The 288,358-nt window shown below is 39.5% G+C and overlaps 3 protein-coding genes across 4 annotated transcripts; 2 read left to right on the plus strand and 1 right to left on the minus strand.

Moving 5' to 3' along the window:
* The first annotated feature begins 4,567 nt into the window (after window positions 1-4,567).
* Window positions 4,568-21,525, plus strand: sparc (secreted protein, acidic, cysteine-rich (osteonectin)). Its single transcript, XM_079352621.1, has 10 exons — window positions 4,568-4,673; window positions 12,266-12,331; window positions 12,858-12,932; window positions 14,924-15,014; window positions 16,320-16,441; window positions 16,756-16,876; window positions 18,563-18,696; window positions 19,534-19,682; window positions 20,336-20,484; window positions 21,103-21,525. The coding sequence occupies exons 2-10, from the start codon at window positions 12,275-12,277 to the stop codon at window positions 21,129-21,131; spliced, it is 927 nt and encodes a 308-aa protein (XP_079208747.1). The 5' UTR covers window positions 4,568-4,673; window positions 12,266-12,274; the 3' UTR covers window positions 21,132-21,525.
* A 4,520-nt stretch (window positions 21,526-26,045) lies between these two features.
* On the plus strand, window positions 26,046-35,497 carry g3bp1 (GTPase activating protein (SH3 domain) binding protein 1). Its single transcript, XM_079351618.1, has 12 exons — window positions 26,046-26,210; window positions 29,453-29,569; window positions 29,702-29,783; window positions 30,751-30,924; window positions 31,003-31,093; window positions 31,516-31,609; window positions 31,853-32,099; window positions 32,611-32,715; window positions 33,088-33,205; window positions 33,615-33,740; window positions 33,983-34,092; window positions 34,274-35,497. The coding sequence occupies exons 2-12, from the start codon at window positions 29,475-29,477 to the stop codon at window positions 34,523-34,525; spliced, it is 1,494 nt and encodes a 497-aa protein (XP_079207744.1). The 5' UTR covers window positions 26,046-26,210; window positions 29,453-29,474; the 3' UTR covers window positions 34,526-35,497.
* Window positions 35,498-41,851: 6,354 nt separating this feature from the next.
* On the minus strand, window positions 41,852-151,164 carry glra1 (glycine receptor, alpha 1). Of its 2 annotated transcripts, XM_079352346.1 has the most exons (10): window positions 149,801-151,164; window positions 123,511-123,635; window positions 111,360-111,398; window positions 90,738-90,805; window positions 81,228-81,451; window positions 76,847-76,929; window positions 75,666-75,803; window positions 66,065-66,279; window positions 60,332-60,478; window positions 41,852-43,653 (listed from the first exon to the last, which is right to left on the minus strand). In XM_079352346.1, exons 1-10 carry the CDS (start codon window positions 149,869-149,871, stop codon window positions 43,357-43,359), a joined length of 1,407 nt encoding a protein of 468 aa, XP_079208472.1. In that variant the 5' UTR covers window positions 149,872-151,164; the 3' UTR covers window positions 41,852-43,356. The 2 variants fall into 2 exon arrangements, with proteins under 2 accessions (XP_079208472.1, XP_079208471.1); XM_079352345.1 differs by lacking the exon at window positions 111,360-111,398.
* Between the last annotated feature and the right edge of the window lie 137,194 nt (window positions 151,165-288,358).

Consider the following 288,358-nt stretch of genomic DNA (forward strand, 5'->3'; position numbering starts at 1 on the left):
CTGAAATCTTTTTACACAAGATTACAAAAAAAGAACGTAAAAAAGATGTACGCTCAAGACAGGTCAAAAAAAATAAAAAATACTTTTTAGGGCTTCAGGTGCCCCATACATTACTTACTGAAAATGCACATACACATTTTCGTCCACAAACTATTTAACTATTGAATTTCCTTCAGAGACTAAAAAGTGTTTATTTATGAGAGGACTTAAAATGCCATCTTTGGGTCACTCTTGTATTTGTGCTTTGATCTAATTGTATCTGAGGACAATAAATCAAAATAACATACGGCAAATACATCTTGTCATACTTACACTTGTACAGGTTTAGTCTGACCATATTTGTTTGTATCTTTACATTTCCCCCCGAGATAATTACACGTGTGTTTATTGTGACTCATCGTGAGCACATATGGTGACTTTACAAATCCTGACAAACCTTTGACTTGAATCACTGCCGTGCAGGCTCTGAACTCATCGTCTGTCCTCAGTGTAATCACAGCCTGTAACCCTCCATCATGGTTTGTCTCTGTGTGGAGGCTTAGCCAGACTGTTTTCAGGAACGGCTAAATGACAGACTTCCCTCAAACGCACAAACACTTTGCTCTTAAGGATCTCAGCGGAAGAGCAAAGAGTTCTAAAAGTATGATTGAAGTCCTGCATTACAAGCAAGCATTTTCAGCAGTGTGCAGACCCATATGAATTAATGAGGTGCATTCTGTATATATGTAATATCTCCTGTGGAAGGAAGGATCATTTGTCAGAAATACCAAGCTGTTATCAGCTGTTCTTACATCGTTGACATGTACCTGTAGTTTATTACCACTGCTACTCTTTATTATGAACATCTCCAAAAGTCTCTTATTTCTCAATGTGTAGTTGGAGTTCACATTTTGTATACCTGAACTGGAACAAGACTTTTAGTAAGGTGGCAACTGTCTTTGATCACTTGTAAGCAGCAACATCATCTTACTTATCATGATGTCGCTATCATTTTGTTTTGACAAAATAAGTTGACAACATGGTCAGAAACCAGTGAGCATATCATTTGCTAGTTTAACCACTTGGATTGTACGAAGACTGTTCAGCACAACTCCGCGAAAATCATTGCAGAGGTAAAGAGAGATAAAAGACTTAAAAGAACAGAAAAAAAGTCTGTAAATGGCCAGTGGCTTCTTTTGATTAGTAAGAGAGTGAAGGCGCCAGATTCGGAAAACACTTGTATAATGAAAATGTATAAGTAAATCATTTCTGTCTGAAATGCACTAAGAAGGAATCATGCAGGAAAAAATAGCTTTTATTTGTCCCTGATGTTGTGTTTTCTGGAGTTTCATTCTTAGGACCCTGTGAAGTTTTCTATTCAAATGTTATTTCTGTTCTGTTTGGTCGACCGATGAGAGGCACTGTACAGCAAACATGTCATTTACACCTACACCAGTGTGTTCATATAAAGAAAACACATACCCTAAAAAAAGAACTCTAATTTGTTTTTGTGTTTGTGCTCCTGCAGTTTGTAGAGCAGGAGGAGGGGGAGGAGGCCCGTTGTGACAAAAGGCTAAACATGGATCAGAGTGAAAAGGCTCGCTGTGCCTTAGCGAACAGTAGTAATCATTTTAAGTGCCAGTGTGACTTTATAGAGGAAATAGTGGTTAATAAAAAGCAGCTTTGATGTTTGTTATTGGGTTTAAATATTCTAAGTCTGCTGCCTTCAGGGACACCCCCTGATTACCTGTACACCTCGTTCCCTCATTTAGTCGGAGACTCGCACTGTGAGAGTTTACTGCATGTTTTATATGCAGGTGAGTCTTGACAGCAGAGAGGGAGATGCAAATCAAAACAATGCAGTGGAGAAAAGACTTTGTGGAAATGTGGGGAGCAAATATAACAAACTGAAAGGATCCTTTAAAATATTTAGTTATTTTTTTGTAAGGCTCAGCATTCTGTTTTTATATACAGTATTTATTTTCCAGCTGTGTCTGTTTGATAGAACAACAATTAGGACAATTTGCTTGCCTCTACTCTGCATTAACGTGTTCATGAAACCTAGTTGATTGCTAGTTGTTCTCTTGTACAGGTCGGTATAGTTTTTATTTTTCATCAGTCGCTCGCATTCTCAGTTGATTCATATGTTAAAGAGAACAATTTCTGTTGACCATTGCTAAAATAAAATATATATTGCGTAAGCTTAGCTTGAATTGTAAGAGGTAATTTAAGTGAAATCACAAAGGTTTTTCCGATCCCAACATGGTCAAACCTGCAGAAGAATAATTAAGCATCCATAATTACAGCTCCTCACCTCATCATCTCTGTCAGACATGTTCCCTCAATTACAGAGAGACAACTGCCACGTATACAGAGAGAGAGAGACACAGAGGTAGAGAGACAGGGGTGACTCAGAGAGGATGTGAGAGAAAGAACATAATGTGACGGAAGAGGGGGAGAGATAAAAGACAAAAAAGGAGACAGCTTAAGTAAGGGTGAGAGAGAATATTGTGGGAGGAGGAAAGGGAGAGTCTCACTGTTTAATGACACCTCTTCTCCTCCTTCTCTTCTCTCCATCACCGGCTGGACTCTGGTTTTCAGGCAGAAAGGAAAATGCCACGTTGCATCGCAGACTTTTTCCTTCCTCCCTCCTTTCCAGCTGTTCTTCACATCAGTTCTGTTCTGCTCTGTGGGAACAGACAGAAGCAATCTATTTAACCGAAAAGCAGAGAAGAACAAGCCCAGAGTGATTGCATGTGTTTGAATGAAAAGGGAGGACTGGAACTTTGATTTTGGAGTTTGATTGCTTCTGTCTGATAGTGGTCAGCAGGTGTTTGTAAAGTGAATCATGAATCCTGGCTGTGATGAGAGAAATGTTCCACCGGCTCAGAGTTTGCAGAGAAATCTCCAGAGGACGAAATGTTTTCACTGCAGGCAGCTTCAGAGATTTAACATGGTAATGAGTAATAGTGTAAAAATGCAAGACACCATTCATCATGCACTGTGAATTTACAGTATACACAGTTATGAAAACCTGCAAATCACAGTTTTATGGGAACCTCAAGGTCCCGTCATGAAAAGCAAACACTAATATACACTGAGGTCCACCAAAAATTTGCTTAATACTTAAAGACCTACTCCTGGAATAACTTGAATACCATATTACCACAGCACAATATTTATGATATAAACCAAGAAAAAGTAAGTCAACTTAAATTGTACATTCCCAACTGTCAATTATAGCTCAATAGTTTTATTGAAGCATGAAATCGATGTCCACATACAAAACAAAATGGACCTGAACTTGTATAACTTTTCTTGTCTTCGGCCTTCTCAAAGCACTTTTACACTGCAGGTCACACCGACACATTCACACCCATCCTACATGAATGGCAGAGGCTGCTATGGAAAGTGTACGTTATTATTAATATAATTATTAATTATTAGTCAGACACCTTTACAAACAACAAGGCTACACGTCAACATGTATGTATGCATTCATGTTAACATGTCTTCAAGATAGTTGGCTAAATGCTAACCCCAGCATGGTCTAAAGGATGATGCCATCATGCTAATACTTACCAGGTATAGGTGTGTTATATTATTGGGAAATTTTGCAGTGTTTTGTTTTGGTTAATAGTAAATGTAGTCAATTGAAGGAACAAAATCCTCTGTTTTCCATACAGACCAAAAAAGCTAAGTTCTACTGCTGATGTAGCCCATAGTCTGTATAAAACATTAACAGGGACAAAGATGGGTTCAGTCGTGCCTAATGCTGGTGGTTAAAATGTCCAACATGTGGCTCCTTTTCCGCATGTCATTGCCCACTCTCTCTCCCTGGTTTCTATCCCCTGTCCTGTTGAATAAAGGTAAAAGCCCACCCAAAAATCTTTAAAACATGGACATACTGACGTCTCCCAATGGTTTCTCAAGCCATGCAATGAAGCCAAACAATGGCAATCACCATATTAAAAATGCTTTATCACCGGATAAATCCAGTAAGGGAAAGAAGTGCAGCTAGGTGGGGCCTTAAGCCTCCTGACACAACGTGCCCACTTCTCAGCCAACTTCGCCATGTCCCTTACAATAACTAACTGTTAACATCCATATAATCAAAACAGATGCATTTTCAAAGTAATTCACCCAATATATTTTTGCCAATAAAAGAGACCAAAACAGTTTTTGAACCAGGTTTTAAACATGTACGTATTTTATGAAAATGATCCTTATCTATTTTTTTATTTTTTTATTTTATTATTATTTTTTATTTATTTTTTTTAGCTTGTTTTAAACAGTGATAGTACAAAAAAGAGAGTATATTTACAAGCTTAAACAAGGCTTATATGCATCTATACATAAAGAAACACTAAAACATGTATCTCTCCCCAATAAAAAACAAAAACAAACATGTTCTAGGTCAGACTCTTTTGTCAGAAGATAAATGTGTCTGACTAATATTCGAGTCTGAAGATGTTTTGCAGTATTAGTGTTAACAAGCTCCACCTACCAGGTCAGAAAGAGTGAGGGAGGGGGGAGTAATGGGAGGTCTGGGTGAAGGGATTGGGGGCTGTTCTGTGTCTGAACTGGGACGTCCCACTGGAAATGTCTTCTGTGAAACCTAGTGAGGCTGTTAGATCGTCACGGCCCTGCACACTACTGACTTCTCCTCTGGTCCCTGCGCTGCAAAGCTAAAGGTAAGAGCGCCCACTCAGCATAAAATCTATGGACTCTTATCTGTCATTGTGTGTGACAGGTTTTCAGTGTGACATAAAAACAGTGTAGCAGCTCTTGGGCAGAACTACAAGACTTGTTTTAGGGTTGAGTCTGCAAGATACAGCAGAAGAAAGGAGTTTGTAAAGTTTGCAAGAAGTTCCTGACAAGTTTGCTGAGCTTACATTTAACACACATTTCTTTACCTTAAAACCCATCTGCATTTCGTTCAAGCAAAACATGCAGTTTAATTTCTTTGAGTCTGTCTAAAGTAAACCAGGCAGCAATAACTTTCTCTTCAGTCTTTGTCACATACAGATTACCTGCTACAATCAACAACAGTCAATGCCGTTTGGACATTTTGCACTTTATTACCCATATAAGATTTTCTAGCAACGGCCTGTATTGTTGCCTGAGGTTATTTCACAATTTTCCAACCACTTTTCAAACAATTTGAACCCACTTAAGTTGACTTTGAAATGAGTAACATCTGGTTTAAATGGGCAGCCAATGTGGCCTCAAAACTCAGTAAGCAATCTCCTCTGTTATTACTGCTCAAACAGCTGCGAGGAAGATCCCTCCCTGCAGGTAAACAAGCTGTGATTACGAGGATTCATTCTCAGAGGAGGTATTGTGTGCCACATCGGCAACAGAAGAAGGGAAGGGGGGAGGACGAGGGGGCTGTGTAGGTTCAATTATGGGGGAGGAGGGAAATGCAGACTTGGGCTGTTTTTGAAAGTTTTATTTTTCGTCTCAACCAGAGACGAGAGTTTTTTGGGGGTTTTTTCTGGTGTCAAGCAACAGATATGTGATTTCTCAGATCTTAGTTCACGTTGTATGCAAAAGTTGCTGCTTCTATGTGCTGTTAAAGAACTTCCAGCCTTAAAAAAAGTGTTAATCTGTGTGGAAAGTTGTAATGATAAGACAGAAAGAACATGAGAGAGAAAGACGGGGAAATGAGAGGAGGAGGGGAGTGGGCAGAGGGGATTCCAACAAAGCCTCGAAAAATGGGAACGTTTTCTCTAACAAATATCTCTCGGTCTCTCCCTCCCGTCATCCCCTCTCTGATTACTCCCACGTAAAGGAATGCAGGTTGCCATGGTGATCAGTTACCAGCTGTTTGAAATGCTCTGTTAGTTAGTCCAGAATATGCCTTCAGATGTCAGGTCCTAACGGATTAGCAGAAAGAGGCTGACACTCTGACATACTTCGTGGGGTTGTTGGTCTGCAGCTGTGTGTCGTGCTTTCAGTGAGGGGAAATCTTCCTCTGACAGCTACAGTGTGTCAACAGAGTGTGTTTGTCCTTTTCCTGTTTCAACATGACAATCCCCTCATGCACAAAGAAAGCTCCTTATAGAAATACTTTCCATAGTTTCCTTTTGGAAAAACTTGACAAGTCTGCACATAGCACAGATTTCATCCGATACAACACCATTGAGTTGAGCCTTGAGGGCGGATATTTAAGGCATTCTGTAGTTCCATGTTTAATGATCACATATGGCTGTAGTGCTTCAGGATACAAAGAAGTGAGAAGTTGGATGTGTCAGTTGTAAATAAATGATTTTCCAACACCTGATGAGGAAAATGATTCCCATGAATACAGCTAAGGAGTCACTACCCAACCCGTCAAAATTGCAACTGCAATTTGGCACGAGTAGAATATAGAAACAATCTATCCGAGTTGAACAAATGGGGGGGAAATGTGTTTCGCTCATGTCTGTGAAGAACAATGCTGATAAAAAATGTATTTCCCTGAGTTTTTTTTAGGAAGACCGAAGAACAATGTTACTGCGTTAGTAAAAAAAAAAAAGCACTGCTGAGACCAAGCTTCTCTGCCTGCTTAATTGTTGAGGTGGCAGGTCTGTGCCGAGTCTGGAAGAGGAGAGGGAGGAGGAGGAGGAGGGTGGGGAGGGGAGGGGGAGTTGGCGTTTAAGCTGAGGATGCTGGGAAATACCAGGCCAGCTTGGCATATTGCAGAAAAACTCTAATCCCCCGACAGGATGGAAGGATTGTGCTGCTGCCTGGGCTCGACATGGCGGAGAAAAAGAGGGAGTTTCGTGTCAGCAAAGAGAGACAAAGAGGCAGAACTAGAGAGACAGGGGGGAAGAGAGGAAGAAACAGCGACAAAGAGATGACAGGACTCATGACTAAGGAAAACAGAAAGTGTTAGAAAAAGGGATTCAGGTAGTGAGACAAGCAGGTGTAAAAATAAAAGGAAAGACATAAAAAGTTTATTAAAAAAAAGAGAATAATGTAATATAGAGGGGAAAGTAAATGTGGGGCAAGAAGAGAGAAAAGGGAACAACTATGGTGCTCACTGCTGAACCAAACTTTCCTAAAAATCACCTCTTAGCCAGGTGGGAGCACGAGGCCCCTTCTTCTGCTCCCTTTATTTATTTATTTTTCATACATTCAGCCACATCATTTGCGAGCAGAGTTCTTCATTTCATTTCATACCAACATTTCAACTTTACTTTTTGGAACTTTTCGGCAGATAGATAGTGTTAAGAACGAAGACAGAGTGACCCTCTTTCAGTTCTTTTAATGACTGTTATTGGTGAGTTAAGGGAAGCAAAGGCTGTATTTATAAGACAGTAGGTAAGATTTCAATATTCTGTGAACCTTTAATCCTTACCTCGAGGAAGCCACGATGACAAAAAAAAAAAATCAAGATGAGAAAACGGTGAGGTTTTTCCACTCTCTGACTCGCTGGAGCTGGCTGACTGCCATATTGACCACAGACAGTTGACGTCTTTCTGGCCTCTCACAGTGTTCATACAACAAAAAGACCGAGACAGGTCATTGCAGATGACAAAAGGAATTTTCACCCCTCAGGATTAGTGTCAAGAAGGCTTTGACTGATAGCATCTAACAGCTAAGATTGTGGTGGTTGAACATTGGAGAGTCAGAGAAGACTCGAAAGAAAGCAGCATCCACACTTTCATGATAATTAAAAAGAGAAGATCGGTGATAGAAAAAGGAAAGTGCAGCTCAGACCAAAGAAAGAAGAGAGCAAAGCGTTTTCCTCAGCAGTCATAAATTAACCTCAATGTTTGTGGACTGAACAATACACGGTTGGTGTTTAAGTGCAGACAAGAACATGTCTTGCCTCAAACCACAGTAAATAAGCAACTTAAAGACAATGGGTAATTGCATCAAGTAAAGAGAAATACTATGGAGGATCAGGAAAATGTGGAAGTCAGTGCTCAGGTGTCAAAATCTCAGGTTGCACATATCCTGGCTTTCTTCTCCTTTCCCCATGAGTGCTCCTCTACTGCCCCATTACTGCCTGTGCTCTTTGTCATCAGAGGCTGATAGGGGTGACTGGTGGTCTATGAAGCTGCTCTTTGTCTTGGCAACTTGAAGGGATTTCCCCCCCGTAGCCTCTGAGAGGAAATGAATTTGTTGCTTGCCTCGTTGCCAGTTTAGTGTAGTTTGGATTAAAATGGTTGCTGTTCAATGTCAGTACAAGCAGCAGCTTTGAGTCACTCAGATCAACCTTTAAATTGACCAAACATGTAGAATGTGTGTCTGCCTTGGGACCCCTTCATCAGTCATCCACTGAAATGAACCCACATTACAACGCTGAATCTCTGATTCTCAGACAGTTCCTCACAAAAGGGCTTTGAACCGCTTCACTGCCACACTCAGATCTCTTGACAGGCTTTATGACACCTGTTTGACCTTTTGCTCTTCAGTTTGATCCAACAAAACTAATCAGGACAAAATGGTGGAAAGCAGCATGAGAAGAATATCCTCTTCTTGCTCATGTGGACGGGCTTTCATTGTTTTTCACACACACACACACACACACACACACACACACACACACACACACACACACCAAAAAAAATACATGCAAACTGGAAGTCAAATACACCAATGTTCACCGCTCTATTCCATATATGCAGTACCTCATAAACCTGAGATTTCAAAGGTATTTCATTAACTACAATTTGATCCGTATCAAAATAGTATACAGAACTCAATATACACAGAGGAAATCACTGTCGCTTCCCTGCGTCTGCACCAAATATTTGCTTCTTCACAGTCCTTTGCACGCCAGAGTTGTTTGTCTGTGCTTTTTTTTTTTTTTGTCGGCTACAGGCTGTTTTTTATGGCCTAAAAACCTGTCTGATGTAACCAAGGAAAAAGAGAAAGAATTCCTCTAAATCTTTTGAAGAGAATCTAAAGAAGAGATGCAGCAGGAAAAAAAAGACATGTTGGAGATAAAGTTAGAGAGGTTATTGCACTGCACTTGAGTGCAGGTTGTTTTCCTCCATTGCGAGTTTACACTTGCTTACCTAAATAACCTCCCAAATTAAATACATTTGAGGAGAAAAAGGTTCCCTTTATGAGCATGAAGTTTCTCTTTTAGCTTTGGCCCTGTTTGATTATGAGAGCAGCTTTCCAAATAAAATAATTTGTTTTGCTGTTACGTCAGTCCATCCGTCCTCCTCCTTCCTGCAGAGCAGAGCCGAGCAGCTCTCTCTGACCAAACAGGAATATGTTAAAGAGGACATACGATGGGAACACCGCGTCCATCCAAATCAAATACTTACCACACATGTTTTGGAGATGAGACGAGTTTTTATTTCCCCCTCTGTGCGCTCACATTAAACTCTCACGGCCGGTCAGGCACACTTTTTATAAGTGTGTGTCATTATGAAATTTTCCGTCAGCAGAACACCTTGGCTTTTTTTTTTTCAGCTTCACTTTTCAGAAGTGTCCTTGTGTGCAGGTTATTTGGAGACGTCACCGTCTGCATCCTCTGCCAGGGTTGCTGTATTTTTCCACGTCCTAGACTGCTAAAGACTCCTCATCACTAGACCTTCAGGAACAGTGGACAGCACTTTGTAAAAAGTCTTGCCATAACTGCACACTGAGCAGAGGAAAATCTGTATTTTACTTGTGCAGGCAAAACAAAACAACACACAAAATTCTGTTATTTATTTTGCTGCATTCTTTTTTTACGCTAAATGTGCCTAAAAGGAAAAGAAGAAAGCATCGTCTGTTTTCTTTTCAGTCACAATTAATAATGTATATTATTAATTAGAATTCAATACAAATGCATTAACATTGTGTATTATAATATCTCAGCCAAGTGGATAGTTCGGGTGAAATGAAGCCCACGTGGAAGTGCAAAAACTTGAGGCTGGCTTCAAAAACCAGGGACTCTTCAGTAAGTCCCATATCAAAATGTTCATTTTTACTGCAATAATGAACATGCTAACAACCTGGTTCAAGGAAAGAAGCTCCTCAAATGCTACCATGTTGGTTTGGTAGACCAAATTGGGAGGGTGTACTGTAGCTCTTATGGTTGTATCTGATGATGGAGCTTGTAAAAACATGCTCATGGGAAAGAATGCAATGTCTTGTACAACAGAATACACCACATTTCAAACACAACAGACAATTCTGGACATGCATCTTGATTATTAGTAAAGTCAAAACAGAAGAAAAATGTACCTTCAGGCAAACCATCAACATACCTTTACTGTCCAAATGTCAGAACTGTCTTGTGTGGCTTAAGGGTTTGTCAGAAAAACACATAAACACCCCCAAACTCTGATTGTATTTGTGCAAACTTCACTGCCTCTGTCCAAACATGTCGCCCTATTCAGTGTCAAGAGGCCATCGTGTATTTTTTTGAAAGACATCCAGTGAAGCGAGGAGATCCTCCACTGCCTAAAATGTCGAGATCATTTACCCTGAAGAAGATGTCTTTGAGAGCTCTAATTCCTCTGTGTCTGAGTTGATAATTGAAGCACATGTTCAAGGAACAAGTGTTTGGTAAATGTGATCATCCACGAGGATATGAAACTTGAATTTTCTGTATTTATTGTTAGGTTTAGCCTGTTTCCAATGCAGGAATCCTAGCTATTCTGAGCTCTGTTTTGTAAATCTTATTATCCCCTGCTGATCACCTGCAGTGTTTGGATTATTGTCCAAACTGTGCCAGCTCAATTTATACTGGAGAAATGCCTCTGACAGTGAAGTTAAAACTCAACAGGAACAAGTCTGTCTGCCGTCTCGTCCTTGTTGATATCAAGCCAAAAAATACAAAAACCGTATCACGGATAAAGGTTGATAAGAGTTGATCTTCACAGTCGGCCTCCCCAGACCCTTACCCTTATGTGCCAAATATGCTTTGATGTGAGGAAGATAAGATTGTTTCTGGATGTCTGGGTGAAGCAGCACTCGTGTAGAGGGAGATAATAAAAAGAGGAAGAGGGAGGAAGACGAAGCAACGTCATGCTCAATTACTCAACAAAGAAGCCTTTATTCACAAGAGGGAAGCAGTAATGGAGAGAGGCTTTGTACTTTCCAACAATAGATGTTCAAATTACATCAATTCAGTCCTTGAAATTCTCACATCTATGTCTTATTGATCATCGCCCAATGGTTTACAAGTTCATAAGTGTTAAGCAGAGCTGTTTGGAAAGTTGTTTTTCCAAACGGAGGCCCTTGGAAATATGGGTGTAAAAATATACTGCCTCAGGTCGTGGAAAATAGTTGCTGTGAAAATATATACAAGAAAGGAGCTGTTTACTCGTTTGTTTTCATTCAAATGGCAGTCAGATAAGTCGACCAACACTGTTCCAGTCGTATTGCTTAAACTCAATTTAGTGCAATTATGAATTAAGCTTGCTGTGATTTACACTCCCGAATGAGAGAAAGTCCTTTTCAGTGGGTGAAGTGATGTTCTGGGAGAGTCTGCTCAACAAAACCACCAACAGCCACAGACAATTTCAGGCCGACTTGCCAGTAAACACAGCAGACACTGAGGGTTTTGTTTGGGAAACTGGAGAGCTTCCATTAGTCTGCAGAGAGAGGGTTGTGTTACATGTTGTGTCCGTTGTCTTTGGAAAGACAGGGCCTCATGAGATAAGGGTTTGTTGTTGTTTAGACTTGATGAACTCTAAATCTGATTTAAATCGTATGTCCTTTTGTTTTATTAAATCGTAACGTGGGTTGATCTGGTTGAACTTCAGCAACAGAACTTCACTTTGTTAGTATGTGAAATGAAGTGAATAGTTGTAAATGTGATTCTTGGGTTGTGTGATGAGAAGGGAAGACATCAAACCGACTATTTCCATATCTTAAAACTCTGCAATCACTACAACAAAACATACACCACATATTTGTAGGAACAGGGTGAGTTAAAAATATGTTAAAAATTAAAAGAAATAATCTTAGTGAAACAAGAAGGTAAAAAGATGTTGATAATTTATTATAAAAAGTTTACCTGTACTTTTTCAAAATGTATAATCTGACAAATCTATGATGGAAATCCTTATTGTGTTTGTTATAAAGGTTTTTTTTTTACAATAATTAGTGATTATTTTTTTAAATTGTTATCTTGTTGTTGCACTTGCACCTTATGACAGAGAGCAACAACTAGTGCAGTACTGCATGTCAGATCTGTGTCCGCTTCATTATCTGAATTGTAAAGGGAATTTTCATTGCATAAAAAAAGGTTTCATGTGGTTTTACTCAGTCTCAGTTTTACTCATTATGTTTGAATGACTTTGAGGTAAACTTGGCTCACCTGTTCTTCTGTTTGTCCTCACAGACTTTGAAGATGAGGGTGTGGATTGTCTTCATTCTGTGCCTGGCTGGCCACGCCATGGCTGCTCCTGTAAGTAATACTGCGTGTGTGTGGTCTGCTTTTGTCTTTATGAGCAGGTTCCTCTCTTTCTGTTTTTCCCCGAGGTGTTTGTGTCTCCTAGCTTCTTTCTCTTTACTTGTGTGAGATTCAATTAATCTGTTTACTTTTGGGTGTTTAAAAATCGTGTTTGTCTGTCAACTGTCAAACTGAGGTTCTTGTGTGTGTCTACTGAGAGGAGTGTGTTTTCATTTTGTTGTAGCATGTGAAAATGAATGGTTTGCTTTCCAAAAAGCTGATTGCTCCCTTGAGTTATTGCTGGAGATTCAAAGTGTGTGTGAGTGTGCCTGTTTGTGTTCTGTCAGTGTACTATCACAAGGGCTGCATGTTCATGGAAAATTTCCAATGTGTGCGTGAGTTTGTGTTGTTTTTGTCCAATGTTATGATGCTGCGAACATGAGTGAGATCATAGTCTGATTCTGACCATCTTAACACTGTGAGCATGGTTAAGAGTGTTTCTCTCTGCAAGTTGTAACAAATGTGTGTGTGTGTGTCCCAGACTGAGGAGGAGCCCATCATGGATGAGGAGCCCATCATGGATGAGGCACTCGTGGCTGAGGAGACAGTTGTTGAGGTCAGTCCAGATGTTTGCACCAAGTTTTTTTTAATTTAGAAAAATCCTTAAAAGCCTGAAACTTTCATGTCCCTCCAATAAAGCAGATCACCTGGATAAACGTGTTCTTGTTCAATTTCTAGTGTTGTTCTTCTGAGCTACTTTAAGTAGTTCTTCTTAGTTCCAAGATCTCATCATTAACTCGTGTGTGAATGAACTCTGATGAAGACGTTTAAAAAAAACAAGATGAAATTTGAGCTATCCTTTAAAATGTGCAAAGCTCTGTTTTGCTTGTAACAGTGTTGGTCTGATTTCTTGAGGAAACGTGACCAGATGTGTATTGCTCTCATGTGAGTTTGTTTTGGCATCTGTGATTTTTTCCTGATCCTTGCAGCTGCTCACAGAAATAATCACATCTTTGAAGGAGCACTGGGGGTTTTCCTGACTTAAGCCAAAGAAGTTCAGTGTCAATGTTTCACACCAACATAATGTGTGACTCATTTAATCCGATTGATACATCAGTGGTTGAAAATTAAATAGAGATGGAAGTGACACTAAATGATTCCATTTGATCAAATCAGCTGATTCTGTCTCCAGAAGTCAGTTATCCAACAATTTAAAGAAGTGGGATACCGTCTTTTAAGATATAGAAACCTGTACCTTCATCACCTCGTTAATAGTTTGGTAAACTTCCATTTTCCCTGAGAAATCAATCTGAAGTCTGAAGAAGTTGCATCATCTTAAAAACTGCAAGACATTATAAATTTGTTGCTGACTGATTTCTTTTTTGCATTATTTTCACTGAATGGTACAGTGTCTTGGACGCATCCTATTTTGGTTTACCAATGGCAGAAGTTTTAGTACTTGGCACTTTTTGCTTTGATTCAAAGCAAGGTAACAGGTTGCCAAAGTGGTAATTTAAAAAAATGCATTGGTCATTAATCTCACAGATGGGCAACCAGTGGTCAATTTGGACTTTGCAAGGAACTAAAGATTCAAACACACATTCACAGCATGACTGTAAAATCTTTATTTAAAACATAGCCTGAGGGGATTGTGTGAAATATGTTAAATATCATTATGTCTGTCTTTGGGCAAAAGTGTTGCCAAAAACAAGACCGAAACAGCGTAATGTGCTTATGATACTCAGCCAAGGCAAGGAAAGTCAAGTCAAGCCAATAGTTTGCTGTGTGAAAAGCAGCTGTTTTTCTGCAGAAACAAAATATGTTACCAAGAAATCCTTTATTTGGATAATAACCAAAATCTCACTTTCTACTCAAATCCATTTGTTCCATCTGAGGCTTTTCTCAACTCTTTCCAACAAACAGGCAGTATTGAAGACAAGAAATCTTTCCAGCTTGCTCCAGGATTTCACCTTATTAGGACAGACAAAGAAGTGGCTCACATTCACTCGTCTAACAGCGCACGATGTCCTCTGTGAACCATTATAAACAACAGTGAAATACCGCTGTGTAAAACCAAGGCAGGGAGCCTTCATGTGAACATTTTATCCTTTCCTGCGCCACAGGTCCAGTGGGACCAATGATCCCACAGCTGTTAATTTTAGCCGCTCGATCAGCCTGCCAGTCAGTCAGGAAGCCATTACGTTTTTCATAGCTTCACCACATGTGGACCCAGCTGCTTGTTATTGTTGGATATGATGGTCTAGTTGCTCCCAGACTCTGTTTGGCCTTTAGGGAGGAACCTTCTTTAGTGGTGACGTTTCAACTTTTTTCAGGAAAACCAGGGATATTTAAGCGGTTTGGTTTAAGTGGACATCGTGCAGAAATAGATCCTTAAGGATGTTGCAGGAAATCATTTGCTAAACCAGGTTCTGAGGGTGCGTCAAGTAAAAACACGTCAAGAAAACTAGAGGAAGAACTCTTATTTTGTTCTTTAGTCAACCTTTCTGATCACTTTTTTTTTTCTCTTGACAATATTACATTCCTTAGCATGTAGGTCATCAAGCTTAAGCTGCTTAAAGTTTGACTTTGACCTCTCATGTTCCCCAGGAGGCCGAGGTTGGGGCCAACCCTGTGCAGATTGAGATCGGAGAGTTTGACGAGGCCATCGAGGTCGTTGAAGAAGAGGTTGTTGCTGAGAGTAAGTTCACAGACACACACACACAGATAAACTTGTTGTTTTTTTTCTTTTAGTACATTGCATTGTGATCTTCACCTTGTATATGAAACAAGTTCACCTTTAGTCATCGGTGGATACAGTACCTGCAAGCCGGAGTTGTAGTCCAAGAGTTTGGAAGGCTTAGTAAAGCTTCAGGCTGGCACATTAAACAGCCATAATAACAGACTGTAAAGAGACGGCTGTAATCAAATGTTCCAACCAGATTTAAGTGGCAGTGGCTGAACCACGGGCAACACCAGCAACACGCAAACAGTCCAACTGTACAAACTGTTCAGGATTAGGTGTTTAGTTCTGCCTGAGTAGTGCTAGAAGATTTACTCAACTCCTTTACGTCTCTTAAACACAGCAAATATCACAATGGAGAATATATACTCCATATTTACTACTCTCATGTCTACCAAGGCAGTCAGTTTTAGTTTTTTGGGTTCCCTCTAAGCCAATACCAGAGAGGTTAATGGTGGAGTTCTTCCAGTCAGGCAACTCACATTTGTATCTTTTAAAATACTTATTTGAGCAGAACATAGTTTCTGTGTGGCATCCAGGCTCCAATCTAATCACTCCTCATTTTAACCAATGTAAGAAACATAACACTTACATAACACTGGTACCAAAATGGATTTTTTACAGAAGTAGAGACACGAGTACTATGATCCCAATTGTCTGTAATTTTAATGTCTAAATATATGGGAAACAAATAGCTAAATTATTTTATATTATTTTTATTATAATTAAAATGGATTATGCTCTCAGAAATGTCTGCAAATGTTTTACAAGTACATGTTTTTGGACATATTGTGGGATAGAGTAGGATATCAGGAGAGAGATTGGGGAATAGCAGGCAGAGGGAAGCCGCGGTTCTACTTGACTTGGGCAGCCCACATGGACTATAGACTCAGTACATGGGGCAGATCCTTACCGCTCGGCCACCTGCACATTCTGTCCCAAGTAGTACAATGTTTTAACTAAAACTTTTTAGGCTTTGCTCCAGTATAATTACATTAGCTTTTTCCATACTTAAGCCATTTTTGATGAAGCAACATTTTCTGGGATGTTTTTTTTAATTTTTGTCCCAGAATCCACTGAATTCAGACACAAGGTCTTTGATGACAGTTTCCTTATTTATGCAGTCTGTTTTCTTTTTAATAATGTCGTGTTTCAAAGATTTCCTTTGAGTCTTCTTTTGGCATAAACACCAGACTCTGGAAATATTTAAGTCTGGATGTCTATTTAGCTTCTGTGACATCAATGTTTCACTCATGTCTACAGATCCCTGCCTGAACCACCACTGCAAGAAGGGAAAAGTGTGTGAGGTCGATGAGGACAACACCCCCATGTGTGTGTGCCAGGACCCCTCCACCTGCCCTGCTGCTGAGGGAGAGTTCGAGCATGTGAGTGCGCACAAAATCCATCTTTACCTTATTTTGTGCTGAAACTTGACGTTCACATTTAATCTGCACCTATAATGATTTGTCTGTTTGTTAACAAGAATACTCAAAAACAGCAGAACAGATTTGAATGATATTTGGTGAAAAGTCAGGCCATGAAGCATCAGAGATATAACGTGGTGTTTTGCCCGTGCTTGTCATTTTGCTCATGACTGGACTTTCTTTGAACATCCCTTACTTACGTATCTAATCATTTAACATCATCATAGGGAATCCAGAAGCTGTGAAAAATCATCAGTCTGTCTTTTCTTTTCCAGGTTTGCGGCACCGACAACAAGACCTACGACACCAATTGCCAATTCTTTGCCACCAAGTGCACTCTGGAGGGAACCAAGAAGGGCCACAAGCTGCACCTGGACTACATTGGACCTTGCAAATGTGAGCTCTCACACTCTACTTCTAAAATGTTTGGTGTTTATGAAAAAAGTTCCTATTAGGGCCCAAGAGCTCACCTTGGCAGAGGTGCCAAAAGAGTGCCAGCAAATGTCCAGAATGTCAACAGAGGGATTCCTGATGGTGCTGTTACCCCAATTCTTACACTGTAAACAATTTGGTTGGCAGAACTTTAAAGAGTTAGTCTAAATCCTTCTGACATTTTCATATTTCATCTGACATTAGTTGAGACACAGAACATTGAGATCAAAACATTTACACAAACGTCTCGTTAAAGTGACAAAGAATTTTCCTATGTACACTTGTCACTACGACAACCTGTTTCTACAGTACCCTGATCTTTAAAATGATCTTTCAGCTAAGATTTCATTAGAAATGAAGAACAGCTCAATAAAGGCTGACCTGGGATTATTTTAACTCTTCTGACTCATTGATTTAATGGCTCTTCGGAGGTTTTGTTGCCTCCACCCTAGACACGCCCCTCTAACAGGGACCAGATGTTAATGTTGGCTAATAAGGCAACAAGAATAAACACCTCTGAAGTATAAAAGCCTTTTCTTGTATTTTATACCTAGTGAGAGTTTCTAACTTTGGATATTAACAAGTTCAGGTATAGAAGTTTGTTATTGGAGATTGTGACTACTCAACACGTGTGCGTTTGATTTTTTTTTTTTATTATATATTTTTTTACCTTTATTTAAGCAGGAAGATAAAAACTCATTGAGATAAAAAATCTCTTTTTCAAAAGTGTCCTGGACAAAACAAACAGCAACCCAAGTAACAGAGTTTCAGACAGACAACGAGCAGCCAACAATACAAACACAAAAAAATACATTCTCGGGCAATTTAAAGACACAAATAACAGATCTGAGCAGCAAATATTTGGCTGGGTCATCCATAAACATATCAGGAAGAACGTCTACGGCCACATGTCTCTGCTGAAATGCTGTTTAATGTGCAGATTCTACAAACAGAGATTTAATTGTTTGGAGACACCAGATGTGAATATTTCTGCAAATAAACAAAAAATATTCAAAATTCTAACTTTGTTTTTGTTGGTGGAAATGCTCTTTAAGATAACCTAAAACCACCTTAGCTGTGTTGCAGGGTTTTGTTATTTTGAAGTTGTATTCCATTTGAAGTGATTTGTTTTTGCAACCTGTGGTTTTGTGTTTCTGTTGGTTCACTATTGAGGGATCAGAGAAGGTTTTCTTCCAGTTAAACTCCTACTTATCTGTGTGATAAGCTCAGCTGTTTAACTTACTGTCCGTCGTGTTAGCGTTCCGTCTCTGTGACTCTGTGTGGGACTGACAGGCGGCTCAGAGAGTCGTGTCTGGCCTGCAGGCTGCAGCTCAGCAAAGGGAGGATCTGTCCAAACATGCAGGCTGCATTTCTTCCACTGTTCAAACTCAACATGACACACTCACTCACACACTGAGGGATTAGTCAGGGCTGAAGGGTGCAAATGGAGATCCAGGTGATGCAGCATAGCATCATAAAACATGCTGTGATTTTGCTGTTTTCACTCATAATCATATGCTTGATTATCATCATTTGGATTACTTTGCTGCTAAACAATGTTGATTTTATTTCGTTACACATTTATTTCAGAATCATGACTTCAAGTTTACCGGCTAGTATTAAAGCTGACATTTAGTTTTCTGTCTGCAGACATTGAACCCTGCATGGATGCTGAGCTGAACGAGTTCCCCCTGCGTATGAGGGACTGGCTGAAGAACGTTCTTGTGACTCTGTACGAGCGCGACGAGGACAACAACCTGCTGACCGAGAAGCAGAAGCTCAGGGTGAGGAGATGTTTTGACAGTTTCATCCGTCTGCCTGGATGTTCCTATATATCTACCTATCTGCAAAATGTTTCATTGTGTAATTTCTGAATTACCTGTAGATGTGATCTGTTTCACTGTAATAAAAATAGAAGTGCTGCTTGCCAAACAGTTGAACTGCTCAGGCCTTCTTACATTTCTGAAGTGGAGAATGCTGCTAATACTCAGTCAGATAGACCATACTGACCTCATGAAGGAGATATAACTATCCATCACAGGTTCAGAATTGGGGGGTCGGGACTTATTGCCCTTAATTTACAACTATCACTGCATTTCCCCATCACTAATGTTGTATGAAAAAAAATACAGATCTCTGCATGAAAATTGAACACTGAAAAGGGATTATTGAAATTTTTATTATTGTACAGCACAACTTGGTCAATAGAGGTTGTTTAAAATGTACTATAGAAGTGCACTGTGACTTGACTGACAGATAGTCCAGACTGCGGCTTTGTACACTTGACATGACAGTATGCAGAAAAACAAGAGTTTATGATCAAATGACCAGTTTTAGGTTTATGTCTAAAATCCTGTCTGCCATTGATTTCATTGAAAACATCTACATCAAACTGTGGCCCTGATGAATTTAAGGCTTTTTATGCATATTGCTCTAGTGCCTCAGACCTCTTCAATAGCTTTTAATTGGATCCCCACGTTGAAGAGGACCAGAAGGACACATTCTTTTCAACCATTTTTAAAACATTTTTCAACACACACACATGCAGCACTCAATCATCTGCTTCTGACTGATCATCTAAAACGTCTTTAAATCTGGATTTTGTCTGTTTGATCTTCCAGGTGAAGAAGATCTACGAGAACGAGAAGAGGCTGCAGGCTGGTGATCACTCTCTGGATCTGCTGGCTCACGACTTCGAGAAGAACTACAACATGTACATCTTCCCCGTCCACTGGCAGTTCGGCATGCTCGACCAGCATCCCTCTGACGGGTATGTATAGGAAACAAAAAGACTATTTTGATACACTCAGACCAATCTGCTTCAACAACTATCTTTCACAGCTGGAGAAAAAGAGGAGCTATTTGGATAATCTTTTGAGATGGTACATGTAGGAGCTTGTAAACCAAAGTGTTGGATGCTGCTCAGGCAGTGGTTGAGTTTCTGGAAGAATGAGAGCTGATTCGTTTCCTGTGTGGATGCCTGATACCACAAACTGATGAATCCAGCAGAGTACCCACTGCTCTTCCCTGTACTTATTCAAAAAAAATGATGAAGTGACTGCAGGACTTTAAACAAATCTAATTAAAGAGCATTTTCCATTTGCTTCGCAGTAATGTCTTTATGAGCTTTAAGTGAAAAAACTCCAATGAGGAAAGTTTTTAACACTAGAGGAAGAGCTTGATGAAAGCAGACTATAAATATGATTCACACAAAGCAGGAAGGGCATTTGTAAAAAATAAAAATTATGCAATTTTTTTCTGTATTTTTCTACATATTCTGCTCCAGTTTTCCTCCAAATTATTGCATTTTTTTTTATTTTTTTGCAATCATAAAAACAAAAGCTTTAACATGGATTGCTACCTTTCAGATACACTTATTGCTATGTGCTACATTAAACTGTTCTCGTGTCTGTGTACCACCAGATACCTGACCCACACAGAGCTGTCCCCTCTGCGTGCTCCTCTCATCCCCATGGAGCACTGCACCACCCGCTTCTTCGAGCAGTGCGACGCCGACAGCGACAAATACATCGCTCTGGAGGAATGGGCCAGCTGCTTCGGCATCAAGGACCGTGAGTGTCCATCATCCCCAAACAGAAAAAACCCAAAACCCATTAGTTTAGCTACAGATAAACCCTACTTTTAAATAACAACAGACATACAGCCAGAACCACTTTAGTACCATTATAAAGATTACAAATATTCATGTTGAGTCTCTGTATAGTGGAACAAAGAGCACAGTGGATATCTGCTCTTTTGGTCAAGTGTCGACAGATCATATTTGGATTTATTTGCTGAGATAAGCTTTTGATGAAGTCCCCACAAGCGTCCTGTGAAGTTAAGATGCGGGGAATGAAAACAAGCTTCAATCCATCGTTAGTTCATTTGAAATCAGATATGTATAAAAGTTATTTGTCCCACCATTTTTCATTTTTCGAGGTTTATATGTACACATGTACATATAAACCTTCCAATATTAAATATCAAGGATTTCAACAAACTGAAAAAGGCATTTATCTGAATGTTCATTGTTTATTGAAACATTTAAAGACCTATCGACTTCTTCACGATCCAAAAAGGGGTCGCTACAAAACATTTTAATAGTACGTTATTATTTTCAGTGTTTTGCTTGCTTATAGAAGTCTTTGTTGCTTTGTCCTGATGGTTGTTGTGTTTCTTCCTGTTTGCAGAGGATGTTGACAAAGACCTCATCATCTGAGCTCCTCTGAGCAGCAGCAGCAGCAGTTTGACAACTCCTAGTCGCTACTAACGGGACGAGGTGCTGATCCCTAAGTTAAATAAATCACAGTAACGGTGCTAATGGCAAATCATTTCTTATTTTGTTTTGTTTAAATAACGACCTTTACTACCTATACCACTAAAAAAAAAAGAAGATTATAAACAAGAAATGTGCACAGTCTGAACTAACCAACCAACACATTTTGTTTTTTCATGAATTCCCAGTAAAGAAAACTAAAGACCTCTGATGTAAATGTATGTTGTTGACATGATTATATGTGCTATGATCTGTTCAGGGCTTTAATTGGAGATCAGTTTGAAACATTATCTCAAGGAGACAAAACTGTAAAGATGAAATAAACTTTCTAAATAAATGCTCCCTCTGCTTGCTTTCTACAAAAACGTTGATTTAGTTTTGGCACTCTTTTGGTGGTGGATTCTTCTTCTCATTTTGTGTATTTTGGTTTTTGATCTTTAAGAGTTGTTCATTTTTATTTTCCATACAGATTCTGTGTCCCGGACGAGGGCACACGTGTACTGATATTTGAAACAATAAAGAGGATATATTGTTTTGGACATTTAATGAGGGGAAAATCTCGCAGGCTGAGAGTTTTTTCTCGTAATTGCCATGTTTCTACATTGACACTGGGAGCACAAGCTAACTCTTCAAAATGAATAAAAGACTATGAAAAGATCTGGACATCTCTGCATGCATTCATATCTGCATTTCTTTCTCCTGTGCTCAGGAATTTCTGTGTTGAGATGATCTGACAAGTGATCAGCGAGGCTCCGAGGAGGCTGGTGTGTTTGTGAGCAGGATTTCATCCGTGAGAAAGAATCTAGTGTCCCATTTTTATCACAGGAGGACACAGAAGTATAGCCTCTTTGTAAGAAGCTAGCCTCTCATTGAATCTGAAGGAGCCGTTGTTTTGTGTCATGTGTTGGAATGCAGCTTTACTGCCTTTAAAAGGATCCTTCGTGAGTTCAGTTTGAGAATGTTCACTTGAAAAAACAAGCCTCTTCTTCGTTTTCTTACCCACGTTTTAAAAAAAATAGATATTTAAGATACTAAGATAATGCACTTACTTTAAGATTTTATTTTTGTCCCTCTACATCTTTCTAAATCTTTACTCTGCTGTTGCATGCTTGCTCAACATTAGGGAGTCAGCCAAATGCCTAAATTGCAGATGTTGCAAGCCTGTAAAATCAGGAATAAGAATGCATGACAGTTTTGAAAAAATATCAACTCAATCTGAGTTTTTTGTTTTAGTTCTCAGTTCAGTTTTGTTCCTGGAGTGCATCAACCTTTCCACCCGACTTTAGCCATGGTGTGTGTGTGTACTAACCAGTAGGCTACCAGTGTCCCATGCATTATAAAGGACTACAATTAAAATTGAGTAAGAAGTTCTCGTCTTCTAAGTGATAAACAGAAAAATACAAGACCACAGCAGCCTTTAGTTGGGCACCTGTTCTTAAAACGTTGTCGTCTCACATGGCATATCCATTGAGTATTCAAGCATTTTCTCCCACGCTTACTGGAAGCTTAACAACACCTGTGACCAGTTCATGTTATGCTTTTTCTGAAAATGGTTGTGCTGTTAGATAGAGGGCCTTTGAAATAGAGCTAAAAGTCATACACAAGTCATATAATGTCTATAAAGCTTCAACAGGACAAAGTCAGAAATAGTTATTTAAGTCTATGGAGAAACAATGTGTTTCAAAGTAGCTTTCCTCTTTATAATGTGTGCGTTCAAAACATGCAAGATGTGCAATTCTGCACAGTGTACAGTGCTTTTAAATACTGCTTTATCACTAACTAAATTCCTAAGTTAAGTGGATCCTTAGTATAGCACATTACCTACTTTATCCTGCTTCAGGTCAGGTAAATAACATTTTTATTTATTTTTTCTGACAGCATTTTGTAAATAATGTATCTGAACAAAACATGAATAACCTTAAAATGTGGGCTGTGGGGCCATAAAACAAAGGAAATCCAAACCATAAGAACATTTAGTTTCAACAAAGCATAAAATAAACCTCCAGAATCGACATGACTGCCTCACATGGCTCCGTGTGTCTGTGTTAAATGAAGCCCTCTGCGGGTTTGAGTGAAGGTGACACGTTTGACCATTTAAATATAAGCCCCTGGCTGTATATGAGGCTGCTCTTGGTCCCCTGGGAGACAGGAGAGGGAGAGACGGAGCACCCTGTTACCATCCCCACCGGTTCATCCAGACTCCAGTGTCAAGAATGTGAAACAACAGCAGGGCCTCATCCATACACAAAAAAGCCACAGCAGGGGGAAAAAAAACACTCCAAGCGTCCTCTCTTCCTCCCTCTGTGCTTTTAGCAGCACTGTGGGGAAGAAATGGAGGGTGTGGTAGTAAAATCTAACAACTTTTTTTTAACACAGGTCTTTGCTTGTGGATGTTTGTGGAGTAGACTTTTAGAAATGTTGAGAAATGAAGATCAACTCTGCTCCAGGACTCTGTCTCTTGGTGCTGCTTGTAACACATGTTCTGTTTGACTGACAACAATGCCTTTATTAGCACAAAAATTAAACATTTATATATAATTAATCATGTCAAAATCACACATTTCTCAGTCTTCACTTTATTTTTTATGTGCTGCTCGATAACGATGAAAAATCAAGAGACACCAACACAGGTGAGGAAAGCAAAAGATCTGCACACCGAGAAGCTCCCGTTTGAAGAATTTCTTAAGTTATGTTACGTTTTGCTTTCTTGCCCCCCCAAAAACTTCTTTAGAAAATGTAAAAAAAGTTTTCAAATCGTGAGGGTCTTTGTGTTCCTTTTGTTTCTCGACAGAGAGTCAAGGAGAGACAAATTCTTCTGTTGTTGTCGGATGCTTCAGGGAGGTTTTGCACGAGAACAGGTACTTAACTTTGTTTGGATGCATTTCTCTTTCTTCCATTTTTTAAAAATATATTTTCATTATTTTGACTTGGTTGACTTCTCTTTCTCACAGACTTAGTAAGAAAAAGCGGGTGAGGATAGACAGATATGTTGACAGATTAGACACATATTTTCCCCCCTCCGTCAGCTCAAGAAATACAACTGCAGACTTTCACTTTCAGTCTATGAGAAGGTTTGTCTTTTATGAAAACGTATTGAAGAGATTTGATGATTGATGATGTCAAGGGGAACTCCTCATGTGAAACTATAGCTGACATGTGGCCTAACAGGTGTCTTGAGATAACACCTGTTATGAATTGACACGATACAAATAAAGATTGATTGATTGATGTGACCTTAATATCTGTATTAAGATCAACACAATACTTTGCAAAGCTATCACAGGTCACACAAAAAAATTAAATGTAAAATACACATACACTTCTCTGGAATAGTCAGTGTTTCGTCAAACATTGCGATCCCACAACCATCCAAGAGGTGCTGTAGGACTGTACACAGTTTGTGTTCTAAAGCACGGATGAATAAAGATGGAAAGCTCTCTAGTTGGTGAGGTCAGAATTGGGAAGAGAGATCCTGGAACATCAGAGCGAAAAGAAAGAGGAAAAGAAATACACAAGAGCAGCCCAACATCACTTCTGGCTCGCCAGAGTGACCACGCCCCCTTTTAGGTGAAAACAAACATATAGCCTATAGTTGAGCCTTCTTAGGTTAATGTAGCCTCTTCATCTCGAGGCTCCTCGACCCAAATACATGTTACACTAAATAATTGATTTATACGCTAGTATAGCCTACCTCACCTGATAATACAACAACCTATCCACTAAACATGTGCTTTATCTTCAGCTTGATATTGTTTTTTCCATTGGATGAGGTTTTTTTAATATTACATCACTGGAACATTTAAAAACAGTGCTGGTCTGTTATGGATGTCATTTCACCTCACACCCAGCAGGGGCTGGGGGGAGGCACAGATTATTATTATTATTTTTATACTTAATATATCATCGTAGATGCAAATTATGTAGCATTGATGTTGCATTCTTTATCAGTAAACCATCGAAAATATGAACAGAAAATGGTGTGATTGTGTTTGATGAGGAATTTACACTGCAACAGCTTATCATGGACTGACTAAAAAAAAAGTTAAGCTACATCACTGTAGTCACTCGACTTTACCGCAGATTTTTGAAAGCTGGATGAGTTTTTGCCGGCTTGCTCACTTAATTTCGCCATGGATTCCCATATAAATCCAGGCCACAAAGTAATGCAGACATGTTGGAGGGAAATAGTAATTGTTTGATTTAAATAAATGAAAAAATGTAAAAATACATATTTTTAAGCGTACACATTTTTTTTTTTTTGCTCAACCTCTCCTGACCCAGTATCCTTCCTCTCTTCCTCTCTTCGGCTACCGGTTTAGAGGAACATTTTGAAGAAAAAAAACAAAACAAAACAAAACCTATACATATATTTAGTCATTTTATTTTTACTCGTTTCAGTTTAACAGTTTAAATATTACGCCCAGTTGGAAAAGTATGTATTCACTTGTGCTTGTGAACATACTATAACCATAATACAACCCCCCCCCCCTCCAGATCAGATCAGATCACAGTCTATGGTTTAAAGCACTATGTCTCTGTATCAGTAAAATGAACTGAATGAAAGTCATTTGATGAGTCATTTCGACTAAAAATAAATCACTTTCAACGTCAGAAATCGTTTTGTCGCTCCCAAGTGGACAAGAGGCCCCGGTACAAGGCGTGCAAAAGTCAAGCGGGAGACGTCGACTGTTAAAACCAACGCACCCCAAAAATAACGACAATGAAACGTCATTGGCCCTGGTTGAGAAATCCAGGTAGAAGCATATGCTTTCAGGATTGGCTGCGATTCAAGAACGCTGACGACAACGGCAGACGATTGGTGGATATGTCATCAGACTTGAAGTTGATTGGCTAATATCTTAAAGAGGGCGGGATGTCGGGTTCGGTTGCGCAGCTGAAACCGGTAACCGAGCACTCCAGCACGTTGTGAAGCCGCTAGTGCTACAAGGCAGCCGCCGAGGTGATTCAAAGAAATCACTCGTTTCTAAATCAACGAATTTTTCTCTGATAATCGTCTCACTGGTAAGCTTTTTTACTACGCGAACTGTTAATAGCTTCCCGTTAACGCGTCGCTTTTCGCTTTCTTTTTTGCTATTCGGTTTTTAACCGGGTCGCTCTTCAGGGCTCCGTCTAAGTCCTGGTGTGGTGATGGTAGCTGGGAGCTAACTTAGGCAACAGCCCAGCGGGTAGACGACATATATTTTTTAATTCATCTCTGTGTTTTGAGTTAAATATTTGAAAAAGGGCAGGAAGTGACACCTTCATTAAATTTGGTTTAGTAACCATAATAATCATAACTCGCTTCTAGTTACAGTTTCCAGGAAATACCCACCCCGACTGTGTAGCCCACTTAACAGCTCATTCAGTCGTGACTTCCTCCCTCCCTTTCTGCTCTCCTAAAGTGTCGCCCTTCATTTTAACTTATTCTGTCTTCTCGACACATTTCTCAACATCTTGAACCTCCTAGATGGAAAGCTCAGCCCGTGAAGGATGCTAGTCATAGTAGAGGGAGGAACCGGGACACGTGTTGTGACTGCTCCCATACCCGAGCTTATATCCCCCCCATCATCTGTCCTACTTTGGGGGCCGTGTGCTCGCCCAGCTGTCGTGGGGTTTAGCTCTGTTGCAGGCCAGGCAGCGTGCCATTTGAAGCCCAGGTTAAATCTGGAAACCATCGGCGGTGTTGTTCCAAAGTTTCCCCGCTTTGCAGAGCCTGTAGGCCGGGTCCGGCGTGGCCTTTGTCTGCACACCATGCTTACGTTTATAACTCAGGCTGCTTTCTCATGTGGCTGATACAGCGAGATATGCACCTTCATGTTCTTATACTGCAAGCCACTAAAGAGAAACGTGTACTTCTATGTCCTTGTTATTCAGACAAGTTTAGATCCAGATAAACTAATGATGACCCCTCTGGTTTTAGCAAGTTTAAGTCCTGTCCCAGACTGTGTCCCTCCTTCGGGTTTCACTGTACCTAGTTTTAATATCAGATACGATCGTAGTGCAAATCTGAGGGAGGGAGAAGACACACAAACCCAATTGGATACCTCCTTCCTTTCTATTCTCAAAATGTGCAAGCTCTAAATTGTGCAAACAAATTGTCAACTTTTTGGTGCTGAAGTTCCCTCAATGTTACTTTGCAACTCAGTGTGCATGAGTTTGATTGCAATTTTACAATGAATTCTTGTTCTTCACATATAATGGTCTCATAAAATACAGCCATCAAAACAACATTGTATTGGCTTTTTTCAGTGGTAACGAACATTTTCATGACCGCAGTACCTTTTAAAGTGGTCTATCTTTGTCTGTTGGTCAGTTCATGTTTGCCGTTTGAGTGTTGGTTTCTAAGTCGCTGCCAGGACAACAGATGGCTGTGTTGTGTGGACAGGTGTGTGGGACAGTGCATTAAGGAAAGCACTTGTTCCATTAGCTGCTGAAAGGCATTCAGTGACAAAATGTCTGCGCTTCATTCAACGTAGAGCATGTGCAGCTTTTCCCCACATTTGTTTGTGCCACAGTGCTTTCAGTTTCATGTGCGACATGAACAAGTTTTTTTTAATACAGATCCAATGAGCTTCACAGCGCTGAAGCTCGGAGGCCAATATTTTGTAGAGGGGAAAATATATAGTTTTCTGCAGTTTTCAAATTTTTATGGGTTTGTTGATGGCAAGAAAAGCCTTAATGTTGGTCAGCTGTATCTTACATCTTCCTGTCTTTTAGGCGTGCATTTGTTTCTAATATATGCTCAGTCAGTGTTGCGTTAACATCAAGAAGCTGCGACTTGCTTCACAAACCTGACGGGCATGTAGGCCCCTCGTGTTAATGTGTAACATAGAGAGCCACTTACATGTGAAAGCAATGTCAGCACTGAGCTGCATTCACAACATTATAATACAGACCGACAGACGGGGAACTTTAGAAAGAATGTGGATCTGTTGGAGCATGCTTCTTAAAGTGTAGATGTGTCAGGAACATGGTTATGTTGAGAAGTATTCACCTCGGGGTAAAATCACCAAAGTGGAAGACGGCCTGTCGCACAAAGAAAGCCAACGCATTTTAAATGACAGCAATGTGACATCTTAAGTGTAACTATACCACACAATGTTCTACAGTCATATTCAATCCTATCTGCAGATGTGGCGTCGGCGACAGTCTCTGCCCCCTCACACGGTTTAATCCACTGATATGGCATTGAAATCACGTAAAATAGTTCCCCTAAATAACTGCTTAAAGCGCGTTTCAGATTGTAGTAAGTGTCTCAGTAAGTGTCATTAAGATTTGATCGAGAAACACAACAGGGAAGTGTTATTGCAGATCTCAGTAGTTCCCAGCTGGTGCAGAAAGCCCATGGACAGTATTTAAGTACACCATGTCCTCTTAAGTATTTTTCTTTTTTCCTCAACGTGCAATCTGTTCACTTTGGAAGAAGAAAAAAAAAAGAGGGGGGGCTGAAAGGGAATCGGTGCAGTGGAAGTGACGTTAGAGTTCAGTGACTGTGCAGAGAGATTTTATCCACTTGCTATGAAAACAAACAGTGGATGTCTGTGGTGCTTTTCTGTGCCCTCGCAGCCTCTTTTCATGCCGCTGCACACAGATGGGGCTTGAAACGCTCGTCAGCTGGGTGGATACGACGCATCACCAAAAAAACAAACAAAACAAGAAGCTCCTTTTATTGGGCGACTCGCATGCTATCAAATCAAAGGTTATATCAGCCTAAAATGATCTGCATGTCAAACGTTTTGTGAGATGGACTCTGAATCCTATCTGATCGGGACAGTTGAAGGATTCATCACAGGAGTGCCATGTGTTGTGCATATTTTTCTTAAAGGGTGGCATTGATTTAATAGTTCGATTCATAGTACGAGGAGGATAATGGTGTTCAGGTGCAATCCTTTTGTTTGTCTATTCTGTTGAATAGGAGAACAAATAAAGCAATAATAATGTCTTTAAAGTTAATCTGTCAGTCTTCAACAATGTGAAACTGTTACTTTATAATATGCATCATCCAGCTTGATCAGTTTGGTCTAACATAGAACACAAACCTAAAGATATCAAAATGTTTTGAGCAAAGGTAAAAATGAGACATGAAGAAGCTGCGCGGTGAATTCTTGATGTTCTGCAGCATTCACAATGATTCTTAGATTCACAAGCTGTAAAAAAAAAAATGTATCTCTGAGCTGAATATAAATCCACCTCAGCCCTCAGGTTTCCTCTCTTTCACTGTGATGACAAGAGCGAAGTCAAAGCTGCTCTCCTCTTCTTTGCAGAGATTTCCAGTTGACCAAAGAAATGGTGATGGAGAAGCCAAGTGCCCAGCTGGTCGGGCGAGAGTTTGTCCGACAGTATTACACACTCCTTAACCAGGCCCCGGACTACCTGCACAGGTACCATAACACACGCTCGTTTCTCTAGAGTGAAGGCACACGTTGTCTTCGATGCAGCACGCTGGAGAATATTTGTGTATATTGCGTAAAATGCCCTCTGTCAAACAAATGAACCTTTTTGTCTCGGCTCAGGTTTTATGGAAAGAACTCCTCCTACGTGCACGGCGGCATGGACAACAACGGCAAGCCAGTGGAGGCCGTTTATGGACAATCAGTAAGTGTGCTCATCCAGCAGATAACAGCTCTTCAAAATGTTATTTCAGTAGAGTGGTGCTGCACTCAACTCCCACACAGCGACATGGAGAGCTGAAAGCAAAATGGCTTTCATAGAGCTGATTTATCCCAGAGGACAGCAGAGAGCACACCATGCACACAATCTGTTACCATTGTTGCTAACCGTTTTATCTGAACTTTCTCATCAATGTTTTTTTTTTTTTTTTTTTTTCTCTCTGAACTATGAGATGCTCAGCTGTTCTCAGCAGAAGTCTGCTTTCACTGTGCTCGAGTGAAGCTCGTTCCCTCAAAACATCCAGGTGTGGGGGGGGAAAAAGGTGCAAAACCCAAAAATGATCCTTTTACTTGATAAATGGTCTGCGTCTCCTCCAGAGTCCAGACCAGACTAGATGCAAACAATGCTTGACCTGATCACTGTGTTTGGACTATAAAATATCAACGGTGATCTGCGTGCTGAAGTGACCAATGAGGGACTGTATATGATGTCTAAAAGCACTCTTCAGCACAGCAGGAAAAAAGTGAAACCTGACCCAACAATGTTTTTCAGTGAACGAAACAAAGAATAAAGCTTTCCTTTTCTTGGCTGGATTACTTTAAACTGCATTACAAAGCGCCGTGTTGGCCTATAAAACACGTGAAGGCACATTCCTCATAGTTGACCGTGTAACTTGAACCGTTCACCCTGGTTCACCTTGGATCACCGGACTGCATTAAAACTGTACCATGCACCTTCTGCAGTTTTAGAATCACTCCTCACTTTTGAAACGGAGAAAGACTTTAAAGTGTGAGAGCCTTTTCTCTTGGTCACACATGATGCATCCGGGCCGGGTTCATGTTGAGTAACAGTTTTTCTTCGATAAAGACTCAGAGATTATGAGGAGTTCTCCATCTGAGGAAGGAAAGAGACGCGCTGGAATCCTTTTTAATTCTTTATTTTTTTTTTGCAGGAGATCCATAAGAGGGTGATGGCTCTGAGTTTCCGTGATTGTCACACTAAGATCCGCCACGTGGACGCCCACGCCACCCTGAACGAGGGCGTGGTGGTGCAGGTGATGGGCGAGCTGTCCAACAACATGCAGCCGATGAGGAAGTTCATGCAGACCTTTGTGCTGGCCCCGGAGGTTTGTAGTTCACTAAAGACGCTCTTTGAATGATTATTCTCGTGTGTGTGTTTGATGCTTTATCTTCTGCTCTTCCAGGGAACTGTCCCAAATAAATTCTACGTCCACAACGACGTGTTTCGGTACCAAGACGAGGTGTTCGCCGACTCCGATTCTGAGCCTCCCGAAGGTGAGATAACATCCCGTCTTTTTCAACTCTGGTGATAAATGTTCACGTTTCAGCAGGACTCTCTTTCTCTGGCTGCTTTTCAATCGTCTCTATTTCTAATCTTTGTAATCGCGAGATAATGAGGCTGAAGAGGAAGATTTAGAGGCTGCTGCACTTGTCTGTATAAAAGCGTCATATTTCATCTACTTCCTGTCTCTGAAGTGATGTCTTTTATTCAGGACACTTGCTGCTGTTCTCTTCTCTTAAAACCACATCGCATCAAAACCCAAAACAAAACACTTAGCCTAAAAATAAAGTATGAAGGTCGAACAGGTGGTTAAAAATGTTTGAGTGAGCATTAAAGTGATTTATAAAAGTGTTTTTTTTGTTTTGTTTTTCTTGTATTTGATGTCACGAAACCTGTATTTTGTTTGTGTCTTCAGAGTCTGAGGATGAGGTGGAGGAGATCGAGGAGAGGGTTCCCTCCCCTGACGTCGCTCCTGACGAGTCTGCTCCCTTCTATGACCCGGCAGTCTGGTGTGTGTCACAGGCTTTTTTTAATTTAATCATCACGTTGTGCAACTTGCAAATAAGGTGCGCTCTAGTCTGTATCAATGTGAACTCCATTTTTTTTTCTCCATTTGGAAAAGAGTAAGCTGCTTTTTAAATCCATAAATAGACATCGCTCTCTCCTAATCCACAAGACTCCATTGACACGTTTTTGTAAAGCAGCACAAGTAACTGATTTGTTTGTAACAGTCTCTCTCTTTTTCTGTCCAGTTCGGAGCAGACTGTTCCCGGTGACGAGGAGGATGCTGCCGCCGCGAGTCCAGAACCCGAGCCAGAGGCAGAGAAGGAGGTGGAGGCGGCTGTGGTGGAGCTTAAGCAGGAGTCTATGATCGAGACACAAACCGACACGCACACAACCGATGAGCAGACGGAGAAGAGCCCCGCCGCCGCGCCGCCCTCTGCAGAACCCGTCACCATGCCTGCCGAACCCACCCCCGCTGCTCCAGAAGAAAACAGGGTAAGGGGACACTGGACATGCAGGTGTCATGTTTTATCAGAAAAGGATACAAAAAAACCCACACAGTGGACACAGGTCAGCCTCCATAAGAGTAAAGCTGACGTTCGTCCCACATTAGATCAGAGTATATAATGAGCAGGGGCTCATGGAATTATGAGACACTGCAACAGAGGAGGAAAATAAAAAGGAGGCGAGCGCTGACTGAACAGAAACATCAGTTAAAAAAATAAAACTGATCTTTCTCTGGTAGGAAATGTTTTGAACACATTGGGCTCATAAGCAAAACTCTGGAGAACCGTATTTGGCACTTGATACCATCAATGCAATATATTTGTAAAATGTAGTCATTGCAGACGACATGCATAGTCTGATCTACTTGAGTAATTCCTCCTATGTGACTCTTTTATTTAGTAAAGAATAAAACTATCAGTTGTAGGATAGTTGACGATGAAGGACTGAATGTTGTGGTTTCACTGTCCATCAGTCTTTAACGTCTCCTTTTCGTTCACAGCCCTTCTCCTGGGCGTCCGTCACCAGTAAGAACCTCCCTCCCAGCGGGGCCGTCCCAGTCTCAGGAATCCCCCCACACGTCGTCAAAGCCCCTCCCACAGCAGCGGTAGGTTTACCAACTCGCGACACTCGTGAAATGATTTCAACGGAACAGTCAGTTGTTAGTTGTCAAGAAGAATGAATATTATTCTATGCACATCACACTTTGTAAGAGATCCTCAATGAAGCTGTGCAGAACGGAACAATTTCACTGACAATTATTTGAAAAACATAAATAGCCATCTGATATGCTTCAAGTTTCTTTTCAAACCAACCACGGCTTTAAGGATATTCTGTTTTTCGGCAGCAGGTGTCAGTGTTTAGACGTGCAGCAGACACTCTCTCTCTTTATATCTCTATGAGGGGGGGGAAAAAACAGATTTTCTTGTGTGCGTGTGTTTTTCTTTTCTGACAAACTTGTGCTGTCGACTTGTTGCAGCCCAGAGCGGAGGTAAAGCCAGAGTCCCAAACAGCCACACAGAGACCACAGAGAGACCAGAGGCCGAGGGAACAGAGGCCTGGAGGTCCTCCACCGGTACACAGAGGGCCCAGACCAGGTACACACTCACACAGTGCAGTACATACACACTATATATAAATATATATATACATATATATATATACACACACACACTGCAGTTTAATAGCCTCCAAACAGATTTAACAAGCAGCCATTGTGACAAGCATGAGGCCGGCAGTGAAACCAAACATAATCAAATGTGATGTGTGCTGTTGAATGTGGCACTGTGAGCTAAAGCTCGTGTGTGGTCTGAGTGTGGCTGCAGGTGTGTTCAAGGACTCATCTCACAACATGTCAACATGAAAAACTGTATTTTTTAAAAATGTATTTAAGTAAAGTGCAAAATGACTTATTCACAGTACACCGAGTACACAAACCAGGGGGCCGTTGTACATCTCCTCACATCGTACCGCCTCTCGTTGACTCGGTCACTTTTATGTTTTCAGTCCGGGAAGGTGAGCAGGGGGAGTCGGAGGGGCGCAGGGTGGTTCGGTACCCCGACGCACACCAGCTGTTTGTGGGAAACGTCCCTCATGACGTGGACAGGGCCGAACTCAAGGAGTTCTTTGAACGTAAGTTTGATTTGATGAAGCTCGTAGAAGAGGACAGAGTGGGCACTGTGTTGAGGATATAATGCATGTTTTAAGGGCACATTTATCAGTTCAGACTTAGACCATGAGGTGGATTAAAGTTTTTATTAACAGAATCCACTTTAGTAGAGTAAGAATTAAAAGTCTGAATTGTTTAACACCTTGAGTATAATTGAACAGAATTGTGTAATACAGAAACATGTCTTCCTCCCTCTCGTCCACAGAGTACGGTACAGTCCTGGAACTGAGGATCAACAGCGGAGGGAAGCTTCCAAACTTTGGCTTCGTCGTGTTTGACGACTCTGAACCTGTACAGAAAATCCTCAGTAACAGGGTGAGCTAACGTTTGATTTGGTATCACGACCAGTTTGAGCCTGAGTTATTCTCTCTCTGATCTCCTGTTGGTCTTCATAGATTTACATTTTGAGTTACTAAAAATAAATCATTAAAGCCTGTAATGCAAACATGAAACTGTCAAAGCCAGTTTTAATTTGACTTTTTTCCCCCTTTTACAGCCCATTAAATTCCGAGGTGACGTCCGCCTGAACGTGGAGGAGAAGAAGACCCGGTCGGCCAGGGAGGGCGATAGGCGGGATGTGAGGCCCCGGGGTCCGGGTGGTCCCGGCGGTCCCAGAGAGAGAATCGGAGGTGGCGGAGGAGGACCTAGAGGACCCCCAACCCGCGGAGGAATGGCACAGAAACCCAGCTTCGGCTCTGGACGGGGCGCAGGTCCCAGTGAGGGGCGCTACTCGGCCCAGCGCCAGTGAGGCCCGGAACACCAAACCTGAGTTAGATTACTGTTCAGATGACCCCCATTTTCAACAAAAGCCCCTTTACTACGTCACACACGAGAGAATAAGTAGGAGTTATTTTTTAGGAGTCAGAGTTCTGGCGTTTATGCCCTTAAATGCACTGATTTCTGATGACTTCCTCCTGAATGTTTTTTTCCTAAAGTCTAGTAGTACTTTGAAGGGGATTCTGTTGGTAATCGACGCAGGTTTGGTCTTTCACCATCAAGTCACGCCAGCACCTGCTGAATTCAACAGCCAGTCTTGACGTGCGTCTCTCATGTAGACTGCTGCCTCCTCCTCCTCCCCTTCAGGCTCCCTCCATCGCGGCCTGCTTCCTCTTCCTCTTCTTTCTCACCTGCTGCTTTTCGTTTCCCTCTGAGGAATCCAGAATGTCACTCCTCCTTCTCTGCTCTCCCTCCCTCCTCTTTTTCACCTCCTTCACCAACACACGTATTATCTGGACTTTTTTTGGTCATTTTTTTTTTTGTTTTGTTTTTTTCACGCTGAACTTGAATTTATTAAGAAGCTAACCGAAACACGCAGACACATGAGAAAAAAAAAGGTAAATACTACTTGAATTGGGGGTTAAAAAAACCCCACAGGTTAGGTTTTTTTTTCGCGTTCTCTCTCCCTGTTTCTTAAAGGAACGTGTACTTTACTGCTTGGGCAATCCTGTGTATTGCTGCCACCGTTGTATCTAGCGATGGATCTGTCTTATCTTTTTATTCTATCAGGTCAAGAGCTGAACTGTAGTGGTTTTATTTGAGTAAAAAAATGTTGGCTTGTAATATGTGGATTCACGGACGCGTCTGAATGGAGCATGTATCAAACCATGTATCAAATCCTGTTAAGGCTTCTGCTACCGATGCACTTCATTTGTCATCATGTTTAAAATGAACTCGCCTGCCGATGAGAGAACTAAATTAAAAGTGATTTACTGTTTTAAAACTCTGCTCTGTTTGAGATTGTTTTTTGGACCATTGCTTGAAATGTGCGTACCATCAGCAATCTGAATCATAAATCCATCACTCCAGTATATATGTGATGGTTCAAGGAACATTTGACTCCATGTCTGCAGCATACATGCTGGAGACCTACACTAAGAAGCTAACTAAGTCTGAATAAAAATAAATATTTATGAATGCATTACCCCGTCATGCCTTCATTACGGAAAGGTGGAGGAATAAACCATTTCTATTGTTACCAACATTTCTTTGAATGACTTAAATAGAAACTTCTAACTTTTTCTGTTAGAGAACATATTTGCCAAAGAGAAGCAGAAGACCCTTGTTCACAGGTATAATACATTTATGTGAAGGTCTAAGGACTTTAAGCTGTGCCTGCATCATTTGGAAACCTACTGGATACATATTGCAGGATGATCCAGGTAACTTCTAAAATAGCTGAAATGTGGTCATGCTTGATTCACATTCAGGATGAAGGAAAGGTGCGACTGAGATAGATGTTTCAAATTAAATGAGCATCACAGTCTTCAATAATGGTCTACAATTGTTCCGTGAAAAACAAGACGACATGAATCTTACAGAGACTTCACAAACCCACTTGTTAAAACCTTAGCTGTGAAGCTATTAATTTAAACAACCTTTATCTACATTCAACATGTCTCAACTTAAAGGCAGGCATGGCCATTTTCTGACTTTTTAAGTTTAACCGGAATACAAATATATCAAAGAGTTTTACATGAAAACGTAATTGAAATCTCAGGTTGGAATCTGCTCAGGCTCCACTTCTCTCCGTCTCCTCGTCGTGTGTAAAACATCCCACATTGCTTTCAGTAGGCGGATCGTATACAGTAAGAGCTGAATAACGATTGGAGCTCAGCCCTGTTGGTAAAGCAGCCACGTCTCGGCTCATGTAAGACCCACTGAAGTCCTGATTTCCTTGAGTTAATAGCCCTCCAGGGCATGTTTAAGAGGTCTTTCTGCATGACGGGTGAGCTGCACATCCAATAATCAGGACATCTTCTGAATACGCAATCAGATGCCAAAGACCACTTAAGAGAGCCAGGGTAGTTACAACTGTTCTACTGCCTTTCAAAGGAAGTTCAAACCTCGACTGATGCTTCTTATATTTTTTCAAGTCTATCTGAATGAGAGCAGCAGTTTCATTTATTTTATTTTAAGATTTCAGATAAAACCACAGGATTATCGGATGTGATTGTTGTACTATTCTGAAGGTCACACAGCTAAGCTCCGCTGAAGCTTGCTTGTTTGTATGAATTATTGATAACAAGAAGTTTCTTTTTTTTCTCAATTATTCTTCTCTAAACTTCTTTTAAAATGTTGTTGAATGTAGGGCTTTGACAGAGATAAGGAAGTTGTGTTTGTGCATAGTGGGTACGATCTGTGACTGCCACTACTGACTCCTCTTGAACTGAAGATGAACTGAATGAGAGGAGGACAGAGCCAGAGGCCTGCTGCAGGTTGGACAGTGTTATTTACAGTTTATATGAGCACATTTTATACAGTTAGTTATAAAACTCATACCAAACACTTTTTCAATCGTTCTTGGTTACCTGCTCTGGTGGATGAGTGTTTGACGTTGTGTTTCCCCCCCCCCCCCTCTCTTGTGTCCTCTCCTTAGCCTCTGTGCAGCTGTGAACTCACCTGCAACAGCTCACCGATCAGGGCGTACAGCAGTCAAAGCAGGAGACAGCAAATGAGCATGTGGAAGCAAGAGCTGAGATTCATTCTTCAGTGCTAAAAGAGGGTGTTGTTCGATGCAGCTTTGAAGTGGTTCTTTTGTTGATTTGGATTTTTGGTTAGCCTTGAATTTAGCAAAACTCTATTTCCTTTTAGTTGTTTTTGTTTTATCATATTTCATTACTGAAATTTAAAAAATGTTTTGTACATCACAGCATTTTTCTTTTTTCTTTTTAGAGTTTTAGAGTGTTCTCAATCAATCTTAATGGACATGACAAATGCTATCACAAGACACTACACATAATGGGCAGGTGTAGACTGTACTCTTCATTATATGATTCATAAAGACCCAATATTAATCCATTATAAGCTCAACACTTTGCAACATTTAGTAAAGTAAGTGGCAGAAGAAAATCTGCCTTTAAGCAGGCAGAAACTTTGAGCAGAACCAGACTCACGTTGAACATCCAGCTGCTGAAATGGTGCAAATCCTCTACAAATAATGACTGATTGATTGTGTTCCAATGAGTGAAAGCAGAACCATGAAAACAAGAAACCATTGATGCAAGTTGTTTTAAACATGCATTTCTAACCAAGATTTTCCTCACACAAAAAAATGTTTTAAAGATGAATTTCCAAAGATTATGCATTAAGGATTAAACATGCACTCTTATAGCTGTTCAGTTAAATTTCTAATCTGTCCAAAATTGTCAGACAATGAATACACCCTACAGCAGGGATTTATTTGCAATTTTTAATACTTTTTCTTGAATGATTACACAGATCCTTGAGTCGAGTAACAGAAAGCAGAAGATCCAACTCCAACAACTCTTGACAATGTTCAAAAACTGGTAAAGAGATTTTTGTTCAGAAAACCTTTAATCGTTAATAGAATTAGTAGTATGACATATTTCAATAAATATTTAGATATATACAGATACAGCAGAAACGGTACATTCTTTTTTTCTCTTCAAATTGCTTCACATTTTTTTTGTACAAGCCAAAATATCTGCCATTGTATTTATATTCATGCAAAATATTGTTTCTCAGATTAATGAAAAATAAAAAGGATTTGCTGAACTTTTCTTTTTTTTCATCCTGCTTTGATGTGCACTCTCGGATTATAAGCGTCGTAATGAGCATCGTAATCTTTGCAAATCAAACGGGTGCACTTTGTGCCAATACACATTAGAAGCAAGTAAAGCAAAATTAAGGCCATTCCAACTTGTGCAAAGAAAATAAATAAATAAATATAATAATCATATTAATGTTTCCTTAAGTTCACAGCAGTTTCAGGAGTCACTGTATTTTTCCTTTCTCCCTTTGGAGCATCAGATTGTACAATACATACAAGAAAATACAAGAGACTCAAACAAAACCCCAAAAATCAAGAGAATCATCAACAAATCAAACCATGCTACTTTAAAATCCAGTTCAGAACCAAAGGATTTATAAACGTCCAAACACATCCTTCATTGTTCAGTCCGTATGCACTGTAATGCAATATAAAGTATCTACCTCTTGTTATGAACCCCTCCCTCCCCTGACCCGATACAGTATTACAATGATTAATACAATGATGTGAGGCCTATGTCAAAGCTCTATAATGACTATGATACACACAACACCCACGCCTGAGGAAAAGGTATGAGTCATGTAAAATGGTAGTTGAATGAATGCATGATATGCTTATAAGTCCTCTTTTTTTTTGTTGCATATTAAACCCCCATATGGCACGAGACGATATGTATGCTATAGAAAAATTGGACGACTGCTGTTGGCAAAGAGACTGATGGACAAAAGTGCTTCTGACTTTTTTTTCCAGATGCAGTGTCTATGGCACAAAAAGATACAAATTTAAGATCCTATTAAGACCAAGATGTCTGATGTTTACAGTCATGTTTAGGCTGTGATCACAGAGGAGGCTAAGCTACTGATGGAGGGACTCAAGATAAGGATATTTTTTATTCTTAATCTTTAAATTTATAGCCTATATAAGTAATTTTATCTGCAAAAGTTACTTTTGTGATTTTTAGGCATTGCAGATAATTAAAAATGAAGCAAGCACTGTACTATTTGATAAAACAGCACATTATCTAAATTTACGAATGTGACTGACTGCCTTCCCTACTTACTTTTGCGACTTTATTAGTTGTAATTAATTGGCAATATAATCTTAGCGTTAGCTCTGTAGCCTACGCTAAGGCTTTTGAGGAACAACTGAGGACATTTTGAGCTTGATTTTTAGTGCTAGCACAAGAGAAGGACCACAAAGAAAATTAATTGGGGATAAAGGAGAAATACCATCCGCAAATTTACTACCAAGCAAGCTGTGTTCGCTAAGTGACCCCCCCCCCCCCCCCCCCCTTACTTTTGTTCCTTTTTACTTTGTAGGTATGTGAATATTAGCAAGGTAGGCTCCCTGCGAATTTCTGGGACAAGAAAGGTAATTGTATTGGAGCTTCACCTGTTTTGCATGATCGCAGAAAAATAGGGAGAGGGTTGAGTTTGGCTAAGCAAAGAAAAAGTTTCAGCATATTTTATATCTAGCAAGCTAAATAGCATGTTGGCTAACCTAAGTTATAATATATTAGTATCATGAACTCTGTAAAGCATCAGAAGTTACACCACCTAGACTTACTTTTTGGTCAATTTGCTATTTAGCTTTAGCAAGCTAACCTGAACTCTCAGAAGAGTCGAAGACTTTAAGACTTGACCATGATCTTTATATAACTCACATCAATTAAAAACTAAAACTTTAATTAATCCATTTAAAAATAAATTATCTTCAGTGATTGTGGCCTAAATAACATTTATCATCACTTCTTGGAATTATTTTATTAAATTAAATCCAGAGTTTATGGGATGAAGAGTTTCTATGGCACTTCCTCTATAAGCCATGCTGGGTTGTGAATATATGTGCATCGCATAGCCCTTCAGATCAGTCTTACACACATTTTCTAAAAACTGGGTGAAAAAAATGTGTAATATAAAATGTATATTGGAATGAATTAAATGTTAAATATCTCTAAAAAAAAAAAAACACAGTGACGACAGAAACAAATGAAAACTGTGCATGTATGAGGGGATTGCTGGGCAATCAAATAAAAATAATCAGCTTTCTTTAAAACAAAAAGAAAAGAGGGAAAATGTAGAATCATGTCTTACCAAAATATGTTTTTTTTTATATTATTGTCATCTTGTTTCAGAAGTTAATCTGGCAAACTCAACACTGCATCTGGCAAACACACTAAAATAACAAATTGAATGGTTGCACATCCTGCAACAATTGATTCACAACAGCAGAAAAGGCAATGAAAACCATATCAAACATGAGAAAAAAAACAAAACATCTTTGGCTTTGCTTCAAAACCAAGTTCATCATGGGCTCAGACATTTGTAAAACAGACATATTTTCATTTAAATCATCAACATTTGATTTGGACTGGGACTGACCCAGTATGCTGCAAGATGACAAGTCTAAATAGAGTCCTCCAAATAACTTATCGTGAGTATCAACACGTTTTATGTTCCTCATTCAGGAAGCGGAACAGCTTTTACAAGAAAACTTAGTTTTTTTGGAAAAACTCTTCTTTCAAACTTTTTAATCAAACCCAGTAAACTGTTTTATTTTCAACTCTTAAAACTATACGACTGAGTTGAATTTCCACAGGCAAGATGGTCCGACAGTTGCACTACAGTGTCTCCTTTAACAGTTAAAGGAATAGTTAAATATTACTGAAAGGCTGAGGAGAAGATCTATAGCATTCTCATTGAAGCTTGACAATTAATCAGATTTTGGAAACTATTAGCCTAGCTTACCATTAAAAACTGGGAACAGGTGGAAAAAGCTAGCATGATACTTTCCAATTTGAACAAATATGCCTACCAAGTCAATCCACAGGCAATGTATTAAACACATATTAAATAATACGGTTTTATGTATTTGTCTCTCTATTCACAATTGTAAAACAACTCATGCTAAGCTAGGCTAATCACCTCCAGACATCATAAATCTTTAAGACCATAAGAAAATAAATATGAGGTGCTCATTTGAGTATGGTGTTGCTCTGCAGGACTGGAAATGATTTTTGTTTTAACCCTCTTCCATCAAAAGCTTTAAAAAAATGTCTTGGTTTTTTTATTTTTTTTTTAAGAATAAAGCACTTTGGGAGTTTTCTTGTTACTGAATCAGACGTGACAAGATGATAAGATGAAACAACCATCTTTACGAAAAATAGCAGAAAATCATTTACATTTTTGCTCTTTTCATGTTCAGAGGACTTCAAGGTTTGGATCAATCTGACTGCTGTGGATTACTTTAAATATTTTCCAGAATAAGAAACTACATGCACTGGACAACTGTCGCTGGACAGTTAGCCATTGCATCACTGAGTTCAAACACTTTAACTTCTACATTACTCCATAGAGACCAAAACATTTTAAAGCAATGGGATGAAACAAATCTCAAAGGAATGTTGCCCTTTTGAGCTGCTCAAAGTAGGTAAAATCATATTTGCATATACTAATCATTGCATAGAGAAGCACAGCGCAAACTAAAAGAGAAAAACATTGTCTGATAAATCCTCAATCAACCCGACTGATCTGCTGAATGTTTAAATCTCGTTCCACATGACTAAGTAAATCCTGCTGTTACGCTCCATCTGCATGATGACGTAGCTTTTCACTAAAGTTTGCAGCTACAGTTGGTGCATGTGAATGAGATGGAACTACAGATAATTAAGGTATAACAGGTGCTATAATCTGTTGAATTTACTACATATGTCCTCTCAGCTGGGTAAGGGTGGGGTCTCACATTAAGGCGGGGTCAAAGCAAGGAAGCACTGATAAGATGTAAACAAATTTGTGGTTCAGTCCTGATGAACACAACGACAAAAGCAAACAAGGATCTACATTTTTTTTACCGAGCCACGATCGATTTCCTCTTTCGAAAACAAACTCATGTCTCAGCGATTAAAAAACCCAGAAGAAGCCTGTGAGGAGACATCAGTTGATACAGCGACTGACGTCTGACTTTTCCCCCTTCCTCTTCCTCTTGATGAAAGAGTTCGGAGCTGCAGAGCGCTGCACAGCCACAAGCTACATGTTTACTTGGCACATAAATTAAGAAACAAACAGATGCATTATGAAATAAATTATGGACAAATAGAGGAACACGTTGACCACATAAATGAGATATTTTGTCTCATAATCTTCACCATCGCTGGTCCGGTTTGTGTGTTTGTTTTTTTTTTTTTTTTTCTTTAGTCCAGTCCTGTAATTGACAGCAGCAGCAGCAAGTGTCTCTGCAAGTTCAAGGTTTTGTGGTGTTGGTGGCAGGGGGGGAGGAAAAGCGTTGAGGAGTGCTTGCAATACACATTTGAAGCAAATCTAGATATATAGAATGCGCGATCCTTGCATTGCTTTATTCAATGGAAGCACCAATCCCCCTTCCTTCTTTTTTGGGGTGAAAAATCCCTCTCTTCCAGGCGCCCACCTGTGGATATAAAGTTCTTTTTTCATCCATTGATGATAGTTATATGAATATACTACACTGTTGTATGCTTCTGTCACATCCCCCACCCCGTCCCGACATCACTTTCCACATAGAATGATATATCTGTCTTCACACAAAAAAACTAAAATCAAATACAAGACCCTTTATAAGACTCTCTGGTCTTTGTCTTCTTTCTCTCCAGTCCGTCCACTCCCACACAGTTTGTTGGGTGTGCCTGCAAAAATCTGTGTTTCATTTTTCATCTTTTCATTTATATATTGCCACATTCATATATCATGCATTTTACTGCATTGCTATTGCACTGGTCCGGATTATTCAGGAGGTGTAAAGAGACGGATGAGGGTGGGATTTTGGGCAGGAAAAGATAGCATTAAAGGTAAAGAAAGCAATAAATTTCTCAAAGAATTTCTAGTTGTAAGGTTGGGCTGAGGTTGGGGGTTGGAGGGACTGCCACAAAAAGCAACTCATCCTCAACCAAAAGAGGAAGAGGATGAAGGAGGAGGACATGAAAAGGTGATGTTGTTGGAGTGAAAAAGGTTGCAATGATATCTCCTCTTGAAGTCATCTCTCTCTGTTTCCTCTGTTTTTGTTTCCTCTTCGCACTGTCCTCCTCCTCTGCCTCTCGACTACTGCTTATGGATGTCCTCGCTGCGGATGATCTTGTAAATGATCCAGTAGAAAATGTTAAAAATGAGGAAGACGAGCGGGAAGGCCACACGGGACACCGTGTCGATGCGCTTGGCCCGGCCGATGAACAGCTTCTTCATCTCCTCGATGCTCTTCTCGGGCGCGGCCGAGCCCGAGCCCGTGGCCGGGGCGTTGTTGTTGTTGCCCTTGATGGCCATGCCGTCTTTGGCCTGCAGGCAGGCGGGGCCCATGCCGTAGCCGGGGAAGCTGAAGCGCCCTTCACCTGTCTCATCCTCCTGCAACACAGGCCAAGACTCAGGCTGTTAGGAACCAGAGAAAGACGTTACTGTTGGAGGTGTGTGAGTTTGAATGTGTGTGTGTGTGTGTGTGTGTGTGAGAATGTAAGTGTGAAGATGTTGGAGGTATTGGCACATGCAGATGGTGCAGGCGTAATTGTGTACAAGAGGTCAAATCAAGAGCAGCTCATTTATTCACAGAAGAGAGACACAGACATAAAAATGAAATGTTGTGAAGTGAATATGAAACATGATGATTTAAATCAGAAACTTGACTTCATCAAAATCCAAACAGTGGCGGAACATGTTTTTTACCCTTTAAAATGAATGTGGGACATCCATCTTATTTTGTTATTTTGCAATTAGTACTGCAAAAATACCCCTTACCAGCTCACAAATTTAATAAACACAAGACCCTGAAAAACTTCCCTGCCGCATCACAAGCACCGCATCACAAGCACTGTATTAAGTGGCAAACCACCGTTTCAATACTTGCAATGGTAAAAACATACTTCTGCTTCTGAGCTCTAAAAGAAGAGACTGCAGTAGAAGTTCTTTTAAGTATTACTCAATAAACATAAATTTTTTTTTTTAAATATTTTTTTTGGGGCCTTTTTGCCTTTAATGATAGAGGGAGGAAAGTGGATAGAGTCGGAAAGGGGGGAGATAGGCCACAGGCCGGACGCGAACCCGGGCCGCCCGCGCGCGAGGACTGAGCCTCAATACGTGGGGTCGCGCGCACTGCCGCTGCGCCACCGGCGACCCCAATAAACATTAATTTTAAAGATGTTCCAACATTTGTCCTCTATCCTCCTCATGTTTCTTCATTCAGTAAAAACTGAATCAAAACTGCGGCTGTACTGTGACATTTCTGGTCTCACAGCAGAAAATAAAGAATGACAGAGGCACAGTTCCCCAATGGTCAGTTAAAGCACACTTAGAGTCATGCTGATCATTAGATTCATCCACGTGTAATAAAAAACTGCTGAGTGGATAAAAGTTTCTGTTCCTGAAGATTTAAAGAACTGTGGAAAAGAATAAGTTGCTATTTTAACCATAGTTTCCTCATGAAATCAGCTTCTATCACTTATCCATTCTTCACATCTTCACTCAGTTTAGAGTCACCAGTTCTCCTGAATTGTACATTTTCACAGTGCAGACATTAAGAGAACATGCAACCAGCACACAGAAAGTCCTGTAACAGTGAATTCATAAATAATTAGCTGCTCATTGATCCTGCTCCGTCCAGCACTGAGCCCGGGCCGATATCCCCTGTTCGTAGAAGACATCAATACAAGCTGATTCTGAACACTGAGCGCGTCTGTTTCACCCGTAAAAGAGAGTGACAGGGTGAGTCAGGGTAGGTTGAATGGGTTGTACTGATTAACATTCATTGTACTCAAGGTTAAGGCGTGTGCATGAGATTTTTTCACCCGAGCACGTAAAGATATTGAAATTCCTATCACCCTGCCTTTTCATTACAGGAGACACAATGACTTCCTTATCTGGTTCGGAGACTCCAAACACAAACAGTGCGATGGGCTGAAATACACTAAGTGTGTGTGTGTCTGGAAACTCAAATCAATTGCTCCAAAGTGCCCCTGAAAGTAAAACAACAGCTATGAAATTACAAGTGTGAAAAAAAGCCCTCTAATGATACAGAGTCATATTCGTTTTGATTCACATTTATGATGATGTGAAAAAAAAAAAATCATGCAAGACTGCGGCTGCTTTTTGTTCCCTGTGGGCCAGGCTATCAGCAGGGAATCTTTCCAGTGCATTGTGGGTAAGAAAAAAAATAGATTTTTTTTTGTGTTCACAAAACAAGCAGGAGGCAGCCAGTAGCGGGAGGAACTGTTAGCAGCAGGAGAACTTTTACGACTGACGCAAAACCTCTGCAGCAGCAACAAATCAAGCAGCCAGTAAAAAAAAAAAAAAAAAGAGGTGGCTTGGCTCTCTTCTGTAAGAACAGCTTTAAGTCTTCAGCAGCGTAAAAAAAGACAAAATATATATCAACAAAAAAGAAAACAAATGCAGAAAAGTTTAAGATGTGCTTAATATCCAGATCAAACAGTCTAAAAGTGGAGAAATATCTTATATTTGCTGGTTTGTAGCCTTCATATGAGTGTTAACGTGCGCGCATGTACAGTATGGCAATGTGTATATACTGTATGTTTGTGTATCTGTGTTGGACCACCAGGTATAGATCCATTTTTAGCACGCCATGTCCCTGTTCTGTCCTTGCATCCACACCAACCCATTTATTACTGTTAATACATGTATACACACACACACACACACACACACACACACACACACGTATGTGTCTCCACATTAGCCGCGATGCTAGCCGACCTCTGCCTGTCCTTCAGTGACGCCGCTAAACTATTACAGATGCTCGGCTTTATTCTCACTGCTATGTGATTAATGTGGAGGGCGGAGAGACGTGAGGAGGAGGCGCAATGAGGAGGCACAAAGGAGGGAGGAGGAGGAGACGTGATGAGGAAAAGAAAGAGAGGAGGAGAACAATGAGGGAGGGAAGAGGAAACCCTGCAGCCTGACAGACAGTGAAAAAAAACTCACAGTTTAAGACGTCTGAAATGAAACCTTCACACTTGGATTGCTCAGGTGATTCATTACTTTTATGCCTAATTAGAAATTCTTCGATTAACACAGCAGGGACTGGGCCTGTGCTATCCTTGGAAATGTGGATGGATGAATGAATGATGAATGGAGCGATGCAGGGAAGGACAGGGGAGATAAACAGTGGAGGGAATGAGGATTTGCCCTCTGGGTTGGACATGTGAGGCGATTTATGGCCTTGCTGGAGGATGAAGCTCACTTCTCTCTCCCTCTTTCCTTTCCCTGTTGCTCTCCTTCCCTCAATCCTCCTCTCAATCCTTTTTCTGGCCGCTTCCTGCATTTGCAAACCTCTTGGCTTTTCTGCACAGAAACCTACAGAATGTTATTTTACATTTAAAAAAGTCCCAGAAAAAAACAACAACACCCATGGTCTCTTTTTTTTATGACAAGATTGTTAAGGTTCAACCAACGATGACAGTGGTGTCACAACATTTGAACTTATCGATGGTTACAAATAGCCTTATTGTTTATGTTCTGCAGCAGCGAGCCACATCAAATCCATCCTTGACAAATTCCTACTTTAGTTAGAGTTACTTACACAGAGATGCAGAGAGGATGCACAAGTCTGCACTTACCACACAGGTGGGCAAATACTGAGGCAGAAGCGTTTGCACTTCATTATTCAAAGTAGGTGAAAAGTATTTTTCTTTGAATCAGTGTCCTAATAATTGATGATTCAAACATGTAAAAAGAGTTCATTTGGCTTCAAGAATATTCCTTTGGCAGAATAAGCAGAACACCGAAGCTGCTAAAATAAAAACGTTCAAGCCATAAAAAGAGGGGAAACATGTGGAGAGACATAAAACAGAGGATAGGGAAGACAACACTCGACCGAGAAATGAAGGGGATAAAAAAATTGAAAATGAAAGCAAGCATCAAATTAAAAACATAATGGAAGATAAATATGGAGAAGAAGAGGATAAAAAAAACGAGGAAGAATTAAAATTGTGGGAAAAGGTCGAGTAAAAATAGTCTGTGAAATTGAGCTGGGGCGGTGGAGGGAAAAAAAGAAATGAAATGAAGAGAGAAAAAGCGGAAAGGAAGGAGAAAAAGGAAGCAGGAAGGGCTCTTAGCTCACTCATCCATCATGCTTTCCTCTCCCGATTGAAGCATTTATATCTGTGCCTGCGCTGATGTGATTAATCGAGCAGATTAGCAGGAAGCAGCGAGCGGACTGCGACGGGCCTGCTCTCCTCCGCCATCTCCTCTGCAAATATTACCCTTGGATACTTGTTTTAGAGACCTGCATTTACATAAAACACGATCAGGAAAGGTGTCAGCCCAAACTAAGGCCGGCATCAGTCTCTCCTGAAGGAGACCAGTGGAGGAATTCCTCCGCTTGTGTTCCGCTTTATGATTTCCCTCCGAGAAGCAATTCCAGCCAAGCGGTGGGGGAGGAACGAAATATATTAGAAATTTGCCTGTGCTGATTTTTTTATTCCCTGGCGGATTCATCATATACCATCCTGCACCCTCTCTCCTTGTTTCTCTGCTTTTAAGGCTGTTAGAGGTTTTGTTTGGGGTGTTTTAGTATCAATATGTCAGAGTGAGGGAATTCTGAGCTGTGAAGAATAAATGAGTCAATATGGCTTTAAAAAAATCCCTCATGCTTTTCTTACTGCATACATACATTTGTAAAAAGTACCACACGCTTTACTTGATTTAGGCTTCATTATTTTGAATATAAAGCTAGGTTAGACTAATATCAGCTGGGACGGACAAAACATTCAACCGTCAAAGATGTCCAGACCATCTACAGTTCCATCGTGTGATTGGATTCTGCATTGAAGCTTGAACTTGAGTTTATCTAGGATAACATATTTGTGTACCGTCATGCACTGAAGAGGAGGTCTGAGGCTTCTAGGTCCCTAACCTTGTGTAGCATAAAAACCTGAAGCAAATCACCTGTAACAGGAGCAGTAATGCAGCAAGCTTATAAAACAGTTTGCACTCAACTCCACTTTTTGGATTTTCGTGTATGTTCAAACCAGGGCATTTTTTTTAGACTACATTTGGTCCTAATGACTTCTAAAAGAGCTATTTGGTATTGCCAGAGTAGACTGCTAAAGTCAGGCTGTAATGGCTGCAAGAAAACAGAAGTAGATACGTACTGTCTCAATGCACACGTGTCACAAAAGAAGCCCCCAAGGGATTGTAAAAAGAACTGAATCTGGATAGTTTTTATATACAGTAAAAAAAACAAACAAACATGATATTACGGCTATGTGCTTTCAAGAGCACTTGTTTACGATCTTTTACAAAAAAAACAAAATCAGCAGAGCGACAGTGAAGTGCCTGATGATGATTGGACCTCTGTACCTTGTTTTTTTTTCTCCAAAATGTTGACACTTCGAATACCATCTGAGCCAGTCAGTTGTACAGAAAGTGTAAGCACATTTAATATGTACCTTGATTAGGGACATTTTCCCCAAAGGATTGTGCATCTTATACAGCGGCCATGCCTTTAAGTCATTAGAACACATTCAGTAGGGCCCAGGCTTTAAGAGACCAGATAAGCTATATGGGCAAACACATCCGCCTCATTCTATAGGTTTTACAGCCTGCTTGTTTCCCTGTTGTGATCACAGACTTACGCGATCACAAGCGTTTTCCTGCTTTGATGCCTTGGGTGGTGAATTACATTGGAGCTCAGAGGACTGAATTTCAGCCCACATGGGAGGGCTAGCATCAGCAGCCTCCATCGCAGAGACAACCAGAGCCTTTCACAGGAAATCTAACAATTTGATAAGATTCTCAATCTTTTCTGCGTCAAATCATCAAGGCTTCAATTCTATTTATATCTGTATTTATCAGGCCACTTTTTAAACGGTGTCGACACAGGTCAATTATATGACACAACTTTGCCTTTTGAAACATTTGAAAGGCTCCTTTTTGTGCGCAATAGTCGGGGAAATTATCATTTCAAACACTGCCTCCTAATCTAATCCTAAAACCTCACATAATTTACTCCTTAAACCTATTCCCTGCTAGACATTACATCAAACATGTCAGAGCATTGTTTTGGTTTCTCTATCCAGCGTTCCACTCGTCCGTCCCTGCTCTTCTCTTGCTTATCCGTTTGTTTCCACTGGAGTCCCCGGTTGCATTAAAGCGTGCTGTGTTAATGTCTCTCGCTCATCAAGCCGCTGACCTGGAATGATTATCCACATGATCTGCTGCACTGCTCCTTTTCTCCCTTTCCTCTTCCTCTTTTAGTTTCACCATTTGATCTAAATAACATTTCAGGGAAGCCGCAACACCTTTAGCTTCATGCATGAAATCTGACGTGTAAATGTCAATTTGGGTTCACTTCAGCTTAATGTAGAGTAAAATTTAGCGACTCATGAACACAATGAAAGAACCTTTTCATGCCGAGAGGGAGCACACACGAGCAGCTGAAGGTCAAAACCACTGCTCTGATTTATAGTTTGTAATTTTATTAAATTTCATCTGAAAGATAATCCAGAGACTGTTACTTGTTTTTTCTTTCAATAAATGGAAAAAAAAACTATGTTTTTCTGCAGTGTGGCCAAACCAAAAGGTGTAGCAGTGATAAAAGCGGGCAAGATAACCGGTTCATATTTATTTGTTTATTTTAATTATTAAATTAGGAAAGTACAAATTACCAACAAATCAGCAAATAGCAAAAAACTAAAACATGTCATCTAGATATAACTGATTCTACCTAACCAAATAAAGCCTCTGCAATTTTTCTAATAAGCTCCTCAAGCAGACACATGGTCAAACCATAATAAATAATGGAGATGGAAAAAAAAGGGACCAAGGCAGAACTTGTTATTGCCTGTGATAGTGTCTGTGTCTGTGACATAGCATCATGCGGTAACATCGGCTTCAAGATTTTGAACTTGGACTGCAGTACCCATTTTAATCACTAGGTGCCAGAGTTACAAACTGCTACTTTAAGAAGACATCCACTTATTTCAAACAATCCTCAGTTACTTTCTAAATAGCTGGTGACTGTGATTTAGAGTAAACAATACACTAAAAAGAAGTGGGGAATTTGTTGGAGAAGAAATATCAAGCTTTGAATCACGCAAAATACTTTTAATTTGATATACTGCATGGTTGTGTTGGTCTTTTCATGGGATTTAAATGTATTAGGCAAGGCAAGGCAAGTTTATTTATATAGCACATTTCAACAACAAGGCAATTCAAAGTGCTTTACACAAGACATCAAAGGCATCATGATATATTAAATAAAAAGCGATCATTATGCAACTGTCAGAATTTGTCTGGGATGTGTAATAACTATTTTACTTCAAATATTGGTTGTATAAGACATGTGACAAACGATTCATGTTTTTATGGCTGGTTTTTCAGAGTAAAGCTACGTGAACCCTTTTACTATCCTACATGTTTGGGAGAATGCATTTGCAACTTACAAATTATTTTAAAGTAGAACATTTTGGAGAAAATTGTCGGTAGAAGGAAACCTACCTTTGGATAAGTGAGTGCTCTGTGAAAAATTAATCAAGTTATAAATAGTGATGAAAAATCAAGTACAAGTTATTCTGATGCGGGCAGAAAAAAAAGGAAATCAGCATATTTGACATTCGTGCAAAAAAAAAAAAAGTGCATACTTGATTCTTTTATTGAAGCACTGAAATAGTGGTTTTTTTTTCCTCAGGCTCAGATTTGGGAGGTTTATCCGTGATGACGCTGTTGCTGTGTGAGCACTGAGCAATGCTCGCCCTTTTGCACATGAACCACACAAAGGTCAAGTGTGCAGTGGTGGCTGCCCGACAAATGCATAGTCTTGTCATGCCATTGCAGCGGTCAGGAGGGTAGTCATTTTGGTCACTTAGTATAGAGACAATGGTTGGATAGAGATCAAATTGGAGTCTTTCCTTTTAGAGTCCAGTTTCAGAAATTAACAAAAGACGTTTAACTTCACTTCACTAAATATCAATTTCCAAAAGCTACCGCAAAATGTACTTCAAAACAATGAAAAAAAAAAGAAGAAAAGTCAGAGACATTCACACATAGTACATTGTATACATACAGTCCTGTAATTTTTCAATGAAAATCAAACAGCTCTGCCTTATTATTTTGTCAGGTTTTATGGGAAAAACCATCAATGCTTCAGGGTAACAATTGGTAAAATGTTGTATCCTTTACTTTGAATAAAAACTGCTTACTCTATCAGCAAATCTTGACTCATAATAGTTTTTTATAGTTACTTTTTTTTGTGTTTGTAAGCATAAAATGATGTTACAGGCTAAATAAAAGAAGTAATAGTATCATGAAATCCATGAGCCCAAGGGTCAACATCGAAGTCTTGTAAGAACATGCAGGCCCTGATGTTCAAACTAATCAAGCAGCTTTCACAAGCATAATAAGGTCAGGAGGTCAAACATTTCCCCTGCTAACAGCTAAGCACATAAATATGGATATTAACATCAAGCTCGGCAAGGTGAGAGCTTTGTCTGCGTCTGATTCATTAAAGTGGTCAAACTAATGCAAGAACACAAGCTGGATTAAACAATGAGGGCTCTCACTCTGTCCGTTAAAGCACTGCTTGTCCTTCTAATCAGGAATCACAGAGTGTGTGTTTCCTCACACTAGTTCATGGCCGACCTGTCAATCTGAAGGTTGAGTTCAGCCCGCGGAGATCACTGATCGCTCTCCCCGCTTCACTTCTTCAGGCCTCTTAATCCCCGCGCTCTCTTATCTGGCTGCGTTCTCAAAGCTGCCAAACACTCGGTGAGATCAAGGCATTTAGAGCAAACCAGCATGTAGAGCTCCCACCCCCACAGAAAAAAAAGCCTAATCACAGCTAACGAGATGATTATAGCCGATCAATCAGGGAGCCTGTCTCCTTAATAAGGCGCTGTCATTGTTACACAGTAGGGTGGTGTCTGCACACGCTGGCCCCTCTGGACACTTCTCCAAATGTGCTACTTTTTTTCCCCCCAGAAGGTCGAGTGAACCAGAAAAAGATCCAGATTCTGGGAAGGAAGCTTTTTGAAGCTCCATGTTGACTCTTTATTCCCTCAGAGGTGGAAGAAAACAGGCATCCAGCTCTACACCCTTACGAGCTCCATGCATCTCTGTGTTTATTTAAATGTAATAAATCCTACATTTATTGCTTTGTCATTTATTTATTGTTGTTGTTATTTTTATCATTAATATTTTATTTTATTGTATCCACTATTCGCTAAATCCTTTGTAACATTGTAGCTATTGTCAATTCCTTGTAAAGCACCTTCAACTACAATTGAATTAATTAAAAGGTGCTACATAAATACAGCTTAACTAATTGATTGATGATGCCTAAAGAAATGTCTTTCTCCGATGGTACTTATTGTGTAGCCCAGTAATTTCTGATGCATATGACAGCATTGATTGGATCCCAGAACAGATGATTCCTCGCAAATAACTTAATCTAATGAAAGCCCTTCTTGATCTTGAAATTTGCATTCTGCGCCTTGAAGTTCACAAACAGCTCTGAAGGCGCACAGAAGACAGCTCTGATTGAAATGGATGCGAGAGGCAGTAATGTTCGCCCTCCTTTGATTTCTAAAGGGGCTCTGACTCTATTTTTTTTTTTTTTCAGCCTGGAGAGCTTGTCTGTGTTAAACAAGCCAGCCGCTGCCAGGCGGGCCTATCCTTCAAGGATGAGTGGCGCTATTGATCTGATCCCCCCTGCAGTGGTTCGACTCGCCCAGCAGGGGGGGCTGTCACTCTGCCTCGATGCTCTGAGGAACCGGCTGTGTCTCTGTCTCACCTCCCTCTCACAGGGATGCGGTATCCGTCTATTTGATGCCCTCCTGCTCTGTCTTTCTAATTAGACGGCCTTCCTCCAGTCCGATTGCCCCCGCTCTCTCTCGCTCTCTCTTTCTCTCTGGACTATCAGTGTCACTAACGAATCAATAAAGCATCAGGGTAGAAACCACAGGAATCAGCACAACTGGGACTACTACAACTGCTCGACTGCAGCTACCTGCACTGCAACCACAGCTTCAACTCCACGCTGAAAGGCAAACCAATGTGCAGAATGTGTTTATGTCCAAGCAGCAAACAAGCAAAAATGTGGAACAGCTTTAATTCCTGGGACAAATTTAAGCCAACATATCCGATCGGTCAAAACATGCTGTCAATCCCAGAAAAACTCAACCAATGCTTCCAGAGCTTCCAGTTTCCTCTTGGACTATTAGATGTGCGCTCACTTCTTCAAAGAACAGTCTTAAAGCAGAGAACATGCATCGCAACAGTCGCTTAAATCTTTAAAGCCCTCTCGGACATCTTTATACAGACTTATTCCAGAGACTTCCAGCTGTGAGCGGCTGCACCTCATGGCTATTCATCACTGGTGCAGCCATAATCACAGGCAACAAATCCCTCCGGGGAAATGTCGCTCTAATCCAATACTTCCTGCCATCCTAACACAATTACCATACAGGATTTAAAATGTGTGCTAACCATGCTGGCAATTCTCCACGACACATGACGAGCTGCTCTGCACACCGTGCCTGTGCAAACGCCAACAGAAATATGTAAGGCTCTTCATGCTTTAGTAACATTTTCTTTCGTTTAGACATCAACACAAGGGGTCCTTATTTTAAAGACAACTCGCTAAAAGACAAGGAAACGTGGACCATCAAGGAAAAAGAGAAGGAAAAGCGTCGTGTGGAAGTGACACAAACACAGATCCTCCCTGCAGCTTTTGCAAAAATATTCAACAATCCTCGGGGGGTGCGAAGAAAGTTTGTACTGTCACTTTTTTCAAGGAAAACTTTTCAGGCAGAGTGCATCAATTAGAAATGAGCCCATTGACATACTGTCCACACCGGTGAGAAGTGTTGCTGTTGTATTGGTATCGACAGCAAGCGAGCTTTCAAGAATTCCCTGATGCATTTTATTATATTTGACTTCGCCATATAGAAATCTGATCCCGACCGAAGAACACAAGAACTTTAGTTATGCTGGGGCACTTAGAAATAAGAAATAGAATAAGAAAAAAATATAAAATACCAACTTGTGAATGCAAAAACAACTCTGGTGGGACTTCTGCAGTGACAGACTTGGCAATCTAATCTTAGGCTAAATTCTCATTATATTGTTTTTTGATTTACAAGATATTACTTCTGCTACGTGTTCAACTACTGTCCACACAACTCCAGCATTTTAAAGCCCCTATAACTCAGAGGTTAGGGAGAACCTTCTGATCCTGTTCTTGTTTGGTTTAAATTAAAGGTTTTTGGAAACCTTCAGGCAGACAGAAATCAATCGCTTCTTGGTGTGGATGTTTTTTGTCACCAGGTCTCCTTCTCTGAATCCTCTTTGAAATGTCACTCTGTTGCTGAAATATATAATGATATCACTCTAAACTCTCTCTAGATGTCCTAAGCTACGGACAAACATCCACACGTCAGATTTTACTCAGTTGTCCCGTGATCGCGAGAGTTGTTTTCTGAAGAAATTTCACCACTTATGGCGTTGAGATGTCAGTGCTGGTTTTACCATGATAATGAGTTCTCCACAAATCAGATGAAATGATTTTGTTTTTGTGGGAAAACCAGCGCTGACATCTCAAGATAATGCCATAACTTGAAATCTCCATACGATATCATAAATGTACTTGTTATAAGGGCAAAATGGAGTCAAATGAAATGTATAAATGCATGTCCTCTTAGGGCTTCCGTAGTTCACTGCTGTTAACTCAACATTAATTACTAACAACAGATGCAGCTGACCTTATTTTATTAACAAGTCCTATATTTTTGACAGAGTAATCTCTGACCTAAACATTTAAGGAACTGATGAGCATTTTGTTTTGCCTGATTTCACCAGAATTGGCATGCCAAGTGTGGGTAAATGGTCCTATGTTGTGTTTTAAAGTGACTCCAGGAGAGTTGTCTTATTGGAGATCGTTTACAATTTAAAATGATGGTGTATAGACGTTCGCTCGCAGCCTGTTCTTCCCTTGGATAGTAAGCTGTTTCTCTTCAGTGCTGTCTTAATTCAATGGGGAATGATTGTTTCTTTGACAGCCAAGAGTTGTGCTTTCTTTGCTGCATTCCTGTCCCACCTCTTCTTTAGTCTTCACTAAAAGAAAGGTGAGCAGCCGGTGTACAGGAGCGGCCTCTGTCAGATGGTTTACCGGTGCTGCAGGCCAGCAGTGACAGTTTCCTCTGCAGCGAGGTGAAACCTGACTGATAGCCTTTCAGAGCCATAATAGAGGGCCGTGGATCACATTAGACTCACATTAGAAGGACTGGTCGGAGAGGTTAATTAAGAACGTGAGGCGCCTGAGGACTGCCTCTCTCTCTCTCTCTCTCTCTCTCTCTCTCTCTCTCTCTCTGTCTCTCTGAGTGTGTGTTTTTTAGGGTTTCACCACACTGGATTTATTCCTCTGCAGAGCAGTGGGATTAATGGTGATGATCTCACTCAGGGGGCTCATATTTTTTTTAATAATGAATTTCGTTCTTCAGTTTTTTTTTTACTTTCCCGGAAATACAGCACAAAAACCCGAAGAGATGAATTTAAGATGGTTTTAACACATTCGAAAGTTTCCTACATTAATGCAGCATCATTCAAACCCTCTCTGCTCAGTCCTGTTTTTAAGAAAAAATACCTCAAAAGAGGTCCATAGAAGTCCTTTATGTTCTCAGCTGACAATAGAAAAGCTCCTTAATGTTTTGTAGCACTAACAGTTCAGCATGAGTTTGAGATCCTTTCTTTGTTGGAGTCCATCCTTGTTATAATCATCTATACCGCTAATCCACCCCTTTTCACATCAAAGGAAACATGCTTTTCATTTAAAGTCAATTATATGCAAAGTTATTTTTCTGCTTTCAACCTATCATACAGAAAATATTAGATTCTAATATATTTTCGCAGAAAAACTTCCCAGTACTTCATAAAGTAAATGTGTCACTCTGATGAGAATCTCCTCTACTATTTATTCATCGGGATAATAATCTACCTGGGACTGATCTATCTACCTCTATGCCAGAAACCAAAAAAATCCTATTTCTCCATTTACTCCTTCAAGGTTGGAAATAATCAACACGTTTGTTTAATAGTTCAGTAGGGCTGCTAAAAATGACAGAGAAGAGGAAGTGCATTGTAAAACCCAATGCAAACACCATGCATGGTAATATTATTTCCCTGTTTAATGAACTGAACCAAAACAAGATGCCAAACACACAGTATGTTTATAAAAGTGATTCACTCAAACCACTCGTGATCTTTTTCTTTATAAGAAGCAACAGCATATTTTCATCTTATTTTTACATTCAATAATAAAACAACATACAAGTACGTTCAAAGGTCGAACAATTTTTGAGACTACCCCCACCATTCCTAGCAGGAGCATTATGCTTGAGGGAATCTTTTTTTTTTTTCGAATTGCCTGCCAGTACTATGAGTCCATTTCATTATTATCGTGTGTGGCTGTGGTGTGAAAAGGCAGAAGTAACCGGTTAAGTGCATTTTCACATACATTAAGCTTCTGTTTAGTTGTGCAGAGAAAACCCCTCATAAATACGCCACGCTGCGTGTGTTTAAAATAGACTGTATTGTTACCTAAATTCCCCTCCAAACAGAAAAAAAACCCCTCTCAAACACATTTGATGAAGGTCATTAAACAGAAAAAACACAGCTCAGGTGAAGCCATAAATTCAGCTTCTACTACAGGACATGACTTCCAAAAAACCCTGTCGGCCAGAAACCACTGATGTTGCATAAGAAGTCAAAGACCTGAAATCTCCTTTTTTGATAGAATATGAAGCAGATACATAAACAAGGATTGCCTCACAACAACAACAAAAATGTGGTCAGCTGTGAGGCGAGTAAGATGTTGACCTGCACTAAACTGTCAAACGCCTCTTTTATTAACAAAACTCCGATTATGTAACAGACCAGCGGCCTACATTCACCTCCTGCTTTCATCAGATGAGCAGAAATAAACTCGGTAACAGAAAGAACTATGCAAAAGGTTTGGTGTGCCAGATGTGGGTCAGTCCTGAGCCCGCGGTCCTCTCGCTCTCTCCTCCTGCTGTAGGGAGTGAGGGAGGGCCGAGAGACATAGACAGAAGTAGAAAAAAGAGCGAGCGAGGCGGTCGGAGTTAACGACTGATTCACCTGAAATGCAGCAACAGCCGGACCGTTAATCCATCTCTTCACCTCCCACCACGGCTCAGGGGATTGAGCTTTACAACAATAGGATTTAGGATTTATACTTTTGTACTTTTATATCTTTTTCCACACAAACCTGCTCAGCTCTAAAACTCATCTATTTCCCTTCTACACTCGTGTTGCTACCTCATAAACAGCGGGGTGTAAGGATTTTTTGTTCACTTTTATGTCCAATTGATACTGAGGCTTTTAAAAACTGTATTAAATAAAAGTACACACATCTCAGTTGTGATGTATGAAAGGTGTTTCCCATCTTTGGCATCAGGATCTCCTCCATGTAAGGGGTACTGAGATACATTTGGTTGATTACATAAACGGGTATTAAAAGGTTAAAATGAAAAATCATGTTCATCATATAACAGGATTAGAATAACCGGAAAGAGTTTACCTCATTGTTTTGAATAATAGATATTTACATCATTGACTTAAAAATGGAGGAAGGAAATTAAAAATGACGGCCACTGGCTTTAAAAAAAAACAAAAACAAAAAAAACCCATTAATGTTAACATTACAAAGTCAAACATCAACAATAAGTTATGTGGTCAGATGCTGATTCCAACTGTTTCTATGTTTTTCTCTGTGTTGAATATTAGGATTATGAGCCTATCCAAGACCACAGAGGTGTAATTAGCAGTTAAGCCACCGTGGGTCCAGCTCATCTTAAATTTGAAAATTGAGTCAACTTTTCAAATGTACTATTTTCTGACCTTAAACAAGATAAATTGGTGAACTTATGATTAAATTGTTAGACAGATTTATGCAGAACAATGTCGAAAGTTGATATTCAGTCCAAACATTTGTTTAGTTTGATCCAGACTGTCTTTCTTTACCCTAAACTACATCAACCGATTACTCGACTTCCTGGCACATCTCAACTCTTCAGCACCTTCGTCACCTTACCACCCTGAAGAGGACAAGAGGTCCTTATAAGTACACGAACACACGAACATGATCACACACACTACAACATGTCAAACTCAATCAAGCAGCTGCAGCCGTGGCAGGCACGAACACATGCCCTACAACACCAAAATGCACGACAGCATTCGAAATGAACTCATGCTTGGTCTCCGGCTCTATAGATACCATCTCTCCCAGCCCTGTCTCTCTCTCACACACACACACACACACACACACCCACACACACACACACACACACACAAATCCAGGACCGTACGGGTAGTTTACTGCAGGCTCATCTCTGTATTTCTTGTGGCTGTTTGTGTGGGAGGAGGGATGGAAAAAAAAAAAAAACACAAACCGGTAGTGTCACAATCAACCAGCACTTCAATATTTCCCACAGGCCTGACAGTTTTACTTTACTACTTTCAGTATAGCGGCCGGGAACTGATAACCACACACAGAATTGATTGATTGAGTGAATGAATCAAGACGAAATCAACGCAAGTTCAATCAATGACACATCTAAATATTCCTGCCGAGGCCGGACCACACACCGACATACTTTGTCAATATACTAAGTATACATCCAGAGCAGATTGAGGAGTTAGACGGATTTACATATTTACACATCTGCACTTTCACTTCTTCTATATCAGAGTAGTCTTCTTCAGTTTGCAGACAGAGAATAAGTAGTGAAGTTGTTTTTTGAGGTGGATGAATTTGTTTTTGATTCACAGCGGTGTCCACACAAAGGAAAATGTGTTTTCATGCCTAGACTGCTCATTAACGCCAGATTATTCAGACTACAAAGAAAAAGAACGCATTCAAAGACAGATCCGCGCAGACATGACCCTCACAAATATAAAACAATGTGTATTGTCTGCCACATAGCTTGATTTCAGTTTTTTTTTTTTGTGACAATCTTTAAAGCAGATGGAGTAGAATAGATAGTGTATTAAAACTTGGCCTGTTTATGTATATTCTTATGAATATAAAGGGAGTCTGGCACATTTTCTATTCTTTTTATTTTCTGATGTTAGGCGTGTGTTATCTGTAGATAAGTCAGTACAGCCTTTGTTTGGGGAATACAGAAGGAGTTTCTACACAGAAGCAATATCAGACAGAAATCTGAAGTCTAAGTTGGACGTAGAAGTAACCTTCTGAAAATTGCCACTTTGCAAGACGCTGACTTTGGAACGATTTTGTGTTAAAAATGAAATAAACAGGGATCATGTCACTAACAAAGACTTAAATAAAGTCATAAATAAACACACATGTAAATGATGTACGTCCACAAACAAAAGTTGTTGTTTTTCTCCCACTCCTAAACTGTGAATCCATAATGAGCTCCGTCTGTATTTGCTCTGCGGCTCAGCTTTTAATCTGCTCATTGCTCCTCCCATGAAACATTGATGCCCTGAGATTCTGCCACGCGATGAGCTAATATCAAACACAGAGTGAATTTTTCAGAAGGCCTGAGGACAGAGGAGAGCAGGGATTTCTATCCAAAGCTACAGTTTTGTTGTTTGCTTAAAGTTTCATACGGTGAAAAGCATCAGAATTTCCAGCGGCAGCGCCTCCCTTCGTTTAAAAAACAAACGTGTGGTTTTAAACTATTTGTTTCTCTCCTGTTTTGGAGGCTGGAGACATAAACACAAACCTGGAAGAAACTATGGCAACAACTGTTGATCTGTTTGTGTTTGACCATTGAGGAACTGTGCTTGTCTGGACCTAAAAAAAAACTTTTTTTTCAAGGTGAGCTTGACTTTTTTTTTGCCACACTTCTATGATGTTTTTTATTTATGATTATCAGTCATTCACTATGACTCACATTCATCTACTAACTCTTTGATTCAACCGATACCATTTTCCACAAGACAAAAAATTAAAAATTGGTGGTAAGATCGAAAGCAAAAGAAAAGTGAATGTGATAGTTAGTGAACGTATCAGACATGAGCGAGTGTCTACCTTCATGTGTCGTCGCCTCCGTCTGAAGCGCAGAAGCTCCTTGTGTTGGCGGGCGATGAAGTTGACGGCGGCATACTCCAGCAGAGCCGAGAACACGAAGAGCAGACACACTGCCATCCAGATGTCAATGGCTTTTACGTAGGACACCTGAGGAGGAGGACGTATATGATGAATACAACAGTATAGGGATTAAAGTCTCTTGCATGTTTCTTCACAGAGCATTGGATACATCAGAATGTCCTCCACTTTTGTCTTCAATAAATTCTGCATATTTTTGTTCGCATGATAACAGTTACTCCTTCAAATTTATATTTCAGCATTTCTTTATCCTTAAAATGTGTGTAAGACACATACAGATAAAACAAGATTATTGACGCTTCTTTGTCCCTCATTAATATGGAAATGTGTCAAATCAAAGTGGTCCAAAATGAGTTTGCAGACGGGGGAAATGATTGAGTAATTTGAAGGGATGATTTAATAATTGGGTTTGCACAAAGTGTCTCTGTTTCTCTTGAAGTTGGAAGCATATAAAATAAGTTTGAAAGCTCGTCTTCTTTTGATGCAGTGCATACTGATATCCATGCTGAATGAACATTTTATAAAAAAACTTCTCTGGGGCTGCTCTGTCTTCTCTGTTAGGGGTAGCAGAAGCTTTTGTTAAGAGTGCTCTGTGTGCGGGAAACAGTGGAGCAGTCAGCACAAAATGTGCACTGCTAACCAGAGAGGTGATATTCACCATGTCTGTAAACATTGCTGCAAGCATATATGTCAGGCCTGTGTGTATAAAACCACTTGTTCATAAGATTACAAACATCATAACTTCTCCTATAGGGATGAATACAGTTTATCTCAGAAATGTATTTCCTTGCAGCCAATAGCAGAAACGTTTTCAGATGTTTTGTGCTACTTGGTATTTGTTATGTTTCTTTTCTCCAATACAACTACAAAAATTGGATTTTATTTGAACAAACACTGCAAGAACACTAAAATTAGCTAAAGTATTTCTCTCATTTCTTGTCAATCTAACTGCACTTCAGCTGATACGTCCAGTTGCTCGAATTAAGTACAAATATTTGCCACTGCAGCAAGCAAAGTGTACTTGTTGAGAGTTTGAAAGTTAGTTGAGTCTATAAATATGTTAGTATTCAACATCCTTCAGTTTTATTTAGATACCAGCTATCACAGGATTTACTACACACAACAATCAACAGCACTAAACATTTATTTTTGTGTGTTACGTTCTTGATGCAAAATATAAAATATACATTTGTGTTTTGTTTTTTTTTACCTATTTTGAAATGAAATAAAATGTATTTATATAACGTTCGCGGACAAACAGTTTCATTGATGATGTGTATTTGTGTCTCAATATGAAGCACAAAGGTGCTAAGATGCTAAGTTTAAAATTGTGCTACCATTGTAGTGGGTCGAATGAAAGAAACAGATGGCCTGATGTAAAGAAAAAGCCAGAAAAATGAAAGAAGCAGCAAGCCAGTTGTACATCAGTAGCTAAAGAGTGTGCTGTGATGTTAGACGGACGGGGTAAGGACTGTACGGATAATAAGGGCTAAATGAAGTCTGGTTGGATCATTGTCTGATTGCTATCTATCCGCCAAGTACCATTATTCAAGTGTATTCACCCCAGCCTGTCATTACAACTCTCCATCTCTGCACGCAATTACAGCTGGAGCCTGAGAGGGAGATCCCTGTTCGTCTGTCACCCAGAGAAAACCCACAATCAGCCGTTTCAAACCCAATTATACTTCGACTTTAGATCACTTTCACAAACACACAATGCTTATCGCAGCCGCCCGGCCTTGTTGTAATTCGTGCTCATTTTGTGCTGAGTGTGATGCTTATGAAAACATTTATCTTTTACGAATGCCCGACTGATTCAGCCCCCCAGAGCTGCTGAGAACCACTGAGGCCTAAACGGTCAACTGGTTCACTTGGTTTGATGGTCATCCAGGCAGAGAGAGATAGAGGGAGAGACAGAGAGACAGACAGAGAGAGAGAGAGAGAGAGAGAGAGAGAGAGAGAGAGAGAGAGAGAGAGAGAGAGAGAGAGAGAACTGACATTACCCCGGGTTTAAATAAAATATGACTGTTCTAGAAAAAAACGATTATTTAAGGATAGGAAGCCAAAGCATTATGCCTTTATGAGAATATTAAAATAGTAATTCATTTTTAAACTGAGGCCCTTAATTTACATAATTTGAGTAACAAGCACATTAGGTTTAGGAAGTTCTCCATGAGATTGCTACAATCTGCAGCCCAAAGATGAGCTGTAATGGCTGCAACGTAATTAGTACTGGAAAATACACCCAAACAAAAGTATTATGTTTACGTGATGTGAAAAAATATGGTTTATTGTGTTAGTCTGACTAAAACTAGACTTAAAAAAAAACACAAAAAAAAACATGTCTATATGTTGGTCTGACTTAATTCGTACAAAGTCAAATATCTCAAAGTTGGGGGCTCAGATGGCTTAGTGGTTCGGTAGCACCCCATGTACAGAGGCAAGCTGATCCAATGCTTGATGCATGTATATGCACATCTTTATCAAATCATTTTATTAAGAGTCTATCTAAACAGTGGGCATCTCCTATGTCCTAAGAACATTTTTAACCGTATCGCACATGTGAACAAATCTAATGAGAGAGCTCTGACTTGACATCAATAAAAGGTGTAATAATCATTTTAAATGGTCTCATCTCTGCCTGGAAAACCTTAATTTTGTACTACTGATGCAAACAACGTCCTTCTCTGAAAGGTGGGTGGAGGGCATTCTGGGAAAGTCAAGCACTAAGTGAAGTAAATGAAACAGATAGAGAGAGAATGGCTTCACTAAATTGTTGGACATCATGTCTCCAGACTGATTATTCACCGGTGTGCTTTTTGTTTTATTGTCAATTTGTAGCTTTGTGACTTTGCCGAGAACACTTTAGAAACAGAACAGATGAGAACTTGTCTTTATTGTATGTGTTAAACTACTTTTTTGGCATTGGCAAGATTGTTAATGTCAAAAGAAAGAAAACTGAAATCACTCTGTTTGGATACAGTTGTGTCGCTCTTTAAATCTGCGAGACACACAGCAGTTTTTGTGCATCTTAACATCGTAGATTCTGTAAGAAAACACTACATTCAACATGAATTTTGAATGATTTTTTTAGGACCAAATCTGGAGGGTTATGAGTTCAAACAATCAGAGCCAAGTAGCCACAATGAGTCCAGTAGTTTCTGAACTCACGCTTCACAGGACAATGTTCAGAGAAGAAGAAGAGCAGCCAGCGAGCCAGAGACTTTGCTCTGACTGGACCAGTGGTCAGCTGAATGACTGGGTAACAGGCTGACTGGTTTGGTGTCCGGTCAGCTATTTGGAAGAATGAATAAAAGAAGGACAGAGCTGACAGAGCGGCTCTCTGAAGGGAAAAAAGGACTGTCGATGAAACGCTGCATCACCGTACAGAGAAACAAAAATCAAGAGGATACATTTAGCACATAAGGGTTATAAAGTGACTCTCCTTAATCTCTTCTTAGATCAAGACCTGCAGGTCGATTCTGAACTTTGACACAAAACAGCAACAAATACCAAACTATTCTAATGAAACATAAGGAGTTCTGAATTATGTTTTTAATTGGGTATCATTTAACATTATGTCCGTTCTGTGTATTATGAGTTCATACACACAATGTAGTCGAGAAAACAAGATCAAATGCAGAGAGTGAAAGTGGGTATCTGGGTAAACCTGCTCTTCTTACAATTCACCCTGGACCATACATTAAAAAGAGCTCAGATTAAACACGCTGATATATCTCTAAACACTGTTTTTCATGAAGATGTTTCGGAGGTTTATTTATCTGGATCTTTATCTAGATAGAAGAGTGGATAAAGGAGGACACTGAGAGTGGGGAATGACGTGCGGGGAAAGGAGTCACAGGTTGGACTTAAACCCAGGCTCGCTTGGTCACGACCCAGCAACCCTGAATTTCTGTTAATTCAGAATCGCAATCAGTTGACTTTCTCGACAATGAAATAAAATGAAAAATTACTCATAAATGGCCTTTTGTGGCGACAGCGCCCGCTTCAATACAAAAGCAAAACGTAGCAGCATTTTCAAAGCTCAGAGTCGTGAAGACAAAAAAAGCCCTCTGCCGCAGCTGTTGTTTTTCACTCACAGAGCTCTTGGTTGAAAATAGTTCAACTTCTAGAAAACTGCCATGCTCATCAATCTCGAATCTCTCTCACCTACGAATCAACACCAAGAAGCGACAGGACTTCTGGTTTTAGCTTTTTCAACAACAATGGTGGATGAGAAACTAATTTGACTCGTCGTTTCGAGGGAACAGTTTACGAGTCTAGAGCTGCTGCTGATGCTTTCTTGGTGATATTTCTTTTTTAAAAAGGGAAACAATGAGCTATTTTAAAAAGACATAACGGTCACTATAGAGGGTAGCAAATGTTTACTTTTGTAACCTAGCAACAGTAAGCACCAGCGCTCTGAAACTGAGGTCATGAGAGTATCCAGTGTGAAACCAGACACAGACCCCAATGCTGCATTTTATATTTTGAACGCTTTCGGGTACATTCACCTAACCTGGCTTCAGTCACTTAACAAAGTTATGTCAAGTTGCCTAACATTTGCAGTATGATGCATAGTTTTGCATAGTCTCGTGACTTGTTTATACATCATGTCTGCCTGGATCTTGAGGTGTTTTTTTTCTTGTGAGTTAACAACGGTTAGCATCCTGTGCACTACCATTAACATCATCTGCTTTGTTTAATGAATCTCATCTCTTCTCCTCTTCCCTTTCATGTCTCCTTTCCTAACCTCCACTCCTTGCTCGCCTGACATTTTACAGCCCACCTTTATGGCATGTGAAAAGAGCCGTGTGTTCGCCGTGTGTCTGCTATCAATCACACACAAACACACTCAGATGATAGTGTGTGTGTGTGTGTGTGTGTGTGTGTGTAGTGCAGTATGCCCACCTAAGCTCAGCTGTGCTGTGTGATCATTATTGTGACAGCTGAACGGCACAGGAGTCACGGTTCACTTGTTCAATTTTTAGAGCGCATGAAGCACCTAATGTCAACAAACTGTTTGTGTGCATGTGTGTGAGTGTGCGTGTGTGTGTGTGTGCGTGTGTGTGTGTGTGGGGAGGATTACAGCATCCCTGGACATAATTATACAATCCTACAGGCTCACGCAAAATCAGAGCGTTTTTTTTTCTTCTCTAATCTGAAAATCCCCCACAGGAAACGATTTCCCTCATTTTTTAGAAGTTTTTTCTTTTTCTTTTTTTTTTTCTCATCTTTGACTGTCTCCTTTCTCCCTCCCTATATCTCTGTCTCATGGCCTCTTTTTCCGAAACTGTACATGTCATTTAAAAACAGGCTCATTATCTCTTCCACTATCTTTCATTGTGGTATTCCCCACATCCATTCTTATTATTTATTCTGTTCTCTATATTTCCCGTCTTTCATTTTTCACAGCTTAATTTCTCCTGCACAAACTGTTGCTCTTTTATTCCTTCACATTTGTTTTTCTTATTTTTGCTTGCATCCTCTCCCTTCATGGTAAACATACAGTATTTTTTCAAAGAAACATGTAAGAATGTTGTTGCTGTTTGTTCTCCAAAACTCAGTTTAGCCATAATTAGGTATATAGGTATATAGGCCTCTGGATGTCAGGGATCGACATCATCTGGTACTGAAATACGCATTTGTCCTCACCTTTGGCAGGGAGGCTCTGGAACCGGAGCTCTGAGTGGTCATGGTCAGCACGGTGGTGATGCCCAGACCAACCCGGGCGGGAGCAGCGTCCATGTTGATCCAGAAGGAGACCCAGGACAGGATGACGATGAGCAGAGAGGGGATGTACATCTGGATCAGGTAGTAACCCATCTGACGCTCCAGGTGGAACCGAGCCTCGATACAGGTGAATTTACCTGGAGGAGGAGCAGAGAGAACGTTTATTCATTAAAAGGGAACAGAAATACTTTGTTTTATAAACCCCAGGTTCAAGGAAGAAAAAGATTTGAGAGAAAAATATTCAAAGACAGCGTGATTCATTTCTGTTTGAAAAAAGCAGATTGTTGTTTCATAAATTTAAAAGCCTCTGGCAACGGGATGGTCACCAAGGTTGTCGTTTTTATTATTCTGATGGTTAACACTAATCTTCAGATTTTCTGCTCATATAACCAGGTACAATAACTTCTTCTTATCAAAAACATTGGTGCAGTGGGCTGAGATCACCTCATGTTGAATGTATTTCACGTTATTTCCCCATTTCCTCTATCTTTAAATGATAGAGATTCATATCCAGATAACTGCCATGCAAACATTAAGGAGTCAGAAGTCATTTATGTCTTTGGGAAAATGGAGCAGGAGTCGGTGAGATAACAACAGAAAGAGAAATGAAAATACTGAATGTTCCTACAAGGCGCGCATAATGAGAGCACAATATGCATTGTGAGATAACATCAATTCAATACTGCAATAACGATATGAAGTGATAAACAGAAAGTAGAGTGCATATTATCTATAAAGCACATTTTCCATGTGTACGTTTTGTTGTTCATGTTCGACACAATACCCATGTATGCAACAGTTCCCTCTTGGATCCAGAATAAATCCAGCTGCTTGCTATCTTTAGCTTTACCTGGCAGCATTGAAATGGTGTGAAAGGCTGACCAACATACCCAGGCCTCCTTCCCAAAGGAAACGTACACACGCTGAATGAGAAAGATTTGCTTGACAACTTTAAATGTGTTTTTTTGTTGTAATAGAATCTGTGTTTTGTTGTGTTTATTGCATACTGCAATAAGGAAAAACTTGTCATTAACTCATGAATCTCTACTGCAACAAGAAAGCTGTGATCCCTATCTGGCTTTCAACCAGCATCAGGTGCCAGTTGTGCTTCGTGTCATTCACAATAATTTGCACATATTGGAAGAAATTACCTAACCAATAAAAAGTATTATTTTTATGCAATCATTTTAATCACGATACATTATGCTTCATCCTAGATAACACGATGAGCAGCTTAAACTAAACTACCCTGTTGTTACATAACAGAGAGTCATCTATCTCAGCATGAGCTGTAAGCTTATAAAAAAGATGAAAATCAACAATTGATGGAATATAATGATATTGGTGCCAGTTTAAAAGGATAATGAATACATGAGAAACAATACATTTAATTTCTCATTTCTCTAAAATGCTGGTAGCCCTTTTAAAAATCAAAATCCTGTCAAATGGATTAAACCATAACAAAGACCAAAACTGTTAGAGGAGATGTTGTTTTACCTATACATTACATTTGGAGTATTGGTTTTAAACGGAGGGGTCGGGTCCTAAAAAGTTGATGGTGGAGTTTTGTTAAAGTGCGTCTGGAAATAAAATGGTGTCAAAAATCAATGAAGCACGTTTAAAACATGCAAGTGTTGTTCCATCTGTTTGTTCAGTCACATTTTGTACCATTGGAGATCCAGACTGCTCCTTCTTTCCAAGAAAAAAATCTCATCGATTGAAAAATATCAATATATTTGGACTTCTCCTTGAGGAGTTGGTTTTGGGTCCTGAGACTATAGAGCAGCTGCCTCAGAGATTTATGTGCAAAAAGAAAAAAATAGAAGTTAGTCAAAGTTTGCAATGAAAAAAAGTCACATTATTCAATTTTGTTTAAATGAATTCTGTTTCAAAAGACAAAAAATGGCCCTTTCCATAGAGGTTATTATTTTGTAATGAGATGGAAGCTTCTAAGACCACTCACTTCTATATTCATGCAGCCAATCATTTTGTCTCAGTGGGTGTCCTGTTTTTCAGTGTGAATGTCTCATTTTGAAAGGAGTGAATTTGCAGAGGGAGAGTTTGATTCCAGGAAACAGAAAACGATAATGCTGTCGGACGTTTAAACTCTACTTAAAAAGCAAAATGTTCTTTCGTCAGTTTGCCGGAGGTAATGTTCCATTAATGCTGAATTCTCTATTATCTCTTTCTGAACAGAAGCTTTATCTAAACACTGACACAGCCATGTCTCCTGGAAAAAACAGGTGGAAATGATGAGACAGAGAGCTGAATTAAAAGAATGATTCACAAAGACAAGGAGCGAGAGAGGAGGAGAGTGTGAAGGAGGGATCAGAGAGGGGACGAGTTGTTGGACTGGCAGTAAAAAAAACGGGGATAAGCCGGAGAGGAAATGAAGACAGAGTTGACAGCTCGGAGACAAAATGTCATCTTTCCTCAGCGCTCACACTAAGCCAAAGTGTAAATCACGAGCGGAAAATCAAAAGGGACAAGAATGTTTGGCTTTGCTGAATATCAAATGAAACCAAACATGTTTAATATTTGAAAACAAATGCAGGAGGTGTTCGGGGATTTACACTGACAGTCACTTGATGAATAAGAGTTTGACAAAGAGTCTGAATGTGTTTCAGAGGAGCAGGAAGCTCTGCAGGAAGACTGAAGACACAACAGAAAATCGTTATTGCTTCTTCCTCCTTCATAAAACAAAGACTACTCCTGTGTGCCTGCGTATGGTAAATTATTAAAGCTTTTTCAACAAGTAGCTGACCCTCTTAAAAAAAAACAACAAGTTGTATTGCTTTCTGATTGCGCAACATGTATGATGTGACAAATAAGTAGTGCAAAGTCACCTGATTTTTACACTGTCCTGTGTAGAGTTGAAACTTTCAACGATGCAACTCAGTGTTCTGAGGCTTTTCTGTTACGGCACGGTGTAACTTTAAATGACTGTGAACACTTTGCAGAACGACAGGGTGTTTAGGAAATGTTGAGATGGTGACTTGTTGCATCACTCTGAGTTTTAAGAGCAGCTTCCAAGATCAAGGAAAATGTTTGCAGCTCAGAATTCTTTGAATTCTGTAGTTGTTTTTAGCTTGTTCCTTTTATTACATGCTTCACTTTTTTTTTCAGGCTCTGTCAGTGTCAGAACACCTGAAAGAAAGCCTTTCTCTGAACAGTGTCCCTCTTTGTTAGTCTCCTGTATAGCCTAAGCAGAAGTTTGTGTCCTGGTACCATTACAAAAGAACATCTGGTATGTACTTTCCTTTTTTGCAAGTTATTCAACTTTTTCTAAGGCAAAATGCATCATCTTCTCGTTCTCCTTATTTTACCACCTCACATTAGATCGGCCAGTACACTGCACAAACTGTTGTTGCATTTGAGTCTGTTGATATGCAGCTGCCTGTTGTGTTCAGCCAGCAGCAGTGTTAGTCCTTGTGTGTCTGTGAAGGGAAAAGAACACCGGATGTTTACGCTCGCAGCACGTTGCTGTGAAAATGCAGTGGAGAGATTAGGAGCGATGTAGTTGTGAATTTAACCTCCTTTCTACTGATCTCTTTGCCTCTGATTTGCTTGAACATAATATTACTTATCTGAAGGATAAGTAAGCCTTCAACTGTAGGCCTTCAGTCATTTCTGTTCCATATACCACCATTTCAATATTTTGGATCAAACTGTGACACACTGCTGTGTTTTTTGACCATGTTGTCTGTCACCCCTTATGGTGAAAAATCCTCTTTTTGGACAAAAGATTCAGTCTATATCTGACATTTGACTATAAAAATCAAATAAGATAAATACTTGATGAAAAAAAAATACTGAAGTGCATTAAACACAGAAACAAAAGGGGTAATTTTCAGTACAAAAAAACAGGGTCTGCAAAGAAAATCTTTCACAAAGATAATTAAATTAGCACTCACTGCAGTGCCTTTGTTTAAACTGCAGCACAGAAGCAAGGCTAACAAATGTCCTCTCTTCTCTTTCTGTAATGTAATGAGAGCGCCAAGTCTCATAATAAACCACGAGAAAGCTAGAGAGCAAGATGGCCGACGATCCATTTAATCAAAGACGATCAATGGAGGGCAGCAATCATCAATTAGAGTTAAACCCTAAATGACTGGAGAGGAGAGAGGAGGAGAGAGGAGGAGAGGAGAGGAGAGAGGAGGAGAGGAAAAGAAGAGAGGAGTGGAGAAGAGAGAGAAAGAGAGGAAAGGAGAGAGGAAAGGAGATGTTTAAGCAAGAGAGAGAGAGGGATGAGGAGCAAAATATATTGGAAGCGAGGGAGAAGGAGGAGAGGAGAAATTGACAGCAGCAGGAGAAGCAGGAGGAGAGGAAGAGGAGGACGAGTCGATGAAGTCGGACTTGATTTATGGCTGTGATACACTTCAGAGCTTTTAAGTGCTGTCCATATTTTCCATCTGATAAGAAGATTGAAATTATTCAGCTGGGCCGCTATCTCACTGTGGAGGCTGGATCCGTGTGTGTGTGTGTGTGTGTGTGTGTGTACAGTATATGCTTTGCTAAACACTAAAGTGTTTGAGTGTGTGTGTCCTGTGGTCAGTACTACACACTTGTGTCTGTGTCTGGCATAAAAGATGTAAGTAGTGTGTGCAGGGTCCTCGGCTGTGTCCTTTAAATCAATACTGTACTTTCATTCATACTGCATGTGTTATACGGCTCAGTATCGTTTATAGAACTACAAAGGCACTTCTTTTAAAGTGGCACAGACAGTCCTTCATGTCCTCAAACACACAAATATTTCATGCAGTGATTGGCAGCAAACAATACTATAATAGTAGTAATAACGCGCCTTTTTGGGACTCTCTTATGCAATGATGACTATTTGCATAGAAATGAGATTTTTTTCCCCCCAAAACCGCTGCGTAAATATGTGCAGGTGTATTCAACCTTTTGCGTGTGTTTTGGGAATAACCATTTTTGACTCCAGTTTTGAGCATCAAAGGTCATTTTATGAATCAGGCCCTGAGTATACATTTAAGTCATTTGCTAAACGATTGAAACTTTTTTTTTTTGTCAAGGGTTTATGGACTTAATTGCTGCTTTCATCATTTGTTACAGCATGATGTTCATATTGGGAACAGATCTACCTATTACCTAAAACACATCTCCATCCAGAAAACAAAAGAGCACCCTGCAATGCAGCAAAAACTCGTAATTAGTATTTCAAACAGGCCTTTTTCTTTGTGTGTCTGTATGTATGTGTGTGTTTTGGATGGAGGGATGGGAGGCAGTAAAAAGACAACAGTGAGTGGGAGAGAGAGAGAGAGTGAGAGAGAAATGCTGCCTCTCTCTTGCAGTCACAATAGACTGCAGCTAATAAATCTGAGCAGAAACGACACCTTAATTCCCTCTTAATGCTTGATTGGGAAGCAGCGAGGCACACACACACACACGCACACGCACACACATATATACAGCACAAATATCCATACACACACTCACAGAGCAGCAGGACAGCGACAGAGCTGAACCGGAGATGAAATGAGAAAGGGGCAAGAAGATGGGGTCTGGGAGTAAATTGTCCTGAAAGAATTCATGCTTTCTACTGAGGAAATTCATGAAAATCTGTGTAAGATCTCTGGAGGGTTTCAGACGCTCTTAGCTCGTAGTTTTGGTTTTACGGCACATTGACTGTGTGGTTCAGCGTGAACACTCCGAGCCAGCAGACATAAACTCACTGTCTGCCTCGCACCAAACTGCAAACCGAGCCCCTCTCAACACCCCACACATACAACTGTCTGTGCCGTGTGAATGTATCCTATCTCTGCCCAGTTTCTATTTAGTCCAAAGACACGAGCTGTCCTGGAATCTTTGTATCTGCATTTATTAACTTAACCAGGAAAAGCCTCATTGTGATTAGAATATATTGTGCATGAATGACATATAAAAGCTCTGTAAAGTGATTACTAGAAGTAGAGTTCCTTGTATTTGAGTGTTTTGTATTTTATGGTGTTTACATTCTTTACACAATCCAATTTGTTTTTAAGTATTTTTTCATTTTTCATTTTTGCACCTTCATTTAGAGATATGACGGTGGATTCAAGCCAGGAGTCGGGGAGAGAGAGAGAGTTGGGGTTTTGACATGCAGGAAAGAAGCCATTCAATTAGAAGAGCATAGCTTCATGGAGCTTCCACACTCACCACTATGGCTTCGCGTGCCCCGACATTCCCTGGTTTTGCTTCTATTTCTTTGAATTCTTTCAAAAAAGTGTTAGCCCGAGGTAAAACTGTAGCTTGTTTTCTTTTGTGCTTTTTTTACAATCAAAAAATAGAAACCAGCTCATAATGCAACATCTTTTTAGGTGAGTCTCTTCTCTATGACTTCAAAGCCCCTTAGTTAATTTTTGTTTAATCAAAACACTGTAACTAATTTAACAAACTAAAATCAAGTAATACAACCTAAACTTACGATAAAGGGTTCCCTTATCAGGAATAGCCAGTTTAATACTTTTTCCCCCCCCTTAAATCAGCCTGTATTGTATGAGTGTGTGGGCACTTACTGCTGTTCACAGTTGTTTTAATTATTTCAGTTATGCACTTGTTGTTTAATTAAGCTTGACATTTGTTTTTAATCTATCAGAGCACTGTGCTGTCCAAGACAGTGCTCTTTGCTCTTGGACAATATTTTTTTTTTTTATCACTGTAATAATGATCAGCGTTATATAGTAGCTGAATGCTGTTGTAGCAGGTTGCTTGCAAAAGTTGAGACAGGAAATACCATATAAGGAGTCATACGTGACGTGACTCTGCAGGATTCAGTGATGGAGAGAAGACAGACTTCCATGTATTTACAAAGCAAAACTGTGGATTATCACTTCATTGTCTTCGCTGTGCGTGCATCTCACTGTGTATGCATGAGTATGTGCAGCAGGTTATGGATTTGTGTGTGTGAGCGCGCATGTACCGTATATAGGTGTGCGTGCGTGTGTGTGAGTGTGCCGGTGCTGAGCCGTGTCAAGGCTTTTCGTCTGGCGGTGGATCGTTCATCTCCTCAGCGGCGACAGCAGACGTCAGCCTCTGTGTGAGTGATGGCTCTGGATCTGAACTAATCAGCCCTCTGCACACCACACACACACACACACACACACTCTCTCTCTCTCTCTCTCTCTCTCACACACACACACACTAAAGCTAGCTTTGACCAGTGCTCTGATGATGGATATTACATTTAACCTCTCTCATTCCTGTGTATTTTTCTTAAAAGTTTGTTTTGCTCTTGCTGTTGAGTTTTATTGATTCACTAAAGAAAGTCAATCCAGGTCAAGAGTCCACATTAAATAAATAAATAAGAAACAGATATCCCTTGAAGTCCTGTTTTATCTTTTATTTTCAGTGAATCTTTCTTCTGTAACTGGATGTGTTTCCTGTTTGGAGATATGGAGGTTTATTCACCTGCTGCTGACAATATTGGGTCAGGAAGCCAAAATCTTGTGAATGCACATCAAGCGTATGCATGGATGTCACTTTCCCACAGGGACACGCCCCCCTCAATCGGACTGGGTGGCCAAAGATACGGCTGCCTTTGTGATGCTAAAAATACTGACCTTTAATCTTAGTTGGACCCCTCAGCTCTTTCCTTCATGAGAATGATTTAATGTGTTTTCACAGCATGACCGAGCGTGTTTGCAGGCGTATCACCAGCGCTGCTCCTCAGTAGCCTACGTGCTTTCTGCCTCTCAGTGGATTTAACCGAAAGTGTCTTCCTCCCACACTGACCACACAAAATATTACTCCTAGCAAAAAAGGGTGGACTATGAAATCGTATACATCTTTTAAAGAAATCTCTCCTTTTGGGGGCAAAATGTGTATCGTTTGATTCAAGTGTTCATATATTTGCAGACTAAAGGAATATTCTTGAATAAAACCAGATTGTATCAACAAATTTGATTTGTTAATTTGACAAAAAAGCAAATCAACATTTATTCCCATTTTTTGGAGGCCTTCATAGCTGACATGTTTTTTTGTGTGTTTTTTTTTGTAATGACAAACAAGTCCCTTCACTTTAAGTCATGAAGGTTCATACATATTTAAATTCCTCTCCTGACGCAACAAGTTAGTTGCGTCAGTGACCTCAGAATGAGCACGGAGCTGATGAAATGTATCATCAAAGTTCACATCGTGGTTACATTTTATTTGTCCTGACCATCTCTTTGCCGCTCAACTTTAGACCCCAAATTAGATCAAATAATGAATTCATTAGAATTCTGTCACAGCGTTCAAAAAGGAAACCTCCAAAAGTTCCATTGGTATTTTTCTGTGTGTTTCAGACTCTCAGATTGTCAGCCATACATGTATGTGTGTTAATCATGTGTGTTTTCTCTGGAGTGTAAGAAAAGGAGAGCGCTGAGGTGGACTGGACAGATGGTTTTTAGCCTGACTTGGACGACCCTGAGGGAGAAACAGAGCGTGGCCCGTCCTCCTCTGTGCTCTCCTAGACTCTCCCTGCTCTTTTCTTTTCATGATTTCTGCTGCTCTCACTTATTTCCCTTTTTCATCTGCCTCCTTTTACTTTTCTTTTCTACATAGCCACTTGATTGCTATACGGTGCATCCTCCAAATCATTTTCAAACCCTCATATATACTTTCTGCTTTTATTATTTCATGTCTATTGTTGTCGTCCTCCTCACTGAGCCAGAACTTTTCATAACATTAAAAAAGAAAAGTAAATATATCTTGAGTATTTTCATTTCCACGTCAGTGTTCTTTCCAGAACACGATCGCTGAAATAAAAATCATGTTTCAGTAAAGTGTTGGATATAACAGTATGAAGACAATGCTGCCTCTACATAAATAAATTGCATTATAAATATGCTCCACTCATTAAGCTTGAGAATCATATTTCCACTTGATGTTACTTGCATTACTAACCTCTTTTGCTCACCAAATTCAATCTAAATGTGATTTCCTCCACACCTTTCATTGTATTCTCTTTATCTTTTCATCTCCAACACAAAAGCTGCACAGAGCAGCAATGAAAGTGGAGTGAAAAGTGCAGACATCTCAATCTTTACACCCTGATTCATTTTTCTTATGCTAAGAGGCTTTTCAAACTTACAGAAACGAATCATCAGTGCTGATAGCATGTTTATCCCAGCATGTTGGCACTACTCACCTCTGCACTTTTGTCTGATTTAGCCTTGTACACATTAGTCTCAGCTTATTTTGTGTGTATACTTGATATTTGTTTTTGCTTAGTTAACTGAAGTCATGCGTTACACACACAGTTCCATGTGTGTGTGTAAGCATACCTGGCCAACAAAGCTGATCTCATTCATATATTTCAGTTTCAATCGATTCTCTAATTACCAAAATAAAGGTGTTCCTCTAATTATCAAATAAACTTCGCCTAGTTTGAGTGTGCCCTTCTTCACCTTGTTGACTCTTGAAACTACATGAAACTAAGTTTACTTGATACAATTTAGATTAATTTTGTGGTGCATCACATAAAAAGTAGAGAGAAAGTGATGAAATAATCTAAAGAAGTGAGAATCCTCTTTGTCTCCCTCACCTGTATTGTAGTGCTTGGTGCAGTAGCGCAGGTCCTTCTCCTCCTTCAGTATGAACTGAGGCAGCGTCAGGCCGTCGGCCACCTGCACGGCTCCTTTCTCGTCCCACTCGAATATGAGGTCGTTCATGGTGTAGCCAACTGCAGAGAGAGAGAGAGAGGGAGCAGGAGGTTAGACTGATTTCCAGCACTGCGTGGGTCATTTATTTCATTTTTCATAACCTGAGCAGGAAAATGATTTCTGTCTGTGCAGGGGGGGCAGAGTTACACAGCAGGAGGTTGAACCCCCCGCAGGGTTTTTAAGGGTCAAAGGAGCATTACAACACATGCTGAAAACTCGTTCTATCTGCCCACACTGAGTAATGTGATGATTTTACTGCAGCGTACACAGCTCTAAAACTAGTCCAGTGAACATGGTCAATTTGCAGAAATAACTTGTATTCAAGAGTGCACTACACTTGAGTTTAGTGTGGAGGCTTTTCATTCTTCAGATCAGATGGAGCAGAGAGAATGAGAATTTAGGCGCAAAAGCTCAGAAGAAAGAAGGAAACATAGAGACAGATAAAATTAGAAGGGGTGAAGTAAAGAACAAGGAGGTGAACAGGTGGTGCTGCAAAGATCGATCAATTAATTATAAGCAGTCAACCCTGAAACCCTGAAATATGAAGCAAATAGAATAGATTTTATGAACATTTAAAGATAAGCCAAAATCAGAATTGAAATTGAAACCTGATTAATTTCCCAGCCCTAAAAGGTAAAAGATAAAAAATAAAGTTAATCCACTTAACACTGCCACACAAAAAATTGTCGATTCGTATTCTGCACTAACAGTTCTTGTTGTCCCTGAGTGAGGCGGTGACATTATGAAGCTCCTCAGTTTCTGTTGCTCTCTCCTAATACTTAAAAAAAAATCAGAGCTGACACCAGATATCAGAGTGGTACCACTGGGGTTTGTATTGTTCCTTCTCCCTTTTATGATCACTGACCCTTTGTTCGAGAACAGAAACTGTGTGAACTTCAGTTCTGTGGGTTTGATTCCTCTCACGTCTGCTAAATGAATGAAAAGGCCACAGAGAAATCTATATGATACGTCTCCCCCTGCCAGCTGCTTTGTGACCGATCCCCTGATGCTCCCCACGTACCCCTCACTCTCTCTCTCTCTGTATATGTGTTTAATTACTCACAGCTCTCCAGCTGCATGATGCAGGTCTGGACGTCCATGGGGAAGTTCTTCAGATCCATGGGACAGGCCAGGATCAGGGTTATTCTGCAAACACACAAACACACATGCTTTATTACTCAGTACTAAGGGGATTATTCAGAGCATTATCAATGTTTCTCATCAAGTCGGCAACACGTCATCACACAGAGCATGAACATCTAAGATCAAGGTGTCGTTAAAATCAATACTTTGATTTTGGTCAACCCCAGGACTTGAACCAACGACCTAGTAACAGGAATAGAGGTTAGGTTTACTCTGCAGGACTCGGCAATTCTTCTTCTTGGCTGGAAGAATAACAGGACTGAAAAACCTGTTGCTAAGCAGGCGTGAAGCAACCTGGGAATGAATCTTGTTCCATGCAAGGATGATCTGTGAAATTAGTCGCGACTCGCTAATATTAAAATGTTAGGGACAGCCGACCCGACAGCATCGCGGAGACACATTAGGGTTTGGGCGTCTCTGTCAGGAGGATTAATTACTGCTGTCACATGGAGGGAATGAGTCAACATTTTCCAGAGATGAACGGAACAACTATCTTATAGAAGATATGATGCATAACTAAAATTAAACACTGAAAATCATTTAAAACAAAATGAATGTTTTAAATGAGTGACAGTGTAATCATCTCTCTGTCTCTCAAATCAATTACCAATTAATTCCTTATAAAGCTCTTTATCCTTTCACATTTACTCAGAGTGCAGGAAGCTACAAAGTTTCAACAGATCTACGGATCACAAAGATCTCTGCCAGTATCAGAACTTTGGGACTTTCAGATAAATGTTAGTCAGACTCTATGATCCAAATTCAATTTCAGGGGAAAAAAGCAACTTGTGAGAAAAAAGGACATTTAAAGATTAGCCTCTGACCGCCGATGAAAACTAAGTCAGATCATTGAAAGATTCTGATCAGCTTCTTCATTTAAGATGATATTCTTTGTTTTTATCAGGGTTAATGATAATCAACACAATTATCTTGAAACATTATTAATCTTCAGTCCTCCAGACACCCTGATCTCATACAGTTGCTGAATTCATGTGAACAATACGACACATTTCCTTTATTTTGTATGTCAGCACAAACGATTGTATTTTAAGGTGAAGGACAGCGTTGAGGCAGTTTTGTGTGGCTGTCCTGTGAAAGCTCATTCTGGGTTTGTCAGCACAACTTCATAACATGGTTGTGACATGAGGTTGTGTTCAGCAGCCTTCAGGGTTTTCTGCTGGAAAACTCAGTCCCCTGTGAGAGCAGAGGTCAACTAAGATGTATAATTGAAGCTTCCACCTTGATTTCTTTCATATAACTGCAGTAGTAGTACAGTACTAGTTTTTCATGCTTAACATGATGGGAGAAAAAAACAGGTTGATAAAGGTTTGAAAAAAACTTTGAGGTAGGTTTAGAAGTAGTAAAATACTGTACATCTCAACACTGTGTGTGTAAATACCTGAGTTGATTAAACTGATTTCTTTCCTCCACAGAAAAAATATGTACATGCATCTGGCTGATCCTATACAGTTTTTACTTGCAAAACCGACATTAATAGAGCTGGATGAACGTGATAAAAGAAAAGTGGATGAGGAAAAATCTGGATCATTCTTCTGTGGATGAAACCTTTTGAAATGACAGGCCTATAGGTGTACATTTCACTGGAAGAACCTCAAAATAACAAAACTTCAGCCCCAGCTTTTTTTGTCTGCAGACTCTTACAGTAGGTGTCAGGAGGTTGTCGAGTTGTGCAAGAAGGTGATGTCTCTGCACACGCTCTGCTCTAACAGGACATCCTCTACTACAACATATATATATATATATATATATATATATATATACACACACACACACACACACACACACACACACACACCTACACACACACACACATTCAGCAGGCCTGAAGTACCAAAGAAAGTGTGCCGCGTCTGCACATTGTTGGAAGTCCCTGACAGGATGCTGAATAAACGTATAACACACATGATGTAGCCTCCACAGATGTCCCACTTTTTCAGGAAGAGGGTTCTGCTCTGTGGTTTTCCGCCCTGCTGCATCGTGACACCTAAATGCCAAATGCTGACAAAGTTAGAGCCTGGCTCTCTACTCCAAAAGCTTTGGATGAAGCACAGCCTAAAGCCCTGATGCTGCTTCTCCTCCAGTGCGTGTAGAAAAATCACTACATACTAATGCAATATAGATGCCCAATTTGATAAGCTCATCATTGATAAAGATATCTGATAACACATTGTCATTTTAACAGATTTAACCCCAAATCAACTCATCTCGAGTTAAAAAGGACAACTAAAGAAGCACAAATAATTTAGATCAACAAGTATTGTACATTATAGATCAAAATGTTCTTCAATATTAAAAAACTAACATCATTGTTTTTTGGTACAATCATTAACTATACAGTAAACACAAATTAGTCCACAAATAAGATCTATTACTTTACTCTATAAAGGTAAGTGAAGACGTGCTAGAAACGAGTGATGGTTGGAAACAGGTGATGTGCTTTCACTTTTGATCTACATCCTCTGTATGACTAATTTACTTCTGTTTCTCTCCTGACATAGTGGGGTCATACATCACATGATGCAATTGACTTTGTCAGAGGACTGTAAACAAAGGTCGAGGATGGAATCAGATTTAATTATCCTGAAATCTGAGTTATCAGAGTTTCCTTAAGTTTCAATGTTTCCATATTTATTCCCCTTTTGTCCATTTATTTAGAGGAAACACTTTTAAAATAAAGGATGCATTTCATATTTTTCTTCATGGAAAAAATCATAAATTTGATAAAGTGCCACTAGAGTACAAATGGGACCATGCATCAATTGGACGCACGGCCCACAATTTCTTTTAAAGCACAGCAGGAAATTGGACAACATTTGAATCTGTTCGTCCATTATCAGAAAGTTTACTCTCATCTTGGAGGAGTTGCACCCATCTGTCATGACTTCTCTTGTGCTCCTACACTATCAAGCAATACAACACAAAGAAACAGCAAACAGCATTTACAAGATCCCCCCTCCCCCCACTTGGCTGGATGGTTTAATATCCTGAGTCGATAAGTCGTGTCTGTGATCGAGCTGATGAATGGAGAGTTCGTTCTGATGGTGTCAAGTTAAATAATGAAAGCGACTGAGTGTGGAACACATGGTTCATCCCATTTTTCCGTAGATATCTATAAAGGGCCCACTCTCACTCCTCCTCCTCCTGCTGGACATGAAGGTGAAAACTGCAGGCTGATAACGGATCAGACGCGCTGCAGGAATACTAACAGGCTGAGTAGATTACAACGGCTGCTGCAGCACGCTCTCATTCGCCCCTGAGCAGAGGCAATAAAAGTGAGGAGGCAGAGGAGGAGCAGGAGGCGGAGGAGGAGAAGGTACCGGCAGGCTAAAAGGTTTGTTGGAGGATGGCGGCTATAACTCTTGACAGCCTTGAATGGAGTGTCTTGGACATACAAAGAAAAAACAGAGCCTTGTTGAAAATTAAACTTCAAACTTTGATGCAATAAGAGTGAGCTAAAGCAGAGGATGGAGGTCTAAAGGAATGCAATAAACATCCAGTGAGAGCAGGACTCAATTTCTATCCTCTATTCTAGTGTTTTAATATCTGATTGTAACCTTTCCCCTCCAACATCTGATCTGTGTGTCTGTGTGTTTGTGCACACGCACCATGATTGTATGATCATATGACTAACCAGCGCACCGTGTGACCGGAATAAATATCAAGATTGAAATGAAAAAAAAAGGATACATTACTGACATTGAAACAGATATCGAAACGTATACAAATAATATTTTTTGTTGATTTTCACTTTTGTTCGATTCCCCCTCTCTTGCCTCCAAGTTTCCTGCACCCTCTTTGAGCCCCCTGACAACCCACGATTGAGAAAAAAACCCAAAACAAAACATTGATTTAGCCCTCTGAGCAACAAACAAATAATTAATCATCACTGGTCTTTTTGGATATATGTATTTAGCCTATAGCTAATCCAGTTTTGGTACAGTGAAACATTGAATTCCTGTTGATAGTATTTGGTTTATGTTGGTACCAAGTCAACCTTTAATTTTATTTGTACAGGGACCATACAACATTTAAGCCTTAACTGTTTTAATAAGATGAATAATTCTGCTTTTTTAGAGTGTGTATTTGAATAAATTGGTTGTCCACAAGGCCAACTGTGAATTACTGCAGAAAACTTAGAACTTCTAGTTCTCCAATTCATACCTATTACTTTGTGTATATGCTTCCACAGCCTCATGGGTATCACAGTATCTAAAGCCATCCACCATACTCATTTGAAAAAAAACAAGAAGAAGACATGTTTGCATGTTGCCAACACTCACCGTATGCTGTAGAGCACGTTGCCGTTTTTAGAGATACGTAGTAGCTTGTTGTCGGTGGTGACCTCGTGGAAGTTTGCCCCCTTCTCGTTGGCAAAGAACAAATCAGGTTTCCAAATGGAGTCCAACATAGAGGGGTCGAGGTCCAGCGAGTCGTCTGGGTATTCGCTGTAGGCCAACCGAGGATCATTCCACTGCTGTCTCAGGAAGATGTTCACTCTGTAGTCCTGAGAAGAGACGGAGAGACCACAAGGGTGTTATAAAGCTAGTGGTATCTGCACGTGAGAATGATATCTGTGATTATCTCACACAATTATCTGGATATCCACTTGCAAGATTGGAAACCCAGGAGAGTTATAGTCCTCAGAGGTTTGTGTCAAGATAACTGCAAACTGGTTCCAACATTGAACCACAGGAAATGTAGCCATGGACACATTCATGCAGGCAGTCCTGTTGCTTATGCATTGTTTACACAGTGACTTTGACCACTCTTTGCACCTCTAAAAGTGGATTAGAAGGATTTTATCGATTCCCAAAACTGAGGCAAAGCAACAGACCTGCTGTTGAAAGCTTAGTGTGAAATACAATTTAAGGCTTTCCAAGTTCTCCAAAGACTCTTCCAAAGTTTCTTTAGCCATTCAGTGGAGGGAAATGAACATAAGGCCTGTACCCCAAAAAAACCTTTTTCAAACATTACAACGTAATGTGGAGTTCAAGTTTTATTTTCATTGATTCCTTACATACGGCATCTTATAGTTCATATTATATTATCACGACAACCAATATTTTTTTTTTCTCTTTGTACAACCACCTTAGCTGCATTCTCTGAGGTCCAAAATCTCTCCAACACAAGCACGGCAAGCTGGAGGGAAATTGATTCAGCGGAAAAATGAAATTACAACAAAACGGCAAAGGTTTTAAAGCATAAAATCCCAGAAACACCACCAACAGAGGGTTGTAAAAAGGTAACTACAGGGAAATGTTCTCTTTAAAATAAAGAAAGGGAAGGTGAGAAAAAAAAAGATGAGGGGTGAAAAAGGCTCATAAAGGGTTGCTTCACTGCTGACTTCGGAAGCTGTTACTCCATACAGAGAAATGGATCGACAGATACTGAAAGATGTAGAGACTAAGTGATGGACATGATTCTGAGGTTGGGTGAGCAGGTGGTGTCATCTATATGTCGTTTCCTGCTTTTTGTGAATGAAAGGCATTTTACAGATCCCGGTAAGTTATGGCAGTAGGCTTTATCATAGATATGTGCGTGCTGCCTCAGATCCTCCTCTGACTCTAACGTTACAGCTGATCTAACTTTTAGCTGCTTGCACTTGTTATTTGCTTTTGTTCTGATTGTTTGTCTGATAAAGAAAAAAAAAAAGAGTAACCCATGCATGAAAAAAAGTTTTCAGAAATGGAGGGGAATGGACAGGCAGATGGACGGCTGGGGAGTTGACTTTGTCACAAAGCTGGAAGGCCGATGAAGGTCATTGAGCTGCTGCTCCCTCTTTAGTCTTACACAGGGAGATGAAGAGATACACGGGGAAGACAGTCAGGGATAGATGAACTGCTCCAGGAAGATAGACGGCTGCAAAGTGTGTTTCAAAGACAAGGCCTGTATAGGCTGGATGTTTACATTCACAAGTCACAGTCAGAGATCATAAGAAGTGCTTCCTTTGGGTTTTTGTGGTGTAAAACAGCCACAAAATCAGTGATTAAATAAGGAAAACAAGTCTTAACATGATGACTTCAGAGCAAAAACAGCTTGTGCAGGCCCAGAGTGCTGGACTCTAACAATAGCAATGGACTCCAGCAATGCTACCATTAGCTGTCAGCTGGTGTTCTCACTGCCGCTATGATACACATGTTCAAGCACACGCAGACATGCAACAAATGATTATTTGTCATAGCTTTGACAAAATGAACAACATTGCAATGCTGGGCAGTGTTTGCAATAGATATTGATATTTCAACAGTCTGTGTTCATCATTGATAGTTTGATCATGTCAGTTTGGTTGGTTTCAGGTATGGTTGTCACTGGAACATATTTCTTGAACAGTGTAGATGATGAAGTAATGCAGATGAAACACATGAATCTATATGAGGGGAACTTAACATAGATAACACTCTGAACAAAGTTTAATTTCCACCAATCTTTATCAGGAAAATCCCTGCTCTTTTCTGGTCCTGGAAACTTATTTTAATTTATGACAAAAATAAATAAATAATCCACAAACACTCTTGATCCAAGTTGGTGGGAAAAATCAAACTATGGGTAAAAGTGGAGAAAAGAAAAGAAATAGCCTGTGCAAAACATTGCTCTGCTTCCTTCAAGACATCTGCAGCTTTGAATCTTTGTATTATACAGTTCAACCTATACAAATGTGTGCAGTCAGATGTTTGACTTCTGACTTCAGAGAATCTGCAGATCTTTGCTCTACTGATCTGAATCAAAGACTCAGCGGCTCAGTCTCATCCAGCTGGGATCTGAGTCGACTGGAGGCTAAATCCAGACTGCAGTAAGGAAATGAACCTCCACAACACTGCTTTGAGACGTCCATCCTCAACCATTCAACTAAAGGATCGATCAATCCTCCAGGTCTCACTGCGTGTGACCTTCTCAAACATTAGGCTTTGTAAGGAACTAGTTTAGAGAGTTGGAACACTTTTGTAGTTTTTGGACAATGTTAATAATTCTGTTCCATTCTGCAACTAATGCCTAATGGGTTTAGAAGACTGGACCATCCCGACAAGGTGTGATCAAATATTTGCTGTTTTCAATATTTTAATGAGGGGAACTTTTTCTTAGCTTTCACACAGAGTTATACAAATACATGTCTTTTGGCTTGAAGCTTCTGGTATAATTGAAGAAGTCACTTGTCCATGTTATGCAGACCGTTTATCAGAGATTTCACAGGTTCCAATTTTTGTGTTGAAAAATCACATTTTCTCCCTTCCTGCTCCATGCCTTCCTGGTTGTTGTTTTGAAGGTTAGAATTAGATTTGTATTAAGGTTAGTTTGGAATTAAAAATCGATCCAGGCAGAAAATAGTAACTGTTGCTCAGAGCTTTATTGGGGAGCCACCATCGTCCGCACTCCATTCCCTGTTCTACAAAGAGAAACTGATCTACCTTGCTCGGTGGGTTGGCATTAAGCTCGGCCCTCCATCCACCTAATTGTCAATTATTCTCAAAATATGAAGCTCGGCCACTTCGGCCAGGCTGGAGTCGTCATTAAGCTGCATGGCGTAGCAGAAATATATTGCATGGACCAGAAATGGCCATGCCAGCAGCTCAAGCGGGTGGCATTTGAAAGACCAATCAGCCACACTAATGCTTCATGTGTGTTTGTGAAATACAGCCACATGGCAATCAGGCTTAGAGAGACCCTTTCGCCATTTATCACTGTTTATAAGACTGAATATCACTCATGAAACGAATGAGCTTGACCTTTCATGAGTGACTTGCCTTGTCGTCTGCTTGAGAATATGATAAATAAGCTAAAATGGCGCAGAGATGAGGAGGGTCTGTCGGTGCAGAGAGGGATGTCAGAATCATCAGTCATAAACACGCCTGCAGCTCAACACCAGCTCGGAAAGGTCAAGAGTTGATAGAAAAAATAGCCTTAATAGAGTCGCTAAAGCCACAGATAATTATGAATCCAATGGACACACGGTTTTACAAAGCTATTTGTTGTTTATTGCTATATTTGCAGAACCTGTTTTTCATTTCTTCTGTAAGAAACATTTCATGATTAGCACTAGTGTAAGAGGTTCCTTATCTATCTCCTTTGGATGAATCTGCAGTGCGTCCACATATCTCCCTGATTTCATTCTGGTGGAAAGTGCTTCAATGCAAACAAGACTGTGGACAGGAAACATTGACGACTCAGATTTATGAGCTCTTTGGATAGAAGATTGTAACATGACCTTGAATTGTGGTGATAATGACATTCGCTGTTGTAAACTCTTTTGGTAAGAATACAGGCTTTGGGTTTTATCGGATACGGGTTATAATTTCTTCTCTTGATCAACAAATTGTTTTTACTACTGCAAATTTGGCATAGGCTATCATCTCCCGTCCCTCTATCTTTACTTCAAGAGTTAGTCATACCATTTTTTTTAATCAGGGCTATATTGTGGCCACTAGCCTAACTCAGTTGGTAAGGCCCATATGCAAAGGCTACAGTCACCGTTTCATCTCACTGGTCGCAGGTTCAACGATCCTGGCGAGGTCTTATTTCTACGACCAAATCACAATTGAGGTAAAATTAGTTTAGTGCCAGAACACTGTACTCTAAGCTTAAATCTGCAAACTATTCCCTCCGAACCCTACATTTTTTGTTGTTGTTGTTTTGTTGTTTGATTTGAGCTTTTTTGTTTTGACTTGTGTCCTGACATCATTGTAAATGAGGGAAACCTCAACAATTTTCAAGGCTTAAATAAAGGTATGAAAGAGGACTTGCTAACTAGTTTTCCCCCGTTTTAGACATTTCTGTTTTTACGTTACGATATCCCTTGAAAGCAATTTATGGAACAATAGATTGTTTCACTGGAAACTCTTCTCAGTTGAGAGGATATCTTCTGGACCATAAAACCTCAGCTTCATAGGTCAGAGGCTGCAGATGGATGCACATTAAGTGAGAGGGGGCAGGGTGCGGGGAGCTGGATGGTGCTCCATTCCAGGATTCAAATGAGGTGAAAGTAATTTGAAGATACAATTTTATGGTTTCAAGGAAGGATTTTTACTCAAAGGAATGGAGTCAAAAGATAACGACTTTAAGGTTTATATAAAAAAAAAAAAAGTGTTGTTGACGTGGAGATGGATTTGGCAGCAGGTTTTAGAGGAAGCCTGCTGTAGGACACCAGTATTTGTGCAGTAAAAAGAAGGACTCCAACCATGTGTAGAAGTTCATACTCACGGTTTAATATCCTGACATAAGGCCATTGGACTGTTAAATGCTACCATGAAATTACCATCCTCCATCGCCACGCTGCCATGGAACCATTAGCAGAGGAAATGCTGTACTTACACAATACCGCACTCATTTCAGCTTGCATTAAACTCAGGCAGTAAACCACGCATGAAAGGCTGCAATCTTCCTCTTCTTCCTCTCTTTTACCTTCCCCCGACATCAACAACAACAACAGAAAACTAAAGAAACAGCAGCGGCCATATTCTAATTCCACGCCTGTCATCACATCCTGCTGTCTCCCTGGATGCTGTGGCTGCTGCTCAGGTAGGAAGCGCAGGTAGGAGGTTACAAGGGCCCAGGCGTTATGGCAGCACATCTGCTCAGCTCAGACAGCTTTTGCATGGATAGACAGAGAGAGTACAATATGCTGTTTTTACTGTGTGGCCTTAAAATAAGCCACACCATAACAATACCAGCACCAGCAGCTGCAGCATAGGAGGTCAAATCAATTTACAACAGCAAAAGTCTCTCTGGTTCTTCAGGTGTTCTTAAATAAAATGACAGCTTTGATCGTTCTACCAGCAGTGATGCAATTAAACCTGGATCGTAAAATGTGTTTGGAGTTTTAGTTGAGAATCTTAAACTTCTCGATCTGCATATCAAAGACTCACAGTTGGATTAACGTTTGTGGTGCCGTGATTACTTTTATCCATGAACATGAAGTGATGAATAGAAAAAACATTTTGATGACATGTTGGAAAGACAACAAAGCTACCATTAAATGAAGAAATTATATTAATGAGGAAAGGTTTCTGTTTGAAGAGAATTTTTACAGCTGACCAAGATCATAGCACTACAGATACAGTGCAAAGGAAACGTAAAGGCACACTATCACTTGTGTTCAAATCAACATTGAATATTGACACCCTCACGGGAATGCTCAAAAAAACAAAAAAAAAGTCTAAAAATTAGGGACAACAGTCAACGATCACTTGATGTCAATAGTGAATTGCGTTTTTTTTTTTGATGTCATAATTTGGATATTACACTTTACTGCCCTGGTGAGCTGTATTTTAAGTAAAATGAGACATTCAAAGATGCCACATAAACGTTCTTTACCATCATTGTGACTACAGAGAGATACTGAGGAGCATGTCCATGGAGCACCTAAAGGCTCGAAATAGCATTTAGTATTGATGAAAAAAAGAATGCATTAGCTTCAGACCTAAATTAATCATGATTATAGTTAATTTTGCCCTCCCAACATAAAATCTATTTTAACTATACAACACTAACTTTTATGTCTGTATGTCAAAACTACCATTCTTTAGCTCCTGTTTCCACAGTTTTTATTTTATCTTCAGAGTTTTAATGTTGTGTTTTAATGATTTCTAAATGATGTGCTTAATGCTTTGTTTCTTTATCTCTTTGTCATGGTGCTTTGAAGTCTTGGGTTAAGAACTTTGTTTGGTGAAATGTGCTGAATTCATTTCCCTTGCTTTGACTTTCTCTATCTCTTTCTATTTGATATTTTGTTTGTCCATGAACGCGGCTATTTAACTAGAATCATAGTTCACAGTAAAGTTGGTGGAGACAAAAACAAAGATGAATGACGTGGATGTGACATGGTTTAAATAATCTTTGGAAGCTAATCTCTTAAAAACTGATCTATCTTAAAGGGCGCTTTTGTGGTTTATTTTGATGGGGTTTTTTTGAATTTACAAACACAACCGTTTTGCATCAATAAAGAAGCCTTGATTTCACTGAGAATAAGAATCACACATTGATAGTTCTATTCTTTTGTCGTCCATATCAGATTGTTTCAGAAAATAACATCCCCAAGCAACTTTACTGCCCTTCTTTTAAGTATAAATACATCAACAGCCACACTTTAGTTGGAGAGGAGAGAACGAACGATAGAGATTCAAAAAGTGAAAAAACCAAAAAACAAAATCAGAGTAAGAACTGAAGCTTGGTTTACATATTTACTTTTTTGGGTGTGAGTTAACGGTTGAACAATCATCAAAGAATAGCTTAAACATATAATAAGGTTGGTACATATGATCACATTCTAAAGTGGAAGAAATTCACCTTTTATGTAATATTTTTACTCTTTTATCATCATTATTTCATTTTAATAAAGCTTCTTTACATCCAGCGCATATAATGCAAATGGGTTGCTCCTTGTTATTCAATGCAATATATGTGTGCATGTGTGTGTGGTTAAAGAACAATGGGCAGATCTAGCGTTAAAAGTGTGATTTACAGACTGAGAAAAAGTGAGTGAAGTTTGTCTGGGCATGTGTGTGTTCAGACAGACGAAAGAGTGATACAGAATGATAGAATGTGTTGTATGCCTTTCTCTGCGTGTCTCTCTGTGTGTGTGTCTTTGTGTGTGTGTGTGTGTGTGTGAGAGAGAGAGAGAGAGAGAGAGAGAGAGAGAGAGTGACAAAGAACAGCGAGCAAGAGAGTAAAGAGAGCGCTGAAACAGGAATAAAGCCGTGTACCACCGGGACTTCAACACGCATTGCGCCATTCTACCGACTCCATCTATCACTGTGCTTCAGCCCCAAGAGCACTCTGTGTGTATGTATGTGAGTGTGTGTGTGTGTGTGTGTGTGTGTGTGTGTGTTGAGGGTGGAGGGGTAATGTAGTCCAAACTGAAAGCGAGAGCAACACACTAACAAACACCATCATTGCATCCACAAAGCTCGAAGCCATCTCGCTGTGTGTTGCCTCTGGAGCCTTAAAATGGATTTTCTGCTTTGATAAAACCTGATAAATCCAATTATTTCAGTGCTTTGTTTTGCCTCTAATCCACCCTCTGAGAGATTACAGCAACAACACTGACTGACTTTTGCCTTCAGAGGGAGAATTCAGCCTCCTAAAGTAAGCCGCGTCTGTTCAGCGCTCGATTGACGTGTTGTGTGACTGACAGGCAGTACGTTGGGGGTCACAGGCCACCATGACACTCAAGCCACTACTGTTAAATTGTTTATTCTGACAAGTCTGTTTTTACTGGGAAATAAACCTTCATTTTACAACATGCTGACAATGTAGAAACTTCCATGAAAATGATCTTACTAAAGCTATTATGAGTCAAAGGACCCACAGAGTACTCAGTGCACAGCATATACATCCACAGGTTGGTTGCAGGGGGAAAAAAAAAAGTTACTTTACTGTAACTTTATTATGAGCAAGAAATGTGTTTTGCCTGTTGCTTCCTCAGGTTCCAGTTAGTTGCAGTGTAGAGAGACAGCTGCAGTATTGAGTTCCACGATAATTTCTTATATTTGGTAAGCCACAGGGGAAAGGGGAAACCTTGGTCACAATATTTATTTGACTTAAAGTGGGACATTTCTTGTTTCTCTTGTACATAATGATAATGTCTGTGTTGTATTTGTTTCATCATGTTCATATACTTGTGACTATGTGGATGAATATTTCATTCGATGCTGTGATCCGGAATGTTTATTGAGATAAATGGTCATGTGACCATTTGTATTAAACACACCTGTGAAGGTGCTGGGCCAACCTGTCAAAGCTACAGGTGTTAAATTCACATTAACGTTACAGTAAAGTAATGTTGTGTGTGTCATGAATTACTGATTTATTTTTCCTTTTGTGAGACAAATTTCCTTCCCAGTCCAGATAAATGCAAAATATAAGGCCTGACTAGACTTAATATTTTTTGGGGGGGTAAATCCCACTTCTTATTTGTTGTACAATACATTTTAATATTCTCTTTGTTATATCCCAGTGAAAAAAAAACAAAAAATACAAATGGCATCAGTGTTCATTATGCTTCATTCTCACCTCACCTGTAAATGTCACGTGATTAAAAAGTGGGCGTGGCTTTGCTGCACTGCATGCTACAGTAGACGAGATTCTAGACTCCCTAAAACACTTCCGAGGATGAGTCCTTGTCTGAGTCTTCAGTGGAAGCTCCGACCATGCAGAGGGTTTGCACAGCTGACAGTGTGGATACATTTGAAGAATTTAAGCATGATTTGTGTGGTTAGAGTGTTGTAGCTTATGTAGGTTAGAGTGGTGAGTGTGTGTCTCCTGGTTTTAAGCATCAGTCACGGATCCCCTGGGCACAGCGGTTGCACCCTCACGACAACACAAACTACGGTTAAATGTTACCATATAACTGCTCTCGGCCTTGTTGCATTGTAAAGGTTGTTGCTTCACTTATATTAACGCTAATGGATTTTCTGTGTAATGAATCAGCCGAAATTTCCCCTCCATCGCTTGTGAACACGACACAGTCACAGCGTTGTTATGCAAATGATGAGGCAATGGTGCGCTCTTCCAAATTAAGTATTTTAAATAGGAGACAATGAGGCAGAGATATTTCTAAATACACAGAGGGTGGAAGGCTTTCCATTTTTGAACAAAAATTAGACTTTAAAATACTTCAATTAATCACATTTTTTCAGGGCAAAATGACCCAACCCAAAATGGAGCTGCGATGAGATGTGACAGTTTCCATTAACTGCTCAACCATCCAAATCCACAAACACACGAGTGAGAAATACATAATGTCTAAATCTGCACGTCCCATTGTATTACAAAGTCATATTAAGAATAATGGAGCTTACCATTGTTGTTTCAGCGATGGACCCAAAACTGTTGATAAAAATGTTGCAGGTTACGTTTACAGGTGGACCTGCAGAGAAGCAGAGAGGAGGGGGAGGGAAAGAAACAGTTAGATCTCATCTTTTTACAGCTTTAGTGCGAAGGGTTTAAAGATGCAAACCTTGAGAAGAAGTTGAAGTGTTTAAAGATGAGTGTAGAAGACAATATCCAGAGAAAAAGAAACATGTCAAAGATATTTTACAGACAGACAGATAATTCGTCACAGCTGCTGCAATCACATTCAAATCTAACAAACTAATTGAACATTTAATCAGTTAGGCATTTAAAAAGTACACATGACAACTCTAAAAATAATTCCCTTAATTCAGGATAAAATTCACGACTCAGACATTTACATGTAGCTAAGCAGTATGTTTAATTGTCTGGTGTGCAAAAGTGGATCCTATGAACTCAAACACTAAAAACATCAACAGAAACAACTTTATTTAGAGCATCACTTCTTCATTTACTACATTGTTAGACTAAAATGGTTAATGAAATTGAGCTTGTTTAGCACCTCAAAGCAGTTTTACACTGCAGGTCACACCTTCTTTTTTTTTTCCAGGTGCCAAATGGCAACCCACTAAGAATGGCTACACGATCCACTTTTGTGTCCAGACTCACCTGATGAACCACTGACATAAAGAAAAGACATTTAAAGGTAGAAGTATTAAGAAAGATGAGGCTTCTAGACAATATAACTGACATGTGTACCAACCTAAGTAGTAGGGAGTAGCAGTCTTGTAACATAGCATGTACAGTATATGATAATGGTAACTTTACCCAACAATGAACACAATGAACATCTGAAGTGAACTGAGAAGGATGTGTGTTTGTGTTTCAGTCCCTGTGACTGGATATTACAGCCAGCAGAGAAGACTAAAGCTAAGGTGAGACAATGACAGAGTACTGGAAGTAAATAAAGTGAGGGAAACAGTCTGGTCAGGCAGTTGTGACACTCTGCTAAATAAATGAACAGGTCTCCTCTCTGGACTTAAATACCCCGACTGTGTCCAAACTGCTTGACAATAGCAGCAAGTTTACTCGAGAGTCGCTGAGAAGGAAAAGGTGTAAACATCTCATTACAAGTCAAGAAAACTCAAAATAAGAAAATCAATAACACATCTAATTTGAGACTTTAAAAGTGCTGTCGGTCAACCAGAGGCGGTATCAAAGGCGTTTCAGAGGTGTTTATGAAGCCAAAAATAGTCCCTCCTCGCTCTCCTTTCAGGGTTGAGACGCTGCGTTCAAGGTTGTTTTCAGATGTGAAGTAAAAGTAAATAGTGTGTGAGCCTTTCATGGCTGCTTCATTGATTCGCCGTATTACCAGGTTGTACAAACACAAATGCGATTACTCGGCGGACAGAGCGGAGTTGCGGCGAGGAGCGTGGAGGACAGACGAGCTCTCATCTCTCTCAGCCAGTGGACATGATATTGACTTCTAAGCTTAATCACAGAGAGCAACCTCGAAACTGCTTTTCATCCACGAACTCACTGATTTGATCATGACAGACAGTCAATCCACCCAGTAAACTGATGGGCTACCATTTATTTATAAAAGACTGAGCTTCTGAAAGGTAGGTGCACTTCTACAATAAGACTAGAGACTACACAACAAGGCAGGATTTGTACTTGCTTGAAAGCTTGACTTATATATTGATTTTTTTTACACCACATACTAATAGTAAAAGAACAACAAAGCACAGAAATTCAAATGGGACTCCTCAAACTGTTGCTTCATCCATCGTAATATAGCAGCGATGAGGAAACCCTGGATTAGCTTTCCACGTTCATAATGCCCGACCTGTTTACGCCTAGTGTGAGGCAGGTGAGCTGGATAAAAGACATCTTGAGTATGTTGAACTCACTTTGCACTGCACAATAGGTTCAGCATCTTTTCATCCACTGTTTGCAAAGAGTGGAAGAACATTCAGTGCATAGAAATACTTTGGATCCGGTTCAAACTGTTTGACAGTGTGCAGTCAGAACTTTTCCATCCATCATAAAGAGGCAACAACGTAACACAAACTCAATTATTACAAGTTCTCCTCCAAGAGAACCAAATTGCAATTCTGCCCCTTTGAATAATAGAAACATAGGCCTATAAATCTGGAGATAAAGAGCCTTGCTTTGTCTTTGTGGATGATAATTAGATTGCTGCCTCAACATTTTAGCTAAATTTCATAATCCAATTACTGTGTTTCTCTTCTAATTTATCCACTTTTCATTAGACCCTGATGTGTTATTTTACACTGGGATCATAATGCATTTTGACCAAGGCTGCATAACAGTCATATACTCCAGCGTGTAAGTTAAGGTCAAACACACACACACCATGGATACACAGTTAGTGTTTAATGTCCCTGGCTAAACTCAGGGTCTAATTCCACTGTCCGGGGGCGAGCGGGGAATGAAGGAAAGGGGACTGGGTTATTTTGATGGCCAATTACTCTCCCTGTCACAGTCTGAGGACCGCTGGAGGCCACAGGGGAGGCATATCATCTGAGAGTCATTCAAACACACAAAGATACACATACGCATTCCTACAGAAGCACGCAACTGTGGCTAAGCTATAGAGCAGAATCATAGGGTTGGAGATGCACGGTTAAGAGGGGAAAAAAATCATGAAAGATAGCTGGAGGCCATGGTTCTCTATGTGACGTTATGATCAGCATCCCATTAGAACACACAGAAGATTACTCAGGAAGACGTGAGGAAAGGATTTAAAGTTACAGATACCCACAAAAAATACATTCATAAAAACTGACTGGAACACAGATGAACACAATTATTTGTCACAAACATTTGGAAAGAAAGAGGCAAGGCTTTCAACATTTGAGAAACGTGGATACTTTTTTGTTATCATGTGTTTCCAAACCATACAGTCTTGATAATGATCTTTGATTTTACTGATTCAAAAAAACTCAAAAAACAAAAAATCTCAAGTCATGATTAACCAAAAACTCCTGCAAACTGTCTCAATTAGCAATGTTGAAACATTGCTGATGTATTTGTGCATATATTGAGCCAGTTTGCGTGCATTCTTTTTTTGGTGATTAAAAGAGCTATCCACTATTGGGTAGCTAGGACTTCAAAGCAGGTGCTGTAATGCACAACAGATTTTCATGAAAATTGTATCATAATTTAAAAATATGATTGATCAGAGAGATATTTGGGGAGCTAATCCAACAGATGCCTGACAGACTGAAGTATTGACTTACTTTATTACCTACATTAAGAAAGATCTAGAAAAACGCTGCCTCTTTTTCACTTTTCTTTAAATTCAAAATAATGTTTCTATTATTTGTCCTTACAAGATAACAAACATACTGGATATTTGATGTCAGGAAGATAAATGTTGCTTGAGGCTTCTCTGTAAATAATCGGCCCAGCGTGACCACCTGCCTCTATCTTTCTGATGTGTAAAGGCTCGACAGACTCTGTGAGCACGAGCTCTGTCTCTAAGAGCATCCGAGGGTTTATCCCTAAACCAGCTGGTATTACATTATCTCTGTGTTTTCTCTCAGAAAGGCTCTCCAGGCCTAACTCAAGTCCTCTGACACATTTACTCTGCATCCAGGCTTTGTTCAAAATCCCTCCTTCAGAGTCCTCCCCGCTCAGTGGCAGGAGGGAGGCGAGCAGAGGGATATCATAATTTGTCTTCTCTTGACGTCTCTCACAGCATGTGACGCAAAAAAAAAAAAAAAACCTCATAGAGGAGGAGGAGGAGAAGCTAATGCCTCCTCCTTCTGCCTCTCCTCTCTTTTCTCTCATAGCAGTTCATTTAATAACCATCCAGAGAAGGACGCTTTATAGCCCTCCAATAAAGACAGAAGACGGGGGTGCACCAGAAAACGACAGAATGGAGAAAGAGGCGACAGCTCATTAACCGTCATGGAGGACAGGCTGGCAGTGTGACTCACAGGCTACTGTAGCGGCACGCTCATGTCTGCCCCAGTGTGTGTGTGTGCCAAATGGCCTGAGCTACGCACACAAAAGGACATGGCTGTACCTTCATTACTTTGATGATGTAATAAAGATCCTTGCCTTTTGTATGAAAGGAACATTTCTAAATGAATACCTTTTAATAGTAAAGATGGGAACATCACTTTGGAAAAGCAATATGAAAACACACAACCCACTAAACTGTTTTGATGCCAAGTATTACCTTGTGCTCACCAGAAGGAAATTAGCAAATATAAAACTGTCCTTAGACAAAGGCTTACTGCGCTTAGTTATGGTTGCTAGGTTATGATTTAATGAGTTGTACCTCATTGTTCATTATGAGTCAAGCTTAGATGTTAGCTGTTATGCAGATGGCTGCAACTTTATCTCATGGTTCCATAAACACCTGTTTTTTTTATATTCTAAGAAGAGGAATGTGTATGAGATAAGGCACGTTCTTTATAACAGGTGTGCGCTCTTCTGCTACTATTTTTGGCATCTGAAACTTTGTTTTTATTCATTAATTTGTGCTCAGTTTCCTTCCAAACACTGTAAACACTCCAAGAGTGCAAAGTCAAACTGGTCATTATGGTGACAGAAAAAGTCGAAAAGGTGCTAAGAGGACCAGTTTCTCAAAACATAGGTGACAGAGCAACACGTGCATGACATGTGCACACGTATGTGCAAATGAGACACAAAAAAGGAAAACAAAACAAGTTCTATGAATACACACACAAACTAAACCCACACACACAGGAATATACCTGTATATAAACAACACATAGGCTATATAACAGACATACACGACTTGTGCTGAACTGTACTGCTATATATTCAGGCATTCAGGCGTGCGGTAAACACACGCACTGAAGAACACATTCAGTATGCATGTAGCTTACAGGCTACACCACACTCACATACTAAACACATATTAACACGGATTAGCATTCAGTTTGCACGGATGCATAGTGTCTGCATGCCTCATTGCTTTTTAACCTTTCGCAGCTGATAACATATAATCATGATCGCACAGGTCTTGTCCTTTGCACGTATTCAAAGTTTTTTCCTGCTGGCCAACGTACATCAAACCAACAATGGGAACATTGACTGCACAGGTGAGTAAATGTATAAATGTTTTTGTTGAACTGCTCTTAAACTTTACAGTAAATCTAACAAGTCAGTTCAAACATTGTTAAAGAAATTCACTAAATATATAACTCGCTATGTCTGAAAAAGGAAAGTGAGTTTGTTGAGGGTTTTATACTTGCTAAAGAGAAATGTGAATAAATTATTCATTCTATTCTGTGAATGTTCTTGTGAGATAAGTTTCTAAAGTATAAGCCCTTGGCATGTCGACTGAAAAGTTATCCTTTTTTTTTTTTCAATATGCACGCACATTCTTCCTGCCTCTCAAACACACACACACACACACACACACACACACACACACACACACACACGCAAGATGGGGAGGCCAATCAAGTTCAGCGACTGTGCTGAAGTCCTGCTGAGGTGCGTCGGCACAAATAAAACCACTCCCCCTCCCTTCTTCTTCAGCGGAGCTCCACTTTCATTAAAAACAAATGACAACAGCAATAAAGCAGGATGAAACAAACGGCCCGGCTCGGCCTCTCAGCACTTCTGCTAACTGCAGCCACTGCAGCCTCTCAGAGAAAAAAGGCTCTAAGCAGTCCCTGAGCTCTCTGTGCTCTGTGTGTATGATTTCTCTGTTTGCCAGAAACAAACAAAAAAATCTTTAGATTCAGTTTGTACAATTTAACTGTGTCACTAACACCACTGCAGGGACACCACCCAGGAGGGGAAACTGTTAAGCCTATGAGACTTTGTATTCTCAGATTTACGTGTCTTTGACAAAACATCTGCCTAATAAAATTATGATGGTGATACAATGATACAGGGCTTCACAATAAAACTAATTCAACCTTTTATTGTATAAAACTGACAGCAATGATTTGCCTTTAGTACTATTTTCGTTTAATTTGTTTTTTAATATTTTTAGTACAAGTAATTTCTTATAACAAATGCATTCAGTTTGAAGAAAAACATTAAACTATGCAATGTATACTACTGCCTCCCTTTAGATCAAAACCTGCAGTGCATACACAAGGTATAGTAAAGTATATTTGGTGTATTTTGTAAACTATTGTCATCAGTTTTTTTTTCATATTGAATAGTTGACCATTGTAAAAAAAAAAAAATCTAATTAAATTACATACTTGTGTTCAACACATTGGATCTCCATTTTTTTGGTATTTGCTGTGTTGGTGTTTACCGGTCAAAATCATCGACTCATTTTTCATCTTGGACAACTGACAGTTAAAAAAAAAAGTGTTTGATGGTTCTCCAGGAAGTAGATAGGTCTGCATAGAGATGGTATGAAGATGACAGCCAGATAAACCTGCCAGAAGACATACCTGTAATTGCTTTTTCAGAGATTAATAGTTTAGTAGTTTTTTTAAATTTCATTTCTGCCTCAGCAGACGTGGAGTTTTTTGAAGGCCAGTGTCAACTTAGCATTTCACCCTTGTTGTGATTCTTAAAACTGACATTGGAACGAGAGTCAGGTTGCCAACTGAGGAACCCAAACATGAGGTTGTGGGAGTGTTTTTCTGTTGTCTCTGTATCAACACAATCTCAGATTTAGTTCGAGCAACACTCTTAACATGAGAAATAGAAAAAGTTTGACGAAGAAGCTTTCTATTCCTAATAGAGCAACTCTTATTAAAAACATTTTCCACTCATGGTTCTGGAAGCATATTTGGATTAATGCATACAGGAAACAGCAGGTTACCACATACCATTGTGTTCTGATAATATAACAGATGCAGTGTACAATGCTGCTGCCAATGTATGGGTGCATGTCAAATCCAGTACTGCCCAGTCGATACATACAGCCACTATGTCAATCACTTGGGGTCATTGCACCTTTCCAGTAGAGCCAATAAAAGTTGATGTGCTGTCCAAGTGGGATTCACCCAACATCTTCCAGACTGCAAACAAAGTCTGCCAACAATCAGAATTATCCAACAATTGTATAGATGCAACTTTCTTGAAGTAAATTTCCATTCCCCGTTGACAAGCTCACAATGTGCAACATTGAAGACTTCAGGACACAAAGCTACACATCGGCAAGAAGCAGTTCGCTTCACATACCTTGCAAAATTTTAGGGATTTTCTTTTGCAATGCAAAAACACATGTTTTGGGAAACAAATTAAAACATGACGTAATAAGAGGTTTAAAATGACAGCAGTAGATTTCCTCAGACACCAACAGCACCAAAACAGGTCAAAAGGGTTTAAACACATTGATTTGTGATGGATTTGACAACGCCTGGACATTGAAGGGAAGAGCAAATAACATGATCTCTTATGTATTAAGCTGAGCCCCATGTTTTTATATTTTAGATCAAAATGACCAATATGCATCAGATATCTTCAGTAAACTGAGGTGAAACAGAATGTAAAGTGCAACATAATCCTTTGAATATGCCTAGACAAGTAGGACAATCAGGTAAATCTTAGGAAATCACATAACCTCAACATTATTTTCTTCTCAACATTAAGTTTCTGACAACCAACCAAAAGTCATTGTATGTTTACCTTGGACCAATTTAGCTTTCTTACATTAATCAGACCTTAAGAAATGGTTATATCCAATCACATATGCAATCTAATAGAAAAGCTATTTCATAGATTTTACTTTCACACAGCTTCCACACTTTTGGTTTTTCTTTCAGTTTGACCGTCTCACTGTTGACCGTCTCACTGTTGACCGCCTCACTGTTGACCGCCTCACTGTTGACAACATATTAGTCATTAGATTGGTTGCACAATCAAATACTTTTGTAAGGATACTCTGCCTTTGTGATCTCTTTGGAGTTGTAATTCTGCCAGTAGATATACTATATTGCATGGCACTCAAACGGACAACAAGAAAAAAAGATTTGTGGTTGGCTTACAGTCCCACCAACTTAGCCCAGAGACATTGGCTTGCAAACATACTGCCCTTGCCTCTACACCAACCTCCAGCAAGGCCCATGGGTCTTATCAGCATCAGTCCAGGACTCGTGGCAGCTTTCCGAGAGCCTCCGGTGGTGGCCTGATCCCCATGACTCAGCCAACAATAGCCCTACGTCCTCACAAACGAAACAAGTCTGAAACACTGCACAGTCAAAAGCTCCCTTCCTGCTGAGGAATGAGGACACTGAGCCATGAATCTCTGAGGAGCAGATTTAAGTTTTGATGAGCTCAGGAAGTCAATGTGGCAGATGTTGTTGGTGGAAGAGGAAGTTCATCCAGAAAGCCTCTCAGATGAGTTTATGTGGGCTCATAACAAAGAATCAAAACAACTTGTACAACTTGACATGTGCATAAGATAAGTAGGATAAGATGTCCTTCAAGCCAACATTTTTGACTAACTGTTACCTCTCTAAGAATAATAATCACTGTTTTTACAGTTAGTTTGAATTATTTATCAAACTGCTGTTTTTTTTCCGAGACATTATTTCGAGATGTAGAGAGAAACTGTTTAAGACACATGGTTTTCATTATCCTGTAAAAAAAAATCAAAACTAATTAGATAGTATAGGACCCATCTGCAAAGTTGTGCTTTTCAAGGAGAAGACACAATAGGTGGTCCACTGTTGTGCGCTCCATTAGCAGGCCTTTGGAGGTTGTAAAACACAGGTATCTGGAGAATTGTCTTTGCCCTGCTCTCCTATTCTTTATTGAACGCTCCTCTCCCGATGCCCAATTTGCACACCTCTAAGTGACACCTTAGTGCCACAGTGGTGAGGCCAAATATATTCACACCAACAAATGGCAGAGAGCCAAACATTAGCAAAGAGAAGCAAGGAGAGAAGAAAAGTTTCAGGCCACAAATTATGTGAATAATACTCTGAATTACACAGGATCGCCTCTTTTGCAATTGAGCTGCCTTCAGCAGAAAACACTACAATGGCTGTGAGACATTAAATATTTATGGGATGTCATCTAGGCTATATGGTCCAGGGAAGGCCATTTTGCTTTTTATTGATCTAATATATATTCCCCACACATGCTCTTAGAAGCAGAGGAACATGGCTCATTTTACATGCAGGACTGTGAATGAGAGAGCTTGAAAGAAGGAGAGAATAAAGAGAGAAAGAGAAGTAGAGGGTTATTTTTCTTCTCTTATTGCTGTTTTTCCTCCATTATGTCCAGACACGACAGCTGAGGAGGTAATCATTTTCTTCTTATCCTCCATGCATAAACATCAGTGCTGAAATGCCAGAGTGAAAGAAAAAAGAAAAGTATCCCCAGGAACTTTAGAGCATCATAAATCTCCTGCCCCGATAGTGAAACAGAGAAATAATGAACATTTTATCAAACACTGAGACCTTTATACTCCTGGAAGTTACTGAGCTCAAGTTATACGAAAGTTTTGTAAAAGCCATTAAACTGATTCAGGTGAAAAAAGGCCTTTGGTCGACAGTTCAGAGAACGCCTTCAGACTGTTCTAGGGACGTTTTGTCGAATTTCTTTTAACAGTATGTGTTACTACTTTAACACAATTATTAAATACGGGGATCTGTAATTGAGACTTAATGTTTATTTCCAAAAGGGCCGAACATCTTCAATTGTAACCACATGTTGAGCCATGTTGCAAGAATTTTCTTATCTTAAGACACCTGAGCTTTAAGTCAGTCTAACCAATGTTTAATAATAGTCTATGGTTTGTTTCCAGCTCATCTGTTTTGGATGGGTTTTTCCTCAGGATTCCATATATGAGAGTCAATTTGTTTCGAACAAGGAACATTTTTGGAACTGGATTTGTCCACATCCTGTGTTCCCAGAAGACTTAGATCTTAAGGTAAGGGACCATGACAAAGGGCAACAACGCACATTTTGGACACATTTGAATACTTACATACCATTCTTTGTGTTTGTTCTATTGTATTATTTTTTTTACTCTTTTTTGTAAAACAGAAACTCTTGAGTCCCCAAACTTCCTGGCACTTTACAGTGATGCAATCCTTCAATGTCGGGGTGCCCCAATATGTCTGCTTCTCTTGGCTACGCCTACGATAGAGCCATTTTAAAAATAGCATATCGATGTGGTGTCTGCTTGTTAAAAGAACTTTTCGAAAAATATACATACAATTCTAGGAATCTTTATCTTTCCTCTATTTAATACATGATTACAATGAGCAACACAGACAGGAAGGGAAAAAAAAGACGAAGAGGCAGAATAAGTTTCAGTATTGTATTTCTTTCCTCCATTACATTCAGATGCAACATGAAGGAGGAGATAAACATCAAGGCTCTGGAACGCCGGCGGTGTGGGGGGGGGGGATGCTGGAAGGCAGCGAAACATTAAGTGTCGTCCATCTCCTGAGTCTCCAATGAAAAAAGACTTTCTCTCTTCCCTATGTCTACATCCTCTAAAGTCACATCCAACACTCGAAAAAAGAGCCTGTCTGCATCAACCTTGTTTATATGTCTGCCTTTATTCCCATGCAGATGCCGTAGCCCTTCATGTGCGCTGCATCCCTCTTCATTTACGCAGACAGCTCTCATTATTCTCCCCCATATTAAAGCACATACCTGGCTCCTCCTATAGAGCAGTAAAACCTTCTTTGCTTAAAGCGAGGAAGTAAACAGTGCGGTTGATCAGCAGAGGGGGAAAAAACACTTCCTGTCACATTTTAATTGGAGTGGTGGAATGAGGAATGGCGGTTTCTCCTGCCGACATATTCAACCATCCATCATCGCCGCTTCCATGGAGTGAACTTTAGGGAAAACTTCATTTTCCTCCACAGAGAGGGAGGAAAAGGCTATTATATTATATTTCACTTCTCCGAACCTCCTCTTCACCCATCTCTCCTTCACTCTCTCCATGAATCAGTTACTGTCCCTTTTTTTCTTTTATATTCCTGTTCTATTGTTACTCTGCTTCTGACTTCCTATCTCATTCGTATTCGTTCAGCCACGGGGTGTTCAGGTTTCATTATGAGATGAAATGTATTCAAAGTGGGAGGTAGGCAGAGAGGAAAGGATGAAGCGATGGATGGATGCATGGAAGGCTGGTCAGAAATCACCTAAGGCTGTGTGTGTGTGTGTGTGTGTGTGTGTGTGTATCTGCTTCTCTATGCATATTTACACAAAATTGGCATTCATGCCTGTAAGCATTTTCAGTTTCTCTGTGTGACTGTGTGTGTGCTTTGTATGTTTGCAGAGGGAATATGTCTGTGTGTATGTGTGTGTGTGTTTGCCTGTCAGCATGTGCTTGCATGTGTGCATATCCTCTTCCTCATATTCTCTCTGTTTATACAGATTATTCTAGCACACACACAACGTCTTATCTAGGTATTATTCATGGACCAGAGCATCCTTTAAAACAATATCTTTGTCCATCCATCAAAATAAAAGGTATAGCTTTTCATTTTATATTCAAGTCAGATCATATGAACACACATATAACCACAGTAAGTGAAAGACAATGTCAGTACTGTTTATCCAAAGCCTGATATTGTATCCTTCTGTGCCATAGAGCTCCATTGTTCTCCCAAAGGTGTACATCGTCATCAACAAGTAAGCATGAACTCTAAGCACCCTATTCAAAGCTTTCTACTCATGTGACCAGTGATGAGGCTTCCAGGGCAAAAAGAGTTGAGGAAAGTAACAGCTGCCATCAAACCCTCTGTGAAGTTGAAGCACAAGCTCCTAAGTTTTCATCTCTTGAAACGGAACATGTTTGCATCACCTGACAACCACAAAAAAAAGGGAGATATGCCAAACTGTCAAACTTCTACAGCTCATGTTACATGGTAATCCTCACCAAAGGGAAGTCCTCACCAGAACTTCCCTTTGGTGAGGGTTATTTCTATTTAGACGAGAACTGATCCCTTTAAATAACTATAGGATAAATGTCTACATGTTGCAGTTTTGGAAGCAAAGGGCAAGCCACTATTCATCATGAAAGCATAGTTGAGTGCTGCTAATTAGCTAGTTAATGTTGCCTCACGATAGTATCAGGATCAATATCGGCTGTGTTCAGGGGCAGTTGCCTCCTCCTCTCAAGGTTATTGCTTTGATGGGATTCTGTAGACGTACAACCTGCGTTTGTCTCCTCATCAGTTAGAGAGTTAGTCTCTGTCTTCCATTAATAATAATATAATAAAACTGGTTAAACACGTAGATGGCATCTGCCTGCCAGGTGGGTGACGCCACGTGAAAGCTATGAATAACCTGACATCTCAGGACACATGTGAATTAATAATGTGTTCACTAAGGAAGACAGCGCTCAGAGCGTGGAAACTTTCAGGGAGGCATTAAAGCCTCTCTGAGAGACTTATTAATTCCATGTATATATTTATTGTTTATTCTTTTACAATACAGAATTAAAGGATGATCCTGTAATGTATTTTTGACCCAAACTGTGTCCGAACTGCACCACACCCATCAGCCTATACTCGGAAGCAGTCAGCCTTTTTGTACCCCTAATGTCTCCAAACCCAACACACCTAAAATGACACAAACAGTTCTCTTCATCCATCTTTTTCTGATGTTTCTACTGTTCAACTGCTTTGGAAACTTAGCCTGGATATCCAGGGACATCACCAGCAATCACATCAACTACAGCAAAACAACATCATGCCCATGCAGGGTGATCATCTAAATAAAAGTAATGCTAATTCCATTCCTTAAGTATGGCACACAGCCATTCTTATAGGTATGTCTCCCCATTCTAAACCTTTCAAATGAGACCGTTTCTCTGACTTTGAGTCACAAAAACATTGCATAAAGTCCACTTTGTACTATACACCATGATAACTTTGTAGACATACTTGTCTTTAACTATTTTTGATACACAAACTGCAGAATCAGCATCACAAATAAATGATTGATCCCACAGGGACATTAAAGACGTGCTGTAGTGACTGGTTGTGATTTGAGCCTGTGCTGAATTGTCTCGCAGCCCAGGACCTTCAAGGGTTTTCCAGGCCAGGATTTTGACTGACGGGCAGACATGACAGGATGGCAGCAGGCTGACTGCAGAGGAACATGAATCAATAGCAGGTCTACAGGGGGCGACACAGCGACACACAGGAGGTGACTGAAGCTTTATTCAACTGGATTACTGAGAGGTAGTGATACTGCAAAGAGAGCCTGTGTGTTTGTGTGAGAGAGACATAAAAGATATTGTAGTATTTGCACTGTACATTATTGTGTCTGTCAATTTTACAGTGTCTGTGTGTGTGTGTGTGTGTGTGTGTGCATGTGTGTCCATGTTTAAACATTAGCGCATGTGTATGCTTGATCCTTCCTGTTTGCTGTTTGCCTGTTTGTTTGCCTGACCATGTGTTTGTGCAGATGGACTGCTTGTTGTAAGTGTGTGTGTGTAAGAGAGAGAGAGAGAGAGAGAGAGAGAGAGAGAGAGAGAGAGAGAGAGAGAGAGGAGAGAGAGATATTCATCTGCTCAATAAATCAGTGTGTGATTTAACAGAGTGTCGTGATGCTCTGCTGTTAGCTCGATGCTTTTAATCATCTTGAGAGGAAGGTAGATAGTCATGTGAGATTAGAGCACACTCACACACACAAACACACACACACACACACAAGGACCGCCCCCACAACTTAAACCTTAAACACTTGCATGCACTCCTTCTGGTAAGCTTTCCAATAATGCAGGTTGACTCAGCATCATTTAACCTTTTATTTATTGAATGGAAATTGGCCTTTATAATTTAAATACCAGATGACTAATCAAACAGAACAACACTCAGAAAACAAATTCACTGTTTGGTCTTGATTTTTTTCACAAAATGATATACAATCACTAAAACTTTTTCAGTTAGGAGCTGGGTTAGTTTCTGGTCAATAAATATGAGATAAAATATAATTGATAAATGCTTTCATGGTAAGGCACTTTGTTTTATTAAGTCATAAAAAGGAAAACTATATATTAATTTCTTCAAAAGTTATGTTAACCTTTAAGATAAAAGTGGAAGAAAGTAACAACTTTGAAGACATAAAACACATGAAGTCAACTTAAAGTCAATTTCCTGTTGTTTAAATGTGAGTGCAGGACGAGAGTGCGTCTGACTTGATCTATGACAACATTTAATGTAACAGCTTATGAGCTGCTTTCATGTTTTGTTGTATACATTAATATGTGTTCATGGATTTGGTGTCAGTTGTTGTGATCTAAAGACAAACTAGTGTAGTGTTTGCTTGTCCAACTCCTGAATAAATACTCAGGTCGGCAGCTTTTCCCTCGTCATTTCTGTGCTAGCAGAGTTATTCGTCCGGCACACAGCCTTGAGTATCGGGTTTCTCCACAATATCAGCATCGTCTTAAAAAATGTTCTCTTGGTACACATTTTTTCTGACAGATTTCTCAAAGGACTGCAGGTCTGACTCTTCACACAATATACACTTGATCTTCAATCAAATGCCCTGCAGTATACTTTTGTTTCAAGGGCGCAACATTTGAAGTTTTGCAACAACAGAGTAAAAGCTATATTTTGTAAAAATTGTTTGTTTGTGTGAACTGGGGCTATTGAACTCCTTTTTTTCCCTTCTTGGCCTTTTCCTCTGTCCTTGTGTATTTCAGGTCTTTGTTGCCCTCTGCTATAATGTCCACTCTGAGAATAAGAGCTAAGACCAGTAATGGGAGAAGTTCACTTTCCAGGGTTAACACCATACAGTTAAATTACACTTTACCAGCAAGATTCCAAGTGCACAACCAAAGTTACAGAGTGCAAGAACACAGTTCAAAGTCTGAAGTGCGAATGAAAGAGGCACTGTTCTCCCTATTACAAGTCAGTCTACAATCACATGATGTTTCTTTAACAAATCAAACAACTCCTCGAAACTCATTGAGTTGTGTTTCAGCATTGACAGCAGGCAGGAGTTCTCTTCAAGCTATACTGCAGAGAAGAGAACAAAAGTAATTGATTAAGGAGTAGGTGGCTCTGCTCTCTTGTCCTATAAGGACCCTTAGTAATAAAAACAATTCTAGGTATCTAAGTGTAGTTAAATGTAAACACCACTTTTGAATATCTGCTTTGAAATGAGTTGTTTGACGGCCTTTGTAGGATGGCCAATGTTTATGTAATGCTGTGCTTCACACAAACATGTGCATGCTCTGAAGTAGATTAAGCAGTCAATTATGTTATTTTCTCAAACATGAAAACAGGGGGATGTGCATGTATTTTTGTAAATGTCCCAATTAGGCCACACTGTCCCATTGGAGGGGAAGGATCACAACAACAATCATAACCAGCATGGAAACAATGACATGTTTTGTTATTGATGATTAGTTGGAATTTTCTTCCACATATGAACGTCTTGCAATAAAACCCAAGTGTTCCCTTTCAGAGCCTTGTGTTGCCATAAATGTCTCTTCTATAATAGACCACTTGCACGAGCATTAACTTGTGTAGGGCATATTCTGCTTTACATTCACTTTAACCACACTGTGTGCCCCTGCCTGCAGTAACCATTTTGCAGTGTTAGCTTTCTGCAGCACTGTGCAATCACATTATAAAGGTGTTCAACACCAGACAGGCCACTTGAATAAGCATAAATCTACATAGCGGCAGATTTTTTTTGCTCTCAATATAAAAAGCAAAATAACTGCAATATGCTCCAACCTGCAGCCGTCACATTAAAGTGTCACCTCTCTAGAGCACTATGCAATCATATTACAAAGCCGTCCTCCATGAAACCGGGCCCTTGGATAAGTGTAAATCTACAGAGGCAGATTGAATCCTAAGGGCCTCTTGCACAGTACCGAAGGGGGAAGGAGAGCCTGGAATCCGTTAGCAGACAAATATCCCTTGGCCTTACATTAATCTGCATAAAGCGCCGATGTGAGGAGGTGAGTTGTGTGTAATATTTGCTGAACAACCCCCAACAGAAGAAGCAGAGCGGAGCCTCTAATCAGGAGGAACGGCTGCTGCCGACAGCGGCCGCGGCAGGCTTCAGGCCCTGACCTGCTGACTGGATTCTGCTGAACACGCTGAATGAGAAATCTCCTCTCGCTCTCTCTCCTGTCTTCCCTCTTCCTCCCCCCCCTCTTTCCTATCTTTGCTCTCCCCTCGTCTGCCTTTCCTCCCACGTCTAGTCCTCGAAGATGGCATGCTTTTCCTGTCGAGTATGTGCTGTGCTTCAGGTCTTATAGATTATTCCGAGTCATTCATTCACTTTCTCCTCTGCAGCCATTCCCTTTCTTTTGTCTTCATCTTCATCTTGTTTTGCTTTTCCTATGCTTTCCCTTTATTTTCCCTCTTTCCTTTCATTTGTTATTTTTCCATAACTTTTTTTTATGGGTATTAGGTATTGTATCAAATTGTCTTAATGTATTTTCTTTGAAATTCTTGTTTGTGAAATTGAATTTCCTTTCTCAATTTATGACGTCCTATTTATTGTCCTCTAACTGGGTTTGTTTAACCGCATGCCTTAATGATTTATTGACTTACATTTCAAGTTCCCTTTTCTGATTTAGCCTTTTCTCTTGTAGCGTGTCCTTTCTGTGCATTTTCTCATTCCCTTTGCTTTCCGGACCACTATCCAATGACAGTACTACTGACAGTGCAATCGGTGCAAAGCACATGAGAGAATGCACTTTGGTTTCGGGGCCCATATACAGTTGACGTAATATTAAAAGTGAGCGCCTCTCAGCACTCTCTAAAGCAGGAACAGTCAGTTAAAACATACGTCATGCTCCTGCATTTATGAAGATGCCTCCTGAACCGATTTTGCACATTTGGTAGTTAAACTAAACCAGGTGGTTTCAGGCAAGCTGCGTGGATACGTGTGCTGCTCTGGCAGCTGTCCATGGTGCTGATCTGAGGCTGGTTTAGACACTAGTCTTTAATGTTTTTCTGTCTGGCAACATAAATTGGCTGTTGTGGAACTGTCTACTATTGTCTGAGTATGTTTGTATTTGCACATCTGTTTTGGGCAAATGAGAGGGACAGAGCCCAGCACAAGTATGTTACACTGCTGCTTCTATCCTCATCTTCTGCTCTCAAGTTTTCTGTTTTCCCATTTTCCTCCTACATTCCCTTAATCTTTGTTTTCCCTTCACGTCTCCTCATTGGTTGTCTGCTCTTTAAAATCTGACATTTATACAAAAACTTTCTAAACCTGCCCAGCCCTGCAGATTACAGACACGACCCATCACGTCTCTTTTTTAGTATAAAACACCATTACCATGTGCGATGATGGAGGGCGAGTGTGCACATCAATAACTGTTATAAAAGATAAAGGTTTAATCACTGAGGATACTGAAGGCAGATCAAGTCGAGACACTGAGGGAAATAAAATATTATTTTACTGCCTGTGAGTGAGAATCATGATTAGAACAAATCAATGAGCTTTAATCTCTGGCGAGTCCTCTCTGATAACTTCATAGATGTCGATAAGGAGCTATTAGGTTAGTTAGCCACGTATGTGTTGGTGATATTGGAGGTCAATTTCTGTTTATTTCAGACCAAGAGTGCATCTTTAATCAATATCCAACCACGGTATGAGATTATTAATTGACTATTCTGCAGCATATGTTAATTATGTAGACGATGTCTCTTTTTCTAAATACAGAATTGTTGCCTGGATTAATTTTCTCTTCGAGCTAGCTTGGCTGACGTGAACATTAACAAAGACAAGATGAGTTAACACTTCAACACAGAAATCCTCACATCCCAATAAAATAACATCAACAGTTAAAAAAAACTGTGTTTAAAATATCAAATCCTTCAAGCTAGTGCTGCAGATTTTGGAAAAACCAATGAGAGTTAGCTGGATTTTGAACACCACTTTTCCGAGAAACACACTTTTTCTGCTGATGCAGTGAAAGCCCATTAGTGTTTGTGAAAAGAGGTGCAGGTCCTTGCTATAATCGCTAACCGTATGCAACAACATTTAAGCATCTTTCATTTGCATCTGGCACAACTTTATATGTAATGTTAACTTGTGGATTAATATACTCAATGAGATGAGTGCATAAAATCATGCTCTCAAGCGAAAGAAGTCAAGGGCATAATATTCAACCATGTGCAGAAGAGCAAACCAAAGACATTGCATTTCACCAACTCAGATAGAAGGCTTAGCACCCAGCCAGTCAGTCTACATTATTGTCCTTTTTCCGATTGTTCCTTTTTGAAAAAGAGCCTGAAGGTGCCTAAAGTCACCATAGCAACTATTTATTTTTATTATTGTTTATTATAATTCTCCACCTGCAAATATACTTTCAACTGAAAATAAATTCTTCTCAATAGTTTTTATGTTTATTTTCAATTTTTTAATTTTCGTCTACCAAGCCAGAACAGGAGCAGCCTGGAGCCAGACGGGCTGCTGCCTGTTAATATAAAACGCCGTCTCCTGTGAAGCTGACAGTATCATTCGGGAGAATAAGCTCAGGAGGTAATTGGGGTCTTTAGTCTGCAAACCAGACGAGTCTCTCTCTGAAATCATTATTCACCCACAGCAATCAAACACAGAAGCATCATATCTGCATTATTAAGAACAACAAAGTAGCTCAAAGCGAGTTTTTCTTTAAATCTTCTTAAAACAGCAAGTCAACTTTACAGTATGAGCTTTGGGGACCACCAATGATGCCTCAGATTTCTAGCAAAAATCAGTAAGGAGTATTCTGTTGCCAGGCAACATTGCCAGAAGCTTTCTTAACCTGCATTAATCTTAGCTGACAGTGTTGCCCCAAAGATTGCTCAGTGCATCACCTCTGCTGTTTGCTCCATCACCGACTGTTATTGTCTGGAAAGTCCTGCAGCGCTAATTGTGACAGTGAATGTGTAACTTGTAACTGCATCTGCACGTGTGCTTGTATTTGTGTGGGCTGTATCATGGTGTCCTCTGTGTGGAAGTAAATTAGGACCATGTAGCCTCACTGCTGTGCTTCAGGCGTTAGCAAGCTACAAAAAAACACAGCTTTGTGAATGCTACTGCATGATACCTAACTGTACTTTACTGTAACTTCCTGTACTTCACTTTATGGTAATGTACCACACCATACTTTTCTTAAATAACAGTATTTTAGAGAATAGTACACACTATTTTATACTACTATACTACACTACTCCTTCCTGCACAATCTACTGGTAAGGCTATTTTAGTGTAGTATCTTACTATTTTCTATGTTGTACTATGTTACAGATATTGGACTATTTTCGCAGTGTTGAAGGCTACTTAATTGTAACTTGATATACTGTACTGTGCTATGTAACACCACACTGTTCTCTAATGGAGTCAACAGTTATTGTACTGTGATGTAATGTAGTGTATTTAACTATATTGTGTCGTAATTAGGTTGCTGAAAGACTTTATGACACCACTGTATTATAGTGTAAAACTACCATATTCAATTTAACAATACTAAATGTTTTTTTACATTACAAATGTGTGGGTATATGCTGTTTAATGACATACATTATGACATATATTATAATAACATACTGCACTAGATTACACTGTAATCTGTTTATGTGTATATACAACACTATATGGTAAAATACACTATAATATATTATACTACACTTTAACATAGTACTATTTAATATACAAATTCACTATTTAACAATACTACAGAATCTTATACTATTCTATAATATTACGTTTTTACTCAACTATACTATACCATAAAATAAATCAATATCTAAGCAGTCATGTGTGGAAAAAACCTGTGAGAAACCTCTCACATCACAGTATAAGAGCCTGTTTATTTTTGGGTCAACTTTGTGTAGTTTGCTAATGTTAGCTCTCAGCTGTCAGATAGCACAGATGATAGCTGAGACAAAGGACACCATTTTTAACACCATTGGACATTTTACAAGACACACAATTAATTAACCTTAACTCAATCAATATGTTGCAGCAGTAAAAAAAAAAAATCATATTCCTACTGAAGTACAATAGCCTTAAACATTAGCTACATTTAAATACAAGACATTTTGGAGAGCTAAGGATTGAAGTCATTGAAAAAGATTCTGATCAGCAGAATGACTCGGGGTGCGGTAAGGTTACACACGAGCCAAGTTAAAAAAGCTGTGTGTCTAATTCTGCCTCCATCAGGGAGACAAAAATCATTACTTTCTCAGAAAAGGTCTTGTTTTGCCAGAAAGAACTGACAGTTCTTTGGTGAGGAAACAGGCACACTTCAGCCTGGGAGCCGACACTAAAGATCTACTGATTTAGAGAGATGAATTGATACCATACTTTGCTATTCTCTAGCCACAAATGTGTAACAATGAAGTGTGGCATTAAGTGAGCAAACCCCCCCCCCCCAAAAAAAAAAAAAAAAAAAAAAAAAAAACGGTTTCAAATAAATCAAGTAACAATATTGCTTATTTCACACATTACTTTCACTTAACAGCTCCTGTTGCCAAACTTTCACAGTGAATTATAAATACAGTTTGGATCATTTCTGAGAGACTTATTCTGCAACAAAATACAGCAATCTCTACATTCATTGACCATGATGGCATTTCCTTTATATTCTTAATTCTCTACACATCATCTCAGGAGTTATTGACATACACAATACCACCATCAGGGAAAAAAATGAACAAGAAAAAAAAGAAGAGAGGGAAAAAAAGAAAAAAAAAGGAAAGTACCTTTCTTGTGAGTAGCTTCATTTTTGGAGCCTTTGGGGTCTAATAAAAAAAAGATCAGAATTAAACACAGCATATTCTAACATCACGGTAGCAACTTTACGTTGTTTGTCCTCGTCAAGGAAAACAACCGCTTTGTCTATCAAGGAGCGAACAAGACAGCAAGGCTCGATTATCTAAGGTGTCACACGGCTGCCAACACTCAGCAGGGGTGTGTGTGTGGCAGTGGGGGAGACTTAGGGGGTGGCAGTGGGGAGGAGGGGGGGCAACATACTGTGAGGCAAATAGCAGGAAGGAGGGATGCACGAGTCTGTATAGAGGAACAGTCTACTGCCAAACTGCAGCGGGCAGGAGAGGAGAGGCGATGCACTGAGATGGAGAGGAAGAGGAGTAGGGTTGCAATGCAGATCTGTCAAGAGGAGCTGAAGTAAGGCTAGCAAAATGCACTATAGGAGATGCAAGAGGCCAAAGAGAGAGAGAGGAGGAGGAGGAGGAGGGTTGGGAGAATGCAAAGACTACATGTCAAACTGGCTTCGTTTAGATTTATTTTTTTTATTTTTTTTGCCTCATTTGGCCTTCAGGAGAATTATATATATATATTTTTTTTTATTTTGGGCAACAGGTTGGTGGTGAGTTGCATATCCCAGAATGACTTTACAGGCCTTGCCTTACTTTCAAGGATGGTAGCCTGCAGGGTAACCTGAATGGGTGAGAAGAACCCCTCCTGTGTTTATGTAAAGAGTATGCAGTAAGGTAAATGTAATGTTAACATGGTAGTCTAACTCAAATTTTATTAAATAGAATTTTGACACGTTGGACAATCGCATCTAGAATGCAGCTGGGGCTCAATTTCCTCTTGCATCTTTACACCTCAATCATTCCCAAACTGGCCTAGGTCTCCTGTGCATGATCTACATTTCCGGCCCTGGGCTTTGACCGGGAAGTCAAACAGCAAAAATTTATAAAAGGAAGCTGGATAGAAATTTATGCAAAAATATATCAAAATTGTGAATGCTAGCGTGACAGCTACGCATTTTTGGACGGACAAGCGACATCTGTGTTTCCATCATTCCACATTCAACCACTTTACTGCTTGCTAACTTTTTTGTTGATGGTTTCGTTATATCATTGTAGATTAACCATAAGAAGATCGAATAGAAAACAAGCTGAATGGCAGTATCAACTATTGTAACATAGTCAGAAATATTTCCATCAACAATTTGATTCTGCCTGGTGTTTATTGACTGGCAGAAGTACAGTATGGCCTCATTGTGCTGAAACCATATACTAAGTATCCATGTAAACTTACAGACTGTTACAAAGGTTTTGGTTTAATATTAACTGTTCCTGAGGAAAATGCAGTATATTGTTAAACACCACCAGCACGTCTTGCTCAGATCTTTCACCACCTTCATGGTCTACACTAGACTAGCTTTCTACGAGCTACACAGCAATCATAATAAAGTTAGTGTGAAGTAATTGATGTGTGTCCAACTACTACTACTGTAACACTTAGGGCTTTCTTCTGTCTGATGCACCTCTTTATTAGTCTCTGTAAGCTGCCCTTTTCTCCATCGTGTCTGCTTCAAAAGTTTTCCTCTCCTCTCAAAAAATGATAGATTTCATGCAAATAAAATTCCAGATGAACCCAACACACAGATAACTATTTTACACGCACACAGTTACCCTATGGGCTGCCGTTCTTAAAGTAAAGGCAAGGACAGTAACACTTTCAAGAGGGTTCTAAGTAAGAAATGTTCAGAAATGGATTTTCTGTCCCCTCAAAATGGTTTGATTCCAGCTACAGAAATGGAGTTATAACCCCCACAGGAATGGATAAATGATCTCCAAATGTGAAATGAAATTCTACTTTTTTCCTCAAATGGCTGTCATTAATTTGACGTCATTTGGTTGAAACAGAGCCCATCCAAATGACAAAAGAGTGACTTCAACCCCCCAGCGAATGTACATCTTCCAAATGGTTCGTATAATTTCAGCCATACTGCCGGTAGGGAGCGTTATGTCTCCAGAGAGAGGATTATTTATGATGGAATAACGCTGAACTGCTACCATTAAAAAATCAGAAGTTAGGATCAAATATTCCCTTTTCACAGTGCAGAGAATTTGTCACAGTGGGGAAGTTTCGACAAAACATGATGTATCATTTATGATACATGTAATAGTGTATTGGTCTACAACCTAAAATAATGCACAGGAGTACAGGAGAAGTGTTCTGTCCTTTAAATCGGGTAGTCATTCAACCACAAAACACACAACCAGTTATAAAACAACTTAGCTAAGTCTGAGGGTTTGAATTAAAAAACCTGCCAAGAATCCAGAAATCTCTCCATGTGAAGGTCAACAACTGTTCAGCTTATTCTGACCTTTAAGAATTTAATAGTTTTTTGGCAAATAATGATCATGTCTGAGGTTTAACTGCAAATGTATTTCTTTGCAAAAATGCTCAACATAACTTAGAAATGTCAGCACACATGCTTTGATTTTTCTTCAGACTGAACAGCTGCGTACTCTCTTAATAACTCTGAACTCTAACCTGAGGGCACCAAATGTCGCTAAGTTACATACAAAAGAGTTTCAGACTTTTCAGAATACAGATTTGTTGATTGATCTCCTATTTTGCCTCCAAACCGCATTGTGCTGAGTAAAACCAGGCCTGGCCTGCTTTGCTGTACTTGACAACTGCCATTGTGAAGGATTGCGAGTACACCGAGTAGAAGTCTGGGAGCGATATTGTAATCTGTCATTGTCAGCCTGAAAAAAAGGGAAATGGCTCCTAAGATAGATGGAAAGTATTCGTCATGACCATGAACTGTTGTAGACAGGTGACTTAAACTCTATAATCTGCCGGAACCCATGAAAGGCAATTTTTCCTCCCTCCTCTGAGCACGGCAATCTCTCTGTGTCAGGGCTAAGCCTGGGCTTAGCCCCACGGCCAGGCAGCCTGTCGAACATCTGAGCACCTGATCCTGGCATTAAAACTACAGCAGCTTTGTTTTTGGGCTTTGCTGGCAGTGTGGATCTCATAACGCGAGCTAATTACTGGCTCTGTGCAAAATCAATTCTCCTGGCTTTGCAGGGGAGGTGTAAAAACAAAAGGCTCTGCTTTTGTGTTGGAAAACAAGGGTGTTTCTTTGTGAAATGAGCACAGGGATGTTCCCTGAATATTTGTTTACTATCGCTCGTGTAATCTCTAGCTGCCTGCATCAGATGACTAATAGACAAATCTGCCATCTACAGTGTGAAAAAAGGCACCTTCATGACGTTGTGATTGTGTCACAGTAAAAGACAATTATGTGCCAACCTCTTCATCATGCCTAGGTTCAACCCTTTTTTCCCCTAAAGGTGCTAATTAAAGGTGTGATTAAATTCCACAGAGGGACTGAAAGGCCTTTTATAGAGCAGAATTCCCCTCCTTATAAACTTATTAGCCATGGACCAGTGGACTGCAAAGGGAGCACAACAGAATAATATAGCTATCAACCGTTCTTACACATCCCAGATAAATTGTGCGTTGCCTTGAGCCAATGAGATACCACATTTGTACTATCTTTAGAATCAAGAGAAAACAATAATGAATTGAGGTATTTTTAGCTAACAGTGAGACCGAAGAGGAATGGAGTTCAGTCAATCTGCTGACACAGCTCATTTGACAGCTGTAATTACGAGGTTGATCATTTCTCTTTGAGCCCTGGAGAATGTACGGATTCCTCCTTTTAGCTGCACAAACAGTCTCAATATCTTTGCTTCGTCTATTTGCTGCTCCTCTCCCCCACCCTCCCATCAGTCTCTCTTTCAGTCCATCTTGAGTGCCCTCATACGTTTGGCTGCTTTTTGCCATTACCCTGTTCAATATTCCTCTCTTCACTGCCCTTGCCGTTCCGCCTCCACCCCGCTAGACGTTGAAGCGTGATCAATATTTTTGTCATAACTCAGGGGAGAGTCACCTCTGCGGCGACATTAAAATTCCTTGCTCCGTGCAATATAGTCCACATCCAAATTTCCTGGCTCAGAAAAGATGGGGCCATTACCTAGAATACTAAAAGAGCCACAAGACCTTCCTCGGGGCAAGGATGTCCCTTCACTCTGGAAGATTTCTCTGTTTGCATCCTTGTAGAAAGAAGCTCTTGGAAGAATATATATTACAGTTTGTTTCTCAGAGCTGCTTATTCATGTCTGCTGTAAGTGCTATACATAACCGAGCAATACTGATGCCTACTGGGAACTGTGCTAGCATTAATATTCTGAAGCTAAGCTCGAGGAAAAAGATTGTGCATTTGAGATGTGACCCTGGATTGCACTTTTTTGCCATCTGTGGGTCTTTACAATCTCCTCTTGTAAGCAAATCCCTCTATGTCAGTAAGGATGTACCTTCCTTATTTTACCTCTCCCTTCATACTTTTTTCTCTTTACCCCTCCCCTACCCATGCGTTTCCCTCCCTCCCTTACTATTCCTCCCGCCCATGCTCATTACCTTATGCCCATTAATCCCATTAAGTAGCCATTAAACAAGTGCTGATAACAGCAAATGAACGTCAAGCTCCGACAGCTTATAACTACTGTACAGTCCCACCTCGGCAAGTTCAACCCTGGCAAGGAGAAAAGGAGATGCAGAGCGGAGCAAGGCGGGTGTTGAACTACATAAGTGAAGTTTTAATCTTTTGTTGTGTCGTAACAAGTGCTGCAGCTGTGATAAAGATAAAGGGGAGAGAAAAATGAAGGAAACCAAACGTGAACATATGGCCCTACTTTATATATTTACTTGTTCAGACAGAAGGATGGCATAGAGTCAACAAAAAGGACAGTGGTGGCTTTGCTACAGGGTTTCTTTAACTCTGATCACCACTGGGTTTAAAGAAGAGAAAGGAGAACAAAGCTATCCCAGAATAAATGTAGTAAGAGCATGGAATAAAAGGATTGTATCCAAACCAAGCACGGGCCCCTACAGTGTCTGTTCACGAGAGCTGAATATCAAACCTACTATCATAGACCCGTAAACAAAACCTTATGCACGCTGAATTTAAGGTCGCCGACACTTATGTTCCCGGAATTCCGTCTTGCAGGGGAAAATAGAGGTGGAACCAGAGAGGGGGGATGAGCGGTGGTGGCGATAGATAGCAGGCTCAGTAGCCACTCATTCTGGTTGAGCTTGAAACGAGACGCTCGCTCGCGGCCGTCGTCCTTGTTGCCGCTCTGCTTGAGTGATGAGGAAGGACAAGGTTATGGCGGAGAGGGAGAGGGGAGTCGCGGCTGTAGTGTGTACCATTCATCAAGTGTGCACACATGCACTCAGACACAAGAGGTATCACACAAACACTCCAACAGTACGTGCAAACAGACACACCTTTCCCTTCCTCCAATCTCTTAGCCTCCCTCACACACTCATCTATCCGCACAGGACAATGTGGACATTTATTATTAGAGGGCTTTTAGATCAGAGAGGCCAGATGTTGCCCTTCTATATCCCTATCAGTATTTTGTATGCGTCTTTGTGCTCTGTACACTCAACTGATGCCTGTCCCGCTGGTCAGACAGGTCAAATAGTCCAATTTGTTTTACATATTAATGAACTTGGTAAATAGAGTTTGATATAAATAAGGCGAAGGCAGAGTGAAGGGGGGAAAGGATGCATTTGGCCGTCACTGTATGTGACCTTGTCTTTCAGCCATGCTACAAGAAACTGGACATTTAAAGGGCCAATATGTAAGATTCCTCCAAAATAAAATTAATGAAATGACCTTACTGTCTCATCGGACATTAAGGAAACACTATGATGAAGTGCTGGCTTCTCTGACAACAATGTCAGTACGTCCTCCTTCTAAGTTTTTTACGGTTTACGGTTAGATAACAGTTTGGAATAATCTGTTTTTCTGTTGACCAGAGAAGGTAGACGTTTTTCTCCAATCGGTCGTTTTGAACACACCTTGGTTTTTTTTCAGCAAATGGCAAACCAACAAGTATTGGATTGATGGAAGCAGGCAAGCAATCTCGTTTAGATATAACTCCTTCTACCCGAACTAAAAAGCTTTGACATTTGTCTAATAAGTTCCAAGAAATCTGGTCAAACTGGGAACATATTGGAAGTTCTTCTAAAAATGGAGAGAGATTAGAACGCAGAAAGGTTTTAAGAGTGACACGGAGCTTGCTAAAACCTTCGTCCACATCGAATTTGGGAAGGAGGGGTCGGGGGAGACGGCTCTCTCCAAGTTTTAGATTTTTGACTTCAGTACCCATTTTAAACACTAAATGGCAGAGTTATTTACTGCTCCAGAAAATGTCGGACAAAAAAATAAATGCTTAAGAAAGGATGACAGAAAGAAAAAGATTTTGTGGAGAAAAAGTGGAAAACTAAAAGAAAAATGTGGACAGAGGTATTAAAATAATGACTTCAAAATGGCTGCAAGGATAATTTTAGAAGGATAACAAACATTGCATAACATAGTTCAAGAAAGGAAAATGTATGGTGGTGGGGTGTATGTGTGTGTGTTTGGGCGCGGGGGGCAGGGAAGCTATAAAGCAGGTAGCCTACAATGCAGAAGGCATTGTACATTTTTAATAACAATCAAAGTTGATAGGATTAGGAAGAAGGGAGCAGAGGTATAATGAGGAAGGGATGATGAGGTAAAAATAATAAGGAAGGTGATAGCAAAACATTTAGAAGAAGAAAGGAAGAATTGAAAGGGAAAATAAGGGAAGCAAAATGCCAATAAAAATGAGAAAGTAGTAGGAGGGAATGAATTCAAAGGACGGACAAACTCATGGATTATAAATGGCTTGTCCTGAATGTGTCAGGAGTGATTGCCCTCCTTCTCTTTCTCCGATGGAACAACCTGCTAAATCAATCTGAAGTTTTTTTTTTTGCCCACACAGTGAACCCCTGGTCATGATTACTATAATCTCCTCTCATGTCGGCACTTCCGTAGCTTCCAGCATACCTCATCCCTTCCTCCCCTGTTTCCCTTTCCGCCCTCAATCATATACTGTTGCTGCGCAGTGAAGTTAGTGGAGCTGGTGCTGACTTGATGAGGTGTTTTTAACTCTCTAGGCGGAATGGAAGAGCAATCACCTTGTACTTAGCAAAACTAGCCGCTATAATGTTGTTTCTTTTTCTATGTAATTCAGCATTCCAGCTGAAGATTCAAAGAGGTATGTCTGACATGATGTAAGTTGTGTCCATAAAGGCATGATGGGGTTTGTGTCTATAATGTATCTTAAGGCTCTGTGGGTTGTGCAATAGCATCATGGTGTTTTTATGTTTCTATTTGATGAGCTTGTGTTGTTATGTTTGCAGATCTTGTGCAAAAGGGAAAATGTACAATATACGTTTTGTGTGCATTGGTGTGTACTTTTCTGTCTGTTGCTTGTTTGTATTATTTTTATTTATTGATGCTACAGTAGAGGCAGTTAAATGTATGCAGCACTTGGGAGTCCAAAATGAATTTCCACAATGGGACATGGTGTGTATTGTATCAAATCACTGTGTATCCTTTCACACTATAAATATGACGACACATTGAGTATCCAATGCATTCCTAATTCAAAAACTGTGCATATATAGTATATGTACACTAGATGGGCCATAATTTACAAATATGATATGGAGCTTACTTGTCATTATCAACTGCCCCATGATGCATTGCAGCTCTTCACATTATCCAATGTCTGAGCTAGCCAGACAACCAACAAACAAGCAGTTAGTTTGGTAGGTCAACAGCTTGTTGGTATTTTAGCCTGTTAGTGAACTTGTCAAATACGTTGCCATCATATTTGAAATTTAGACAGTATGCAGGAGCTTGCCCTGATTGTTTGCTAATTAAAATATTAGAGGCAGAAACCCCACACTGGACAGTAGAGACTTCTATTTTTTCCAGGGTGTCAAAAAAATGATCAAGATATACATTTTTTTGTTGCTGCTAGAATCGTAAACAAATTAATAAAATCAGGTATTGTGACGACCCTATCGATGTTGTTCCCTCAAAAACTATTCATGTGCCAATCAGACCAGTAAAGGTGCCATGATACTTTCTGCTGTGTAAATCTGTTGAGAATGACACACGTGAAATCAAACTGTTCTTTAAAACATTGATAAACAAATTGAAACCACACAGTTTTAGACAACTTTAGTGTATTTCAGATGGCCAAAATAAAAGGCCTAAAATGGTAATCCATTGTCAATACTAATGGCCTATTCTTACAAGTTTTATAGGCACATTTTTATTATTCCTATCAAAGTCATCTCTCAAACTATGCTTCCAGCGCATACTTTTATTGAAAAGCCCTAAAGATTTAAAATATACAAAGTCAGCTTCCCTTATCCATATAATACTGTATATTATAATATATGTTTATGGGTTTTTGTTGTATTTCACTTTTAATTGAGGCTCTAGTGTGTTAGTCTGTATGAACTTGGAACCAGAATTTATATCGTATAAAGTTACCTCAATCCAGTAAAGTATAGGTTATGTGTTCATTTTAACAATAATACTTCATTAAAAAACGTGATACATGTTTAGTGTGTAGTCCTCCATCCCCCCCTAAAAACTAACAAGAAGAAAAACTTTGCTTCATACTGTGCAAAAAAATTTTTTTTTCTTCTTATTTCCTCTAAGTTTATTTAGGAGCAGAGCTGTCAAGCTGTTTATTTCATGAACGTGATTAATGCAGTGGCATAGTTAGCTGGTAGGGGACACGCAAAAAAAAGAAAAAGAAAAAAGAGAAACTGCATGAATGAGCAAGTTGGAAAGCTCACGCTATGCCATTCTGTGGACCTGACAGCAATGACAGAGGCTGGAAATTCACATCCAGCCTTGTCTGTTAACAATGGCCCCTGACACAATTAACTGAACAGATTACGTAAAAGATGTGCTCATCCTCATGAGTACGTACGTCCTCGTCACAGATTGCTTTGTCACACATGAAGTCAAAACAGAACAGTCAAAGTAAAACCTGTTTGAGGACATTAGCGTTAACTTATTTTTGTGGCGGTGTTGGTGTGGAAAATTTGAAAGCTCTCTGACAACAGCTTGAGGTTTGTTATTATCATCTGCAAGTCTAATACCGCATCAGAGAGTACTTTCATTTGCATTCAAATGTTTTATTACATCACATTTAAGGAATGGAGAAATAAAGGCTATAAATTCAAATAACTGTTGCGCAGGCCTGTTTAAATCTTTGATTTGTAAAGGTCACTGCAGCACTTTTGTACCAGTAAATCTCACAGGACTGTTGCCAACCAGGGCTCAGGAAACATTAAATTAAAAAATAGGAATGATCTCACAAATTCACTCAAGTGGAAGCCTCACAATACATCCAAACAAATCCTTGGCAGGTCAGGAAAGACGAGCAGTTTCAGCTGTTTCGCAGCCGTGGCAGGTCTTATAATAACACACATTCATGGTAAAATCCCTCCACCCCAACCAATTCTATCTCGCATGAGCTGAGATATCCCACTTACAACGGTCACCGTATAATGGGTTATGCCATTATGGGCTCAGCAAAAAAAGGATAAAAGAGAAAGCTCCATGGCAGCATTCATTAACACAAGCTGTGGTTCACTGCTGCACATTCCTGCAGTCTGTTTCCCTTTGTGTTTAGTGTACAAAATATTAAGACACCTTTTATTCCACCTGTTAACTCTGCTGTAAATATGAAGAAGAGATGTAGACAGCATCACATCCAATTTGGCCAATCAGTCACAAGATACACTCAAATTTCCCCTCCAGGTTTTCTTTCTATAAATGGTTGAGGATCACAGTGATATTGTCAGGTCTCTGGCATTACTTACCTTTATGTTAGGAAATGGGCTTTAAGTAAGGGAGTGTGTGATACCCAACACTGAAATCGTTTCCAATTTGGACATGTAGATTTTGATAAAACTTGCAAACAAAAATGCGGAACCTTTGTTCAAGCACAATTTTATATTTTAAAGCAACAATATGTAACTTTTTCACTTAATAATTGTTTCAAAAGGTCCTCACTTTGGCAGCTGGCCAAGGTTATTTCGTAAGCAGTGTGTATGGCTTAACAAGAAGAGGATGGTAACAGATGATGGTAAGACGACTAGAGTAAATATTGGACAGGCTTTTGCATCAACTTTTGCCCAGCACGTATTATGATTTGTCTCATGTTGGTACATACTGCACTTATAGGGCTGTATTATTATCGGTGTTGTCAATGTCTTGTGTTTTGCAACTATTTCCGAATGCAGAAAGCCATCCTATCCACGTTATGTCTTCGGTTTGCATATAAATATATAAAACACATTATTATAATGTCAAAAAAAGTGTTTGTCTCGTGTTATCTCTACAAGTTTAAAACCATACAATCCTGCAATGCAGGTTGCAATAAATTCAATAAATGATCATTGACTGACAAACCCATAGCTTGTCAGTCAATATGGGTTTTTGGCTTATCAAAATGTCTTCATGGGTTTCACCACCCTTTGTCAAGAAATGCATGTTGTCCATTAGGGGGGAGACATTGACGGCACTATGTGTGTTTTACTACAGTGCAGTTAAATTAAAAGACCTTCAGTTTGTGCCAAAGCTCACCAATTTCGTACATAATGTTGCTTTAATTGTGATGCATGAAGTTTGAAATTTCCTCGTAAATATTGGATTAGAGATTCCACGTATCTCTGATGAAATACTCATCTCATTTTAGTAAAACATGAAGGGAAAATAAATGTTGTCTTTGCTGCCGACTGAGCCAATGTTCATATCCAGAGCAATTTAAAATTAATCAAACAGTAGTACTCTCCAGATTGCAAAGAGATGTGAAGTAATTTAATTGGATAATTGCAGGGCACTATATTGTTAAATAACTGATCACACAAAAGATAATGCAGTTTTTCAGATGTGTTAATATTTTGTTTCTCATTTAGTATTTAAAAAATCAAATAATCTGTATATATTTTTTTCAGTTGTTGAAACAATTGTCTACTTTTTTCCCAGTGTTTCAAAGAGCTTGATAGTCTAATCCAATTAATTTATGTATTCAAATAATGTTGCAGGTGTAGCACTTTCGAATTACAGTTTATCCACCAATGGTAGCTAATTATAAAGCTCAAAGAGTTTTGCTACTTGAAGCTCGGTTCTGTCTGATATGTTCTTGCAGGCAGGTGGAATATAACAAGGGTACTAATATGTTGTACACTCAGAATACACAAATGACCTGACGAGCTAAACATGAGGCAAAAGAAATTACTCACATCCATTCTGAAAACTAAGATCTGTCAGTGTTAAACATGCAACAAGGCTTAAAGGTAACATTTCAAGACTTTAACCAATCCATGTTTGAAATCTCAATGTTGAAACTTGGGCCAATTCCAGTTTTATTACTGTGACTGTGCTCTGAAAGGTCCACCTGCTCCAGTCACATGAAAGACGTTTTTAATTTGAACTGGGTTGCCCCAGTTTCTTAATGTCATAAAAAAAACGTATTGATTATCAGACCATGTTCCTAATGTGAGGAAGTTTAATGAAGAAACCTCTGACATGTATCTTTAAAGGGGCTCCATTCAGGGAGAGGTTACTTATTACTTTATTGTCATCATCATCATTAATCAGATTTAGCAGCACACGTGTGGGAGGAGGCACATTACCTTGACCACCAAAACAAGCACTCAGGATACTTTGTGGATACCAAGGAATGTAGCCAACTATGACAACTAAAGAGCCTGAACTGTCTTCCTGGGTATAATTTACAGTCTTATCGGGGCTAAAGGAGCAGGGAGAGGGCTTTAGAAAAAAGGAGACAATGGGAGTGGGGTTCCTTACATCTGACATAAGCTAATTTAATATTAATCAAGTTGAGCAATGGTCAAAATTACCTTTGATGACCACTGTAAAGGGCAAATGAAGAAGATTGACAAATTGAGAACAACAAAAAAACAGACAAATGATTAAATACAACATTTACTTTAGTTACATTTACTTTGTCAATCAAACTTTTCCTTTCTACTTGGTAAACAAATGGATACAAACCTTTATTGGACATAAACCTTGGCATAAAAAGTTTAAATGTTATTCAGAGAACGTAATGAAATGTAGAAAGAGACATATTACCACGTCTTTTCAGGATATTGTTTGGCTACATTCCTGTTTTTATCCGACTGAGTCTTGGTGGCACCTCCTACCTTTAAAATTCGGTCGAATTCTGGCGTCGTAACCCGACACTTTGCCCATGAGTTTGTCCAGGAACTCAGAGGGCGGCATCGGGGAGGCAGCTTTCCTCGCCGCAGCTTCTTTGGACGCTGCCAAGCTGGAAGACAGAGAAGGGGAGATTTAATTACAGTAGGATTTAAAAAAAAAAAAAAGAGTGTGAGGGAATTATGTAAGCTATGCAGCGCTGTGTTCACACTGTTTTGAGAGGGAAACTTTTGACAGGCACCAAGATGGATGTGAGATTGAATTGTACTTATAATACATCACAATTTTTTTGTGCGAGTTGTTGTGTTTCACATCCAAAACAATTCATCATCTACAACAGCAAACACTGGCCTGTTTGTTTCCTCCTGGGAGACTGTAACAGCAACAGGCTAAAGGTCACACTGGCCTGTCTTTAGACTTATCATTTAAGCCATCTCATCTGGACAAAACTGTTTTCAGTTTAAATGGCGCCAACAAACATTAAAGATTTCCTTTAAAACGCACCTGAACAACAGGAAGCCAACATTTTATAAGTGACGTGATGCTGCACCAATGAGCCTGATTTAAAAAGTCCAATCAAGTCTTACACTGTTTTTGGCCAGACAATCCAGTCTTTCAGCAGAACACATCTTATCCAGATTAACTATTTTCTACACCAGAAACTGATAAGTTTATACAAACTCACCAAAAGGTGATACATCAAATAAACATTAACAATTGTGATTGATTGAATAATGAGAGAAAATTGCATTGGTTGAGGTAAAAATGACAATTCTTAAGCTTGTCTCTGTGCCAATTTTCCATAACATGGTGCAAATCTATGAATGATCAGTGAGCCAGCAGGGATTCTGCAAACTGGAGTCATTAAAATCAAAACAAATCAATGGAAACTGTGGAGGAAACTATTGGAGACTGAGTGTTTTATCAGCGCCTATTAGTGCTAAATGTCCCGTTAACCTCAGAGAGAATGAAGCTTAGCTCAAGTGAAAGTGAGCACTGTCACATATCAAAGGACCCCAAAGACATACAGAAGATGATTACAATCATAAAGGAGAATATTGATTTATTAAAAAAAAAAAGAAGGTTTACACAGAGACTTAAAGAACAAAAGTCATCTCTGGACATTTCCCTGATCCAAGGAAGAAAACACAACACAAAATGTAGGAGACTATCCAAAATAAAATCACATAAAAACTTTATTTTTTCAAAATAAAATGGAAAAGAAGTCAAATTAGTAAAGAGATAAAAAATAATAATAATAATAATTCTCGTAATACTTTTTATTACAATTCTTAATCAGTAGATCTTTAAAAAATATGTAGTTATATCACGTCAAAACATTTCATGTCATGTTGAATTTTTTGTCAAGCATCTTTTCTTTACTTAGATCAGACTACAGATGTGTATTTTCTGTTGGGATCAATTCTTAATGTAAAGGTCATACACTATCCTCCTTTTTAACAAGTTTAAATAAGTATTAGATCTCCCCAAAACTTGTCTGTGGATGTGTCTGTAGCTTTAAATGGAAACGAGCTGTGGTGTCTGGCCACGCCCCTCTCTTGGAGGGCTTCTCATCCAGATTGTTCCTTTTCTGTGTTAAATCAGCTCCACAGCTGGAATGGAGCAGAGACATATACTGACCACACATCTGGTGGAAGTTGGCCGTAAGAAAAACATGGTGACGTTCATTTTGTATAATATTTGACCTTTAAATCTATCATTTATTGATTCCTAATTGTTTTACATCACTTTATTGTGAACCCTGATCTCGTTCACACGGGGCTTTTCATAAGATTAATCTATGATCTTTTAATTTCATTTCCTCTTATCTAATTGAATTAAAAAGTGAATAATTTAAAGTGAACTTTTACAGGCTATGCTGACGGGACTTAATGCATTAGTGGTTATCACACACGCTTCTTTTCTTTAAGTAGTTATTCAAACTTATGCCCTAATTCACTCTACTGACTGTGTGTCCTGCAGAGCGCAGTATTGATTTTACAATGAAGCTGTGGTATTTGCACAGTTGACTTCTTTACCTTATTAAGCCCATCATGCTCATTAGATGCTCTCTGCATAATGCCAAATCCCCACACGGCCTTTAGCCCAAAGACATACAATAACTCAGGTGGTCAATAACACACACACACACACACACACACACACACACACACACACACACACACACACACACACACACACACACACACACACACAGAAACGCAGATGATGGAGCAAACCAGAGGAACCACACAACGGGCATGTCTGAAAAAAGAAAAAAGAAGCTTATATAAATAAATAAGAAAATAAATGTAAAGGGTTACTAATTGGCTCCCTGGTGGGAATCTGGGAGTAATGAATATAGTGCAGCTGCAGACTATTTGTTATAGTTATCAATCAATGTCAGCAGCAGAGATCATCCAATGTTTGTGAATTAAAGAGTGATTGAGTTTGTTAACCTTTGTCAGCTATAAAATGTAAATCATTCATGCTCCATGTCTCATTCACATACAGTACAGATGGAGCCTTTTGTCCATACACTGCGTTCAATTAATGTGTAGTTCTGCACATTTTCTTGAAGCTCGATCAAATTTTGCAATATCACTGCAAATGATGGGGGCAATGTCGAGCAGTGTAGTTACTGTTCAAGCTAGTACAGCACAATACCATGAAGAAGAATCCTTTGGTAAACAGCAGAATGTTGTATGGAGCTATGTAGGAACTATAAACATGCATATTATTTTAACTTAACATAGGGACAGACGACTACAGCAAAGCAGCTGGGCGAATATTGGGCCTAAACTGAAAGTCAGTTGGATGGCAGCAAATAAGAAGTTGAGGTCATAGAGACCCTCAAGCATATTTATTTTCTAACATGCATACTAACATTAACAATCATGTTCATGTTTTAAAAAGTCCTGGTATTCCAAAATGTTGTCAAATAAAAATGTCACAAAATACTTATAGTACAAAAAATCCCTAATCTTTAAATACACAATAGTGATTTATCTTTGCAATATTTCTAAAGATAAAGCTGTGAGTTAGTTCAATTGTTAGCCCCACTCATTCATTCATTTATTCAAGTTTAACTTGTGTAGTTATCAGTTATTGATGTTTTGCTTTTAGTTCTTCTGTTCCCAAGCTGTGTGAACATTTTTAAGAGTCTCCTTTTTGGATTTGAAATGCTTTGCTTTGCTGCATGAGTGAGATTAAAAGTGAACTGACAGGGACTTGAGTCTGAGTGAGGACTGAGCTGACCCGTGGTCCTACAGTGGAACTGCATTAGCAGACACTTGTAGTGTCGTTTGTATGGGGATTGCATCATTTCTCGCTGCGCCTGGAGAAAAAGCATGGACAGCAGTGTGATACAGGCTAAAAATAAGCTGCTGTACTGCCCCATTTCGACGCAGTACAGCCTCACAATGAGCTCTTTCAACCACAAGACAGAGGAGGAACTTTAAAGCCCATTCACAGTTTTAGAGTTGCTTTTAATCACATCAATTAGCAGTGCAATTATTAATTGATTTTAAGGATTTGCAATAACTTTTGAAACTTTTTTAAAGTCACATGAATAAGTTAAAACTCATTTTAAAGTTTAACGTTCCAGAGATTAAAGTAAAGTAGCACACTAAAATGTTAACACAAGAGTTGCTTTTTAAATGCAGATGCCAAGAAGAGTTAGTCATTCACTTCGTTGATGAAAATCCTCTTTGAACAGTCGACTTAAAAAGTCTGGCTTAGAACTTGATCGGAAGCCTAATGGGAACTTTTCCTCACATGCATGTTTTATCTCGGTTCTGTCCGAGCCAATCTTGCACATTCAGAGACTGTGTTTATGAGGAATTATTCATTTGGGTGCTGGAACATGTATACTTTGCAGCACTCAGACATTCGGTGAAGCAGCAGTCAGTCTCAGCCATCAAGATGTCCTCGATCTCAGAGCTCAGTTTGGGTTATCAATGATTGAACAAAGACAATGTTTTGTGTATTAAATCAGATCAGAGTTGTGTTTTTGGACTTTATAAAGTTCAACAAATCCATAAATGGACTAAAACCATTTTAGACCAAGTCCAACATTTAAAAAGCACTCCAAAGTTTCCTTTCATCAGCATATCTAGTCTCTTCCAATGTCTGCTTATTTTCAATACAGCAACTCTTCCCACTTATTGAGATCCAGATTTTGGTGATCACTTGAACAAAGCAGACCTGCTTCAGTTCTTGGCACAAAGAGTGGCTTACCCAAAATCAATGTTTAAGACTGTTGGAGAGTGTCCCAAGAGTGTGTGAAAGCATTGCAGAACATGGTTGCTTCTCTCCTCAAACATTGGTGAGAAGTCAAATCAACAGTGCTCACATGTAGAGCTCTGACTGCTTGACTGTTGCATCATGCAGCCTGAGCACTCCAGTGTATAATTGAATGACTATATTGCTGCAATTTTATCAATGTAATATTGCACATTTTATTGTCTTAGACATTTTCTCTTTCCTGTTTTATTGCTTCTCTTCCTGTCTTTAATTGTTTCCTTTCAAAAGCCTCCTTTGGACAAGTGTTGAGAATTAACATGTATGCTAAAACACTTAAACACTGCATCCGGCTTTTTCAATGTATATGTGATGTCCATGCCAAAGTAAGTCTATCTTATCTACTTCTGCCATGATAGATTAGGTCATTTGTATTATTTTTTGACATGTCACCTCTGAAAGGCTTCTAGAGGTTCTAAATTAAGAGGTGGACAGACATTTACACCAAAATGCATGTGGATAACATTTGAGCTTACATTTCTCCGAATGCCCACCAGTGTGGCACTGACAACACCCATGCTCCCGGAGGTGAAATGACATTTTCTGTCGATAGAATCAGAACTGTTCACTAGCTTTGAGGAGAGCATTTTAAAAGTTTACATGTTTTTAAACAAAGAGGCTCTTCTCTGAAGAAATCATTTCAGACATTTAAGAGTAATAAGCTTGGCATGTCATTGGCAAAATAAGAAAAAAAACAAAAAAACTGTTTGTTATGCAGCTGCCAATTGGAAGAATTGACTCAAACATTCTTAATCTTCCTACTCATCTTTTGTAACTCAAAGTATTTAGATACAAGGTTTAGGTTTCAAATGCTGGAATTATCCTTTAAAGATTAAAACCTTGCAGATAAGTTGTTAAAAGAGCAACAAAGAGTTTGTGAAAGTGAGGATAACAATTATTCTGCTGTTAGCTGTTAACTCCCGATAAGTGTGGGGGAGGAGAGTGTCGTCGCATTAATCTCTCATAAATTAAAATGACAGATGATACAGTCGATCGCACTTGAATTTTCACCTTCCCAATGTAAAACCGCTAACCGTGACTTTCAATATGGTAAATGGTGACGAGCGGCATGATAAATAGCTCCATTAGCAATTCATAAACACGTAACGCAGGCAGTGCTGTCGCTTTATCAGGGAAATGCTGATCACAATCAGTGTGTCGGGTACAAATGGGAATTATGGAGCAGGCGTGATCGGCAAACAAAACTAAATGACACAATGCCTTGATAGGACTTATCTCATGTTGTGTTTATTTATGAAAATGAATAATACAAAAAAACCACACACATTTAAGCAAGTGCACACAAACTCTTCTGATGCAAAGCCTTCACACGCAAAACACACATTGCCAATGCACACACACACACACACACACACACACACACTGCACAAACATTTACCTACAAAGCAAGTGGCCTTCATCAGTGGAAAGCCCTGCAAAACAAATCATGTCGGGTAGAGAGGAGGAGGATGAAGGACAAGAAGGTGTGTGTATGCACCAGTGTGTGTATGTTTGTGTGTGTTCGTGTGTGTGTTTGGTAGAGAGAGTGGCGCCCCCCCCCCTTACACACACACACACACACACACACACACACACACATTTACACACACACACATTTACACACACTCGCAAAAACCATGCATGCAGTTGCCAATGACAGACTGAGCCCTGTCTGCAGCGTTAAATAGTGAGGATGTTGATGATGTTATAAACAGCCATAAATCAATACAATGATTATGACTTTATAATGATCATAAGCGAGGATATTGATGACGGCTGTGAAAATAAGATATTTCATATAAATAAGATTTTTAAGCCGGGCGATTATGTTGATGGTGAGGAAGACAAACGAGCCTAATACTGTGTGAACGTGTGGAAATACCCACACTTGAAGCAGCGGAGTTTGCAAGATGTACTACAATGTTATCATGTTATGTTTGCTACGCTGGGAACATAACCTTTTTTGTGTGACATAATACTGACATACACAACTTTCAGATCAGATTTTCAGACCAAAACAGAAGCTCTCTGAGAACATACTTCCTTCACCCCCCCCCCCCCCCCCCCCCCAAAAAAAAAATATTATCAGTTATATCTAAAATGATTGTGTCTTGACCTGATTGCTGGCTTAGAAATGTACTATAATAACACGTTTTTTCTGTACTTACTGATGCCTTCCCACTCACTCTTCTTATATAGTATTAATAAAAAAACACAATAACAATACCACAAAATAATTCTAAATTCGAGTTGTCAGCAATGCAGTCTAAAATAGCTTTAAAGCTGTTTTTCTCATTTAGTCAGTTGTGAATAAGTGATGACTCACGCTGCGTCCACAGCTGACGGATGAGGCTGCGCTCTGCTGTAACATTTTTGACAGTGATGCTTATGATGTTCTAATGATCATAAATCAAAACACACATAATGAAATGATAGCCGTCATGACTGATGATGTTTGAGATCAGACTGAAACATTAGAGAGAGCTAGTCATTGATCAAGAGATCATAAATCAGATCATAACACCGCAGTGCTTTTGGATGAAGTTTCATGTTGTTTCGTCAAACTTTGTCCTTCATTAGCATTTAGCAGCTTGTAGCTAGGATTTGAACTTTCTTCTCATCCACTTTTTCAAACCGTTCATGGATGTTGTCGTAAAGCACCTGCAGAAATGTCATTGTTATAAAGCTTTCAATACATGCATGAAATCCACATGTGATAATAATAGGTTATAAATAAACACGCAAGTTTGTTTTTTACATCCGTTAAGCAGTTCATCAGTTATGATGTGTGCCGTACTATGAAATCAAAATCGTTGAAGTCACCATATTTTTATCATGCTGAAGTTTTTGTAGTAAAACTATTTTTACTGCAACAACCCCATATTTCAAAACCGTGCAGACAGAATTTTATGGATTTGGGACAGACAGTTTTAGGGGGAAATGACGAATGGCTGTGATATATAGGAGGGGATTTGACTCAGGCTGCAGCCTTATGATTCAGTCTGAGTCGGATTCAACTTGTACAAATCTGGAACAAACATGTTGAATGAGACATGCTTGAGGCCAATCTGAACGAAGATACATCAAGGTTTTGTAACATTTACGGCCTTTTAAAGTCTTAAATTTGACCTTTAAGCTGCAGAACTCCCATTTAGGTAATCTGTCATTTTCAAAATGCCATTGCACAGTGCACAACATTTGTCACGCCAACTTTAATCAAAGTCAAGTTAGAGATGTCTTTGATGACATACAAGATCGGAGAAATAGTCCTTTAGATGGACATTCAGAAATGTAAAACCTAGGACCTGTTTTTTTGTTGTTTTTCTTTCATTATATTTTTCAAGATCGAACGACTAAATCGATTTGTTTTGGAACTTTATTGCTTCAGCTGGCAAATTGCATACAGACTGCAAAGGATTAAACCTAATCTCTGCATCCTAAAGATAGTTTTGTCCAGGCCAGCCACAAATCAACAAGTTGGTCCTGAATTTATGACATCCATCTAACCTTATGCTACGTGTTTGCTTTCGTTTGTTGTGCTTCCTGCTTCCCTATTGGTATTGTTCTGTTCCAAGTGACAACTCACAGAATCCATGCTCGGCTGTCTACGGTGTTCTCCTCACACAAGAGGATTTTAGATCGTAAATATTGAACATGATTAATATTCATGATTTTAAATCAGACCGGCCCTATCGTTTTCCAAGCAGGTTGAAATCTTTTAACACAGCTCACACTACAGTAACATCTGGCAAGATAATCGGGCCGTTGCTGATTTTACTTGGAATGGGGGAATTGGGCCCAAAATCTGCCTGATTATTTTGTAGTTTGTACCCTGCTTGAGGTAATTTTCGATATTCTCTTTAAAGTCACCAGACTGCCTTGACAAAAACAGTAATCATACCTGCCAGTCTAACACTACCTCGACCATTTAGTTTGTTTGTGTTGATGCTTTTTATACAAATACAAATCGACACAAAAAACTGAATTTAAGTTGCAGTTGAAATTGTTTTTTTTGTCAGTGGAGTTTGGTGGATTATGTTTCTTTGGTATCTTTTTCCAACAACAAAATGTATTTATGAAGGGATCATTTCTATTTTATTGTGTGACACTTCAATTAAAATCTGAGACTGTCAGTGGAAAAACAAACAGTTTTAATAGATGCACTGTTAATGTGCACATTTAGCTCACATTGCGTTTCGGCTGGAGCAATTTACCGAAGCAATTCCAAATAAGTACACTGTTAACACCGTCAGCATCAACATGTCCCTCTAAGTTGGGCCGTAAGAGACATCAGAACAAACAAAAGATTAATGGTCAGATGTACCAGAGATGCCATTTTTTTAAGGGGGGGAGGGGGGGTGAAATGACTAAGAAGACAAGATGTGCTTTTTAAGGGCAGTCATGAGCACAGGGGATGACTTGGTTTTTAATTCCATGTATGTCTGCTTGTCATCATCCCCCCCACACACACACACAGACACACACACAATCACACGCCAATGTCTTTTTAACATCCTTTTGACAAGGGGCACTACTGTCCACATCCTGTGTGTCCTCACACTTTTCACCATTCTATAAACATCAATGAGATACTGATTTATAATGCTATAACGCTGTTTGTTTTATTTTATTCATTATTTATTTTACTTAATTTTTTGGAAATGTGTTTTGCCAAAATAGTAATGCTGCTAACAGAAACAAAACTGGTATTTATTAAAATGCATTAGACTGTGTTACCATACATTACATGTAAATTTGAACTCTGGTTTAATGCTTTCATGCCTGGACCATCAAATAAATGTCAGAAAATTAAACTTCTTTGAATATGGAAGTTCTTATTGAAAAAAATCTTAAAAAATAAAAAAGGCACCTTGCAAGTAAGAATTTTGTTTTGTATCACATCTACAACACATATTATACTGTATTTACATCAGGCTTCACTTTTTTTTTTAAATTACACTTTTCTGTCCCCCGGTAAATTATTAGTGTACTGTGTGTATCTGGTAGAATAAATTATACTTGTTGGGGGGGAAAAAACTATATTTTTGAGTACTGTAGGCAAAGGACTAAAACGATTCATTTGACTCAAAGGGCTACAAAAAATTCAGTGTAGCTTTTTATTTTTGATAGTAATATTTAAAAAGTGTTTGTCTGGATGCATGGTTTGTGGTAAATTCTGGACACTCCTGTGTGTCGTCCCCCCCTCTGTCCTTGTTCTGGTGACAGAAGGTCACATGTCTGCCGGCCGACACTGCCCTTTATGTCGTCACTCCTCTGGAATAAGAACATTGTATTGTTTCGTTTTTTAATGTGACCACATATGACATGGCCTGATCTGAGTAAAAAAATCTATGAATAATAGATTGGATTCTTCTGTTTCTGACAACATGGCCTCACTTGGTAAATTTGACTTTTTTTTTAACTTTTTTTAGAACTGCACATGTAACTATGAGGGAAATGAATATATCACTGTAAACATCCCTCAAACAAGCGTCTTACATGCATGTAAGCCATGCTGTTACAGTGTCTGTTCAAGTTCAACACATGGGTCCCCTGATTTTAACAAACACGATCAAGAGGAAGCTGGATTGTCACAGGCCATCAGACAAATCCAGGCTGCTTGACTTTTTATGCCAAGAGTGGCAAAATGTCATCTGACATCAATGTGAAAGACTGGTGGAGAGGAGACCGCGCCAAGAAGCATGCGAGCTGTGATTAAATATCAGGGTTAGTCCAAGGATGTATTTCCTTCATCTTCCTAAGTTAGTATTGTGTTGTTAAAAAATGTTTTTTCTTTGCATTAGTCACCGTTTTAAAAAAACGTCATCTTTTTTTTATTCCAGTTGTCAATCCAGTTTGTTTCTGCAAAAAGACCAAAATCATAATCGTTATTTGACAGGTGGGAGAAATGTATCATCCATTTAAACAGACGCTAATACTCTACTGAAGAATCCCACTCTACTTTCTTCTCATTCAAAAGTTTGTGTACATTTACCAGAACTATTCCACCATCTTCTCAGTTCTATAAAAGATGCAGTTAGTGTGAACATTTTAAAACAACCAAAGAACTTTAAATTGAAATTAAAAAAAGAAAGTTTTTGCTCAACAACGCTTCGAACTTACATTCATCCTCGGCTTTTACATACATTTCTGTGATTTTTACATGTTACACGCCTTTTTGTTGCTTTTTCGAATTGTTTTTAGTTTAATATATAAGTATATTTGAATCAAGGACACTGTGTAAAACAATTTTAGTCTAACTAGCTAAATAGTTTTTTCTGTAGTTCTTGGACAGATGAAGTAAAATCCTGATCAACCAATCATGCACGCACATGCACTCTCACACACATTTTATAAGAGAATATTAGAACAAAGGACCATAACCAGACATTTAAACACTATGTATACGTTTCCCTGAGTAGTAGAGAAGCTGTTGAGATGACAAATTCATGCTGACAGATTAGTTCCTTAAAGGTGCACTATGTAGTTTTGGTAGTGAAATTCTACTCTAGGCTGTATTATTGAACTAAATACACAAACTTAATTCAAAGGACACAATGGGTCCCTGGAACATTGTTTGGAGCTAAAAAGCTGCCATGAGAGTTACGGTTTCACTACTGCGGCCCCTCCACCATAACTTCTCGTGTGGCATATAATCCTAATTTGCAGGGAGCACATTTTTCACTGAGGACAGTTTGTGTATAGAGTTATGAACATACAGTATACCACTGAATCTGTGCACACGTCTACCTACCTCTTCCAAATCTCCACAGTGCACCTTTAAAGACGACAGGAGAGTGTGGAAGTCTGTGCAAAGTTTCAGATTGGTTTGCATTATTTAATGGATTTAAAACAAAAAGGTTATCATAATTTGAATTATTATAAAGACATGTTGTAAAAAAAATTAAAGCATCAGAGTGAGTGCTCTCCTTGCATGAATCCTGCAGCAGCTTTGAAATACCCCTTCAACTAAATGACTTTATTAAATTCCCGCTGTGACTGATTGTTTTGACTGTGAAAATGATCTGGGATTACTGTGACCACTGAGATTAAATCAAACACATTACCATAACTGATTACACTGATGTGATGATTGTCTGTTGGAACATGTCACACTAACTGCTCTCTTGTTGTTGTGCTCCGAGGTCACACTGACTGATGAGAGCGAGTGAAGTCGAGTCATTGACGATAACGATGCACGTCGATCGTTCATCAGAGCCTAATGACCTCGGGTGTCTCTGGATGATCAGGCCGAACCACCTGAAGAAGCAGACTCCAAACACCAGATGGTCGACCGGTCAATGTCAACCGATCAATGAGGAGACATTCAGCCTTTTTTAGGACCCATCACACTTCATCCAATTCTTCTCTCTGTGACAGCAAATTAGCTGGATCAGAGATTATCTCAGCAGCGGTAATTCCCTCCACGACGTGACGAATCTGAGTTTAATCCTCTTTAGGGCGACGACAAGTGAGAGTGTGATAGGATCAGGCTCCCAGAAAAAAAGTACATTTCTGTTGTTTGGGCACAGAGCTCTCCGTGGAGATGAGACAATGAAACATAAGACCCATGTGAAATGGCTTTTAAATTAGCATTGAACAAACACATTGTTTGGATGATGACGGCGCTATCAGATTAGTCACAGACTGGGATTACACCAGTGTGTCCTCGACACAAACATCATTTCCCCCGGACGTGTTGTAGCACAGTACAAACACTTTGGACTGAATTACACACACACTGTGAAATTAAGAAGTGAGCTGGACTCACGCTGAAAGCCTTTTAACCTTTAACTGTAAGGGAACCCCAGACACCATTGTTACTGCACTGCTTCAACAAGAAACTGTTTGTTTTGTTTTTTTTCGTTTGATAACTGCATCTTCCATTTTTTTTTTTTAGGTGATTTCAGTTTAAGGCCCATAATGACTCTCTGTACTAACTCAATAGCTGACTACACAAGCCTGGCTCTGGATAATTCATACTCATTTCTTTATGCTAGTTTTGATTTTGAAATCTGAATTACTTATAAGGGGACATATGAGCTCCATATTGAGATCTATATTGAGGAGACAGGAGGACAATTGTGCAAGACTCTTGACTAAATTGACGAGTGTAAATAGTTAGGTGGGCCCCTTGTTGAGAAATTAGAATATTTGAGGCAAGAAAAAACAAAGAACAAAAGTAAATAGACCTTTGATCAGAAACCTTTCAATTATCGTTTTCCATGTCGTATTAACAGTCCCTGTCTTTAAGCCTCCCTGAAACCATGCTGCACACTTTCCATGTGCTTTCTTTCACAACGCCGTTTTATTAACAAAACACCAACGATCAATGAACACCAAATAAGAGGTCAATGTTATTTTCTCTTAAACTGCAGCCTTTTTAAAGGGTCACTCTGATTACAGAGATCGATGAAGGACAACTTGGATGACTTGAAAAACACAAGAAAAAACAATCATCTCTCTTTGACAGTCAGACTGATTGGGAGTCAAGAGACTTTTGGAAGATGTAAGCTGAAAGTTTGAAACTAAATAACCAACCGCACACATATAATAAGTATGTATTTGTTTCCCGACTGAACAAAGTAAGTGTTTTGATTCTTGAAGCTCATGTTTGGTGAACATTTTTTCTTTCCTGTCTGTCTTGTATTCTTTGAAAGTAAAGTCCATTTAATTCATCTTTGTATCCTCTGTTACCCCACAAATACATATTCAGTGGGACACAGAGCAAAACGTCTGCCAGCTGTCTGCTCTATTTGCATACAATTTTGGCTAATAGATTAGATTGCAGCTCTGAAAGCCCACCTGCTTTTGATGGTATTCCAGACAGTTCACACAGTAGGCCTACATGTGGTGGGTTTGCATGACTAAACCAGTGTGAGATTCCACCTCGATCACTCTGTGCACATGTCTGATACAGGAGAAATAAAAAAAGAATCATAACTGCTTCAATTATACACGTGGATATTTAAAGCATTGAAGATGTAGCTACAAATAGAGTGAAGCATATTTTAAAATACAAAGTGAACAAAGACGTGTGAACTGGACCACTGCGCTGTGAGTATTTGTTTTTGATTTCTCACCTAAAGAGAGAATCACTCCAGTTGTGTGGACACAGGAAGTGTCTTTTCTGATAGTATCTTCATAATGCTGAGTGTGTGGACAGTGTGCCAGATTCAACGATAAACATGCTACCATATAAAAAACCATACCGAGGGATGAGCCAGCAGAGATTTTTAAGGGCAGAAAGGTGGTCTTACCAACTGTGTGCAATAACAACATGGTTTCCTCTTTGTGTCTGACAAGCTTTAATCTCTGAATTTCATCATAGGTCTGCCATGACTACGCACTACTTTAGGTCAGCTGCACTGATTTCACACTGTGTCATTCTACCTGAGAAATGCATCCTCCCACCGCAGTATTTGAGCTATGCCCCTTCGCTCTGACGTACTTTCAACCACACAAACACCCTAGCATCTGCTCGAAGGCACTGACTCTGGCTTTAACCCTTTGACGCCGAAGTACAGCCAAAATAGCGTCCGTATTCCTCCACTGCCGGTTGATGCATTTTCAATACATACCTAGGAACCGTTTGCAAGCATTAGTTTGTCATAGGACCAGTCGGAGACAGAACAACATCTGTTTTATGTGCTATTTTTATGTAATATCTATTTTATGTGGTATTGTCAAATTAACTTTCTCAAGTTAACACGTAAAAAAAAATGTTTTGGAAACAAATTCAGGCGTCAAGGGATTAAGATACGATGTCTGTCACTCCTCAGATTCTGCACGTAGAATGATCTGCGACGAGCGATAAGTCAGAGCAATGACACTGTTGGTTTTCCTTTACAAAAGAACATTTCAAACAACAACAAAAGTCAGATTTTTGACGACAGTATTTTTGAGAAAATATTCTGCCGTCAAAACTTGGCAATAAGATATTTTAAAGCAAATATACGAGTTTGCAAGACAGTGTCATAAATGAAAGCAGTTTCATTGATAGCACAGTTTCATTTAAGACATTTGTTCTTTGATTTTCAAAGGCTAAAAAACCTGACACTGACAGAGGCATCAGACCAGGAAATGTCCTTTCTTTTACCCATCTCACCAAGTTTTGTAAATGTACGTATTTGAGTGACCCTTGATTCAGAGAGTTGAGCAAAAGCAACTTCAGAGAAGTACTTTTGTCACCCCCCTGTAGATCAGACGGAATCCTACTACTTCTGTATACGTACTGTTTTATTTGTCTTTATTTGAAATGTCTAACATGCAACTCACAATCAATTCACAATATTATTATCACTTATTATTACACTTAATGTATAAGACTACAAAGTAACTCAGGAGAAAATCCTTTTATAAAAGATGTATCTGCAATACAGGTTAGTTTTCAATTTGCACAACAGCATCGGTCTGTTTTTTACCTTAAACAATCTTCTCAGCTCTATAGTCTTTTTCAAAGTGCTTCCGTTGCTATTCAATATGTAAACACACACACTTTAATAGACTGGAGGAGCCACTATGGATTGAAGTGTTTTACAATCAGCTAACGTAACCGGCAAAGCTCAAACCCATCCAATGCCCCTCCATCTGCTTTTGTTGATAATCTCCCCCCTGAGCGTCCTGCTCTCTGGGTTTCCATGATCAAAGTTCGGATTTGCTTTAATTATTTTAGATCAATGCTGGCTGCTCCTACTTTGGAGAGCCTGTGTCCAATGCTGAGGCAGCAAAGAAGAAGAAAAACAGCTGAGTCGTCCCATGCCGGTGTCTAATATGCACGCAGCAAGGAGAGGGGAAAAGCAAGAGCGAGGTGTGGGCTAATGCAAGGCTCCAATCATTAGCCCTAAGTGTTCCTCATTATGTTCCTCAAGCCTCTGAAGACACTGAATCCCTAATTGATCTCATCCTGGCATTTAGTAATAGGGAAAGGAGAGGACTGCTTGCTTCTCTGGCACTAACAGATAGGCTGCCTGGCTCCTGCAGCAAGCAGCTACTCATCACAACAAAGGAAGCTCTGATACTCAGATGGCTGAGCTCCGTCACACACATTGCTCGTTTAATACCATCAGAACCCACAACAAAATACAGTCTCGTTTTCACATCAACAGAGTAAAAACAAGCCGAGTTAAAGTCATGTTTTCCGTTAAGGAGTGATATTACAGAACTATGTGCAGTGCAGTTTATCAGCTCAACACTCAGTTGCGCTCCAGCTGCTGCAGAGGTTTGTGTTGACTTGTGTCTTCTGCTCTTACTGAGTGTTTAGTGCCAACATTTCAACCTGCTGCACACTCTGTTGTTTGGCTTTGGAAAAGTTCCATGTTGGCTCAAGTAAAGCCACAGTTTCCTGGAGGGGGGATTTAAAATGCATCGATGTGTGTGCATTTAATGAGAAATGTAATTGAAATATACCATATGGCTAGCCTAATTTTTCACAAGAGCCGCAGCCAAAATGAGCTGTGGACACAATTATCATTGTTTCCTCTGAATGCTGACTCCTATGCTCTCTGTCTTATAATGTAGATGTAGTTTATTTAACGCTTTAGTTCTTGTCACTACTAGAACCACTGCTTCCAGGACTAATGCTAAGCTCAGCTAAATGCCTCCTGACTAAGACATTATAAACCTTTTTGTCTAACTCTTGGATAGAAAGGACAAAGGAGACCTAATCTCATATCTCTCTTTACTCTTCAAGCTCATCAACCGTTGTTTTATTCATTTCCTCTTTCCCCTTTTGGTTTCTTTTTTTTTTAATTGCAATTGTGTGTATGAATATACTTTTCCCCCAACTACAGTATCTTAACTGTCTTTGAACACTATCTTTGCATTCCCTTGCACTTTTATTGTTTTTACAATTTTGCACAATACAAAATAAATGTTGAGCAATGCATCTATGGCCTTTGTCATGTCAGCTAATATTACAGTACGTTAGCAGCACACATTCACACACATGTTAACACAAACTACTTGAGACACAAAGAGCTTGAAGCTACTTTGAACCTTGAAGTGTAATAATCCAGCCTGCTTTCTCATTGTTGACCACTTTGAGCATTTAGTGACGTTTGACTCTCTGTGACAAGGCGAGGATGTGTGTCACTTTGACAGAACACCGGGCTGCTGATGGACGCAGTATGAGTGCTTGATGCAAGAAATGAACCTGTGAACTTCAGTCACCAAATCCTGCTGTCATTTCTAAAGGTCAAACTATGTCCTCTAGTAAACTGTTGGAACCCTTTTTTTTTATTCTGCTAAATTTCCGAGGCTGAGAATATATACTTCATGAGCTACCTTTACTCTCATGTGAGCTGGCTTGCATATAGTGTAGTGTTTTTTTTGTTGTTGTTTTTTTTTAAATCCACAGTTAATTATAAGTTAAATTAAACATAAACATAAATTATAATGCTTTACACTGAAATGGAAGTAAATGCCCAACCCATACATTTCTCTACTTCAGATCCTGGACAAACCCTCAGAAGTGAAAATACTTATAGGCAGAAATAAGTTTAACAAATTTCTCATATCTGTTAAAGTATTAAACAGTTCAAAAGAAAATTTACGGTTTGAAAAGAGTCAGGATAAACTACTTGATCATAACCTTATTTTTCATATCTGTGCTTCCAATGCAAAGAACAGAAATATCACTCAAAATCAGTAAATGTTGCAGGACTCATGTCTTATTAGGCTTGGTTGTATTCTCTAAGACAACAATACAACTATGAGTAGTAAACAAAGTAAAAACTTTCCCCTCTCACTCTCTTTCTAAACAGCTTCTGTAACACAACCTCAACATGTGTCTTCCGCTGTGCTCTCACTGCACTTCAGTGACACAAACCTACATGTACTGTCGCTAAAACAGAAACATGTCAAAGAACTTTCCTTCACTGTAACCGAGTTTCAGAGCTGAGAGTGCTTTAATAATACACTCCGATATTTATGGTGCAAATCTGTCTCTGTCTGCTGATCAATAATGTATTATCATAGATCAAGTTTTGGAAATGGACCTGCCCAGAAGTTAATTATCATAGAGATGGTAGCAAACTCCACCGCAGCAGTCGATTGTTTTTCATTAGAGGAGCTGCGAAATTGATCACAGAAAAATATATATATGCTATGATTTGTTATGATGGGAGATGTGAGTGATAAAAATGGACCGAGTACCTGCAGAACAAATGAAAGAGCCCGAGGGCAGCTTCATAAATAACACAGTGGCTTTAATTTGGCTGAAGCAGGGCTGTATGCTAACTGACAGCAGATGATTTCTGAGAGGGGCAGCTGGCAGTGGAGTGTGCCGAGCTCTCCATCTTTCCGTAGTGTCCTTGAGCAACACAATAAATCCCAGCAAGCTCCGACAACTCTGCTGTGCAACCGACCCTGATCCTTCAACACTGACCCCCGACTCTTGTGTTCAACACAGCAAGAAAGAAAGACAGATGCAACCCTCAGCGGAATAAAAAAAAAAAAGGTCACTGAGGGTTGAATTAAGAGCAGCTCAGATCTTTTATCTTCTGTGTTGATCCATACCGTACACGCCAAATACCTGATTTGTTTGTTTTGATAGCGTTTTCTCACTTTGTTATATCTGCGTCTAGTTACAGCAACATAGACATCCAGCCAGCATGTGCGACTAAATAACCTTATACTGCCATATCTCATACATTAGTCTGATGTTAGTACATCAGGATTTATTTTTATAGGTGTATTTCTTATTAGACTTCAGGTTAGAGATAAACTGATGGTGAAAATCAGGGACAATATACTTACTGTTTAATATAACAAATCAGCAGGTTGACAATTCTTAACTGGATGTTTTTTTCATAATCATCTTTGTTACCTTTTTTTTTTATATGAGCTATGAGATTTTATGTATTTAAATTGTTAGTCTTCACTCGTCTTGACATATCAGTGGAACAAGTCTTACAAACTTTGTTCTTAGTCAAAGTAAAGTTAGAAAACTGGCTATCTCAAGTACATTATTAGTGTAAGTGTTTTGGTGTATCAAATATGATTAAGAAAATTTTTTATTCAAAAATAGTGTTTTTATTATCAGTTTTTTTAAGCCCCCGTAAGAGTTTTGTAGCTGGTTGTGAAACAAAGGGAATTTTTTAGAAATGGCTCTGCTTTTTCTTTAGAGTTATTGTGCTATTTTAATTGACTTAAACCACTGACGCAGAGTAGGTGTCACATGAGTTTATTGAAGGCAGGCTGCCTAAACAGAATTATTTTTGTAGTAATATTTTCCATAGCAGAGGTCCATCTAAAAAAAACAATGAAACATCTACAGGAAAAAATTTTTTTTTTAAAAACAGTAAGAGGTACTGCTACGTTCAGAGACAACAAAACCAAAAGATCCTCACAAGAAGCTTCATAAATAATACAACAACTCAAAGTAATGTTTTTGCAAATGTTGTACTTTTTTCTTCTTTATGATGTTTTTGCAGTGTACAAAGGTTTGACTTCTCTTCAAAACATGCACTTACAGTTTAATATGAATAACTCCTTGATTGCAAGAAGACAAAGACTCTTGACTGTCTAGGTCATATCTTAATTTTCCATCTCAGGTGGAGTCGAGTCCATGTCTAACAAGTGCAGTCACTGTCTTACAATAACTCGGATATGACATTGAAGGAGCAAACGTTCTTTATATACTGCAGTTAACAAAGCAAAAGAGTAAAATGTTTTTGCCTCTCATTTTGCACTTCAAGTTCGACCTCCATCTTTGCCAGAACAACCACAACAGAGACTCTTTTTCTATTTGATAAGTTCTCGGTCATACCTACAATCTGTCGTAAGAAAAAAGAAATAAAAATCAAGCCTGTGGATTCAGCTGACAGCAAACACTGACTCACAATACTTTAAAGCTAATGAATGCCACGACCAGAAACGGTTCACCAGAGTTAAATATCACTCAAGGTAACATGACAGTCCATTAAGTCATTGTGTCTCAGCTCTGTTTTGTCTGACTCTCTACATCGAGGCTAACCTTTTACTTAATGAACACAGCGACCGCAAACTCAGGCTTTTTTAAGTCACTCTGTTCTCTGGGAAAAAGGCACTTTTGTCCAAATTTTAATGCTGCACAAGGAGGACTTTTATTCAATATTGTGACTCAACTGACATCCCTGGCTCTTCTTAACTTCACATAATAAAAGGAAGACGAATGACCTTCTCTGAATTGCCAAATTTCAACATCAATTCATTTAATGAACTGGTATAGACGGCTTTAGCCTGTAATGTGATGACGGCATGTACGGTATGTGTGTGTGTGTGTGTGTGTGTGTGTGTGTGTGTGTTTGTGTGTATGTGTTTGTTTGCAGAGATCCCCACATGCAGCCGTGTTTTCAAGGCCAGCTCAAGGTTACCCTCCAGAAGCCGACAGGTACGTGGCTGCAGGCTCGGCTGAATATTCTACCCGCTAATAGAAATTATAGATTACACTGTCCCTATAGATTGTGCATACATTTTCTACTTGAACGACTTCTTGATGGTGTTGCATATAAAGATCTGTGAAAGCAGCAACCGTATTTCAGCCTGGAGGTGAATCGTTTAGATTACGTGTTTATATGGACTGCCTGTTGTTTCTGTTGGAGAGAATCAAGAGTTTTATTGAATATGAAATCCATAGAGGAAAAGGTCATTCTCTGCACTTTTGGCCTATGTTAAGATGAACAGTTTTCATGCTCCTGTGCATAGTAACGATCTGTGTAAGCACCCAGAAATAAGAGAGGTGATCAATCTGCGTTATCACGGAAAGGAGGATATTAAATGAGCAAAACGTCTGATGAAGAGAAGGAGTGATCATTTTGTTTTGTTCTTTCCAGCGGAGAAACTGAGAAACCTTGAGGTGCTTTATTTATTACACTGCGACAAACAAAGTTGTAAAAACCCATATGGGCCTTGCTGAAATCACTCCTGCTACCAGATTTTTTATTTATTTATTTTTTTGAACAAACACACTAGCAAAAAACCTCTCCGCCTCCACTCCTACAGCAGTGTGAGATAATAAATTAAGTCCATAATTACGTCTAAACCAGTGAATACAAATTTCCCTCGAGAGGAATCTTTAGCTAACTGTATACATATGCTCCACTTTCAAATTAACCTCTTTTGCTGACCATGTAAAACACATTAAGCACAAAGCACTTAAAACATAAACATGCTCGAAAATGCTCAAATCAATGCATTCATGAACACACATCTCAAACTATCCAGGAAAAAAAAAACTCACACACAAACCATGTTTCAGAAGAGAGTGTTCCCCAAAGCTTACTGATCTAACCTAAAAAAAATCTGCTGTTCAAACATCAACCTCCTCCTGCCAGGAATAAAAGGCAATACAGCAGAGACGTCAATCACTGCTCAAAGGCCTGTCACTCATTCTGACTGACTGATTGGTTTTTCCTGATGGTCATGGTTTGTGCATTGGCATTCTTGAAACGCAACACTAGCTGGTTTGATTAATCATTGCTGCCTGAGCAGTCGATAACAGGAGGCCGATGTGGCCCGAGGAGAACGACATGTCCACTGTGTGCACTTTAAGTCTCTTCCTCAGCTCGACTCAGGCTCAGATGTGTTCTTTATAAATACTGTTACGTTTGTGATACAGTATAAGTAAGTAATCATGCTGCATGATACAAGTTCATCCGCGTCAACAGGTAACACATTCTTGGTTACAGCTTGGTCTTAAGCCCCAAGGGTCACTTTTTCTCTTGTTGGGCTTCAGTTTGCAGCTGTCCTGGATTTTGTTGTTGTCCGAAAAAAATCCAGTCAGGTTAGAAATAAAAAAATAAGAAACGTCCACTTAGATGTTCAGAACACAGCTTGATTAGTAAAATGTAGATAGTAGGAGATTTACAGTAGATGTATTCTAAACATAGGCTGTATAAAACATCGACATAGTCTTACTGAAAACACCCATCACTTTTGAGGCTCAACAATTGCGATCCTCATATTGGAAATACTCTCTCAAGCTAACCTTCAGTCAACCTGAAAACATGCAACGAGGTGGAACTGAAGCCCTTAATATTGAGTTAATGGGACTTCTGCGGCTTTTGCAGCCAGCCTCAAATGGACACTTGAGGAACTGCATCTTTATGCACTTCTTCATTGGCTTCATTTTTTAACACCAAATATTGCTGCTTTATTATAACATGGATTAACATTTAGTTTGGTTAAGTTGAGGCATCAAGCTAACTTGGTTATGTAAAGGACTTACATAGTTCAGATCCTGGTCTGGGTTTAAATATAATATAAAAGGAAGTCATTGTGCAACAATGCGCTACTTTGACGCCCTGTCTCATGGATAAAAGTCCACTGTTATGTATTTCTTGTTCAATTTGCAAGACTATGAAAGTGTATAAAGGCCAGTGTTAACAATCCTTTATGTGCACTGTGCATGGTAATCTTTTTTTTTTATATATTGCTGTGAATGTTCAGGCTACATTTAACAACTGCAGCTCTTGTTTTGGCTCTATACTCGTTTTTCCTTACTCTTTGTTACTGTAACACTAAATGTCTCTGTTGTGGGATAAATAAAGGTATATTTAATATTATCTTTTGTTGCCTTTTCTTATCTTATCCACTGTGACAAAAACAATGCATGTCCTGTTTCCAAACCTTTTAGAGATTTGTTTCAAATGTGATGTAAGAGCAGTGGGAAATCATGCTTACATATCTGCAGTATTTTCACACAGCCAGGGACATCTGGACTCATGTCAAGGCCATAATTTTGATTGGTATGAGTAGTCTGATATTATGAAAGCAGCATATGATTATTTCTTAGGTCATCCAGAATGCAGGTCAAGAATTTGTTTCACTTTTTCCACTGGTGTTCTTCAAACTACCAAAAAGGCTTTGAATATGGATTGTCACTTTGCTAGAAAAGTTAAACTACTTAATTGAAAAACTCCAGTACATAGAAGTTGAAGCAGATGGCAACAAGGGAAATTATCTCACTTCCTTGCCACTTTCTTTTACCTGTCTTGACAGAATTCAATGATTTAAACCTGAATACAAGATTAAAGGTTCTGTTGAGATGAATGTCCTCAGGGGCCAATCTAAATCTAAAGTCTCAGCTCTCATCTACTTCTTCTATATGACAAATACTATAGTAGCAGGGACAGAGGGAGAAGGGAGAGATATGTGCAAGCATTAAATGTGTATTCATCAGGACTGGCCCTGGCCATTGACGGGCTAATCAATGTTTAGTAATAAGGCTGAATGTGGAATGAGGTGTGGGGGGTCTGGGTTGGGACGGAGGGGAAAGAGATATCAATTAAGCAGGGAACTGCAGAGTCTGGGCCCGAGGAGCTGAGACGGCAATATCCAGACTCTGGTTCATTAACTAAACAGTGTGTGCTGAATGCGAAACTCCCGTGGCCACCCTCCCTTCCTTCAAACACCAGCAGCCAGGGCGCCCATCCCAAATGTAAACGGCTGCCTTACTCAATGGAAATAAGGTGGTCTCTGCAGCAGGTAGAAAAACGCCTTTGATAGCTCACATAATGAAATACCTCGGAGGCCATGCAGGGAAATAATATCCACACATGATGCAATAAAGCGAAATGTGCCGAGTGCCTGCAGGTTTGAAATACAAAACAGGAGCCAAACACATTAGCAAATTATATTGTGAGATATTTGCATACAATATGCATTCTGTGTAAATTAGCAGAAACAGTGGGTGAAAGTAAATAGACTTATTGCCAGCTCACACTTTATTCCCAATGTGGAAAACAACCCAAAGAAAAAAAGGATGTTGTTTTTCAAAAATATTGAGTTTATGTATTGGTGTGTCTTGGAACAATGACTGCCTATATATCCTATTTACAAACTGCAAATGAAGTCCTCCAAGGCCAATGGTCCGGTTCTATAATATTCAAATATGTATTGAGTCTTTGTAACTACTTTAATTGGGAACACATACAGTATATTTTTTAGTTTTTGCTATTAATGCTTTATTGTTGGTCTGATCAGATAAAAGATTGGATGGTTTCAATCCCAGGATTCTTGTGCAGGTGTAGCTCAAATGTGTTGCACATGGGCTGATTGGAATACTGGAGGCCCAACCTGTTTCCACATGGGTTAGCCAGTATAAATTAAAGATGGGCCCTTGACGTGTTCCACGCAGGGCTCTGATGGGTAGATTTTGCCCACTTTTGACTTGTCAAGAATCAACTTCTGCCATCTAATTGGTGCACATTTCGAGCACATAAATCAAAGAAGGCCTAAATACCAGCCAACCCAATCACTTGCTCTGTGCCAAAGCCCGACTGAAGCCCACCAGTGAAACCAAGGTGGGCCACACTTTGATGTTTTGGCCGGTGTCCATACTACAACTCTAAGGTAAGTTTAAAAACAATATTATACTTCTTGGTTGTTGTCACAACACTGTTGACAAAAAACACTGCAACCCCCTTGTCAGAGTTAAAATGACTACTCACTGTCAGTTTACATTAATAAAAGTGTCTGATTAATACAGCTCTTGTTGCACATGACACTTTCCCAGTCACGCCAACAGCATCATGCACTAGCCATTTTACTGACTTCCCAGCACTCCCTTTATTTCTACACTATACCCTCCTAGAGTTAATAAATACTCCACATCTCATATCAACATTAATGAATGATCTAATAATGCAATATGTATTCTAATGATACTTCCAAAGGGCTATTTGCAAAGGTTCTATGGCTTAAATTGGATGAGTAAATCAAATTAATGTTCAGGATTCAGGACCTACCCTCGTTTGAGCACATCGACATTGCTATTTTGAAACTTGAACTGAATTAGAGTTCTTATACTGAAAATCGCCATGTACGAAGTGAAGTTTGGAAAGAGAAGCAAAAATGTTGTGGACTTGTTGCCTAAACTTTTGGAGCTCAATAAACCTCAAACCTGCAGCTGTTACTCACGATCCCAGGAGAGCAATTTACAGCCTGTGGAGGGCACTGACACCTGATACTTTCTCACTCTGTATTAAGTGCATTCACCTTGTTGATGATGCATTAGGCATCTTAAAGTGGCCTAAAGCCAAATACCTCGAGAATCCAAATTCCCCTCGACTGCCCATCTCATTTATTCACCACACAGTCTTCCAAGGATGTGGAGAAGTCTTCAATAAACCTTACAAAATCTGCCTTCTCTTAACCAGTTTTGTGGTTTAGATTGACTTTGTTACGTTCTTATATACTTTTAGTTTGATGTATTCAGATGAAGTGTATAAAGATGAAGTCCTCCAAGACATATTGCATGTCCTGAACTCAAAGAGATACATATTACTGCAAAAATGAGACAAGCCGTTTTACTTTACTGTTTTTAAAAAATAATTTAAAACTATTAATCAAGTCTCAAGAGTAGAAAGTGAAATATTTACAAGTTGACAGATTAACTATTTTACCATAAAAAATTTACATATTGGCCCAAGTTAGACCAGAGCAAACTGCTGTTTGTTCATAATATCCCATCTTGCTATATGGTAAATATGACAATAAAGAGATTCCAATTAAATATTCCTGTGAGGAACATGCAAATATTAATGGAATTTAATAAACCTCCATCCTTGAAAGAAACTCTTTAAATGTCAACTATAAATGATAAAAACAAGGCATTGTAATCCTTGTATTTGTGTTTTCTTACACTCTATTGAGCCTCAATGCTAACATTAATGATCCATACAACCAACAACATTATGACTCAACTGACCTTCATGTTCACAGTATCGTACAGTACATTATTTGTACAATCAACACAATGATAGAAACCACCAAATCCAATCAACACAATTCCACTCTAAACAACATAGAATACAACAAACATTTTCCTCATTTGTTACCGAAGTGACTATATGTTTTCGGAAACATCCCACTTGAGCGCCCAATGGCTGAAGCAGTTTAACAAAATACTCTGTCTCTAATGCTGCAAGGATGACAGGAGGATTTGGATGCTGGGGGGCTCTGCATGCGAGAAGGGCCTTGATGAATAGGCAACTTTGGAGGCAGCAGGGATGAGTAAATGTTGCTTCCAGCAGAGAAAAGGGACCGGAGCTGACCTCAAACTCAACATGGGTACAAACAAGGAGGGGGAAAAAAGGGAAAACACGTAGAAGAATGGCCATCTGTAGCTGCTATCATTCCTTACAGTTTGATGCATCCAGCAAAGGAAAACATTTTGAAATTGAAGGAATGGTTGATCTCTTGTTTTCTTTGTCTCTGTGTTTTGAAGGTTAGGTTGGAAGTACAAGCAGTGCAGCAGCAGCAGAATGACTTGCTGTTAATCGATTAATGGATCGCTGGTAATGAAAGAAGAAATTACAACCAGATCATCACAACAAATGATTGTCTTATTGAACCGATGAGACTAATGAGAGGAAACTTTTCTTTCGTTAAAAGAAGTGTACTGTTAATCTGGAGCTACAGAATGACTGACATTGTTCACATTTCCTCTCTTTTTAGATGAAAATGCGGTCAGAAAGGTTACTTCTTCCTCTACAAAGACTGACGTGACAAACACAGGCTTAAACATCAGCACGTGTGTGTCTGTGTGTGTGTGTGTGTGTGTCTGTGTGTGTGTAGCTGTTGCCTGATCAGGGCTTCAGGAGTCATACATAAGAGAATCATCGAAATGTCACAACACACAGAGCCCAGAGTCTTCTTTTCTCTCCACATGCCTGTTGACACTCTGGAGAAGCACTCAGACCGCCCACTAGTGGTCGCGTTTTGTCCCCCTTGCGTGGATTCAGTGCGACTTAATTTAACACACTTGTATGTGACTGCTTCACGTGCACATGGCAACAACGCACTCAACCCAACGGAAACTTTCATAAGCTACACCTGGATTCCTTTTCACACATAAAGACTTCTGAAGGGAGCTCCTATTTTCAAGCACGTCCCAAACGGCACGAAAGCAATAAAAATGCAAATTGCAATTTTCTCAAATTACACACACATCAGTATTTTCACTCAAGTCCACTCCATGCCTTGGCTTACCTGATGAACACTACCGTTTCCCACAAATAGATCCCCAGCGCGTTTAGTCGGCACATTTTTGCCAGTCTCATTTTGGTTTTGAGGAGGGGGGTGAAGGTGTTGCTGAAGGGAAGGGAGGGGGGTCACACTCTTGAGAAGATGACAAATTCCCCTCCAAAGAGAGAAAAAAAGATCCTTTAGTGGTGAAAGAGGAGGAGGAAGAGGAGGAGAGGGAAGGGGGGGTTGTGGTTATGGTTTATGACCTCCAAGGTGAGCCGGCAATGTTCCGCTTCTTTTATTTTTTTGGGTTTCCTTAGATCCCGGAGTCACCGGTGCTGAGCCGCGGGATGCTCATGACCTCACCGGCCGTGAAATCATGTTTGTGTCACTCCCCGGAGCGGGGAAAATCCACAAAATCCAACCCGAATTATTTTCAGGACCACGGACAGAGGCGTGCAGAGGTACCGGTGAAGCTGCAGGAGGAAACTCGTCCAGGTTTTGGTTCCGGGGGGGAGGAGGTGGGGGAGGAGGGGGGTGCTCGAGAGAAGGTTAGTCGCTCACAGGCTGCTGTTAATTGACACACATTTACACCCTCTTAGGTCCAGTCTGTGCGATCCACAGCGCGTAAATGGGAAATAAGACATAATCCTTCAAAAAGAGCTGTTTGGCTTGTGTGAAACTGCGTTTAAATGTCTCCCGAGGTCTTATAAACTGTGCATGTGCGTAAAATCCACAAATTCCACGAAAACAGAGTAGTGACACACAGAGGAGTTCGTCTCTCAGATGTCCAGGTTTTGTCTCACATGCATCCTACAGGCTGACGGATCGTCGCTCTGGATCCGTGCGTATCGGCTCTTGCAGGAGTCACGGCGCTGCTGCTGCTTCGAGGAGGAGATCTACTGGTACAACTCGTCTGACTCCCCTTCTTCTTCTCCCTGTCCTTCTTCTTTACCTCCTCCTGCTGCTGTTCCTTCTCCTTCTTCTCGTAGTTGTCTCCCAGGGGCGAGTAGTAGTAGTAGTAGTAGTAATAGTACTTGGCGCTGAGGCAGCACGGCTCAGCTACTCCCATTGTCTGCTGGTGGTCAAGTTGGAGACGCACCGGCGACCGCTGCTGCTGCTGCTGCTGCGCTCTGCATCCGCTCCCATCCGGGCACCGCGTCGGTCAAAAGGATGAAAAATGTGTTTATCCCCAGTTGACTGTGTTATAAGGTAGAGAGCTGCGTATCGGACTGATGTGGACTCTCTTCCATTGCAAGGAGATCGGTAACGAAACTGGCCCTTGCCCCGGCGCACTCACATACACTCACGCACACACTCAAGGAGGTACAGTATAGACAGATCAGCCAGCCTCAGCGCGCTCCGACACTGTATTTTCTTGCTGCAGTCATTTAGCAAACTCCAAAAAACGCACCTCACAGCGGAGAAAAACGCCCACAAGATAATCTCATTGGCCAGGGCAACCTTTAACGCGTCAATGATTGGCTGACAGAGTTGTCACTAGCTGGATATGAGCTCTGCCCCTCATGCACAGATCCCCCTGAGGAGAAATCACTGAAATAAGAACTTATGAGTTTGAATTGACCTTATCAAAAATTATGATAAAAAAGATGGTGCAGTTCAGTAGCTGTTTTTAAGTGAAAGTGAAACTACTTTTATGCCGTTTCTTTAAAAAAAAAAAAAAAAAAAAACCATCAGCGTGAGTCATTTACATACAATAAATAAAACAATAATTTTAAAACCAAATAAAGGCAAAATAACTATGGAAAAAAAGAACTAAAAAGTTCATAAAATAAAAAAAAAATAAAGCTGAAGTAGAGGTTCAGTAAGTACATGCTCAAAATTTAACAAATATATACATTTACTTTACTTTACTTATGTAGTACCTTAATGGGTACTAAGTACCAAAAATGGGTTTTACTCTATTATTAATCTATGCAAAACATTCTGCAAAAGAGTGGTTAAGCATTGGCACTACTGGGTTAGGTTTAGAAAAAAAAGGTTTAAATAACAATGCAGGCTCCTTGACCTTTACACAGCACACAAACAAGGGCGTCCTGAGTAAAGGCATACATCCATCATCAAATTCACTCGTGCAAATATGGTCACAGAGTTTGAAAAAGTGTGTATACTGCTTCATCCTGCAAAATCACGCCCATCCAGGTAAAACAAAAAAATAACTACAAAAACAATGACAATAATGTTACCACTTTGTCTTTATCACTCCATGTACATACCGTCGACAAAACGTAATGGCAATGTATCTTTAGTCACTATTTTCATTATTAACAGGCTAGTTTCCTCTGGTGTGATTACAACAATATGTGCTAACAGGGTTATCAAATGATGTGACGCAAGGCTCTCTGCGGGTTCCTCCTTGTGCTTTCAGTGCACATGCATTAATCTAGCATTTCTATGTTGTTCTTCCAGACATCACTTTCCCTGCTCACAGCTGACATGGTGCATGAAAGACCAACTGAGTTGAACCATTTAAACAAGGTGTAGGCAGGTATACCACCAGTAAAACATTACTTGAATAATGATATCAACAACTCAGTCCCATCTTTGGTTATCCGCGGAAAAATACTTACCTGATGATTTCGTCAGCAGAAACTATCACTCGAGTTTGAATAGACATTCCTTAACCTAAGAGGATGAATACTCCAGTTTTCATGCGTTCCATCTTCAGCACCATCAGGCAAAAACATCATTGTACACTTGAAATTTGCACTTAGAGCAAAATGACTTCAGCTTGGATATGTTTTGTTTGTTTTTTACATTCTGAAAGTCAGTTTAATTATCCAGTTTGTCACATTGTGGTCAAGTCTTTGCAGCATTATCTCTGGAAATGCTCCATCATTTGCATATTGATGGTTTGTAATTCTAAGAGGATTACACAAACTAATCCGATAATTTTACCACAGGAATTTACCCTGTATTTAGACTACTTACTGAGTGCTCAGAGCGATACTTTACAATATTATCAAAGTCATATGGTATCACTGAAACATTGATATCCTGACAATGACTCCTGTGATATTATTTAGCACTTTCTATTTCTGCGCACAAACAGAAACACATACACAATCACAATCTTCTTCCTCCGGACTGTTTTGTCCAAAGTGTCCACTGTAACGTGACTCTGATTCTTAGCCTGCAGGCATTGAACGAATCACAAAGCAGAGGGATAGTGGGACTAGAGACCACATAAAACACAATCTAACAAAGAGTCAATCACACACAGACCGACAGGCGAGCTGCTGAATATGGATATGATGTCTTCATTAGTGTAAAGGGAAGTTGTTTTTACCTTGGACTCAGAGCTCAGAGTAAATAATCGAAAACCCTCAAGTTAGTTAAGTCGAGGCAGTTTATGCAAATATGCCAGTGTTATGGATTAAAAAAAGGGCATCAAGGGACTCTAGCACATGACACCCATGGTCTCAACTTTTTGAACTGTTGGTAAAAATGTAATCTCATTTCATTTTTGAACATATTTTAAAAGTGAAATCAAAAACACACATTACAAACAAAGCAAACAACAATCAGAGCATACTTTATGTAGTCACTCATTTTGTTTTCTGTTCTATAACATGACCATCGAGGACAACAAGGAAACATACTGCAATATTTCTTAAAAGGATGACCAAAAACCCAACCTGTGAGGAGCGAGCGGGGGGACAACAAAGGGCCTGGGTCAGATTGAAACCCACGGCTGCTCAACCTCATTTATTTTGAATGTCACATGCCGAGTGTTTCATTGCATAACTTAATTTCTTTCTGCTCAAATTTAGAAAACAGATGCATGTTGTACATCATTCTCCATGTTTGTGCAATGTCCATTCTGATGACTGTTGATGTTATTGGGTTTAGGTCAAAGTTTATGTACTTGATCTTGTTGTTTCTGGGGACACCTGTTACCTATATTTTCTGTTTTCTCTTCAATGAACTTCCTCCTTTTTTTTTTTCTTTTTTCTTTTTTACAATATTTAACAGAATCTTTTCAAGGTCGAATGCTTTAATCAGGAGCCACTGCATTTTTTGTAGTGCATATTTGGGCTTCTGTTATGATGAATAACCTGAGGTTGCCCCATATCATCTTCATCATTCTTAATTAGAGGTCATATTATTTCCAACTTGTTTTGTTATATATTTGATCGCGCTTTAACTTTTGTTAAGCTTCCTTTGTAGGTGGCTGTAACAGATCCAGACTGGCTTGGTGACTGTACAGTTTTCTTCTTAGTATCAGCGGGATGTGGAAAGTGGAATGTAAAAGAGGCATGATGAATATTTAAACCATTACACAGCTATTATAGCTCTTTATGTAAATGCAGAGTAAAGTGCTGTGGTGGTTATTTATAGTCACAGCAGGCTGTAATTGGCTTCAGTCATTGTTTGGAGTGGGTCTCCTAACCCAGCTGACCCTCCAACACAGACGGTGAGACTAATGGAGGAGGGTGGGAAAACATAGAACAGCTGTGTGATCAGAAAGTTTCATTATTGATGGAGAAATAATCCACGGCAAAAGTGAAGAAGGCTCTACCCTGAAAAAAACTGTATGCAAGTGTCCAGACTATTCTTTATAGGATTGAAGTTTTTGTGGATACAATTCTAGCAAAAAAAGACTGTTCAGTCACAGAAAGTGTTTTGAGTGCCACCCTTCCTTTTTCATGAGACCAGTTTCACCAAATACCAGGTTCAAGGCCCCTTGTTCTCTGTCTCAAAATGACAGATAGGTCACCAGACAAGGACGATGGGTTGCTCCACAAGCGAAAGGACGTCAAGTATCTCAGTGTATTTAAGAAGGCAAAGCTATGAGTTGATCACCTTCCAAATGCTCACCTGGTGATTTTACGCTTTGGGTAGTGTAAGCAGATCAATGTGGATGAAATCCTTTGCAGTGGTCTGACCTCAGCATTGAAATACGTTAAAGAGGGAAATGTATGGTAGGCCTAGAGCTGCCTGAATGGAATATGTATCCCATCTGGCCCAGGAATCCCCTTCGGGATCTTCGAGGAGGAGTAGGGAAATGCTGCTGGGGATTGATATGTCTCTGCCATTTGCTAACCAATGTGACCTGGCTGCAGATAAGCAAACGAAGAGTAAAAGTTGGCTGTTTGTTTGACTGATCCATCTACCCTTACCTTCTCTCTTCATGGAAGAACTTGCTTTTGATACAAAGACTAGACCTGTCCTGTGTCCTTTTTAAAACTCAACTTAAACTTGTGTGACATACATCAGTGTGACATTTCATCTATTTGGTTTTAAGGTATGCATCTAACTGACATACTGTAACACCCCTCAAGTGTGTTTAAGCCCATTTTCCTATACTTCACATATTGGTGCATACACCTGAGCGCAATACCTGAGCAAACTGACTGTTTTATGTGGTTATCCCGTTTGTTGTTCACACATAAATCAAAATCAAATAGCAAACTGCAAACAGCAAGCAATATTACGGTGTAAACTTGTGCAATTTGTATGCAGAATATTATGGGTCTTATGTTTTCAGTTATTTTTAATGACTAAAGACTTCATCTAACGATTTTCCTCTCTAAGGTAAACCATGCTCAGTCATCATGTGTATTGTTTTTCCTGTTTTAAATTAAAGATGTACACTTCTGGAGGATTTCAGTTTGGAGATGTTTGCTTCAGACAAACTTCTTTGCAAACTTTCTCTGTCAACAAGCTGGCTGCATTTCTGTAAATGAATTCCACTGGTTTGTTGATTGTGTTGCTCAGATTGTGGACAGAGGATGCCATCTGCCTGAGATTGTTTTTAATTTGATGCTTTATTGATCTCTACAGAGGTGTGTCTGTTCTCAAGAGGCAGACCTTATGCAGCACACATTTGTAACAGAGACACAAATATTATTGTGCCTGATGGGGTTCAACCTGAAGATGCTCAAGTTTGTGGCCAGTTGTATAGTAATGTTTCAGAGGTTTGAGGTCCAAGGTTAAATACAAATAATTACCAAAGAGCAAGTAAACAGACTTACAAAAAAACCCAACTAAAGACATCTTTTATTTACGTCTTCCAAAGTTGCCACAACCGTGTAAGGATATGAAACCTCTTTGGTTAAGCTGAGTTATGTTTTAGGAACTGCAACTGCTTCATAGGTTATAGTCAGGAAGATGTTGATGGAAGTCTCTTAGTTTAAGCATGTCCAAGACATGACATACAGTCATGCACAGCATGAAACAACAACCATAATTGTTCGCCCTGCAAAGCAAAAGCTAGAAGATTGATAACATCATCGTAAAGTGGGTCAGGGTTCAGTCTATTTGATGAAAAATAGCTCCTCACTCATTATTATCATTTACTCTCATTAGACAGAAGCTGTTGTTCAGTTTACCTGCTCAGTCAGCTGCTGAAGGTGAGGACACACTTCAAGTAAAGGCAAGGTTCAACAGCAGGCCTGCACGACGATCAATAGCAACAGTCTACCAATCAAAGCAGCGTCTTAGTAACATTTATCTATTTCTAAAGGTCATCATGTCCACTCTCAGTCCTCACAGGAAGACTTAAGGAGAGGCCTGAACAGGAGCATTTTTCATATCAGAGCATATAATCGATTGCTGCTACAGAAAGTAGTGCTGTGGAAGTCAGAGTTACAGGAAGAATAGAAGACATCTGAAATGGACTTGCTGAGATGTACAGTAGCTACAGTGTGACGATGTCAAAAGGACTCAAATTGTGTGTTTGTGCAATCTTCTCACCTTTTGGAATAATATCCACTCTGATGGTTTTGCACACAAAATGACTTCAGTGTTAGAGATTGTAGCTATTTTACAGTTTAATCATGAGACTTTCACAAAAAACAAAAAAAACAAGTCCAGTAGAATTACTTAATGTGCATCTGACAATAAATTTAAGACACTGCAGAGACACTGCAATTGTGTTCATTCTGATCAATGGGGACGTTCTCAATGCTAATGGCACGTTTTGTTTTTAATGGAAGAGAACGTGTTGCTCAAAACATTGTCTGTATCTACATTTTAAAAGGAGATGATGACAATTACTTTTATCTGTATGTTGAGATATCTACGTTGAGACTAAAAGCAAAGTCCCATTGACAAATTGTGATTTGGGCAGCAAACAAAACTACAGCGAAAAGACAGGGAACAAAAGAGCAACTAAGAATAGAGCAAGGAAGAGCAAGATGAAAGAAGTGGTCTTAGAAAAGAAGTCTTATTGATGGTGTCTATGGCTGTGTGTGCTCGTCCTTTTGAGGAAGCTTTGGGAAACACAGCGTTGTTAAAATGCTCGCAGTCTGTCAAACAGAAAGCAGGCACGACCCGATCAACATCGCTCATTAAAGGCTGGTGTTGGTATCCCTCTGCTCTTGTGTTTTTTAAGACCCTCTCCTTACATTCGCAGACAGGCCGGGCTGCTTTTTGAGACATTCTGTTTTGTTCACTTTTTATACACTAACGAGACAGGGCTTCATTGCAGTTTTGTTATGTGTGAATATCACAGCCACGGTCATCTGTAAGTTATTAAGTGGTTAATGGGAAGATGCAAACCAAACTCAAGGCATTCGTATCAAAACATGAGCTTTGTTCCTCATACTTTTCTCTGGTTTCATGTTCTTCCTGTAGGTAATTGGCCAAATAAGTGATGTGATATTTTGTGCAGATATCTTAGCATCTATTTGGAGTGTGTTAGAGGACATCCTTTCAGTCTATAAACATTAAAAGGTTGAACCACGTGCACAGTTTACTGTTACAGATAACACAAGCTAAAACATTTCAAACCAAACCAGTGTTTGGTTCTTTACAACATCTAAAAACATGCCGATAAATCTGTTCATGATAAAATATCACTGTTCAACATAAAAAGAACTTCTGGGGGCTCCGGTGGCGCAGTGTCACTGAACGTGCTCCCACGTATCGAGGGATACAGAGGTTCATGTCCAACCCGTGGCAACCTCACCACCCTCCCTCTCTCTCTCCCCACCCTCCGAATCCATCCACTGTCCTGTTCAATAAAGGCTGAAAAGCATAGAAATAAACCTTTAAAAAAAATGTTCTAAAATAGATAAGTGCAAGACAGGAATGACTGAGCAAACTGAAGAAACTGACTCTGTGGTGTTTACAGTCTGGATTGAGGTCAATCTGCCTGAAAATGTTGGGAATGAATCAAGACACCAAGTAACAAAAGTAACTGAAGCATTTGGGAACACATCAACCTATATTTTAAAATTATATTAATGTTAGAGCTGTGGTCCAGCGGTTGGTTTGCACGCCTCATGTACAGAGACTGCAGTTCTCGAAGTGGCCGGCATCAAATCCAACAGGTGGCTCCTTTCTCTCGTTTCATTCTTCACTCTCTCTGTCCCTGATTTATGACCAATCACTGTCCTGTCTCTGCACTAAAGGCAAACAAAAGCCCAAGCTAAATCTACTCTCTTTACAAGGCTGCTTTTCATACTTGATTCGGATTGGACAGTTATGCATATCAACCGTCTACCAAACCTCAAGAGATAGCCGTTGTTAAGAAGAACAAACCATGGCTTAGAAAAGTGTTCAGTTTCAAGGTGTGCAGCTCTTATCACGGGAGAGACTAACCGTAATCATATCCATTTAATCAAAGAAGATGAATGCAAATAAAATGAATGAAAACGATAGACTAGGACAAAGAAATATACAAAACTAAAGATGGCAGATGAAGTAAACACAATGAAATGATTTTTAAAGACCTTTAAATGGAAAAGAAAACATCCACATATTCCAACAATGCAAGGCAGAAAAACTCAGTCAGGTGGTGCGCTGAGGAATGCAGAACCATTCTCTCTCCCCATGAGTACAAATGTGCAATTTAATGTGAGCAATTTGAGTTTAGCTCATTTCATGGTGACTACAGAGTTGACAGCCGATAAGGGCGTAGGTCTAACTGTACATTAAGAAGGACAATTTGCTTATTGGATTATATACAGAAAAGTCACTTTTAAGTTATTTCCCAATTAAATGTTGCTTCAAATAATTGCTTTCCAATGTAAGTTGCTGTCTAATAAGTGGGATTTCTGATTGGAGGAACTCCTACAAGATCAGCAAGACCCCCCCGGGGTCCTGTTCACTCCTCTCTGGGATCTATTCCGCCAAAACAACCTGCTCACTGTTATATCCCTTACACGTAGTTTCATACAAACTCTGTCAGCATTTGGAGGAAATATTATCTCTCACTGAGCATCTGACTTGGGTGTATAAAGTGAAAAGCCTGAAGGTATCAGAGTGTGAACGCAGCACTGGAGGCTGCAAACATCACAGATGGACTACAGACTTTGGTGCAGAGGTGCAGATTGCATCATGACCGCTGTACCTGCACAACCTCCCCCATGGATCACCACTCACTGTGCAGCTTTCAACTTGGTGTGGAAGTTTCCACACCATTTCCTTCCAATTTCAATTCAAGATTCATGGAATTTCATGAAATGACAATGTGCTATGATGCAAATAACCTGCAACATAACCAAAGACGTAAAGAGAGCTCCCTCTTAACATTCAGTCAAGTTTAAGAAGGCAGCGCTAGCAAAAATACAAACTTAATTTCACATAGTTTGACAAACTGTCAGACTAAGCAGGTCTAAGTGTTTTTTATATCGTGTTAGCAAAAAGACGCTTCGAGAAGCGAGTGCTGTTCGCTGTTAGATCGAGTCTCTGGCCTGCTCTGCATCTGACAAGGTGAAGCTGCTGACTGGTCTGAACTTCTGCTCTCCTTGATGCTCGCCTGGCATCATCACATTGTAAATGTCCTCCTATCCCCCCCCCCCCCCCCCCCCCCCCACACACACACACACACACACACACACATACAGGCGCTCACATCATCCAACCTCAACCTTGAGTTATGGCATGGCCGCCACTGGCAATCACATTAAGAGGCACATTTCTTCATATCCACACAGGGGACCACATTGAGCAATCTGCTTAATTTAGCCAGACTGATGAATTGTACCACTGGACTCTCTCTCTTTTCACTCTCAGTCTACCTCTCTCACCCCTCTCTCTTTCTCCATCACCAAACTTCTCCTTCCCTCTCTTTATCCTTTGTCCCTCGGCCCCTTCCCGTCTTTCTCTCTTACGTGCGTCAGCCCTGCTGTCCTTGAGACTGCCCTGGATGGTTCTGTCCTCGGCTGATAGAAATGTCAGACAGCAAGAATAACCTGCAGCGACACCTGTCTTGTGCAACCTGCTCCTCATCAGTTGACCAGGAAACTCCTCAGGTGTGGAGCTTGAAATGGAGCAACAAGCCCACTTCAGACGGGCTGCTTAACTTTGAAAATGTACAACAAAGCTTATAATGTGTTTTAAAAGAATCAAAATAAGAAACAAGCTATGAGTTAAGAAAAAGAAGCTGACTCAGGAGGTGATAGTATATCAATAAAGAAGTCATCTGCAAACCAAAAGTCAACATCATAAAATAGAAATGAAAATAATAAAAAAAAAACATTTCCTGGTTTGAATCCAGCATGTCTGTGTTGAATGTTCTTTTATATGCCAAATCTAATAAAGGATTTTTTTTTCTTTTCCTTTAACATTGTTAAAATGTCTGATAACTCCACCGGCATTCAGGGGTCATTTACTTAATTTTCAACCCAATGAAGAGCAGGCAAGTCAAAGTCATCTCAATGTTGTGTCCCACCATCTATCTTGTAATGGTTCAATACTATTTCAGGTGGAAATGTTTCATAGCACTCAGATACTCTGTTAGATACCCTCAAAGTTACACAACTATTTATTCGGTGTTATCCGGCACTCAGTTTCTAGTGCTGTAACTGCAAACTTTTCAGCCTGAGTGTTATGGAAAGTTCACATGGACGTGTTTATAAAGTGACTGTATGCTTCGAGTTGCCTCGCAGCACCAAGCAGAGTGGATTAATCAAACTTTCATTTTCACAAACCACATGAAAATAAATCTATCAACTGATTTGTCACTCCTCATATTAAGGCTACTGTTACTAACCATCTAAATTTTGAATGAGTAAAAAGTTCACTCTCTAATACTGGGCCAACATATTGTACTTTACGCAGCATGTATTCATATCGGGCACTTTTGATAAGGTTGGTAGATATTTCCATACCAATGTTGTATCAGATTTGAAAGACGAAAAAAATGAACTAGAAAGAGATAGACAGACATAAGATGCAAGAATCAAGTTCTGCATAGTTAGCAGAGATTATTTGTTATCTTGTATGTGCGTAAAGCTTTGTAGCAGTCCCATAATCCTCTTCACATTTGCATAAATATGACACAGCTTCTATATCCAGGACAGCAGATGTTAAGAGGTTTACAAAAGTGGTAAAAAAGTAGATTTCATGGAGTCATACCTCCTATTAATTGTTCAGGTTATAGTTGAGTGCAGGACCACATCAGTTAATAACAGGCTGGTTATCTTTTGTCAGCCAAAACCAATCTTTATTGCAAGTGTCATTTTGCACAGGGAGGTTTAGAGGCAAGTATGAAGCAAGTAAACTGATGCCAAATAAAATCAAAAAACAAACAACACTTAAAACCTCAGCTAATTTGCAATGTCCACTCCCGTGGGCCTTCGAAATATACATTTACTTACTTACCTACTTGCCCATCCAGCATCTGTTTTAACGTGTGCTTCTTCTCAAATCAGTTAGCGTCAAGTCCCCACAAGGTCCCCTCAGCCCACTGAGGAGTTCATATCATTGAAATGCAGAGATTGTCCTCTTTTAAGGTACAACAAGAACAGCAGCTTCAGTCACAGCAGCATGGTTGGTGAAAAACAAAATGTCCTCTGGAGGGGACAGAAACAACGTCTCTGTGGAGGACAGCACAGTGTGGTCCTGTTGTTTAAGACAGAATGCTCTGCGATGGAAACCATGGCTGGAGCAGAATGTAAATGTTTGGGCTCAGGTGTAGAAAACTTCTCATTCACTGAATCCATGGCATCATTGTTTCCTATTCTGAGATACTCCATATATACCAAAGTGTATACCAACCCTCAAAGCCACCATTGAGTAACCTCAACAATCTAGAAAATATGAATAAAATAAACAATCAATATAAGTGCATAGTTACAATATGTCTACATCAAGGACATACTGTATTTGAGACACATGAACATGTTTAAAACATGGACTTTATATTTGAAGTGGACGTAGCTACCATGATGTGACCCATTGATTTTTGGAGCACTAATAATTTTTTTAGTTACTGTCTTTGTCTTTTGTGGATGGCCCAAGACTGTTTTGACTTTACCAATGGACAGAAAAGGAAGTCATGGTAAACAGTTCCTTTACGCCAACTGCTGCCTTTATTTAAAGACCAAAAAAAGGAGTCCAACACCGTACCACTTCAGATTGAAGTCAATTCAACTCAAGATTGAGTACAACCACAAGTTGAACAAGGCCTTTTTGACCTTACAAGAAACTTGGAAACCCCCAAGTTTCTTTTGAAGTGTCTGTAGTTTGCACAGAATGGATGGATGTACTGTTTTTCATGTGCTACACTGAAGTCAAATAGAGACAGCCTAGTTTTCAAAGTTAACTACACTTGAAGCATATTCATTTGGAAGTAAAAAAAAAAATCCCATGATACTTAGCTCACTTTTCCTAGAACAGCACTTTTCCCACAGACACATTTTTCATCTCCTGTGTTTAGGTCTGCGACATACAAAACATAATTTGTGACCTTTATATCGGTGTCATCCAACCTTTAAAGGCTGCTGACCCAGTTTTAAGTCTATTTCCTCCCAGAAAAACAACACAACCTCTCTGATCTTCACCCTCATTTTAGGTTAAAAGAACACAGGCGACTGAACAGCAGTGCCAAGCTCAGCAGGAAACCATCCGTTCATTACATCAGTCAAAACCTCCATTGAGATTAATACCAACGGGTCGTGCCATTTTATTCCTGAGGAGAAAAATGCAGTTGTCAGTCGACCTAATTGCGCTCTCATGGTGCATGAGGGCCCGCTGAGTTATTGAGAGCTCTACCAGCAAAATCATGATCGACGAGCAGCAGGAGGGCCTGACATCGCACTTCACACACTGGCTGCTCCATCAGAACAAGGGAAGGGTGGAGCAGAGAGAACAGAGAGATGGAAGGATAGTGTCACATCACAAGTATGTAAATCCAAATGAGGCTGGATAACTTCATTGTTTCTGATGAAATTTGCTCTGTTAGATTGCTTTGTTGTGCTGATAATGTCCACAAGTTATTACACCTGCACAATCAGATCTGAGGAGCTTTCTGGCTTCTTCCATTGCCATGAAAAATGGTGATAAGATGTGGATATCAATCTAATCTCCTACAAATCATGATCAAATGCCACTTTCTGTGGCACAGCTGAACTGGCAGTATTTGGCAGCATATCAGACTGAAAGATCAATATAAAGTCTCTAGAAAATAGAATCATATTCATGAGTTTTTTCCTGCAATTTTCACTCAAGGCAACTCAATTATGGATGACTGCAATAGTAAACCAGTGTGAGCATTTGCATATGAAGAACATGTGAATGCCCTGTGTTTCTGTATGTGCATATCGAAGACCTTCATCGCCAAAAGTACATTTCAAATTCTAAGATAATGCACATTTGACATTTCATTTAAGAGTTTTACGTAAATCTGAGAGAAAATGTACTTTCATAACAACAAAAATCCTTGTTCACAATCTCAGCTCTTTTAGCTAAGACCATTTCTCATGACTGAGTGGGTGTGATTGACCATATTCTGACCGACTCCTGCCTGGCTCCGTATATACAAATGGTGCATGTGGCAATCAGTGCAGACCTAATCAGTATGAGTCAGAATCAGAGGAAAAATGAGAATCCCTGCTTACTGGAATTCATTTATTGAAATTAGTCACTTAATTGTAGTTATGTGGGACATGCATGGTGAGCCAACTAAATGTCATCCTGCAAGTTGGCACAACTAATGAATTTAATGCCATCTGTTTTTTGTTTTTTGTTTTTTCAAAGTTAAAACACTGCCACCTTCCACAGCAGGTGAAGTAGCTGTGTCGTGTCTGAAATTTAGAATATTTCTTAGACACTTTCATTTTGTAGATTGATTGATTGAAGTGCCAAACCGTCATGGCTTTATAAGACACCATGAATTTCAGTTGCAGTGGTTTCCATGAACTGGACATCTGTCCCTGTATTAAATATTTAGAAACCTATTGTGGATTTTGGTGTCCAGGAGCTTTGAGGTACTTGCAGCCTGTGGGGATTTCTTGGTGAGCTTTGGGTTCTTTTGAGTCTCGGAGGTGAAATAGTTTAAACAGATTCTCTCAAACAGCACTATGTACAGTATGCTCTGTAAATTGCACCTGTGCTTGCGGAGTTCAAGAGTCAAACTTGAACTGCTTGAATAATTTATTGGAGCAAGATTCAAATCTGAGACCCCACAGGAAAAAACTGCTGCCCTGCCAAGTGAGCTGGAACAGCTGAGCATCTGCAGCATGAATGTACAGGTGTGTTTATCTGTGTGTCCTGCAGCGCTGCATGTTCACCGCTGTGGTTTCACTTTTCAGTGCTGACAGAGAGACATACAGCCATCCTACCGACTGCAAAGAGCTTGACAGCGTGTGTGTGATTTCATGTAGAGAGGAATATTGAAGTGTACAAGCGCGTCATATTTTGTGTGTTTATCTGTGGGCTGGTGTGAAAGTGCGTACCAGAATGGATGTGAAGTGCACAGCGACTAAAATGAGAAAAGCACGGACACAGCAGGAAATACACGACTAAGTGTCTGACAACATGCCAGCGGCGCTGTGAGGTGGAACTTGTTTCGTAAGACTGCTTCTCCCAAGTTGTGAAAAGAAAAACTTATAAGCTCCATGTGAATTCATTAACGAGAACAATTCATGACAGAAAATATATGTCATAGTTTTTGACTTCGTAGGATGTCAATAAGTGGACTTTCTAAAGGACTCAGACAAAAACTAGAAAAGTACTTTAATTATTAAACAAAAGCAGCACACCTCAACATAAAGTGGATAAAGTGTTACACTGATACACAACTTCTCTGCAGGCTGAGAGCTCGACTACTGTACTGTAGCTAGAAGGAGTGAAAACTCCCGAAACTAAAAACTAACAGAACTAAAATAGCAACAGAGCTGAACAGAAACTGCACATTGTTGACGTTACTAGACACAACGCAAATCATCACGCAGGAAGACAGTTTGAACTTTATCTAATAAATAATAATAATAGTAATATTGTTTATGTTCAAAGATCTTCACATACCCAGCATAAGTAACAGAAGCTTTTTTTCCATCATTAGGTGTGCTTTAACAAGGAAGTGAGTTCATGTATAAGGCTGCAGGCTGGGGGTCGGGAAGCAAAGGTGATTGGTCCAAACTGTGGAATAGTTGAAGTGATTGGACAAAGTCCATAAGGTTGCGCAGAATTTGCGGGAATTGGTTGAATTTACGTTAACTCTTAATAAAGATGTAATGTCTTAATGTCTAAAATAAAGAAGACATCACTTCTGTTCTTTTCCCCACAACATGAAGGGAATCCGCGTTGTTCCCGTGTATTGTCCATGTGGCTGCCGAGAGGATAAATTAGCAGAACAGTGACCTGATGATACCCTAATACGAGTCAGGGCACAGAGATGTGCTGCAAGGGGCAAATCTTTTAGGCAGACAGCAGAGAGGTGTGCTTTAATCCCACCAAGGAGATGACAGATATCTCACACACACACACACACACACACACACACACACACACACACACACACACACCTCTGCACACTCTCTCACACACACTCAGACACATTATCCTACATAATACAGCTAAGCTCTGAGATACTTATGCATACACTTAGAGGAAAGACACTCCAACACACACTCACTCAAGCATAGACATGCGCACAAGTGCACAGACTTGATTTATGCAGCTGTACAAATGAATATCATGTACGTTAACACGCACAAACACTCACAGAAACATAGAAACATAGATCATGTGGAGCAGGTAATTTCCTCAACGTCCCAAGCCAGAACACAAGATGACCTCTGATTTAAAAATCCAACTCACCATGTTAGACAGCATGAATAAAACATGAGTAAAGTCTGCTTATGTTATTGCCAAGAGGAGGATGCAATTACATTTCCCTCAGGTGCTCAAGAGCAGGATAGCAAGGGAGAAGGGGGAGGGGAGGGCAAACGGGGGAAAAAAAAGATTTTGGGAGCATGTAGCGGAGGTTTGGTAGTCGTCTGGGGAGCAGATCAGTAACAATATGGCGTAATTGTGTGGCTGTTTGCTTACTAACCCAGAGTCTGCAGGGGGAAGTTATTGCACAGCGCAATAAGGACTTAATTAAAATAGATTGGAACCTTTTTTATATTGTATCTTGTAAAGATTGTAATGTTTTGGTACTGATTTGGAACACAATAACAATGTTTGTTTTTTTTAGATTTTGAAGACAAGAGAGAGACTGCTGTTTATTCTAATATATATTGCAATGCTACTGATGTGAGTGTTAAAACCTTTTAACTGGATACTAAACTAGAGAGAAAAAAAACAACATGAGCCCCAGGAACATTACTGAAAGTATTCCAATGTGTGGATGGAAAATAATGAAAAATGACAGAACAATGTGAAGTGATCTTTGACCTTGTCAGAGTCACAGCGGCTGCCTGTGCACACTAACTTCCTGCCCCAGGGTTGCATGCAAACCTGCCCATGATTGCAAACACGGAAAGGGTCAATGTTCCTCACAGGCACTTTGTGTTTGAATGTACAGCAAATCGCTTATATACAGTGTGAGTCACATCACATTACAAAAATATCACATCGCTCTGTTTGCATGATTTGCTTTGGCTGAAATCCGATGAGATGCTGATCAAACCTGACACAAGTACAGAGTGAAGAATGTTTATCAGGCCTGTAAATGTTTGTTTCAGAATCAGGAATCAAGCGTAATAACTTATCTTAAATGCTAACATGCTTCCCTTCTTCTTCCTCTTCTGTGTTTCTTTCAATGGGCAGGCCACGTTTTCTTCCTTGAGGCTCATCTAAAATAGTACAGCGAGGAGTTACATCAGATCCAGTGGACTCTGAATCCTCGGTCCAGCCAAGCTCTGCAGCTTAAATGGACAACAGATAGGCAGCCTCTTGCCTGATTGCACATATTCTAATTAAAATGTGCTTGTAGATGGGAACCTTTTTAGATGCTGGTACTTTGAGATGGATAATTCTCTTTTAAAAGATCCATTTATGCTGCTTTATGTTAGAGTGGTGTTGCTGCCTCCTGTGCAGGAACTAAGGAATAGTTGAGCATTGGAATTCACCTGCTGATTTTTTGTACACTATCAGGCTGCACTGTAAATCCAATACATACCCTGAAGCCATTTACAGGATTTCATTTAGAAGGTCTGCAATAAAGATTGCTAGATGTGCATGATCATTTTGAATGTTTGCTTTTTTAAATGAATGCTGCAGAATTACAGATTACATTTTTGACACCTGCTAAATGTAATATGCTTTATTTTGCAAATAACTCGCACAATGGAGTGCTGCTATTGGAGATACACTGAAGCCATATTCAGAGTGCCTTTTCCTTTGATTTTAGCCCCTGCGCTTTTCGCCTTCAATTTCAATGACACAGGCATGTAATGAGGTGGACAAAGGGATTCCTTGTCTCTATCGTCTTCTGAGGTAGTAACGGAATAGGTGATGCAGTTTCAGCAGAGTGTGTGTGAGTATGTCTGACTATGTGACAATGCAGAGTTCCCGCTGTGCCATCCTTCTGCAAAGCCAAAACGCCTGGGACACCAATATCATGCTGTTGTTTAATCAATATGTAAGTGAAAAGATGTGCAGATGTCTTAGCATCGTTATGGCAATATATGGCAATTTTTTAATTGGCCCCTGGGGACAAATAACGTTTTTTTTTAAAATCGGATTGAGAAACAAAGCAGTCTGAAAATGGCTACAGTGGCCTGTAGGAGCCTCTGTTGACTGTATACCTTCTGCTTCATGGTGTGTTTACTTTATCTATCTATCTATCTGTCTATCTATCTATCTATCTATCTATCGTACTCATTGGTGGCTGTCTTATTGGTGACGGGCGTGTTCACCTGAACTTCCCTGATGATGGTGATGACGATATAGAATACATTCACTTGCAGAAGGATCTGCTACTTTTCTGAGTTTTCAGAAACAAGATTTCAAAAATGAGGCTTTTTTTTCTATGGTGAAATTAAATATTTTTCAGCCACTAGTTACTAGCAGTATTAAAGCACTTTAACAATGAGGCTAAAATCACACTTTATTTTTTTTTTAAATAATTGAGAATGTACACATTTTTGAGGGGACTGTGGGAAGGTGGACAACTCAAAAGTAAAGTTTCAAGATAACTTCATGCAAATTGTCAGGTATGTGAGCACACAGTGACATGTGGAATAGCAGGTGTCTGTTTGACTGACGTCTACTTACAAAACAATCCTGTCCAACTGCTGCCTGTCTCACAGAGGAGAAAAAAACATAATGGAGGAGAAATTGATCTGGGCTGTCTCCACATTTCTCATTATCTGTGTGCATCTGACTGGCAGGAAGTTAAAAACATCACAGGAAGAGGGAAAAACACCTGATAGGGCAAAGTCCTTTGACATTAGCTGTTCAACACTTGCTATCTGTGCAAAAGAAGAGTTTGATTGAACACATGGCTACCCAAAACACATGCAAAAAGACATCAATGAAAGGCAGGGCTGGTCATTTGCTCCAGATATGCTTTTTAAGATTTTGGTTGAAATTGTCTTGAAGTCCTGATAAAATTGAATAACTCAGTTATTAAAAAGCTACTTTCAAAATTACCAACCCTGCCTTTAATAAAGTACATTGAAATCTCACAAATATGGCTCCTTGGTCGCACTATGTCTAAAGTTTGCTGCTCAAGTGAAATAGGATAGGATAGGATATAACTTTATTGATCCCCAATGGGGAAATTCGGGCGTTACAGCAGCAGCAGCAGTGCAGAATCAAAAACAAAAGTCAAAATCGAATAAAAAAGTAACAACATAAGCATAAATACAATCCAGGTAGTAATGGGGGGATATATACAGAGGACTATAGCACGGTGGACTCAGCAGGGCAATGGAAAAGATATTAATAATACTGTGCAGTGAATGGCATGTTAAAGTGACCAGTGAAAGAATTTAAAGTGGCATTGTGATCAGAGGGTTATGTAAACAGTATTGACTGTTATAAGCATAATAAATATAGTGCAGTTTGACTGGAGTATAGATATATAGTTATAATAATATAAGAGTGTATTGTAATAATGTAATATATAATATAGATAGTATAGTATAGATATAATATAATAATAAAGGTAACATAAAAACATTCTAATAATATTGTATACTATATATAAAGAGAATATATATAAATAAATACAGGCTAGCTCCTGCTGTTGTACAGCCTGATTGCTGTGGGGACGAATGAGCGTCTGAAGCGTTCTGTTTTGCTCCTGGGGGGGAGGAGGCGTTGGCTGAAGGAGCTGCTCATCTCCCACAGCTCGTCATGGAGAGGGTGAGAGGAGTTATCCAGGATGGATATGATTTTGTCCTTCATCCTCCTCTCAGCCACTGTCTCCAGAGTCTCCAGTTCCAGACCAACGACAGAGCGGGCCTTCTTAACCAGTTTATTAATCCTGTTTGCCTCACCAGCCTTGATGCCCCCCCACCAGCACACCACAGCAAAGAAGAGTGTGCTGGCCACCACAGACTGGTAGAAGGCCTTGAGGAGTCTGTCGCAGACACTGAAAGACCTGAGTCTCCTCAGGAAGAACAGCCTGCTCTGTCCTTTCCTGAAGATGACTTCAGTGTTATGGGACCAGTCCAGCTTGTTGTTAATGTGAACCCCAAGGTACTTGTAGGAGTCCACCCTCTCCACTTCCTCCCCCTGAATGATGACTGGGGCAGGGGGGCACCTCTTCCTCCTGTAGTCCACTACCACCTCCTTTGTTTTGGCGATGTTGAGCTTCAGATGGTTGTTGTTGCACCATGTGACGAAGCTCTCGATCAGACCTCTGTACTCGTCCTCGTTGCCATCAGTGATGCGGCCCACGATGGAGGAGTCGTCAGAAAACTTTTGGAGGTGGCAGGAACCAGAGTTAAACCTGAAGTCTGAGGTGAAGAGAGTGAACAGAAAGGGTGCCAGAACAGTTCCTTGGGGTACTCCAGTGTTGCTCATCACCACATCAGAGACACAGCCGTCCACTCGGACGTACTGTGGTCGGCCAGTGAGGTAGTTGTAGATCCAGGCTGTGGTGTCAGGGTGCAGATGAATATCCAGCAGTTTTTCCCTCAGGAGGCCGGGCTGGATGGTATTAAAAGCACTGGAGAAGTCAAAGAACATGACTCTCACAGTGCATCCCTGCTTCTCCAGGTGTGACAGGGCTTTATGGGTCAGGAAGATGATGGCATCCTCCACGCCGATGAGCCGCTGGTAAGCAAACTGCAGTGGATCTATGAAAGCAGTGAGCAGGGTCTTTAGCTGCTGGAGAACCAGCCTCTCAAATGTCTTCATGACATGTGACGTGAGTGCCACAGGCCTGTAGTCATTAAGAGAGCTGGGACGACCAGTCTTAGGAACTGGTACAATGCAGGAGGTCTTCCACAGGTCAGGCACCAACATCAGCCTGAGGGAGAGGTTGAAGAGGTGCCGAAAGATTCCTGCGAGCTGCCTAGCACACACCTTGAGGATCCTGGGGCTGATGTTGTCTGGTCCACTGGCTTTTGTTATGCAGAGCTTGGAGAACTGTCGTTGTACCTGGCTCGTAGTGAGAGTGAGAGTGGGGGGAGGGTGTGGGGGACTGTTCTTTGTTTCCGGAAGTAGGGAGCTGGGGGGTGGGGGGGGTGGAGTGGGACTGTCCTTTGAAGCTGCTGCTGGGGCAGGGCTGTCCTTTGAAGCAGCTGGTGAGAAGCTGAGAGAGGGGAAGGTAGTACGGTCGTTGATGGGGGGGCAAGCCGAGTCACCAACAGAGGTGCGAATGGCAGTTGGAGTGATGGTTGAAGACCCAGACCCACTGTCTGAGCTCACCGGGGTGGGGGTTGAGTCAAACCTATTGAAAAATAGGTTCAGCTCAGCAGCAAAAACTGGGTCTCCTTCAGCTTTGGTCACAGGCTTGCTGTAACCAGTCATCTGCTTCATGCCATTCCACACCTCCTTTGAGTTGTTCTGGCCCATCTTGGCCTCAATCTTCTCCTTGTAGCTGTTCTTGGCCTCCCTCAGCTTCTTCTTTAGAATCTTTTGGACAGCCCTGAGCTCCTCCTGGTCTTTAGCCATGAATGCCCTCTTCTTGCTGTTAAGAAGGCCTTTGATGTCTTTGTTGATCCATGGTTTGTTGTTGGAGAAGCAGCGAACCTTCTTAGTAGGGACTATGGTATCCTCACAAAACCGGATGTAATCTGTAATGCAGTGAGTGAGTCCTTCAATGTCATCACCGTGTTCCTCCTGAAACAATTCCCAGTCTGTGACATTAAAACACTCCTGCAGGGCCTCCTCAGAGTCTTTAGACCAAACCTTCACAGTCATCTTTCTGGCCACCTGTTGTTTCACCAGGGGCCTGTAGGTGGTATCAAGGTGGATGAGGTTGTGGTCTGATTCCCCGAGGGGTGGGAGGGAAGAAGAGCTGTATGCTCCCTTCACGTTGGCATACAGCAGGTCTATGGTTTTATTCCCTCTTGTAGCGCAGTTTACATACTGTTTAAAGTTCGTCAGTACAGAGGAGAGAGTGACATGATTAAAGTCCCCGCTGATCAGTATGAGGGCACTGGGATGCTGTGTTTGTAGCCCCGCGATCACAGTGTGTATGACGTCACTCGCGCTCGCAGCTACAGCTGATGGTGGGATGTAGACAGCAACAATGATGGCATATGAGAACTCACGTGGTAGGTAATACGGGCGTAATCCTACCGCTAAAAGTTCAGCGTCGGGAGTGCAGACCCGTTCCTTCACAGTTATATGCCTGGGATTACACCATTTAGAGTTAACAAAGACAGCAAGGCCTCCTCCTCTCTTCTTACCGCTCTGTCTCCCCCGGTCCGCTCGTACCAGCGTGAAGCCGGCCAGGTCGATGAGACTGTCCGGTATATTCCCATGTAGCCATGTCTCCGTGAAGCAAAGCAGGCTGCTCTCCCTGTAGACCCGCTGGCTGTTTATTAAAGCTGTGAGTTCGTCCGCTTTGTTTGCGAGTGACCGGACATTCCCCATAATGATCGACGGCAGAAAAGGTTTAAATTTACGGACTCTCTCGATCCTCTCTCTTCTCCTCTCCTTGACTTTAGTGCCGGCTTTCCTCCCCCGGCGTACCCCTCTCCATAAGTCCTCAGGGATGCGTGAGGTTGGGACACCGGCTCCATGCCTGAGGCGCAGTAGTTCCTCACGACTGTACGTGATCATTCCGGCAAGAAGAGAAAAAAGTCCCGAAAAAAGTACCGTACTTCACTTAGTGATGCTGCAACTAAAACGCTGCAGTAGTGCAGGCAATATGCCCAAAAATAATACAAAAAATAACAACAATAATAACAGTTTTATAACAATATAAGGAAAGAAGAGTCGGAGCTGCTGTAACAGGCTGCCGACTCTCTCAGCGCCCGGAAGGAAACAGTTCAAAGCAGAGTAGGAAACAAAGCAGAAATCCTTGATCTATCGTGATAGAAGGATAGTGGTTCATGTGTTGAAGTCTTGAGAGCTGGACAAGAGTCCTCCGAAATACAATCTATAACAGTTATAAGTGTGTCCAGTCCTGGAGCACAGACGATGATAGTTTGTATCCATGGAGACGGGTGGCTTTCAGTGCATGTACCTTTAAAATGTAGTTTAATAACTTATTTAGTTTTAAAGAGGCTCTCATCTCGATGATCCTAACATTGTTGGACACTTTTACCTCTGTTCTTAAAATAGCGCTGACACACAACATTGCTATCATTACAGCCGTTCATGCAGCATTTTACAATTTGATGCATTTGATCCTAACTTATAAAACCTATTTTTTGTTTAGCATGAAACACAGATGTTGAAAAAAATGGGCTAACTTTATATTCTCCATGAACTTTATCTGGCATGAATTTGTTTAAAAAAAAAGAAAAGGCTTCCGATTGTATGCACTATAGTCAAACATCTGAAGCAATTGTAAATAATTCAAAAAGAGAAAGGCCTTTCAGGATGGATGTGAGGATCTGATTGATCCTAGGTCACTTCAGTTCATCTTCAACCAGTCGACAAATGCTGATGTCAGACAAACTGCAACCTCTGAGGTAAGACGTCGATCAGAATATGCACGGCTGCTGACTTCAGGTGAAACACGGCTGGTTTGGCCTTTTCTTTTTTCTTTCTTCCTCTCGTGTCAGTCTTTCGGTTTTCTCACTCTTTCAAGTTTTTCGGTTCATCTCGGGACAATCAGGATTCAGATGTGACCTTATTCCTGTTGTTTCCTGAACATTAAAATCTTGCAATAAATTTCATTATAAACCCAAATTTGCCAATGAAATATTTACTTTTAATTGAATTGCTATGCATAGAGCCTGTTACTTGCCCTAATGCACATTTTTCAATAACATAATGAAGTGCAACTGATTCTTTACAGAGTCAGAAAAAGAAAGTCTGAATAAAATGAAATGAAGAAATGAACACACTTCTCTTAATCTGCATTAGATAAGGTTAATGATGGTGTGACAGGAAATACAGAACCTTGTGTAAGTATTGTATATACGCCCTTTAAACTTTTCCACATACAAACATGTCATTATTGCAGATTGAAATGGATTTCATCAGAGTTGTTAACTGTGCATTGACACTAAAAATGTGCTTTATTCTGATAAGGGAGGGGGCATATTGCATAACTTTTTTTTTGCAAATACAACATGAAAGCTTTGAGTGCTCTGCTGTGAAACATTTAACTGAGATCAGGTGCAAGCGAGTGCCTCAAGGTGAACTTGTGCGCCCGACAGATGATGCTTTTTGGAATGCGGCTCGTTTGTATACCAAGGCCCCCCAAAAAAGTCTGTTTGAATTCCAGGTTGTGGCAAAGTAAAATCACTAAAAGTCAAAGAGAGTTCCCCAATTTGTCATTAAAATTGATATTACTGGAACATAGAGTTGTTTTGAAATACTGGTGTGCTGGCCTTCAGACTCTACTATGCTTCAACACTGACTTGTTTTTGGTAGTTTGCGCTCTGATTATTGTCATTATCAAATCGCTCGGCTCCACAATCCTGCGTGAGTGAGTGGACATTAGTCATGCTTCTTTGCATGGCTGTGATTGTCAAACTTTTTGTCTGTTTTTTGAGGGATTTTCTCTTCCTTTAGATAAGTGCACTGAAAAGCATTTATCTTTGCAAACATCTGCAGAGACGATCCTCCGGCTCTGTGGTGTATTCATAAACATTACCACAACATTAATTCTCTGACTTCTGGGACTATGTGCAAGACATGTGGAGTTTATGAAAGCAGAAATGATTCCTTTTCCGCCTCCTCCTCACCCTGCCTCTGTCTGTCTCTCTCTCTCTCATTCATTCTCCGCCTCGCTCTCTCTTCACTCTCCTCTGTATTGTCCTATGAAAGTCGAAGCAGCTGTATTCCCGCGGGGCAGACAGAACAGATGTAGTCGGCGTAGAGGAAAAGGGCCGAGATGAGCAACCGCAGCCCGCTGCCTTCTGCAAATTTGACTCTCAAATGTTACACAAAAAAAGGAAATGAGGAGACATATAAAAACAAATCTGCATGTCACTTTGTTAGTCATCAGGACTGTAATGCCTCCCTCCTCCTCCGTCTCCTCTTCATGCTTCAGAAGACATTTTCTATGTTTGAATATTTGGTTTCATATGTTAATATTAGTCCATGGGAAGTCAGACATTATTTCCCCGGGGAGACTTGTTCTCTCACTAATTCAGGACTGTAAAGACTGAATTCTAAATGTGACTGTTTAATGTAGGGATGTTAATATTTATTTGTCCAGAGGCATTTTTGTAAAGAAGCGCATCGTTGTGGCTGTACTTAGTGATGTAGGAGAAATCTGGATAGTGTGTTTAATAATGTATGACACACAAACACACACACAGGACTAATACTAGCTGTGCAAAACATCAATAAAATGTTCTCCAGATGTGTCTGTTTGTGTGCCTGTAGCATGTTAACACGTCAAGAACTTGCACACGTATTATTTGTAAGTAAATCTGTTTATTTATATGTGCTTGTTCGCAAACACACATGAAGGCGGCTGTGGCTCAGTTGGTAGAGTTTGTCGTCTCCTAACCTGGAAGGTTGGGGGTTGGACCCCCAGCTCCTACAGCTACATGTCCAATGTGTCCTTGGATAAGACACTTAACCCCAAGTGGCTCTTGCTGCTCTGTTAGTGTTATATGAATGTGATTAATTACATCTGATGGCCACTTTGCATCGCGACCTCGGCCATCGGTGTTTGAATGCACAGGTAGGTGTGACCTGCAGGATAAAAGCACTTTTGAGTAGAAGCTTCATGCAAGCTAAAGTCCATTAAACATTTACTATTTTTCACCACCAAAAGTGCTTATTAATTACTGCTGTGCATCCCTTATTTTTAACTATAGAGAATAACAATGATTAATGAGGATGAACCTCCTGTCTCGATAACAAACATGATGTGGAGATCGCGTAAAGAGTCTCGAACAAAGACGATGTACTTGTATAAAATAGTGCGTAACGTTTTGGGCCTGTGTGTGAAGATGGATTGAATAGGTAAATGTAGAGCAGTAGATAGCAAACAGGAAGTCTCCTTGGACTCAGCTGTTTGTTTATCTTGGTTAAAATGACAAACTGATCTGAGTCACTCTGAAGTGAATGATGTCAGTGTAGAGCAAACAAGCTGTGTGTGTGTGTGTCAGAGTTTGGGCACATTCTATGCATGTGCGTTTGATCCGAGAGGTCCTGAAAAACATGTGTGTGCGTGTGCGTGTGTGTGTGTGTGTCTAATTATAGTGAGTGCTTTGTGGTGCATCTCAGTGTGATCGGTCCTCACTGAGTCTGACATTCACATCAATAGGAGCCTGACGATGATGGATTCCCCTCTGCTGCAACGCCAAAACACTCACTCACACACTCACACACACGCACACACATTCCTGCACTTTACAAACGCACTGCGCACATGTGCATTCACTAGCCCTCATTCCGGGTCTCTCAGTTACTCACTTTCTCACACACAATTTGTTCGTGCGCATGCAGAGAAGCATGCAGCATTTGCTCTTTTCTACATTACTCAGTCACGCATTTACAAATACCTTCAGAGACTTCACCTTTATGATCATTCACTTCTGTTGACGCACAGAGGATGGATGGTGATTGCTGAATGGTTAGGGATGTAGAAAAACAGGGCAGTCACGCAACAGAGATGCATGCACACACACGCACACACACACACGCACACAGATACACACGTTTACAGTAGCAGGAGAAAAATTGTACGGTAAGCCTCTCACAGGCTAAAGATAGATTTGCTGAATAGCCTGGATTTGTTACCGGCAGAATCATTTTGAGTTTGTTTTCAGGTGCTTTACAACTCACGCACTACTCCCCCCTACTCACTTGCTGAAACATCTGGGATTTTCCAGCCTCTTAATCTATGCTTTTTGCAATCTATGCTGCTTGCACGAAATAAATTAGTATTCTTTTTTTCCAGTATTCTGAAATGAGATGAAGTAATCAGTAACCTGCCACAGTGATGTTTTTAGACCTCAAGTACGTTTGTGGTAGTCTTAAAGTATAATACTGTATAATCTGGACCTATCACAGCTTTGTCATTAGTCAGAACTGAACTAGTTCCTGCTCCCTCTACTTGGAAAGAATGACAAAGAGATTTGTAACTTAATAAGCTGCTCTCATTGGATACAAAGTGGATGTTTAATGACTTTGAGGCAAACACATCTGGCTGCAGATATTCTGCCCAATCTGTTTAAGATTGTAGGCATTCTTGTCTAATATTTGTTCTACACACAACAGCAGTGTAAAAGAGTAGAATATGAGTGATGCTAGAAATATGTCTGCAATCAGTGTTTTTCCAGCAATAGTTTTTTTTCAAGTCCTGCTGATATCTAAGGTGTGCTCACAGGCCGTAACAGGAAGGTAAAATGAATGTTTCATTTTTATTTCTGATCCAAAGCAGGTGCACATTTCATAGAGAAGTCTATTTTTATTCCAGCTATGAAATATTACCATAATGCTATAGCAATATAGCTATCAACCACAAAAATTGAAAAATGATAGCTTTCTCACATACAGCTTAGAAAAAAAACAACGAACCAAAAAAAGTGGAAAGAGAAAAAAATGACTAGCTGGCTGTGAACTCCATCAATAAGAAGCTGTTTAGACTTTAATTTAAAATGAAAATGTCAAGCTCATCACTCACTGAATCTACACCAACAGCCACAAGTCACCAAAGCAATGTTCCCGCTTTAAGTGAAGCCCTTCATTGTGGCAGCAGTACAGCGTGTTTTAGCACTCCTCACTGACACATACACACATATGACACACTCTGAGGGATGGGTTTTACTTTGTTAATGAACAGTTAGACGTGTACACTTTGTCTAACGGCTTTTATCTTGCAGTGCCACCCCGAGCTGTTCTTCAGAGGAGAGGACGGGTGAGCAGTTTGTTAAAACAAATTATAAAATCATTTTTAAATATTAAGTACCGCTGTCTGGGGCAAAAGTGTCCCACATCTGATTTGTTTTTTTTTAAAATATGAAACAAGGAGCCCTGTGTGTCCTGCTTTGCAGATTTAAAATGTAACAAAATACTGGCACACACCAGGAAACAGTGAGTAAACGTGTTGCGTAATTCTTGCTGTCTGCTCAGCTTAAGCAGAGGAAGATTTTGACTAATAGCCATATGTTGCTCATAGAAAGATGAGGCATGTTTCTAAAGAAAAATGAACTCTATGTGGCTTCTCGCAGTGAAAAAACATTTTCTCCTGACCTGGAAACCCTTTAAGCTCTATTTATTTTAATGGTAAAGAAGGACGTAACGCTGCGTGATTTCTCATGTAGAGCGGTGTGGTGATGCTGATGACATATGACAGATGATGTGGACTCTTATTAAATCTTCCTGTTGAGGTGCCCTTGAGCAACGCGTTCAGCCCCTGGGCTCTCGTGAAACATACTGTATGAAGCGTTTTTTATGTCCATCACAACATGAGAACGAGTCCATGTCAGTCTGTTGAGCTGCAGCCACAGAGATTACCACAAATCACATCAAAGAGCTTCATCTGTCAGTTCACGTGAACGATACACATCGGTGGTAAAAATGATCTATTTCTGTGTGCGTTGAAGTCATGGAACTTTACCAGAATGGTTCATTATGACAAACAGGAGAACTCAACTGAGTATCATACTGGTCAGAGAAACACATGGATAAAGATTTATTTCATTTTGCCATATCGTTATTAGGCACAAATTATATGAGACTTAAAATCTACTTAACTGCCACTTTATTTTATGCCTCGGTTAAAGGATAGTATTTTTATTAGTAAATAGTGTTGGACCAAAAGGTCATGGTATAGGTATAGGTTTAGCTAGCACGTTTTGCAAGTAGGTGGCATGTCTCCCAATGTGGGCTCCAAAACTGTCAAGTCTAATTTATTCATATGCACATTTAAAAACAGCAACAGCTGCCCAAAGTGATGTACAATACATTAAAGGAACATTTTACAGTGGATCACAACATTCATGAACACAATACATAGAAGAGACAATAAAAGAAACAACTGGAACCTAAAAGAACCAAAGGACTCAAATACTAATATATAACAATACGACTTAAAATACTCAATAGAGGATGCAGACCTGACAGGCTGTTCCACAGTTTGGGGGCTTGGACTGAAAAAGCATGATCTCCTTTGAGTTTGAGTCATAAGCGGCGATCAGCGAGAAGGCCCATGTCTAATGATCTTCGGGTCCAAGATGAGGTGTACGGCCTGATAGGTCAGTAATGTAAAAGGGGACCAGGCCATTCAAGGCTTTAAAAACAAGCAACTCAATTTAAAAATCGATTCTGAATCGTATTGGGAGCCAGTAAAGGGACGCAAGGACAGGACTGATATGCTCCGTCTTCCTGAATCCAGCCATTAACCTTGCTGAAACATTATGGACCAGCTGCAGATGGGACAGGGACAACTGGCTTATCCCTTCGCCTTTACAGCATCATATTTAATTTCAGCTTTTTTCTTCAAACTAATTTGTGGTTTAAAACATTACACCTGTGCAGAGGCATAGTGAGGTTTCAAAGAAAGCACTGGCTCCACTGTTGCCACAGTAATGTCACTAATCATCCAGAAAGATCCGCATTTCAAAATAATACATGAACAAATAAGAAATGACTTTTCAAAGTGGAAGTCTGTTCAACTGCAAACACAATTTCAGAGTTGTAAAACCTTATCGAGGATTATTGAACATGACAGTGTGGTGTTGTTGTGTCATCTGAGAAGCCTTTCACATATCTGTCAGTCAAACTAGACATCAGATTTCATGTCTCACAAAGAGCCTGAAGCACAGAACCAAAGTTAAACCCAGTGGTGTGAAGATGGATCACAAGTATCTGCTGTCATGAAGAGACTTTGACGTTTTTCTCTGTTTTTCTGGTGTTTCCAATCCAGTGTGTTGCATGTTGAAATTCAAAATCCACACCAAGAAACCAGCTGACAACATCTTGAGAAAAGAGTGATACAGTATCATACCATGTTGCCAGATTCTGCTTAGAATATCCCCCCCATTATATCATTTTAAAGCAACAATGGGTTGATTAGAAGTTTTCATTTTTGTATACAATTTTAGAAGCACTCATAAAGTGCTTGAGACCTATCTTTTCAAAGGACAAAGTCGAGGTGAAGGTGAATTCATCGGGGCGATTGTCTCCAGCTCCTTCTCATCAACACAGTTTTACAGTGAATGACACTGTATCATCTACTCTGCCAAGTGTGTGTACCCTTCAGTATGACTGTCACTTGTCTTGTTGGATAAGCAGCATGCACATATTGTGACAGTTTGCCTCCGAAACTCCAACTTCAAGAAGAGGGAGTGTCTTCCTGTGCTGTAAAACCCAGGAGAGAAGGGATGAATTCCCCTGATAAGAGGTAGGAGTTCTCCTTCAAGACAGACAATAAAGAAGTCCCTAAAGATATTGAAAATATGATAGAAATGCTTATTGCATTAATTTTGGTCACAGGATGTGTTCAGAACAAATACATGTCTAAAGGTATTACTATTTGAAGGTACATACTCTGGGATCTGAGTCCTCTCAGTTTGCTATGCATGTGGAATGTGTAACTACAGTCCTGTTGAAACCTCAATGGCATATTCATAAGATGTTGCAGTTTGCAGAACAAATCATGTGTGAAACCAGAGGAAAGAAGAGACACCATAAACCACATGAGAGAGAGATAGAGAGAGAGAGAAATACTGTATTACAACGTTGGTAAAATGTACATTGGACACATTGTTGCATAATATATATTTTAGAGATTCTATGATATTAAAAATTAACTTTGCTTTTTTTTCAAAAGCTTTGAGGTCCACTTTTTCTCCACTAGTGACAAAATGAATCTACTTTTGAGAACAGTAAAATGATTTTGGCACATGGGCTACATTTAAATAAATATTTAAAGCTGAAGTTTCCTGTGCACCAAGGCGGTTCCCTCCGCAAAGAACTCTTTGATTGGTCATACTAACTGTCTCCTTACAACTCTGTTTATAAACCTTGTTAATAGAATTTGGTAAACAACATCCTTCCAACTAATTCCACATTGATAATATCAAGAAATACAGTATATCTAAGTCAATTATCTGGTGAGTGAAAACAAAATACTAATGCTGAACAGATAGGTATGTGTTAAGTTAGATTGCTCTTGTTATACACTAGACTATACTGCTCAGTTCAGACATTCACAGCATTCAGCAGGGAAACGTTGTCATCCTAATTAAATATTTATCGTGTCAACTTTATGCAAATAAGATGTCATCTATTTAATTATTCATAAAAAACTTGTATTTCCCCCATCTTTAACCTTCAAGAATTTATTCAACTACCAAAGCATAGTATTATGTCTTTCAGAATACAAGAAGGTAAAGTTTGTTTTAAGTTATGTTTCTGGAAAACATTGAATCCTGGCTGTATTTTCATTTCCCCTAGAATGCATTTTGTATCATATAAGAAGACAAAAAATGATTTCCAAGGGTTGGGTTTGTTTTGGTCCCTGCAATGTTCTTTATTCTCATCAACATCTGATTTCTAAATTAAAGAAAATGATCACCAATGATCCCTACAATATTTTATCGGGAAATGGATGCTCGGTGTTGGTCACATGGTTAACAATGTTCTAGTTAACAAGGATCTTTACATTCTCAGGGTGGGATTTTTTTCATTTTGTCCAAACATTTAGGGATTCAGAATTTCTCAGGAGTGGCTGCCTATGGAGCTGTCCATGGTGCTGAAATCAAAGACAAGTACATTTATTGTATCCTATGAACTATACAGAATACTTTTTCAATGTTAAAGCATCCATAAAAAGAAGACTACACTTTCAAAGAGCACACAGAAAATGTTAGCCTAAGACGTTTTATGTTCATTTATAAATCTAACGTTGACAGTCTGACATAACGTTGATTGAGCGATGTCTTACTGATTTAAGCCCATAATAACACTAATATTCATTGCCGTTATCAACATTTTCAGCTAGCTGCTAGCTTAGGAAACTGGTAGTATGGATGAGCAAAGACAATTTATGACAAAGGATGATGACATTTTGTAAAAATGAAAAGAAAAAATACATTAAAAATGATCAGTAAGGAGGCAGTTTGGACCTCTGTTAGAATGAAAAACAGACTACATGTACAACCAAAAAGCCAAAACTTACTTCCATTTCATGTGAATTCTATTTTTAAAACAGCAATCTAAGTGGACATATCCACATAGCCACTTTTGCCATCATTAAAAAACAAAGTAAACTCATCTAAAAATCATCTAGATCTAAGAGGTGTGATGTCAGAAACTCACAAGACTCAAAGGAGTGAATCAAAGAAGTACTGCAATAAGGAGAAGATTCATTCATAGGAAGATATAATTCACATTCAGTTTGAGTCCGTAGTTGTGTTGAATTCCCAACACTGCTGCTTCAGATAATCTACCTGCCCAAAGTTAATATGTTACTCTTCTTCTACGAGACCACTTTACCTACCGTCAGTCCTGTCATCATCAGAGTACAGAACATCTTCCCACGTCAGCAGGAGTTCTGTCAATGGAGCCATCACGCTCCTTAGTGTTGGCTCTCTGAAATGTGCCTCCTCATTTGTTTCCACGCAGGGAGTGATGGACAGAATGACGCTGCAGAGTTGCTGCGCTCAGAGCTGCCAAATGAGGACGCACCCCGGGAACATAGTGACATCTGCTGTGTTGTAAAATGCTGTTATTGCTCTCTTTTTTATGGTGCTGGATTTGCTTTTCAGAGCACATAAAAGCGAGGGATAGAAGGCTGACAACATCAAGGCGGAGGAAGGAGGGAGAAATGATAGCGCACAAGGCCGTTTTGTTGAGAGTCCCTCAGAACGACTTAGTCACAACACCTCCTCCTAGGGATTTCACTTCATTCCTCTCTAAGTATCTCTGCTGAAAGAGGCCTCGCGGATGCAATTCTGCACTCAGCATTTGTATTTTTTTTCCCCTGTTCTACTTCCATGTGACACGGCTGGGAACAGTTACATGCTCTGTGACTGTCCTGTTTCATTTCTGCAGGAGGCTATTACATGAAGGTTTGGGGCAATTCAGGCAACACTGATCTGTCTTTATTTCAGTCCCATTTCAGAAAATTACATATTTGAGATTTCCAATAACGAACAGTGTTTGAATTGAGTGCTGGAAGTAAGAAAAAAAGAGGTAGCTTAAATCAAATATGGGAAAAGTTGCAAATCATGTCATAACTGTCCTGATTCGATGTTATTAGGCTTAGGATAAGCACTTTCCACACATACTGTGTGAAATTCTATGTAAAGTAGGAATTACGGTTTCTTTTTGCTTTCAGAGTACAACTGTCCAGTGTCCACCACAGTTTTGGTGGGTCTTGATTGTCTGCAGTCGTGCGTGGAAAACACAAAAAGCGGAACACATTTGGAGAAAAGCAAACCTGGATCCCATTGACCATCATCTGGTGACAATTTAGTATTTTTAATAAACATGACAGAGAAAAATCTACAGGCTTACAATCTCCTGAGATTTTTCTCTGGCTGTAAGTCAGACTGCAAACAAAAGCAGTATAAGGCGACATGCAGACTATTAGATCCTTTCTTTGTGAAAATATTCAGTGCTATGCCTAAATGGATGTGCGCTTGTTGCCGTGGATGTTAGCTTGCATCTTAGTAGCTGACAGGACTTGAAGCTCTGAGCACCAGAGGAGGGTTACTGGGCTAGCCTAGGGCTAGCAAAGGTACTTTTAACCCCAAGAAGAGGGCAGTACGAGCTCCAAAACTAAGCACTCAGCAAACACCAATCCAACACAGCCAGAGAAGTTTGACGACAGGAGATTACAGTTTTTATTTGTACCCGAATCCTGCAGTGTTGTCTGTTTGTTTTATTGGTTTCACCTAGCTGCAAAACAAAATTGCCATTAGGTACAATAAAGTGACGTCGACATTTAAGTTGTTTTACAGTGGCTCCAACTGTGACTAGGACTCCAGGTTCAGGGGTCTAGGAGCCCAACACAGCAAGATATTCACCTCAAGGGCATTTCTAGAACAGAATTCAGGTTTCATAATTAAAATACACCCACTAACTACACACCCACTGCAGTGAGAGTGGGAGAAGCTGGTTTCAAACTGCATGTCTGAAATACTGCAGAGATAAAAACAAATCTGAATTCAGATGATCAGAACAATTTATATTCCGGTTGCAATTTAAAGATGTCCAAAAGCTCCATTGGACAATACATTTGGTGAAAGTATTTGAAAGTGAATCTCTTCATTTCTGGAGGGAATCAAAGAGCTGTGGTGGATTTGAAGACATTTATGTTCATTTGGCACCCACACAATGCTGCACAATGACTCGATTACAGGAATGGCTCTCATTTGGTGCTAAAGTTAAAATGCTAATAAAGAAAACTGCATTTGTCACCATGGTAACACCATCATTTGGCCCTGGACTCAGGCGGCAGTTGGGTGATTAAACTTCCAACAGTTTTGTTTCTCCAGCTCTTCCTGTTTAGCATCCATCTGCCGCTGTCTCGGCAGGAACAACAGTCTATGAACAAAGACAAACACACGCTCACATAGTTTGTGTTGTTTTGTTTCATGCAGTGAAAAAACAACATGAAAGTGACCCAGAGAAAAAGAGTTTAAGAGTTTTAAAGGGATGAAAGCAGCCGTAACAAAATAGCAGAAGAAAAAGGCCACAGTCATCATCCTCCTTCATCAAACAGAGACAGATGAAGTAAAATCATCCTGAGGGTGAGAATCAAATCCATTACGCAGAGAGGCATCCGTTCCTTAAGCAGAAAGAAGTTAAAATAAAAGCCGCAGCATAAAAAAAGTTACCTTCTTTTGAAATCTGTGCACTGAATTCTTGTAGAATGAAAGGTCGGCCAACACTTTATCAGGTTGTGTTGTACTGATAGCAGCTGGACCCTTGTGGAGACTAGGAGGCTATATTCTAACCTCTTTGCAGCAAGAACCATGTCTGCAGTCTTCTTTTAAACAATGATGACATCTTTTCAACCCAGAAAGGCGATATATACAGAGGGCTTTACCTTAATAAAACAAATGAGACCACTATGTGCAAAGTATGTGGTGTAAAAACATTGATTAACATCTGATGTAAAGTAGAGATAGTTCCTGCCAGGGCGATGAATACCTTTAATCATATTTGACATTGTGCTGTCGATTTTTAGCCACATTATGTCAGGGTGGCATTGGGCATTTGATTTTCTCTTGCTCTTTTTTTTCAGTTTTTTTAAATAATTCGTACTCCTGTAAAACTTCAATAAACACTCAGGGCTTTTATTGAATTCAGCCAATGAACTGACCATGCCTTCATACGGGACAGGCCTTCAATACAAGACAACCTTGGATTCTTTTCAACAAAACTTGAGCACAGAAACAATGGGAATTACATTACAATTGTAAATTTACAGTTTTACATTTGACACATTTTTCTGTGTACACAAACATGATTCAGATAACTACTTAAGATTCTAAAAGCAGCTTTTGCACAGTTTGCACTTTGAAGGTTAACCATGTATTGATTTTTTTAATTGCTTTTCAAAAGGGATTAATCAGCACCTCATCTGCATTTTCTTCACATTTCTCTCTTCTCTTTTCGTAGAGCAAGACAAACCAGGATGTCATTGATCACAAATTGTTGGGGACACAGTATTCTGGTATTGTAAAGAAACAACTTTTCGTTTCAAACGAAAAATGTTTCAAATTGAACTCTCTGACCTGAAGGTTCACTAAACCTTCTTCTAAGAAGTACATTGAATAAGTATTAAGTCACAGTTATTGGAGGGTGTTGTTGCTGTAAAAAAAAAAAAGAGCTTCAGAAGAGGACGCCCTGAAGCAATGTGACGACAACATAAAGTCAATGGAAGAACATGCTTTTTGATACACTTCAATTGTATTAAACAAGACAAGGACTTCTTCCATCTTCCCTCATGTTTTTTATTCAATCAGACCACACAGACTCTCTGGAAGCAGACGAACAAACGTGCAGCTTCACTTTGACTTTAACCTTGAAATGAAGCTCTAAACTCATTTTGATTTGTGATTGCTGACATTATTTTTTTTCCCCCTCCCTTACTTTTTTTCCTCCTTGGGCAAAAACATAAGGATATTTTTGGCTTATCCCATCTCTGATTAATGAGCTCTATCTCTCACACATCGCTGTCTTTGTGTTATTTACACACATATTTTTTTACATGTACAACAAGCACACTGACACACTGACTGTGAGTGTACACCATACAGTTACAGCCCCTTTGAGTGAAATGTACTTTTTAGTTCAGACACAAATCTTAAAGGAACATGTTTCCTATTTGCATTCTATTTATCTAGAAACACATGTAGAGATTAATATTTTTTCAATTGTCTTGCAAAACATAAAGTTTGCAAATAAACATTTGCATAACATCAGCAGTTTGTGTGTTCTGCGCCACATCTGTCACTGAGAACATCACTTTGACTGTTGCTCTGCCAACGCTCTATTTACTTGAACCATGAACATGTTTGTGTTCTTTCCTTGACTAAGAAGTTTAAGTTAGCTACGTTTAACCAAAGCTTACCCTCATAAGGCATCAAATGGGTTCTGATTTCTGTAGGGAGACTCGCTAAACTGCTCAATGTAAATTTAAAGTAATAAACCTAATACTTCCTTTTTACCATTTTTATTTTATTTTATGGGATTAGTAAGTTTGTCAAAATCATTCCATACTTTGCTTTTTTCAATATTTTGATGTATTTCAATATTGTGTTTGAATATAATCTCTGTTCTTTCAAGAATAAATAGCATTAAAAAGTCCCAAAAAGTCACATCTATAGTCATATTTTTTTACCCAAAGCTGCCACGAGACAAAGAGAGAGAGAGCATTGTGAACAAGTTGGCTGCTTTTTGGCACAAAAGTGGAGTGACAGATTCATCTATGTGACATTGGTTTTACTGTAAACAATGGCATGCATCAAAAAGGAAATCTTGGAAAGTTTGTATTTGAGGGCTATAATTGTTTGATTAATTGGTCAATTCATTGATTGATTGACTGACAGAACGTTTAAGTCAGACAACAGCCTATGGTTTGAGAGATTGTGGACCTGTCAAAATCATTCAAACTAAAATTGTGTGGTTTGGTAGGTTTCAAACATGCAGCTGCAGATGAAAAGCCAGGGTGGTTCAGTGGTTTGGTGGATTAATAATAAAACATGAAAACTCCCTGACACCTTGCTGTGCTTTCAACACAGTGGCTCACAACCAATCATGTCTGTGCGGGATGCAGAAATGGAATTAGAGATTATTTTTACTCCTGACCCTTGATGAGACACCCAACTAATTGAGTCCCCAAAAATATAGAGCCATGCCTTTAATATCCTTCCTCAAACAACTCAAACTCTGACTCTTTATCGTCATCTCCTTTTTAACTGTTAGAGCTTTAATGAGAGATATCTATTAGGAATAATGGTTCATACCTGAATCTTCCTCATCAGTGCACTTAATGAACTAAGTGTCTTTAATATTTTATATGGCTGTGAATCATCTTTAGCATCTCAGTGTTTTATATTAAGACCTTCATATTTTATGTCCCCGCAGATTTATTAAAGGAAATCAATAAAGTGATGATGGCTTTTACGTGGACTCAACTCGTCACTGTCAGGAAGTGCTTCTCACAGTTTATACTTTGTGAAATTACTTTACACACCATACATACATATACACTTTCACACACAGAGACGTGTACACATGCTGTGTACAACTAAAAACAGAGAAAGCGCCTCGTCAGCAGCCTGGATGAGGGACTCTGCTTGTATGTGAGAGCTTAAATCTGAACTCCTGTCAGGCATGAAGTCTAATATATGAGTGGACGCCTCAGAGTGTTAATGTAACCTTGTACAGGGTGATAGTTGGCTGATGATTTGGCTCAGGTTGAAGGGGAGGCTCCACATGGCGCAGGCCTCGCGCTGCTTCAGCCCTGCGGGGGGAAGAGCAGGAAGCGCGTATTAAGATGGTGCTCTTGGCTGCTGACCAGTTCCCCTAAAACACACACACACACACACACACACACACACACACACACACACACGCTCTCTCTCACACACACAGGCCTGCACACAAAGCGCCATAGGTGGCTCTTAATCATATTATCCCTGCGAATGGGGAGAGCAGCATGTCGCCTTAAGTACACTTCGACAAGGTGTGTTGCAATCAAACACACAGCAGGTTAGACCACACAGACACACACACCTTTACACAGCAGACACAAACACACTCACAGGCTCAAATACCTATTGGCTGCACAATTATCAGATGTGAGAATTGTAACACTGGTTACACTGGTAACACACCTACAAATACACAAATACCACACAACGAAAGTAAAAAAGCAGGAGTCAATGTCGAGGTGACCTGCAGGTACAATACATGGAGACCTTCAATCACTACCAAAACCTGCCTCCCCTTGAACAATGTTTTTTTTTGTTTTTTTTACAAAAACATGAACTTACAAAATATGATTTAAAGGTTTTCATAAACATTTTTCACATAAGTTGAAAAAAGCATAAAGAGCTTTGTCATGCTATTTTACTTTTTAAAAAGTAGTAACAACAACAGCACACAGCGTAATATTATAGTTTGTGAAGATAATTAGAGAAGTGAAATTAATGTGATTGTTCTTAGAGTAAAACTGATAGTGGAGCAGATATTCAGACCCACAACAAGGTTCATTTGTTTTTTTGCAACGTTATTATTCAGTAGTATTCAAGTAAACTTAGCCTTACGGATGACATATCCTCCTTAAGTGTGTTACCTGAGAAGACAGCAGACCCCTTTGCAGATCCAACAATACTTTCGCTGCATCCCAAGAGATTTCCTCACACATATGAACAAACAATAAAGGTGTTAAATGTTTTCCAAAGTGCTGCAGCTTGAAAGATGCCAGCAGACAGCTTGCGTATGTGGAGAAGAACAGCAGGAATTCGATCAACACTTCAGGAAGAAAACTCGATAGTCAATTCACCAGCTCAGCCTATTCCCAGGTCTCGGTCCTCACTGTGAAATCAATATGTAATTTATCGGCGATAAAGCTGAGCATTGCCTCTGGCTGGTTAGTGCATGTTGGTATGTGTGTTTTTGAGTGTGTGTGTGAGTGTCACTGGCGAGCAAACACACGCACAAACCTGGTTAGCAGGTCTTGTAGTCCCAGTGGGAAAGGATGAGGACTGTGCCACCTGAACTTGAACCTTGTTTTAGTTTGCTGTAAAATCATTAAACTAAGAAAAGTGTACAAGATATATATACTTTCCTTTCTTTGCAATACTCTGATAAACTCTAACTTGAGAGGAACGTGGATTTATTTTGCCTTCAATCTAACTGTAAAAAAGAGCGTTGTTCATAATAAACCTGTGACCTACTTTCATGCTTCTACCTCAATGGGTCATCTTCCTTCATGTACAATACATAAAAGTTGAGACGTGTTAAACAATGCAAAATATTAAAGTCCCATATTTAATTCAAAACAGTGGAAAGACAACGTATGAAAAGTTTAAACGAGATCCTGTTTATCACTATCACCTCGTCCTTTCACAACACTGACAAGAAGAGATTTTGTATCTTTTAAAGTGTTAAAAAATCAGATTTGGGAGAGCTGAATGCCGAGCATTGATATGCACTGTCTATGGACCACCTCAACGCAGCGTCAGTGGGTTTGAATCCGACCTCGGCTCTTTACTGCTTGTCATCCCCCACTCTCTACTCCAATCATTTCCTGTCTCTTTGCTATTTTTTTTTCTCAGAATTAATTAATTAATATTTTTGTTCTGGCTTCTTACTTGTTTTGCTTCAAAACTGGAAAAAGCAACAGCTTTTTTTTCTCTCTGGTTCTGATTCCGACCCCTGCGTTTCTGTCAGGCAACAGACTCCATCAGGAGGTTTGTTGCGGTTGTATTATTGGAGGAACCCCTCTCACCTCAGTATCGGGCTGGGCTGTGTGGTGTGTGCCATGGCGACCTGTCGGGCAGTGTGTGTGATTGATTGCACCGTCTCAAGGAAGATTACTATGCCATGATGCAGAGGCATATTAATCATTCTGACGCCGTGGCTGACATGTAATTTTTCCCCCGTGGAAGTCACAAATATGAGCAATGTTTGCCCCGTAGAGCTGGAGTTATTTAAATGCAGCATTAGCATTATTTAATTGTTTTTTTTTTTTTTTTTGTAAAAGATGTCTCATGAGCTTCATCCCTGAAATGACATTGTTAAATGAGGTGTTATCAGGACGTACACCTCAGGTAATTTACTTGTCTTTTCTTTGAAGTTGAAAGGTATGCACTGTAGAAAAAAAACATGTAAAAAGCTTGATTGATTCAGTGAACACCTGGAATAGTTAAAGGACATATTGTTTAGAGAAATGTTATATAAACTGTCTATCCTGTTGCAAATTATATATGCCAAATATACAAATTAGTTTTCTATTTCAATTATTTTGAAAAAAGATATTTAAATAAAATCAGTAAAATTATTGTGAAGCAATAACATATTTTAGATAATATTTATCATGTCAAAACACACCAAAAGATGTATCATATGTGTTTACTTTTACTACTAAGAAGACCGAAACAGCAGGACATGCTGCTAGTCTCTGCACCACTTTGTTTTGTCAAGTGAAATACTTGACTGACTTTCTTTGCGATCCTTTAAGTGCATCCAATAACTTACATGCATTTCACATGCTAAATAAAATCATGTACGATGGAGCTACTGATAGATGTTGGCAGGGTCAAAGGGACATTTAGAAACAATCAAAAGTAATGTTTTCTTGTGTCTGTCACACACTTCAGAGAACAACCTTTAGAGGCCAGAGATGAAAGAAAAACATGTTGGCATTAATACTGGTTAAATCAATTGTTTAGCATGAACTCTACTTGAGGAAAAATATATATATGAAGATGACGGCTGGCTAAATTGTGCATGGGAATAAATCTGCACTGCAGTCATTGTATTCGACAGATGTTTTATCCAGTTAGTGCAGCAAACAGAATACACTGCCCTTTAAGCAACAACTACAGCAGATGTTACCAACAAGGCTACCTTCTTTTAATGGAATGGGATTGTCTAATAACAGCATTTATAGGTTGGGCAACACCCAAAGTTGGTTATGACTTGAGACTTGAATCAAGAAGTTTGTGAGGAGGCAAAAAATAAAGACTCACAATTTGAGCAAACCAACTAGCATCACACACTAAAGTAACCAAGGAGATAACTGGCTTCTACCAAACTGTTGAACATGCAATAAGCCAATCAGCCTTCCAGTAAACCCAACCAACCAACACAGCATGCCATCAAGCTAATCAGTCCATAATCTTACCCACAGACAAGCCAATCAAAGGAATTGAAACTCTGCATTAACCACTCAGACAGGCAGGAAACCAATAATCGAGCCATCAACCAGCCACCCCTTTTCATCGCTGTAGCTTTTGCCAAGAGTTTTAAATGAAAACACAAGAAACAAAATTAGTGATTATTAAAAAAGCAAATGAATATTAAGTATTCTTTTATTAATTATTATTAATTAGTCTTTTTTGGTCTGTGTATCCTCATAGAAACATTACAAAAGCGTTTCGCTGATGGAACAGAGTGCGGATAGATTATGAAAATTGGCAGTAATTGGCAGTCTGTCTTCATACAACGTTTAGCATCAAATGTTTTTCATTAAAACAAATGGTTAGCTTATCATGTTTTTATAAAGATGTGTTGTGGTGTTGGTTATAAAATAAGTCATGCTTCTAACAAAAAAAAAGCATTTAGCGTGAGACTCACACAGCTTAAACAGACGACACTATAACACTTAGGTACAGAAACTACAGAGGAACGAATGCTAACTGTGATAAGGTCTGCTATCGTAAGTAATTGAAGGTTGCACATACTTTTTATAAGGTAACTGCAGGGGACTGTTGGGTATACTAACGTATAGTCACAACTAGCTAACTTCACTGTTGCTTAGTTTGGTTGATAAATGAATGCAATATCAGGGATGAGGTGATGCTACTGCTGTGTGTGTCTGTGTCCAGAAACCAACATCACCCAGTGTTTATCATAACTCGACCTGGCCAAAAAAAAGGCATCCTAGATTTGAAGGGTAGGGTTATAAATGGCATAAATACAAACATTGAACAAGGAAGTCTGCTCTGGTAACCAAGAGTGGAATTTGGTAGCCAACCCAATGCTCGACTGGCAAGCATACACTTTCCGTTTGGTTCCCTTCGAAAAACAAAGGAAGTCGTTTTTACAAAGCAAAAGAAATTTCAAGGGCATCAGTTCAACTATTTCAGACCACTTTAGATTAGAAGTTCTTTTGCTCATCTTTTTCAAACTTTGCCCATTCATCTCTCCTGTCTCTTTGTTTCAGTCTCTTATCTTCTCTTTTTTATCTCAAAAGATTGCCTCAACACAAACACTTTTGAGATCATCTTTCTTGTGTCGTCTCCCTTCCTGTCTCTGTGATACATCAGCATCCCTGAGAGAGGCAGCAGAGCCCCCAAAGTAATTTATAGATGCATCGAGTCCTTCGTGCCAGCGCTGAATACATATTTCCCTCATAAACCAATTTCCATTAGCATACTGTTACAGTATTTCTTACTTTACATTTGTATTCAAATCTTACTTTGGCGGCACATACGGCAGCTGAATTGCAAATGAAGACATGCAGACCAACATTGTATGTGAGTCTTGAACTCACATGCCAATCCAATGCATGTGTAAATAGTTCATTAAGTCAGGAGTACTCGCATAAATGCAAAAATCCACACAAACACACAAATACCCATCAAAAAGTAATTACACTGCAAGAAGATTATAGATCATTATCCAATTATTTTCTTAAAGGCTACTTGGTGTGGGTACAAATGTGATGTCTCATAAAAATGGATCGTTCTGTGAGACAGCCAGCAGGCAGAAACTGCTAAAGGCGTGATGGATAAACATCACAATGAGTTTAACACCTTTCCAGTCTTATGGTCTCAATCCCATTTACAACTAAAATCCAATCTCCATTTTTAAACTGACCTTTTGTCCCTTAAATGTCTCCATATCATGAGGGATTTGTCATTGCAGATTTGGTAAATAATCATTGGCTATAGATGATGTGAATGACAAATAATGAAATTGGGTTTGAAAGTAAAAGTCTGCTACTCCATGTAAATATTGGTTTAGTCTTACATGTATACAATAGTAACATGATGAATAGTTAGAATGTCACTGGATAGTCATTTAAGTAATAATTAGTCCTTCGAAATCCTATTACATTGGTCGGTGGGTGACTATAGCCTTAGGCCTGTAAATGGTTGAATGGTTGGATTGTTTGTCTAGCTGTTGGAGAGTTAACTGACTATGCAGTACAAAATAAAATAAAAAACAGTTCAGAGTGAACCACGAGAGGGAAAGTGTAAAGCCACTCCAAGACAGTACAAGTGAAGTCCCTAAAATAACCCAAAATTATGTTGGGCTAATTTAGAGGCAGAGCTGAGGACACAATTGGTTACAACATTAGTGTTTCTAAGATAAATACACTCTGCCAAAGGTTTAGGTCATGCCAGAATACAAATATGATTCACCATGCAAAAGTATGTAAATTAAGTAGGAGATGCATGGATGCTCATCATTTTTTGATATTTCTCCTGTAATCTACATGTGTGCGCTTTTACATGAGTGGAAAATGAAAGTGAAATGTGTCTGCAGACTTGCCCCTAGGTTTGACTGAATCGCAGACTAATTGGCTGGCTGCTGAGCTCCCTGCCTGGCTGCAGGCTGGTTGGTTGTCTGGTTCCTGTTTGAGTCAGAGATGATGAACAGTGTTCCAAGACAAGAATCTGGCAGCTCTCTGGGTACAACACAGAGCAATTTGACAAACCTGCATCATGAAGGAAACGCACGTCTCTCATCTGTCTGTAACCCTGCCTGTCATTTCATAGTCTCTCTCTCTCTAAAGTTTATAAGGGAACAAAGCGGATTGGATTCCATATTTTATCTGTATTTAATTCATAGTCTCTCCAAGAAACAGTACTGACAATTTGAATGTGAGTCAATATATGTCTTGCTCTGATTGGATTATTCATGTCCATGTTATTGTTTTTATTGTTTATTGTTTTTGCTGCTGTTACCTGGATAAAGAAATTGCTGCCTTTTCTTTTTCTTCTAGTGTTTTTGAGATTGTTCACCTTTTACCGAGTTTACTGTAAAGTGTGCTCCTTTTGTGGTTCTTTTGTTACTGTTACTTTACTGATTGGATAACAAGAAACCAAAAAAAAAATATAATATTAATAATAATTCTCCAACATACAAAACGAAGAGTCCGTTTTTCTATTAAGCAAGTCAAAAACTGCTACTACCAACTGGTATGTACAGACCTGTGAAAACAGATTGGAGTATTCTTCGATCCAGAGATTGAAAGATCCTACAATCTGCAGACATTCTTAACAATATTCTTTTTTTTTTTTTTAAAGGTTTATTTTTGGCCTTTATTGATAGGACAGTGGATAGAGTCGGAAACAGGGAGAGACATGCGGGAAGGTGGCCACAGGCCGGACGCGAACCCGGGCCGCCCGCGCAAGGAGCAAAGCCTCGCAACATGGTGCGCGCACGCTGCCGCTGCGCTATCGGTGCCACCATTCTTAATAATATTCTTAACAATGACAAAACCAGCTGTTGAAGGATTCTTTGTAGGACAACAGAATTCAGAATTCAACGAATATTGAAATATGTATCGTATCATGGCCTCTGCGTCTTGGCACATGCCGAATCATGAGGTTGTTGGAAATACCCAGATTAAGTATTTAATGGAAAGTTGTGTAACAAAGGGATCACAAGATAAAGATTTCTGACATAAAGACTTTAGCTGGTCATTCCTAAAATCTAATAAAGAGTGGTTTTATCAAAAATGTGACATTTATAGCCATTATTTTTAAAGCAAAGTCAGAGTTTTTTTTTTAGCTTAAACCTTAACGTTGCGAAAATTGCATCATGAAGTGTAACCTTTGAGCATGACATACACTTCAATGAAAAGCCACAGCATCAAAACCAAGTCACAACTTTAACCTCAGATGTTGAATCATTTGATCAGTGCAAAACCTTGAATGTTTTATTTATAACTTTCTGACACTGAGCTGCCAGTCTAATAGTAAATTGATCTCATGTATCAGTAGAGTGTGACAGTTATAGTGGCGTGATTTTCAGCCTCTAGATTGCAATCGTTTTAAGGGTTATAGTAAAAAGATATAAATAAATGATTTGGAAAAGAGTATAGACAAGCCAAGAAATGATTCTTTAAGAAATCTTTATTTAAACCCACATTTTAATCTTGCAGATTAACTCATCAACAAGATAAAATGGTTTGTTTGCAGGTTTAAATTGCAGCTAAAGTACCAACACAAACTTAAATTAAAATCCCTAAATTAGGCTTATTTTACACCCAAACTTGAACTTATTTCATTGCACCACTCTCAGTTTTGGAACATAACAGCCTCATTTCTGCCAACAACTACAAACATTATTTCCCCATTTGCATGCTTTAACCTCGTGGGCCCATGACCAATTAGGTGTGTATCCGGGTCACATCCAGAAGGACGCAAAAAGAGCAAAGTGCTGACATATATACATGTCAAGAACCACGAGCCCAAGGCCCCAGGTTGGCTGCAGATGAGACCCTGGGCCCCCGCAGGCGCTCAGGCAGGTTGTAGAAAGTTAACGAGAGGTTAAAAGGAGTTATTACGAGCATCTTACATCACCTTTCCCAGCAGGCCTGGCTGATGCCACGAGGCATCGTCTGGCCTCTTCTACCATGGACACACACACACCTCTGCTCTGTTTCCAATTTCCAAAACCTCCAGCTGAACTCCACCTTCTGTTCAAGTCAGATAGGTTTAAAAGTGCAAAATGAATTCATCTCACACGACAGAACTAGAGATTCATGGATAAATCAAGGAGTTTCCCAAATAGTTTCAACAATAGGTGCCTGTAGAATATTACAATTCTGACCTTTCAACCTCTACAGTATTTAAAAAATGCGACACCCACTGTAGAATGTGTGTTTCACTGAAAGTAGTGTTGCTGATTGTATTTTCATAATTTTAATGTGTTCTGAATCGCCTAAGCTCTCCTATATTACAGTGTGCAGACACTGTGATGCCCTTAAGTTAGTGTTTGAGCCTTGTTTGAGTTATGTATTAATAATAAAGACTCACTTAACCAAATATATTATTTATCTATCATTTGCGCCTGAATTTATATGCTGAGCTGGCAGCATTCATTAATACAGCAAGTAATTTGTTTTCTTTCCATTTGGTTACAGAAGCTTGACTTGTCATTTGTAAATGTACCCACTCCTAAATTCTTAATGTGACACATATGCATCACTCGAACTGTCTAATGACCATTCACATTCATTGTGTCTAGTGTTATTTAATTTATTCAGTGTAGTGTATTCCTTCCATTAATCAAACACAATCATTCATTGATCACCTAATGCAGTACAATGTCTAGCTTGTTTACTTAAAGCATGCAGTACTTTATTAATGCACACATTCATACATTTACAGCATCATTAAGTCACTAATTCCTGACCATGCACACTCCTCCATTCATTCATTTCAATCAGTCATACCGGAGTTCATTCAGTCATACATCCTTTGTTATTACTTAATCATTTTCTACCACACTCATTCAGTTATTAATATCCATTATTGAGAGTCAGTGTTTGTAAATTCATTCAGACTTCTTCCTGTTAATCCTATCATCCTTGTATTCGAGACTTGTTGTCATATCTGTGGATGTAATGTTCGGTTTTCTGCTCCGTTTACACTCAGACAGCCAAACAGACTGCAGCTCAAAGCCCCATCAGTTAACATGTATCCATGTGTACTAAATAAACTGTGTGTGTGTGTGTGTGTGTGTGTGTTTAGCCTCAGAGAGTATGTGAGCAGTGTACCAACAACAGCTTGCCTTTTCTTTCGTCCATGATGAGCTAATGAAGAAAATGGAGCGAAACAAGACGCGCTTCTGGATGTTTACTCAGACAGACAGAATTATTCCGCCATTGAAAGTTCTCAGGTCACATTTTTAGATGTTCAAAGACATTTTGAAGGAATCAAGATGCTAAATTAAACCAAAATAAATAAAGACAGCACCCCAATGTCCAACTGTATTTGTTTTTTTTTGTTCAAAATATGTGTCACATTGTATCCAGATTGAAATTGAAATGACTGAATGACTCCATTTTCTTTTGTTCTTCATCACACATCTCCTTAGTAATGGTGCAACCCATTCAAACCCCGATACCAAATTCCCCCCTATCCCCCTCCTCCCTCACTTTGAGTTCATTGATGTAAAATGCAATTACACTAAACAGCTTTCACACCATCAATACATAGCAGCTAAGGCCGGATGCAGCTGGGTTATACATCAACTTTTTAAAATATGTCAATCCATTTTCAAACAAGACATTGGGTAAGACAATATCAGGATTATCACAATAGTTTACGTTGCATTAAAACTACCACTTCTGTCAGTTCAGCTATTTCTCATCTCACTCTGCTCCTCTTCACCCTGCTCCTCCTCTCTCCATGTCTCGCCCTCGTATATTGCATCCATTTTCAAGAAAAAACGTAGAATCCTGATCCAAAACTCTACCCTGCTGTCTAAGCAGTAACCACATAAACAGACCACAGCACCCCCAGTGGTTCTGTTTCCTGCATATAAGAACTGCGAGGATGATGTTTCAGATCCTTTTAGTTTGCAGAAGACACAGACATGGTCAAATCTGACACACATTCAAAGTGCATCGTGTCTATTCTTACAGACTGGGCTCTATATACAGGTTAGTAGAACACCAATATTTGTTTGATATCATTCTTGAAAAAGATGGATATGTTAAGTCAAAATGTACAGAACGCAGTACAGTCAGTAAATACTGTAGGTGAGGCCTGGGTTGCTGTTATTTAATATTCACACCCTTCATTTTTAGAATAAATCCAGACAATAATTTAGAACTTGAAAGAGTCAATAATCAAATTAAAGTCTCTCTTCCCCATTGGTCTGTCATTTTCTCTCATTGTGTCCTCTTTTGCTTTCCTTTCTCTGCATCATGACTCTTCTCTCTCTCTCTTCTTTTATCATAAATTGGATTCTTCTGCTGACCCTATATGTCCTCAATGTTCTTTTTTTCTCCTTTTACTTTGTTAAGTTCTTTTTTCATATTGCTAGTAAATGACAACCCCTTTGGTTGTCACTTTTATTCGCTCTCTTTTCTTGTCCATGTTCCATTTGTCTTTCTCCCTGGTTAACATCTCCTCTTTCCCTTAAATCTCTCCTCAATGAAGGACCATCTGGCCTCAGCCAGGCATTTTTAATGGCTTCATCCAGGGCCGGGGGATGCTGTTAAAGCAAAAGCAGGGATTGGTTGAGAGGCCAGGCCGGCCCCTAACCCTGAAAATTTGGGCAGTCCTCCTCAGAGACGCAACATGCAACAGTCAGAGCTGTGCAACAGCACACCATGCGGCACAGAATCAGCTCGACAAAGAGACAGTGTATTGTATAACATCTAAAACCTCCAAAACACACTTGGGACTGACCTGGCAAGAGTTGTACACTTTGACAGTACTGCTTCTAGTGTCTCAGGAAATGAGCTCTTTAACCCACAGGAGCTGATTAATGAGGATTCTGTGAGACATTATTTATACGTGATTTAAAAAGGTTGTTTTTTATGTTTTGTAATTTTGGCTGGGTCCCGGTTTAGAATGACAGATTTGTAGGTTTGATATAATAGAAGAACACCAACCTTTCTCAACCATAAAGAAATGAAAAGGGCTAGTGCTGAATGATCACATTTTATGTATAGAGGTGGGCTGTTGCATGGGCACAAGAAATTACCATGTGATCACAGTAGAAAGTATTTTGTGTGTATTTCAGAGTTTCAGCCATTCAGTCTCTTAGACACCTCTGTGATCCAGGATAATGTGAAGAGATGTTCTCTTGTGCCACAACCTTATTTTTCAGTTCATGTGAACTTTTTTATTTCATTTATATCAGTGTTGTATTTGTTTTGGAGTCCATCACCTGAACACCCAACCACGAGCAGACATTTGTGATCTTAAAATGAGGTCACAGGACATCAATGCCACATCAACACAATACGCAAGTAGACAGTTCAGAGTTGACACTTTCGAGTTATATTTTAATGGGTTAGTGGGTTATTGTTGACAGCCTGGGATTCAGAAAGAACTGTTGATATGTCATGGCACTGCAGCACCAAACTCCAAACTGAACAAATGTCTAATAATTGAGGGCATCTAAAAGACCTGTGTGGGCGTTCACAGCTTCTCAGGGTCAGAACTGTGAGTAATTGGACACTGTCAAACGTGTGTTGGCTCAGTACACCAACATATTTGATTGAAAATGGAAAAGAAAAATGTAGTGGAAAAGCTCATGTTTTATAACATGTGCTGGCCAAAGATAGTTCAATGTGCTGTTTGCCAGGCCAACACATCACTGCAGGTGCACAGCAGTTTGCTAACATCTTATTAGCGACCTGGGGCGTTCCTAGCACCACAGGATCCGCAGGTGAACCAACACGTTTTCTGCATCTTCAGCTAAATGAAGTGAACTGAAAATGACCTACAGGCAGCAGAGGAGCGAGTAATGAAGAAGGGCAGAGCCAAGGAGATAACCACACTTCTAATTAAGGACAATGGCCCTCTGGAGATGGGCACTGATATCTCACACTGTACTTTGTTCTAAAGCATGTACTGCAAAAGGGACAGAAATTAACAGGGTCTCTGGGCAAAAGTCTCCTTGAAAGTTCACGAGACGTCTGTGAAATTAGAGAAATGGAGAACAGTTCATTATGTTAACACCATGGCAGATGCGGAACATGTCTTCTGAAGCTTTATGTATGTTTACAGGAGTGGGACGAGTATCTTCTACCTCATGAAACGTTTCCAAAATATTGAAGAACTATATGCAATATTTTCATTGGATGCCTGTGTCCTTGTCTTTGTTGAATTGAAACCTTTCACGTTGCATTATCAGCACCGTCCATCAACATGTCGTCATGCCTGCAGGTTCAACAACCTCTAACATATGACTGTAACGACATGGTGGTGGTGGATGGAGAATTTGCAACCTGTACATTTTGGAAGAGCAGGACAAGCTGAAACGTGAATGAACCGGTTCCTTATCTATTACTCACAGATTTTATTACAACACTACTACACTACACACATTCTGTTGTAAGGGGTAAAAGGTTTTCCCTTGGACTTGCTTTGTAGCTGTGTGTCATGTCAGCGGCACATTTTTAGAAAGTGCAGGATCTGTGTGACTCAGCTGAGTGCGTCATTAAAATCATCCACAAGGGACTAACATGTTATATCATCAGTTTGGCATGGACAAGATTTCTCCCTCCCCCCTTCTTTCATTTTCTGTTCTTATAAATATTTCTCTTTCCCATCTTGCTCTTTCCTGATGAATCCTGTCTCTCTTGGTTTCCTTCAAATCCCACCCTTTTGGAATCTACTCACAGATACTGAAGGGATGCTGAAATTCACATATCCCCAAAAAACAGTTGCCTGTGTTTCTGAACTGTAAGAGTACATTTGATATCAGTAAAAATATATGTAAAAAATAAGTTTAACATGTTTTATAAGTAGGACATATTGCACCCCATGAAAACTCAAAAGTACTTGTGCATTTGAACAATAATGATATGTGTTGTTGCTGTAATCAAGACAAAGGCCTGTTTTCTCACATGATATGGAAATTCTTTTAACTGCAACTTTTCTGGAAGCAAAAAATAACATCAATGTATTCAGCAATCACTCAAGAGAACAGTTTGTATTTTAACTACGTATATAGATGATAAAAGCTGGCCATATGTTCATAAGAAGATCATACATTTTGGTCCTATGGTCTAACTGGAAGATTACTAACAATATCAATGAGAAATTATGGTTACAAACCTTTGCAATATTAATCATCATTTACTCTCCCTCTTATGGAACCTGGAACCAGATAAAATCCATCCTTTATCTTTTAGTCCCCCCCCCACCACCACCCACCCATTCACAGCGGGGCTAAAGCTGATACCAGCTGTCATTAGGCAAGAGGCAGGTTACACCCTGGACTCTTCGCTGGTCAACCACAGGGCTGATATAAAGGGACAAATAAGCAACCACATTCACATTCACACAAAGAGTCCCCGATGAACCTAACATGCATGTCTTCAGGCTGTGGGAGGAAGCTGGACTGCCTGCAGAGAACCCACACACGCACAAGGAGAACATGCAAACACCACACAGAAAGGCCATGTCCAACCTGGCTTTGAACTAGGAACCTCCTCGCTGTGAGGCAACAGCACTCACCAGTATACCACCTTGTACAAAATAGAACAACATTACTCCCAACGTTTTGCAGTGTTGCCCTCCCATACAGGAAACTGCAATAGTGAGTCTTGCACCATTTGCATAATGCACCTGATTTACATTTACCTACATTGGAAAGTATGTGACATTAAATCAAAGACAGCCAGCTATACTGTCCAGCAGAAAGTGAGAAACACAGAGAGAAGAGAGAAAGTGGAGCAGAGAGAGAGAGAGAAGCTATAAATCATCCTCCACCTTCTGAGTTTGGGTTTTGTTGTTGCCCTCCTCCATCCTGATGAATCGCCATCCTCCGAGAAAAGAACTTATAAAAACTAGAAAAATGAAAGTAATAAAATAAAAGAATGAAACTGATGGCTATCTCACTCTCTCCTTCTTTATCGAGAAAAGAAAGAGGAAACCTCTCGGTCGGTGGCGATGGCGGCCTATCCGAGGGATGATGGGATGGGGAGAGTGTAAAACAGAGAGACGTTTTCAGTTCTTCCCCTGAGTTTATGAGCCGTGAAGAATTTTCAGGGAAGCTGAAAATATTGCTGCAGCCGTTCATCAGACACTTTCAAGGATCCTGGAGTCTCCCCCCTCTTCCATGTCCATCTCTCCCCTCTGCTGCTGTACAGTTTAAGATAGTAGATAAACAGGTCTATGCTTCTTTTTAACTTGGATTCAGTCTTCTGAACTCCTTGAAATTCCAGTGGTGAGACCACATTTGATCAAAAGATAGACATAGTTTCATACTGAAAAATCAACCCCCTATGAACCAAATGTGTATTGTATTGCAGGTGAGAGTATGCATTTGCTTTGTTCTACTCAATTTCAACAAACTATATGCAGCCGTTTCTCGCACCCTGTAAGTTTAAATAAAGTTGTATACAACCAGGGAGGCGTTTTTTTGACAGAGTCACTCTCAAGTTTGATTTTAATTTTTAATTTTTAATTTTTTTTTTCTCTCTAGGCTATAGAGCAAAAGAGGATGGGGAGAAGTGTTTTGTTTATAAGAGCATTAACTGCAGCATGATAGAAAGAACATTGTGGCCCAGTCGCACGATCTCTCTGCTGTGGCAGTTCATCAACACATTACAATCCTTCATGATCTAAGATTGTCTTATCGCACACCACTACTGGAAGGCCAGTAGCAAGAGCTGAGAACCAAGCCTAGAATTTAGTCTGGTAGCTGAAGGGGTGCCAAATCGCTTCCTACACACTTCTGAGGTGCCCTTGAGCAAGGCCTGCTAAACACTCATCTGTAACCTTTCCAATTCCACTTGACAAATTGAACTCAAACTCCGGGGAGGAAATACTCTCAAAGGAAATATTTGTTATTGACCATATTAAACCTTCAAGGCTTAGTTTCTATCCCGAAGAGGTTCTGTAATGTGATTAGATCAGTGTGACTTTCCTCTCAGTCAGAACGCCTGGTTTAAAATGAAGATCTAGACGACAAGCTTTTGGATGACATCAAATATGCCACGCTCTCTAACAGGATAATGGAGATTATAGGAAGCTTAAGGCATCCCTGTTTTTTTTTAACAGTGATGAAACAGCACCGTGGGACTGAAACTGTACTTCAGGTGTAAAACTGTGACTAAGAAGAGACTCATAAAACCAGAGGCAGCAGAGGAAGGAAACCCTCTGAGGTGTTGACACATAAACATGTTCCTTTTGTTCTCACCAGTTTCATGTGACGGGGAACTTTAAAGGGTGATTTGGTTCAATCTGAGTTCACGGTGTTAATCCAATCATAGAAGGGGAGGATTTAAAACCCAAATGCACTTTAAGTGATAATTAGAGCTCTTAATTGAAGTTGAGCAGAGGCTGCAGGCTGCAGATTAAGACACACTGGAAGAATCAGCAATTTATCACCACCACAACACCCAAAATCATTTAGTTCTAAATATATTATCTGGGTCAGATTGGACTACGTAATGTTGGAAAGCACATCACTGTACTTAAAGAGACGTTGTGTCAAATGATTTTAGAGAAAAAATCCAAACAAAAAAAGGCAAAGGTCTGCATTTAAGTAAGACTATGCAACTTTCAGTATAGATTTTTAGACAGATTTTAGATTTTGGACACACCTCTTTCATCCCTCGGCTTCTCCAGACTTCCCCCATCCCTCTATTCAAGTAATATGTAGACTTATTACTGACAAAAATAAACAGGAAGGCTTGTGTTCTGATAACTTAAGCCACAATTTGCATCCAGATTTGACAAACAAACCTGCAGAGTAATGCAGGTCGCAAAGGGCCACAGATTTTAGAAGCATTTAAATTACAGTCAATATTGTCCTTGAAAAAATGTCAGGCACCAGCTAATATTGTTATGGACACTGTTTAGCCGTGTTATGTTAAATGTGCTCAAGTCTGACAGTTTTCTTTTTTTTTTAAATTCAGACTGGTCGACTCTTCTGAATGTTAATTTGTGTTTAATCGACAGGGGAATTAGTAACAGGCATCCCAGGTTTCAAGGGGCCTTTGTGTCTGTTTAAAAGTCTTTAAGATTCCTTTCTAACACCTAGTTGATATGAAATGGTCTTTTAGGTTAAGCTTTACCCTTGTGTAATGTTCATATTGTTGTTACTCAGCCAGTGTTTGTGGGTCTGATGGACCCATTGCATTTTGTGGCTTTTAATGCGAGGTAAAAAAAAAATGTTGCATGTGACGTTGTGTCCACTGAGTCCCTGAGACATGTCGAGGACAACTCTCATTCCTTGGTTTTTCTCGGGGGCTCCTCCATCAGGTTTCCCTGTGTAGACTTGTAAGTTCCAAGCATATGAGGAAGTGGCATCACAGGCAGCCCAGATCTTTATACCACACTTTGCAGGTTTGCAGGTCTGCTTCTTTTGTGTTTCTGCACCTGCGGTTCCCACACAAAGTTGCAACATTGTTTGTCAACACTGTCTGCTCTCCTTTTCTCGCACATTTGATCCTCTGATGTTCTGTGTACCCACACTTCTATTAGCCCCGGGTCCAGTGGACCCGGACATCTTATATGTAATAGAAATGTGTAGGGGGGGTGTATGGTGTGTGGTCATTAAATATGTATTCTGATATATGTTCTTCACAGAAAATGAGCCAAAGTCAGTGAGTCTCAGTTTGAAAAATTTATTAATTGTATAATTTTTCTTTTAATAAAAGATGAAAACGGGTCCCACAGACCCGAACACCATACAAAAATAAACGGTAAATGGTAAAGTTCAGGGCCATCAATTATCAACAGTGTGTAACTAAGCACGGATGTGTGCATAATGAATGCATCAGAGCACACAAGAGGTTGGACCTATCAACTTGTACTTTAGTGAGAAATGTGTGTCAGTGTAAGCACAGCTCAGAACATGCTTATATACAGAATCTAGCGGTAGAACATTGAAACTACGAGTAAAAAGCACTGCGAGTGTCCCAGCACGCATTAATCAATCTCACTCCCACTGATCTGTTTGGTCCAGCTCGTTCGGTTGGTGTCGAGAGAACCTGCCAATGTAAGTGTGATACAGATTTGAACATTTCCAACTCATTCAACCTTAAATTACTCTGTTCCCACCATATTGTTAGTCATTACATGTCATTTAAGTTTTTGAGATGAAAACCATCACGTTATATTTTCAGGGCTGCCTCTTCCAGCCTTTACTTGCTAACAGTAATGTCTCATTTTCAGCTGCAGACTTTGACGGCAAAGCATGACAGATAACACAAACAAAACAGAGAAAGTAAAAAAAGCTGTGGAGGACAAATGTCGTATTTGTGGAGAGGTCTGCAAGAGCATGTTTTTTTAGCAGCTTTGCACCTTCCACTCTTTTAATGCAGGCAGGAGGCTGGAGAACAGCAGCCGCCGACGGGCTCAGGTGAATGCTCGCCGCAAGGGAAATAACACTCGTCTAAATCATGGAGCAGAGAGGGATGACAGGGAGAGGAGGAGGATGAGGGATGGAGATAGAAAGAGGGAGAGGAAGGCAAAATGAGAGAGATTAGATGGGAAATAGAGTAATGCACAAGAGAGAAGAAAAAAAGAGAACATGTAGAATAATAGTGAATAGCAATGCAGGGAGGGAAACATGTTACAAAGAGAATAAATAGGACAAAAAGAAAGAGAATGATGCAGAGCGTGTGCAAGAGAGGAGAAAACGAGAAAAAAGCAAACAGAGACTGCACAAGTGAGATGAAAAAGTGCACAGACACAAAGATACGGGGGGGGGGGGGCGAAGACAAGAAATAAGAAATGAATTCACAAAGATGAGAGAGCACAATAATATGAGAAAGGTCAGAACGCAGAGGAATGAATCCACAGAAGAGTGGAGATGAATGAGTAACGAGGGTAAAAAACAAAAACAAGTTCACAATTAAGATTGAGGAGTCGGAGAACAAAATGTATGTGGGACGGCAGAGAGGAAAGGCTGACAGTAATAGAGATGGACAGAGGAAAGCATGCAACAGTGGAGTACAATCAGATAAAAAATGAAGAACGCAACTAAAGAAACAGAGAATTGGATCGAGAAAAGAGGGCAGTGACTGATTGGGAGAGGAAGATGTGGAGATGGAAACAGTAGTAACAGAACGAAAGAAGTAGAAGTTCACTAAATGAGGAGAAATCCTGTAGCTAATCATATAAACATGGTAAGAAAAGAGAGGGGCACAATTCAGAAGGACTGAAAGGCTGCAGAAAGAGAAAAGCAGAGATAAAGAAAAAAAGCAGAGAAGGGAAGTGTAACATCTCACAGGTGATCACTGCAGGGAGCAGAAGCTTTTCTTAATGATGGTGTTAATTAACAGTGTGTGTGTGTGTGTCTGATGTGCTGATGTGGCATCTGTCAGGGCTGTTTATCACCGCCTTGTCCTCACTTACTGCTCATTTTGGGCATTTGTCTCATCCAGATGAGCCTCTTATTGCTGAGCTAACGGTTTATCATAATTACTATTTCACATGGTGATCCACAGTCAAAACAAGAGGCCACAATGCGATTGAGCCGCTAATTCTAACCACAAATCCAAACATCTTACCCGTACATGAATCATGCAGCAGTTAGGTCAAGAGTTATTTGATGTAAATTGGGAGCTGATTTAGGGTCTGTGTCCACTCATGGAGATTGTTGTGCTAGCAGCGCCCACGACTTCTATTTCAGAGTGTTTACAGGCACTTACTCTTGCGAGATCACAAAAGTTGTCTCTTGGCACTTCCACCTCCGTGACAGTATCTGATATGTTGGTTTTGAATTGCTCTAAGCTCAATTGTGCTCCTACTCAAGGAAAATGAAAGAAGAAAATCTAAATACAATAAAGAGGAGGAAAGGTTTCCCTGGCATTAGCAGCAGCTCTACCTCAACAATTTTGAAACGCTTAACAACATCTATAGGTTCAGTCCTTACACAAAAGCAGCAGTCCAAGAAACCAGAGAGAGCAGAGAGATATTTTTGCAGAGCCATAAACTGACAAATGAGATGTGACACATCTCTACTATAAAATATCAACTTTGATTTTTCTGCTTTTGGTTTCCACTTTAAATCACTTTAAAGCAAGCTGACAAGCAGAAAATAAATCCTGAATTTCAATTGCTAGCAGCCTGCCAGTCTTTACATGTGACCTTTTCTATGTCATGAACACTGTACATCCTGAGGATCCATGTCTGTATAATCTGAGTTCTTAGTAGACTCCCACTGTGGGTGATTCAGCTTTTTCTCCTGCGTAACATGGCCTCTGGTCATCACTATATTCTTCTCCTTTGTGAGATCTGGAAAAATCGCTGGTCTAAGAGGCTGGGGGTCGACTGAATGCTCTCAGAGAGACCAAGCTAAGGGGCCACACATTCACTGTGTGCTGTCACAAGGACACACGTGAAGCATGCATGTGCAGACTTTATGTTGCATGCAGATCTTTTATGTGTAGCTTTACATTCTCTTGCACGTCTTACAGCATTAGGATGTGTCATGTGTAGCCTGTTTCACTTTCTCTTTTACCGTCTTTGGTTTCTCTGAACCTGACCACCACACAACTGGTGGATGTTATCCAATCAAATCAGATCATTACAGGACACAATTATACAGAATTACAGAAATAATAAAATCTATACCAGACATAACTATTGTTTTCATTTGCATAGTTTTGATAGTACTGATGCAGTTAATTGGAAATTAATTAATTAAATTAAGAAATATATATATATATATATATATACACGTTTTTTCAAAACATCTTTCACCATTAATGCTGTTTTCCAAAACCCTTTGAAAACAATTGGTTCGTCTTACATGCACACAGTTAGTTGAACGTCTTTACTGTGCATCAAAATTGTTTAATATGACTTCGTGCAATTAGCGTCAACAACACAGGGACACTTGCTCCTGTGTTCAATACTCAGGAAGGCTTTCAGCATTTGTTCAAGTATTCTGTGGCAGTTACTTTCTGCCTGGCACGACATGAAGCAGCAGAGTGGCTGCTGTCTGCACGAGATAATTAAGATTAGAAGTCTAACGCAGGAGAGGCTCTGGTATAACACACAATGTAAGATTTAGTGACGTGCAGACTTTGCACACTTTAAGTAAGCCAAGTTTGAGATGACAATCTTAGCATTAGTGTGACAATAGTGGCATTGTTTCAACATATGTGAACTCACTGCCAGTTGTCTCAGTTTTACCTTGAAATTTGTTTCAAAGTAATTCTACCCTAAGATAAACCAGAGGCTGGTGACATAAATAGTCTGCCTAATACGGAAACTAAAAATGAAAAAGCCTTGATTACACGTGTGCATGTGCTCCAACTAATTAAACCAAATGCATGCACAAAGTTAATTTGATGAACAGCTAATTATTCACCTGAATGGATGATTATAATTATACAAACAGAACAATGAATACTTACTTTGAATTATGTTTAAACAAAAAGAACAGTGCCTTTTATAATCAAATATGATCATGGCCTTGCTTAATGTCATATAGCCTACTGACCAAAAACCTTCACACTGGTCAACATATATTTAAAAAAAAAGGACTTTAATTTGAGTTTAAAAAACCAAGGAAGTATATATAACATGGACAGGCCTCTGTGACTCCCACCAATGATTGTGTAAAGGTGTCATGAAGCCAAACAATGATGGTCGCCATGTTGGAAAAAACTAACTTTAGTCCAGAAACAGACACAGAGCTGGAGTCAAGGAGAGCATTGGCTTATTTATTTATTTATTTATTTATTTATTCTTTCACTGGAGGTTGTCTCTTAACCAGCACACATGGACTCTGATAAGTGGTGTCCTAGAGATGAAATGATTCAGAGAAATTACAGCCAGTTTTATTTGTTAATAGGTATTTGCATCAAATGGCACAACAAAACTCAGTGAGTCATGTGAGATAAGACAAGTATAATATTGCATCAAGGCCCAGGCTGGTTATTATCTCCACTCATATGATTAAAGGCTAACAGCAGTAGAGGACACCGAAGGACGAATAGTCACTCAGTGGAGCCCCTGCACAGCTTTTCTTTGGTTCCGCTGCAGAAATCTGCCTTGATGGCTTCATTAGTTGGAGTGACTTGTGTGACTCGACCTGGATAAGCCTCATGCAGATGCACCACAGGTCATGCTTTTTGCAGCTGCTGCAGAACGCCCCGTATCAATCTCAATAAAGGAGACACCTTAGTCAGAGGCTCGCCATTCTGCATCTGCTGGTAACAGGCGTTTAAAAGCCGAGCAGCTGTCCTCGCCTTGAGCAGGCACAAAGAAAAAAGTCCAAATGGACTCTAGGGATGACTTAGAAAGTGTAACCTTTGTGAACTATTTTTTCATTCTGCTTTATATTAAAATGTATTGGTCTGTAAAATGCAATATTTGCCAACCCTAATGAAAAGCCAGCTAAAAAAAATGTGTTTGCGTTTGCGTTTGACAAAAATGTACAAAACATAAAGCTTTACGACGACCTTTTCAGTAGTGGTTAAGTAGAAAGGATTATCTTGTCCGGAATGCATTTAGATGTCCTTACGTGGGTTGTGAGAATGTGGGTTGCGCCAATGAAAAACGTGCCAATTCTTCTCTTCTTCTGCACAAGCAAAACATCGCTAAATGTATTCCTCATAGTTTATTAGCAAGCTAAACATTTTAGCATCACATTTATGTGCTTTTCACGTATATGTGAATCAATTTATTTAAACAGCATTCAAATGTTTGTCTTTTGTAATTATATGAGTCCTTCAAACACACTTTGACACAGATTACGCAAATGTCCACTAACAGTTTAAAAAAAATAATAAATTAGCCACGCTAAAGCTTTGATAAAACCTGTTTATAAACAAAAATGAACTTTAGTTTAAAAAAAACGTACAAATGGTTAACTTAGTGAACAAGTAACTACAAATCGGTGAATTGCAGCACGAATGCTAAGACATTTGTGCTGAGAAGGATTCTTTTCATGAATAATTCAGAGCAGATAAACTGAATTAATTCCCTGCTTGTGAAGCTATGTTGTACTAAGTGTGTGTGGGCCGGGTCAATGGGTGTTACTATTTATTCAGCAACAGTCCTCAAACAGGAAGAGGAGAGAGAGAGAGAGAGAGAGAGAGAGAGAGAGAGAGAGAGAGAGAGAGAGATGTAAAATGTAAAAACTATAGCCATGAAATTTAAGGGGAAAACCTGCACCTTATGTTTTAAGCATCTTGAGGTTTCAGTGATGAATAACTACTTACTATATATATTTTCATATTTATATCATTCAGCTGACAGCAGCAGAAAACGCTCTGCATCCACATTGTAATCCCTGCTGGCAATTGCGTCCCCTCCACTAATGCTTGGTGTGAGACCAGACCTTTTTGTGAAGGTAAGAGACTTTTTAGTAACCAAAAAAACACAAGCTCTCTCCAAAGTCTACAGACTCCATTGACAAAAAAAGAAAACAAAAAAAAAAAGTGCCTTGAAAGATTGTTTTTGCAGCCATCACGACCAATCATATGACTATCTATTGGAGCAATAACATTGGGCAGATTAAATCAAGGCCTTGGCTCTATAAGAGTCCTTGAGGATCACCCTGTCGCTTCCCTTCCTACTTTTTTTATCTTCAATGGCACCTGTTGTTACCAGAAGTTTGGCACCCTTCTCCAAAGATAACGTTTTGTTTCAATTAGACACTTAAAATGTGTCAACCAAAACAAAACCAGAAGGCTTGAAATAACAGAACACCCCTTTAAATCTTGAAGCTGGAAAGATAGATTACAGATCAGTAAATGTTTTTTTTGTTGTTTTTTTTACTCCTGGATCAGTTTGAAAACATATTTTGGGTACTACGATAAAGTTGTTTCATTTAAAATGGACGGTTCTGTGTGTGTGCTGTGTGTGTCTTCATCTTTTGAGGTCTACTGGGTAAAATAAAGACAAGTGTTCACCAGAGACGTGTCAGCTGACACTTTGATCAAGAGATGACCGTTTAATGACTTTAGTTTCTCCAAATAGTTAATTATACCCAGTGGGCCGAGTGCTGTGTATGAGTGTGTATTGTATGTTTATTTATGTATGTGTTTGTGTATATGCTTTCAGTTAGGGAGTTATGAGGAGTGAGTATAGAGACTCAGAGCCAAATGGGAGCTTCCGCTGAGCCCTGAGGCAACTGTTGACTGTGGTGGAAAATATTGGACTCTCAGAAATAGCTGACGTTTCAGTGTGTCTTCAGCAGGCGCACACACAAACATACACATACACTCACATTTTTTTCTCTCTCTCTATTACCCTTTTTACGCTTGCGGCCACATAAGAAGTGCTCTTATGTCATACAGCCAAATCTTTGTTTTTAGTGTTCATATATATATATATATGCCTCATCTGGATAAATTTAGTCTATTTTTGTGTTCTGTACAACATACAGGAAGATTTCAATCAACATTCACAAACACAAAACCGCCTGTATAATTGTCTACGAACTCATATACACACACACACACTTCATCACAGCATCAGTCTGCGAGCCAGAAATCCATTCAAAAGAAACATATTCCTACTCAGAAAGAGAATAGTGGAAGTGACACTGCATGTGTTACTGTAGCTTAGTGCTTTAAGTGTAGTTATATTTTATTTGGCATACACATTACTTTCTGAATGTCATGAAAAGACAAGACAAAAACCCTTTTGCTGTTCTGACTCAATGATAGGAATAAAAAAACTGAATAATAAAGTGAAGTAAAGGTTAACAAGCTGTGAGTCCTCCTCCCAGAAAGCCGTTAAAAATTAACATGTCTACGCTGTTGTTTTTTCCTCCTGAATAATTCAAATGAATTTTACATAATTGCAACTAGGAATACTTTGGTTCCATGAATAATTAATGATTAATGAATCCTGCGTTTAACTAAAATTCCTAATGATGTTATGTACAAACAGATGGGGGCAGCACAGCAGGAGCTATAGAAACAAAGACTATTCTACACTTCAAAGTTAACTTTTAATTGGATTTCTCCTGAACTGCGACCACACTGCAGACTCATCACTAGGGGAATCTTTTGTGCATGTTTATTTACCCAAAGTTGTTTCAAACTCATGTTAATGCCAATAGAATGCTTAACAGCATACCAATGTTTTTGGAATAGTCTCATTGAGAATAAGAATTGTGTTTATAAGAGCGTCTTGGCCAAGACAGGCAGCACAACACATAACAACAATTAACATAAAGAAAGGAATCGCAACTTATAAGAAACATTCCTCAAGATTTGTTATAAACCATCACCAACAAGGGATCAAAAATGAGCACAATGAGTCAGTTAAAACATCTACAGCCAGATATGGTTCTCTTCAGATCATTAAGAAGTCATTAAAAAACATCCAAGGAAACCAGCTCTGAACATTTAGAGTATTTGTCATCTGATTCAGAGAAGAAGGAGCAGCATACTTGAACACCTTTGTTTCCCTTCAGACAACTTAACAACAGACTAAGAGCTGGAGCTGAGTCAGGTGTTAAGCCTATACTCAAACACATGCATCCGTCAATCGGTTAAGCTATGCACATTATTGTCAGTAATGCTTATCCTTCACAAAATCCAAAAGGATGAGTTGTCAAACCCCCCTACAGTGAAATGATCTGATTAAAACAATTACACTCTTTGAACCAGGCTGTAAACATTTTATATTTTGCTGTAAAATTTTTTTTTTAATTTTTTAACTTCTAGTGCTTCTGCAGCCAGTCTCACGAGCACATGCACATCTGATGAACTGCAGGAGGAGAACACTGGAGGTTGAGCCGCTTGAAGCTAACACTGCAGTAGTGTGCTTTGGAGAACAAAGATGGAGGAACAGCAAAGTGAACAAGTATCTCTTACATTAATTTAGACATACCCTAAGGGCTCTGCAGTTAATATTCAAGAATAAACAAGCGATAGCGATATTAATGCTGATCAGAAGCTGGAGGAATCATTGAAAGAATGCTTTTATACCAGTCTCCAGCATGCAACTCACATTAATTAACCCAGACAGCTGGGAAAAGAGCATAAACGGCTGTGAATTACCTGTGTGGAGGTCACACTGTGACAGACAATAAAGATATCATCGGTGCAGTGTCGGGTGAGCCGGCTGCAGGATGAATGCTGATGAGAGGCACTGTGTTAAAAGGCTGATACAAGGTGAGCATTTACATTTTGTAAATGGCTCCGTCTGTCTCAGGTGTTTAACAGTTACTCTGAATCATGATGAGTGCAACAGTAAAACATGTTGAACTTTCTAGATTAGCAATTTTACAAGCTGCCAGGTGTGGGAAGGTCAGAGGCCAAAGCCATGACATCTAACTCTCCCCAGGTGACTCCTGAATTATTCAATATGGTGGGTTTGTGCTAGGCTACAGGAGGTGAAGGCGGAGAAGCTTTTCTTGCAATTTTTTCAGAGAGGAGCAAAAATGTTCTCAATTTATGAGTTGTGTACGGAGACCATAAGTGGCCATGCATCTAAACACTTTACTTGCTCTGTTTCAGAAAACAATAGGAAAATAATTTCTGGAACCTTGGCACTAAGAAGATGAACTGGCACAGAAGTAGGCCAACACAGAGATACAGTGAAGGTAGACACTGGGAGAAGGGCAGGAATGCAGCCTACTATATTATCAAAATATGAATGCTGCATAATTTTTTCAAAAAAAGGATACGTGACGCACTGTACTTCCTGTTCAGGCTCCGTTTGATGAGCTAGCATCAAGCTAATGTGGCCGTACATTAAATGTACCAGAATTGGACAGACTAAGAGCTCACTGTGTATATGTGCAGCAATCTAGTATTATCAGTACGCTCCTGTTTCATACTTTAACATTCTGGCAGATCTCATGATCATCTGGGTATTCCTCTCATACTATGATTTTGTATTATAATACATACTCTAATAGTAAGTATACAGTTTTGGATACAACCTCTGTAACCAAAATTAAACACAAGAAATGAGACATTAATAAACAAAACAAAATACACATATCTAGCCTAAAGCTATGACAAATCATTTTTACCAACGGGAATCCCACCTAATTTGAAATGTATGCTGATGTAATGAGCCAATATTCACATCTCTATAGACTCAGCTGTAATTCACTGTTCTTCCATCTCACACTGATTAAAGCAGCCAAATTCAACAGGAAATAATCCAGAATAATGAGAGAGGTTATCTGTTGTTCTGGCCTCTACTGTTGAATAAACATCCTCCTGATCCTGAGGTGCAGCTCGAAGAAGCATGGCTTTGCATGAAAACGTCTGTCATTTGTACTCATTGGACCAGAATTTGACAAAAGCAGTTTTGTGTGTGTGTGTGTGTGTGTGTGTGTGTGTGTGTGTGTGTGCGCATGTGTCTGTGTGTGTGTTTACCTTATATATTTGCAAAGGGAAAGTGGTTTAAATGTATTCTCTTCGTGCCAGCAGACATCAAAACACCATTCAGCTGACGAGCCGTGCTTCCGTTGATATCGCTGTTTTTATTTTAGAGAACAACGGCTGTCAGCCGTGTCTCCCTGTGTTTGTATGTGTCTGTTTGTGCTCGTCTGGGTGTAAAGGCTTCTCCAAATATAATTTCACAGACTTGCCAAGTTGTTCGTGTTGCTGCTGCCATTCAGAGAGGCGAGGAGACTCTGGGCTTCACATCAGTGAGAGCGTGTTTCTGTGCATGTGAGTGTGTGAGTGAGTGTGAGACTAAGTTTTGACAATGGAACTCACCATGTGTTCCACCTTTTTGTTGCTTTTTCTTTCTCTTCTTTTAAGTGTTGTGACCCTGGGCTGCAGTCCAAGATGTAAGCAAACTCAAAAAAAGCAGACACACAAATAAACACACAGTATGTTCACTCATGGAGGAATTTACTTCACATACATGTTAAATAGTTTTATGCAGACAGAAACAGCAGCATAGAAGCTGGATAAATTCAACAGACAGCATTGACAATTTTGTGCAGAAACACACACTTATCACAATCACATATGTCATGTTTTGAGTGCAATATTCTCCTTTTTGAACTTGTTTGAAGGGCAATGTGAATGGACATAGAAATTCACAATGTAAGGAACATTCAAAGGTCAAGCTTAATCATTTAAAAAAAGATGCATTTTGCATAAGATGCTGCAGCCTGAAACTATACCATTTCAAACATTTTCTCCAGATTGACACATTTTCATCTTATTATACTAAAGGCCCTATGTAAGTCAGGACAACTACACAGAGAGATGTGCTACTTCACTTTTCAAGTTGATAGGCTTGTCATCGTAGAAAATGGGTGGGTTAGAGTGGATTGAAGTGGTTAATAGTCGGTAGAGTGAGCACAGTGACGTACATTACACATTTAAAAATTAAACTTTATGTTATAAAAGTCCAAGTCAAAGGAAGGACTGGGACATGGTTCAATCAGACGAGCATCTGAATACTGTTTTGATTTTCCTTCATTTCATTTCTTTAGGCCATGAACTTACTTTTATATGAATTCAGCTGATTGTCAGTCAGCAAACACACTTCTAAATGTATCCTCATTCTGTGTTCATGGCAAAACCGTGTAGCTAGTTTGCAAGACAAGCACAATGATCTGAGGTTCTTCTGGGTAAAAACAAAACAAAAGTAAAATGTTTTTCTTGCACAAAAACAAGAACAACAAGAGAAGAGCTCTTGAAGCTTGCACCTTGGTGCCCCCAAGAGTTACTGGACACATAAAACAACTGCAGGCAATTCTTATACCAAAAGATGTTTGCTAGTAGGTAGAGATAAAGATGAACATCAAGAGCAATCAGCAACTTCAAGTTGAGAGTTCTCAAGATTAATGCTGAACTCATATTGTATGCTAAGGAGTTTCCAGAACCCACTTGTTTAACCTCATGCATGAAGCTGTATAAAAATCCTTCAAACTCATACATGAATACATTCTACATACTTTCAATTTGCAAAACAAATGGCTGTATGAATATAAAACTTTTACAAATGCAATTGCACAGCTGTGAATTTAGTTGCACACACGTTCAAACCAAATACACAGTAGAACATTATCTTATGTGTAAGTACATATTGAAACACGTGGACTCTAAAAGGGATGCATTGATGTAGGCTGTGTTGCAGCGAGGACATATTCTCCTCCACACTGAGCCGGGGATGCTGCAGCACTCTGAGGCTGACGGCTCAGAGATTTAAAGCTCGCTGCTGCACTCAGCTGCCTGCACAGGATTTTCTAATTAGAGTTGGTGACTTGGCTTCAGCTTTGACTCGCAATAAATCACAGAGCCTCTCAGGTGCATTCCCTGCAGCCCTGCTCAGTGGCATTTCACTATCAGCACGCCGATTGAGTTCCCCTGATATTTCCATCCAAGAGAAAGGAGAGGAAAATAGAAACGCTGCACTTGTGTGTATGAGGGAGCATCCTCAACATAAGACACAGCCAAATGGGTTTGTTCGATGACACAAGAGCTTGAAAACGGGTTAAACACGTGTGACAAATCTTAAACTGTTGACTTTTTTTCCATCAACCTAAATGCTCACTTGCTTAAGGACACAATGTGAATGCCAGCCATATTGCAAGTGAAAGGAAGAGAGTAAAAGTGGCAGGTTTATTGTTTGTGTGTTTTGCCTGAGTAAGGCTTCTGCAAATTTAATTCCCTTAACACCTTATTGCAACGATTTGGAGGCCAGTGTATATCCAATTTCCCCTGTTTTTTCTCTGTGGTGCAGAATTAGAGTTTGGTCATGCAGAAAGAAGCCAATTCCATTTTTGTAACCAAAATGTAGGCACCAGGATGTTGGTCTTTAAACAACATGCGCTTGCTCTAATGTTAGAACATTTTCATGTCATATTTTCTGAGTTTCTCTTGGCATAGATTCATTACATGACTAAACTCATGTGTTTAAAAGTTTCTCTTTAGCTAATTGATGATTTCAGTCAAGCTAGCCCAGTATCACAGCCCACTGTACCAATAAATACAATTCTCTTTGAGACATTTATACACCATTTATGTCCAATGTCAATGTTCTGTGCAAATTCATGGATAAGAGTGTCCACCTCCTCCTCAATTAACAGCAATTGCCTTCCGTGTAGTTTAATAATATTATTTTCTCAATAAAAAAATAATTTATTTTTACATAAACTTGGGTTCCACAGAACTGCCCAATAGCATTATCTTAACTGATGCAAGTCTTGCTGTTCTCTACTATGAACGATTGCATATGAGTAAACAGCAGAGCTTCCTCCCAAAACAACAACCTGCCCGGGAGATCAAGGACACATTTATTTGCTGCAGTGAAGCAATAACTAGCATAGTCACATGAGGACACAAAGGAGGAACACTGAACTAAAAACATTACATTTGCAAACTTATGAGTCTTAATGAGCCAGATCATTTCCACTGGGACATTAACAAAATAATAAAAGAACAAGTTTAAATAGTGTAAATAATGTCCTTATGAGAGGAAAGTTAAGCTCTGTGGTTTATGTCTGTAACTTGTTCATGGTGCCGATGCCTGTCTTGAGCAGGGCTCTCTCAATTAGGTCTTCCTTTATAAATACAATTGGGATGGAAATAATTCATCGAAAAATGGGATGATGCTTACGCAAAACAACATATAGCGATTTTAAAGTTGTAGTAGTTCAGTTTATGAACTGCCATTTTGGAACGTAAATGTTTTCTCCTTTTAAAATGATGTTAATATCAGTGAGGGTCTAGCTTTTTGGTAAACACAAGAACATCGGAATCTTTAAAGAAGAGAGAACTGATATTTCCATAACTGCAAAAGTGGAAATTGATGAAATCCATTTAATATAGAGTCACTGTACATGCTTTATATATCCAGTGGACATGACTACCACCTGCTGCGTGTGAGCATGCTGCAGCATGCCGAGCTGTGCTGCAGACGAGACCAGCATGCAGCATGACCAGAAAGCTCTCTCTGCTGCCAAATGTTCATGTAACTGAAAAATGACCGCTTTCACAACTAATTCACTCTGCCTGAATGTTGACACAACTGCACTGCACTTACGTCTAAGTAAAGATGATAAAAGTGTGGTGAGAAGAGAAAATAGAGAGGCAGAGGGAGATAATGTTCGTATCGGCCTACTCACACTCTGTACTGTATTGACGAGTAAAATGCTTCAGTAATAAAGTGAACGCTAAATGGATGTGTGCAGTCACTCACTGAGGTCTTTGTGAATCTCTGAATCTTTTCTCTGCTATGTGGACTGTAATTTCACCTCTGATCTTAGCAGACCGCTGGGGATAATAACAGATTTCATCAGATTGCTGATTGGAAGGCAGGACTGTTTTATGCCATTATAGGATTTGCATTATCTTTGCATCGATGTGATTAAGCCCCTTGATTTTGCCTGTATTTAATTGACTGGATAAACTCAAGGCTGCAAGATTCCCATTTGCTTTTTTTGTTTTCTTATCTGTAAAGACATTGTTAATTGAGTTTCCAGTAAATGACTTTTTCTTTGTGAATTTTTTTTTGGCGGTATTGTTGTTGCTGTCCTGAGAAATCAAGTTATCTCTGAAATTTCATCATCTCCTGAGCTAAGAAAAAGCCCTTTTCTGTGTTTAGTGACACCACACGTTAACCAAATTGATTTGTATTTATCATCTAAAAAAGATGGAGAGTTTTATATGACTATACAGAAACACTGACAGCCTTACTCAAGACTTTCACAGGATGTCTTTTCAAAGACCAAGGGCGGACGGTCAATTATATAATGACATTTATGTCACACAACATAATGCTGGCTTGACAACAAACAACACTTCAAGCAATTTGAAGTCACAGACAACTTTCTAACGAGTTATGTGGCATGTGTCTGCAGGAGCTGGGGAACGAACTCTACCACTGATCCACAATGGCCATCAGCTGTAGTTTGATATACTCAAAGTGCATTAGTAACAAAGAGCAGACATTGACACTCTTGTTTTTTTGGTTGTTTTTTTAATAGCTGGGGTCTGTTTTTCAGCAATGCGGAAAAAAAAAACTCTTAACATTTAAGATTTTAACACTCAGCTATTACCTTACAATGTTCACACCCTCATTAAGTATTTCACTGTTAATCCTGACAGCTTTACCTCCAAAGAACAGTAATTGGACATGAGGGAACAGTGAAAATAAAACTTCATTTTGAATTTTCAGAGCCATGTTTACGGCCCCCTGCCTGACTGAATCACTTAATTAACAGTTTAAACTATAAAACTGTGTGATTTGCACATTTTTTAACGAGTGTCAAAGTTTTGGGAAAATTAATTTTAAACCACTTTATTTGGGTTAAGAGATATAAAACTGCAAAGTACTATAAAGTTCAAATCCTGGGTTAATTCAGTCATAAAACACAGAGGGTTAAACGGCTTCACATGAAAGTACGTCTATTAACTGGATTAATGACAGGGATTAACACGCAGTTTCAACTCCTCAGGTCGTTTCGAAGACTATCAAAGGCCAAATTATTGACAGTCAGGAATGTTAGACTTAATAAATTAACTAATAGCTACAAAATAAAGAGTCCACACATTTGTTTTCATCCAAATGGGAAAGTCAAAAGGTTTTTTTTGTTGACTACTTTTGCCTCTTTGTGTTAGCATGGACGTTTAAATGATCTATACTCATGCATATCTGCACTACATAATGTATTAAAAAGCTTTTTGCAGTGATGTACCATCATTTTTACGGTGCCAAATGCACTTTTTGTCCAAGCCTTTCACATTGTTTAAGAAATATAATTTACTTCAGCTGCATCATGCACTCAGATTCAGGGTAAACAGAGGCTTTATTAGCTCTAGCAAACACTAAAAGCTCTGCAAATTGTTTAAAAGCAGCAACAGATTAGGGCATGCAGAAGGTGGTCTGAATGGAGAGCACATTAAACTCCAGGTGGGCCGCTAAAAACATTTTGTTCAGACGATGTGCAGCTTGTATCCCCCCCCCCCCCTCTCCACCCAATCTAAATCAAAAAGGATCCCTCTCCTTTGTGATGGGCTGGTAGTAGTTCAGTTTAGGTGGTGGTGGTTTAGCTTTGATGCTGCAACAGATGGAACTAACTTGATGATCGCAAATGCACCATAAATGTCTCGAATATCTCCCCTCAAAATTCTGTTGTCCCCTTGCAGCATTTTTTATTGTATCATTAATAGCAACGTTTCTGTTATTTCCTTTGTTCTATACAAGCAGCTACTAAAACAATGTCCCTGTATGAGATGTGCAGTATTATTCTGTTATGTAATATTAGTATTCTTCCAAAGCCCTGTAATGGATTCTATTTACTTTTTTGTTTTCCTTTTATATCTCCCTGAGCTGTATTTCTTTCATTTATCATGATATGATTTCCATTTTCATTCAAAATCCATTTTTACATTTCGACAAGAAGCACACTAATATGGTGAAGTCTGGTAATGGTATTTTTCCCATAATGTCACCATAAAATTAATTGTACCAACACGTATTCCCCGTGTTTTCTCCCTCTGACATATTTACGTTAGCAACAATGCATTTTTTAAGTTTCAACATTTTTAGTTTAGTTAAAAACTATTTGAAACTAAATTGTGATTAAAAAAAGCTCCACAGACAAAGTTCACTCTTTGGTAATCTTTAATCATAAACAGTAATTTCCAATCTGTTAAAGTTGCATCTTATTTCTAGAAAGCATTGCAAAAAAAACCCAAACTGACACATTTTGACTTCTCACACTGTGGCAAATACATTGAAGCCTTTTTACAATTCCCCTTGTCATGCCTCAATCCTATCATGCTTTTCTCTCCACACTGAAGAGACCACATCAAACGTGATTATTTCCTCAGGTTGTAGAAAACTTATTCTTCATACAAACCACCTTAAAGCACCATGACTTCACACACTTTCTATCATTGGAGAGGAAAGTGAATGGAATTAAAACTTTGACCGAGTTCGAATTCAGTCCAGCCAAACTCGGTGTGAATTTATAGCTTACAAAGTCTGTAAGTCACCTTTATTTGGTTGTGTGACGTTTTGAATTCTCTACTTTATTAATCCACATCCAAACCCGTTAGCTCAAATATTACATACACTTCTCTACAGCTGGCATATGCTTTTGATTTTTTTTCACTAAAACCTGCTGAATTAATCATCAATTAATGTGACTGAAGACACAGAAGAAATGCCTTTTCTTTAAGCACCGACTAACCTGGTTTAGCATTGCAGTGGCGATGAGGCCTGACGGTGCTCCACAGTGGATCATTGAATCAGCAGTTCTGGACGGGAAGGACACTAACTCAAAAGCTTTGACTCCTGGCTAATTGTATGGATCTACCCTGATCAATCCGATGTATTACTGCAACAGGAGCAGGGGGTGGAAGTGAGGAGGGGTCTCAGGGGAATGAGAGAGAACATCTTATCAGGAAGGGGAGGGAGAAAATGGTTGCACGTATTCAGAACATTGAGAATTGGTAAGGAGGGAAAACGATGAGGCTCATGAAACTGGTGCATTTGTTATCTGAGAGTGCAGAAGAGAATGGCATGATGGACCATCACTAATCCATTAATTTGAGGATTTGAGGTCTACGGGGAGAAACATAGTGTGTATCACTGATAACGTATTCAAATTTACAACTGCTATTGTTAAAACAAAGAGCATGCAGAGCAGCATTTCTGAATATTCTCTGTTAAAATAACATTAAAATGGTAAAGTCTTGTTCTGATGTGTACACAAATCAAACCCACTTAATTTACATTGTAATTGTCTTTTTTAATGCTCAATCCTGATAATTGGACTGCTTCAGTCGCAGTAGTTTAACTCATTTCCCAGCGGAGGTCAGTAAAGTAAACCTTCTGGGAGACATTCGTACTGATTACTTTGCGTTATATAAATGAAACTCCATTGACTTAAAGTCCCTGTTTATCGTATTTTGTATTTTAGCAAGAACTACATGGAGTGAACAATTGGCATTAATGTTCAAGGAAGCTACAGTAGTGAAGCATCAAGTTCTACTTCAAAACATAGTTAATAGGATTCAACCATCAATACTATCAGAGGTAGTCTCTGTAGTTTCCCTGCTGTTAAATCATTCAAAATGTAATACTGATATTTTATCTTATGATCTCTTAAATTATGAATTCTATCCTACCTTTTAAATTTTAATTTTAGCATAGTATAAAAGGATAAAAGGAATATGGTTACAAGCACAGGTAGCTAGAAGGAACATCCACAGGTGAGAAGATCAATCTGGTACTGAAACCAGCGGTAGACAAAGAATAAATAAACCAGCTGTAATCAGAAACAGGTGAAACGATGCAGGATGGACATAAAAAATGTAAGGGTGTAGGGCACACAATAGCTGAGTCCCAAAATTCAGAGGTTGCATCTGAAGCATTTGAAGAGAGATTGTGTCACAGCTGCATGTCAAATGATGAGCTATTTCAAATGAGCCTGATGAATGCGTACTGCTGTACTCACAGCCAAAATGGGACCTAGCATCCAGGTTCATGGTTTCATCACAGTCCAAAAACTATCAATACTGAAGTCAAACAATGACAGAGGTATTGAAACTACAAATCCTGTTTCAAATATTAGACAAATCTAGGGAAAAAAAACAGAAGTCGTCAAGCTGTCATTAGGCTACTGCTATGGCTACCCCAGAGCTTATTAGTCAAAGAAATTAGGTCGGGACATGAAAGGAATTTTTTAGAAAATGCACAGGGCAGGGCAGGAAGTTTAGTCCTAGAGAGGAGTATGAAGACAAAATTTAAAAAAGGGAAATGATAACTGAACAAGCAAATATGATGTACAAAAAAACCCACAAAAAAAACCTAACAAGACATGGCACTGTGAGCATCTGATTTAATCACTATATCAAGGCTCTGAAACAGAGGAGTTCAAAAGAGTTAAAAAATACAAACTATAGTGTTAAAGTGATGTTTCATCTCACTTCGAGATTTCACGCATGGTCCCAAACTTTCTAAACTCTGAAAAGGCTGAAGGGAATTAACTGTCAATCTTGCCTGAATGACTCCCAGTTTGAATTTCACTTTGTCAACTTGATGTCTCCTCACTGTTTGCCTGCCACTGATAAGCTCCATCAACCTTCATAAATCAAACCATCCTTGCTCTGTCTCGACTATTTTTCTGTACTCCTTTCTTCTCTCTGTTAACGATTAGATATCTTTTTCCCCAGCATGCCTGATCCATGTTTTTGTAACGTTGTGATAGCAAAGTTGACAAGATTTGCAAGTGCGAGGGTCAATTCCAGCGCAGGGAAATCGTTCTGACTTCTCCTCCTTGGGTTGTCACAGCATGGCATCTTTGATTCTTTGGTAGCCGGCGGGTTTGTTTTGCTCGCGGGATTCTTTCCAGAAGCTTTGTGCCTTTGCAAAGATCTCAGCCATCAACTTACTCACAGCCTTCAAGACGCATTAGAGTTCCTCTGTGAGCGAGAGTCTGTCTTCTGTTTGTCTCCTCTGAAGAGATATCGCTCAGAGTCATCCACTATATTTGCACTAAGATGTGATTGTTGATTTCTTGTCAATGCACATTAGCGTACAGTTTGATGGCTTGTTGCTGCACACGCCTGTCTGATGTCTGATTGAAATGCAGTGAAAAGGGACAGAGACAGGACTTCAGGAAGGTTTAGCATCATATTCCAATCATGATATCAGTGTAAGGAAACAATCACATTGTGTTTAATATATGGAACATAAACTTAAACATCTAGTTCATAAACGGCTCTGTTCCCTGACCGCCACTGTTTTTCAACGTCGGATGGCGTGCTCCCTGCCCCACCAGGTCTTTTTCTGGAGTGTGACTGCTGCTGTACACTCATCACAGGGAAAATACAGAATCATGCAGGAAAAAAAGAGAAAAACTTACAAACAACATGTTGCTTTGTCTGACAATGATTTGTTGTTCATACTGTGCCTGTTTTGAAGATCGTGAGACTGAATATTGCGTTTTATTTTGAAACTGACCACATGCTCTTCGCCTTCCTTGTATGACTTCCCGTTCCAGGTAAATCTATTCTGCCCAGCGAGATGCATGCTTGCAGTATAGGTGTGTGCTTGCATCATATTTCAAATTGAGCATGCTCCGAGGACTGAGGGTGGAGCTTGCTGTGGAAACAGGGACACTATGCCGTAGTGTGCAGTGCTGATGGGCCACGGTGCACAGACAATGTGAAAATTGGCATTTATTTAATCAAGGGTCGTTTTACCTTTCTGCTTTAAAAGGTTATAATTACAAATACAATGCATTATAGATGTCATTAAATGTTTCTCTCATTTATTGTGAAAAAAAATGCCCAACATCTTTGACTTTTTCTTTTATACAGCAACGTTGTTTTGCACTCACACACAGATGAAAGAATCATGCAACCAAACCAACTGTATTTAAATTACCGTAATCATCTTTTGTATTAGAAAAACATTAAAGTCATGCATCCAACACTTGGATACTGGACAAAGCCTGTCGAATACTCGAGTCGGCTTCTTGCTCAGTCACTCTCTCCTTTTGTCTTCTTAGCTTCTTTCTTCTCTTAGCCTCAGCCATTATATTAATCTGTACCCAGAACGAGTGTGAACTGGTGCCCACTGCCAAAGTTACATAGTGATGAAAACAGATGACCAGGATGTCGTCTGTCATAATGGGATTGAGGTTACTCTTTGTGTTACAAGTTATTGTTTTATAAGATATTCTTTGAAACGATAATTATGCCCAAATCCTTCTAAATCAACACCTCAAGTTTAGTAACAGAGGACTTTGAGTAAAAAACGATATTTAAGAGGTTCCATCTTACGCTTTGTCTCTAAGATGTCATTTTTGCCTTTCTTTCAGAGGACAAGGACTATACCCTCGCTACGAAACATCCATCTTCTTACTCTATTGAGCTCAGTTATATTCTAATGAGCTCACTGTGTGTGCAGGCATTTCTGTCAACAAAAGATCCCTTTCGCTGAAGGGAATTTACACTACTCGACTCCACTCTATGTCACTTGGCTGTCACTACACTGAATGCAGCTTTGCCTACCTCCTCACCCCACCTCTCAGCCCTCCTGTCACCCCTACACCATCAGTGTCACGGCCTGCTCAAGGCTCCACTGGAGAAGGATTGCAGCGATTTAAAGGACCTCTTCCAAAAGCATTGATTTTATCGACACAATCAACTCCAAAGATCTTTAATATATTAAAATAAACATCTACAATCTGCTAAGGTCTGGTGTCCTCATTGATTGAATGAAACAGCTTTATATTGTGCTGTAAGGGAACAGCTTTATTCCTTGACTTTCAGTTGAATCCAGAGTGCTTCATTGAATTAAAATGCAGATCGTCAAAGAAAAAGATGAAAATCTCTGCATAATATCACTCTCCCATCTCTCTATAGTTGTCCTTTTCTGTCACACATGGCCTTTATTCTTACAGTTAAACACACATTTTGACTACACACATGCACACTGTCGCTCCCTGTCTCTCTCGCGGGTCACACGACTTGTCCCCAGAGAAGCGTCTGTCATTGCCTGACATTGTATGGTACATTGTTATTCAGCTCCATGTCCTATTCACATGGCAAGATATTCTGGCCCTGATGAAACTGCGTCGCATCCACTGTGGCTCATTTTACGAGCGTCTGCAGACGCAGTAGGGATGCCGATCTGCAGGAGAGCCATCTGTTTTTATGGCGACGAGCTGTGGGAGCAGAGAGAGGTCTCAGAGAGGAGGAAAAAACTGAAACGCTCCCAAATGAATGTTGGAAATTTGAATCTTCCTGTGTATATGCAAGAAGAGTACAATGGTACATAATGTAAAAAAGACTGGGACAGATGTCAGCAGAGTGAATTTTAATTGCAGTAGACTTGAGCCACGTTATCCCTACAGTATCTGCTTGACATTTTTTATGAAATCTAAGTGATAAAAATTCCAACTGAAAACTACTTAGAGGGACTTCCATCAACGCTGCCCCTGTGTGTTTTTATGCTAAACTACCCTTCTGCAGATTTATAGCAACTAACACATAACACACATCAGCCTCCTCGTCCTTTGTAACATTGTGCATCAGTTTATACCTAGAGCACCAAAGAGAAGCATGCCAGCCTGCAGAGGATCAATCAATCTCAATCAATTAGAATCAATCTTTTATTTTGTATTGTGCTAATTCACAACAAATGTTATCTGAAGACACTTTTTCAAAAGAGCATGGAAAAGACATCACTCATTTTATATGATATAAATCATCACAGTAGACTAGCTGCATTGTTTCATGGTTCAACACATAAATAACAAGATCAACACACATGAGGTCAAGTGCTTGAAGGTACAAAATCAATGTTTTACACCAAACGCCATGTTAAGAGCCAGCCCAAGTCTCAATGGGACCTAAAGCAGATTTTCATGTTAGGCATTCCTCCATCAACTCTCAAACAGGCAGCAGGGATTGATTTAAAGCTCCAATGAAGAACTTTCAGTTCATGTGGAGTTTGGGCCCCACTGTCAGGAAAGCGGTACCTGTTGTCCTCTTGTTAATTTTGTCTCCATCTTACAGTTAAACAATCTTCTACTGACAATCTTAAAATGGTGAAGGGAAAATGCTAATCTAATAGTTACATAGTAGCGGCTCTTGTAACTTTTAAAAACTGAGATGCTGATGGCGTCATTCGGTTTTGTAGTTCATGGCTTCAGACAGGATTGTTTGTACCATGTCTCATTTGAAAAAAAAATACAATGTATAATGTATAAAATATGTATAAAAATGTTGGAGCAAATGTTTGCCACAGTAAAAATTTAACTTTTCTTTACTTCTTCATCAGCAAGCCACTTTATTTTAGCACTACTGTGACACACCACTGATTAACTGTTTGCGTTTATAATGGAAAAACTCAATTATCAGACTGATAATTACATTGTGGAAATCAATATTGCTACATCTCAGTTAAGGATAATGTATAACCCTGTAAAGGTATGACGCAAAATGAGGGTTGGATTCACGACCATTCAACATTACTACCATGTTTCTAATGATACACAGCTTCATCTAAATGGGTGAAGTATCCCTTTAAGTAAACATTTTCATGGGAAGTTGATAAATGTATCTACAAATCATCAGTGTTCAGCACTTCAGGGAGCTCTGGATGCTGAGTGATGCAGACCGCATGCCCATGTGAGCGGCTGGTATCCTCTGGAATGTCCTGAAGAACGGTTTTACTAAGTCCCCCCTGAGCTCTCCAGGTCCGTGGACATCAGCTCATATTTAACACATCGTCACACATCACCAGGTAACTTTGGATCTCTCCTGTCTTCCTCTCATATTTAATGTTCCCATGGGAGCACTCTAGTGGCCCTCTGGTGGCCAGATATGCTCTAAGCAGCTGCTTAAGTTCAGTAAAGCTTGTACTAGTGTAGTTCAGTGCATTAGGTTTAACTTTTTATTTTTATTTGCTTTAGCAAATGACACTAATTCTTTATTGTTGTAAATATGATTATGGACCGAATCATTAAATAACATTTTTTGTGTGTTAGACTGATGATGCCTCTGATATATTTCAGTCCAAACAGAAATGACAAACAAAGTTGCTGAAATGAATAAATCCACATGATGTGTGGATCTAAACATTGATATAACCTTTATAACATTTAAAATCAAAAGCAAAATAAAATGTTATTCTTGTTTTTTTTTCCCCCTCTTATGTTTGCATACAGATAACAAACGAGTTTGTCCTCATGAACTAGATTTGATATATTTTTATCAACTATTGCAGACGTTCTCAGCATCCATGGTTAGAAAATCCAACCGAAAATAATTAATCAGGAAGCAAACACAGACAATCACGTCTAAATTGGTCTCTACTGAAATGTTTCATCAACCATTGTTTGAGTTGTCATGAATATCTTCATATATTACAGACATTTCTGAGCGAGTCATTCAACCTTTGTCTAGAAGAATGGTTACAGCTTTAATGGACCTCTGACCTTTGACCCTTGGCTTCCTTTAAGCATAATTCATAGAAATGTATTGATACTTGCTCTGCAAACTAATATAGAGTCAAACGATCTCCATGGCAAAGCAGATCATACAAACAGAAAAAAGTAGTGGTCGTAAAGCTGAATATAAAAGTTTATGTGTTGTTTTGGCTTTTTCTAAGAGTTTTGAACGTCCTTAGGGGAAGTGCCGTGAAAGGCCCAGAGCTCATTAAGGCTTCATCTGCAAAATTCAGGAATCAGCAAACAAATTAGCAGCTGAGCTGCAGAATAATGAGAGCAAATAACAATTTATCAATTAGCATGCAGCGCTATGCTCAGGAGCTTGATGGAGAGTTTGTCAGATGTGTTCTTAATGTAAAGTCAGCAGCTCGGTTATGGATTTGATCGTCACGACGGCTGAAACGATATGTGTAATAAAAGAGGGAAAGTCGTGTGTAGGTGAGGGAGTATAGAGCTGCTGTTAAGCTCTTTCCGCTCTGGTGTAGCACATCATTAACATGCTGTCACCCGTCTTTGCAGAGATACGCATGTCAAACAGCAGCTGAGGGGGGTGTGGGGTGAATGAGGGTTCAGCACTGCAGAGGTCAGCTGGTAATGAGTGTCACTTTTCATTCGTGAGTTTTTTTAAATGATGCATTAGCTCTAACCAGTGGCCTCTCTGCTGCAAAAGCGACACTTTAAAGCAGTGACAGGATGAAGACCTGTGCAATTCTATGTATTTTATATTCCCTCTATATTCTTCATGTTTCATTTTCATGAAAGCTGATGAAGAGCATATTCTGACACAACATTTGAACAAATGTTACAATCTCAGTGTGATTCTATAACAAACAAAAATAGTGGTGGAAACTGACTTTTTTAAACCATTAAGTCTAAGTGCTACAGCTGAGCATTTCAAGGTCACAAGCATGGTGTTTTCTTTTTTCATTTTTTACATCTTCCCTCATTGTTTCTAACTACCAACTTGTTAAAAACAGCCACTCATTAAGTGGCCCAACAATTAAAAATAAGTCTCTGTGGTTCCGCTCTCTTTTATCTTTTATTTAGCTAATTGACAAATCAGCCAGCAGAGACCAAAAATGGCCACATTTCTAACTTCTAAATGTCATTGTCCTTTTTACTACTGCTGAAATAAACTTGTCTGGGGTACTGCAACAGATACAGCAAAATAACGCCAAGGTGAAGAAAAGAGAAAAGAGGTGGTGAGGCTAGGTTCAGTATGGGCTTATATCATTCTGAACGTTAAGATTGCTTTGAAAAACTTACTTGAACACAACAGAATTCATGTTTGTTGTGATGTCATCCCTTTTCAACTAAAACTAGTATTAGAAAACGTGAAGAGAAGCTATTGGCTGGCTGAAAGCTGAAACATAGCTAGATCAACACTACAAAATGCATGATAATCCCAAGGAAATATGTGACTTTATATCATCAACAATTTCGTCGACTTCCAGAGTTGTTCCAACTTTAGGAAAACTTTAATGAGATTTTTTTAATATATATATATATACATATATATATATATATATATATATATATATATATATATATATATATTTCAGATTATACCGGCACCATGTGATGCAGAACCTGAGCTTGTCTGCATTCATTTACTGAACAAGCTGGTTATATGCTCTTACATGCTTTAGACCTGTTGCACTTACCCTACGTGTTAGCTGTGCGGTCATCAGCTACGGGACCACCGCTCAACATCTCCTGGTGGAGGGGCAGTGAACAGGGATGTCTCCATGAAACTTACAGTCAAGTTCTCTCATTTTGCAAGAGAATTATGTCTTGAATCATTATTCTAACTAAAACTCAGCTTAAACAGCTGGCTGACTTCTTCTACATCTCTCCTTGATGTTAGGCCAAAAGCTCAGCAAGCGTTCATTAGCACATGGGACTTCTATCATAGCAGTGTGAGTTACAGATCCATTTCTGTATTAGTGCCACCAGAAGGCTTTCCTGTAGAGTTGTTATGAATCTGACAGCAGCGTGCGACTTTGTCATGGGAGATTTCCCAACGCAAAGAACATAATCCCTTTCTGGCATGAACACCTTCCTGTGTGAGTTTTTCTGAGTACACTTTTTCTATCACACGTGTGGACATGTGCATAATCCATTCAGCATCTTAGTCATGTATGACCGCAGTCATGAGAAAACACATGACTGTGAGTCCTGTTTAAGACCCCGCAGATACACACACTGCAGCAGACAGTCTTTCTCTCAGCTCTGTCATGCATGTTCATGGATCTGCATAATCCGTCCGCTGATGCAAGTTCTAAAAACACACTGAGGATTCTGCTGACACTGTCACTCAGCTGCAGCCGCGGCTTTGTGCAGCAGCTAGTTAGCTCTGAGTTCTGACTTAATCAACTGTTTTATTCTGTGTCTCCGTCAAGGAAGCTCATGACTGAAGCAAACGGCTTTTGACAATGAGGGCCAGCTCATAAAACTACTTCTTTACCTACACACATACATATCCACCAGATTTACTGGAACTGCACTTTAAAACTCAATATTATGACAGTTCTCTTGACAGTAGCCATGCAATTGTTAATAAACACTGCCAAGTCGGCCAAAATCACTTGTGATTCACAAAAAAAAAAAAAAGTACAGTTAAACATTAAATTCTGTTTCTAAGTTATTATAAAGATGTAGTATAAAAAAACGTCTATTGCCAATGTAAAATTGTCACCGTCTTTTTTCTTATTAGAAGAGGTACGAGCAAGTGTGTGACACTTCTATACAAGGGTGACTCAATAGTGGTAGTGGAGCTTCGGAAGCAGAGTTCGATTCCAGTCTTTAGCCATTTTCTGCACACTGTAAAGCATGTACACAGCACAATCAAAACTCATTATGAAGCCTCTATTTACTGCTGCATATTGTGTATGTAGTATATAACAGCCTGAAGATAGAAATGTAAAAGGAATGCAGGATGGATGCTGATATGTTCTGTGATGCCTCTGAGTTCAGTGACTTTTACTGCAGAGATAACAAGTTGATTTTTTTCCCCAGCATAACAGCCTGCAGACTTAACACCACAACCCCAACTATTGTGATGTATGAGGTGTTACAACAAATACAATCTTATCTCCTGACTCGCAGCTCTGCAGCCTGCAAACTCACAGTCAACCAGTGTAGTGTTTGAGAATCTGTGAGTGTGTTTGCTGCTGCTTCTGCCTCGCGGCCGCTCTGCCCCGGTGTGTGTGTCACAGCGAGAGCATGACATTGGGGACGGAGTGTTTTGGCATTGAGTCACAGGGGGAATCCTCTCCTCTCTTCCTGCAAACACTCCCCCTTTGGAGGAGAGTCGTCTGCCACCCAGTCCCCTATTGTCAGCACCAGAGGGCTGCAGCTCTGCAGTCCTATTTATAGGCCTATCCCATCCACCTCTGCTGCCACGGCCAATCTGCGTGACTGTGGCCCGGCAGTGGCGAATTTAGCTGTGTTTTCCTGATGGGATTAGCAGTGACATCACGTTTGGAATCCCTCGAAGCAGCCAGGCAGACCCGCTTTTCTTCTCCTCCTCCTTCTCCTCCTTGCACATTGGACATAGATGCCAGTGTAAGAGAGAGCTTGCCATCTGCTACCCTACACACTCGTGGAGGCCCATTAATAAAGAGCTAACTGTAGCTACGCCGCGTGTTACAGCAGATGACGCCGTGGCTCAGGCGACTGGCAGAGATGTGGACTGTGTTTTGACACACATTCAGCAGCCTTTCTCTCTTTTCCTGAGGTTCCTCGTTTGCATTTCAAAGTCATTTCTCCAGCGTCTGATCATTCCATTGCCGGTAACAAAACAGGACAAACGTTGATGTTATGAAGCTAATTGAGTCTCGTGTCATTAGTCAGTGTCATATTTGCACTCTGCTGCTCTTACTGAGTGGTGTTCGTGTACACTCCCCCTTCATGTACCAAGGGATCCCCCGAGTCCAAACTGTCATATCAAAGTAACCGTTACTAGCTCTGCCCTTTCACCACTTTCATCCATCATGACTATAGGAACAGCTGTACCACACGTGACATGACGCACTCGTTTGTCAGGCTAATTTACCCCCCTTGAAGCTACTTCTTTAAGACAAACCCAATCTGACTGATGAATCAGATCCTTGCTGTGCTGTACCGCCTTCCCTCTGACATCTCGGTGGATCTCGAGTCACGACTGCATGAGCTGGGTTTGTGGTGAAAGCTTGTGTTAGTTTCTGCCAGGTGTAAAGGCTTGTAAAACTCTGTTTGTCTTAAACATGATCAAAGGAGTTGTCTAGCCAATCAAAAGGCTACATCATTTGAAAAGCATTCTGGAAAATGTAAAGCCCAGACAGATACAGTAGAAGAAATTTAAAAAAAAAGAGTCACACAGTAAGTCAGCCTTTAAAGCATTTATTAGAGGTTTACTGACTCTAAATCATGTGTAACTTAACTCCTGCACACAGCTCTTAACTCCAAGCTGATCAGATCAATCTTGAGCTCATTCTTCACTCTACAATAAAATCATACAAAATAATCTTTAATCTGTTTAAATTTGTGGGAAGGAGGGAATAAAGGCCAAATCAGCCCAATTATGTTTTAAGTGCGCTTCCCACGTTAGCTTGTTCGAAACCTGCTGTTTTTCATTATTAGTATTTTTACAAACCCACTGCTAAGGAATGCTGGTGACAAGCACAGTTTTACGCCTTTAATGATGTTTTGTCAATGATGCTGGTCCTTCGGGAAATACAGGGCAAGACATTCATCACCATCGAAGCATAGAATAGTAAGCTAACATTAGCTAACGTTGCCTAACGATAGCATCACTGTCCTGCTGTCACTCTGTGTTCTGGGGCAGTAATGTTACTTAAAAAGCAGGGATATGTTGCTCAAGTTAATGCAACAATGTATGGCAGTTTTAGGAGAAGAATTTGTGTGTTTGTGTGAGTGTGCGCGTGCATGTGTGTTGGCAGACACATTAATTTATCCTGCATCTGTTGATTTGAAGAATATATATAAACAGTATATTTATCAGAGGTAAACATTGTAAGAAGAAGAACATGTATTTTATTAATCCAATAGGGGGAAATGACTCTTTATATGTGAGAGATGCCACGTGAGAGCTATGAATACTATGATACACAAGGAAACTGCCTTAAGAAAGACTCACTATAAATCCAGTAAATCTGTCGATGTGTAGAGAACATGACGCTGGAGGAGAAACTCGTCTGGCGCTTCATTAAAAGACATTAAATTATTAAAGTGAACAGTGAAACACATAACGGAATCTCATTTACATTTTACAGCTAGGATGTAGGAACAGAACAAAAAAAAACAAATTAGTTTTTTGCATCAGCAAGTGATGTGCATGGCCCCTGGTGCAACATTTCCCAGCATCCTCGCTGCCTCCCTTGGTTTGTTGCATGGCAACATCAGCTTATTGAGCAGACTGGTGAAACACTGAGACTTATTGCTCCTTTGCTGATTTCATTGATATAACTCTTGGAGATAGATGGCTCTGCTGCGTCCACTGCAGAGAGGCTCCCTGATGGGGGGTTTGAGGGTGGAGGGTGGTGGGATTCAGTGTTCATCTTTCTCCATGCAGACATAGATCTCCATTTTTTTTTTTTTTTTTATATCACTGAGCTCCATTTGCATTTTAATGGTGTGTGTCGGGGTGGCCATCAAAGCCTGCTGGCTATTCTATTACTGCTAAAGTCCTTCAATTAATAATGCAGAATGCAACGCATCAGAAAGGGGGCGGAGCATTAGAGATGCAATTAGAGGCCAAAGAAATGTATTCTGCAGCATAAGAAGGGGCTTTTCTATTGCAAAAATATCAACTGTATGATTGCACATATTTAGAGATTAAAATGTAAAGATACCACTGCAGTGAACAGAGTGGGGATAGTTTTTAATTAACTTACTTAAGCATATAATCACAGTAGATTGTTTTTTTTTTCTGCTGATAACACTCATCCCCCCTGCAATTAAGCTGGCAGCACGTTTTGATCCCTCTCAGCGATAAGGTTTGGAAGCAGTGTGGGTCACGAATGAACGAGCTGCTAATCCAGTGAACTTTTGCGGTCCTGATGGTATTTACCCAGTCAACACTCCAGCAAATGGAAGAGGTGTTTCTGCTAAGTGTACTCATGTGCTGCAGTCACTACATTAATAAGAGATATTCAGATAATCACTCTTACCTTTTTTTTTTTATAGCTTTGCTAGGTGTTCTGTTGCATTGTATATTGTTCTTTGCTCAAGTGTTATAGTTGCTTCTAATTTCAGATTAATGCAGATACTATCCTGTATAGTCATTCACCTTAAGATCAACCAGCAACAGAGAAAGTAATGACATGGTAAAAGCTATAAATACTAACATTATCAGTCTTGCACATATTATTGTCACTATATATGTGAACCTTAATGTTAGAATTGGCTGGTCTAATCTCCTTTTCTGTTCATGCTAATACCATACTTGCACCATTATTACTTGCATAGAGGAATAATTAGTTAGTTAATAATAAATAATAACAGTTAATAATTAATCAGACATTAAGGACACATGTTGTTGAAGCAGTCAGTATATGTCCTCCTTGTAAGTTTAGATTCTAGTCTGTAATAGTCTGTTTTTGTGTTGACCGGAGAAGGCATCACCACAAGGTCTGAATTCGCTTGTGTGCTTCTGTAAGTGAGCTTGGACTTAGCTTCTTGGAACAAGAACATTAAAGTTTCTACATTCATTAAGTGCTGCCTGTTGTGAATTGAGTCATGCACTTTGGGAACAGACCTGCACTGTCAACAGCAAGGGTGTAATGTTGGTCCTGTATGAGTTATTTGCACCCACTTGTTTTAGTGTTGCTTTTTGAAGAAAGAAACTGAATCTGTAGTCCATGGTTACCTTTTGTTGTTATCCCTCTCACTTGAAGTATGTACAGTGAACAAGTGTGGTTTTGTTTTTTGGAGAGGACTTTTTGCCGCAGGGTTGATATGCAGTGACAATATTTTGCCAGTTTTGTTAGGGAGCATCTGTGAGGTTGGCCATTAAAGTTTGGAACGCCTCTGCTGCCAAGTGTTGTAATTAATTTGGAAATAAAGAGAAAAATGCTGGACCCAAAGTGAAATAAGACAAAGACTGGAAGACACTGTGCAGGTCTGATCTTTCATGGCCTGTATCAAAATAAACATCGACATCATGAAAGTAATTTATTTGTGCTGATGTTTCTTTCGCTTTAATGGTTAAAGTGTATGTGGTCATGATGAAGACAGGTAGGAGCTGCTGTTTTTTTGCTGGAGGTCTCCTCAGCGTCACGCCTCTGAACCTGACATCCTGTCTGTGTTTGTGTTGTATTTTTGATCGTTTTTTTGTTCATGTAAATAGCTTAAATATTACTGTGCAAACTATCCAAGAAGTCTCCGTTTAAATGTTATGCAGGCTATGGGAAAATGACATCCTATTTTATTGTTAAATTGCCATTAATCAGTACCTCTGCTGAGATATCCTTGATACCGCATCACGTGTTTCTCGCACATTGATTGCCAGTTTTAAAAAGCTTGTCTTATAAACAAACCATTTTTGTTAGCTTCCAAAACAATCTTTTAAAATGTTGATAATGTGCTGATGAGCTGAAAAAGAATTGGCCTTGGGTGTATAAATTTGGCTTCTAATGCATTTGTCAAAGCCATACTGCAGTCATGGGCGTAAGAAGCTCAGTCAGTAGGAACTTGGGTTGGGAACCAGAGGGTCAACGGTTCAAGTTCTGATGGGAACTGGAATATGAAAGTAGTTCTGGTCGCTGTAGATGGGCCAAACCACTGCTGAGGTGCCCTTGAGCAAGGCACAGGCGGTGCCTCCTGTGGTCTGCCACTGCACTCTGACATCTCTCCATTAATGCTTCCACAGGTTCTGTTTGTGCATGTCTGTGACTCAGGTGAAGCATGTCTCTCAATAACCTGAATTTCCCCTCAGGGATAAAGTATAAAGTATCTAAATAAAACAATAAAATGTCTTCCACTTTCTTGCCCAAATATGTTCAGTGTGCCTTAAAAATAAAATAAAAAATCCAACATCAACACTATCAACACTTGCAAAACAGCGATCTGCCGATAACATACTTAACACCAGTTGTACTGGATAATTAAAAATACTTTGTACCGTGCTTGAAGTATCAATCCACTCAACATATGATGAGAGGTCCCTGTCTGACTATTTTTGTATTTGCTCTTGTATTTTTCTGTTGATTTGATTTTATGTCTATTTACGAGCCTTGAAGGGTGGGGGGTGGGTATTTTTTTCTTTTATTTACTTTCCTTGTGTCTATGTTTGACATGGAAAACTGGAAAAAATAATGTTTAAAAAAAAAAAAAACAGCAATCTGCCTACGTCCATTTGTTTAATACACATCAGCCTGAGATGTAGACATGTCAGGGAACATCTTTGCATGGAGTCATGGAATTGAGGTAATGCTACACTTCAAGATGACTGACACATCTATGAATACACATCTTCATAGACTCTTTAAAATAAATGTATGAACTGAAATTGAAATGTAAAAAGATACACTATAGTTTACATCATAGTGCTTTGTTGTGACAGTCAACAGCAACTCGCTCGTCATTCTCTCCTTTTGAGGGGGTTATTTTCAGCGTCACCTGGTCCTTGTGTGACATTGTGACGGGCCTCCAGGATGCGTCTGGAGCTGGTTCTGGACCTGATCTGGACCTCCAGGCCTTCTCTGCGGTTGATCTGCTCCTCAGGCGGCTCTGTGGCTCAGACTCCGCAGTGAACGCACTCAGTATTCAGCTCAGAGTCCACAGCGGACAGCCAGGGAAAGAAATACGACTCCACTGTCACACTTGGCTGACATCCCTGTGCTCTCCTACCCCCTCGCTCATCCCCCTCCCCCGCTCGATATCTAACTCATGTCCTGTACGAATGGGCCAGTGGGGAGTGTTTCTGTGCGTGTGAGGCGCAGATGAGAGGCCGTTTATTGTGTGTTAGCTCCAAGGAGGATCAGAGAGCGGGGGAAAGAGATGAAAAGGATGCAGGAGGTGGAGGAAAACAAAGATAGATACAGAGGAAATTATAGCTGGAGTGGGGGGTGTGACAGATTGAGAGAAATTAGGCCCCGCTTCGAAGTAAAACCAGTTTTCCTATGAGCCATGATTCCCTTCAACAGCCCACATCCATTGTGCTTTTCTGTGAAGGTGAAGCAGGAAATGAAGCCTTCAGACACTGCGGCTGGATATATAACAGACCTCCAAGTGCATTAATGTTATTGAATCACCGGTGACATATCGAAATTTCTTTTTAAAATTAACTTCCATAAACTGCAACCTTCCATAAAGAGCTCATGTGTGAATGGCCGCGGCACTGGAAATTCAATTTACCCGGTGCAGAGAAATAGTCACTATCTCACTCACAGATGCAGCACCTTTAATTTTATTTTCTCGTATCACTTAGTCTTTTGCTCTCCATCACACTCCTCTATATTCTTCGTCTGCCATTATGACCCACATTCTCCCTGAGGGATCAACAGAGTTCACTTTATCTGTATTTGCTGGGGCTCCTGAGTAGAGCTGATAAGTGCAGACAGAGACTGTGACTGTCAACAGTCAGGAAGAGAAAGAGGTTTTATTTGGGTGTAGCCGTAGGAAAAATAGGTTGCTGGCGATATTGATGCATATCTCCAATTACTGCTGTCATATTACGCAACAGTCAAATAATTGTCTCAGACTGAGTGTGAAAATGTTGTTGTGATTTCTAAATTTCAAGCATTTGTGCGTTTTGAGAACCTGAGCACTTGTTTCTCTGTCACAGTTTTGACAGTCGAGTAATTACAGTTTAAAAAATGTAGTGTCTAAATTCCATGGGATTTTTTTTTTTTTTTTTTTATTTCTTTCCAAATGAACTCAGTTTGTTCCAGCTTTTTATACTGTTCAATTTGCAGTCAGATGAGACCACCAGCCTTTGCAGGGTTAAGAGATAAATGTCAGTATAAATTACGTGGACACTTGTGACATCCTGAATTCTCATAAAACCAAGATGTGTGGTAATGAAGAGATGACACTCTCAAAATCAATCAAAAACCCGCACTGCCATTTATTTCACAACCTCACTTAAGAGACCTTGGACCATTGATCTGTATCATCACTGCAACATGTCTGTATAGTTACGCTCATCTTTTGACATTTAAGGCTTTTTATTTCTTGCATTGTGACACTCTAATAGAGGCTGTGTGCATAAAAAATACAACCATGTTCTCTGTGCAACAGCTTGTCGTGACCCATCAAAGATTAAAACAAGGTGACAGCCCGTTGTGGCCATATGAATTCTAACAATAGAAAAGCCAAAAGAGTGCTGACAGAGAATGACAAGTTTTAGTCAATTTTTGGTGAAGGTAAGGGGCTAAACATGCTCAAACAAACAACTTTCCCCAAGGATACTAGGGTCCAATTCCTGTGTGAAGCATATGCATATATGCAACATTGTATTAAATTTACACAATAATGTTAATTTAATGCTTGATCATAAGGTAACTGGAATAGCTAAAGATCTTAACTCTTCAACCAGTCCAGTTGTCACAAGATTGCCTCTTGAATCTCGATTCTTTCAAGACATTCAACTAGTCCAGTTGCCTTTTGGATCAAGCTTCAGCATGACCATGACCTGGATGACTTCTTGTTGAAAGGGCAGCTCTCATGCAGTGTGGGTTAAGGGTTTCAGAGTGGGTTTTATCCCCAGCTCCTGCAGTTGACAGGTCGAGGTGTTACAGGCACGACAAGACACCAAGCACCAACTTGTCCCAGTGACTAAGGAGATGCTGATCTCTCTTTGGAAATACTCTGTGCTTTATGTCTGTAACTTTCTGTTGTGCTCAGGCACAGTGTAACAATTTGTCAAAAATATTTAAAACCTTCCCCAGCTCCAGCTCTCAGCCTGCTGTTAGGTTGACTAAAAGTTAGGCTGAGACAGCATTTCCAGCATGTCGATCGTCATCGATGAGACGCCAAAGACCTTCTGCTGTAACAGATGGATGATGTCACTAAGGCTTCCTCCAGTAATATTTACAGTCTGTGTTGATTACTCATACTAAACTGTTGCTGAATACTATTACGTTTTTCAAATCTCCAAGATCATCCTAGCAAACACTATCAGAACGATAGTCCCGCCCACTCAGGGACTCAAGGATAACCAGAAGACTCCGAAGGAGATTCAAAAGAACAAACACTTCAAAGACATAAGAACAGAATCGACTGTGGGCTTCATATCTAAATGGAGATCATTCATAGAAATGGCTGCACTTGCTTGAAACAGTGAAGGAGCAGTGCGAGGCAGATTGGAAGCTGTGCTCTGAAGGGACAGCTTTGGATTGACTTGAAAGACTGGAGCAAAATTGTAACAGCTATTGGACATCTGCTCTAAAAAAATGCATATCAAGCCTTTAAGAAGTGTGCATATGAGAGGACAGAACTCAATAACAAGATATTTATTCTAATTGTTCCTCTCAGGGCTTCCGTAGCTGTGGTCTCAAAGAAAAAAACATGTACGGCACAAGCAGAAGAGTTGCTTGGTTTACAGATCAAAATAATTATCAGTGAGCTGTCCATGATATTTTGAACGTTTAGCGTCTTTATTATACAACATAGAGTAAACTACTGAAAGAGATGAAGTACCTTAACTTTATCCTTTCAGCAGCTCAAATTAAGCACTGTTTTTTAAAGCGCCCTGATTGAATTCCTGCTCCAGATAATCCAGACTGAGTAATCACCTCCATCCATAGATGGTGCTGTGTCACTGATAGACTGCATCGGGGAAAGCCTCTCAAGATTGATGTTTTAATTATAGTCTGATTAATTTTTACATGGAGTTCGGTAATTAGAGTTTGATGAATCTTGAATGAAGCACATGGGCTGGCTCTCACACCGTTCATGTTTGTAATAATTAATCTGAAAGTGAGGCATTGTTTCACAGCCTTGCACAGTCTATCATTCTGTAATTTGGGGAGCAGGTACACACATTGTTGTTTCCTGCTTCCTTTTGAAGACAAATTGAGTCTTAGAATAAGTGAATATAGTTGTCACACTTACTGTATGTCCTACTACGCGACACTGGAGATGACTTTTTCTATAAGCTTCCATTAGAAAGTGTAAAGGTCAAGCATCCCTTTAGAAAGTGTGATGGCATTATATCATGAACATGAGCCGGCTGCTCGGGATCTTCCTACAGGTGGCTGTGGAGCTCCTCCTGCGGCTAGCTGTCGGGCTCTTCCGACAGTTGACTTTGAGACTCCTCCTGCGGTGTGTTCTGCTGTCCCTTCCCATGCATGCTATGAGTTAAGCTTACTGTGTCTTATCTAAATTCACCATCACAGTCAGAATTGGTTTGTGTTTTGTGAATTTAATGTCTTTATGATTCACTTGCACAGGATTAGTGGGTGCAAAAGCAATGCAGTACTTGAGTGAGTCACTCCATGCAATCCTTCAGTGAGTCAGTCCCTCTCCATATCATGTAAAAAGCAATATAATTTAAAAACACTAGCTTGATTATAAACATGCCACCATGAAGCAGTAAGCTGTCCTGACAAAAAAAAAAAAACAACACGTAATTTTGTTCCAGTGACAAAGATGTGTTTATTTTTGGGCTTTTTTGCCCTTATTCGGGATCAAGTGGATAGAATCAGAAATTTGGAAGAGAGAGAGGGGAGGACATGCGGGAAAGAGGCCACAGGCTGGTGTCGAACCCCGGGCCGCTCGCACGAGGACTGTAGCCTCAGTACATGGTGACGCGTGCTGTGCCATGGCGCTACCGGCGCCTACAAGATATGTTTTACCATTTTTTCTTAGTTTAACTGTTTCTTAAAAATGCTGCATTTTGTCTTAGGGGTTTATTTCTGCTTTAAAGCGTATATAGGCAGCTCTGGTCACACTGCTTCTATATGATTACACCTTCTCTTGCATCATTGTCATTTCAGCCCTCAATAAAAATCCACCTCAGTCCCAATCCCCGGTCCCCCCATAACCATATGCACTGTATGTCCTGTTGTCCCACATGTATGTTCCTGTGTTCACCCTCTGTCGGCGTGCAGCCCTTAAAACTGTACTATGTTGGTGAAAAAGAATTTCCCCTCGGAGACAATAAAAAATAAATAAAAAATCTGAAGTCTAAAAGTCTATTGTAGAGTCACCTATCTCACTGCCATGTGGGCTAACCTGTGTGACAGAGTACACACTTTCGTGAACTTTCATCTTAAAATTTGTTTTTAAAGTAACATTCTCCTTAACATGACATCTGATCAAGGTTTGTGTTGGAACTAAAGAGGGAAACAAACAAATCCAACCATGTTTTGAGTAGAAACATTTTTGCTGGATGATTGGTGTCCCATGAAAAACATCTGCGATTGATTTCCAAGCATTGAAGAAGAACATGAAAGTTCACTAGAGGATGAAAAGTGTCTGTTTTTTGACACGAGAAGCAGCCGTTTGACAGGCTGGGCGCTCCCTCAGGGAAACTCTGTCTGCAGCTGCAGAGTCTTGCTGTGAGTCAGGGTGAGTCAGACGGAACTCAGACCTGACACGACGGCTGCAGAACGACCATGGAACACACAGAAAATTACTGATATCTAACCCCTTGAGATCGGTTTATCTTTTGATGGCTCAGTAGTTCATCCCCTCAGATCTGACGCTCATAGTTCTCATAAACTTCAGAAGCAGCAGCACTTTTATCTCAAAACTACAGCGACTGGTTACTGACAGATTCAGATGTGCTGTTTTTTAAAAAGTAAATGTAACTCTGATCAAGGACGGCTTCATACTTCTGATTTTCTTCGATCCATTTATTTGTCTATTTAATGTTTAATTTCAAAGAAGCTTTCTCGTCTTACCCATGAAAAGCAAGAACAATTCTAAAACATGTGATCCAAGGTCACTTTTCAAGTGCTTTTCTCCAGGACAAAGGCAGAGATGGAGATGGAAATTGCTTGTCAAAAATGTACTAGGCAAATACTTATTAGATTTTTGTATCTACAGTTGATACAATAATTCAAACTTGTGTTTTTTTGGGGGGGGTTTTCTGTTAAGTGAACCTAAGGCTTCAAACCCATATCACTTTAACGACTGTTTCTACTTTTTAACACGACCCAAAGAGCTTTTCTATATCAGTGCCTAATAATAATAATGATGATGTTAGACAACACTTCATGTCCCCGTTTTTCCTGCAAACAGATTGAATATGATAACATTGTGAAACAGTCTTAGGTAATTAGTTAATTTTCGGCACATATCTTTTTCACAAGGTTTAAAAAGACATTTTTTTCTCCTAATGTTGGTCTACAATGGTTGAATTAATTCCTTTAAATTAGTGACATTGCATAATGTGATGGTATGACATGATGTAACAAACTTAGTGACAAATGGAATATTAAGAAGAAAACAGTTTTGCATACTTGAAAATGATCAGTATAGGGACACTGGAAGCAAGTGCACGCCCCATGTATAAGTCTCTAAATGTTCTTTTGAGATGGGCTGATTTTAAAATGAGCACATTCATTGTGAACCTGTAGTGAGTAAGCAAAAATGAAGTTATCAGGCATTACCCCCAACCTCCCCCTCACACTGTTGGATAGCTCAAACTCATTACAGTCTGTACGTTACAGAAAAAAAAAAAGAAACATCTCAGTGCTATAACGTCAAGTAGAAACAGAAATATTAGACTCTGTGGGAGATCCATCAGCTGCGGGTATAGGTATAAGGAAAAAGACATGTTATCTATTCAAGCTGTGTACCGAAAACAAAAGCAAACACTGTGGCATGCTGAGAGAGAAAATACAATGAGGTTATTGATGTAGGAAACGTGGAGAGACTGAAATCTGAAAAAATAAAATAAAATAAACACATCAAATGTATAAAGGAACTACAGGGGACAAGAAGCTGAACTGAGAGCAACATTAGGATGTTTTCTGAGCGCGTCTTGTCATCTGAACTCTCAGAATTTTAAGTCAAACTGATTTTTAATTTAGTTTAATAAGTATGTAGATGTTAAATAGTGACATTATGTTCTTAAAATAAGTCCACACTGTCTTGTTCACTCTTCTGTGAAGTCCCAGGTCTAACTGTCTGGCAAATTTTTCCTCCCTGCTTTGAATCTTCAGTAAAAAGCTGCTGCACAAACTGTAACATAGCATTTTTTGGTTTCCATTTAACATAATATTACACTCACACAAATTCAGAAACTTGTGAATAAAAGATGAATCTGACAACCCCTACTGGTTGCTCGTTTGCATGTTTTGCTGTCGTGTTTCAGGTGTGATGGGTCATCATGGATTGAGAACACCTGGGCCTGGTGTTCAACCTTCCAGATTAGTACGCCCCACTTCTTTATTGTAGGGAGACAGGGAGAAGGACAGACGGTGAGAGGCTGCTCCCACTTAGCCATGCTCATCTTTTCTTGTATTTGACTGTTTCACACAACACCTCGCTTTACACACTTCAACAAATATATAACTGACTTTCATGTTTTTTCAATTAACTTCAACTTCAGCCTTCAGCTGCTCGGCACCCAGACTTTGGAACTCCCTCCCCCCCACATACGACAGTCAGAGTCCATCTCCACCTTTAAATCCCAACTCAAAACCCACCTGTTTAAACTGGCATACTCACTGTAACTGTTCACTCCACACTACACCTGTCTTTTGTTTGTTTTTATGTTTGGTTTTAACCTAATGTATTGTTTTTATCCACTGTAAGGCGACCTTGGGTGGCTTGAAAGGCGCCATTAAATAAAATGTATTATTATTATTATTATTATTAACTGTTTGAAATATTGTGAATAAATTGCCTTTTTTTAGAGGTAACTCATTTGTCATTGGTTTTTAGTGCTAATTACCAAACGTTTGCAGGATAAACTAAATTTGAGATAAACACAGCCAACACAGTAGATGCTAATCCTTTGAGAGCCTTTCACATTGCACAAAAACACACTTTAGTTACAAGCAATGTGAGGACTTCTGCTATTTGCATTCCCACAGGCACCCCATCATAATGATTTTGAGAAATTTGTGTGGAAGGTCCTTATGTCTTCCTAATGTTTGTGTGCCTATACCTCTTTAAGAAGTCAGGAACATCAACACACCCAAGCCCTGAATCAGAATGTTGATTGTTTTTTCTCAGGCTCTTACTTTAAATTCTGTGTTTGGCTCCTCCTCCGTAGCTGTCCAGAGTGGCCGGTAATATAAGTGGACGTGAGGCTGTGATTAATGGTGGGAGTAATGCTTTAGTCAGTGCAGCATATGAGTCCAGCTAACAGCTCGTCTCTGTGCTGTAATTAAAATCGACAATGGAGTCACCTCCACAACCTCTGACACTCTGTTTCTATACCTCTCTCTCTCTCTCTCTCTCTCTCTCTCTCTCTCTCTCTCTCTCTCTCTCTCTCTCATACACAACACACACACACACACCAGGTACATGCACACACAAACACATTTTCTATTCTGGTAGAGTTTTCCAATTTTTGTCAGGGTCTCCTCTGTTTCTCTTTTCTTGTCTTTCATTGAAATAAGCTGAGAGTCTGAAAGGCAAATAAGGTTTACGTTTACAGAGTAGAGCGTGTCTCACAAGCTGGGATGAGGGGGTGAAACATAAAATCACAGAAGTGACTTGACATTGAAACAAAACAGCATGAACGAGAAACTATAGAGAATAAAATACTTTTTATTTTTTTTCTCCAACCTCTATCAATCTCATAAATTGTGTATTTATACTTCACCCATTTACATCAAGCTTTGTATCATTAGAAACATGGCAGCAGTGTTGAATGGTTGTGAGTCCAGCCCTCATTTTGCCCTGAGACAAGAGAAATGTGTTTTTCTTTGCTTGAAAGTTTTCTTCATGTGATGCAAAAAGTGTCACATGAAGAAAACTTCCAGGCAACCATTCAACACTACCACGTTTCTAATGATACAAAGCTTCATGCAAATGGGTGAAGTATCCCTTTAATTAGTCCGATCACTGTCCACTTATACCTTCTTCTGCACTACTGTTCTGTTTACATCTGTTTCAAATAGTTCTTACTTCTGTTCACTAGCATGTCTGTTCACACCATGTACGTCTGTTCACATCTGTTTATAGGCATATAAGTCCATTTACGTCTTACTCCATCGCTGTCCTCTGGATCTAACTTGTATTTTTAACTTCAACATCTTGACACTTTACTCTTTGCTGTCCTTTATATCAAACCATGAAACTTTTGTACCTTTGTGTTCTAACTTTGTACTAAATCTCTTGATACCTATTCTTCTGTGACACAGCATTCCTTGTTGACTCTTATCTTGGTTAAATGTTTTAGTATAGCTGCACTGTCGTTCATTTACTGCTCTGTGTGCCCTTGAATTGCCCCACAGGGACAAATAAAGTTTTTTGAATTGAATTGAATTAAACATTAATAGAACATTTCTTACAATATCTCATAGATTTATTTTTTTTATTTTTTTTATTTGTATAGATCACACTTCGGAGAGCTGTGCTTCGGGACAGTAGATTTCACGACATTGCAGGAGCACCAGCATGCAGGTACACAACACTAACAGCCTTCATTACGTATAAATCCAGAGTGTTATGTCTGTAACTGACTAAATATGATACACAATAACCCACAAAGTAGCTGTCATGCTCTCTGTGTTGTTCTCTCGATGTGCAGAGGCAGATTCGACTGCACGTCCCTTTTTTAAAATTGTTTTTATTTCGTACGCCTGTTCGCAAGCTGAGCACTGTTTATAACAACAACGCATGCATGGACTGTGTTATGATGTCACGTACAGTAATAAGTGTGATCGAACCCTAAGACATTTTTCTTGTCGGAATGCTAATGAGGACATACAATCTGGTAACAACTGATGAAAATAAGACAATCCACCGAGCTGTGGCTTGGTATGAACAAACTCCTGAGTCAGTTATTCAGAATTTAAAAACAAATCTACAGCAAAATCACAAAAACACAAAACTGTAATTCTAAGTAAGTATTGTGCAGATTATTATTTTTCTGTCTCTGGATTTCTTGTGCCTTTCATTTCTATTTTTTACCAACAAAATATCTGCGCATTCAGATTTGCACCCAAACAACCCTTGTCCTTTTGTTACTGCAGGCTCATCCTTTTCTCTGAATGGATTCAATGATTGCTTTCAAGGCAGACTTTATTGTTTGCTGTTTCTCGCTTTTGTTTTCTGCTGTTAGAGTGGACTTTTCTGCCTTCAGCTCAAAGTAATACCTTACAGTAATCAGTTACAATCTCTTACCTTATCTTTCTCTTTTCTAACCAGGGATTGCTTGAGATGTGCATTGATTTTAATTGTTTCTTTCAATTGGTTCTTTCTTTTTTTTCAAGGGTGTTTTCCTTCATTTGACCATTTTCCTTTATTTGTAATTTAATTTGCTTTTGTGTCATCATTTTATCTCAATATTTATCTTGGCGTGTACTTTATATTTACCCCAGGCTCACCATGAGACCGATGCCTTCAGCTGTTGGTTGTTAGACGATTTGGGATAAAGCTGGAGTGCCCCAGTGGTTATTTGCAAGGGCAATAATTTTCTATAAAGGGTCTGATTGGTTAATGCAGTCAGCTGAAATGGCCTGTGAAATGAAAAGCGTTCGGCCGAGCTGCTGGTTAAATGTTTGAGTAGAATACAGTGGAGGGCAGCTCAAGTACAGTTCAGCTTACTCTCTCTCCGAAGACTGTTTTACTAAAACACTTTTCACTGAGCGTCTTTGTTTTACTTTATGCAATTTGGAAACAGCCCTTTCTTAGGTTCAAGACTTGAACCCGCTTTATTATTTATCACTATTCATTCGTGTTTCACCACACATGAAATTAAGATAGCAGCTTCCATCCAAACATGTGGTTAATTGTCCTGTAATAAATTAAATATCACATAATTCATTTGCACCTTCAAAGTATTATGCATGCATTGTCAATCAAACAAATCAATTTCAATTAAATCGAGATTGAATACTTATGCAGGGTGATGTGTATAAGAAACACTGTAATGATTGCAGGAGAGACTGCAGGCTGAAATGAGTTTGATCATATGATAATAACCAGCTGGACTCACATTTGGCCCAACAGGGCTTCACTGGCCATCTGGTCGACTAGGCCTTGTCTTGGTGGGCCAAACAACTGTTCAGTTTTTTGTTATTGCTTTTGTTGTTGTTTTTCTCTCTGGTCCTGATGAAAAAACAATTTAATAAAGCTTTCTTAGTTAGTTTTGTCTTTGCTGTGGTTTGCCCAACTTGAATAATAAGGGATAATAAAGAGGGTGACTGGTTGAGAAGGGGGGAAGGGAGAGGGGGTCGAAGGAACTGAGACAGAGTTGTGTGAGCTGACCGGGCATGGTTTGTCAGATGATTGAAGGTCTGGTTAATACGTTATCACACTTACAGCTCCCCTTGTGAAAGGCCACAAGCCGGTCTGGGATTTACGAAACTACAAAGGTTAGATTGGAATGTTCTCTTTCCATTTGAAAACTCAAAACATGGAGGCAGTAACTCTAAAAAACAAACTTTCTTTCTTTTTACTGCTTTTCTGTTCTGTTTCAAATTTACACTCAGTTTTCACCTTAACTCACTTTATCAGCTTTTACAGCCTTTCACAGCCAGTAATTCATTTCAGCCACCAACACTCTTAGAAATAAATAAATAAAAAAATCAATAAAAAATACCTACAATTACACAGCACAAGACAATGCTTGGATAAATAATACATCATAGAGCCAACAGCTGCTGGAGAGTGTTTTAAGGAGATTTCAAGGAGATTACTATCACAGCACAATACATCAAGGCATCCATACAAACACTCACACACACATCCCTATGTTTGGGTGATTGCTTGGTTGTGCACTGTCATTTCTACACAAACACACATACACACACACCAGCTCTTCTACTATACAGCATCCTGAGTTTGCATCCAGCTGGACGCCCACAGTTTGCACAGCAGTTACCACCAACTGTCAATCAAAATTGGAACCCTGCAGACGTTATCTCCCGTTGTCTCCCAGACTCCCTGGCTTTAACTGGCTGATTTGGATGGTGAGAAGGAAACATTATGACAGCAGCAAATGAGGATGATATCCCAGGGACCTGCCAATCAGCTCTTGTACTGTGGTTTAGCATGAGGAAAAGGGACTGAGTGGTCGTTCTTCAGCTCTCCAGGTAAAGTGTCAACAAAGATGTCATGAAGTTTGACGCCCGGTCACTGGTCACCCTGCAGTCAAAATAAAGACTGTTAAATATACTGTCTTACTAAATGTTACACAAATGGCGACTTCTAGCTTGTTTTGCATTCCCATAAAGGAATGCAATCTTCCTGTTTAAAAACATGATGTATGCATATCTTTAATGTTTTTTACAAAAACTGGAGGAAGTAGTGTTTTATGTGCTTTTGTTTACAGATGTGTATTCACTAACCTGCTTAGCTCTGGATTGCACAGTCAGTCAGGAAGTAATGTTAAGGTTAAAAGTAAATCAAAATGGAATCAACATGGATTGCTGAGAATTTTCTGGAACATGGTTCCAGAAGATGAATGACTGACTTGAACCGAAACCTACATTTGATGTCCCATACCGACATTCAACATGACAGACCACTACACAGATGATGTCACAGACACATGGAAAGCCTTTGTTGATGCCAAACTTGGGAATTGTAGGTCATATTTAAAATGTTGCGCTGTGAAAAAAAAGAGCAGTAACTAAAGGATGCCAGAGTCCTTAGAGGGACAGCATGGGGGTCATCTATTTACTGTTAGTTATCAATTACACACACCCTGATGTTCAGAAAGAAAATAAAAGTGACTGAAACAAAATGATCCAAAAGACGTAATTTGTTAATTAGAACGCTTGAGCTATGATACTCATTGTTTCTTATCAAAGGATGATTTTTTTCAAAGTTTGTTTATGGTCAGTCTTTGGTCAAGTATGTCTTGTCTGTTACATTTATTAACAGGCGAGACAGCATTCCTATGGTGTTCAGTAATAAACCTTGCACTCTCAGGGTTTTCTTGAGAAATTGGTTTGTGTGGGTTGTAAGCTCAGACTCAGTGATGCAATTCAATGAATTCTCATGGTAGCCATTTTCCTTTGACTTTGTGCTCTGAGTGGAAATCTTAAGTTCTGTTAACAGACACAGATTGTGAATTTACATTGGGTTTTTTTATTTTATTTTAAGTGTTTTACATGTCATGATGACACTTTTTTTACTGATATTTTTCAGTTATTTATTCAGTTATTTAGAAAATGATATGTTTCTTCCTTTCTTTATAATTGCTTATAAGTGCAGCATAGGATGTGTTCATGAATGCATTTAGTACATTACCATTTCATATGTATGCAGATCTGTGTTTACCACATTATGAAGATTTGTCACCCTGATACATGCAGCCTGAACTGTGGATGTTATTTAACAGGTACGACAGCCAATAAGTGTGAGAAACACAGTTCAGGGAGGCTGGATGGCTTGTTCTGTACGCGCTGCTACCTCACTTAATGTCAAAGCTGTAGTTAGTAATTTGCATATCCAGATGTTTCATATTACAGCCTTCTCTCAGCCGGAATAAGATGCATATGATGAATGATCATTCTCTCAGAGGAATAATTCACGTCAGTGTGGCGCAGCTTGTGAGACAGCTTGGGAAATTAAACACGTTAGGGTTTGAAAGAAATGTAACTTTATTAGTCAGAATAAAAGTATTGTAGTTTTTCTATGATGCAAAAGAGGAAGTTAGCGTTCACTCATAGTATGTATCAAAACAGAAATAAAACAAAACTGCAAAAGTTGTAAAGTCTTTCAGAAGAGGAAACACTACTTGGTTCTACCCTTTTCTTTAAATCCATTTATGATGTCAAAATTCTAATATTTAATGATCCTCGCAGACATAGCAAAGGAAAAAAAAAAGACACAATTTAAGGCAAAAAGAGAAGAAAAGAAATGTATACGAGTTTCCATTACAAAACAAACAAGGCTGGTTATGTGTGTATATCTGAAACACCTTCTTAGAAGAACAACATTCACAAAGTTTGTTGGCCAAAAGACAAAAAAACTGTGGAAAATGACAACAAAGAAAGACAAACTCAGACTCACTTAATGGTCTGCTGAAGTATGAAACATCACAGCAGCCACCGTTTGGCCCATTAGAGATACCTGCATGTCAGCCTGCTGTCTTGCAGCTGTCAACTAACCAATCTTTATAACCCAAGAAGATCTGGACTTTTTCAACACTCATGTTCCTGAGAGTTTAAAGTAATGCCATGTGAGTCGAAACAGAGGATCGGTAGGTTGCTCAAAGGCAATCAATGTACTGTGTAAGTTTGAGCTTTATGATGAATGATTCACTATTATGGGTTTGGTAAAGTTTGTCTCAGTAGCTCTATCAGTAAAGATTATGCACAAAGGCATTACCTTTAACTTTGCAATTGACATTTTCCAGGACTGTCTTAAATTGGTTAGATGCAATTGTGTCTGAACTATTTTATATGGCGTGGCAATTTTCTTTTTTTTCTCCTTTTTTTTTTTTTTACAGTTGTGTCTTTTTTATGGGTGATAATCTCTCCTACATTTTCATCTGTTGGGTGTTCAGATGTTATGTGCCTAGAGGTGTTAAATATAGGTTATATGTCTGTACTCTAAGGGTTTTCAGAGAACTGGGTGTTCTCTTCATGTTGAATTCATAAAATCATCACTTCTTTTGAGAATTAACTTCAAAAAGAGAATGAATCTACCATGTCCAATACAATGTAATTAATTAATTATTATTATAATTCTCCAAATATTTGGTTGCTTAGTTAAAGTAATAGTTATGATAATTCAGTATTATAAGACCCATCATTTGACTCAACACTGTTGTAGAATTTTGGAATATTTTAAAGTCAGGCCTTGAGGAACACCACCAGGAAGAAGAACAGAGCTAACCTTGCTCTGTCCCTATTTAATATTTGATACAGGTGATGCATGTGTGACTTCATTAGTCTATCATCATTTTCTTGCGATAATTGTATTTCTTCAAAGCTTGGTTCTTCCCCTCAAAAAAAATATTCCTGAAATCCCCTTCTTAAAAAGAAACGTTGACATCCCTGAACATATCGGCTGCAACAACCTGGCCAGGGTTGTTAGTAAGTCCAGCTTTTGTGCCAATCCAGATCTGTTTAGGCTGGCAGAATTCCCTAAAAACCTTCCCTGCATTCATCACACTACATTCCATTAGGTGGCATAAATACTCATTAAATGCACTCAGCTGTAACCAGACTCTTCTTGCTTTTTTAGATTAATTCTTTTCCTCTCCCCTGCATAAGCATGTTTGCCCTTGACTCAGTCCGTTTGCACAGGCCATGAATGAGAATAGCTACCAATTGGTATGTATGAGAGTAAAAGGTGAGATAGTGAGCCAGCAGCCAGCGACACAGAGGCCATTATATTCAAACACCATGGGGCTAAACCTGTCAAATGCTATTGTCACTCTGATACTCCGTCTCATACACTCACTCGCTCTCTGACTCTCTCTGACTCTCTCTCTCTTTCACACACACAATCAGAATTCATTAATTTTATTTGTGTCGCTCTCAACTTGGAGGATTGCAGTCAGTCCCTCTTTCATGCATAAGCAGACAATGACAAACACACAGCATGTGCTTAGACAGATGGGTGACAAAAAACACAAATCCTGATGTTTAACCCATACACTGCCCTCACTGTACGGGTCAAGTAAAGGTTAACAGGTCTGCTGGCTCTGTTATACTGAAGGGAATTTTTGCAGTCATTGTTTAGGTCCACTTGTCCCCTAAAGAGGTAAATGTCACTTCAAATAAATGCATAGTTGTGGCAAATGATTATGTTGATAGTTTTTCCTTTGTTTTATAGACATTTGTCTGATGTACAATTTAATTTGAAGAGGCACCGCCATCACAACATGTGTCACTGTGAAAGAACAATGTTAGGGAGACCAGGGCAAAGTTCGGCTAAATTTAAGAACACTGTAATCAACATGTTCAGTGAAAGCCCAAGAAAAGTGAAACTCGATTCCCACTCAGATAATGTACAGGTTACAATGTTTTCAAAACCGTAAAATGTGGCTTAAGTCAAACAGCCATTTCCATTAACTATGTTTTGAAAAGTTGAATTAAGCTTTTCGCCTCTACAAGGTAAAGCCATTCAATAAAATAATCTCCACCTCATTTGTAGAGACCTTTTCATTACAAATACAGGCGATTCAAGATAGATGACAATATCATGTTTAGCTTGAAATTACTTCGCCTACATAAGATGAATTGTTTCGTTGGTTTGAATTTAAATGTAAAAACACAAATGTTGCAGCTCGGAGATACAATTAGCCATTCAAATACACATACAGCACAGATACCTAATCAAACGCTGACACAAACCCATTTCAAAATACGTGCTGTCTTCACTGCCATGCTCTCTCATCAATACACTTTGTTATATTAGTTCTTTTCACACCATTGGGTCAGACAATAATTATAATGTGTCAGCTTCTCTGGGTGTAAAGAGCCTGTCAGTGCGCAGCTGGCTGATGACTATATATATTTCACTTTTTTTATAAACGGTGCTGTCTGCGTTGATAAAAGCAAATGCCACTCACCACGCTTGTTCCATCGAGCTGATTGAGTTCTGAGAAACCTTGAGGTTGTGCCCAAGGCAACGCTCGCAATACGTTCTCATTTCTCATGCTGGTTGGGGCATTTTGATCTGATGAAGTACCGCATGTATCAAACAAGTGTATTAAGGGGATTGGGAGGATATGTTACGTCTGATAGATGTAACTGTATGTGCAACATTTGCCTGTTTGCATTTTTGCATACGTCTTCTCTTGTCAGAGCTTTCAGTAAATAAAACATCTGTAGTTTTATACTTAGAGCTGGAAATCATGCATGTCCTTCCTTAAATAGTTAAAGCCCAACACAGTCTACATCCCCAAAAAATGGTGATGAAATTAAGCTGCATGAGGTTAGGTAAGTACCTAAACCAACTGTACAAACACAGATACAGTACAGTACACACATGGACACAAAATGGGAAAAAAAATGTGTTAGTTGGGTTGCAATCACTTAATTTCCCTAGTGCACCTTTTAACATACAACCATCAAAACAGAAACAATATGTTGTTGTCTGCACACACACGTTAATTGAAAACATATATATATATACACATGTATGTATATAAATATACATATATATATGTATATAAATATATATGTATATAAATATACATATATATATATGTATATAAATATACATATATATGTATATAAATATACATGTATATATATATACATACATACTAACATAAAATTAAAGTAAATGAGATGTACAAATGTAAGTATTTGATGTATTATGTTACTGAAATGAAGACTACATTTCTGACTGCATGGTATCACAGCAGTTGTACCCTGTTCTCCTAGTTGAAAGTCACAACCTATGAACTTCGATGTAAATCCATTCACCTAAGCCAAGATGGCGGCCCAGAAAACTCTCTGACTCCAAGCTTGCAGACGGAAGAAATTCCTTCGAAAATACAGTGAGTTGAGCTACTCACACCTGAAGCTAGGGTTACACTGTGTGAAGGCTCTGTTCATTTTTAGTGAATCAGAGATTATGCAGTGTGACAACACTGAAGCTATTAGAGACTGTCTAGACCGGCCCTTCTTTAGTCTTGTTCCAGGTCCATGAGCAATAAAGAGTGAAGTGACCTGAGGAAAAGCGTACATGTGGACCAAATTCATGAATGGATGAATGCATGAATGGTTGCAGAAGTGTATGTACATATACTGTAGGTATTGCTGGAAAATAGCTTAGGTCACATCGGACATCATACATGAAAAATAGATTTACTAGACTTCATCAATGTGAAAATAAGTTGATTTTTATGACAGTATGTGAAAGGAAATTTGGTTTATAATATTATTAGGAAAGCAGCTGAGGACATTCAGTCTTGTTTGTCAAAATCTATTATATTTACGTTTTATTTCGTTTCTTTTAGGTGTCTTCACCTGCAGATAAAGTAACTGTATTTCAATTCTGGACATGTTCTTGTACTTTGACTTTCACTGCCACCTTAAAATCAAAGAGATAAAGCAAAATAAAGATCGAGCCCTGCGGTAAGAAGGCCAACTGCTTCTCTCTTTGTGACCAGACGCTTAAAGCAGCTTTGCTGATGGTCTTTGTCCTCATTTAACACAATACAGAGAACACGATAAAGATAAAGAAGTCACGGCTCCTGTAGAGATGTATTTGGTTTCGCCTTACATACCATGGTGCAAGATCAGTTTTATTTTTAAAGTCATGAGTTGGCTTTCCATTTGGTCCCATCACCTTCGCCCTAAACCCCCTGCCGTTCTGATAGAGCAATTTGTTGCTGAAGCGTTTGTCTGTGAAGTGACTATTCAGCCTGTGTGCTTTCTACTGCACACTGATTTATAATCCTATCTGTCATGAGGGGTTGCATTATGAAACCTTGAAAATACCTTAATAAAATGTGATGTTTTGCACATTGTCTGATGATATAAAGTGACTTTGTTTTCTGCCCACTGACTTTGAACAAATCCCAAAGGGAGAGTAGCCATAAAAAAGTAAGGGTAGGACAATTTTAGAAGCTAATGTGCTACAGAATCTGTGCAAGGTCTGGTTGCTGATGTTTGGACCATGTAACGCTCATGTCCGACAGAAGCAGACCTCTTGCCAACTTGTTAATACTGCAGCCCAGATGGTAAAATAAACCAGAGCATGTCCATACTGTAAACTGTGCATAACCCAAGAGATACATTATTTTATGCAGGTGAAGGTAATTAATTCTACTTTTAAACAACTTATGATTAAAGACAGTTTTGGAGATGGTCTTTTTCACTTCTGTTTTGACGATACTCCCAGAAAATAGGAGTAAAAAAACTGTACTGTGCTGTCATAAAATAAACCTTGAAGTTACCCAACACACATCAAATCTGAAATAAACTTAAATATTTATGTAGGTCAAAATTCACATAGTTCTGCTTTGAGTTTCACTATCTGCTTGTGGAAAAGGGAAACTACTGCATAGAGTGATTTCGTAAAGTATCCTTTGTCGTCTTTAGAACAATCAAAGACCTTTACTTTACAGTAAATGCATTTTCAATTCCTTTACAAACCAATGCTAAAATTGTGCGCCAGTGGATGCCACCACCATCAGCTTTAGCAAAGTCTATTTTTCTGACTCTGTAGAAACAGGGAGCTCAGTATCATGCTGAAGGAAACACCAACCTTGTGCTCCAGGAACAGAGTCACCTTTGTACCTGAGCTACAGCCTCATCAAATGTCAAAAGAGATTTGAGGAGATTCTATTCACTAATTACCCCAATAATCTACATTTCTGTTCCTGTACATTATTTTAACCACAGTACCATTTTTCTGCACCAGTGTGTTGAGGCCTGATGGAACTGTTGTGCCTGATGGAAGGTTGTGTCTTAGGATGATTGGGAGATAGATGGATGGTCAGGTGTGTGGAGGTGAAGGGCTGATGGATGGATCGGTGTCTTGTCGAAAAAATAGCTTGAAGAGTAAATTGACCTCATGCTGAGTGACTGGTGACCCATGTGAAGAACACCTGAACCCAAAGTGTGTGGGATACGCTCTCTGAATGGCACCTTTGTCATTTGTGTCAAGTAGTGTGTGTGAAGGGATCACAATGTGTGCTTTTAGGTAACCGATATGTTTAATGGGATTAAAGCTATTTCCTGGCACAATATAATTAAGTGATCTTCAGTGAGCCCAGGGTTAAGAGCTTATTTAAAGCAAAAATAAATAATGATTACATGTTGCGCTGTATGATGGAAATAGTATCCAGCACAGAAGACAACTTAGAAAGCAGCTAAGTATATGATGTAGGACATAACAGAGTACAGGTTCTATAACCTTGACGTCACATAAGTGCTTTATCAGTCAAAGAGACAATCGTCTTAGTTGCTTATATGGACATGGGTGAAGAGAATCGAACAAAACTTGACTTTTTCTACAGTTTCTGTGACTTCAGTGAAAACATTTTTCCCACAAAATTCATTCATTTTCTTTACAAAACTAACACGAGATGGAAGAAAATCTTTCTAAAAAAAGGCGAATAAATCAGATGGAACATGACTGTCACTGTAGATTTCAGAGGTCACTTTAATTAGCAATTGGTTTTTATCTCTCTTCCTTGAACTCAGTGGGGGTTTCTGGAACCACACTGAGTGGGACTGAATGAAAAGGGAAACGTGGTTAGTTGTCTCCGTGTTTTCAACCCATCAAATAGCGATATTTTACACTTGGGTAATTTATTGAATCTGACCTTCATCAAAAAAAACCTTTCAGACAGCAAAATATCGCTCCTCTTTTGCTCTTCGGCCTCACAAATCACCGAGACTCTTTAACTCTGCTTCTGTCATAGAAGTTTTTGGATCACAGTATTTTAGTTATGTTCCCATGGCAACCTAAAGATCAGTTACTTTAGATGTACATTTTTGCATGTATTTACAGATAAGTAAGCTCATGTTCCCCCCTGGTATGCTCACCCACATATCCAGTGTTCTTCTCTCGAGCTGTCATTTTCTGGGGCTGTCATTGGGCAGTCAGCTGCCTAGCAGCTTGTACTGATCGAACCAACTGCATGGCGTTCCTCCCTCACTGTTAGTTAGTCTGTCATCGTTCTGTTCCCTTTTTAAAAATGAATCTTTCTTTGCCTTCACCTCCTGTTTTTGCAGAATCATCATCCATCAAATCTTCACCCATCTGGTCTCAACAAGACATCAGCATCACCACCACCAGAGTCTGGACTCCATGGGTGGATCATTCTGTTGCTACTCAGAGCTAACATTCTTGAAACCCATTATAGAGTCGAAGCACCTTCTGACCTTCTGTCAAGTCACATTTCCATTCTGTTATCGAATAAAATGCTTTCTTTCACCATTTGTTTCTCCTGATTGAAATTATGCTTGCAACAAATGGAGATCTCACTTCTGCTCGCCACATTAACTTAATTTTGAAACCAAAGATGTGGGCCTGTTTCTTAAACTCAGTCGTTGTTGTGATAACTTTTTAGGTATCAAGAGTCATGGATAATTTTGAATTCGTTCTCGGTTCCATCAGTCTTGTGTTGATTTCATGTATCCACTATTTCTGTCTCGTATCCTGTCGATTTTTTAAACAGATTCACGTCAGCCAGTGATAAACGCTCAGTGGATGAATTACATTAGAATAAGATTATCTTACAATATTAAAGCATTACTAAAGTGAACAACGTATTAAATTGTAGATATTTCTCAGTTAGCAGCCTGAAGATGGTGTTCTGTACATAAAAATGAATAGCCTGTAATGAGTTTATAATCTGCTTCCAATACATCTCAGTGGACTGTAGTTAAAGTATTACACAGCTTCCTGCCTTGAAACCAATTAATTGACTTCATTGTTGTTTATGGTCCCGAGCTGCTTTCTGTGGATTCAGAAATGATTTTAGGTCTCTTTTAATTTATGTGAGCACATTTTTAATCCATGTGCTGTTTGTGAACAAGTCCCTGATGTCGTCCGACTGTATTTGTTGTTTCATATTGATTCTGTCTGTGCTCAAAACTAAACTGAGGACCAAATATCAATGTGTTGCACTGTAGCTCCATGTCGTTTCCCTTGAGACAGAAATCACAGCGGCTCAATCTATCTAAAAAGATTTTTCTTTGTTTAACACGCACCCACACACATTATCTCATTGTTTTGGCTTTGCACACGCAGACATGAACCAACTGTCTCATACCTTTTCTTTGTTTGTGTTTGATCACACATATCACACATGCTGTTGGTTTTGGTAAGACAAAACTTGCAAACTTCTAAACCTGATTGATAAAAACTGATGCAAAAACAGGTAGGAACAGGTTTGACCCGCACATACACACTAAAAAAGTTAGGAAGATATAGCACACACAAAACATACTGTGTACATACAAGCAGGGTGAAATCACTCTACACAAGAGAAACAATCACAAGTCGGCCTACACAAGATACATCAAAGAAAAAATGCCCATGCCAATAAAAAAAAAAAAAAAAACATGCTATGGTTTGCTTTTGAGTATTTTTGTATTAGTGTCTGTTTAGGCAGGATGTGTGTACATGCCTGTGTGTGTGTGTGTGTGTGTGTGTGTGTGTGTATGAGAATGTGCGTGTGTTTGTGTTATAGCCTCTGGCCATTTCTGGCCACAGTGAGCATCCCGCTGTTCTATCCTCTAGTGTGTGTGTGTGTGTGTGTGTGTGTGTGTGTGTGTACATGGGTGTGTGTACGTGGGTGCATGTTTGTGTGTGTGTGTGTGTACCTGTTATCACAGCCTCCACCTAGGATCTGATCTGACAGTTGGGCCTCCCAGCAGTAGCTTCAGTCTCACGAAACACTGAGAACAAGGGAAGCCAATATGTTAACATACAGACACAGACACACACACAGACACAGACACACACACACACACACACACACACACACACACACACACACACACACACACACACTACAGTGTCTCTCTCGTCAGTTAAATTCAGGAGAGCTGCCATCAGCCACAAGGCTTCCAAGCTCACACACCTACACACACACACACCACAAACACTAATACATTAAAAAAGGATTGATCAATTAAAATTATGAAAGACGCACGAGGAAAAACAATTGCAACATATCAGAGGCCTGATGGATGACTGAATACATCACTGTACTATTTATCAGAATCAACATGTGACAGTGCTCTGAAAAAACAAAACATCAATTTGAACACAAAAATCAGCCCATCCACGCAATTGTATATCTTTGCTGCTAATCCCTTATCTGATGAGTATATTGCTTTGTTTTGTCAACAGTCTGCCTCTGTTCCAGTATATTACTTGAATTTCCCTCGGGATCAATAAAGTATCTATCTATCTATCTATATATCTGAATATATATTTTTAAAGAACAAAACAATTCAAGAATAAATACTAAATACAAATAAATAATTTTCAGTTAACCAATTGATTAAAATACAAAGTAAACTATAAATCTCTTCTTTTTCTAGTTAAAGTTTCCATGGGAACACGTGCATTTCATGTGTGTTATATGAGTGTCACCCAGACAAGAAAGTGTTGTATGAGAGAGCTTTTTTTTGTAATATGTTATATGGCTGTTTGAACTGCAGCTGAGTGTCGACCACTGACCCTGTGATAGCCTGCATAAGTTTGATACAGCATGTGAGGTACTAGATGGTAGGCCATAGTTATGGGTAGGTCTACCTTTTAGGAGTTATTTGTATTTGGAGGTGCAAAATGTGGTCATGTTTTATGTGCATGTTGTAATTTCACCTTCGTTTTTTAATGTGTCATACATCATCTTCTCTGAACCCAGTCACAAAAAGAAAAAGTACACTCCCTCCACCACCTTTCTTTTAACATGCAGGTGGTTCCTGTGTCACCCTTAGCCCTTCTCCCACCTTTAAAAATTCAACTGTAATTCATTTTCACCGTAGTCTCAAACATATTGGGGCCGATAAGTGAAGAAAGGAGGCGCCCTATCTCTGCTGTCTGGGCTGGAACAGAGGCAGACTGTTAACAAAACAAAGCAATTTCCCAGCACAAAGGCAGAGAGAGCAATCTATCATCGGCCCCTGAGAGTCGGCCAGGGAGGCAGAGAGGGAGGCTGAAATTGGGCAGAAAGCCTGGATTTGTTGCTGAGGCTCCAACTTCAGACTGCAGCAGCAAGGAGGGGGGAAATGTGAGGGCAAGATTTAAACATTTCCTGTCTCTATGAAGACTTCTCGGTGGGAGGCGACTTCCTGCTCTGTTATCTTGGGGTGAAGTTAAGACAAGAAAAAAATATTAAAAAAGGAGTTTCTTTGTTTGATGTTACGAGACTCCTGCTCGAGGAGGCTGATTGGGCTCATTCATAAATGCACAACACTTCCATAAATCAATGTGGACTTCCATAAATCACACTTAAAAGAAAATTTTAATGTACATTAGGTCATACTTTTTCCAACTCTCTTGTACAAAAGACCACAATATATTGTAGTTGAAGGCCTGATGTGATTTCAACAGCAGTTTCTTACTGCCAACTGTTGAGATTTACAGTTTTCTGCCTTTCAACATTCATCGTCTTGAATTTGGACATTTCGGAATACTTTGTAGTAGCTCAAATATTTAAGAGGGCCGAACTGTTACATCAACATGTCCACCAACCTGATATGACAACATAGGTCAATTAGCCAATTTTTAATAGCTTTCCCCTCAAGAGACTTCTAAATTAAAGACAGCAAAAGAGCTACTCTTGGCAAATAAGTCGCAGGCTGTGGGTCTGCGTATTTAATAAACCCTCACTTCCAGTAGCTTGCGGGATTGCAAACGTCACAAGGTGGAAACAGATGGTAGTAGAAGAGCAAAACATCCGCATGTTTTGGGACTTTGCTGAACACAATGGAAAGAGAGTGTAAACTGTCATTCCCTCAAGGAGAACCCAAAATGGACTGCGTCTTATTGTAAATTTGATTTCACTGTACTGTCCTTATTTACAGAACACATTCCCTTGTACTGTGGTGTACCTTGGTGAATGGACTATGCTTATAACCCCTAGTCTTTTGGCCACTCAAAGCTCCTTCAAGCTACATGTCACATTCACACTTTAAACACTTTCACACACAGGTACTAGGAGAAGAGGCTTATACATAAGTGCCCAACAGTCCATACAGTCAAAATCTCATGCTAATGGCTGTACCTGAGGAGAAAGTAATCAGTCAAAGCATCTACAACCTGAAACATCTTCTTTCCATACCTTTAATCTGCTTTGAAAAAGATTTAAAGAAACTCGCTTCCTCAGACCCAATCCTGAGGGAGATTCCAGGCCGCAGGAGCAGCGTACCTGAAACTCTTTTTTCCCATCTCAAGATACCTTCAGAACAGACAACAACAGTACATTTTGTGACTGGGTTGCAGAGATTTGTTATGACTCTCTGACAATATACAGTATCCAAAGAATTTTCGCACTGAGACGATGCATGCATATATGAAACATCACCATAATCAAGCAAGGGCATGAAAGTAGCAGCAACAAGTCCTCTGCAGCCAGTCTCAAGCAGACACTCGACAAACTGCACTTCCACATTAGCCTCATTTTTCAACACCAGAGGACAGCGATTTGTACAGTTGAAATGACTGATTGAACAACAGCAGGTCCTTGAGTATTTAAAAGGTGAAAACAAGGAGTAGATCATGAACTAGTTTTGATCACATCTAATAATTCAAATAAAAAACTACAGATGTTTTAGGGAATTGAATTGGGAAAGTGCATTTCGACTCTTGACTTTTTACCTGGCACTACAAATGATTTTAGGCTACAATTTAAATTCTTCCTCACACTTGGCTCCATTTTTTTTATTCATGCCAGTGCTGAGTCATTTTGGATGTTTTACTTGAAATCCACTCTACTTCTGCTTACATTCAAATTCATCAGTGAATCACAGGTATGTTTTGTCTGACAAATCATAGATTATTCTGTTTAACGAGTCAGAAATCTGTTTTTTAATCTCCAAGTCAGTCTAATTATGTTCCTTACAGAAAATTAATGATAAAAAGTGTGTATTACTCTTCGTTTGTGGATGCACACACTAAAGAGCCAAATCTGTGCTCAGTTTTCTTCCAGGCCTGCCCAGAATCTACAATTGACTCAAATTAAATCAAGCTAGTTTGATGTGTTGTTCAAACGTCTTCAGCCTGATGAAGCACGCCTCCTGGATGATAAATTGAGCTGCTGAAAACATCTAATTTGTGAAGCTGCTGGCTCCCCAATTGAAAAGCAATCAATACACCCATTAGCTCCACTGCCATTAGTTTCCAAACATGTGAGCACTTTCCAAACGCCCTGAGAGCAAAAAGTCATTCAGGCAAATATTTGTAGACAACCATCGTCTTCCACTCACCAGCAACATGCTGCAGGCTAAAGACGAAAAGCAGAACGACTTATTGACATTCAATGAGAGTTTTTTCTCCTTTAATGTTTTAATGCTCCCGTTAATCAGAACATGTTGTTACCCTCAGTTCATAGATTTATGATTGAGCAAAGGCAAGGCCAAATAAATGTGAAAAAAATATGTTATCCTATTTATCTCCTGGGATGTAAAAAAAGGATATTTGCTACACTAAAAGATTAGGAAAACTAAATAAATAAAAAAATAAAAAAATTACATACTTAATAATAATTGTAGATATTTTAAAATATGGGTGCCGGAACAAAAGAAGGAAAGGGCTGAAATAAGGGGATGGATTAAATGATCAGTAACATGATATGTATTTCCAAAGTCTCTGTACTTTGATTTTTGGGAATAAAATAATGTGATGTGATACGGTACACTTTACTGTACCTTTGGGGGGAAGAAAGTCTTAGACTCCAAGTGCTGCACACATTTATTACATTAAATAAAACACTATAAAAGCAAACAACAATCTACATATAAACAGAGCGGCACATGCCAAAGAAAACGACAAACAACATATAAAACATTGCACAAGATGTGCATGAAACACAACATCATCAGTGTAAAAGATAAGAGCAACATGATGCTTTTGCACTCTCCTTTAAGCTTTGATTATATAGATGATGCCTCCTAGGGTTCAACTCAAGGAAGTGCAATTATTTCCATGTGGATAGAAACCTTATAGAAACAAGCAGTGGGGGAGAGGCTATTTAGTCAGTTTTATGAAACTGTTAAAAAGGATGAGTGCATCCTTTTTAACAGTGACATATGACTGTACTGCATATAAAACTACTGAAGACAATCTCACTGTATATAATAAATAATCATATTTGATACAAGAACAGTACTCTGATGATTTTTTCTGAAGATGTATTTTTGGGCTTTTTCTATGCCTTTATTGAGAGAAAGGGCTGTGGATAGTCAGAAATCGAGAGGGAGGGGGGAATGACACGCGGGGGAAAAGCCACAAGTCAGATTTGAACCTGGGCCATCCGCTTGAGGGACTACAGCCTTCATACATGGGGGCACTCTCGATACTGGTGCCCCCAATTAACAAGTTATTTTATTGAAATATCCTGTTAGCTAGTTAGCATCCTGTTAGCGTCCTAGCCAACTATCATAATAGCATCTCCAAAGTCCACCGCAAAAGTCATATTTTGTAACACTCAAGGCAGATTCCAGACCAAAATATTAATGTTTCAGAGGCACATTAGATGTTGCAGAGGTGCCCACGGGAATAAATGAACTTGCCCTTGACTCGCCTCAGACACATACGTAAACTGGAAATGAGACAAGACATCACAGTATCGTCCTTTTGCTGCAGCTGAAACACAACCCACAAAAAGACTGTTCAGTTTACGTCCAATGCATCAGAAAAAAAGATTGTTCATCATTGCATTCATGTCAGTCAGAGAATTCCTCTGACCTAATTGATGTCAGTGTTTTTTACATTTAGAGGAGCGCAGTTTGTTGCATGACTTGATAAACCTGCGTCGACGCCCACATCTTAAACGGAGTGATTCATTCCAGCCCTGTCTCATTAGTGTGGACAGAAAACAGCCAAATAGCTCCACATCACCTCCCTGTACTTCTCCTCCTCGTCTTTCCCCACCCTCTGTTCTTTCTCACTCGTGCTGTTTCTCATCCAGAACTTGATTTCAAGATTTTTACTGTTTTGTTTTTACGAGAACATTGTCCCCGCGCCCTCCGTAGAAGTGATGTCCTGGGACTTTTTTTTACGAGTACATTCCCAGTTTTATGTGTTGCATTTTTTTCAGCCCCACTAGATTAGGCCAAGTGATCTCATTGGTCTTTATGGGAACTTGCCCCTCCCATTTGTGTGACGCTGCATAAGGTGACATAGCAACAGCTGCTGCATGCTGCTCATCAATCATATGTGGCTGATGTGTCTGCTGATGCTTTCTGTTTCCAGCTACGTGTCCTTGATGCTAAATGTGAGATCTTAGGGTGTGTATCTTGATGCTGGAACATAAAGAGTTTTTAGGAAGACAATAAATCTGCATGGAAACGAGGTACGCTGCCAGAGGACAGTCGCTAATGTTGACGGAGAAACTGTACCGCTGATGGTGACGTTAATGACTGTGGTCATTATCGGAGGGTTCGGCTCATATCTAAGTGAATGTATTCTGGCGATATGAATATGTATGACAGAGATGTTTTGGAAGGCTTAGCCCTAAATTCTCCATCTAAAATATATCTTCATAAAATACTTCCTCTCCCTCTTCTTTTGTATCTTCTCCATCTTTGAAAAACTCATATCTTAAAGAAAATCTTTTTTATTCTCTCAGATCTAATTTCCTTTTTGTTCGGCCTCTGTACCTGACAGTGTCATTGTAATTTGTCTTTAACCTGTCATGGAGACACTCATAATCAGGTAGTTTGTCGAGTATTTACAGTATCTACCTCTTCATGATAAGGGTTACAACATTTCCATATTTAAGGTTAAGTAAATCAATGTTACAAACCAAGTGAAGTGTGAACGTGATCAATCACATTTGACAATCCAAAAACCTTGAAGTGGGTATTTCTCAGTATACACCTGTTTGATTATAGAGAGCTGATATCAATAAAGCTCAAACAAGTAAGACCGGTGCAACGACTCTTATATTATTATACTCTTATTGTTATTATACTTATATTTCTATTGTATTTCCAATAGAGTAATAACATCTCAGACCTTTTAATGACTGACAGACTTTCTATCCGACTGTCCAATGCCAATATGTTATGGATGGATGGATAGATGTATTTTTAAAACATTTCCACAACTGAGGAATTACTTTAAAGGTAGGGTAGTCTATTCAGTATTTGTTAAATAAGTGGAAGTGCCTTATTCCCCTTCAATGTCATGGAAGTAGAGAGCGGCTCCATTGGTCGCTTGAAACAGTCTCATTGTATAAAATGATACAAGAAAGTAACCTTAATTCTTGGTTGATTTATTGTGTCAATAAACATTTTATGATAAATGGCTGATCTCAATTGCTAGCTAAAGTCTCTTTCATTACATCAAGGTAACATTTAGAGTAAAACAGGTGAGTAAGCAAGGTATGCTTTGGTGTAAGGTGTAGTTGTTGTGGTTAACAAGTCCTTTATCATGGCAGGTTCGACAAGGAGAACAACACAATTTCATGCCTCTTCTCTAAATATAGTAACTTTGTGCTCCAAATACAAAACGTTTTGATGACCAAAGTGCTGAACTAAGGTCTTCAAAATGGCAGTCCTCAAATGAATGGGCAGGAAAGACTCCCTCTCCTTTTGTACAACCGTATTACCACCTGGTTATCCAAACTATTGAAAAGATATAAGCTTACATAACATTTGGTTTTGGATGAGGTCTGACTCCATACCATAGGATGAAGAGTCTTTAATGTAGTGTCTGCTTGAACAGTCCACCCTCCGCAAAGCAGACAGACCACTGCTGTTGATAAACCTCCTTGAGTCGTCCACATCAGACCACAGGCCACTTCATGAATAAATGAAGCAACTGAGTCTGACTTATGCTGCCCACGGATTTAGCTTGGTGTGGAGAAGGACTCGGGGGCTCGCTATGTTAATGTCCTCTGTATAGATTACAGTGCTTACTAATTCATGCAGGAGGAGGTAATTTATTGGGCTTTCATAGAGGTCCCCATTGGGAGATAAATGCTGTCTGTCGAGCCCTCTGCAGGGACCTCTGAGGATTCATCAATTGGAAGCCAAATTGGTTTTTACTGGACTCCATGGGGAATCCTTTTGAGATGGGTGTGCTCTGGTGGACTACTGCTCTTTATTCACCCACTTAGAATGCTAAAGCATGTACATATTATTTATTTCTGGTTTCAGACAGACAGACAGACAGACAGACAGACAGACAGACAGACAGACAGACAGACAGACAGACAGACAGACAGACAGACAGACAGACAGACAGAAAATTGACAAGTAACAAAAAGTACAGAGGACAGAAGTCAGGCCACAGCACAATGTCAACATACTGTATGTAACACACTTTCTGATGACCCAACAGTGACCAGGAGTGAGGAGGAGGGGTTGGCGTGGAAAGAAGCGCTGAGGAGGCAGAGATGATATGAACTTCATTGATCCCTACAGGGCAAACTGTGCAGTAGGGATGTATATTTTATTTATGGCGCTCACACGCTGGCAGTGACATGTTCAGCAAAACATGCAGGATGTGTGATCGCTGACATGTGAGCTTTAGGGTGTTGGATGTATTGACGACTTAGCAGAGAGTCAGTGCCTGTATAAATAAAGTCAACATCACTTATGAAACTGTATAAACACTGCTACACAAATGCTAATTCCGCAGTAGTAAACTGCACACCCTTACTCTTAGGTCATCATATGGTCCTGTGGTCAGTGCACAATACTTAAAGTTAGGAGAATTGGTTGTCTTTGAAAGAAGGTTGTCGATTTGATCCAAGTGTCCTTGTGCAAAACATTGAAGCCCATATTGCACCTGAGTAGGGAATCCATTGCCATCAGAATATGAACGTGTACCTGAATAGGTTATCATGTTTCAAAAGTGCTTTTAGTAGTTTGAAGACTAGAAAAACCTTCATCAGTCCATTTCACAAAATATGAGGCTGTTTGTAGATGCTATCATTTGACTTTGTTTGTTTTGATGCACTTTAAGTCATGATCCGTTTGAGAGGTGCAAATGTAGACTTGGTTGTTGATTTGTACAAAACATAAAACTACTTATACAGCGGACCAGGGTGCAATTCCTATGTGAAACAAGAAGTCAATGTTTTTTTAAATGCACTTTTAACTTTTAACCTTTTTCTGACCCGTTGTTAGCATGACTGACTCTGAATTTGGGTGAACTTCAACTTGATTCCATTTATTTTCTTTGCAGTGTGCGCCAAACAGCCCACCTCCTGCTCCTTTCTGGTCAAATGAATTTCTTTCCAAATGTGGCTGCAAAACTGCATACTCTCGCACAGTAAGGGCAAAAAGTCCTGAGTCAATATTCCAACTTTCAGACAGCATCTGAAAGCACCATGACAGCAGCAGGCTTTAAAGTTGTTTTTCTAATTCATAGTGTTTTTCCTTCATCTTATCATTGCCTGTGTTACCCTTGTACTTTTTTGTGTTTGCCTGAGGCTTCTGAACTGAAGTGTTCACACCTGCACGTCATTATCTCATCAACCTAGATGTATGAATCCACATACTTACCAGATTGTTGTCAGCTGCAGAGGTACCGTACATAAGTAAACTAACACAGTCCTTGCTTCCTTAACTAAACCCAGTATCCCTGCGATAATCCTGCTCCATTTTTTCACTTCATTGCCTCAGCTTCTTCACCAACACCTGCCTCTTCACTCTCCGTCGCCATATCTGCTCAATATCTCGGTCCCACTCGAGCCTCTGGATCACCTGCCAATCTGTTCCTGCAGCAGCCTTCCTCCCCCTGCCATCATTCACTCCACATATCTAAACCATCTCTACGTTCTCGTCTGCTATATAGGACGACTCAGTGCTTCGCCCACTACACGGAAAGAGCTTTTATGTCAATAGATCTTAAGGCTTTACAATGTAAAAGGCGTGAGATATTTGGCAGCTCTTCTCGGTGTAACGCAGAATTCTGTTAAAGTTTAGGCCTGAAGCATCATTCTGACTGAACTTGTTTCAGTTGCAAAAAATAAGTATCTGAATAGCAAATACTGGTGCGTTCATCTTTTAAAACTCTTCCCTGTTCACTCAAAAAGAAGCTACAAAATAAATCAATAAATATTTTTATTCTTCCTTTGCTGTGATACACCTCCTGCATTCTATTTGCACAAAGCCAAACTTAGGAACTGGCATTCACATGAGTTTGTGGAGAACTAACTAAGCTGACGGGGGTTTAATATTTGATTATTTATTTATTGAGCTTTACACACAGTTATTCCTTGGTAAGTTTTGCTGTTTGGAGGGTATTTTGTTCCAATTGGAGGGGGGATAGTAAGTAAAATACCAGATGTTTCCTTGTCGTCGCGACAACCTTACATATTCAGCTGACATCACATTTGAGTGCCACACTCTGATCCTTCACTTGATTTAAAACCTATCCTGTTATGACCTAAATCTAATTCTCAGTTGCAAATTCATAACTGCAGCTAATTGAAGAGATCATTTGCAGCCAAACATGAAAATTCCACCACAGAAATGTGATCCTCGGGGTCGCCGGTGGCGCAGCGGCAGTGCGCGCGATCCCACGTATTGAGGCTCAGTCCTCACGCGCGGGCGGCCCGGGTTCGCATCCAGCCTGTGGCCCATTTCCCGCATGTCTCTCCCCACTCTCTCCCCCCTTCCGACTCTATCCACTTTCCTCCCTCTATAATAAAGGCATAAAAACGCCAAAAATAAATCTTTAAAAAAAAAAAAAAAAAAAAAAAAAAGAAGTGTGATCCTCATTGGAACAGAAATGAAAGAAAAAACACTTTGGAACAAGATTACGTCCTGAAGGCTGGACAGCGTGTCTGTCTTTAAACTGATTGTTGGTGTTCCCCTGCTGCAAACCCACATTAAAGCGGGTTGATTAGCACCGACTCTTCCCTCCTTTCTGAGAGGGCAGCTCGATTTTGCAGCCATATGAGCCACTTTATTCATTAAGTGATGGAGATGGAGAGGAGGTGCCCTGCCGCCGACTGCTTGAGTCACAAAAAAAGAAAACGTGGGCATCGCTCTGGGAGGAATATTGCCAGACTTTTCTTTGTTGGATTGTGGAGAGAAAATACTCGTATGAATCTGCAACAACAAGCTCATTAGTGCCAGAAAAGCTGTTTATTGATGATTTTGGATTAACCCCCTCTCCAAGCCGTTGATACTTTAATTAAGTTCATCAGTCATCGTGATAATGCAGAATTAGTCAGCTCCCTTTTGTTCCTTGTTTCCCTGAAGGTTGGATGTTCTGTGTACAGCTTAACCGACCTGCTTTGCCACAGTTCATGCTGAAGGAGTTTATCTTTCCTGGCTTCCTCCTGTTTCTGGGAGTCATTGCAACAAATGGCTGTTGTTCTCCTCTGACCCCCTTTTGTGACAAATATACAAACCGAGCCGCTGCAATGGAGAGAGGAAAGAGGATATCTCAGGCTTTGTCCAGACTGTGTTTCTAGGGGAAGAATTTGATTTCACTCTAATTTCGTATCTGAACATTATTTCCTGCAAGTATTTATATACATTTTTCAGGGGGCTGTAGTTTAATTTGTTGCATGTTGCAGCGAATATTTGTGTTGCCCCAGGTGCATTGCCATGCCTTCAGGCGTTTCTGAGTAGCATTACTATATCCAGGGGAGGTCAGTGAATTTCATTTTCCACATAAACACTGGCCTATTTCAGTCCGTTACCCTGATGGAAAAACATATTATTTGAAACTCTGGGGTATCCCAAAAGCTATGAAACAACTTCACCCACAGCCAGCGGCTGAAGTCCAAACTTTAAGTGACTCCATTAAAGGTTTCAGCATGCCTTACATTGAAACTTATTTAATGCAGCTGTGACACCTTTTTTCCCTTAGAATATGTTTTTGAATTAATTGTAATACTCAGCTTGTGTCTCATTGTGTCTTCTTTTCCATCTGCTCATTCTCGGTGTTTCTGCTGTGTAAACACCTGCGTGGCCCTTGGGGACTAATATAGTCTCATCCAATCGATACAGCTCTGTCCCCATCAACAGTTATATGACCACTTCAATCCAGATGTTGGGTATACGAGTCAGTAATAGTGTGCAGCACCAGATGTTGATTTGAGCTGACTGATCTACCCTAATGCCCTCCGGAGAGAGAGACACACTCCGAAACGTTGTTATGTGGGGTTTTTAATGAAAACCAAAAAGAAATATAAAGTCTTGAAAACATAAACAGATTTGAAGGTAAATATGAATGAGCCTTTTATGCCTTTAGTTTGTGATTTCAAGGATGTCATTAAATTTCCATTGTTTACAAAACTGTTGTTTCTTTTTCAGGGTGGAACAACTCTAAGACGTAAATCAGCCTGGGGCTAAATCTTGTCTTTCAGGAGCATTATCAGCAGCAAGTCAGATGTTTGAGAAAAAAAAAACAAAAAAAAACAGAACTAACTTTTTCCAATTATTTTTTACAACTGTCCTGAGACTGTTGGATAATTGTAGCTAAAAAGAAAATGGTGAGCCTTGGTGTACAGCTCCATGTTGGTAAATCCTCCAGGCTGTGTCTGTGCAGATTCTCTAATTTATTGCTCCAATATGTGTTTACATAGTTCACAAGTATAAAGTGTGACATCATTTTTGGCAAACACACCTGGGGATGTAAAGAATTTGTTGAGGACCATTTCCAAGGATTTGATTTTATCTTCAAGTTTTTGGACAACAATGAAGCTCTTGAACACAAAGGGAGAAGATGTGTTTCACTTTGATGCAGAGAGAATACTCATTAGTTGGATCAGTTAATTTTCTCTTTAAGGGCTAAAAAGTGAATTCACCAGGCTCTTCTCTTTGTGTTTCTTGCTGTATGTAATTAGTGTGATGGACCATTTTCAGTAGCGCTCAATAAACTTATTAGATAAGGTGGTTTGTTTGCTAGCTTCACATTAATTACGTAATTACATACAAAAAAAACGAAACTTCTGAAAAAGACAGATCAGCATAAAAATGCCTGTGTTTGCTTTTGGGCTTGTTCAATGCAGAAGTTTAATAAGGATACTGCCGTCCCTATTAAAGAAAAGAAGTACACAACTGAATCTATTCATCAAACACACATTTACTTATAACAGACACACTACTGCTCAAAGATTGGCCACCACAGTCAACAAGACTCATGAATTGAAGACCTTTGTTTAGTTCCAAACTAATAGTACAGGACAACTGGTTTACTATTATGAATATGGATAACACTGTGTCCAGCATCATAGGCGGTATATGAGATCATATGCGCAAGACAGTTTTTGACTTTGTGTCCTGTCAGTTAGCTAAACACTCTCCCAGTCACCCCAGGCCTTAAACGATTCTCATAAATAATACATAAATAAATAATTAAGTCATAAACTCATAAAGTCTTTTTTTCCTGCAGAAGCTATCAGCTAAATGAACTTTTGAACTCTGACAAATGAACAGTTAACTTTTAACAATGTTTTCACTCCTCTGCAAATCCTGTACATGCATACCAAAACAAACCCCAAAAAAAGTTATGTATCACAATTTAGCAGCTGCATGACGTTCTTTATGTCACATGATTGGCATATCCTGTGGTTTGACTATTAGACATGGATACAACGCGGTTGTGAATGTAAAACAATATATCGTTCAGCCCTTCCAAGCAGCTCATACGATGCTTTGGCTCAGCTGTGTGCAAAAAAAGCAAATACGATTTTAAATCAATAACAGTTTGTAAGATTTATTTATTAATAGAATCATTATGTTACAAATGGTTTAACAACACTAGCAAGCTAACCACTGACATCAATTTCCCCAAAGCAATATCAGGAAGCTCATACATGAATGTTAAACTCTGCTTACTGTTGGAAGATGCCTGTAACGGGATCATGCAAACCACATTTAAAAGGTTTTCACAATCCAGAAGGATATTCCTCTGGTAACACCTTCCTCTGATGTTATTTTAAAATGGAAATGTTCCCTCCCACACTTTATAGAGCAGATCTTTGATAAGACATCGTAAAGCCAGCTAATACACTCTTTTCTTTCTACAGACAATTTCTCAGAGGTGTCAATTGTCAGGAATTAACCGACACCCTATAGCCAATCAGATTACTGACCCATAACGTGGTACAGCAATGTTTCAGATGTCCTGTGATATTTTGTAAAAAGAAAAACCCTCAAATCTATGAGTTTGTTAATAGAATATTCTTCTTCAAGAGGGTCTTAAAAACCCACAGTGCTTTAAGAGTTGAAGTGTGATGTGCTTGAAAAGACTCTAATCCCATAAGATGTTTCCAGGCCACAGCAGCTGGTTTCATAAAGAGGGGAAGCCACGAGGCATCTTTCTCATTATGAGAATATGAGCTGAAATTTGAATACAGTGGCTTTAATTTATTTGGTAAGCGTAGCAGTTATCCGTGCATGTAATGACAGCCAGTGTTTCAGAGAGAGAGAGAGAGAGAGAGAGAGAGAGAGAGAGAGAGAGAGAGAGAGAGAGAGAGAGAGAGAGAGACAAAAAAAGCAAAAAGTGAGATAAGCAGAGAAAAAATTAGAGGGGACCTAAAGACAACCTGCATCTTGAACACCCCTCATATTTTAGAAAAAGTGCCTCACCCAACCACATGCTTAATTACCCTTGACTGTTCACAGCTGCATAATTAACAACCTTATATATTTCACCAGCAGATGCAGGTCAAAACTTGTTGTCTGGGTTTTGACTTTGGGTGAAGTCTTTGCAGGATATCCTTTACCTGCCGGGTAATAAGAGAGGTTGTAATCTTGTCATCCTAAATGTTCCTTTGGTATGGGATGGACCAAGTCTTACGCAAAGTGAACATGGAGATGACTTATATCGTGAACTTTATCTTTTATAATTTTCCTACTTCTGGTTACAATGGATGACAATGCTATTAGATAAAGGAGCTTGGTTTAAAAAAAAAATGTCAACAGAATCAACGAAGAAACTTTATAATTTAAGTCTGTTGCAATAGTTATGAGGTTGTTTAAAAACTACGTAAAGGAAGCTATCTCAAATAAGACATTGTCCAGAAAGATTCAAGAGTCACATACCCTTTGTCAGGATCTGTGTTACTATGACTTTATAAAAGCTCATGTGTCTCAGAATAAATCCCATAATTCATTCATCCCTGCTGGAGGCTGCCGATCCTCTAGCAGGGATGCCCAGAGGCCACTTGCTGAACATGGTTTCCTTTTCACCCCTGCAGTATAAAGTGCATCAGCCCAGGTGACCGGGACATGTAGTCTCACCACAGCATGCTGAGGTTCAATAGAGGTTCCTCATACTAACTGAAAAAGAAGCTAATTGGCACAAAGGCATGTTGTGAAAAGTGCTGTAAGTGGAGGAATGCATGCCAAATGCAGCATTTGACCAACATCAGCTGGTGGCGAGGGGTTTTCTGGCGAACTTTACGGCTGCCAACGGACACAGGTGGAGCTGAGCTGGAGTCCTGACACTAATTAGGAGGAATAGGACAGTTTCCCTGAATCTTTCACACCTGCTCATCAGCTGTACAACTTGCAATATGTTCCCTTTTTTTAGTCTGTCAGTAGTATCTATCATTCCATGAATCTATCCTCCCCACAGTGTATATCCATCTATACATGGTGGAGCTTGTTGCCACCTTGACAGAGCAGAGTTTTGGTTAATGGCCCAGGTCTGAGTCAAAATCTAGTAATTGGCGACAGACTTTGAGTGTTTTTTTTTTTTTTTTCATTTTATCCCCACCGCTACCCACTGACATACCTCTGGCTGAAGTGAAGGAACGGCTCTGAGCACAGATTTGCCGGTCTTTCGAATTAGTGTCAAATCTAGAGCTAACCGTGGCAGGGAAATCATTCGGAACCCTTTTTCAGCAGATTCAGTATGAGTCATAAAACGCCCGAGGAGAGAACATAAACTGAGGCTGTGAGAGTAGGTCGGTATTATTTGTGAACTTGGCCAAAACAGTTTCTTAGACCGTATACTTTTAAGTGTTTTTTCAACCCTTACATACTCTTCGAATCTGATGCCCTCACAGTATGTTAAGAAATGTCTTCATAAGTAATATCTAAACTAATTTACAAAAAGTCTGTCTGGCATTCATTAATGGATGGTTGATAAATGGCATGTGGTGAGCCGAAAAAAAGTTTATCTGGTGTTGACACAAGACAGAGCACTATATTTCAATCAAGGATGTGGCTATTATTAATGCTACTCTATCTCCAATTTTTAAGGTTAGCTACCAAGTTCTGTTGAGTGAGAAAAGTGAGTGTCAGAGCCCCCTCCTTCCTCTTGTCAGTTGACGCGAGGTTGTAAAAATGTTGCGTCGTGTCACTCGCGGGCAGTTAGGACACTCAAATAGGAAACAAGGCAGTCAGGCTGATTTTATCACGTTGTGAGGAAAGGCTGCAAATAGTAAATATTAGACATGTTCAATATTTAAGAATGTTATGTAGGGGACCCAAAGGACAGCCAAGAATAAAACTATAAGCAATTGGGAGAAGAGCTGACTCAAGGAGGAAGCCCCAAAAAAATGGTGTCTCTGCCCTTTGTCTGCCACGTTTGTTTACTCCAAAGCCACATTCGACCATGAGACATTTTAAGAGATGTTTCCACTTTTGTGAGGCAGGAATCTGGTTGTTGGTGAACGAATCTGTTAGTGTGTGTCAAACAACGATGTGTCATAGTAACACGGACGTTTATTGATATTTGTCGTCATGTGTGGGATTTATCACAATTTTGAAATCTGTTTAGAAGCAAAAAAAACTTAGAGTGGACCAGACTTCATTGGACTTAAAGGATCTGCGAATGTCTCCATGTCACCAGAATGCACAGCAACATAGTTGATAGATGGTCATAATGTCATGGCTGACTGGGGTAGATATGACGGTCTTCATCCCAACTGTGTACAAAAAAACAGGTAAAAAATGACCTTATAGGGATACAAATAGTGTATATGAACAGTGTATGGTTAGATGCACATGACCAGGAATAAAGTCTTTAGAATTAGTTGGCATGAATGTAAATTTCTTTGATTAATTGGAATTCTCCCCATGTGAGCAACAATGAATATTTCTGCTTAACAAATCCATCTCTCTTGGTAATTCTTCATCACGGCTCCAGATATTCATCACTAAACCCCCTACAGTTTCACAGAGCCCTTATGTGTGATGTATGACATGATTCTTTTTTCCAGATGAGCTATATAAATGAATTCTGTTTTCCTGGCTGATCAACCAGAACCATCAAATGTGTTCTGAAAGAAAAATATCATACTCTTATTTATTTTTCATCCTAGCCTAAAGTGATACATTGAAGCCGTGAAACCGCCAGACACAGAGTTATAATTCAACCCAGCACCTGAGCCCAATCTTCCAATAATGTGTATCCGTGCATATTATCTGTCGCGGGAAGGAAAATCCCTGCAAGTGTCACGAAACTGATTCAATTCTTAACTGTGGAAATGTATTGCTCTTCTCCATTCTGCCGAATGATCATGTAGACTGGCAAGCTGTTTCACATAATCTGTAATCATGTTTTTGCTTTCTTACAAAAGCTGACAGAGGATCATCAGTGATAACCTGATGATCCTCTATTATTGTATTTCACGGCTTAAGGCACAGCACAAACAAATACTTAGTGGTAGTAAAAGATAATGGAAAGATTACTCTGTGAATAAAGCATTGTTGTCCTTCTCTCTGTACTGAATGTTGCCTTGCAGAAAGTCATCACTTCATGTTTCCTCAGCTCACAAATGAAGCTGCAGGGTTACAGAAGATACACAGAAAATGATGGAGAAAGTCAAACTAATGTTAATTCCAGCAGTTGTACAGTTCAGGATGTTATTAAGGATGTGATGTTGTTGTTGTTAAAGAAAGACAAAACTCTGGTCTGTGGTTACAGCTACATAATCAGTGCAGCAGGAGGAGGAGCGTGAAGGTATTTTAAGGTCAGTACTGAATCAGAGGCAGTTTGGGTGATTCAAAGCGGTTTGAATAGGGAGCATAAATCACACATACCCTTAGGAGGGTTCATTACCTTGAATATAAAGCTTTTACCACTGATTGCATTTGGTAGCTTGTGCAGCTCCTACAACCAAACAGAAGCCCTGAAAATATGTTTACTTCGTCCTTGTTGTTTACAATGAGAACAATGACTTCAGATGTGAAAGAAAAAGAACGCAACCCCCCAAAATACATAATAGTAGTTGTTTTTCCAGCGCCATTGCCTGGTTAAAATTCATACTGAGTGCTGTTTTTGCAAAGTCATTTCTCAAATGCCACGAACAATGGCACTGTGATAACAGATGTGATGCACAGTCTGTGTTAGTATGCTGGATGGAAAATAGCAAAGAAGACAGCAAGGTGAAGGTATTCCAGCATCCAAACTCCTCACCTCATGTCTCTCTCTGTCTCCTCTCTCTCTCTCTCTCTCTCTCTCTCTTCTTCGAGCCTCCCACTTAAAAATCGGAAGGCGATTGCTGACGTCTGTGCTCTCAGTAACGTATCAGTGTTGTCTGAATAGCTACAAATCAATCTGTGCTCGGACAGCCTCTGCAATGCAGGCACAGGGCTCCCGCTTGGCCGAGGCTACGGGAGGAGTTTGCTGGCTGAGCTGCCCTGCATGCCTGTCAGGTTGTGAGGGGAGGGCGCCTTCAAACAGAGGAAAAACAGAAAGAAGCGGAGCTGTTTTTGCATAAATCTTCACTAATTCTAATATCTGTTCTCAACTTCAAGTCACTTATCAAAAGCCCTTTAAACCAGGAGTTAAAGCAATGGGAGATATTTGTTTATATTGTTTGATATATGAATATAAATCATGATTAAGCTGTTATCAGCAGGGAGTTTAAATGCCCAACTATGGCTTTCATCCAATAACTGCACTGGAGGAAACAGAGGGTTGAAATCAGTGTAATAGCAATAGTGAGACATTTCTGGTTATAAAGGCCAAGTGGTCCATCTTTATTATGTCAACTTTATGTTACTTCAAAGCAGCCCAACAGTTGATAAATGAGCAAGTGATGCCTCCTATTGTTGGGGAGAAAGATGGTTGATATTCAAAATATTAAAAAAATACATCCCCTTAAGTGCTTATTCAGAAGCTCTACATGTTGATGTTCATGCACTTTATTTTTAATGTCCATTCCATAAAAAAAGAAAAACACACAGCCCGAGGACAAAGCAGAAACTATGGTGTAGCTGACTTGACATACGTTTGTTTTTCCTTATCTGGTACAGGTGATATTTTTCAATTTAGTTTTTTTTAATTATTAACATGCTTAAAAATAGGACAGATATTGATTAGTGTTCCAAACTCGTCTAGAAGTATAAATATAAGTAGCAGTATAAACTGTTTTATTTTGATCTCACAATTTTGGGTTGACATTTTTTACAAGAGAAAAAAACCAAAAAAAAAACCAAAACAACCTTATTAACATATTAAATACCTACTAAGGTCTTTGTCAGTGTCAGTTTTTATGATGAGATAAAGCTGACAAAAAGTGCAAGAAATCTGTGTTAAAAAATGACATCGCATTTCATGGTCATTTACCTAAAGTGAGTGCATACTAATATATTGATGTTCCTGAATTACAGCAATTTAAACTCATTTGAATGAATGAGTTCGTACACTTAATATCACTGCTGCACATCTGATGTTGTTTCAAACTCAATGTGCTCAAGAATAAAATGACATGCTCCATTAATTTTAATTTATTACTGAGAAAATATGTATGATAACTAATTACAGATAGGGAAAATTAATCTTGAGGGAAATCACTATTCCAAGTTTGCGCTAGAATATCACACACACCGTCCTTTCTTTTATAAAGCGCACTGTAGGGACACTTTGCTGAAGTGCCACTGCAGCTGTACTCCAGTCAGCACGGTTTCAATCACAGAGCAGAAAATCAGTCAAATCAGCTGCTGCAGTGATCAGTTCTGATGAAAAAGCTGCCAACTCTGTGATCTGTCTGGGACACGGATGAGAGTCACTGAGCTTACTGTCTAAAATGTCAAGGTTATTCTTCATGATCTTTTTCTATCTGTAGTTTGAGCAGTAATAGAGCACGGCTCAGCGCCTGTCAGGTGGAGGGAGGAGACAGAGGCTCTCATCCCTATTAAGTCTGTGATACTCGGAGGTGATAAAGTTTGTATAGTTGTTGAAATCATATGTTGATTAAGTTCAAAGAGTCAGCTGGAAAGAATGAGCTGCAAAAAAATGATAGTTTTGCAAAAGTATTCTGTGCCAGCAAAAAGACTTGAAAACCAAAATGGAGAAAAAATTAAAGAAGCAGGGATTTGATCTGACATCCCATGGTCACATCTTCCCTGAGTGGGGGTTTTGGTGTGGAGTATGCGTGTGGGTATCATAAGGAAACAAGCTAAAAATCACAAGTTCCTCAAACTGCTTCCTAAACGGGTTCTGTGGAGATAAGGAAAGAAAAATGAATGTTTCAGAAAAGCAAAACAGCAGGATCAGAGCAACAAAAAAAAGAAAAGAAAAAGAAAACAATAACAGTACAGTATACAGGCATTTGACAAACTTACTGAAAAACAGTTTTTTGGTTGCTTTTCCTCCTGATATCTCATGGCTGTAACAAACACAATAGAAATGTGTTATAACTATTTTTTACAAAATGTACTGGTGCTTGTGTTGATGGCAAATACAGGCTCTGAATTTGTTTGCTGGTCATACTTTATCTTCATTTTGTCTCGACTTTCATAGTATTTTGAAGTTTCACTGAAGTAGAAAATACACTTTTTGGCGAGGTTAGAGGTAGACTACATCATAAGAACTACAGTGAAACTTGTGATGCACCAAATCTAAACAAAACAAAGCTCAGAGAGGAAATGTACTGTCTGTGATGACTCTCCAGATGATAAAAGTAATATTATGTTCTCGTGAAGCTGTGGCCTCAGGCTCAGCTAAATGTCCCCTGCCTGGTCTCAGGGTATAGACCAAATTTCTCATTTGGTTCCCCACTGAAAAGCTATAAAAAGACAAATGGAAGAGCTTGGGGCGACGTACAGAAGCTCAAGGACCATTTCATAAGAGTGCACACTCACAGAGTCGGGCTTGTACAGTCAGGTCTGATCCATCTTGACTTATTTTGTTGTCTCTGTGACTTTACAACTCCTCAGGATTACTCTTCGTCATCAGACCCAAAGCAGTCAATAGATGACCAACACATTGAACCTAATAAGACCTTTTCACTGAACTCTGAGATAACCCAGTTTACTGCACTTCAATGCTGCACATGACCACTAGCACAACATTTACAAGATATTTAAAGTAACAGTGTCTTACTACGTAGGGAGTAAAACACAGATTCCTTTGATTTTTTTTACTTCCTTGCATGACTTATCTCTCATCCTCTCACACTTGTATGAGTGTGTTTGGGTGAGTGAAGAAGAGGTCTTAAGAAATGTATACTTAGAAAGTTTTTGTTTGTTTTTTTTTCCAGGATAGCACATTAAGTGATACAAATTTAGTCAATAAAATGTTGGGTTTTTTTTACTGTGAACGTCCACCTTTAAGGCCCTTACATTGCCCCAGAGGAATCCTTCTCATAGTTGGAGGATCTATAAATGTGATGAGAGAAAAACCCTGAAATATACATAATTTAGTGCATTTTTCAGTTTTTTTTATCAATATTAACTTACTTGCAACATAAACGATATAGTTTTAAATCTTCATCTCGCTAAAAACTTTGTGAAAAACAAAATATAAAAAATCTAATTAAGTAGGGTAATGTTGACATTGCATTTTCCATAAATAGTGATTAGCACGAACGCTTTCATCATTCAAATTTGTACTTTTGAGCATCTTGCTGTTATGTAACATTTCTCAGTAATAATTTCATTTGGGGAATTATGGAGTGACCAGGCAGTAACACTAGTTCAAGTCCGAGGTCAAGTCATTGCAGGTGACAAATGACCTCTCCAACTCCAGCCTTACACTGTCCATGAAAGCACAGCGGGCCTAATAAGTTCACATTAAAACATTACTCATGTTCTGCTGCCTGACAGAGAGGCTGTGACCTTAATCTGCAACCAGAGGTCACACACTCATACACAAACGCACACATACACACACAAGCCCAGCGCAAAAACTCATTCCACACTCAATAAACGCTTGTGCGGCCAGGCAGACAAACGCTTTCACGATTTAACCTGTCACAAATGGTTTTGTTGGGGCTAAACAACCTCTGTGCAGCTGTGCTCCAGCTGGAGCTCTGAACCAACAATCCATTGACTTTGTTTCAAAGGGGATTCAACATATTGCATATTGCAGGTTCCGCCTTGTTGACCCTCTGGCTGGGGACAAACTACAGTACGACAGCATCTCTGTTCTGATTTCATCCCAGCTCTAGACATTGCCTGTGACAAATGTCTGTATCCAATTGTCTCTCACAGTGCTCTATTAAAAGATCTAAGTAGAGGAAGAGGTGAAAATGCTTGAGTGTTTGATTCACTTGTCACAATATTATGAGTCATGCAGCTTCTCAGTACCCGTCATGTGAAAAATGTATATCAGCGGAAAGCATTGGAATATTTTGACAATAGTAGATACCCGTCAGTTGCCATAAAAGTACAACATAACCTGTCTCTGACACCCAAAGCTCATGTAGATAAATTCACAGATATTGCAGTGTGACAACAATCAACCCCATAGTAGTTTGCCAAAGAGTAACTTGTGCATTTTTTTCCTCTGCCCCTGCCACTATAAAGCAAAAAGGCATCACACTTCAACAGAATTCTGAGTACTTTCATGCTTGGCTAATAAGTGCATGTTTTTTTTTTCCTTTTAAGATCACAAAGTCTGTATTTTCTGTGGTTTGCTTCAACTGGCATCTTTGAAACATTTATATTAAAGGGGCGCCATATAGAGAAGCCATATAGAGTAGCCAAAAATCCCTTGTGGTACACATGACAAATCATTGGGGGCAAATAAACCTTCTTAAAGTATGTCTTTGTTTTTTATCATGTACAGTTTTTGTTTCTGAGTTTGTTATTTTAAGCATCCAACAACCTATTGGAAATGATCCCTACAAAAAAAGCACAAGCCTCTGATTTACATTGATGACTAATCTTTTATTGTGATATGATATCAGGAATGTGAAAAAGGGACACAGCACCATCAAATGGTTTGTTTTAAATCCATTGCAAACTATGGTCAAGAAAACAATTTGTCTGCATGGACTCAGTGAACTGTTGATCAAGTTTGCAAGGAACTTTTTGGCTCAAATCAAGTGTGTCTAATGCCTTGAATGCAACACCCAAGCATTCTGTAGAACATATTAACATACTCAAGATACAGTAACATATTGTTTTGTCTTAAAGATGCCACATTCATTTTCAGTTGCAATGCTGACTGTTGATGCTTTTTGTGCAGATGCGTTAACTATATAACACTCAAAGTCTTCCTTACCCGAGGTCAGCTAGAGGACCCCTCAGTGGGTCTTCTATAGCGTGAGAGCAGAAGAGAAAAAGTGCATATAGTGGAATATTAAATATTACATGTGATGTCAAACTGTATAGGCCTGGTCACTTTCTGTGCTGACATTGAACTATCTGGGGCTTTAGAAAATGACAGGCCTTAATCATCCGAGAGTGCAAGTGTCTGATCTGTGGATGGGAACATGCATGCTCGTACTTCAGCTGTGTGTGAGTATATGCTGTATACCTACTGTAAACTATATAAATCCATTGGATTATTCAACAGCCTCTGCCGAGTGTGTTTTTTCAGTTTCCTGGAAGATAAGTGGAGTCAGTGTGGGATTCTGGGTATTGGTAACGCAGAATAATACCATTGAACAGTGTTACATGTAATACTGTAGCACTTTTGAAGTTGCAATATAAATCTCCCAACACGACAGTCATGTCTAGTTCCATCCAATTGGAAACCTCTGTGCTTGAAAAATTAAGGCAGTAAAGACGTGTAAAGAAATGCATTTCCTCAAGTGCTTACAGCCTGGTTCAAAAACGGTTTTGTTCTCTACAGCTTATTCCTTCATTTGAAGTTGTTTTCTTTTTTATATAATTACCCTGTTTAGATTTCATTAATACTAAGAATGTTGCATAGTTTATTTGGCTGACATGTCAAATGGCTCATGCATTTTGCCATGTTCTCTTACAAAGCATGCAGACTTTGTCCTATTTAGAAGATACCAAAGCGCAGCTCTGGCTCTGGTGTCATCCAGCCTCTCTCAGTAATCAATAGCCATCCTCTCCAACATGCCGGCCCGTTATTTATATCTGCCTCTGGACTTTATGTGGATAGGTCAGAGTGAGCGCTGTCCTAAAACAGCTTACTGCAGCACTCCAGCCCATGCACAGGGGGGAAATTTATTTTTCTCATTACGTATGCTGCATTGAATCCAAAGTTTCGGAGTCCATTGATTGCCGTTGCTGGGGCGCTCACTTGTCACGTCTAATGTGTGAGGTGTGTGGGTTTGCTGGAGTGTGTGAAGTCTTAATGGGCTCTTTGGGAAAGTGAGAACACAGGGTTTACCTCATGCTGTATTAACGCAGCCTAATAGTACAGTGCAGACTCTCCAAGTTAATTAATGTCAAGTGCGGGTAATAGTTTTCTGAACTTTCAAAGCGATAATGCAAAAGCTTAAACAGGCAATATCTGCAAACAAGTCTGTTCGCATTATTGAGGCGAAAGTTATTCATCATTTTGTATTGATTTCATTCAGCAGCCAGAGAGAGAAAAAAGGGGAGCATCCTGAAAAACCAGACAATGATCAAAGATTTTTTCCTTTACTGATGTCGACTTTCAAGATTTTCCAATAAATTCCATCTCAGGGTCATTTGAATGTGTAGCAACTTCCTCAAAGTTTTCCAGAAGAGCTGTGGTTGCCTGTACCTCTCAAAACTTTCAGAAACAAACTTCATCAAATATTTACAGATGTTAAAACCAATCCACCAGATTCCTGCACAAACTAAATCTCTGCAACTCATTTCGATTGCTTTGGGCCTGTTCATTTTCACTGAGGCAGTCTAAATACAGTTGGCCTCTACGAAACCTCTTTCCTCTAATTCCCTTCACCTGATCATTCCCAGTGAGCTGCTCAGCTGTTTCATTTCCATAATTAATTGAGCAGTTCATAAACTTGACAGGCTTCACTTTCTGTAATCCAGATTGTCTTTTGTGTGTCAGCAATCAGTCTTTTAGTCTGTCAAACAATTGTTGATTAGTTGATTTGCATGATCAGACTTGGTTTTCACCTTTTCTGGTTTATTGTCTCAATGTTTGGCAGAAGTAGAAGGCCTATGCATAACATTTAATGAAACATACTTGATACACAAAAGTATAAAATAATGAAATACAAGCAGCTTGTCATTTTATACAGGTTAGGTTTTCAGCATTAGTTACCATGGTGATGTACCCAAGAAGTTAGAGACCTTTGTAGTGAAAATCCCGAGTAAACGCTGATGTTACTTCACTGACCAAAAAACCTGCTTCATAGTTAGACAGTAGAGTTTGCTCGCCATCCAAACATTTAAACTCTCAACATTGACCTAATTCAAATAAAACCTTCTTTGTAACATTAAGTAATTCACCTGAGCTTCACATTGTAACTTTGTTCAGCCCCACGCTCTGAACAAAAACTTTGCTCTTAGTTACAATTATCATCAAGGAATTAACATTCATTGAACAACGCACAACAAATGATCATTCTGTGAATCATTCTGTGGTCCTTGTAGTGTTGTAGTCAAGACCACACCACCTGGAACCAACAGTGTCCCAGGACTGAGACAAGACCGAGACATTTAAGGATCGAGACCAAGTCAAGACAAGGACCATAAACACCACAACTCCTGAAGCTACTTCCTGTGTTTCTGTTTCCTTAAGGTACTTCCTGTTGAATGTGCAGGCATACAGAGAGTCATATATTTAGTGTCCTTTAAGAGAAATTTGTTTATGCAATTCACATTGGAATGTTAATGATTGAAATGGAGTTTTTAGTGACACATGCCCTCTGCCCTCAATAGATTCACCTCTGGAGAGAAGTCCGGCCGGATCCTGTCAGCTCTGCTTTGGTAACACATTCATTTGAAAACAGCACCTGTCCTCTCTCTCTCTCTGCTCTCCAGCTCTCTCTTGCGCCCTCATCTCACTCCAATTGCACCTTCTCTTCTTCCTCCATCTTTCCTTCTCTGCTGCCCTCCCCTCACACGTCCTGTTCTGACCTTCCCCCTCCTCGTAACTGACCTCATCTCCTCTGCATTTTTCTCTGGAGGTCCTTTATGTCACTCCTGTTTTGTTCCTTCTCTCCCCTGTTGGCATCTCTTTCTTTTTACAAATTCACATTTCTCTTTTCTTCCCCAACTGACCTCGACTCGCAACCTCTTCTCAGTCCATTTCTCTCTCATGTCTGGTCTTCGTCCCTCTGCTTTCTCTTCTTCACCTTATTATCCGTTCCAGCATTTTATTACATTCTATATTCTTGATACATTCTTTCTTATTTCTTTGCCTACCATCCTAGAAATGCCTTTCATTTGTCTCTCAAATTTTAATTTGACTTCTTTTTCGTATATCTTCATTGCTTTTTTTTTTTTTTTGCGTTGTACCAAACAGACCAATTTTCCATCAAATCCGTGTCATCATCTTTCTCTGTTCTACTCATGTTCTTCGGCTCCCTTCTTCACTTTCTCAAATCTGCTCTTGCCTCTGGGATCCCGCCGGTGTCTGCATCCTATACGCATGGTACTGTATAAATCACCTTTTACCACCGACGGTCACCGCTCCCTCCACCCGCTGGCCCAACGTCATCAGCGAACAGAGGAGGAGAAGGAGGAGCTTTCATGATGTGACCCATTTTGGAAAACCTCAGACAAATCTAGTCGGTATTTTCCCTCTTTGTTTCTATCTGCTTCAGGTGACTGATTATTCTGTCCATTGTAAGGACACTTTCCATGTCTTGGCTGCAACTCTAGTGACATCAACCACTTTAATCCGTCCCACACTTTCATTATAAAGGGTTCTATTAAGTACCTCCAAGTGATTTTCTTTTGGCTTAGACCACAATGAATAGCTAAACAGCGCTGAAAAAGATGCCCTTGGTTATACTTCAAACATATGGATAATTCTGAAAACAGAGAACTTTAACTGTGAAAGAACAGCTTATTGAGAATTACTTTATTTATACAGTATATACAGCTTCAAAATGACCACATGATAACAAATGATAACTGATATCTGGTTAACACCATTACCATCAAATGTGTCTTGTCTAGTACCTGGGATAACAAAATATTTCTCAATAAAACCTGCCTATTTTAAGTCAACAAAGTCCCACAAGTTCTGAAGTTAAAATCTGTCCAAACAAGCTGCCATAAGAAACGTTTATCATCAAAACAAAGAATGACTGAATGAATGTTGATTTACAGAATGATTAAATTTTTTTACATAAACCTTTATATATATATATATATATACACACACATGTTTTGCACACTTATTGACTGCTAAGTGACAAAAGGTTTTGAAATTGCTCTGGTAGATTGCTGGCATATTTGAGCAGTAAAGTAGCTGCTTGCAAATACACAATGAATGATGGCAGCTAGTGTGCAGTGTGAGAAGGAGGCAGCTGGACTTGCAGTTATGACAATGCACATCTCCTCCTTTGTAGATGAAAGTATAAATATTAAAATTGTATTTTATACATTCCAGATTTTACAGTATGTTTTTTTCTTTTTCAGTGATAAGCTGTTGTGTTTTTTTTTTATTAAAGAAAGATTTCATCAAAGAATGGTAAAAAAAAAAAAAAACTGTGTGAAGCACTTTGAATTGCCTTGTTGAAATCTGCTATATAATAAACTTGCCTCGCCTTGCCTTACGGGTGCACTTCTCGACACCAGTGTGTCTGCATGAGCTATGATGCCTTTGCGTAGGTCGTGTTTCGCCGACATTAGAAATATGCCTCGCAGTGGTAGGCGGATTACTTGTAAATGTAGTTAGCGGCGCAGACACTGGTTCACAGCACCTCAGAGAGGAGTTAAGTGATGCAATCGATCGATCAACTGGCAACAGCTCTTTAAGGAGAGGACGCTCTCTGTATGCATGGAGACGCTTGGGCAGATCCTTCCCCCCTCTTGGACATGAACCCTAATAAACCAGGGAAATTAAATAGGACAGAGGTCAACAACTGCACTGCTGGCAGGGATGCATGCGGTAGTTCTAGCATCAGTTTTACACATCATAATGGCTTGTTTAGATTAGATTCAGTTGGATTTTATTTCATATTTCATTTATTTTTTCGGCTTGTTGCATTCTTGTGTGCATTTTTTTATTCCAAATTTAGGCTTTAGGGTTGCATCTGTTTCCCCCCGTTTTGTTTGTCTTCAGCTGCAGCTTTAGTCCCAGCTATGTCTCACTACCCCTGTTGTCTATTTCGTTCCAACGTTCCCTCACCTCTTTTTGTCAGTTCATGCGTGGACCCATGTTGACACATTTCACTTTCCAGTTTTCAAAGCGTTTCCCCCTGACTCTTGGTTTTCTTCATGTGGACTTTGTGTTGGATTTTGATGGACTTTGCTTGTTTGGATGTTTGAAAGAGTAAGCATTGTTGTTTCTTCCTTTTGTATTTTGGATAAATAAGAAAGTTGATTTACTTGATTTAACATGATTGAAGAAACCCTTGGTGCATGTCTGTAAAAGCTGTGGCTTCGTGATAAGTTCCCAGTATTGGATTCCAGCCTCTTCTTCATCCTACCATGATTTCTAAAAAATCCAATGGAGTCTTATTTTAAAGGGTTCTTGCTCGTGTGTTGAATATTTGTTCCTGTAGAGTTTCTCCTGTTCATTGAGAAGCTGCACTTTGCAACTATTATAAACTTTTGATTTTGTTGTTTTTTTTAAATTCACTTCACCACCTCTTCTTTGTGTATCATAAATATCTGTTGCTTTGGTTTTCTGTTCTGAAATCATGTTTTAAATCACCCACCAGCTCTGTTCCTCCCCACATTAGGGAAACATTTTGTAGCATTAATCACTGAGTGCTGACATTGCTCTCACGCCCACACTGTAGAAGAAACATTTCATCTACAGACTGATCAAAGCAGCAAGAAAACTTCCATCTAGAGGTTCAGGTAGTTCTATTGCCTCCGTATGCTGTCTCATAAGGGGCCAGCAAAGCCAAATCCCTTGGTGATACAAAACACGGTACATAGCATCCTCAGCCATTGAGATGGTGATGAAGCTGGGTACCTGAGACAGAGAGATGAGATAGAAGGAAAAATCACATAATTAAGTATAGATTGTGTTACTCCATGCATGCAACGAGTATCCTCATTGTTTTGTCATCTCTCCATGTTACTGTCCTTTCAGAGAAAGGCTAAAAGACTTCAGAAAAAAATATCTAAAAAACAAAAGAAAAAAGAGTGAGGGATAAAAGTTAAACTGAGGAGCAGAGAAACCCATAAAAATCTGCAAAAAATACATTCTAACTTTCTAAAAAAAAGTGATAAATATAAGTAATAAAACAAAAAGTGTATCTTTCTGAAGTCCCTCAAGCACATTTCCAATCTTCCTTAAATTAATGAACATGATTCAGAGGTTTTTTGTATGATGGGAGGAATGACTCAAAATGATAATGCGCCATAAATAGAATTTGAAAACACTGGGCATGAGTCCCAACCTCAAGTCAGAGTCGCATCCGAAGTCTTTGAGGGGCGGGTCCAGGTCAAGTCTCAAGTCCCATTTGTGTGCGATTTAATGGCCACTCCAGTCCCAAACCTGAGTCTCTAAAATGTCATATAGATGTCTAAACTTGACCTTCACCACACCCTGTCATGTCAGAAATACAAGACGATTGCATATCCTAGCTGATACGTTGGTTATAGTTTCACACAGCATTGCAATAGTTTCAAGCTGCATTGTCATTTCTTGGTGGAGGATGAAAATCTTATTCAAACTCACAACACATAGCTGCCTTAAGGGACCATTTTTTTCTCACAAAATTTCATGACTCCGAGTTTAACCCAAAGCTGGGGTGCGGATAAAGACCCCGTTTATCTGAGTTTAGAGAGAAATGAAATATTCAGAGAGATCTGTGGGAGCTTTGGCCCGTAGCTCTGCTGCATACAGAGGATATAATAATACAATATTTAGAATCTGCGAGAGTCCGCTCTAACAGCAGATTATGAACTGCCTTCAGAAACCACAGGAGACTGTCGACTTTGATTAGCTCAAACTTCACATTTTCTGAACTGGAGCCAAAACTAGCCAGTAGCTATTAAACCATCAATGCTTTTAGTATTCAAACTCATACTCGACCCACAACCCGACCGCCCTTTATTGCTAACTTGGTGGGAGACTTCATAATTGCATTGTATATCAGCAGTGAAAGCCAAGCAATCAGAAGAACCATGAAACGACCCTGGGTTTCATTGTGATTCCATTCAAAAGGCTGCTTTTTGTTTTTCATTACTCCCTTGCAGGCAACATTCTCACTAATTACACAACGGCTCAGTCTGAGGTCTCTGTTCGACTGTAATACTCATCTGGAATAGACTTCAATAAAATGGGTCTGCTGGTGTTTTACGGTTTAGAAGTGTGAGATTGCTTTGATGCTGAACAATATGTCCAATAAAAACATATTTCATGTAATGCTGTAAAAATCAAATGTAAAAAAAAGAGGTCCATTCCTACATTTGCTGATTTCAGTACAGACTGCTCATGGATTGCTCAGACTTACAGAAGAGCTAGAAATTGAATGCGCTACAATGTGAATAAAACCCAAATCAGAAGGAGACTATCAGGTGTCTGCTTGCCCAACGGTGCTTCAAAGAACTCCACTGTTAGCAGCTATCAGCCCTTAAGCAAATGGGAAGTCGATGCATCACACAAACATTGATTATGTTTGCAAAGGCTGACTGTTGGAAGCAATTGGCTAAAACAATTCAGAGTATCATCGCAGCTCGTTGTGGTTAAAAATGTTAACTATTGCCTTTACTCTTCCCTTAACTATAAAAAGAAAAAAAATGTGTGTGTGGATTTACATTCTATCTACAGTGAGTGAACTGAAGATTCAATGACTTTGTGCACAAAAGTCTAAAACTGCAAGAAAGTTACATTCCTTGTCTTCCTTTTTGTTAAGTCCATTGGATCCAAACCTTATTTTGTCAACTGGTTTAAAATGAACAGGGGGAGAAGAAGTAGTAGAGATGAAATTTGTACAGTTGTGTGAATATTAATAATGAATCATGTATCATAAATAAATAAAACGAGAGGTGAGGAGTGTTTCAGAAAGTTAAATATCAGATACTAAAAATGTAAAACTGTCTCAAACAATACAATGACCTTGTTTTTACAGCAGGAAGCTTAGAGAGCTAATAGCGAATTCTGTTAGAGAGCCAACCGGCCCAAAAAACACAGCAACAAGGCCAGAGAGAGCATAAAAAAAAACAGAGACGGATAAGGAGAGAGATTTGTAGTCTTATAGCCAAAACAGTATTTTTTCAAAACTCA

Source organism: Symphodus melops, assembly GCF_947650265.1.
Source record: "Symphodus melops genome assembly, chromosome: 9".
Classification (NCBI taxonomy): domain Eukaryota; kingdom Metazoa; phylum Chordata; class Actinopteri; order Labriformes; family Labridae; genus Symphodus; species Symphodus melops.

Bases quoted from the DNA above. Each gene is read 5' to 3' on its own strand.
- glra1 (XM_079352346.1), bottom strand. From the start codon at position 149,871: ATGAGACTGGCAAAAATGTGCCGACTAAACGCGCTGGGGATCTATTTG. The intron at 75,804-76,846 runs GTGAGTAATTAA...CTCTCTCTGCAG, and splicing joins CATCATGCAGCTGGAGAGCT to TTGGCTACACCATGAACGAC. The intron at 66,280-75,665 runs GTGAGGGAGACA...CTCCTCCTCCAG, and splicing joins CACCAAGCACTACAATACAG to GTAAATTCACCTGTATCGAG.
- sparc (XM_079352621.1), top strand. From the start codon at position 12,275: ATGAGGGTGTGGATTGTCTTCATTCTGTGCCTGGCTGGCCACGCCATG. The intron at 18,697-19,533 runs GTGAGGAGATGT...TTGATCTTCCAG, and splicing joins CCGAGAAGCAGAAGCTCAGG to GTGAAGAAGATCTACGAGAA. The intron at 19,683-20,335 runs GTATGTATAGGA...GTGTACCACCAG, and splicing joins GACCAGCATCCCTCTGACGG to ATACCTGACCCACACAGAGC.
- g3bp1 (XM_079351618.1), top strand. From the start codon at position 29,475: ATGGTGATGGAGAAGCCAAGTGCCCAGCTGGTCGGGCGAGAGTTTGTC. The intron at 29,784-30,750 runs GTAAGTGTGCTC...TTTTTTTTGCAG, and splicing joins AGGCCGTTTATGGACAATCA to GAGATCCATAAGAGGGTGAT. The intron at 33,741-33,982 runs GTAAGTTTGATT...TCTCGTCCACAG, and splicing joins ACTCAAGGAGTTCTTTGAAC to AGTACGGTACAGTCCTGGAA.